The following is a 288,358-nucleotide window of genomic DNA, read 5'->3' as shown; positions in this document are numbered from 1 at the left end:
TTTCTTAGGTTTTCAATTGGAAAAAAAAGGGCAGACGACCAGAATTCAAATCTGTATATCGTTACAACCATTCAAGGTATGACCAAGGTATCATTTGAAAGCTTACAGTGTCCTCTTTCCATTAATATCAAAATCTCAATTTTTAAATTTGGGTCACTGTGACTAATTTTGCTGGATCAGGTCGGTCACAAATGTGTTTTTTATTGTAGTATTATTTTATACAGAAATACATTATAATTATATATAATATACAAAATATAACCGTGGGCGCGATTAAACAGTGTTACAATAAAACTCAACATTGTGTTTTTTAAAAATAAATTCAAATAATACAAATCCCGAAATTGCGCTAATTTTAAAATTAAACTAAAACTCATGGCTGCACAAGCATTCATAACTGTGCGCGCCAACAGCGAGGAACCAGCAGAACAGAGTGAACGTTCATTCTGTTTAGTTACTTAATAGGAATTTATTTAAAATGCTTGCTCTACTCCACAACATTAATGTCTTGTGCGGATATCTGTATTTTGACTTTCGGTTTTAAGTAAGCGATTTAAAAGTTCCCGAGTCCCAGCGGAGTCACACGTTGATTAACCGGTGGGAATATACACAATAGGCCTACCTGATATTGAACACAAGAGGGCAGTATAGCACTACGTATGACTCAGATTATTTTTTCTTCTTCTGAATTTTAAAACCATTCTGGCTGTTTTTGAACGTAAACATAATTCTTAAATGAAAAAAGGGAAAAACTGGTTTAATTATAATATTTGTATAATTTAATTTAGAAACAAATGATGTATAATTACATTTTTAGAAGATATGAGGCTTTTAGTGTTTACTGTTTACTTTTTTGACATTACTTTAATCTTTTGCCAAAGTTGCACGCCTACTGGCTAATAAATGTGATGTATCTGTCGAGCTATCTGTATCTATCTGTTTCAAGCAATTTCAAGCATGCTAAGAGTCCCAAAAGTATCAAAAAAGAATGTTAAAGTTTGATTTGTTGCCACAGCAACAGTATCAAAGATATCAAGAATCCATTCACAGGTCTACATCTGCTGTATTTTTACATTATACAGATGAAGTTTGAAGCAAATCGGTTAAAAATAAGAGGGTGATATCAAAGCATTTTGAAAGTGACACACTTCCTGCTGCCAGTTGGTGGCGCTATAACTTTGACTCACAATAGTCACATCCATGTAATCAGCCTCTTACAGTGAACACACTGCTGAAGTTTCATCAAGATCAGTTAATGTATGCTGAAGTTATAACACACTTCCTGTTTCACGTTTCTCGCCATAATTTTGTTTCCTCGCCACGGCCAAACCGTTCGAGATATCAAAAATCCCCTCGCAAACTTTCATCCTCAATGCCTTGACTTCATGCTGACCGAGTTTCGTGCCGTGTGTTTGAATTTTCTAGGAGGAGTATTGCACATTCCATTGCGAGCGTTTTACAAACAAACCTCAATAGCCGACTTCCTGTTTGGCTGGGGTAAAAAGTAAGAGCGTGAGGTATAGATGAAACGATGAGATCAACATGTGTACCGAGTTTCATATTATTACATGCAAGCGTGTTTGATTTATGGACCAAGTGTTCGGACCCCGTTCCAGGGGGGGTTACCTAAATGCACCCGGGTGGCGGTGCCGAAGGCTTTGGCCCTTTTATGATTAAATGTTAAAACGGCTTGCCATACTCTGTCATTTCGACTAGTCACAATTATGTTACAGATATCTTAAATGATAATACAAACTATCCAAAATGTAATTACGAATAGACAGAAAGACGTTGTTGATATCTACAATGTTAATTCCGGACAGGCAAACTTAGCTTTTAAATGTTAAAAGGGCTTGCCATACAGGGACGTAGGCTCAGAGAGAGGCTCACCATATTCAAACCAAAATATCTGACTTCCTCTTGGTCCGAGATAATGACTATGTATTAGAAAGTTGTCCGGCTTGAGGAGTACAATGTATATAGCGATTTTTGTAACTGTAGATAAAACTAACAACCCCACTTTTGTCAAAAGGTGGTGCTATTTAGTCCTTGCACTATGCCCGTTTCTGAAACTTTGCACATGTCTACTGGCTAATAAATGTGATGTATCTTTTGAGTTTCAAGCAATTTCAATTTAAATTTCAATTTGACTGTTGAAAAGAAGTGCGCCGATTAGATACTCAGGATCGGTATCGGCTCTGACACTGCCATCTTTGACGAGGCTGATTCAAATTCTATATTGTGCATATATATACTATTCTATGTTAGGCACAAAGGCACAAAAACTTTCTAAAGTACCATAAAGTTTTTGTGTACTGTATTATTAGTGTTCTGAAGCTATTATGTGATATAGAAATTAATATTTAAGTCATTAAATTCAAGAACACAAACTTTTCCCTCTCTGCGCCTGTCAGTCATTCTCCATTCAGCATTCAAACAGCACGTCACATTCGGTTACAGTCAATGATGAAACGATCTTCAAGATGATTGAATGTTAATCCTATTATACTGGATCTTTAAGATAAAGGTCTAAAGGTCTATATTTTCGAATGAAGAAACTTTTTCTTGCTGGACTTTATTGCTGTAACTTAACCGTGTTACTTTCTACCGGGTGTCGGACGCTGTCGGTTAGATCACAACACTAGAGTCAGAGCACTATAATTGTTCTTCACGCACACAGTAACTGAAATTTAAAACCTTTAAAAGAAAAGGCTCAATAAACTATTGCATAGATAGATAATGTATAATACACTGTTCATAAATATGTATTTCCTTTGTGCTTTGAACTTTTCAATACGGACTCACTGCGCTGTAACTTCATGTGGCTTCAAGCACATCATTCTCCGCTCGGGATGCACATAAGTGCTTTGTGCTGCACCGTATTGGAGCCGTAATATCATAATGCAGTGACGTAATGACAGATTATTAATTGCCTTTCAATTATATGTTGCTGCGTCATTAAACATCTGTCCTATGCATTTCAAACATTTATAGCAGCCATGGCTATATTCTTGTATGATTTTTGTTATCTTGTTTTTCATGAATGTATTTTTCAAAAATAAGAGCAATGTGTATTATCTATTATTAATATAGTTTATAATAGCATTTTTGTCATAGATTATGACAAAGTAATCATATGATCCACCAGCGAGGAACCAGCAGAACAGAGTGAACATTCTTTCTGTTTAGTTCAATCCTACTTAATAGGAATTTATTTAAAATGCTCGCTCTACTCCACACCATTAATGTCTTGTGCGGACATCCGTATTTTGACTTTCGGTTTTAAGTAAGCGATTTAAAAGCTCCCAAGTCCCAGCGGAGTCACACGTTGATTAACCGGTGGGAATACACAATAGGCCTACCTGATATTGAACACAAGAGGGCAGTATAGCACTACGTATGACTCAGATTATTATTTTTTTCTGAATTTTACAACAATTCTGGCTGTTTTTGAACGTAAACATAATTCTTAAATGAAAAAAAGGAAAAATTGGGGAAGTTATAATATTTGTATAATTTAATTTAGAAACAAATGATGTATAATTACATTTTTAGAAGATATGAGGCTTTTAGTGTTTACTTTTTTGACATTACTTTAATCTTTTGCCATAGTTGCACATGTCTACTGGCTAATAAATGTGATGTATCTGTTGAGTTTCAAGCAATTTCAAGCATGCTAAGAGTCCCAAAAGCATCAAAAAAGAATGTTAAAGTTTGTTTCTTTGCCACGGCAACAGTATCAAAGATATCAAAAATTCATTCACAGGTCTACATTTGCCATGTATTTACATTATACAGATGAAGTTTGAAGCAAATCGGTTAAAAATAAGAGAGTGATTTCAAAGCATTTTGAAAGTGACACACTTCCTGCTGCCAGTTGGTGGCGCTATAACTTTGACTCACAATAGTCACATCCATGTGATCGGTCTCTTACAGCGAAAACACTGCTGAAGTTTCATCAAGATCAGTTAATGTATGCTGAAGTTATAACACACATCCTGTTTCATGTTTCTCGCCATAATTTCGTTTCCTCGCCACGGCCAAGCCGTTCGAGATATCAAAAATCCCGTGGCACTTTTTCATCCTTAATGTCTTGACTTCACGCTGATCGAGTTTCGGCGAATTTGGTTCAGTGCTCTAGGAGCAATAATTTAAATTCCATTGCATGTGTTTTAAACACAACCCTAAATAGCCAACTTCCTGTTGGGCTGGGGTAAAAAGTAAGAGTGTGAAGTATGTATGAAACGATGAGATCTATATGTGTACCAAGTTTCATATTATTACATACAAGTGTGTTTGATTTATGGACCAAATTTTCAGACCAAGTTTATTGACCAAGTTAATCTGATTAATAAACTAATTATATAAAACTATTGTCAATTCACTACAATTAAACTGGTTATATGCCTTTACTTATAAAAAATAAAAATAAAAACTTAATTAAAAAATACCAGGCTTGAGAAATGTATTTTCTTTATGCAGGTCATACACACAGCAGTGAAATGGTTAAGCCCCCTCCCCCTGCACACACACACACACACACACACACACACAGACAGCCAGCCAGCCAGCCAGCCAAAGACACAGAGACACAGAGACATGTAGGCTCAGAGTGGCCATATTCAAACAAAAATATCTGACTTTCTGTGGGTCCTAGCTAATAAGTGTCAATTAGAAAGTTGTCCGGCTCGAGGAGTACAATATACATACCAATTTTTGTAACTCTAGTTAAAACTAACCACCCCACTTTTGTCAAAAGGTGGCGCTACTGAGCCCTCACCACGCCCGTTTCTGCAACTTTGCACATGTCTACTGGCTAATAAATGTTATGTGTCTGTCGAGTTTCATGCAATTTGAAGCATGCTAAGGGTCTCAAAAGCATCCTAAAAGCATCCTAAAAGAAGGGTAAAGTTTGATGCGTTGCCACGGCAACAGTATCAAAGATATCAAGAATCCATTCACAGGTCTACATCTGCCGTATGTTTACATTATACAGATGAAGTTTGAAGCAAATCGGGTAAAAATAAAAGGGTGATTTCAAAGCATTTTGAAAGTGACACACTTCCTGCTGCCAGTTGGTGGCGCTATAACTTTTACTCACAATAGTCACATCCATGTGATCGTCCTCTTACAGCGAGCACACTGCTGAAGTTTCATCAAGATCAGTTAATGTATGCTGAAGTTATAACACACTTCCTGTTTCACGTTTCTCGCCATGATTTCGTTTCCTCGCCACGGACAAACCGTTCGAGATATCAAAAATCCCCTCGCAAACTTTCATCCTCAATGTCTTGACTTCACGCTGACCGAGTTTCGTCGAATGTGGATCAAAGCTCTAGGAGGAGTATTTCAAATACCACTGCGAGCGTTTTACAAACAAACCTCAATAGCCGACTTCCTGTTGGGCTGGGGTAAAAAGTAAGAGCGCGAGGTATAGATGAAACGATGAGATCAACATGTGTACCGAGTTTCATATTATTACATGCAAGCGTGTTTGAGTTATGGACCGAGTGTTCGGACCCCGTTCCAGGGGGCGCTGACGAGCCCCCCTGCCACGCCCAGGTACCAGCTTCAGCCCAGCTCTGATGGCCGCGGGTTCTGACCCGTGTGCAAAGTTTCAAGAGTTTTCGAGCACGTTAAGGGCCCCAAAAGTGCCCAAAAGGTAGTAAAATAATAATTATTATAATAATAGAGAAGAAAAATAATCGCAAGGAAAACAATAGGGCCTTCGCCCTTTCAGGGCTTGGGCCCTAATAATAATAATAATCCTAAGGAAAACAATAGGGCCTTCGCCCTTTCAGGGCTTGGGCCCTAAATATAGCTGCGAGCAGCGATGAAGGGCCCAAGCCGGTGGCACCGCAACCCCGGTTCCTTAGTTACCTAAAAGCACCAGGGTGGCCATGCCACTGGCTTTGGCCCTTCATCGCGGATCACAGCTATATATATATATATATATATATATATATATATATATATATATACTGTATATATACATATATATATATGAAGCCGGTGGCACCGCCACCCTGGTGCCTTTAGGTTTATTGTGCACGACATGCAAAATGTAACCCTGCTTTGACTGATGCAAGCTCTACAGCACAGTTTATAGTAAGAAAGAATATAGTAAGAAAGAAAAGTAAGCTGTTACTCTGAGATGGTTTGGGAAACAAACATTCATCATGTCGCATTGGTTTTAGTTACTTGTCCTCGAACAGAGCCCTAATCTGTTTATATTTCAGTTACACATTCTACATTGATTAAAAAAGAAAAATCAAATGTGTTTTTAATTCATACAGAAATAAAATATTTATAATTCAGCTGAGAATAAAGTTAGTTCAAATTTTAAGAAAAACAAATATATGATCTGAAATATAGCACATTCATTTTTAAATTCATTCAGGTTCAATTACCAAAAATACAATCTTAATTTAATTTAAAGCAAATAATAAATCTAAAATATATGGGTTATATGCATATTTTGTAAAAAAAGAAAAAAAAGAAAGAAAGATATATATCCAAAAACACAAGGCCTTAAACTTTAACAAGGGTGCAACTCTTATCACTACAACAAACATAGTCACACACACAAGTCAAGTCACTTACATTTTAGATGCAATATTGACTTTTTAGATGCAATATTGACTTTTTTCTGTTTCAGCAGAGAAAATAGTTAAACAAAGATCACAGCGACCCATCGCGCATCTCAAAGCAATGTGTTTTCTCATTACTGAATGATTCAGCATTTTGAATCCATGACTCGTTCATTAAGACGGTCATCTGGCGACACCTTATGGTGATTTAGGGTTATGTTTAAAAGTATCGTTCTTTACAGCGATTTTTAATTGACTCCTGTTAAACCAATCTCGTAACATTATTGTGTAACCGATTTAATTTGATCAGCCTTACCTAGGGTAACAGCCCTATAGTGTCTTATTATTCTAAATTATTGAATTTATTGATCAAATTTACTAATGAAAAATGAAGCATACATTTATTAAGACTAGGCTGCCCTGCAGATATTAGGCTACAATATGCAGATTTAAATATACCATTTATCAAATAATCTGTTTATTTTTAGGTTACACATTACATTGTTTAAAAAATCAAAATCAAATGTGACCCGCTCTGGCGAAATGAGTCGGAAGTTGCAACCTTCCATTTTAAGATATGGGCCGATTATGTGGAAAAACCATGAAATAACAAAAAAAAAAAAAAAAAAAAAAAAAAAAAATTCAAAGAACAGACATTCAAAAATAATCTCACAGGGTTTCGTAGTCGAGATAATTGAGTAAAGGTATTTAAATAACGATTAAAGTTGTCAAAGCTTTAAATTCGCTGAAATAAACATTGCTCTTCTCAACTCCCCTCGTCACCTCTGAGCATTTCCCGGGTATCCCCTGAAACGTTGAACTCACTGGAGGCTTCTAACCTAAACTGCGTGAGTATATTCATCTGCAAGAAGAATATAGCCTATGTAAGGCTGTAACGATCGCGACACTCAGATCCACGAACCTGTGTCGCGGTGTGAGAAGACAGAATCACGACACCGACACGTCCCTTCAACTCCCGAAGTTATCCTTCACGTCCAGACCCAATGCTAGCTACAACATCTTTAAATTACTATTAGTATTATTTGAAGTTAACATTATAAAATACGTAGACTTACACCACAAAACTTAAATTATTACTAATTTTTTTTTAAAATTGGGCAATTTCAGCATTATGGAGGAGATCCAATTCCCAGATAATTAAATATTTTAATAAATTGGCCTATGTGAACCACACTGCACAAACCAAAAGTAATACTCACCCGATGAAGAAGGGTTGACTCTCTCCAGAACATAAAATCTTTATTTTATTTTCCGTGTTCGCATTTATGAGGAAAAACAATCCGAACGTGACCGTTCTCTGGAAGCAGCACTAAAACTTTCACATAGCTTAAACATGCAAGCACAAAGCCTTTCTTTAAAGTAAATTTCGTTTTAAAATAATTATCTTAATTTAAATCAATGTTTCATCAACCAATTACTAGGATTTAATAATAAGAAATAAATTGCAGACAATAGGCTAGGCCTAATCACGACGCGGAGACGCGCGGCACGTGAACTGAAGCTTGTCTCATGAACCGAAAGTCAGCGTATAAGGTAGGCTATCCTCACAGACATATATATTGAAATGTCTACTTTTAAACACAACCATTCAAAATGAAAGAAAACAGACTGCTCTCTGCTTATGTGGGCTAATCCGTATGAAAACTGAATTTCTCTCTGACTCCTCTTTAATCTTTCTGATTTTAGAACATTTTTGTAAAAGTGACTTTTTAATTATTTATTTCAAAAAAATTAAAAATAAGTTGAGTTTCAGCCTCGTTAAATTGCATTTATATATGTTAATCTATTTGGTCAAATTAAGCTATATAAAATAAATAGTTTATCCCTTAAAATGCTATGGATTTTGAAAGATATCAAAAAAAAAACAAAAACAAAAAAACGGGCAAAAAAACTTTAAAAGCGATTTTCTTAGGTTTTCAATTGGAAAAAAAAGGGCAGACGACCAGAATTCAAATCTGTATATCGTTACAACCATTCAAGGTATGACCAAGGTATCATTTGAAAGCTTACAGTGTCCTCTTTCCATTAATATCAAAATCTCAATTTTTAAATTTGGGTCACTGTGACTAATTTTGCTGGATCAGGTCGGTCACAAATGTGTTTTTTATTGTAGTATTATTTTATACAGAAATACATTATAATTATATATAATATACAAAATATAACCGTGGGCGCGATTAAACAGTGTTACAATAAAACTCAACATTGTGTTTTTTAAAAATAAATTCAAATAATACAAATCCCGAAATTGCGCTAATTTTAAAATTAAACTAAAACTCATGGCTGCACAAGCATTCATAACTGTGCGCGCCAACAGCGAGGAACCAGCAGAACAGAGTGAACGTTCATTCTGTTTAGTTACTTAATATGAATTTATTTAAAATGCTTGCTCTACTCCACAACATTAATGTCTTGTGCGGATATCTGTATTTTGACTTTCGGTTTTAAGTAAGCGATTTAAAAGTTCCCGAGTCCCAGCGGAGTCACACGTTGATTAACCGGTGGGAATATACACAATAGGCCTACCTGATATTGAACACAAGAGGGCAGTATAGCACTACGTATGACTCAGATTATTTTTTCTTCTTCTGAATTTTAAAACCATTCTGGCTGTTTTTGAACGTAAACATAATTCTTAAATGAAAAAAGGGAAAAACTGGTTTAATTATAATATTTGTATAATTTAATTTAGAAACAAATCATGTATAATTACATTTTTAGAAGATATGAGGCTTTTGGTGTTTACTGTTTACTTTTTTGACATTACTTTAATCTTTTGCCAAAGTTGCACATGCCTACTGGCTAATAAATGTGATGTATCTGTTGAGCTATCTGTATCTATCTGTTTCAAGCAATTTCAAGCATGCTAAGAGTCCCAAAAGTATCAAAAAAGAATGTTAAAGTTTGATTTGTTGCCACAGCAACAGTATCAAAGATATCAAGAATCCATTCACAGGTCTACATCTGCTGTATTTTTACATTATACAGATGAAGTTTGAAGCAAATCGGTTAAAAATAAGAGGGTGATATCAAAGCATTTTGAAAGTGACACACTTCCTGCTGCCAGTTGGTGGCGCTATAACTTTGACTCACAATAGTCACATCCATGTAATCAGCCTCTTACAGTGAACACACTGCTGAGGTTTCATCAAGATCAGTTAATGTATGCTGAAGTTATAACACACTTCCTGTTTCACGTTTCTCGCCATAATTTTGTTTCCTTGCCACGGCCAAACCGTTCGAGATATCAAAAATCCCCTCGCAAACTTTCATCCTCAATGCCTTGACTTCATGCTGACCGAGTTTCGTGCCGTGTGTTTGAATTCTCTAGGAGGAGTATTGCACATTCCATTGCGAGCGTTTTACAAACAAACCTCAATAGCCGACTTCCTGTTTGGCTGGGGTAAAAAGTAAGAGCGTGAGGTATAGATGAAACGATGAGATCAACATGTGTACCGAGTTTCATATTATTACATGCAAGCGTGTTTGATTTATGGACCAAGTGTTCGGACCCCGTTCCAGGGGGCGCTGTCTAGCCCCCCTGCCACACCCAGGTACCATCTTCAGCCCGGCTCTGATGGCTGTGGGATCTGACCTGTGTGCAAAGTTTCAAGAGTTTTCAAACCCGTTAAGGGCCCCAAAAGCCGCTAAGAGTCTCAAAATCATAAAAAAAAAGAATTTTAAAGTTTGATGCGTTGCCACGGCAACAGTATCAAAGATATCAAGAATCCATTCACAGGTCTTCATCTGCTATGTATTTACATTATACAGATTAAGTTTGAAGCACATCGGGTAAAAATAAAAGGGTGAGTTCAAAGCATTTTGAAAGTGACACACTTCCTGCTGCCAGTTGGTGGCGCTATAACTCTGACTCACAATAGTCACATCCATGTGATCGTCCTCTTACAGCAAACATACTGCTGAAGTTTCATCAAGATCAGTTAATGTATGCTGAAGTTATAACACACTTCCTGTTTCACGTTTCTCGCCATAATTTCGTTTCCTCGCCATGGCCAAACCGTTCGAGATATCAAAAATCCCCTCGCAAACTTTCATCGTCAATGCCTTGACTTCATGCTGACCGAGTTTCGTGCCGTGAGTTTGAATTCTCTAGGAGTAGTACTTCAAATTCCATTGCGAGTGTTTTATGAACAACCCTAAATAACCGACTTCCTGTTGGGCTGGGGTAAAAAGTAATAGTATGAGGTATATATGAACGATGAGATCTATATGTGCACCGAGTTTCATATTATTACATGCAAGCGTGTTTGATTTATGGACCAAGTTTTCGGACCCCGTTCCAGGGGGCGCTGTCTAGCCCCCCTGCCACGCCCGGGTACCATCTTCAGCCCGGCCCTGATGGCCGCGGGTTCTGACCCGTGTGCTAAGTTTCAAGAGTTTTTGAGCATGTTAAGGGCCCCAAAAGTGCCCGAATAGTCGTATAAATAATAATAATAATAATAAATATAGCTGCGAGCAGCGATGGTGGGCCCAAGCCGGTGGCACCGCAACCCCGGTTCCTTTAGTTACCTAAATGCACCCGGGTGGCGGTGCCGAAGGCTTTGGCCCTTTTATGATTAAATGTTAAAACGGCTGTCATTTCGACTAGTCACAATTATGTTACAGATATCTTAAATGATAATACAAACTATCCAAAATGTAATTACGAATAGACAGAAAGACGTTGTTGATATCTACAATGTTAATTCCGGACAGGCAAACTTAGCTTTTAAATGTTAAAAGGGCTTGCCATACAGGGACGTAGGCTCAGAGAGAGGCTCACCATATTCAAACCAAAATATCTGACTTCCTCTTGGTCCGAGATAATGACTATGTATTAGAAAGTTGTCCGGCTTGAGGAGTACAATGTATATAGCGATTTTTGTAACTGTAGATAAAACTAACAACCCCACTTTTGTCAAAAGGTGGTGCTATTTAGTCCTTGCACTATGCCCGTTTCTGAAACTTTGCACATGTCTACTGGCTAATAAATGTGATGTATCTTTTGAGTTTCAAGCAATTTCAATTTCAATTTCAATTTGACTGTTGAAAAGAAGTGCGCCGATTAGATACTCAGGATCGGTATCGGCTCTGACACTGCCATCTTTGACGAGGCTGATTCAAATTCTATATTGTGCATATATATACTATTCTATGTTAGGCACAAAGGCACAAAAACTTTCTAAAGTACCATAAAGTTTTTGTGTACTGTATTATTAGTGTTCTGAAGCTATTATGTGATATAGAAATTAATATTTAAGTCATTAAATTCAAGAACACAAACTTTTCCCTCTCTGCGCCTGTCAGTCATTCTCCATTCAGCATTCAAACAGCACGTCACATTCGGTTACAGTCAATGATGAAACGATCTTCAAGATGATTGAATGTTAATCCTATTATACTGGATCTTTAAGATAAAGGTCTAAAGGTCTATATTTTCGAATGAAGAAACTTTTTCTTGCTGGACTTTATTGCTGTAACTTAACCGTGTTACTTTCTACCGGGTGTCGGACGCTGTCGGTTAGATCACAACACTAGAGTCAGAGCACTATAATTGTTCTTCACGCACACAGTAACTGAAATTTAAAACCTTTAAAAGAAAAGGCTCAATAAACTATTGCATAGATAGATAATGTATAATACACTGTTCATAAATATGTATTTCCTTTGTGCTTTGAACTTTTCAATACGGACTCACTGCGCTGTAACTTCATGTGGCTTCAAGCACATCATTCTCCGCTCGGGATGCACATAAGTGCTTTGTGCTGCACCGTATTGGAGCCGTAATATCATAATGCAGTGACGTAATGACAGATTATTAATTGCCTTTCAATTATATGTTGCTGCGTCATTAAACATCTGTCCTATGCATTTCAAACATTTATAGCAGCCATGGCTATATTCTTGTATGATTTTTGTTATCTTGTTTTTCATGAATGTATTTTTCAAAAATAAGAGCAATGTGTATTATCTATTATTAATATAGTTTATAATAGCATTTTTGTCATAGATTATGACAAAGTAATCATATGATCCACCAGCGAGGAACCAGCAGAACAGAGTGAACATTCTTTCTGTGTAGTTCAATCCTACTTAATAGGAATTTATTTAAAATGCTCGCTCTACTCCACACCATTAATGTCTTGTGCGGACATCCGTATTTTGACTTTCGGTTTTAAGTAAGCGATTTAAAAGCTCCCAAGTCCCAGCGGAGTCACACGTTGATTAACCGGTGGGAATACACAATAGGCCTACCTGATATTGAACACAAGAGGGCAGTATAGCACTACGTATGACTCAGATTATTATTTTTTTCTGAATTTTACAACAATTCTGGCTGTTTTTGAACGTAAACATAATTCTTAAATGAAAAAAAGGAAAAATTGGGGAAGTTATAATATTTGTATAATTTAATTTAGAAACAAATGATGTATAATTACATTTTTAGAAGATATGAGGCTTTTAGTGTTTACTTTTTTGACATTACTTTAATCTTTTGCCATAGTTGCACATGTCTACTGGCTAATAAATGTGATGTATCTGTTGAGTTTCAAGCAATTTCAAGCATGCTAAGAGTCCCAAAAGCATCAAAAAAGAATGTTAAAGTTTGTTTCTTTGCCACGGCAACAGTATCAAAGATATCAAAAATTCATTCACAGGTCTACATTTGCCATGTATTTACATTATACAGATGAAGTTTGAAGCAAATCGGTTAAAAATAAGAGAGTGATTTCAAAGCATTTTGAAAGTGACACACTTCCTGCTGCCAGTTGGTGGCGCTATAACTTTGACTCACAATAGTCACATCCATGTGATCGGTCTCTTACAGCGAAAACACTGCTGAAGTTTCATCAAGATCAGTTAATGTATGCTGAAGTTATAACACACATCCTGTTTCATGTTTCTCGCCATAATTTCGTTTCCTCGCCACGGCCAAGCCGTTCGAGATATCAAAAATCCCGTGGCACTTTTTCATCCTTAATGTCTTGACTTCACGCTGATCGAGTTTCGGCGAATTTGGTTCAGTGCTCTAGGAGCAATAATTTAAATTCCATTGCATGTGTTTTAAACACAACCCTAAATAGCCAACTTCCTGTTGGGCTGGGGTAAAAAGTAAGAGTGTGAAGTATGTATGAAACGATGAGATCTATATGTGTACCAAGTTTCATATTATTACATACAAGTGTGTTTGATTTATGGACCAAATTTTCAGACCAAGTTTATTGACCAAGTTAATCTGATTAATAAACTAATTATATAAAACTATTGTCAATTCACTACAATTAAACTGGTTATATGCCTTTACTTATAAAAAATAAAAATAAAAACTTAATTAAAAAATACCAGGCTTGAGAAATGTATTTTCTTTATGCAGGTCATACACACAGCAGTGAAATGGTTAAGCCCCCTCCCCCTGCACACACACACACACACACACACACACACAGACAGCCAGCCAGCCAGCCAGCCAAAGACACAGAGACACAGAGACATGTAGGCTCAGAGTGGCCATATTCAAACAAAAATATCTGACTTTCTGTGGGTCCTAGCTAATAAGTGTCAATTAGAAAGTTGTCCGGCTCGAGGAGTACAATATACATACCAATTTTTGTAACTCTAGTTAAAACTAACCACCCCACTTTTGTCAAAAGGTGGCGCTACTGAGCCCTCACCACGCCCGTTTCTGCAACTTTGCACATGTCTACTGGCTAATAAATGTTATGTGTCTGTCGAGTTTCATGCAATTTGAAGCATGCTAAGGGTCTCAAAAGCATCCTAAAAGCATCCTAAAAGAAGGGTAAAGTTTGATGCGTTGCCACGGCAACAGTATCAAAGATATCAAGAATCCATTCACAGGTCTACATCTGCCGTATGTTTACATTATACAGATGAAGTTTGAAGCAAATCGGGTAAAAATAAAAGGGTGATTTCAAAGCATTTTGAAAGTGACACACTTCCTGCTGCCAGTTGGTGGCGCTATAACTTTTACTCACAATAGTCACATCCATGTGATCGTCCTCTTACAGCGAGCACACTGCTGAAGTTTCATCAAGATCAGTTAATGTATGCTGAAGTTATAACACACTTCCTGTTTCACGTTTCTCGCCATGATTTCGTTTCCTCGCCACGGACAAACCGTTCGAGATATCAAAAATCCCCTCGCAAACTTTCATCCTCAATGTCTTGACTTCACGCTGACCGAGTTTCGTCGAATGTGGATCAAAGCTCTAGGAGGAGTATTTCAAATACCATTGCGAGCGTTTTACAAACAAACCTCAATAGCCGACTTCCTGTTGGGCTGGGGTAAAAAGTAAGAGCGCGAGGTATAGATGAAACGATGAGATCAACATGTGTACCGAGTTTCATATTATTACATGCAAGCGTGTTTGAGTTATGGACCGAGTGTTCGGACCCCGTTCCAGGGGGCGCTGACGAGCCCCCCTGCCACGCCCAGGTACCAGCTTCAGCCCGGCTCTGATGGCCGCGGGTTCTGACCCGTGTGCAAAGTTTCAAGAGTTTTCGAGCACGTTAAGGGCCCCAAAAGTGCCCAAAAGGTAGTAAAATAATAATTAATATAGCTGCGAGCAGCGATGGCGGGCCCAAGCCGGTGGCACCGCAACCCCGGTTCCTTTAGTTACCTAAAGGCACCGGGGTGGCGGTGTCGCAGGCTTTAGCCCTTTCATGATTAAATGAAATGTTAAAACAGCTTGCCATACTCTATCTGTCGTTTCGACTAGTCACAATTACATTACAGATATCTTAAATGATAATACAAACTATTCAAAATGTAATTAAGACTAGTCACTTTTGTCAAAAGGTGGCGTGTTGATATCTACAATGTTAATTCCGGATAGGCAAACTTAGCTTTTAAATGTTAAAGGGGCTTGCCATATAGGGACGTACAGTAGGCTCAGAGAGAGGCTCACCATATTCAAACCAAAATATCTGACTTCCTCTTGATCCAAACTAATGACTATGAATTAGAAAGTTGTCCGGCTTGAGGAGTAAAATGTATATACCGATTTTTGTAACTGTAGATAAAACTAACAACGCCACTTTTGTCAAAAGGTGGCGCTATTTAGTCCCTGCACCATGCCCGTTTCTGAAACTTTGCACATGTCTACTGGCTAATAAATGTGATGTGTCTGTTGATTTTCATGCAATTTCAAGCATGCTAAGAGTCTCAAAAGCATCCTAAAATAATTTCAAAGTTTGATGCGTTGCCACGGCAACAGTATCAGATATATCAAGAATCCATTCTCAGGTCTTCATCTGCCATGTATTTACATTATACAGATGAAGTTTGAAGCAAATCGGGACAAAATAAAAGGATGATTTTAAAGTATTTGGAAAGTGACACACTTCCTGCTGCCAGTTGGTGGCACTATAACTTTGACTCACAATAGTCACATCCATGTGATCGGCCTCTTACAGCGAACACACTGCTGAAGTTTCATCAAGATCAGTTAATGTATGCTGAAGTTATAACACACTTCCTGTTTCACGTTTCTCGCCATAATTTTATTTCCTCGCCACGGCCAAACCGTTCGAGATATCAAAAATCCCCTCGCAAAATTTCATCCTCAGTTTCTTGACTTCATGCTGACCGAGTTTCGTGCCGTGTGTTTGAATTCTCTAGGAGGAGTATTGCAAATTCCATTGTGTGTGTTTTATGAACAACCCTAAATAACCGACTTCATGTCTAGCTGGGGTAAAAGTAAGAGTGTGAGGTATATATGAAACGATGACATCAACATGTGTACCGAGTTTCATATTATTACATGCAAGCGTGTTTGATTTATGGACCAAGTTTTTGGACCCCCTTCCAGGTGGCGCTGTCTAGCCCCCCTGCCACGCCCAGGTACCATCTTCAGCCCGGGCCTGATGGCTTTGGGATCTGACCTGTATGCAAAGTTTCAAGAGTTTTCAAACCCGTTAAGGGCCCCAAAAGCCGCTAAGAGTCTCAAAATCATCAAAAAAAAAGAATTTTAAAGTTTGATGCATTGCCACGGCAACAGTATCAAAGATATCAAGAATCCATTCACAGGTCTTCATCTGCTATGTATTTACATTATACAGATGAAGTAGGAGGCAAATCGGGTCAAAATAAAAGGGTGAGTTCAAAGCATTTTGAAAGTGACACACTTCCTGCTACCAGTTGGTGGCGCTATAACTTTGACTCACAATAGTCACATCCATGTGATCGTCCTCTTACAGCGAACAAACTGCTGAAGTTTCATCAAGATCAGTTAATGTATGCTGAAGTTATGACACACTTCCTGTTTCACGTTTCTCGCCATAATTTCGTTTCCTCGCCACGGCCAAACCGTTCGAGATATCAAAAATCCCCTCGCAAACTTTCATCCTCAATGCCTTGACTTCATGCTGACCGAGTTTCGTGCCGTGTGTTTGAATTCTCTAGGAGGAGTATTGCAAATTCCATTGCGAGTGTTTTATGAACAACCCTAAATAACCGACTTCCTGTTGGGCTGGGGTAAAAAGTAATAGTATGAGGTATATATGAACGATGAGATCTATATGTGCACCGAGTTTCATATTATTACATGCAAGCATGTTTGATTTATGGACCAAGTTTTCGGACCCCGTTCCAGGGGGCGCTGTCTAGCCCCCCTGCCACGCCCGGGTACCATCTTCAGCCCGGCCCTGATGGCCGCGGTTTCTGACCCGTGTGCAAAGTTTCAAGAGTTTTTGAGCATGTTAAGGGCCCCAAAAGTGCCCGAATAGTCGTATAAATAATAATAATAATAATAAATATAGCTGCGAGCAGCGATTGCGGGCCCAAGCCGGTGGCACCGCAACCCCGATGCCTTTAGTTACCCAAAGGCACCGGGATGGTGGTACCGCCGGCTTTGGCCCTTTATCGCTGCTCACAGCTATATTTATATTTAATATAAAGCCGGTGGCACCGCCACCTTGGTGCCTTTAGGGTTATTCTGTATGACGTGCAAAAACGTAACCCCCACTTTGACTGTCGAAAAGAAGTGTATTGTAGAGCTTGCATCAATGCGGACTCGATGCGCTGTAACTCCATGTGGCTTTAAGCGCATCATTCTCCACTCGGGATGCGCATAAGCGTTTTGTGCCACACTGTACTGAGCCTTTCATATCATAATGCAATGACAGATTATTAATTGCCTTTCTTGTTCTGTTCTATCTATTATGTGTTGATAAAAGATAGGACAGAGCACTAAAAACCTCAAACAAAGCACTAAAAACTTAAGCTGTTTGCTGTGTAGTCTGAGAATGAGCTGTTTGATTTGCACCCTCTTCCTCTTCACTGTCCTCCATAAAAACCAGCTATTCAGGTCCATGTTGTTCTAGAAAGTTTGTATGTTGCTGCCTCATTTAACATCTCTGCTATACATTTAAAATAATTATCTAAAATAATTTATCTTTTTGATTTTTGTTATCTTGTTTTTCATGAATGTATTTTACAACAATACAAAGAGCAATGTGTATTTACCACTAATATAGTTTGTAATGGCTTTTTTTGTCATAGATTATAATCATATATTTTTTTGGATTTGTTATTTATCTTTATAATGAAGTTGTCTGTATTAAGTAGATTGTGTTTAACACACAGTGATTTATCAGTTCAACACATAGTTATAGAAATTCTACTTTATCTAAAAAAAACCTAATCTTTATACACACACACACACACACACACACACACACACACACACACACACACACACACACACACACACACATACATAAATACATGTAAATAAAAATAGAAAAAGAAACATCAAATGTGTTTTTAGTCAGAGTATTATTTTATACAGAAACAAATATTTGTAATTCAGATAAGAATGAAGTTAGTGTTTTAAAATCTTAAGGAAAACAAATATATTGAAATATAGCACAAGAATTTTAAATTCATTCAGCTTCAATTACAAATACAATCTTACTTTTATTTAAAGCAAACTATACATTTAAAAGATGGGGGTTATATGCCTATTTTGTCATTTAAAAAAATACAAAATTGTTATGCAAAAAGACAAGGACTTAGAGACAAGGACTTATAGGAAAAATCGCAGCCAGCCACACTGTGTGGTTCAAACATACATAAACACAGACAACAGCCCTCCCCTCCCCCCCCACACACACACACATGCACACACACACACACACACACACAAACACAGACAACAGCCCTCCCCTCCCCACACAGACACACACACCCACACAGAGAGAGAGAGAGAGAGAGAGAGAGAGAGAGAGAGAGAGAGAGAGAGAGTGAATCGCAGGGGAAATAAATCGATTCAAACTACAATATCTGACTTTCTGTTGCTCAGAGCGAATGACTTTAAATTGGAAAGTTGATCGACTTGACGAGAACAATATACGTGGAAAGTTTTGTAACTGTAGGTAAAATGAGCAAAGTTATAACACACTTTATGTGTCCTTTTTTAGTCATAAAATTCATTTCCTCGTCACGGCCAGACCGTTCGAGATATCAAAAATCCGTCCGGAATTGAGCATCCTCAATGTCTTGACTTCATGCACACCGAGTTTGGTTGTGATTGGTAAACACATGCGTTGTAATTTGATGTATTTCTCCTAGGAGAATTATTCAAACAACCCATAATTCCCAACTTCCTTCTTAAAACTAAGAGCACGAAAGTTGTTTGGCCTGATGTGATCTTTAATTGTACCGAGTTTCATATTAATTCATGCAAGTGTGTTTGATTTATGGACAAATTTTCGAATCCCAGTCCAGGGGGCGCTGTCGAGCCGCCCTGCCACGCCCGGTTACCAGCTTCAGCCCGGCCCTGATGGCCATGGGTTCTGACCCGTGTGCAAAGTTTCAAGAGTTTTAGAGGATGTTAAGGCCCCCGAAAATGCCAGAGAAGTTGCACACAGCAAATAAAGGGTTAAAATTAACCTGACAGGCGCCCCTCCTCTCACTCACACAGAGAGACACTGAGAGACTGGCAAAATTCTGAGATTTTCTCTACATTCAAACAAAGATATCTGACTTTCTGTGGGTCCTAGCTAATGAGTGTCAATTAGAAAGTTGTCCGGCTCGAGGAGTACAATATACATACCGATTTTTGTAACTGTAGATAAAACTAACAACCCCACTTTTGTCAAAAGGTGGCGCTACTGAGCCCTCACCACACCCGTTTCTGAAACGTTGCACATGTCTAATGGCTAATAAATGTGATGTGTCTGTCGAGTTTCATGCAATTTGAAGCATGCTAAGAGTCTCAAAAGCATCCTAAAAGAATGGTAAAGTTTGATGCGTTGCCACGGCAACAGTTTCAAAGATATCAAGAATCAATTTACAGGTCTTCATCTGCCATGTATTTGCATTATACAGATGAAGTTTGAAGCAAATCGAGTTAAAATTAGAGGGTGATTTCAAAGCATTTTGAAAATGACACACTTCCTGCTGCCAGTTGGTGGCGCTATAACTTTGACTCACAATAGTCACATCCATGTGATCGTCCTCTTACAGCGAACACACTGCTGAAGTTTCATCAAGATCGGTTGATGTGTGCTGAAGTTATGATACACTTCCTGTATTACGTTTCTCGCCATAATTTTGTTTCCTCGCCACGGCCAAACCGTTCGAGATATCAAAAATCCCCTCGCAAACTTTCATCCTCAATGTCTTGACTTCACGCTGACCGAGTTTTCGTCGAATTTGGATCAAAGCTCTAGGAGGAGTATTAAAAATTCCATTGCGAGTGTTTTACGAACAACCCTAAATAGCCGACTTCCTGTTGGGCTGGGGTAAAAAGTAAAAGCGCGAGGTATAGATGAAACAATGAGATCAACATGTGCACCGAGTTTCATATTATTACATGCAAGCGTGTTTGATTTATGGACCAAGTGTTCGGACCCCGTTCCAGGGGGCGCTGTCGAGCCCCCCTGCCACGCCCGGGTACCAGCTTCAGCCCGGCCCTGATGGCCGCGGGTTCTGACCCGTGTGCAAAGTTTCAAGAGTTTTCGAGCATGTTAAGGGCCCCAAAAGTGCCCGAATAGTCGTTAGAAAAATAAAAGAAAAAAAAAAAATAATCGGAAGGAAAACAATAGGGCCTTCGCCCTTTCAGGGCTTGGGCCCTAAATATAGCTGCGAGCAGCGATTGCGGGCCCAAGCCGGTGGCACCGCAACCCCGATGCCTTTAGTTACCCAAAGGCACCGGGATGGTGGTACCGCCGGCTTTGGCGCTTTATCGCTGCTCACATCTATATTTATATTTAATATAAAGCCGGTGGCACCGCCACCTTGGTGCCTTTAGGGTTATTCTGTACGACGTGTAAAAACGTAACCCCCGCTTTGACTATCAAAAAGAAGTGTATTGTAGAGCTTGCATCAATGCGGACTCGATGCGCTGTAACTCCATGTGGCTTTAAGCGCATCATTCTCCACTCGGGATGCGCATAAGCGTTTTGTGCCACACTGTACTGAGCCTTTCATATCATAATGCAGTGACGCAATGACAGATTATTAATTGCCTTTCTTGTTCTGTTCTATCTATTATATGTTGATAATAGATAGGACAGAGCACTAAAAACCTCAAACAAAGCACTAAAAACTTAAGCTGTTTGCTGTGTAGTCTGAGAATGAGCTGTTTGATTTGCACCCTCTTCCTCTTCACTGTCCTCCATAAAAACCAGCTATTCAGGTCCATGTTGTTCTAGAAAGTTTGTATGTTGCTGCCTCAATTAACATCTCTGCTATACATTTAAAACATGGCTATATCTAAAATAATTTATTTTTTTGATTTTTGTTATCTTGTTTTTCATGAATATTTTACAACAATATAAAGAGCAATGTGTATTTTCCATTAATATAGTTTGTAATGGCTTTTTTGTCAGAGATTATAATCATATATTTTTTGGATTTGTTATTTATCTTTATAATGAAGTTGTCTGTATTAAGTAGATTGTGTTTAACACACACAAGAGTGATTTATTAGTTCAACACATAGTTATAGAAATTCTACTTTATCTAAAAAAAACCCTGCACTTTATACACACACACACACACACACACACACACACACACACACACACACACACCACACACACACACACACATAAATACATGTAAATAAAAATCCCCCAAAAAAAAAAACATCAAATGTGTTTTTAGTCAGAGTATTATTTTATACAGAAACAAATATTTGTAATTCAGATAAGAATGAAGTTAGTGTTTTAAAATCTTAAGGAAAACAAATATATTGAAATATAGCACATGAATTTTAAATTCATTCAACTTCAATTACAAATACAATCTTACTTTTATTTAAAGCAAACTATACATTTAAAAGATGGGGGTTATATGCCTATTTTGTCATTTAAAAATATTGTTATGCAAAATTGTTATGCAAAAAGACAAGGACTTAGAGACAAAGACTTGTAGGAAAAATCGCAGCCAGCCACACACACACACACATAAACACAGACAACAGCCCTCCCCTCCCCACACAGACACACACACCCACACACACACACACACACACAGAGAGAGAGAGAGAGAGAGAGAGAGAGAGAGAGAGAGAGAGAGAGAGAGAGAATCGCAGGGGAAATAAATCCATTCAAACTACAATATCTGACTTTCTGTTGCTCAGAGCGAATGACTTTAAATTGGAAAGTTGATCGGCTTGACGAGAACAATATACGTGGTAAGTTTTGTAACTGTAGGTAAATTGAGCAAAGTTATAACACACTTTATGTGTCCTTTTTTAGTCATAAAATTCATTTCCTCGCCACAGCCAGACCGTTCGAGATATCAAAAATCCGTCCGGAATTGAGCATCCTCAATGTCTTGACTTCATGCACACCGAGTTTGGTTGTGATTGGTAAACACATGCCTTGTGATTTGATGTATTTCTCCTAGGACAATTATTCAAACAACCCATAATTCATAATTCATAAATAACTTCCATTTGAACTGTCATAAAACTTAGAGCACGAAAGTTGTTTGGCCTGATGTGATCTTTAATTGTACCGAGTTTCATATTAATTCATGCAAGTGTGTTTGATTTATGGACAAATTTTTGAATCCCAGTCCAGGGGGCGCTGTCGAGCCGCCCTGCCACGCCCGGTTACCAGCTTCAGCCCGGCCCTGATGGCCATGGGTTCTGACCCGTGTGCAAAGTTTCAAGAGTTTTAGAGGATGTTAAGGCCCCCGAAAATGCCAGAGAAGTTGCACACAGCAAATAAAGGGTTAAAATTAACCTGACAGGCGCCCCTCCTCTCACTCACACAGAGAGACACTGAGAGACTGGCAAAATTCTGAGATTTTCTCTACATTCAAACAAACATATCTGACTTTCTGTGGGTCCTAGCTAATGAGTGTCAATTAGAAAGTTGTCCGGCTCGAGGAGTACAATATACATACTGATTTTTGTAACTGTAGATAAAACTAACAACCCCACTTTTGTCAAAAGGTGGCGCTACTGAGCCCTCACCACACCCGTTTCTGAAACGTTGCACATGTCTACTGGCTAATAAATGTGATGTGTCTGTCGAGTTTCATGCAATTTGAAGCATGCTAAGAGTCTCAAAAGCATCCTAAAAGAATGGTAAAGTTTGATGCGTTGCCACGGCAACAGTTTCAAAGATATCAAGAATCCATTTACAGGTCTTCATCTGCCATGTATTTGCATTATACAGATGAAGTTTGAAGCAAATCGAGTTAAAATTAGAGGGTGATTTCAAAGCATTTTGAAAATGACACACTTCCTGCTGCCAGTTGGTGGCGCTATAACTTTGACTCACAATAGTCACATCCATGTGATCGTCCTCTTACAGCGAACACACTGCTGAAGTTTCATCAAGATCGGTTGATGTGTGCTGAAGTTATGATACACTTCCTGTTTCACGTTTCTCGCCATAATTTTGTTTCCTCGCCACGGCCAAACCGTTCGAGATATCAAAAATCCCCTCGCAAACTTTCATCCTCAATGTCTTGACTTCACGCTGACCGAGTTTCGTCGAATTTGGATCAAAGCTCTAGGAGGAGTATTAAAAATTCCATTGCGAGTGTTTTACGAACAACCCTAAATAGCCGACTTCCTGTTGGGCTGGGGTAAAAAGTAAAAGCACGAGGTATAGATGAAACGATGAGATCAACATGTGTACCGAGTTTCATATTATTACATGCAAGCGTGTTTGATTTATGGACCAAGTGTTCGGACCCCGTTCCAGGGGGCGCTGTCTAGCCCCCCTGCCACGCCCGGGTACCATCTTCAGCCCGGCCCTGATGGCCGCGGGTTCTGACCCGTGTGCAAAGTTTCAAGAGTTTTTGAGCATGTTAAGGGCCCCAAAAGTGCCCGAATAGTCGTATAAATAATAATAATAATAATAAATATAGCTGCGAGCAGCGATGGCGGGCCCAAGCCGGAGGCACCGCAACCCCGGTTCCTTTAGTTACCTAAAGGCACCCGGGTGGCGGTGCCGAAGGCTTTGGCCCTTTGATGATTAAATGTTAAAACGGCTTGCCATACTCTGTCATTTCGACTAGTCACAATTATGTTACAGATATCTTAAATGATAATACAAACTATCCAAAGTGTAACGACTAGACAGAAAGACTTTGTTGATATCTACAATGTTAATTCCGGACAGGCAAACTTAGCTTTTAAATGTTAAAAGGGCTTGCCATACAGGGACGTAGGCTCAGAGAGAGGCTCACCATATTCAGACCAAAATATCTGACTTCCTCTTGGTCCGAGCTAATGACTATGTATTAGAAAGTTGTACGGCTTGAGGAGTACAATGTACATACCGATTTTTGTAACTGTAGATAAAACTAACAACCCCACTTTTAAGTATATATATGGTGCCTTTAGTGTTATTCTGCACGACGTGCAAAAACTTAACCCCCGCTTTTTTAAGTATATATATATATATATATATAAAGAGGGTTATTCTGCACGACGTGCAAAAACTTAACCTCCGCATTGACTGTCGAAGAGAAGTGTGCAGAAGAGCTTGCATCAGTGAGGGCTTTGCAAAATATATATACATACAAACACACACACACACACATATAAATGAGGTTAGTGTTTTACAATATTAAGGAAAGCAAATGTATTGAAATATAGCACATTAATTTTAAATTCATTCAGCTTCAATTACCAATTTGTAGTTTACCAATTTATCTTACTTTTATTTAAAGCAAACTATACATTTAAAAGATTAGGGTTATATGCATATTTTGTCATTTAAAAAAATACAAGATTGTTATGCAAAAAGATAAGGACTTGCAGAAAAAATCTACAGTCAGCCACACACACACACACATAAACGCAGACACCAGCAACCCCCCCCCCCCCTCCCTCTTCCCCATACAGACACTGATAGAGACAAGATACACATCCAAACTGCAATATCTGACTTTCTTTTGGTCTGAGCTTCTTACTGTTAATTAGAAAGTTGATCGGCTTGACAAGAACAATATACGTGGCATGTTTTGTAACTGTAGGTAAAACGAGCAAAGTTAACACATTTTATCTGTCCTTTTTTAGTCATAAAATTATTTTCCTCGCCACGGCCAAACCGTTCGAGATATCAAAAATCCGTCCGGAATTGAGCATCCTCAATGTCTTGACTTCATGCACACCGAGTATGGTGGTGATTGGTAAACACATGCGTTGTAATTTGATGTATTTCTCCTAGGAGATTTATTCAAACAACACATAATTCCCAACTTCCATTTGAACTGTCTTAAAACTTAGAGCAGAGATGGGCGCAGGTCACGCAAGTCTCAAGTAAGTCTCAAGTCTTAACCGTCAAGTCTCAAGTAAGTCCCAAGTATTTTTTTGGGGGGGGGGGGCAAGTCAAGTCAAGTCACAGGCTATGTCAAGTCAAGTCAAGTCTTGTAGTAGGTTAAGTCAAGTGCAAGTCAAGTCACCTTATTATTTTAATTTTACATGCAGAATCTGATCTTAATAAAATGAAAAGACAAGATAAGTATTTGCCAGTAAATTACAATAATTTGCATTGTAAATACTCATGTTCAGTAAAATACACCATGGAATCAAACAAAATTGTAACTTCATAAAATTATTTATTTTTCACTTCTGCCAACAGTGTGTTTGAAATGTTTTAAATTTTCAACATTGAGTCCATAAAACAAATAACAGCTTAACATCCTACAGACTCTCTGAACACCTTCCTCTCTCTCAAACACAGTTTACAAACAATATTAAACTTTGTTACATTTCTCATCTCTCTCTCTCTCTCTCTCTCTCTCTCTCTCACACACACACAGTGGTGGTTCTAGACCATTTCAACTGGGGGGGCCAAGCTGGGGCCAGTTGTACTGTTAGAGGGGCCAGTTACATTTAGACCTTATCATTTTCTGCACTGCACTGAATGCATAAATAAGCAAAATACCATGTTTATAATTATCCAACAATTTGCATTTCCATTATATTTTTACATTTGCATTACATATATCAGTCTGTATTTGAATTTCCATTTTATTTTTGTACATTGAATAACAGTATGTATATATATATATATATATATATAATTTTTTACAAATTAATCTACGATTTTTGTGGGTTTTTTTTTTTTTTTTTTTTTTTGCAAAAAGATCAGCAAATTATCCTCTAAACTGGCCTTTTTAGGGGGCTTTCCTCTCAGGGTGAATGAGCTTTTTTATAATTGTTTTTTTCCTGACATCTTTGAAAGACAGAAGCAATAATTAATGCATCCTTGGCCAGGATATAATTATAAAATATGACATGATTTTAAAAGTGACCTATAATATCGACTATGCAATACACTTTAATTTATCTAGTGCTAATAAAATTATTAAGCCTATTTGGAGAGAGAGATGTTTTAAAATCGACTATGCATTACACTTTAATTTATCTAGTGCTAATAAAATTATTAAGCCTATTTGGAGAGAGAGATGTTTATAATGTGACAATATGTCAGTCATGGTGATTCGTGTAATAAGATGACTAGGCCTAGACTACTTGTTCTGAGCAGGTGTTGTCAGTGAACAGGCTGTAAAACTGTTGTCTAAGTTACAGACTGATACTAATTAAATGGGAAACGAATCGATTACCTAACGTAACCTCGGTTCTCTCTAGATGAGGGAACGAGCATTGCGTAAGCTAGCTTACGCTACGGGAAAGATTCATCTTACATCAGTCAAGTTGTCATAGTTTTTGTCAAACAAGTTGTGAATTTGTTGTAACATTAAAACAGGAGATCATGACTTACTCCGTGCTCTAAGTGATGTTCGGAGCTCTAGTGATTAGTTTCATCTGTGGGACGGGTGAAGAAACTTTCGGAAGATGTAACAGAATCATATGAACAATTCCAGGATATGCTTTTTTTCATTGGTTGTTGCGTTAAATTTTACCCAGATACAATAGTGCCCTTTTCTGATTGGCTATTAAGTAGCACTTCTCTTTTTTTGATTGGCTGATGCGTAGCAGGGTCGACTGCTGAACTCCAGGCGAGACGCGCTTGATTCTCACGTGAGAGCGGCGCGGCCAGAGAAATTGCGTATATTAAATATATTATTAATAGTTTTTCCGCATGAGAAATACAATGTGTGACGGGAGTGTGAGACAAAAGACTGAAACGAGTGACTGTCATGCTCAATGCGTGACACACTATAAAAAAAATATTTCACACTGACTCCACATTTAGGGGGGCCACAAGGGGGTCCAAGCTTGTTGTCGCAGGGGCACTGGCCCCCCCAGGCCCCCGCCTAGAACCGCCACTGCTCACACACACACACACACACACACACTTTCTCTCTCTCTCAAGAAGCAAAAACATGACTGCTAAAGGTTGTATCAGCGATGGCGGGGTAACATCACTTAACATCACGAGTGATATTCCCTTAGGCCACGCCCCCTTGTCTCCCCAAAGTATTATAATCGATCATGCGCATCCCGTGTGCAGAATGATGCACTTGAAGCAACACCAAGTCACAGCACGCAACGCTTCACATTGAAAAGAACATAGCGAAGGGATGGTATCTATAATCTATGCTTAGTAGGGCTGCACGATTTGGGAAAATGTCATATTGCCATTATTGAGCCAATATTGCAATTGCGATTTGCGACTCCGATATAATAAAATGGTTTCATGAGTCCAACTTGCTTGGTTCTAAAGTAAAATGCACACACAGATTAATGTTTATTTCTCAACTCAAACTAAAAACAACAACAACAACAATAAATGATTGATAACACCTATAATGATCAATAAACCATCAACCAAACCAACATTACAGTGATTCCATCAATTGAAAGCCATCAACTTTTTAAAAAATTATTAGGCTTAAAAAAATATATAACAGCTTTTAAATTAAGTGAACTTCAAACAATCCCCACATAAACCCATAATAAAAAACATATTTACCTGTGCCCTTCCTGTCTTAACAGGTACAGAAATTGAATAAAGTTATCAAACAGTCTGCGCTGCCTGAATCATAAATTATATATATATAATAATCCTTATTAAAGCTACAAAAGTTCTTTACTCAAGATCAGTGAGTAATTTTCTAATTTCCCTTTGTTCTTTTAACTTTACTGAAAGAACGCTTTATTCGCTGCTGGCCCTTTAAGAGCACCCGTTGCCGTGACGCGGATCTCACACGCGCCTCATAGCACAACTCTTTTCATCCATAGACTGTTCTTATGTTATGAAGATACTAGACAAAACCACATTTTGGCATAATTGTGTGTGCTATTGTTCGTTCAAGCTCGAAAGAGAACTGTTTATTCTGGGCTGGCACACGGTCAGTGCATGCGCATTATGCGTATCATCTAATCTAGGGCACTCACAGGCAGCTTTTCACTTCTTGTCGTGCAAAATGCGAAAAGGCATTTGAACCAATAAGAGGGGGATCTTGTAACACTAGTCAAAGGATGACAAAAAAGAAGAGATGCTGCGCTAATAGCCCTACTTTGTTTATTTCATATAAAATCGCGGCATTTTGCGTTATATAATTGCATAGGTTTGAGATCGCTATTACGACTGCGATATAATTAATCGTGCAGCACTAATGCTTAGTGTATTCTAAATGGCAATAAACTCCACTCCAGCAAGATAGTCATTTTATGCAAATCATAGACCTTTATGCCTTATCTACAAATAAAGTATAATATTGGGAACATTGATCTTGAAGTGAGTGTCGTCGTGTCGCAACCGAACGCGACGCGCTAATGCTGATGCATGGAGAATGACTGAGGCGAGATGACTTTCCGTTAACTTTAACTTAGAGACTAAAATATTAATTTTACCACACATTAAGCTATTGAATGACTTTAGAAGTCTTGGAATATAGTGTGAAAACTTGATTGTGCTTTACAGTTTTTTATGCCTTTAGTGGGGCTTAACAAAATAACACAATATGCAGAATGTCGGACGTCACTTATAGGCTAAACTGTTTTTATAGATAAAACTATTTACATTCGGCAGTCATGAAAACAAATCTCAGATAACGGTTGACTCGGTAACAATGTGTAATTTTGCGCCGGAGTTCTCCTTTAACTTACATTAGCTAGCTAACTACGAACGAGCTAACCAGATAACATTAACAAATTGACAAGCACTTACTGAGAATGGCTCTTTAAATGACGGACGAAATTGGAGGTTGTCATCTGACTGTCCGCGATCTTAACGTTGCATGTCTTGCAAAGCGCTGTTCTTTTGCCATCTTGTTGTAAGAAATTCTTGAATCCGAAAGCGACCCTCGGTATCCCTCCGGCTGACATGTTGATGTGATCTGATGTAAGTGGGCGTGGTGTGCGCGTAAGGTATGAGAGGGCATGACTGATGATCTCTGATCCAGTCATGACAGCGCTATTCTCAGCCTGCGCTCCAGCTGGATCAACTTTATTTTTTTTACATAATTTATATATTTTATATTCAAACTGAAAACATGATGTGATTAACACTCAAGTCATATTATTACATGCAAGTGTGTTTGATTTATGGACCAAATTTTCAGATCAAGTTTATGGACCAAGTTAATTTAATTAATAAACTAATTATATAAAACTATTAATGCACTACAATTAAACTGGTTATATGCCTTTACTTATAAAAAATAAAAAACTTATTTAAAAAATACCAGGCTTAAGGCATTTATTTTTTATGCAGGCCATACACACAGGAGTGAAATGGTTAAGACCCCTCCCCCTACAAACACACACACATACACAGACAGGCAAAGAGAGATGTAGGCTCAGATTGAGCAAGACCACATTCAAACAAACATATCTGACTTTCTGTGGGTCCTAGCTAATGAGTGTCAATTAGAAAGTTGTCCGGCTCGAGGAGTACAATATACATACCGATTTTTGTAACTGTAGATAAAACTAACAACCCCACTTTTGTCAAAAGGTGGCGCTACTGAGCCCTCACCACGCCCGTTTCTGAAACTTTGCATGTGTCTACTGGCTAATAAATGTGATGTGTCTGTCGAGTTTCATGCAATTTCAAGCATGCTAAGGGTCTCAAAAGCATCCTAAAAGAATGGTAACGTTTGATGCGTCGCCACGGCAACAGTTTCAAAGATATCAAGAATCCATTCACAGGTCTACATCTGCCGTATGTTTACATTATACAGATGACGTTTGAAGCAAATCGGGTAAAAATAAAAGGGTGATATCAAAGCATTTTGAAAGTGACACACTTCCTGCTGCCAGTTGGTGGCGCTATAACTTTGACTCACAATAGTCACATCTATGTGATCGTCCTCTTACAGCGAACACACTGCTGAAGTTTCATCAAGATCAGTTAATGTATGCTGAAGTTATAACACACTTCCTGTTTCACGTTTCTCGCCATGATTTCGTTTCCTCGCCACGGCCAAACCGTTCGAGATATAAAAAATCCCCTCGCAAACTTTCATCCTCAATGTCTTGACTTCATGCTGACCGAGTTTTGTCGAATTTGGATCAAAGCTCTAGGAGGAGTATTTAACATTCCATTGCGAGCGTTTTACAAACAAACCTCAATAGCCGACTTCCTGTTGGGCTGGGGTAAAAAGTAAAAGCGCGAGGTATAGATGAAACTATGAGATCAACATGTGCACCGAGTTTCATATTATTATATACAAACGTGTTTGAGTTATGGACCAAGTGTTCGGACCCCGTTCCAGGGGGCGCTGACGAGCCGCCCTGCCACGCCCGGGTACCAGCTTCAGCCCGGCTCTGATGGCCGCGGGTTCTGACCCATGTGCAAAGTTTCAAGAGTTTTCGAGCACGTTAAGGGCCCCAAAAATGCCCAAAAGGTTACAAAATAATAATAATAAATAATCCTTAGGAAAACAATAGGGCCTTCGCCCTTTCAGGGCTTGGGCCCTAATAATAATAATCCTAAGGAAAACAATAGGGCCTTCGCCCTTTCAGGGCTTGGGCCCTAATAATAAATATAGCTGCGAGCAGCGATGGCGGGCCCAAGCCGGAGGCACCGCAACCCCGGTTCCTTTAGTTACCTAAAGGCACCCGGGTGGCGGTGCCGAAGGCTTTGGCCCTTTCATGATTAAATGTTAAAACGGCTTGCCATACTCTGTCATTTCGACTAGTCACAATTATGTTACAGATATCTTAAATGATAATACAAACTATCCAAAGTGTAACGACTAGACAGAAAGACTTTGTTGATATCTACAATGTTAATTCCGGACAGGCAAACTTAGCTTTTAAATGTTAAAAGGGCTTGCCATACAGGGACGTAGGCTCAGAGAGAGGCTCACCATATTCAGACCAAAATATCTGACTTCCTCTTGGTCCGAGCTAATGACTATGTATTAGAAAGTTGTACGGCTTGAGGAGTACAATGTATATACCGATTTTTGTAACTGTAGATAAAACTAACAACCCCACTTTTAAGTATATATATGGTGCCTTTAGTGTTATTCTGCACGACGTGCAAAAACTTAACCCCCGCTTTTTTAAGTATATATATATATATATCAGTGATGCGCGGGTCAATGTATAAACAACCCGCAACCGACCGACGTTTTCAACTACCCGCCCGCAACTCGGACCGCAAAAAAAAAAGTAAAAAAATATTGTACCCGACCCGCTTCCTGACCGCATTTTTAAAAATTAGTAAATGCTCATCGGAGCGTTATTGGGCCATAGACGTGTAACAACACAGCGTCGCAAAAAGACGTAGGCCTAGGCTACTACACATAACAAAGGCAAAGCCAGCACTTTCGCCATCATCTTTCATTATTTCAGCAAATGTCTCCCACACTTTTACTCTTTCTATTTGTGTATTTGCGGAGCTTCCACTCCCCCGTCATCACCTTTTCTCTTGCCGCCATCTCTCTGCAGACTGTAGTGATCATGGCCGGTTCTTTTTAGTGAACCGGTCGAACCAGTACACTAAATCGAACTGAATCGTTCGAAACAGTTCGCGTCTTGCGTCAGTGCTGATCCACAAGTTACTGAAGTTACTCACTTTCAGACATGCCTGACAGTCGCCTACGAATCGAAATAAATCAATATCCTGAATTATATTTTACTCCAGTAACTCCAACAGTTCACTGAACCGAGACATGTGCCACTGTTGAGAGAAGTGATGAGCACGAGCAGCTGATACTGCGGGACAGCGGACCGCGGTTCTCCAATCACTAGTATAGAACCGAGAACTGTTTAGACTGAGCTTGTGTGTTATCTTCGTGCCAGTTATTGCAGCCAATAATGTGTAGGGCTGTATATTTCATCAAACATTGTGTCTAGTACTATATTAATACAAATGTTTAATTGGCATCTTTTTTCAAACGACCCGACCGACCGCGACCCGAATATCATTAAAAACATTTTTGGATGACCCGTAACTGCGGGTAACCGCGGGTGACCGCAGGCACCCGCTCATTTCGGATCAACCCGCGCATCACTGATATATATATATATAATTTTTTACAAATTAATCTACGATTTTTGTGGGTTTTTTTTTTTTTTTTTTTTGCAAAAAGATCAGCAAATTATCCTCTAAACTGGCCTTTTTAGGGGGCTTTCCTCTCAGGGTGAATGAGCTTTTTTATAATTGTTTTTTTCCTGACATCTTTGAAAGACAGAAGCAATAATTAATGCATCCTTGGCCAGGATATAATTATAAAATATGACATGATTTTAAAAGTGACCTATAATATCGACTATGCAATACACTTTAATTTATCTAGTGCTAATAAAATTATTAAGCCTATTTGGAGAGAGAGATGTTTTAAAATCGACTATGCATTACACTTTAATTTATCTAGTGCTAATAAAATTATTAAGCCTATTTGGAGAGAGAGATGTTTATAATGTGACAATATGTCAGTCATCGTGATTCGTGTAATAAGATGACTAGGCCTAGACTACTTGTTCTGAGCAGGTGTTGTCAGTGAACAGGCTGTAAAACTGTTGTCTAAGTTACAGACTGATACTAATTAAATGGGAAACGAATCGATTACCTAACGTAACCTCGGTTCTCTCTAGATGAGGGAACGAGCATTGCGTAAGCTAGCTTACGCTACGGGAAAGATTCATCTTACATCAGTCAAGTTGTCATAGTTTTTGTCAAACAAGTTGTGAATTTGTTGTAACATTAAAACAGGAGATCATGACTTACTCCGTGCTCTAAGTGATGTTCGGAGCTCTAGTGATTAGTTTCATCTGTGGGACGGGTGAAGAAACTTTCGGAAGATGTAACAGAATCATATGAACAATTCCAGGATATGCTTTTTTTCATTGGTTGTTGCGTTAAATTTTACCCAGATACAATAGTGCCCTTTTCTGATTGGCTATTAAGTAGCACTTCTCTTTTTTTGATTGGCTGATGCGTAGCAGGGTCGACTGCTGAACTCCAGGCGAGACGCGCTTGATTCTCACGTGAGAGCGGCGCGGCCAGAGAAATTGCGTATATTAAATATATTATTAATAGTTTTTCCGCATGAGAAATACAATGTGTGACGGGAGTGTGAGACAAAAGACTGAAACGAGTGACTGTCATGCTCAATGCGTGACACACTATAAAAAAAATATTTCACACTGACTCCACATTTAGGGGGGCCACAAGGGGGTCCAAGCTTGTTGTCGCAGGGGCACTGGCCCCCCCAGGCCCCCGCCTAGAACCGCCACTGCTCACACACACACACACACACACACACTTTCTCTCTCTCTCAAGAAGCAAAAACATGACTGCTAAAGGTTGTATCAGCGATGGCGGGGTAACATCACTTAACATCACGAGTGATATTCCCTTAGGCCACGCCCCCTTGTCTCCCCAAAGTATTATAAGCAATCATGCGCATCCCGTGTGCAGAATGATGCACTTGAAGCAACACCAAGTCACAGCACGCAACGCTTCACATTGAAAAGAACATAGCGAAGGGATGGTATCTATAATCTATGCTTAGTAGGGCTGCACGATTTGGGAAAATGTCATATTGCCATTATTGAGCCAATATTGCAATTGCGATTTGCGACTCCGATATAATAAAATGGTTTCATGAGTCCAACTTGCTTGGTTCTAAAGTAAAATGCACACACAGATTAATGTTTATTTCTCAACTCAAACTAAAAACAACAACAACAACAAATGATTGATAACACCTATAATGATCAATAAACCATCAACCAAACCAACATTACAGTGATTCCATCAATTGAAAGCCATCAACTTTTTAAAAAATTATTAGGCTTAAAAAAAATATATAACAGCTTTTAAATTAAGTGAACTTCAAACAATCCCCACATAAACCCATAATAAAAAACATATTTACCTGTGCCCTTCCTGTCTTAACAGGTACAGAAATTGAATAAAGTTATCAAACAGTCTGCGCTGCCTGAATCATAAATTATATATATAATAATCCTTATTAAAGCTACAAAAGTTCTTTACTCAAGATCAGTGAGTAATTTTCTAATTTCCCTTTGTTCTTTTAACTTTACTGAAAGAACGCTTTATTCGCTGCTGGCCCTTTAAGAGCACCCGTTGCCGAGACGCGGATCTCACACGCGCCTCATAGCACAACCCTTTAATCCATAGACTTTTCTTATGTTATGAAGATACTAGACAAAACCACATTTTGGCATAATTGTGTGTGCTATTGTTCGTTCAAGCTCGAAAGAGAACTGTTTATTCTGGGCTGGCACACGGTCAGTGCATGCGCATTATGCGAGTCTCATCTATTCTAATCTAGGGCACTCACAGGCAGCTTTTCACTTCTTGTCGTGCAAAATGCGAAAAGGCATTTGAACCAATAAGAGGGGGATCTTGTAACACTAGTCAAAGGATGACAAAAAAGAAGAGATGCTGCGCTAATAGCCCTACTTTGTTTATTTCATATAAAATCGCGGCATTTTGCGAAATATAATTGCATAGGTTTGAGATCGCTATTACGACTGCGATATAATTAATCGTGCAGCACTAATGCTTAGTGTATTCTAAAGGGCAATAAACTCCACTCCAGCAAGATAGTCATTTTATGCAAATCATAGACCTTTATGCCTTATCTACAAATAAAGTATAATATTGGGAACATTGATCTTGAAGAGAGTGTCGTCGTGTTACTGTCGCAACCGAACGCGACGCGCTAATGCTGATGCATGGAGAATGACTGAGGCGAGATGACTTTCCGTTAACTTTAACTTAGAGACTAAAATATTAATTTTACCACACATTAAGCTATTGAATGACTTTAGAAGTCTTGGAATATAGTGTGAAAACTTGATTGTGCTTTACAGTTTTTTATGCCTTTAGTGGGGCTTAACAAAATAACACAATATGCAGAATGTCGGACGTCACTTATAGGCTAAACTGTTTTTATAGATAAAACTATTTACATTCGGCAGTCATGAAAACAAATCTCAGAATATAGCTGCGAGCAGCGATGGCGGGCCCAAGCCGGTGGCACCGCAACCCCTGGCTCCTTTAGTTACCTAAAGGCACCGGGGTGGCGGTGCCGAAGGCTTTGGCCCTTTCATGATTAAATGTTAAGACGGCTTGCCATAGTCTGTCATTTTGACTAGTCACAATTATGTTACAGATATCTTAAATGATAATACAAACTATCCAAAATGTAATTACGAATAGACAGAAAGACATTGTTGATATCTACAATGTTAATTTCCGGATAGGCAAACTTAGCTTTTAAATGTTAAAAGGGCTTGCCATACACGGACGTAGGCTCAGAGAGAGTCTCACCATATTCAAACCAAAATATCTGACTTCCTCTTGGTCTGAGCTAATGACTATGAATTAGAAAGTTGTCTGGCTTGAGGAGTACAATGTATATAACGATTTTTGTAACTGTAGATAAAAATAACAACCCCACTTTTGTCAAAAGGTGGCGCTATTTAGTCCCTGCACCATGCCCGTTTCTGAAACTTTGCACATGTCTACTGGCTAATAAATGTGATGTGTCTGTTGAGTTTCATGCAATTTCAAGCATGCTAAGAGTCTCAAAAGCATCCTAAAATAATTTCAAAGTTTGAAGCTTTGCCACGGCAACAGTTTAAAAGATATCAAGAATCCATTCCCAGGTCTACATCTACCGTATGTTTACATTATACAGATGAAGTTTTTCATCTGTTTTTCATCATTATACAGATGAAGTTTTTCATTCATATTATTACATGCAAGCGTGTTTGATTTATGGACCAAGTTTTCGGACCCCGTTCCATGGGGCGCTGTCTAGCCCCCCTGCCACGCCTAGGTACCATCTTCAGCCCGGGCCTGATGGCTGTGGGATATGACCTGTGTGCAAAGTTTCAAGAGTTTTCAAACCCGATAAGGGCCTCAAAAGCCATTAAGAGTCTCAAAATCATCAAAAAAAAAGAATTTTAAAGTTTGATGCGTTGCCACGGCAACAGTATCAAAGATATCAAGAATCCATTCACAGGTCTTCATCTGCCATGTATTTACATTATACAGATGAAGTTTGAAGCAAATCGGGTAAAAATAGGAGGTTGATTTCAAAGCATTTTGAAAGTGACACACTTCCTGCTGCCAGTTGGTGGCGCTATAACTTTGACTCGAAATAGTCACATCCATGTGATCGTCCTCTTACAGCGAACACACTGATGAAGTTTCATCAAGATATGTTAATGTATGCTGAAGTTATAACACACTTCCTGTTTCACGTTTCTCGCCATAATTTCGTTTCCTCGCCACGGCCAAACCGTTTGAGATATCAAAAATCCCCTCACAAACTTTCATCCTCAATGTCTTGACTTCCTGCACACCGAGTTTGGTTGTTATTGGTAAACACATGCGTTGTAATTTGATGTATTTCTCCTAGGACAACTATTCAAACAACCCATAATTCTCAACTTCCATTTTAATTGTCGTAAAACTTAGAGCACGAAAGTTGTTTGGCCTGATGTGATATATAATTGTACCGAGTTTCATATTAATTCACGCAAGTGTGTTTGATTTATGGACAAATGTTCGAATCCCAGTCCAGGGGGCGCTGTCGAGCCGCCCTGCCACACCCGATGACCAGCTTCAGCCCGGCCCTGATGGCCATGGGTTCTGACCCGTGTGCAAAGTTTCAAGAGTTTTAGAGGATGTTAAGGCCCCCGAAAATGCCAGAGAAGTCGCACACAGCAAATAAAGGGTTAAAATTAACCTGACAGGTGCCCCTCCTCTCACTCACACAGAGAGACACTGAGAGACTGGCAAAATTCTAAGATTTTCTCTACATTCAAACAAAGATATCTGACTTTCTGTGGGTCCTAGCTAATGAGTGTCAATTAGAAAGTTGTCCGGCTCGAGGAGTACAATATACATACCGATTTTTGTAACTCTAGTTAAAACTAACAACCCCACTTTTGTCAAAAGGTGGTGCTACTGAGCCCTCACCACACCCGTTTCTGAAACTTTGCACATGTCTACTGGCTAATAAATGTGATGTGTCTGTCGAGTTTCATGCGATTTGAAGCATGCTAAGGGTCTCAAAAGCATCCTAAAAGAATGGTAAAGTTTGATGCGTTGCCACGGCAACAGTTTAAAAGATATCAAGAATCCATTCACAGGTCTACATCTGCCGTATATTTACATTATACAGATTAAGTTTGAAGCAAATCGGGTAAAAATAAAAGGGTGATTTCAAAGCATTTTGAAAGTGACACACTTCCTGCTGCCAGTTGGTGGCGCTATAACTTTGACTCACAATAGTCACATCCATGTGATCGTCCTCTTACAGCGAACACACTGCTGAAGTTTCATCAAGATCAGTTAATGTATGCTGAAGTTATAACACACTTCCTGTTTCACGTTTCTCGCCATAATTTCGTTTCCTCGCCACGGCCAAACCGTTCGAGATATCAAAAATCCCCTCGCAAACTTTCATCCTCAATGCCTTGACTTCATGCTGACCGAGTTTCGTGCCGTGTGTTTGAATTCTCTAGGAGGAGTATTGCACATTCCATTGCGAGCGTTTTACAAACAAACCTCAATAGCCGACTTCCTGTTGGGCTGGGGTAAAAAGTAAGAGTGTGAGGTATATATGAACGACGAGATCAACATGTGTACCGAGTTTCATATTATTACATGCAAGCGTGTTTGAGTTATGGACCAAGTGTTCGGACCCCGTTCCAGGGGGCGCTGTCTAGCCCCCCTGCCACACCCAGGTACCATCTTCAGCCCGGCTCTGATGGCTGTGGGATCTGACCTGTGTGCAAAGTTTCAAGAGTTTTCAAACCCGTTAAGGGCCCCAAAAGCCGCTAAGAGTCTCAAAATCATCAAAAAAAAAGAATTTTAAAGTTTGATGCGTTGCCACGGCAACAGTATCAAAGATATCAAGAATCCATTTACAGGTCTTCATCTGCTATGTATTTACATTATACAGATTAAGTTTGAAGCAAATCGGGTAAAAATAAGAGGGTGATTTCAAAGCATTTTGAAAGTGACACACTTCCTGCTGCCAGTTGGTGGCGCTATAACTTTGACTCACAATATTCACATCCATGTGATCGTCCTCTTACAGCAAACAAACTGCTGAAGTTTCATCAAGATCAGTTAATGTATGCTGAAGTTCTGACACACTTCCTGTTTCACGTTTCTCGCCATAAGTTCGTTTCCTCGCCACGGCCAAACCGTTCGAGATATCAAAAATCCCCTCGCAAACTTTCATCCTCAATGCCTTGACTTCATGCTGACCGAGTTTCGTGCCGTGTGTTTGAATTCTCTAGGAGGAGTACTTCAAATTCCATTGCGAGTGTTTTATGAACAACCCTAAATAACCGACTTCCTGTTGGGCTGGGGTAAAAAGTAATAGTTTGAGGTATATATGAACGATGAGATCAACATGTGTACCGAGTTTCATATTATTACATGCAAGCGTGTTTGAGTTATGGACCAAGTTTTCGGACCCCGTTCCGGGGGGCGCTGTCTAGCCCCCCTGCCACGCCCGGGTACCATCTTCAGCCCTGCCCTGATGGCCGCGGATTCTGACCCGTGTGCAAAGTTTCAAGAGTTTTTGAGCATGTTAAGGGCCCCAAAAGTGCCCAAATAGTCGTATAAATAATAATAATAATAATAATAATCGTTAGGAAAACAATAGGGCCTTCGCCCTTTCAGGGCTTGGGCCCTAATAACGGTTGACTAGGTAACAATGTGTAATTTTGCGCCGGAGTTCTCCTTTAACTTACATTAGCTAGCTAACTACGAACGAGCTAACCAGATAACATTAACAAATTGACAAGCACTTACTGGGCAGAATATGGCTCTTCAAATGACGGACGAAATTGGAGGTTGTCATCTGACTGTCCGCGATCTTAACGTTGCATGTCTTGCAAAGCGCTGTTCTTTTGCCATCTTGTTGTAAGAAATTCTTAAATCCGAAAGCGACCCTCGGTATCCCTCCGGCTGACATGTTGATGTGATCTGATGTAAGTGGGCGTGGTGTGCGTAAGGTATGAGAGGGCATGACTGATGATCTCTGATCCAGTCATGACAGCGCTATTCTCAGCCTGCGCTCCAGCTGGATCAACTTTATTTTTTTTTACATAATTTATATATTTTATATTCAAACTGAAAACATGATGTGATTAACACTCAAGTCATATTATTACATGCAAGTGTGTTTGATTTATGGACCAAATTTTCAGATCAAGTTTATGGACCAAGTTAATTTAATTAATAAACTAATTATATAAAACTATTAATGCACTACAATTAAACTGGTTATATGCCTTTACTTATAAAAAAATAAAAAACTTATTTAAAAAAATACCAGGCTTAAGGCATTTATTTTTTATGCAGGCCATACACACAGGAGTGAAATGGTTAATACCCCTCCCCCTACAAACACACACACATACACAGACAGGCAAAGACAGCAGGCTCAGATTGAGCAAGACCACATTCAAACAAACATATCTGACTTTCTGTGGGTCCTAGCTAATGAGTGTCAATTAGAAAGTTGTCCGGCTCGAGGAGTACAATATACAGACCGATTTTTGTAACTGTAGATAAAACTAACAACCCCACTTTTGTCAAAAGGTGGCGCTACTGAGCCCTCACCACGCCCGTTTCTGAAACTTTGCACGTGTCTACTGGCTAATAAATGTGATGTGTCTGTCGAGTTTCATGCAATTTCAAGCATGCTAAGGGTCTCAAAAGCATCCTAAAAGAATGGTAACGTTTGATGCGTCGCCACGGCAACAGTTTCAAAGATATCAAGAATCCATTCACAGGTCTACATCTGCCGTATGTTTACATTATACAGATGACGTTTGAAGCAAATCGGGTAAAAATAAAAGGGTGATATCAAAGCATTTTGAAAGTGACACACTTCCTGCTGCCAGTTGGTGGCGCTATAACTTTGACTCACAATAGTCACATCCATGTGATCGTCCTCTTACAGTGAACACACTGCTGAAGTTTCATCAAGATCAGTTAATGTATGCTGAAGTTATAACACACTTCCTGGTTCACGTTTCTCGCCATGATTTCGTTTCCTCGCCACGGCCAAACCGTTCGAGATATCAAAAATCCCCTCGCAAACTTTCATCCTCAATGTCTTGACTTCATGCTGACCGAGTTTTGTCGAATTTGGATCAAAGCTCTAGGAGGAGTATTTAACATTCCATTGCGAGCGTTTTACAAACAAACCTCAATAGCCGACTTCCTGTTGGGCTGGGGTAAAAAGTAAAAGCGCGAGGTATAGATGAAACTATGAGATCAACATGTGCACAGAGTTTCATATTATTACATACAAACGTGTTTGAGTTATGGACCAAGTGTTCGTACCCCGTTCCAGGGGGCGCTGACGAGCCGCCCTGCCACGCCCGGGTACCAGCTTCAGCCCGGCTCTGATGGCCGCGGGTTCTGACCCATGTGCAAAGTTTCAAGAGTTTTCGAGCACGTTAAGGGCCCCAAAAATGCCCAAAAGGTTACAAAATAATAAATATAGCTGCGAGCAGCGATGGCGGGCCCAAGCCGGTGGCACCGCAACCCCGGTTCCTTTAGTTACCTAAAGGCACCGGGGTGGCGGTGTCGCAGGCTTTGGCCCTTTCATGATTAAATGATTAAATGTTAAAACAGCTTGCCATACTCTATCTGTCATTTCGACTACTCACAATTACATTACAGATATCTATTAAATGATAATACAAACTATCCAAAATGAAATTACGACTAGTCAGAAAGACGTTGATATCTACAATGTTAGTTCCGGATAGGCAAACTTAGCTTTTAAATGTTGAAAGGGCTTGCCATACAGGGATGTAGGTTCAGAGAGAGGCTCACCATATTCAATCCAAAATATCTGACTTCCCCTTGGTCCGAGCTAATGACTATGAATTAGAAAGTTGTCCGGCTTGAGGAGTAAAATCTATATACCGATTTTTGTAACTGTAGATAAAACTAACAACCCCACTTTTGTCAAAAGGTGGCGCTATTTAGTCCCTGCACCATGCCCGTTTCTGAAACTTTGCACATGTCTACTGGCTAATAAATGTGTCTGTTGAGTTTCATGCATTTTGAAGCATGCTAAGGGTCTCAAAAGCATCCTAAAAGCATCCTAAAAGAAGGGTAAAGTTTGATGCGTTGCCACGGCAACAGTTTAAAAGATATCAAGAATCCATTCACAGGTCTACATCTGCCGTATGTTTACATTATACAGATGAAGTTTGAAGCAAATCGGGTAAAAATAAAAGGGTGAGTTCAAAGCATTTTGAAAGTTACACATTTCCTGCTACCAGTTGGTGGCGCTATAACTTTGACTCACAATAGTCACATCCATGTGATCGTCCTCTTACAGCGAACATACTGCTGAAGTTTCATCAAGATCAGTTAATGTATGCTGAAGTTATAATACACTTCCTGTTTCACATTTCTCGCCATAATTTCGTTTCCTCGCCATGGCCAAACCGTTCGAGATATCAAAAATCCCATCGCAAACTTTCATCCTCAATGCCTTGACTTCATGCTGACCGAGTTTCGTGCCGTGTGTTTGAATTCTCTAGGAGGAGTATTGCACATTCCATTGCGAGCGTTTTACAAACAAACCTCAATAGCCGACTTCCTGTTGGGCTGGGGTAAAAATAAGAGTGTGAGGTAGAGATGAAACGATGAGATCAACATGTGTACCGAGTTTCATATTATTACATGCAAGCGTGTTTGATTTATGGACCAAGTTTTCGGACCCCGTTCCAGGGGGCGCTGTCTAGCCCCCCTGCCACACCCAGGTACCATCTTCAGCCCGGCTCTGAGGGCTGTGGGATATGACCTGTGTGCAAAGTTTCAAGAGTTTTCAAACCCGTTAAGGGCCCCAAAAGCCGCTAAGAGTCTCAAAATCATCAAAAAAAAAGAATTTTAAAGTTTGATGCGTTGCCACAGCAACAGTATCAAAGATATCAAGAATCCATTAACAGGTCTTCATCTGCTATGTGTTTACATTATACAGATTAAGTTTGAAGCAAATCGGGTAAAAATAAGAGGGTGATTTCAAAGCATTTTGAAAGTGACACAGTTCCTGCTGCCAGTTGGTGGCGCTATAACTTTGACTCACAATAGTCACACCCATGTGATCGTCCTCTTACAGCGAACAAACTGCTGAAGTTTCATCAAGATCAGTTAATGTATGCTGAAGTTCTGACACACTTCCTGTTTCACTATTCTCGCCATTATTTCGTTTCCTCACCACGGCCAAACCGTTCGAGATATCAAAAATCCCCACACAAACTTTCATCCTCAATGTCTTGACTTCACGCTGACCGAGTTTCGTGCCGTGTGTTTGAATTCTCTAGGAGGAGTATTGCACATTCCATTGCGAGTGTTTTATGAACAACCCTAAATAACCGACTTCCTGTTGGGCTGGGGTAAAAAGTAATAGTTTGAGGTATATATGAACGATGAGATCTATATGTGCACCGAGTTTCATATTATTACATGCAAGCGTGTTTGATTTATGGTACAAGTTTTCGGACCCCGTTCCAGGGGGCGCTGTCTAGCCCCCCTGCCACGCCCGGGTACCATCTTCAGCCCGGCCCTGATGGCCGCGGATTCTGACCCGTGTGCAAAGTTTCAAGAGTTTTTGAGCATGATAAGGGCCCCAAAAGTGCCCGAATAGTCGTATAAATAATAATAATAATAATAAATATAGCTGCGAGCAGCGATGGCGGGCCCAAGCCGGTGGCACCGCAACCCCGGTTCCTTTAGTTACCTAAATGCACCCGGGTGGCGGTGCCGAAGGCTTTGGCCCTTTTATGATTAAATGTTAAAACGGCTTGCCATACTCTGTCATTTCGACTAGTCACAATTATGTTACAGATATCTTAAATGATAATACAAACTATCCAAAATGTAATTACGAATAGACAGAAAGACGTTGTTGATATCTACAATGTTAATTCCGGACAGGCAAACTTAGCTTTTAAATGTTAAAAGGGCTTGCCATACAGGGACGTAGGCTCAGAGAGAGGCTCACCATATTCAAACCAAAATATCTGACTTCCTCTTGGTCCGAGATAATGACTATGTATTAGAAAGTTGTCCGGCTTGAGGAGTACAATGTATATACCGATTTTTGTAACTGTAGATAAAACTAACAACCCCACTTTTGTCAAAAGGTGGTGCTATTTAGTCCTTGCACTATGCCCGTTTCTGAAACTTTGCACATGTCTACTGGCTAATAAATGTGATGTATCTTTTGAGTTTCAAGCAATTTCAATTTCAATTTCAATTTGACTGTTGAAAAGAAGTGCGCCGATTAGATACTCAGGATCGGTATCGGCTCTGACACTGCCATCTTTGACGAGGCTGATTCAAATTCTATATTGTGCATATATATACTATTCTATGTTAGGCACAAAGGCACAAAAACTTTCTAAAGTACCATAAAGTTTTTGTGTACTGTATTATAAGTGTTCTGAAGCTATTATGTGATATAGAAATTAATATTTAAGTCATTAAATTCAAGAACACAAACTTTTCCCTCTCTGCGCCTGTCAGTCATTCTCCATTCAGCATTCAAACAGCACGTCACATTCGGTTACAGTCAATGATGAAACGATCTTCAAGATGATTGAATGTTAATCCTATTATACTGGATCTTTAAGATAAAGGTCTAAAGGTCTATATTTTCGAATGAAGAAACTTTTTCTTGCTGGACTTTATTGCTGTAACTTAACCGTGTTACTTTCTACCGGGTGTCGGACGCTGTCGGTTAGATCACAACACTAGAGTCAGAGCACTATAATTGTTCTTCACGCACACAGTAACTGAAATTTAAAACCTTTAAAGGAAAAGGCTCAATAAACTATTGCATAGATAATTAATGTATAATACACTGTTCATAAATATGTATTTCCTTTGTGCTTTGAACTTTTCAATACGGACTCACTGCGCTGTAACTTCATGTGGCTTCAAGCACATCATTCTCCGCTCGGGATGCACATAAGTGCTTTGTGCTGCACCGTATTGGAGCCGTAATATCATAATGCAGTGACGTAATGACAGATTATTAATTGCCTTTCAATTATATGTTGCTGCGTCATTAAACATCTGTCCTATGCATTTCAAACATTTATAGCAGCCATGGCTATATTCTTGTATGATTTTTGTTATCTTGTTTTTCATGAATGTATTTTTCAAAAATAAGAGCAATGTGTATTATCTATTATTAATATAGTTTATAATAGCATTTTTGTCATAGATTATGACAAAGTAATCATATGATCCACCAGCGAGGAACCAGCAGAACGGAGTGAACATTCTTTCTGTGTAGTTCAATCCTACTTAATAGGAATTTATTTAAAATGCTCGCTCTACTCCACACCATTAATGTCTTGTGCGGACATCCGTATTTTGACTTTCGGTTTTAAGTAAGCGATTTAAAAGCTCCCAAGTCCCAGCGGAGTCACACGTTGATTAACCGGTGGGAATACACAATAGGCCTACCTGATATTGAACACAAGAGGGCAGTATAGCACTACGTATGACTCAGATTATTATTTTTTTCTGAATTTTACAACAATTCTGGCTGTTTTTGAACGTAAACATAATTCTTAAATGAAAAAAAGGAAAAATTGGGGAAGTTATAATATTTGTATAATTTAATTTAGAAACAAATGATGTATAATTACATTTTTAGAAGATATGAGGCTTTTAGTGTTTACTTTTTTGACATTACTTTAATCTTTTGCCATAGTTGCACATGTCTACTGGCTAATAAATGTGATGTATCTGTTGAGTTTCAAGCAATTTCAAGCATGCTAAGAGTCCCAAAAGCATCAAAAAAGAATGTTAAAGTTTGTTTCTTTGCCACGGCAACAGTATCAAAGATATCAAAAATTCATTCACAGGTCTACATCTGCCATGTATTTACATTATACAGATGAAGTTTGAAGCAAATCGGTTAAAAATAAGAGAGTGATTTCAAAGCATTTTGAAAGTGACACACTTCCTGCTGCCAGTTGGTGGCGCTATAACTTTGACTCACAATAGTCACATCCATGTGATCGGTCTCTTACAGCGAAAACACTGCTGAAGTTTCATCAAGATCAGTTAATGTATGCTGAAGTTATAACACACATCCTGTTTCATGTTTCTCGCCATAATTTCGTTTCCTCGCCACGGCCAAGCCGTTCGAGATATCAAAAATCCCGTGGCACTTTTTCATCCTTAATGTCTTGACTTCACGCTGATCGAGTTTCGGCGAATTTGGTTCAGTGCTCTAGGAGCAATAATTTAAATTCCATTGCATGTGTTTTAAACACAACCCTAAATAGCCAACTTCCTGTTGGGCTGGGGTAAAAAGTAAGAGTGTGAAGTATATATGAAACGATGAGATCTATATGTGTACCAAGTTTCATATTATTACATACAAGTGTGTTTGATTTATGGACCAAATTTTCAGACCAAGTTTATTGACCAAGTTAATCTGATTAATAAACTAATTATATAAAACTATTGTCAATTCACTACAATTAAACTGGTTATATGCCTTTACTTATAAAAAATAAAAATAAAAACTTAATTAAAAAATACCAGGCTTGAGAAATGTATTTTCTTTATGCAGGTCATACACACAGCAGTGAAATGGTTAAGCCCCCTCCCCCTGCACACACACACACACACACACACAGACAGCCAGCCAGCCAGCCAGCCAAAGACACAGAGACACAGAGACATGTAGGCTCAGAGTGGCCATATTCAAACAAAAATATCTGACTTTCTGTGGGTCCTAGCTAATAAGTGTCAATTAGAAAGTTGTCCGGCTCGAGGAGTACAATATACATACCAATTTTTGTAACTCTAGTTAAAACTAACCACCCCACTTTTGTCAAAAGGTGGCGCTACTGAGCCCTCACCACGCCCGTTTCTGCAACTTTGCACATGTCTACTGGCTAATAAATGTTATGTGTCTGTCGAGTTTCATGCAATTTGAAGCATGCTAAGGGTCTCAAAAGCATCCTAAAAGCATCCTAAAAGAAGGGTAAAGTTTGATGCGTTGCCACGGCAACAGTATCAAAGATATCAAGAATCCATTCACAGGTCTACATCTGCCGTATGTTTACATTATACAGATGAAGTTTGAAGCAAATCGGGTAAAAATAAAAGGGTGATTTCAAAGCATTTTGAAAGTGACACACTTCCTGCTGCCAGTTGGTGGCGCTATAACTTTTACTCACAATAGTCACATCCATGTGATCGTCCTCTTACAGCGAGCACACTGCTGAAGTTTCATCAAGATCAGTTAATGTATGCTGAAGTTATAACACACTTCCTGTTTCACGTTTCTCGCCATGATTTCGTTTCCTCGCCACGGACAAACCGTTCGAGATATCAAAAATCCCCTCGCAAACTTTCATCCTCAATGTCTTGACTTCACGCTGACCGAGTTTCGTCGAATGTGGATCAAAGCTCTAGGAGGAGTATTTCAAATACCATTGCGAGCGTTTTACAAACAAACCTCAATAGCCGACTTCCTGTTGGGCTGGGGTAAAAAGTAAGAGCGCGAGGTATAGATGAAACGATGAGATCAACATGTGTACCGAGTTTCATATTATTACATGCAAGCGTGTTTGAGTAATGGACCGAGTGTTCGGACCCCGTTCCAGGGGGCGCTGACGAGCCCCCCTGCCACGCCCAGGTACCAGCTTCAGCCCGGCTCTGATGGCCGCGGGTTCTGACCCGTGTGCAAAGTTTCAAGAGTTTTCGAGCACGTTAAGGGCCCCAAAAGTGCCCAAAAGGTAGTAAAATAATAATTATTATAATAATAGAGAAGAAAAATAATCGCAAGGAAAACAATAGGGCCTTCGCCCTTTCAGGGCTTGGGCCCTAATTAATATAGCTGCGAGCAGCGATGGCGGGCCCAAGCCGGTGGCACCGCAACCCCGGTTCCTTTAGTTACCTAAATGCACCCGGGTGGCGGTGCCGAAGGCTTTGGCCCTTTTATGATTAAATGTTAAAACGGCTTGCCATACTCTGTCATTTCGACTAGTCACAATTATGTTACAGATATCTTAAATGATAATACAAACTATCCAAAATGTAATTACGAATAGACAGAAAGACGTTGTTGATATCTACAATGTTAATTCCGGACAGGCAAACTTAGCTTTTAAATGTTAAAAGGGCTTGCCATACAGGGACGTAGGCTCAGAGAGAGGCTCACCATATTCAAACCAAAATATCTGACTTCCTCTTGGTCCGAGATAATGACTATGTATTAGAAAGTTGTCCGGCTTGAGGAGTACAATGTATATAGCGATTTTTGTAACTGTAGATAAAACTAACAACCCCACTTTTGTCAAAAGGTGGTGCTATTTAGTCCTTGCACTATGCCCGTTTCTGAAACTTTGCACATGTCTACTGGCTAATAAATGTGATGTATCTTTTGAGTTTCAAGCAATTTCAATTTCAATTTCAATTTGACTGTTGAAAAGAAGTGCGCCGATTAGATACTCAGGATCGGTATCGGCTCTGACACTGCCATCTTTGACGAGGCTGATTCAAATTCTATATTGTGCATATATATACTATTCTATGTTAGGCACAAAGGCACAAAAACTTTCTAAAGTACCATAAAGTTTTTGTGTACTGTATTATTAGTGTTCTGAAGCTATTATGTGATATAGAAATTAATATTTAAGTCATTAAATTCAAGAACACAAACTTTTCCCTCTCTGCGCCTGTCAGTCATTCTCCATTCAGCATTCAAACAGCACGTCACATTCGGTTACAGTCAATGATGAAACGATCTTCAAGATGATTGAATGTTAATCCTATTATACTGGATCTTTAAGATAAAGGTCTAAAGGTCTATATTTTCGAATGAAGAAACTTTTTCTTGCTGGACTTTATTGCTGTAACTTAACCGTGTTACTTTCTACCGGGTGTCGGACGCTGTCGGTTAGATCACAACACTAGAGTCAGAGCACTATAATTGTTCTTCACGCACACAGTAACTGAAATTTAAAACCTTTAAAGGAAAAGGCTCAATAAACTATTGCATAGATAGATAATGTATAATACACTGTTCATAAATATGTATTTCCTTTGTGCTTTGAACTTTTCAATACGGACTCAATGCGCTGTAACTTCATGTGGCTTCAAGCACATCATTCTCCGCTCGGGATGCACATAAGTGCTTTGTGCTGCACCGTATTGGAGCCGTAATATCATAATGCAGTGACGTAATGACAGATTATTAATTGCCTTTCAATTATATGTTGCTGCGTCATTAAACATCTGTCCTATGCATTTCAAACATTTATAGCAGCCATGGCTATATTCTTGTATGATTTTTGTTATCTTGTTTTTCATGAATGTATTTTTCAAAAATAAGAGCAATGTGTATTATCTATTATTAATATAGTTTATAATAGCATTTTTGTCATAGATTATGACAAAGTAATCATATGATCCACCAGCGAGGAACCAGCAGAACAGAGTGAACATTCTTTCTGTGTAGTTCAATCCTACTTAATAGGAATTTATTTAAAATGCTCGCTCTACTCCACACCATTAATGTCTTGTGCGGACATCCGTATTTTGACTTTCGGTTTTAAGTAAGCGATTTAAAAGCTCCCAAGTCCCAGCGGAGTCACACGTTGATTAACCGGTGGGAATACACAATAGGCCTACCTGATATTGAACACAAGAGGGCAGTATAGCACTACGTATGACTCAGATTATTATTTTTTTCTGAATTTTACAACAATTCTGGCTGTTTTTGAACGTAAACATAATTCTTAAATGAAAAAAAGGAAAAATTGGGGAAGTTATAATATTTGTATAATTTAATTTAGAAACAAATGATGTATAATTACATTTTTAGAAGATATGAGGCTTTTAGTGTTTACTTTTTTGACATTACTTTAATCTTTTGCCATAGTTGCACATGTCTACTGGCTAATAAATGTGATGTATCTGTTGAGTTTCAAGCAATTTCAAGCATGCTAAGAGTCCCAAAAGCATCAAAAAAGAATGTTAAAGTTTGTTTCTTTGCCACGGCAACAGTATCAAAGATATCAAAAATTCATTCACAGGTCTACATCTGCCATGTATTTACATTATACAGATGAAGTTTGAAGCAAATCGGTTAAAAATAAGAGAGTGATTTCAAAGCATTTTGAAAGTGACACACTTCCTGCTGCCAGTTGGTGGCGCTATAACTTTGACTCACAATAGTCACATCCATGTGATCGGTCTCTTACAGCGAAAACACTGCTGAAGTTTCATCAAGATCAGTTAATGTATGCTGAAGTTATAACACACATCCTGTTTCATGTTTCTCGCCATAATTTCGTTTCCTCGCCACGGCCAAGCCGTTCGAGATATCAAAAATCCCGTGGCACTTTTTCATCCTTAATGTCTTGACTTCACGCTGATCGAGTTTCGGCGAATTTGGTTCAGTGCTCTAGGAGCAATAATTTAAATTCCATTGCATGTGTTTTAAACACAACCCTAAATAGCCAACTTCCTGTTGGGCTGGGGTAAAAAGTAAGAGTGTGAAGTATATATGAAACGATGAGATCTATATGTGTACCAAGTTTCATATTATTACATACAAGTGTGTTTGATTTATGGACCAAATTTTCAGACCAAGTTTATTGACCAAGTTAATCTGATTAATAAACTAATTATATAAAACTATTGTCAATTCACTACAATTAAACTGGTTATATGCCTTTACTTATAAAAAATAAAAATAAAAACTTAATTAAAAAATACCAGGCTTGAGAAATGTATTTTCTTTATGCAGGTCATACACACAGCAGTGAAATGGTTAAGCCCCCTCCCCCTGCACACACACACACACACACACACAGACAGCCAGCCAGCCAGCCAGCCAAAGACACAGAGACACAGAGACATGTAGGCTCAGAGTGGCCATATTCAAACAAAAATATCTGACTTTCTGTGGGTCCTAGCTAATAAGTGTCAATTAGAAAGTTGTCCGGCTCGAGGAGTACAATATACATACCAATTTTTGTAACTCTAGTTAAAACTAACCACCCCACTTTTGTCAAAAGGTGGCGCTACTGAGCCCTCACCACGCCCGTTTCTGCAACTTTGCACATGTCTACTGGCTAATAAATGTTATGTGTCTGTCGAGTTTCATGCAATTTGAAGCATGCTAAGGGTCTCAAAAGCATCCTAAAAGCATCCTAAAAGAAGGGTAAAGTTTGATGCGTTGCCACGGCAACAGTATCAAAGATATCAAGAATCCATTCACAGGTCTACATCTGCCGTATGTTTACATTATACAGATGAAGTTTGAAGCAAATCGGGTAAAAATAAAAGGGTGATTTCAAAGCATTTTGAAAGTGACACACTTCCTGCTGCCAGTTGGTGGCGCTATAACTTTTACTCACAATAGTCACATCCATGTGATCGTCCTCTTACAGCGAGCACACTGCTGAAGTTTCATCAAGATCAGTTAATGTATGCTGAAGTTATAACACACTTCCTGTTTCACGTTTCTCGCCATGATTTCGTTTCCTCGCCACGGACAAACCGTTCGAGATATCAAAAATCCCCTCGCAAACTTTCATCCTCAATGTCTTGACTTCACGCTGACCGAGTTTCGTCGAATGTGGATCAAAGCTCTAGGAGGAGTATTTCAAATACCATTGCGAGCGTTTTACAAACAAACCTCAATAGCCGACTTCCTGTTGGGCTGGGGTAAAAAGTAAGAGCGCGAGGTATAGATGAAACGATGAGATCAACATGTGTACCGAGTTTCATATTATTACATGCAAGCGTGTTTGAGTTATGGACCGAGTGTTCGGACCCCGTTCCAGGGGGCGCTGACGAGCTGCCCTGCCACGCCCAGGTACCAGCTTCAGCCCGGCTCTGATGGCCGCGGGTTCTGACCCGTGTGCAAAGTTTCAAGAGTTTTCGAGCACGTTAAGGGCCCCAAAAGTGCCCAAAAGGTAGTAAAATAATAATTATTATAATAATAGAGAAGAAAAATAATCGCAAGGAAAACAATAGGGCCTTCGCCCTTTCAGGGCTTGGGCCCTAATAATCCTTAGGAAAACAATAGGGCCTTCGCCCTTTCAGGGCTTGGGCCCTAATAATAAATAATCCTTAGGAAAACAATAGGGCCTTCGCCCTTTCAGGGCTTGGGCCCTAATAATCCTAAGGAAAACAATAGGGCCTTCGCCCTTTCAGGGCTTGGGCCCTAATTATAATAATAGAGAAGAAAAATAATCGCAAGGAAAACAATAGGGCCTTCGCCCTTTCAGGGCTTGGGCCCTAATAATAATAATCCTAAGGAAAACAATAGGGCCTTCGCCCTTTCAGGGCTTGGGCCCTAATAATAATCCTAAGGAAAACAATAGGGCCTTCGCCCTTTCAGGGCTTGGGCCCTAATAAATAATCCCAAGGAAAACAATAGGGCCTTCGCCCCTTCAGGGCTTGGGCCCTAATAATCCTAAGGAAAACAATAGGGCCTTCGCCCTTTCAGGGCTTGGGCCCTAACAATAGGGCCTTCGCCCTTTCAGGGCTTGGGCCCTAATAATCCCAAGGAAAACAATAGGGCCTTCGCCCTTTCAGGGCTTGGGCCCTAATAATAGTGAAGAAAAATAATCCCAAGGAAAACAATAGGGCCTTCGCCCTTTCAGGGCTTGGGCCCTAACAAGTAAATAACCTAGTAACTGGTATTTCTTGCCAGTCAAAGAAAATAAATGTTACCTGGCCAAACTGAAATGTGACACTACCAGACCCGTTGAACAAAAATTGGAGACAAGATGTTTTTCTACCGACGTGTCTGATTTACCGCAGTGTTCAAAAAAAAACTGGCGAGCGCGCAGTGGCGCCTCCAGAAATTTTTCATAGGGGTGGCCAGATGGGGCCAGTTAAAATCTTGGGGTGGCACACCAAAACTACAGTATAAACCATACTTTCAGAATTGTATTCTACTGTTGTGTAGAAAACTATCAGAAAGACTTAAGCAAACTCCTACTGATATACTTTGGTTTATTGTGTAATATTTCATGTTACTAATGATATTAGTAGGGCCCTACTAATATATATTATATTATATATAATGATATGTATTATATGATATATATACAGTGCCCTCCACAATTATTGGCACCCCTGTTTAAGATGTGGTTGAGGACTTTTAAAAATTCTCCCTTTTTTTTAAACAACATAGAACCCAAATGCAAAAAAAGAGAAAAATCCAACCTTTTATTCAAGTACATTACTTTGGTGGTAAAAAAAAATGTAAAAATTTAGAAAAATAAAAACTTCAAATCCTGTGTCCCACAATTATTGGCACCCCTAACAATTCCGCTGAAAAATGTAATTGATTTTTAAAAAAATATATATTTTCTGTAGTTGCTAATGTTGGTCAGGATATCTAGGACCTTTTAATTAGTAATTCATGACTTCCTATTTCCCTGGGGTATAAATATGACATGACACAGAGGCCTAATTCTCTTACCCATTTGTCAACATGGCAAAGACAAGAGAACACACCATTCAAGTAAGGCAGATGTGTGATGACCTTTATAAGTCAGGCAATGGCTACAAGAAAATAGCCACTCACCTTATATTGCCCATATCTAAAGTTAGAGGAATCATTAAGAAGTTTAAAACAACAGGAACAGTGACAAACAAGGCTGAAAGAGGTCCCAAGTTTATCTTGCCACAACGCACTGTGAGGAGGATGCTAAGAAAAGTAAAAAAAAGTCCTAAGCTCACTGTCAAAGAATTGCATCAAATAGTGGCATCTTGGGGTCACAAAATCTCCAAAACAACCATCAGACGCTCTCTGATGCCAACAAGATGCCAACAAGACGCTCTCATGCCAACAAGATGTTTGGGAGGCATGCTAGGAAAAAGCCCTTTCTCACTAACACTGACAAACGTAAACGTCTGGAGTTTGCCAAGCGGCACTGGGACTTCATCTGGGATCGTGTGCTTTGGTCGGATGAGACTAAGATTGAGCTTTTTGGCAACAAACACTCTAAGTGGATCTGGTGTAAAACAAAAGATGTGTATGCCGAAAAGTACCTCATGCCCACCGTGAAGTATGGTGGAGGATCTGTGATGCTGTGGGCCTGTTTCTCTTCCAAAGGCCCTGGGAACCTTGTTAGGGTGCATGGCATTATGAACGCTTTGAACTACCAGGACATTTTAAATAAAAACCTGATGGCCTCTGCCAGAAAGCTGAAGATGGGTCGTCATTGGGTCTTTCAGCAGGATAATGATCCAAAACGTGTGGCAAAATCTACACAAAAATGGTTCAGTCACAAACTCAAGGTCCTCCCATGGCCATCTCAGTCCCCAGACCTCAATCCAATCGAAAACCTGTGGGGTGAGCTAAAGAGGAGAGTGCACAAGAGAGGGCCCAGGATACTGGATGATCTAGAAAGATTTTGCAAAGAAGAATGGTCAAAGATCCCTCTCTCTGTGTTCTTCAATCTTGTGAAATGTTATAGGAGGAGATTAAGTGCTGTCTTGTTGGCAAAAGGGGGTTGTACAAAGTATTAACATCAGGGGTGCCAATAATTGTGGGACACATGATTTGAAGTTTTTATTTTTTTAAATTTTAAATTTTTTTTTTTACCACCAAAGTAATGTACTTAAATAAAAGGTTGGATTTTTCTCTTTTTTGCATTTGGATTCTATGTTGTTTAAAAAAAAGGGAGAATTTTTAAAAGTCCTCGACCACATCTTAAACAGGGGTGCCAATAATTGTGGAGGGCACTGTATATATATATATATATATATATATATATATATAGGGCCCTTGCCCCACAGCAAATTTCCAGATACTTACATAATTGTGATGAATTTAATCATTTTTAAGTTATTATTTTGCAGTGTAAGATTACAGTTAACACCTTTGAATATTACATAAATGTATTATGAATTATTAATAAACTTAATGAGTGTATACATCAGCAGCAAAAAGTAATTCTTGAAAAAATCTGCACAGTAATTTTATAAAATCTAAATATGTTAATAAAAACAAATTACTATTAGTTCTCCTTTAAAATTCAATCAGGCAATCATACATGTCACAATTTTATATATATATATTAATGTCAAGAATTCAGAAGTGCATCCTACACTACAAATAAATAATATACAATTAAATTATGCTTATTTAAAATGTATTGAGCAGGCTAGGTATAACAAAATATATTGCCTTTTAATAATATTTCAGTGCGCAAACCCATGATAACATGAAAAACAGAGAGCACACAGCGTGTATGCGCATCGCGGGTGCAGAATGATGTGCTCAAAGCAACATGGAGTCACAGTGTGCAGCAGCACTGCGCTGCATAAGTGCGCATTTAAAAGCTCATGTCACAAATCGAAGAAATGTTGAGCGCACAAATTCTAGTGCGATTTGTTCCTTTGTTTCACAGTTATTGTGTGTTTGATGCCGATTCATAGTCCTTGTGATATGTGTGATCTAACAGTAACAAGCACACGGTAGTGAGTCGTTTAAAAATAGCTACAAACTCCAAGAAAATAAAGTAATTTTATGCGAATATACAGCCTTTTATCTACAGATCATGCATTTATAACGTGAATATATCAAATTGGAGTGAGTTTTACCGTGCATCAAAGAGGCACGCGTGCTGTTTGAATATGAATGGAGAATGATTGACAGCCGCAGAGGAGGGAAAACGAGTTTCCGTATACTTTAATGATGTAAATATACTTCTGTCACTCACATTAAGCTATGGAATGACTTCAGATGACTTTGTCACCCAAACTGACGTGAAAAAAGCGGGAGGCGCCGAAAAGCGCGCTGTTTGCATCCCTGCCTGTCCAAACGTGGCAAAAACACATCAAAGAGCTGCTGTAACAGTATACCATTTGGCACTTAAAAATCACGTCACGACACATAATTGCCCGTCTTCTTTTATTTTTGAATTATTTATAAAATGCATAACGGATGCTACAAAAATTAATACTGGCCATTGGGGTGGCCAATGGGGTGGCCAGGAGTCGGCCAGGGGTGGCCAAACCCCACCGTCGCGCTCAAAAATAAAAGAAGACGGGGAGCGCGACGGCGGGGTTTGATAAGGTTAATAACATAGCTCTCCTTATTAGATAGGCTTCTTAAATGCTTGCTAACCTTTTTTTAAGGTGGGTCTCCACATTGACCACATGTTGGATGGATCTGTGCAGCGCTGTTTACGATACTAACCATTCAATACACAGACTGGTCCGCTGTCAATGTGTTTGCGAGAGAGAGAGAGAGAGAGCGTGCGAATATGCGCTGCACGCAACTGCAGTCAATTACAACTTTTTCCATCTTAAATTGTTAAAAACACGGAAATCAATATGTGGCGGTCAGCGCTGATAATGTGGTGGGCTGCCACTAATAAATGTATGGGAAACACTGTAGCAGCTACCGGTTATCACTCAGATAAGGCTATTTTAATACCGCCGTCTCCCTCATAGGAAACCTTGACATTTTTGTTTTTAAAAATTGCGTTTGCTCCCTACTAGGTCAGGTTGCACCCCACAGCTCAACAACCTGCTCATCACTTCTTCTTATTTTAATTTGTTTTTACCGGCGGTTGGCAACCAGCTTTTGGTGCATTACCGCCACCTTCTGCTTCGGAGTGTGAATCAGACATAATTTCCACAAAAAAAATAAAAATAAATAAATAAATAAAAACACCATATTACTCGTATTCACTAATTTCCCCTCACACGTTTCCTATATCCCTATTTATCCTCATATCCGATCATACAAACCTGTTTCCCTTAAAAAAGTTAACAATATCCTAACCTGTGCTCTATCACCTATATTCAACACTCCTTTTAATGTTAACTCTTGTTCCCCTAATTCTCTCAATTTATTCCTCATTATAACTCTCTGTGACTCATATCTCCTACATCTTATTATTATATGTTCCACTGACTCTACTTCCTGACACCACTCGCACAAGCCTGTTTCATGTTTTCCTATCAATTTCAGTGATTTGTTTAAAGCACTATGGCCCAATCTTAACCTTGTCATTACAGTTTCCTCTCTTCTGTGCCCACCACCTAATCTAGTTATTTTTACACTCTTTTGAATTTGATATAAATGCCTTCCTTTCTCCTCTCTGTCCCATCTTTCTTGCCACATTTGGTTAGATTTTTCCCAGACAATACTTTTAACCTCTGCTCTACTTATTTTAATATGCATTTCTATATTTTCCTTCTTTAATGCCCTTTTCGCCAATTCATCCACCAGCTCATTCCCTTTCACCCCTACATGTGCTGGAACCCACATAAATTGTACCTGTCCTCCTTGATTTTTTATCCTTGTCAGTGACTGCAGGACTTCATACAATATATCCTGACGGCTCCCAGAATGAAATGATCTTAAGCTCATTAGTACTGAGGATGAATCGGAGCATATCAGCACCTTTTCTTGCCTTGTTATTTCCACCCACCTTACCGCAAATAACACGGCCACCATTTCCACTGTATATACTCCCAAAAAAATCTGATGTTCTTCTATTAATTCCTATTCCTTTTGCAGGTATTGCCACCCCATATCCTGTCACTCCTGTCTCAGGTTTCTTAGAACCATCTGTATATATATGTATGAAGTCCTTATATTCTTTATTTAATTGGTAATTAAATGCTCCTCCAACCATATCTATTTGACCTTTTTCCTTCCTTTTTAGCTCTAACAAATACCAGTCAATATCTGGCCATACAAGTACCCATGGAGCCACCGTCGAAAATACAACCGCAGGCCTCAACTTCATTTCAAATATTCCAAATTCTTTTGCTACCTCATTACCTACTCGACTTAAATTATCTCCATTAAATCTTGTATTCTCCCATGTCTCCTGCAACACTACCTTAGTAGGGTGGAATTCATTATGTCCCTGCAAATTTGTCCAATAGTTTGTCATCAGCTGCCTCCTTCTTAATGCTAACGGCATTTCTCCCATTTCTACTTGAAGTGCAGGTATCGGTGAAGTTTTAAAAGCACCACTACACACTCTTAATGCCTGTGCCTGAATCATGTCTAGCTTCTGTAGTTGAGTTTTAGCTGCTGACCCATAAGCTACACTTCCATAATCCAACACAGATCTTATATCAATGCCACATATATTGCTTTTAATGCAGAGCAACTTGCTCCCCAGTCCCTGCCTGTCAAACATCTCATCACGTTAATAACTTTTTTACATTTTCCTTCTATTTTCTTTATGTGATCTGCCCATGTTAACCGAGAATCGAAGATAACTCCCAAAAATGTAAATGTTCCAACCCTTTCTAATTCTTTCCCATACATATTTAACTTCAACTCTTCCTTAATTTGTTTCCTGGTGAAAAAGACTGTTTGTGTTTTTTCTACTGAGAACTTAAACCCCCAATCATATCCCCACTCCACCACCTCATCAATTGCTCCTTGTACTTTACTAATTGCATACTCCATATTCCTTCTCCTTTTCCACAAAGCCCCATCATCCGCAAACAGTGACCTCCCTATATCCATTGGCACCTTTGTGAAGACATCATTGATCATAATGATAAAAAGTAGTGGGCTTATCACACTTCCTTGAGGCGTTCCATTGTCCACTTCGTACTGACTTGACATGTCTGACCCTATTCTTACTTCTATTTTTCTTCCAAACAAGAAATTTTTTATCCAGTTAAAGACTCTGCCACCAACCCCCACCAAATGCAACTTTATTAACAACCCTTCCTTCCACATCATGTCATACGCTTTTTTTCTATATCGAAAAACACTGTGACGACTGATTCTTTATTTGCCTGAGCCTTTCTTATTTCATTTTGTAGTCTAATCACCGAATCCATGGTACTCCTTCCTTTCCTAAAACCACTTTGATAATTTTCCAGTTTTCCATTTTTTTCTAACATATACGATAACCTTTCTGTTATCATCCTCTCCATAATTTTGCACACATTTGATGTTAATGCTATTGGTCTGTAACTACTGGGTTTAGAAGGATCTTTGCCAGGTTTCCTTATTGGAATGACTACTGCCTCTTTCCATGCTGCTGGTAATCTACCCTCCTCCCACACTCTGTTATAAAAGTGCAACAACTTTAAGAGCGCTCCTTCCCCTAGATGTTTTAGCATCACATAGCATATCTGATCTTTCCCTGGAGATGTCGGTTTTGCTCTGTTTATTGCTCTCATCAACTCAGCCATATTAAAAGGTTCATCAATTTTATCCTCAACTTTATCCCTGCATTTTAACACATCTGGATGCCGACTCATTGTTCTTTCCCTTCTCATTTTGCATATTTATGATAGGTTGCTTGAACTGTGAATTTTTACAAATGCTTTTACCATCATCTCTGCCTTATCCTTATTAGAGATTGCTGTTCCTTCCTCAGTAGTTAAAACTGGAATATCCCATTCCCTCCTTATTCCTCCCATCCTTTTTATCATTCCACAAACCTCTCCCACTGGTGTTGTTCTCCCTATTTCATTGCAGAACTCCTTCCAACTCGCCCTTTTAGCTTGACGTACTGTTCTTCTCACAATAGCCTGTGCATTTTTATACTGAATTAAATGCTGCAAGTTATGGGTGTTTTTAACTCGCTTAAACGCTTTATTCCTGTTTTTTACAGCCTGACGACACTCTTCTGTCCACCATGGTACCAGTTTTTTATTCCTCCTTTGTTTACTCTTGGGAATAGATCCACCTGCTGCCATTATAATTGCTGATGTTATTTGTTTGTTTATTTCATCTATATTCCCTAAAGTGTCTATCTTTGATATTGACTCCTCACTTAATTGCTGAAATTTTTCCCAATCTGCTCTTCTAAAACCCCATTTTGGCACTCCTCCACCTGGTCTTACTTCCATGTGCTCTCCCACTGAGCATGTTACTGGGTAGTGATCACTGCCCACTGTTGAATCATTCCAAACATGCCAGTTACTTATTCCAGCCAAAGCATTAGACACTAATGTAATATCTAATGCTGACTCATTTCCTGTTGTTATGTTTATTCTTGTTCCTCTTCCGTCATTCATACACACTAACTCCTTATCATCCATCAAATCTTCTATCACCCTTCCATTTGCATCTGTATGTGAACCCCCCCAGATTTTACTATGGGCATTAAAATCTGCACACCATATTACTTTTTGTCTATTATTTCCTTGTATCCTTGATAACTGATCTACTTCCAACCTCTTACAAGGATTATAGTAGTTTATTATAACCACTTCCTCTCCTTTTTCCCACAATGCTACCACAATGTATTCTAGAACCTTTCCCTTTTCTAGAACCCTATACGGAATATTTTGTTTAATAAATGTAGCATATCCTCCTCCTCCTTCTCCCCGTCCCCCATTATCTCTGTCATTTCTTATCCCTATGTACCCATGAATCACATACTCTAAATTTGGCTTTAACCAAGTCTCCTGGATACACACTACATCTGGATTCACTTTACTTTCTTTAATGAAATGTTTGAATTCCTGACCATTGGCCAGTATGCTTCTTGCATTCCATTGTAAAATAACAACCATTAATATTAACCAATACATGGTGAATCCTGGCTTGACTGATGAGATTCTCCCTCACTTCTTCCCATGTCAGTCCCACTAGTCCCAAATGATTTACTGCTGCTTTAACAACCAGCTGTATTTTAACATTTTTTGATTTAACTTCAGCAGTACTATTTATCACCCCTACAATAAATGTTACCAAGTCCTTTTTGTCCACATACATCTTGTCACTTTTCCTTTGCTGTTGTTCTCCAATTCCCAATTCTGCTTGCTCTGTGGTGATATTGTCATGTACTCTTGACAATCTTGCTGCTTCTGCATAAGTGATCCTTCTTTCCACTCTTATTTTCTGGATTTTATTTTCTTGCCTCATCACCTTACATCCTCCATATGCCACATTATGGTTCCCTCCACAGTTACAACATTTTGGTTGCACTCCTGTTCCACAATCTCCGTAGTCATGTTCGCCCCCTCATCTCGCACATCTCTTCTTCTCTCTACAGTTATTGGCTATATGTCCAAACCTCTGACAGTTAAAACACCTCAATGGTCTTGGTACATACATTCTTACTGGGTAGCTCATATAACCAAGGTATACCTTTTTTGGCATATTTTCCCCCTCAAATTCAATCAATACCGTTTCACTGTCCTTTTTCACTCCTTCTCTTGTTGTTTTAAGTCTTTGTGCTATCACTATTTCCCCCCCTTTAAGATGTCTTTTAAGTTCTTCCATTCCTACATTCATAGTGTAATGGGGCTCTACTGGTTGCGAAAATTAGTCACCAATATGGGGTGTCTAGTCAGGACACGGAAGGCAGGAATATTTGTTGAAAGCTTTAATGTATATTTTCCTAATACAGATGCACAGGCACTATTTCTATGTATAAACTTTACTGTGTAGGTGTGGTTCTAAAGAAAAGGAAATAAACATTGATGTCAACTAACATAACACAACTGAGGCTAATACTCTCTCTAGTCATTTAAATAAACAGGGCTAAACATATTCTGAAATGTGAACTTCAATAAGAATGCCATACAATCTACACATAATAGAGAAAAAGGCTGTTACTGACATTTAACCATCAAATGCTAAAGTCACTTATTAACTTATAATACTTTATAACTAATGATAACTTACTTGTGGTCACTGACGCACACGAACACAACCTGAAGCTTATCTTGCAAAGTGAAACTAAACTGAATGCTGTTCTCTGCAAACCAGGGCATGTCTCAACATGTCAGAAAAGGGGCGTGGTCTGATCGATCACTCGCTGTACATGCTCTGTCCAGTTCACATCACTTGATCCTTTTGCACAGCCGCCCCATAATTCACGATGTGAATTATCTTCTAGAAAGACTCAACTATCCACCGGAGCTGTTGTCGAGACATTATCCGGGATGGCCGGCAGCTCAATGAGCTTGGCCACCGGTCTGGTGTAGGTTCTCTCTTCCACCTGTACCTCAGCAGTCCTCACTTTACCATCGACACTCCTAATGGTCTTCGTTACTCGTCCCACTGGCCACAATGCCCGAGGTAACCTTTGGTCAATTACCATCACCACTGTACCAACAGTGAGATTCTCAGTGTCCTTTACCCATTTCTGCCTTGACTGCAAGAAAGGCAAGTAGTTACGAATGAAATGGGTCCAAAACTGGTCAGCTAACACCTGACTGTGCCGCCACCTTCTCCGACTTAGAATCTCAGACTCAGGGTACACCACCTGAGGAAGCGAAGAGTCAGGCCGCCCCATGAGGAGGTAGTTGGGAGTTACGGGATCCGCATCGGCTACATCTGTTGACACGTAGCCCAGTGGCTTGGAATTGAGGATTCCTTCCACCTCAATCAGAACTGTCTGCAAAACTTCTTCGGTCACTGTCTGTGCTCCCAGAGTGACGTAGAGTGCAGCCTTAATGGATCTGACTTCCCGCTCCCAGGCTCCACCAAAGTGAGGTGCATTTGGTGGATTGAACTGGAATTGGATCTGTTGCTTAGCCAACTTGATTTGCAGCTCTTCACCCATGGCCTCAAAACTTGCTTTAAGCTCGTGCTCCCCTCCGCGGAAGTTGGTCCCACAGTCAGACAGAAGCTCAAAGGGAGTTCCTCGTCTAGCCACGAACCTTCTAAGTGACATGAGGAACGAGTCGGTATCCATGTTAGACAGCACATCAAGGTGAACGCACCTGGTCGTCATACACTTAAAAACAATTCCCCATCTTTTTTCCGTACTCCGACCTCGCTTGACCTGGAACGGGCCAAAGCAATCTACTCCTGTCGAATAAAATGGAGGCTTCAGGAGGCGGAGACGACAAGGGGGTAGATCCGCCATCTTAGGAATAACAGGCTTTGCTCTCCATTTCTGGCACTCTGGGCAGGATCTCTGATGACGACGCACAGCTTCGCGGCCTTGGAGGATCCAAAACTTGCGTCGGAGCTCTGCGAAGACCCTCTCTGATCCAGGATGGAGTAACTGGTTATCATATTGCCGTATGATAAGTTTGGTAATATGGTGCTTCGGTTCTAGCACAATTGGGTGTACGACATCTTCTTCCAGACTAGTAGAACGGCGCAGTCTACCACCTACTCGGATAAGGCCCATAGAGACGTCGTACTCTGGAGCAAGTGACAAGAGCCGACTGCTAGATGGAAGTGCTTTCCCTGCTTTTAGGCACTTAACTTCATCCGGAAAGCTATCATATTGTGCTCTCTGAAGGATTCGGAGTTCAGCCTCTCCGTAGTCATCCGCACTGAGGGCGCTCGACTGGAAGGCCGCCCCGTGAAGGGACTTACTTGTTGCCTCAAGGAGATCTTCAAAGGTAGAGTGGTCTTCAGGGGCTGGGATCTCTGGAGCAGTAATGGCTGACATGAACCCACAGAAAGCAGACCTCTTCATCTCTGTTTCATCTGGGACCTCCACGAAAGAATTTGTAGCTGGCCAACTCTCACGTGGTAACCGGAGGAAGGCTGGACCTTGGCTGAACTGGTTTGGTTTGGCTAAGTTGGATAATGTCTTCCCTCTTGTGATAGGATCTGCAGGGTTATTCTGAGTGTCCACATACCTCCATGCCCGGTGATCTGTTAGCTCCTGAATCTCAGATATACGAGTTCCTACAAACACCTTGTATCTGCAGGACTCTGACTTTATCCAGGCAAGTACGGTGGTGGAGTCAGACCACAGCACTGTGTCCCTCAACTGAAGGGTGAGCTCCCTCTGGATCATCTGGGCAAGCTGAGCTCCGGTAAGGGCCGCACAGAGCTCAAGGCGTGGCATTGACTGTTGTTTCTTCGGTGCCACTCTTGAGCGTGCCAGCACAAAGGCTACATGGACTTGGCCTTGAGGATCCTCACCACGTAGGTAAGCAACCGACCCATAAGCGGACTCTGATGCATCACAAAAGACGTGAAGCTCGAGGGTGATGGCACTTACATCCACGTCCAGTGGGAAATAACTCCGGGAGAGACTGATCTTTGGGAGCTGAGGGAGCTCTTCTTCCCATGTAGTCCAGGCTTGCAGGAGGTCGACCGGTAAGTTTGAGTCATCCCAGTCACGGTCTTTGGCCCACAGTCTCTGGACCAAAACTTTGGCCCTTGTGGTGAATGGCAGGATATGACCTAGGGGATCATACTGGCTTGCTAATATCTTATAGATATGTCGCATGGTGGTCTGGCTTGGGGCAACCGGGCGATGCCTGTAATGGAGTGTGTCCTCCATGAAGTGCCAACTGAGGCCTAGCGTCATCTCTTGAGCTTCACCATGCATCTCAGAAACCCATCTTTCGCTGCTATCAGACTTGGCCTCCTTAGGCAGGTTGCAAATCACCTCTGGCTGATTACTGGCCCACTGACGAATTTCGAAGCCACCTGCAGCTAGAAGGTTTCTAAGCCTCGTCACAAGGTTACTTGCTTCTACTACAGTGGGTAAACTCTGCAGGCAGTTATCAACATAGAAGCACTGTTCGACACTGTGGCGGACATTCTCCCCTGGTTGACTTGACTCATTGACGTGTTTCTGTAGAGCAAAGATCGCGCAGCAGGGGCTGCACGTTGTCCCGAATGGCAGGACCTCCCACTGGTACACTGATGGCTGTTCGTCTGTCTTTAGATCCCTCCAAAGGAACCTCAACAAGGGCTTGTCTCTGTCCAGAAGGCGGATCTGGTGAAACATCCCTTTAATGTCACCACTTACTGCGACTCGATGCTCTCTGAAGCGCAGGAGGACTCCAAGGAGTGAGGGTCCTAAGGCTGGGCCAGGAAGGAGGTAGTTATTCAAACTTTGTCTGCCAAGCTGGAAGCTGCAGTTGAAAACAATCCGTTCCTTGCCATTGTGTCTGACCATGTGGTGGGGCAGAAACCATGACTCTTCTGATGAGTCTGCTTCACAGGAGTCAATCTTGTTGACATACCCAGCAATCTCCAGTTTCTTGATCTCCTCTCGGTAGGTAGATGCACGCAGTGGGTCTTGCACTAACCTTTTCTCTGTGTTTCGCAGGTTCTTCATCACAACTTCCTTTGAAACTTTCAGCTTGGGCATGTTTGGGACTCGTAGAAGGGGTGTAGCGTACCGATGCACTCCGTTCACTTCTACACGGATGGTCTCGGCCTCTAATAAGTCCACTGAGTACTTGTCCTGTCTGGATCTGGTCACTAACCTCTCACTTTTGAAAGGCAGTGTATCTAACTGCCACAACCGTTCAACTTGACTGAACAGCTCAACAGATGGGGAGGAAACTGTGGTGAACAAGCACTGTGTGGTGGGAAGCTGTTGCTGCAGGTATTTTGCTGGGCCTTGGAGTGTCCAACCGAGCTTAGTCTTGACCGCTGCAGGACCACCAGGGGGACCTAAATGCACTGGCTCAATTGGAACGATCAGATCAGCATTATCTGATCCAATCAGGAGGGTTGGCTGAGCTCCATCAATGGGTGGAATTGTCAGACCTCGTAGATGTCGATATCTTCTTTGGAGCTGGGTAACTGGGTAGCTGTACTGAGAAAGGCCTAAGTGTTCACCCGTGAATGCGCCTTGAATGGAGAACCTCTTCGTTGGTTGAGAAGCAGGAGTAATCGTAAATGACACACGAGAGCCTGACAGTATCTTGATGTCTTGACGGATAGTACGGAGTGTGAGGTCTTCTGCTTGACCCTGTACTCCCAAGCGGCGTGCTGCAGATGAAAGCAGGATGGTTCTCTCAGAGCCATCATCCAGCACTGCATATGTGTCGAGTACTTTATCCTGGTATTGCAAATTGACTCTGACAATCTTCAAAAGCACCTGGCTATATCTATTTGGCTGATCCAGGTAGTGAGTCTCTGCTGTCGACATGATGGTAGGCTCGTTCTCACTCCTCTGGTTAACCTCATGTAGAACAGAAAGGTGCTTTGACTTGCAGAGGCGACACGGTTTCTTGAGGTCACAGGCGGAGGCTAGATGGGAACGTCCACATCTCCAGCACCTTCTCTTGACTTTAATCCAATCCACCATCTCCGCTTTGGTAAGCTTAGCAAAACTCTCACATTGGCTGAGGTAGTGTTCTGCTTCACAGTAAGGGCAGTATATCTTACCCTTCACTTGGGTTCGGATAGAATGAGCTACCTTGGAGGGCGTGTTGGATGGATGGTTACTGGAACTGCCTGTCCCATGCATAACAGTAGTGATCTTAACATTGGACTTCTGCTGCTTGTATTCTCTCCTATCTTTCTCACTGTGAGCTTGAAGTGAGGGCTCAATGTCCAGGCATCTGACTTCTGCCTTTAGCCATTCTGAAAAGTCAGTGAGCGTTAGCTTCAACTTATCAGGATCCTTCCTATACTGTTGACGACGAAATCGCTCTTGCTGGTGCTTGGGGAGCCTGCTTAGAAGGCGCTTCACATTTGAGCCACAGTGGAGTTCCTCATGGCCTTCACCTCTGAGAGCTTTCAGCATGCCGACTAGCGACTGCACTCTAATGGAGAACTCATCAAGTGCCCTATCACTTCGGATCGGGGGTAGGCGTTCCATGTCCTCTATCTCTTTCAGCACAAACTGATATGGACGTCCATAGCGTTCATCCAGCGCTTTCAGAGCTTCAGAGTAGGGCATATTAGACTCTGCATGGGCTAGCACGAGGCGATGAGCTTGTGGCACCTTGACATGCTTCAGCAAGATGGCATACTTGTAATGCTCGGACTGAGATGGATGAAGAAGGGTGCTAAGAGAAAGGCGTAGCTCCACATATTGAGCTCTATCCTCCTGGGTGAAGTCCGGAAATGTTGGGCCTTCTATATTGAGGGGTGGATGCTGATACCCAGTGGAGGGATAATGAGCCAACATGGCTGGATTTCCTTGGTAGAAGGGTTGGGGTACATAAGGAGGCTGGAATGTTGACTGGTGCATGGGTAAAGGCATCATCTGATCAGTAGCTGGACTTACATGTAGCGATCTGGGAGGAGCCACATGTGGAAGATAGTTATGAGGCTCAGGTGGCACCAGATGTGGATTTCCTAACTGAGACTCTCCACTTCCCTTGTGCTGGCTGCTGGTTGTAGCTGCGTTGAGCTTACAATTACTTGAAATGGGATAGGATAAGAGTGAGCTATCTGAGGAGACATTTCTTAGAAAGCCTACTGAATGCTGTAGGCCCTGGGGTGACCCTTTAGGATGGCTGGGCTGAAGGTGAGCTGGTGGATCGTGTTCAGTATCCTGCTTAATAGACTGAATGTCATGGCATGGATTGAGCGTGTGCTTAGGGGGTTGAATGACTCGGCTAAGAGGCGGAGGAAGTGTCATTTGTTCTAGCTGATGGCTTATTTCTGCAGTTTCACTTGGGTGATCCTCAGTTCTGTGGTGGTGAGGAGCAAGGGATGGATGTACTCTTGTCTTTATATAGGACTTTGTTTGAGCCTCACTTGATTTATTGTAATATTATTTGGAATAATACTTGCCCTACTTATACTGTGAAACTCCTCATACTACAAAAGAAAGCCATTAGAGCTATTACATGGTCTACATACAACTCACATACGAACGCTCTCTTCCATAGATATGGCCTACTAAAGCTTCCTGAACGTAACTATTATCATAATGCATGCATAATGTACAATGTTGTCAACAGGTTAAATACTGGATTATGTGAGCTCATCCCATTATATACATCTTCACACAAACATAACACTAGACATAAGCTGCTCTTGAAAGGGAAATGCAGGAACCTAACAAGGGCTAGGTTTAGTGTATGTTACAGGGGCCCACAATTATGGAATGAGCTCGACCCTAATTTAAAACAATCTGCCTCTTTAGCAATATTCAAAAAGAAATTAAAGCAACAATTACTGGAGAGGTATAATTGAGGGTATTGAGGGAACCCCTCTCCTTTGGTATGAGGATAAATCTAATTTGAAGAACAAAGGTACAATGACTGTCTGTTTTTATCTCTTGAAAGTAACTGTATTCCAAATACTCATAATTTAAAGTTTATTTGCTAATGGCATCTAAGTCGGTCCGCTCTGGTCACCAATGTTAGGTGGGTGGGGAGGTGTTGGTGGTGGGATGGACCCCTATTTATAAGCTATTGCTTCTTGGGGATCCATTTTCACAATAGCATATATTTGTTTTCCTAATCAGTTGTTGGGAAAGTTACATTGAACTATGGCGTGCTATAGTAGTAGTTGCAATTGTAATGTGTGATGTACTGCATAATTTATACTGCTTCTGTCTATACTATTCATGCCCCAACAACTGCTTTTGTTGAAGTAAAATGTACTGAATTATTGTGAAATAAATAAGTTGAATAAGAAATAAGTTGAATAAGAAGGGCTGGGGAAGGCTGTGGTTCACCTCCTCGGTCTGGATAGAGTTTTCTTACTGGGGTCTGATGCCGTGATGACCTCCTTGACCACTGAGCTGAGGTCTGAAGGGAATGGTGCTGCAGGAAAAACTCCAAAAGCTCTGTTTGTTTCTTGGCCGTTTCACTCTGTTGGCGCGCTGTCTCCAAAGCCTGATGAACAATGGCGTCATTTGCATTCTGCATTGGTGTCATTGAGGATATGCTTCTAGCAGGACTGAGTAGATTCCTTTCCTCTTCGTGCCTGTGCATCTGCGCTAAGCTATGCTGGTCTGTATATTCGACTAAGAAATCATCCAGATATCTTGGGCGTTGCACTGCACGTTTGGGGCGCACAGGTGAAACAGGGAGGCTGATTCCTTCTTTACTGGTTGCCATATCGTTGACTCTGCCTCCGGCTCGAAGGACCATAAATTGTAATGGGGCTCTACTGGTTGCGAAAATTAGTCACCAATATGGGGTGTCTAGTCAGGACACGGAAGGCAGGAATATTTGTTGAAAGCTTTAATGTATATTTTCCTAATACAGATGCACAGGCACTATTTCTATGTATAAACTTTACTGTGTAGGTGTGGTTCTAAAGAAAAGGAAATAAACATTGATGTCAACTAACATAACACAACTGAGGCTAATACTCTCTCTAGTCATTTAAATAAACAGGGCTAAACATATTCTGAAATGTGAACTTCAATAAGAATGCCATACAATCTACACATAATAGAGAAAAAGGCTGTTACTGACATTTAACCATCAAATGCTAAAGTCACTTATTAACTTATAATACTTTATAACTAATGATAACTTACTTGTGGTCACTGACGCACACGAACACAACCTGAAGCTTATCTTGCAAAGTGAAACTAAACTGAATGCTGTTCTCTGCAAACCAGGGCATGTCTCAACATGTCAGAAAAGGGGCGTGGTCTGATCGATCACTCGCTGTACATGCTCTGTCCAGTTCACATCACTTGATCCTTTTGCACACATAGGTACCCCTGTGCTCACTCCTTTACATCCTCCTCCATTTCCTGCTCCCACCCTCCTAGTGTTTATCACTCTTAGTTTTCCAATCTCTTTTACTTTGATGGCTTTCTCAAATTGACCCTCATTTGCACATTTTACCAACAAATTTCCATCATTTAGGACCTTTGCATATACTATCTCCCCTATCTTACTAGCCTGATGTTTTGTTAAAACAAATGGGTTGATAATCTTCAAGCTCTCTTGATCTTTGTCATTGAATCTTATTATGACAATAAAATTCTCTTTTTCCTTCTTATTTTGTTCATGTCCTTCTTCCTCACTTTCAGACCCCTCATCATTTTCTTTTCTTATTCTTTTATTCCCTTTAACTTGACTGCCTTTTTCTTTTGGAATCTCTCCCTTCAATGTTCCCTCATTTTCTTCATCTTTCCCTTCACTACAATCCATTTCTGCCCACCTTCCTATGTCTGATTCATTCACGAAGCAGTCGTGCTCAACCGCTCCTAAAACAACATTTCCTACATTTTTCGAATCTCCCGCTTTCAGTCGATTACTCTTTCCTCGATCACGTCCTGCTGAAGTCGCCGCCATTTTCCGACTCCGCCAGCTCGCCAACCTGCTCATCACCTCAACTTTCACTGCATTTGTAGTGAATGCCATATTATCCAGTAAACACTAATAAACGAACAGAACGGAAGTTAACTTTGGGCCAGCTCATCACCATGGCAACGCGTCTGATGAAAGCGTCTATACGAAGCAAACTTTATACAAAGCTGAAAAAACAGTGAAATAAGATCGCATGATTTATCTGTCAATCAGATGCATGTAAAAGTGTAGTTCGTTCCTATTGCAACAATGGGCTCACAGCACATTTTCGGTTGGCTACAATGAAAAAAAGATCATTTAATTTAACATGTTAACCATACCCCACTTAATTTTTTTTTTTTTTTTACTGGGAATTTTTTTATTCATAATGTTTTATTGTTTTTCATACCTTTTTTATCGGACCTCTCAATTAACCTTCTTTGCTTTCAATTATGAATGATTCAAATCAAAACATTCAAATGATCATACCTAGACTTACCTTTCAAAATTAGTAATAAAAAATTGCTCTTGACAACAGAGGAAGCTAGTAGTCTATATGTGGAGCACTTTTATCATTGATGGATGCACTTTTTTGGGGCTTCAAATTTTCTTCAGTCATTCACTGCCATTATAAAGTTTGGAAGAGCCAGGCCATTTTTTAAATATAACTATGATTGTATTCGACTGAAAGCAGAAAGTCATATCTTCTAAGATGACTTGAGGGAGAGTAAATCGTGGGCTAATTTTAATTTTCGGGTGAACTATCCCTTTAAAGTCATACATCATTCTTTTGAAAATACCTGACAGTTTGATAAACTCAGATATATTATAGCTATTATGTGTTTGTCTTCATGTTTCATCAGTCAAAACAATTTGCAAGTTATTATTATATCCATATAAGGCATTTCCTGAAATGTGTAAGTTGAATACTTCTATGCATCAGTACTGGGCCTTCAGTATGAATGAAACAGATGACATGAGAGTGTTTAGCGCTCCATATCGCTATATCTCACCATTTTGGGTAAAAATAGAAAAATACTAAAGTACTTTGTAACGCAATTACTTGAGTAGTTTTTAAGCAAACTACTTATTTACTCTTACTTGAGTCATATTATATTTCAATACTTCTACTTGTACTCAAGTAAATTTTTTCTTAAGTAGCAATACTTTTACTTAAGTACAATTTGTCAGTACTCTTTCCACCACTGCAGCTTTCCAAATCTGCATTGTCACTCACTGATGCTCTGCAAGTTCCTGAAAATCACATGACTGAAAGAAGAAATGAAACTGAAAGGAAAAATGAAACAAAGTGGAAAGTCTTCAAAATACTGCTATTGTTAATTTACGTAAATAGCTAGTATCATTGCCAAGAAATTAATCCTTAAATCCTATAATAAGGTCTTTGTTATGTTCTTCTAATGTAATCTCTCTTTTTTTTAAACTAAGATCGCACCACCCTCCCCTCTGTCCTTTGGTACAGTCCTAAGAGATAAAAGAGAGAGGGGCTCCGGCTGGTCTTCCTCATACCCTTCAGACATCAGAGAAACATTTCATATTTGGGGTAAGTATCTGTTTCTTTTCAGATGTAGTACTGTATTAATTATATTAAATGTCTATTTGTGATATTCAGTGTTTGGATATTCTGTAAACAATCAGTGGAGAAATGCAGTGTGATTTGGGGAAAGAATGTCACTGATGAAATTTAAATTAGACCAGGTTAAATAATAAACATGAAGAATGGATTTTACCCTCTGACTATCTTCAGGGTCTTTTTAACCCACAAATTACTTTTACTCAAATTAAAAAAATCCACTCTGGAGGATTGCATGGTGGTTAGCATGAAAAAAATAGTGACACTAGTTGTCTTCGAGGTCCCTGGAGACCCCGCATAGTAAATATACAAAATTCATCATCATCAAAATTAATCATCAAAATCAGAAACAACGCGGAACACATCAACAGAAATGAAGTGGCACACTTCCAACAATGCAAAAGACATCCACAATGCTCGCACACACACAGACACACACACACTCTTACACAGGAATCAATTTGTAAGGCTATGCATACTGCCTGCAGTGCACTGACGCATAAACACCTGCAGTGCGCTGTAAACAAGACTGTGTAAGAGGAGACCACCAATTATTGTTCCTAGTTGTTCGATCCCCCCCCCCCCCCATTCACTGTTCTTTTAAACTAAATGTTATTGTTTTACTGTTCTATTTGGATCATTTGTTATTGCTGTTCAGTTCATTGCATTTTGATGTTCATGTCATGTATTTTTACTCAATAATTTCTGCTCTGTAACAGTTAGTAACTGACATGTTGATTACAATTGTAGAATTATATTAAAAACAAATGATTGAAATAAATGATAAAATCTAAAGACTCCAACAATTCTCTTTGTAACATATTGTTCAGGTTCGCTTAAGCTAGCTTACGCTACGGGAAAGATTGATCTTTTCTGAGATATTGAAGCCAAACAATTATCCTTAATATTTGTATCCATTGTCAACGCAGTGCAGCAGCTGCAGACCTTGAGCGGGCTAGCTAGCAAGCTCATTGGTTGCTCTGCGGCAAACTGCTGCAGCCTATCATATACCATCATATCCTGCCAGAATGGGCGTGGCTTGTATGTAAGTGCGGTACGTAGGCTGATTTTCATCTCTTCAGCGAAAGATGCTTCGCATCTCTGAACTGCAGAAGCCACGTCGCCGTTTAGGGGCATCTAGTGAGCCTGGACAGCGCCTGAAGAAGCCGGCCGTCCTCACCACCTTCAGCCATCCTGCGAGCTACGCCATCCGGTTGACGTATCCTTTTTAAAGCATAAGTTCCAAGTGAACTTCACAAATAAGCAATCGAGTGTCTTTTTGTCACAATGAGGAGTCGTAGATCCAAATGCAAGTAAAACTGTTTATTGTAGACACAGCACAGGAGATACTCAAAACACCATGTTTAGCAGGCGGGGACTAACAGTTCGAGCGGCTGGTTATGTCAATACTGCAGCTATGAGCCTGTTTTACACGCACACCTGCTACAAGCGCAGACACTACTGTGACGCCCTCTTATCTTCTCGCGCTATTAAGCTTGTGTTTTTACCCCTGTAGCTCAGTGGTGAAACACAAAGCTTTTCGCGCCAGAGACCCGTGTAGTCGATTCCGGCTCTCGGTTCTAAATCTCTGGTTTATATCTCTAGATCTGTAAGATGCCTATTTTCAGATTCAGCCATTTCCCTGTCACAGGCCATTCTTGAAATTCGCCCTCGACGGCCAGTTTTATCAATATACTGTCCTTCTGTTTGGCCTGTCCTTAGCACCCCATACTTTTCACGAAGTGCATGGATGCGGCGCTCGCCCCCCTGCAGAGTCAGGGCTTGCGAATTCTGAACTATTTGGACGATTGGCTGATTTTGGCACAATCACACACGGAGCTTCTGTCTCACAGGACAGCTCTCCTCTGTCATCTGAACAACTTGGGTCTTGCAGTCAATTGGACCAAGAGCTCACTACAGCCCTGTCAGGCGATTTCCTACTTTGGAATAGAACTAGACTCCGTGGCCATGACGGCTCGCTTATCAACACAGCGTGTGCCATGTTCAGTGACTAGCCACATCTTTTCAGATTAACAGCCTCACGCCTCTCAAAAATGTTCAGAGAATGTTACGTTACATGGCCTCAGCCGCAGCAGTACTCTAGCTGGGTTTACTGCGCAAGCGCCCGCTTCAACATTGGCTAAATACCCGTGCGTCTCGCCGGGCTTGGGCCACAGGCCGCCAGCCGATCAGAGTGATTCAGACCTGTATTTCAGCTCTGCAGCCATGGACAGTGGCCGAATGGTTTCAGCGGGGAGTGACGATGGGAGCTGTATCTTGCCGAAAAGTCATCTCGACAGATGCGTCCAACACGGGTTGGGGCGCGGTCTGCGAGGGCTCACCGGCTTTTGGCCTATGGTCAGTTCAGGAAAAGCTCCTTCACATAAATTGTCTGGAAATGATAGCGGTCGAATACGCACTCATGCGCTTCCTGCCGATTATTCAGGGTCACCACGTCCTGGTCCGCTCGGACAACAGATCTGTGGTATCCTATCTAAACCGTCAGGGTGGTGTCAGCTTACACACACAGCCCTGGGGCCCATTCCAGTGAGAGCAGATCTCCTCTCTGAAGCTCGCAGCACGATCTGGCATCCCCACACAGAGCACTGAGCGCTGCATGCGTGGGAGATCAACGACCACCTGTCGCTTTACCAGAAGCAGTAATAAACACTATTATACACACTAGAGCTCCTTCCACGAGAAGACTCTACATGTCCAAATGGTCTGTATTTTCAAAATGGTGCACCAACAGAGATCTGGACCCACGGACATTTGGGGTGTCGTCGCTGCTCGTGTTTTTACAGCTGGCCCCCATTCACGCTCAAAGTATCCGTGGCGGGTGTTGCGGCATTCGCTGAACCCCTGCATGGCCAGTCACTGGGAAAAAAACGAGCTGGTCATCCGCTTCCTCAGGGGAGCTAGAAGGATGAACCCCCCGCGCCCCCCATCGGTTCTTATCTGGGATCTTTCTATAGTTTTCGAAGCTATGAAAGCCCCCCCCCCCCCTTTTGAACCGCTTCAGTCCGTGGATTTGAAATACCTTTCACTCAAAACCGTTTTTCTGGCTGCCCTGTCATCAGTTAAACAGGTGGGAGACTTGAGTTTGAACCAAATGACTCCAAGGTCATTTTAAAGCCTAGACACAGTTATTTCCCTATCGGCTCTGCCAGCATCCGATAGCCAATGCGACGGCAATCTCCTCTGCTCAGTTAGAGCACTGAGATTGTATACTGCACGCTCTGCCTCTTTCAGACACTCTGAGCAGCTTTTCGTTTCATTCAGAGGGCGCACTGAAGGTCTCGCCGTCTCGAAACAGACACTGTCTAGATGGATAGTGGACGCTATTGCTGCTGCGTACGCGTCAAAAGACCTGCCATGCCCGTTAGGCATTAGGGCTCATTAGGGCTCACTTCACTAGAGGCATGGTCTCCTCGTGGGCATGGTCCAGCGGGATTTCCATTCACGACATATGTGTGGCAGCGGGCTGGGCTTCTCCCTCCACCTTTGTCAGATTTTACAATCTGGAAGTGCCCGTCCCGCAGGCAAAATTACTAGCGGTTTATTACGCTACAGCTCCCCTGGTGAGCTGCACTGATCGGACACATTCCACACACAAATATTTTCCCCCACTCATAGGGCTCCCCGGGGTCCCCCCACCCCCCACTGCGTTAACAATGGATACAAAAATTAAGGATATTTTTTTGGCTTCAATATCTCAGAAAAGATTAATCTTTCCCGTAGCGTGAGCTAGCTTACGCAATACTCATTCCCTCATCTAGAGAGAACCGAGGTTCCGTTTGGTAACCGATTCGTTTCATTCTAATCATAATGTAACATTATTGAAAAACTTTTGTCAGTACAAAAAATGCTAAACTTTGACAAAGTTTTTTTTTTTTGTTATAATTGCGATTTTATAATATTTAGATATGAATCCAACTGGAAAAACTTATGAAAAGATATATTTTGATTTGGAAAATATCAAATAGCATATAGTGGAGCTCTATATAGCCATCTTGTGGTTAAAGTGTTTTTTGTTGTTGTTTGTTTGTTTGTTTTTTAACTACATTTTCCAAGAAATGGCAAAAAATCTTACATTAACCATGTAAAATTATCCATGTTATCTCCATGAATGAATGAAAACTTTTATTCTGTTAGAAAATTAAATGTTATTGTCTGGGATCCCTGGAGACCCCAAAGATAGCTAGTGTTGACACAAATAAAGATAATCAGAAGGTTAAGATGCTTTTTATCAACTTTGTTGTTGTTGTTGTTTTGTTGTATTTTAGAAATATAATCTTACATTTACAAATAGGCTCCAGGAAGAAGGTTGAGAACCACTAAGATGAATCAATTTGTCAAGAGTGCATCAATACTTTTTCCCTAAGAAAGTCTTTAACAAAACAATACATATTTTTACAGAGACTTATACTGTGTTGAAGCAACTGATAATTATGACAACACACATTCTAGCTGACAATCGCTTGTAGTTCTCTTAGTGTGTAAAGGTGCAGCTTTCCCCCCCCGAAGCAGGCGACAACACAGTCGGCTTTTATCAGTGCTAGTTCTTTGGTGTCGGTTTGGTGTGTCCCTTCCTTTCATCTCAATCCACTCTGGATAATGCTCGCATGTAACCAATATTAAAAAGTTAAAAACTGAAATGACCATATTTGGATTCGACAGCCAGCGACGGACTGGGTCTAAAAAACAGCCCTGGACTTTGTAACTTTGTGTCCGGTTACTTTCGTAACCTTGGTTCCCTGAAAGGCAAGGAACGAGACATTACGGATGTCGTATATGGGAACTCCTAGCCTTCTTCACTTCTGCTGAGATCTTATAGGCTAACGCCAGCGAAGCTGCCCATTTGCCGCAAATATGCAAATACTGAAACACCGTTGCAGTATAAATGAAGATGCAACGTCAATTTCCTTCAGAATCGAACACACGCTAAAATAATAGTAAACACGGCAGCAAGCGTAATGTCTCGTTCCTTGCCTTTCAGTAAACCGAGATTATGAAAGTAACCGGAGACATTCCCTATCAAGGCTACAGAACTTCAACATTACGGATGTCGTATCTAGGAACTGTATAAAATCCCGCCGTGGCAGCATAACATACCACTGATGACAGAACCCAATACCAAGACCGCCTTCCCCAGTGAACAAGCATCAGATAGACTGAGGTTGGCCAATAGTGAGCCAGTAATCTCTGATAGGTCAAAAGAGACCAATCGCATGCTCGCAAAACACTGCCGAAATTTGCATATCCCAAGCAGTAAAACCGGGGAAGTTTGCACTGTCAAGCATACAGGGCAATAACAGTAAGAGAAGGCCCACGCATAGCAGTGACATCAGTAAAACATATACAATAGCATATAGAACAGCTCATGAGCCAAACGCAGAGTGGCCCACAAATGCCATGCAATGACACAAATTAACTCACCGAAAGCACTTGAGACGCCACTGAGGATATATCCAACTTGTAAAATCTGGCAAACTTGTTCTGAGAAGACCAGCCAGCCGCAAGACATAAATCCTGAATAGACATACCCTTAGTCCAGGCCCACGAAGAGGCGATCGCCCTCATTGGATGGGCCTTGATGTTAAGGGGGCATTCCTGCACCCCATGCAATCATAAACCAAATCAATAGCTTCCACAATCCAGTGAGCAAGCCTCTGCTTAGAGACCCCCTGTCCCCTGTTGCATCCACCAAAGCACAGAAACAGCTGGTTCGATTGACAAAAAGCGGCCGAGCGAGAAATATATTCCCGGAGCGCTCTGACCAGGGCAAACAGCACTCTGAGCATCCGAAACCTGAGAGGATGATGGCTCAGTGGACAGGGCAGGCAGAGAAACAATCTGCACTTTGAACGGGGTATTGAGCGACTTCATAACCCGGTGTTCTGTCGATTTTTGCTGCCTTGTCGAAAAATGCTACCGTAGCGCGAATTCATCACAGAATGCCGAATAAAGTCGTATGAAATACAATTATAATACAATTCTAAGTTATGAGTAGCTACTGTATACTGTAGACTACTGTTTTTATTTTTAAAACGGTGTGAAAAGTAAAAATTATCATAAAATGTTCATCTTTGACTTGTCAAAGTACACCTTTCCTCATAGTAACTGAAACTTTCAGTTATTATTTTTCAGCTGGCTGACCGTACAAATATTCATATGGTAGTAAGCATTTTTAAGGGAAATTATACATTATAACAGGAAAATGTACCTTTTGTAAAAAAAAAACAAAAAAACTGTGAGTCTGCACATGCGCATAACCGGTAAGTAGCAAATCTCGATGGGTAGCATGAATTTTCAGAACACCGGTCATGGCCTGAGAGTCACATTACAGTTTCCTGGTCCATATCGGATACAATCTTCACTTACAGAGAAACCCTGTAAATTAGGGGTCGACCGATATGTGATTTTCAGGGCTGATGCCGATACCGATTATTACAGATCAAATAGACCGATGTTTTGAACCGATATATATATATATATATATATATATATATATCAGTGGAGATTTCTTTAAGACTGCAAGGGAAGGTCAGCTTCCCCTATAATGTCAAAAAAATAATGGTCAAATGTGTACTATTGTGTTAACATTTTATTGAGTAAAAATGCGTTAGAACACGGTAATCTCGAAGACGAGTTCGTTCAGAATAAGCTACAAATAGCAGGTCGGCTGACTTGATCTCCTTCTTATGCATACCTGTAGCGCGTCACAGTGCATGCATTTTCCTATGGCATTTCCCCGTTGAAGCTCGGCGTCCATTGACTTCAATGGGGCTGCTTTGAACAGTTTTTTTCAGTGCTGTTAAACTAGACGGTCATTGGATAAATGCTGCGATTATGTCCCGCCCACGGACGCCGGGCGTCTCTGGGGTGAATAGGGAAGTGGGCTGGCCTGGCGTCCGGGCGTCCGCGTGATGATTGGAGGATTGCATCTCCTTTTGATTGACAGCGATTTCCCCCAATAAAAAAAAATCGCTGACGCGGAAGCTAGTTTAAAGACTTCGAGCTCAGTCTCGTCGCGGATTTTGGGTGTATTTTACTCGAAAGACGAACTGCTGTAACATATTTCTTAGTATTTGCAATTTTCATCAGATATTTCACAGTTCAACCTAATTCCCACATTTCGTCAATGTCAGGTGTCTTGTTACATGTGCGGGCGTGGTGTTTGAATCACGGCACATCTAGTTTGGTTTCACTTTTGTGTTGGGATTCGGACATGCATTCTCCGCGTGTTTGTTTTCGGTTGTGAGTGCACAGGATGACCTTATGGTCGTACTCATGCGTAACGTTAGCGTTCTGTCTTGTCGTGTTCGCTCTGTTCAGTGTGTTGTGTATTGTGTGGCACATGGTTTGTGTTTACATCCGGCCACGTGCTTTCATGTCATGTTTTGTCTTGTGCTGTGTAGCTTGTGTTTTACACTAGCTGTGTGCTTTCATGTTGTCATGTTCTGTGTGAACACGTGTCTTATGAGTGTTCTCATCGTTCTTCAGGTCTCATTTTTTGTGAGCACAATTGCTTTTTAATTTGTTTTATTGGTCATGTGTTTTTGTCATGTTTGGTATGAGCACATGGCTTGTGCTTATGTGTTTGTTGTGCCATATGTGCTTTCTTGTCATTGTGTCGACTCCCATCTCGTTTCCTGATTATTAGTTATTTTGCCCCACCTGTCCCCCTCGTTACCTGCCTTTTTTGCTCCCAATTTATTCAATTTATTCATAGTGTTTTCAATTTTTATCAATGAAATAAAGCCCATCAACTCTGCATCGAGTCCTCGCTCTTTTCACCATCCCCACACCTGACAGTCGAGTTTTAAAAAAAAGAAGAAAAAAGAGCTTCCCCTCTTTGAAAGACCAGCAGCCGCCACTGATATATATATATATATATATATATATATATATATAATATTTTAGCCTATGTCTGGTGTAAAACTGTAAATTAATGTCAAAATTAAGTTGACAAATACTTTCTTTAAATGATTTTAAACATATCTTTGAATATGAGAACTGTTAATAATAATAATAATAATAATAATTGTGGTAACCCGAGCAGATAAAGATGCACGCAGACGTTGCTGTTTAGCCTTTTTAATAAACTCAGCAGACGGTACAGAAAAGCGGCTTGCAAAAACGGCCACAACCAAAACATCCGGGGAGCCCCCCCCACTTAACCAGGACCCGCGTGAAACACAATCACAAAACAAAGGTTCCGGGTTCCACCCCGGCCTACATAGCCAATAGTCCCTCTGCAACACTTCTCCCTCTTTAAGTGCAAACATAAAACATTAAGACACACTAAAAACATAAGTGCCTCTAGGAAAAACATTGGTACCAATATGAACATCCGTTTTTTTTTTTTTTTTTTCCTTTTTTTTTTTTTAACAACCAACACTCTTATATAAGGTATCTTTAATATTTGCATTTATAACTCAACATAACAGTCTGTTTGGAGGTTTGTGTTGTCTCTTAGATCTCCTAAGCTCAGGAATAGTATCCTCCGAACTGGAGGAAAGCTCTGGTCCCCCAAGTAGGCTCTGAGCAGGGTCAGCCGAAGCTGCTTGCTCCGACAGTTCATCAGGTGCCTCCTGTGAGGGCTCAGACAGACCCTCATGTGACATTTCCGCGTGCCCTGGATCGACTGGTACGGCGTCCTCAGAGCCGCCCACACTGTCTTTGCATGAAACCCCGTGGGCACTCTTCCCTCCCCCATCATGGCGGACCCTCAAGTGATCTTGGTGCCTGCGCACCTGCCTACCATCACATAATTCCACAACAAAAGATACCGGCCCTGTCTGGCGGTGGATAACCCCTGGCAACCAGAGTGCACCTATGGCAAAGTTCTTGACATATACATTGTCCCCTGGGTAAAAATGTCTCTCTTTAGCATGTTGGTCCCGCCTTGCTTTTTGCTCCTCCTGATTCCTGGCAACCCTCGCTCTGATGTCTGGCTGGAGGAGGTCTAGATGAGACTTTGGTCTCCTCCCCAGCAACATCTCAGCTGGAGCCACTCCCGTAGTTGTGTGTGGAGTAATCCTGTATTGAAACAGGAAGCGTGTGAGCTTGGTTTCCAGAGATTGTCCTGACATCTTCCGCAGCCCCTCTTTGAAAGTCTCCACAGCCCGCTCTGCCAAGCCGTTGGACGCGGGATGATAGGGGGCAGTGCAGACATGGCGAATCCCATTTCTATTCATAAATTCCTTGAAAACCTCGCTGGTGAAAGTAGGCCCGTTGTCCGTCACAATTGTGTCTGGCAACCCATGTGTTGCGAAAATGCTTCTCAGGGTGTCTGTAGTAGTAGGTGCAGTAATGTTTGACATTATCTGTGCCTCGAGCCACTTTGAGTGCGCGTCCACTAGCACTAAAAACATCCGACCCATAAATGGGCCAGCAAAATCCAGGTGAAGTCTGGACCACGGACGGCCGGGCCACTGCCATGGGTGCAGTGGCGCTGCTGCAGGCATCTTCAGGTTGCTTTGACACTGAGAACATCCCTTCACCCTTTCTTCCAAGGCACTGTCCATCCCAGGCCACCACACAAATGATCTGGCAAGACTTTTCATACGGGAGACCCCCGGGTGGGCCTCATGTAGCTCCTCCATCACTTGAGCCCGCCCAGGAGGTGGGACAATCACTCTGGAACCCCAGAGGAGACAGCCATCAAGGACACTTAATTCCAGTTTGCGCTTGACGTAAGGTTTGAACCCCTCCTGCTCCACATTGGAAGGCCACCCCTGCATCACCCACCTCTTCACCTGCGACAACACTGGGTCTCTTTCAGTCCACAGCTTTATTTGCTTTGCTGTCACTGGAGCCTGGGACAGTCTGTCCATCAGAAAAACAGTCTCTGGGGGTAAGCCTGTGTGGTGCGGTGTGTCTGGGAGAGGCAGACGGCTAAAAGCATCAGCATTTGCATTGTCGCTACCCGCCTTGTACTCTATGCTATACTGGTATGCTGACAGGGTTAATGCCCAGCGCTGTATTCTTGCTGAGGCCATGGGTGGAATGCCTTTTTTTTCACTGAACAGACCCATTAGAGGCTTATGGTCTGTGAAGATAGTAAAAGGGCGACCAAACAGGTAGTGGTGGAAACGCTTGACTGCAAAAACAACCGCCAGCCCCTCCTTCTCTAATTGCGAGTACCCCTTTTCTGCCGCAGCAAGAGTACGTGACACATAGCTGATTGGCTTTTCGCTTCCATCCTCCATGCGGTGCGAAAGAACGGCACCTAGTCCATACGGGGAGGCATCACACGATAGAATTACCTCCTTGTCTGGGTCAAAGTGTACCAGCAGTCGTGTTGAGTGTAACAGTCCCTTTACATGCTGGAAGGCGTCGTCCTGATCCTGCTGCCATCTCCACACACAGCCTTTGTGTAGCAGCAGGTAGAGTGGGGCCAGAACGGTCGAGAGGTCTGGTAAAAACTTCCCATAATAGTTCACTAGACCCAGGAACGACCTGAGCTCCGCAACGTCCTTTGGTGTTGGAGCTTCCTTAATTGCTCTCACTTTGTCTTCGACTGGAGACAAACCCTGAGCTGAAATCCGATGGCCCAGATATGTGACACTAGGAGCCTGAAAAACACACTTACTGCACTTCAGACGTAGCCCCGCCTCAGACATTCTCTTTAACACCAGTTCATGGTTTCGCAGGTGTTCTTCTTCGGTTTTACCTGTGACGAGAATGTCGTCCAGGTAAACAGCTACCTGGGGAATGTTCTGAAACAGATTGTCCATGGTGCGTTGGAAAATAGCCGGGCTTGAGGCAACGCCAAACACTAGACGGTTATATTTGAATAGGCCCTTGTGAGTGTTTATGGTCACATATTGTTTAGAGTCTTCATCCAGTAAAAGTTGCTGATATGCGTGACTCATGTCTAGTTTAGTGAATGTTTTTCCACCTGCGAGTGTCGCAAATAGGTCCTCCACTCGCGGTAGGGGGTATGTGTCGAGTTGTGAGGCCTGATTAATGGTCATTTTGTAATCCCCACATATGCGCACTTCCCCATCCTCCTTCACCACTGGCACTATTGGGGCTGCCCAGTCAGAAAACTCCACGGGCTCGATCACCCCTGCCCTTTGTAGCCTTTCCAACTCCGCCTCCACCTTTGCTTTCATGGCATATGGTACCGTTCGCGGTTTGAAGAAACGAGGTTGTGCTTTGGGGTCAACACACAGTTTAACTGTGGTCCCTCGGAGGGTACCCAGTTCATCTTTAAAATCATCCGCATACTTCCCTATGATGTCTTGTACCACAGTGGTATGTTTGATTTCACCCCAGATCTGTCCCCAATTCAGGTGAATTTTCTGGAGGAGATCCCGCCCCAACAAGCTCGGTCCCTCCCCCTCAACCACCAGCAGTGTCGCCGCAGCCTGCTGTTCCTGATACACAATGTCCACCTTGATTGCCCCCGCGAGTGGAATGCACTCACCCGTATACGTTCTGAGCCTAACACTCGTCTCTTCCATTGCTGGTGCACCCCCTGAGCTCCACAACCTGTTGAACGTGGTTTGACTGATTACTGAAGCTGAGGCCCCCGTGTCCACTTCCATGTTCAGCTCTTTGCCATTTACTGTAATTGTTGCGTATATGGGCTGAGCCCGGGGCTGGTCACGGATATTAAACATGTTGAATGAGCACTGCTCCTCCAAATCCTCACTCTGCAGGTGATGTGTGTTGGGCTTAGATGCTTTCCCCCATCCTTTTGTCTGCTTAGTTTTAGCACCCCTGCACTTTTTTGCAATATGCCCTCTTTTCTGGCAATTATGGCAAACGGCGTCTTTAAAGCCACAGTCATTTGCAAAATGTGGACCCCCACAACGATAACACTCCGTGAGTTTTCCTGAAACACTTTTGCCTTCTTTTGCTACAAAATGTGCAGTATCTGATAGCGTCCCTCCGCCTGCATTTTTTATGTCAATCGCGTTGTTTGCCGCCGTTTCCATTGCTAGGGCAATATCTAAAGCCTTTTTGAAAGTCAGTGTGGCTTCACCCAATAAGCGGCGCTGTATGACATCATCGTTAATCCCACAGACTAACCTGTCCCGCAACATGTCCTCCAGCACCGCCCTGAACTCACAGTGCTCGGATAGCCGTCTCAGCTCCGCCACGAACTCCGCCACTGTCACTCCTGGCTTGCGTGAATGCGTGTGAAACTTGAAACGCTGCACAATCACAGAGGGCTTGGGATTGAGGTGATTTTGCACCATCTCCACAATTTCCTTAAACCCGATCTCTCCCGGTTTCTGCGGCGTTGCCAGATTTCGGATCAGTCTGTACGTTTTAGCCCCGCACACACTCAGAAGAATTGATCATTGCTTCTCCCCATCCACAATGTCATTAGCCAGGAAAAAGTGCTCCAGTCTCTCGACATATTCCACCCAGTCGCCGTCCTTCTCAGAGAACTCACTGAGCGAGCCGACCGTAGCCGTCATAGTTTTTGTTTAATTATGCGCCAACTTCTTTGCCGCCGAACCGGCTGACTTACTGGGACCTTGGTTTGGTTAATATCGGTTTTAATCCTCGTCGCCAGTGTGGTAACCCGAGCAGATAAAGATGCACGCAGACGTTGCGGTTTAGCCTTTTTAATAAACTCAGCAGACGGTACAGAAAAGCGGCTTGCAAAAACGGCCACAACCAAAACATCCGGGGAGCCCCCCCCACTTAACCAGGACCCGCGTGAAACACAATCACAAAACAAAGGTTCCGGGTTCCACCCCGGCCTACATAGCCAATAGTCCCTCTGCAACAATAATAATAAGTGCAGGGAGCACCCAGCAGCATTCTGTAAACATTTTGTAAAACTTAAAGACTCTACTTTAATGTTTAAGTAAAATTTTAGTAATCAAAAAGCATTTCTAATTAATTAAAATCATTAAACTTATTCAATTTATTTACAGTTTAACAAAAAATACATTTTTAGGGCTTTGTGAAAAACCGAACTTTTATTTTGACGGGTAGCCGTGGAGATCTTTGAGTTTCCGTTTGTCTATGATGTGATGATAACTTTTCTCAGTTGAAGCATTAAAAAGCTCATGAAGTGACTAAGCGAGCGACTCTGGAGATGTTGTTTATGCAATTATGTCCTCATATAATGATCCGGATGAGGCTGAAAACAGCGCAAGCGTCACGAGTGCTCCAGTGTGTGTTATGTGTGTGTGGTAAATGAAATCACGCGTCAGCGCCATTCATTTAGAGACACGCAGGATTAATATTTAAATAGTCTTTTTGCGGTTTGATTTGTACTGACCTGCTTTTTATTAATTCATCAAAAAGTTGACAAATTCCGTGATATTCCGCTTTATACAGGAAATTCCATTTTTATGACTGGAGTCCGCGATTCCGTCTGTTTACTGCATCGCGGAAATCACAGGGCTGTATTGAGGTATTTTGCAACTTCAGTGTATTGCAATGCTTCTTCAGCAAAATCTGCCACTGCCTTAACTTTGAGAGACAACTGATGCGTGATCCGTGAAGCTGCTCCAGTCAGCGAGTGCTCTCGGTCTCGGTGTAAGAGTGCAAAACTTTCAGTGCCTTCAGCTTGCCGCGCTGATTGGCCGGACTCGTGACTCCCAACAAATCAGATGTGCGGGGACATAAGTCTAGTCTACAGAGTGGTGAGTTCCGACAGAGGTGGCTGCGTTAGAGCCAAAAATAGCGCATTTCAAAATAAAATTATTTTATCGGCAAATCGGATTTGATAATGGCCGATACCGATAACCATAAAAATGCTTAAAATTGGCGCCGATAATCGGCCAGGCGCTAGAAGCATAGCCGTTTTTACAGAAAGCTCCTTAATGGCGATCAAAGCCAGGGGCTCGAAAGGCGAACGTGACAGCCTCCAAGATCAAAGCCAAATCCCACGGCGGCACCGATGGCAGCCGTGCTGGGCATAATCTCCAGGCTCCTTTGAGGAACCCGACCACCGACGCGTGTCTGCCGATAGACAGCCCTTCAACAGGGGATGAAACGCGGCGATAGCAGCCACATACTCCTTCAGAGTGGATGGAAGGCTTCCCTCGTCCATCCTGTACTGAAGGAAGCGCAGAATATCCAACACAGAACAACTGCCTGGGTCGATGCCGACCTCCTGATGCATACAGTCATACAGTCGCCTAATGCACAGGGCCTGCACTTCCTCGATGGTGCATAAGGCTCGCGAGTGCAGCGCGTCCAGCCTGCTCAGCGACCCAGCAACGGCCACACATGGAGGCTCCACAGCCCGGGGGGTGGGATGCCAGATTGATCCACTCGCCTGAGACAGCAGGTCCTTCCTGAGCGCAATATCCCATTGCCGCCTCGCCAGTAACTCCAAGTCCGCGAACCATGGTTGGTTTGGCCAGTTTGGGGCTACCAGCGTCACTGCCACCCTCTCCTCCCTGATTTTGCACAACACCATGGGCAGAATTTTCACCGGAGGAAAAGCATAGATGTGAACTTTCGGACATCGCGCGTTCAACGCATCCTTCTCCCGGGAGGAACGAGACAGCGAGAAGAACGTTTGACAATGCGTGTTCTCGCTCGTTGCAAAGAGGTCGACCTCCACTCTGCCGAAACGCTTCCATATCAGCTGAACCGTTCCTGGGTGAAGACTCCATTCTCCTTGAGGGATACCGCTCCTCGAGAGCATGTCCGCCCCGCGATTCAGAACACCGGAGATGTGATCCGCTCTCACCGAGAGGAAAAACCAGTCCACCCACAGCAGAAGAGATTCTGCCTGCTTGTATAGGGCTCTAGAATGTACGCCACCCAGGCGATTTATGTACGAGACCACGTGTTATCGGTCCGAATCAACACATGCCGCTGCTCCAGCTGAGACCGGCAGGGTTTGAGAGCTAGAGAGACCGCCTTCAGTTCCAAACGATTTATGTGCCACTCTGCCTGCTTCTCTTGCCACCGACCCGAAGTGGGCTTGCCCAAGCAGACCGCTCCCCATCTGGTGGTCGATGTGTCCGTCAGGACCTTCACACATCGTGTCACAATGCCCAGAGGGACACCCACCCTGAAAAGCTCCGGGTTCTTCCACGGAGCCATTACGTGTACGCAGCCTCGAGTGACCATAATGCACTTGTGGCTGGAATACCACGCATTTGAAAGGATGCGCACTTTCAGCCAGTGTTGAAGAGGTCTCATATGCAACAGCCAGGTGACACCGTCGAAGCCGCTGCCATCCGTCCCAATAGCCTCTGAAATTCCTTCAGTGAGACGAGCTTTCCCGGTCTAAAGAGACCGAGAGAAGAGCTCAGAGCCTCCGCTCGCTGGGGCGATAGGCGTGCTCTCATTCTCACCGAATCCAAGTGCACTACCAAGAATGTGGTAGTTTGGCTCGGCGAGAGCACACTTTTCTGAACGTTCACCCTCAAACCAAGCGTCTCCAAGTGACGAAGGAGGGCTTCCATATGGCCAATCAGCTTCTCTTTCGATTGGGCGAGAACCAGCCAGTCGTCCAGATAGTTCAAGACCCGCATCCCGCCTTCCTGCCTCAGAATATGAGCGTTTGGGGGCTAAGTTAAGAACTGGATTATGCCGCAGAAGCGTGGTGGTCTGCGTTTGAACTGAAGTGTGTACCCATGCCAAATTACATTTAACACCCACAGCGAAATGACCAGAATAGCTTTCCCCACTGTCTGAAAGTGACACTGTTTGTGAAAGGGTGTTTTGCTTTAATGAGCACACACATGAAACAACATTCACAAAATACTTGCATGTGCCGCTCATGGAACGGAAAGCTGAAGAGCGTGGTGCTTGGGAGCAGGACCAGCCTGGCGCTCTCTTCCCCTCTTGCCCGGCGGTCAGGACAACTTCTTGGGTCTCGCTGGAGACGCAACGACCTTCCTGCGTGGGCTTCTCTGGGCCGTCCGCTTCTTCCCTGCACCCTACAACTGGTTGCTCCACCCTCTGTGAGCATCCGGCTCCTGGCGAGGGGCTGACTGCCGTCTGGCCGCAGCTTGAGGTTGACGGCCCGAGGCGGATGACGAGCGAGAGAATGGCTGCGGTGGAGGCTGCGCAGCCTTTCGAGGGATGACGTGACTCATCGCCTTAGCCTTCTTCTGGGTCTCGGAGTAACACTCGGTGACCTTTTCGATGGTGTCTCTTAACAGACCTGCTGGGGAGATCGGTGCATTCAGCAGCGTCTTCCTGTCGGCTTCCTGTAAGTTGGAAAGGGTGAGCCACAGGTGTCTGTGGAGGACAACCATTGACCCCATCAAACAGCCTACCGCCTGGGAGGACAGTGTTGCCAGATGCCAGCAAAGTTTTCCAGCCCAAAACCTCGTAAAAAAACGCGAGAATGCACAAAAAACCACCCAAATATGTTTTGGCTTGTTTCTACTATGATTTCTCGTTTAAACGCATTATAATCATGTGTACTTTTGCGTCCATTTGTTTTTCCCTTTTTTAACCTGTAATTGAAAAATGAAAAATTAACAGTTGTTGTATTTTTAAAACGCAAAGTTGAACACCAAAATTTGAACTGCAAATGCTGCAGTAAAAAAAATATATAGGCTATATATTGTATAATAAATAAAATAAATAGGCATATATATGAAATATTTATTTTTATATAATAAATAAAAAATAAATAGTGACGTATTGTTTATTTTGGCCCTTTATTAAACATTTAAAATATTCACAAATTAATATGGAAATTTTTTTTGGCCCTTTATTAAACATTTAAAATATTCACAAATTAATATGGAAAAACAGTTTCTATATGGTTCACTCTGGAACCATATAGAAACTGTTTGTGAAATGTTTTTGTTTTAGGCTTTCTTTTTTTATGTGAAGTTAAATATCTAAGCCTTGTAAATAAAGAAAATAAAAAAGTTTGTGAATATAGTTTCACCAGTTTAAAAACGAATAAAGAAAGCACGTTTTTCGTTATTCAATAGAGCATCACAGTCCCGCCCACAGCCCGAGAGAGCGCTGGTGCCGGAAGTAAATTTCCCATTCATTTCTCCCATTGACATTTTGTAAAATCCATATCTAAAGAGTATTAGAGCATGTCTGAGGATAATCAGCTACGGCTGAACTCATATGCATACAAACATATCATTTCGAGTGAAAAATCTAAGAGAAAATCCAAAAAAAGTCAAGAATACAAGCCTGTGTACATATTTTCATTTCCAAAAAAAAGGAACTACTCCTCCCATAAACCACCGCGCCTCACTGAAGTCGGCTGAAAGCCACCGTGAAAGAGCCTTTTGAGTGACTTCCAAATCTGACGACGGCCGCGTGAACTTTTTCATCCAGTGAATTTTATATAGTGAATGTGCAGGGAAACTCCTTTTCCTCGATTTACTGAAGCTTATGCACATGCTAAAACATTGAGTATCTGGCTTGCTCATAGGCTAAGCTGTGGCTGCTGTACATCCAATGGCGCGGGGTCGTCTCTGAGGTGCGACCAATGAATTAAGTCATTACGCGATCTTCAGTCTTCAAGCGCCTTCGCGGGGTTTCAGACACGTGACCCGACTTCCACCAATCAGATGCATCACTGTGGTATTGTGGGATTGTTCAGGATTGTGGGTAACGAAGTACTTATCCAATACATTGCGAATAAAAGGGATTTATCGGAAAACAAGGTTAGTGCCCTATGATCTTTTGGCGTTTATATGAGCATATACAATCGCTTAGTACAGCCGTAGCTGGTTTTAAGTCTACCATGCATGGTTACGTTTTTATGGCTTATATCCCAAATGTCAATGGAGAAATTGTATGGAATTTTTACTTCCGGCACCGGCTGTGGGCGGGACTGTGATGCTCTATAGATACAGTCGGTTGGTCTGGGAACGCCCCCGGGAACGCCCCGTCACGTGGTGTGAATTTAGCCCCTGGGGGAAAACATTGCCTTGGCGCTCACTGAAATACTTGGGACAATCATGCCGAAGAGTTGCTGTGTCGTTTTATGTACCACCAATAAACTAACGAATTATAAATTATAAGTTCTACAGCCTTTCTTACATACATACAGAACCGGTTAGGAGGACAAAATGGCAATATTAATCATATCTTATTAGATTACTGTGTGAGTAGAGGTCCTTGTGTGATATAGTAGTAGATGCTTAACTCGTATTAGGCAGTGGGCCAGATTTCTCTGACGTTACATCACTTACGAAAAAGAACTAGGCCTATAGAAATCCTATGGCTATTAGTATTCTATAGTAGTGTATAATACTTCTATGATGTTCTTTAATACCTCTATACTTCTAGGCTATGTCCCAAAATACTATAGTATAAGTATTCCTATATAGGATTAACGTTATGGAACTGGTTATTTCAACATGACGACTTGACAGCTCAACAATAAACCACGAGAAAACATGACATCAAGTATGTGAGCTTGCAACAAAAAACATTTTATATTATTATTTTACATTTTATTATTTTATTATTTATTATATATATATATATATATATATATATATATATATACCAATCATGTTTTTGACAATTCTGCATGGATGGGATATTTTTATTGTTTTTATTTACTCAAATTGATTTTGAATTTATTATGTAATTGTTTGTCTATTTTTTTTTCTAAAAATTTGCACTTTTAAAACTTTCTTTTAATTGCCATAAAGTGTGTATTACAGATATGACCATAATTAAGTATGCATATATGATTAACATTTAATAATACCAATTATAATGTATTTATTAATCTGTTTAATAACATTAACAAATATAGTTACCTTTCTACCAAGCTCTGACAAATGTATGGAATACTATATTAATATTATATATTTATTTTTCAAAGAAAAAAACAACAACAAAACAATAGGCCTATACCGCATGTTCTCTAGACTCGTCACTATGGAAAAAAAGACACTAAAATGCCTTCTTGCGCAAATTGACTACTCTACTTCTTGTGAAATTGATTTTATTATAATTACTATTAGTATTATCTATAGGCTACTGTAAAATCCTCATTTATTTATTCAACTATGTGTGGGTCTATGTAAAATTATGTCCGTTGATATGACTATTTGTATTATTGGTAAGAAAATCTATTTATGTATTTATTTATGTATTCAGACATATTGTTAATTCTATAGTAGCCTATTAAAGAATAAAATTCTCTAGTTTTGTTAGCATAAGTTATAAGCGGTCCGGGTATCATTCGTTCATTTGTTTTTGCTTTCATTTATGAAAACGAAAAAACGAGAAAACAACTCCTTTTTCGTTTTTTCTGAAAAACAAAAAAACGAAATTATGACTTGATGTTTGGTTTTCCCGTTCTTGCACAGAAATCAGAAAAACACCTTGATATTCCAATTTTCCCCTGTGGGTGGAGCTACATCTGTACGTTTTGATAGTTTGTTTTCCAGTTTGAAACTAAATAAGCAGAAACGAGAAAATGGCTCGTTTATTCGTTTTTTAGTTCAAAGACAAAAAAACTAATAAATGACTTAAATTCGTTTTCTACACGGGGGCGGTCCTGAAACGCCCCCTTCCGCCGATTGGTCAAGCAAATCTGAGCATGCCATGTAACGTCATCAGCCGTCGCTCCGGTCTGTTCAACAAAATAATAGTCCTAAAAAATAAAATAAAAAATAGTCCTCTATATGGTTACCGATTCTTAAACTGTACAGGGCAGGTCATATTGGGCTTTCTTCTGTGCAACTTAACACGTTTCACAGAAATCTTTACTTCAGACATGAATGTCTGCCAACATATATGTACGAGCCAACTGTAAGTCTCCTATGGTTTTATGGTCTCATTCATTATTTTTACTGCACTCAGATTGTAGGTAACAAAAATACAAAAGAACAAAAGTAAAAGAGGACAGGTCAGCTGGTATGATGGCTTGCATATTTTGTGGAGGTGAGCACACATTGGATTTGTGCCGCCAGTTGGAAAAGAGGGTGCATAATGAGAAGATTACTTTCTTAAAGAAACATGGTGTGTGTTTTGGCTGTTTGTGCATTGGGCACATGAGTCGAGATTGTAGGAAGCGTCTCTCATGCAAAGTATGCAGTCTGAAGCACCCTACTGCACTCCACATTTATCCAAAAGAGAAAGAAAATTATTTAGTGCAAGTCAAAGGAGAGTCTGAGACAGCAGTGGGCAGTTCTCTGATCTCTGTTCAATCCAGTGGTCTTACTGGGGCCGGTGACCATGATTGTACACTCTCTATAGTTTCAGTTCAAGTTAAACATAGGAAAGGGCACAAGGTGTTGATTACCTATGCCTTCTTGGATCCTGGAAGCTCAGCGTCATTCTGTACAGAGCGGCTGATGAACAAGCTTAATGTCAGGGGACGAAGAACTGGTATTCTCCTTCGCACTATGGGTCAGGAGAAGGTCGTTGGGAGTCATATTGTTTCAGATTTGGAAGTGGCTGAATTAGACGGTGATTGTTTTTGTGAACTACGTGATATTTATACGCAAAAAACATGCCAGTTCATCGAGGCAATATTCCTCGACAGAAAGACCTCCAACGATGGCCACATCTGAAACATGTCCAGATAAGGGAGATTGATTCAGATATTGACCTGCTGATTGGATCCAATGTTCCTAGAGCACTGGAGCCATGGCAAGTTGCTCGAAGCACGGAGGGGGGCCCATATGCGGTCAAAACGATGCTGGGCTGGACTGTAAATGGACCTTTTAGACGCGATGAATGTAGAGAAATTACTAGTGGACAGATGTCACCGTCAATAGGATCTCTATTGCAAACCTCAAGGATCTGTGGAATGAGCAGCTAAAGGCTGATTTTCCTGAATGTAGCCAGGATGAGCAGATGCGGTTATCAAGAGAAGACTGTCAATTCATGGAGTTTGTGACAAAATCTGCTAAGTTGGTGGATGGCCATTATAGTATTGGCTTACCTTTAAGAAAAAAGATGTGAATATGCCAAACAATAGAAAAGTTGCTGAACAGCGTGCTATGAGCCTCACAAGGAGGTTTGAAAAGGACGCTACATTTCATGCTGATTACACAGTATTTATAAATGACATCATCTCCAAGGGCTATGCTGAGAAGGTCCCAATTGAGAATCTGGATCGGAGCGACAACAGGGTATGGTATATACCACATCATGGGGTATATCACCCGAAGAAGGGCAAAATCAGGGTCATTTTTGACTGCAAAGCTACATTCCAGGGAACATCTTTAAATGCTCAACTCTTACAGGGACCCGATCTTACCAGCATGTTAATTGGAGTCATGACCAGATTAAGAAAATAGCCTGTTGTACTCATGGCAGACATTTAGGCTATGTTCCACCAAGTCAGAGTACCAGTTGAGGATTCAGATCTGTTAAAGTTTCTCTGGTGGCCGGATGGAGACCATAAGCAAAGCCTAGTGGAGTACAGAATGGTAGCGCATCTGTTCTGGGCCACATCTTCGCCAAGTTGTGCAAGTTTTGCTCTTAGAAAGTGTGCAGAGGATAATCGAGAGCAATTTAGCTTCAAAGTAATCGAAACAGTCCTCCACAATTTCTATGTGGATGATTGCCTTACATCAGTGGCTTCTGAGGAGGAAGCAATAGCGCTTTACCAGGACCTTCGCGCCCTTTGTTCGAAAGGGGGCTTTCAGCCCATGAAGTGGATCAGCAATAGACGTACCGTGCTGGCAGCAATTCCTGCAACAGAGAGAGCAAAAGAGGTTAAGGATTTGGATTTGGACAATGACACCCTTCCTGTAGAAAGAGCATTGGGCGTACAGTGGTGTGTTCAGTCTGACACTTTTAAGTTCAAAGTCCTCATCAAAGATCGACCCTTAACCAGAAGAGGGATTCTCTCCACGGTCAGTTCAATCTATGACCCTTTAGGAATGTTGGCACCTGTGGTCTTATTTGCCAATAGGATCCTTCAAGACTTGTGTAGAAAAGACCTTGGTTGGGACGATCTTATACCCGACTTGTCTGCACAGGAGTGGAGAAGTTGGTTGAAGGAGCTCTGGCAGCTTGAAATGTTTGAGGTTGACAGATGCCTAAAACCAATGGTTCCCTTTCGTAGTCACTTCGAGTTACGTCAGAAGTGACGGAGATTGGGGGTTTCGCATAGAAAGCCAATCCTCTTCGAGTATTTAAACACGAGCCAATGGCATGCAATGCCTTGGGGCTGCGGAAATTTGCATAGCGTACTCCGCCCTACTCCGTGAGTATAAAAGGAGGAAGTGAACGCAACCGCAGTATGTTTTCGCTTCGGAGCCAAGAGAACCTCTTCACTCCTGAAAGCACTGTTCAAGACTCTTCGAGACGAGCGTCCTCTTCAGTGTTGGTGTGACGGCGGTACCCAGCGAGATTCTGCATCGCCTGCGATCTGAGCAGTGGTCTGCCAGACTTTGCGCTTCTCCCTGGTCGCTTCAGCGCTGAAAGAGTGAATTTCCTCCTCTCATTGAAAGAGCTGCACGCGCACGTCTTTTTAAAGACGGTTCGCCCGTGTTCTTCTGGGTGTGGTTGATTTCTGTCGTCATCTGATGGTCACGATCGCTGCTTTGTATTTCAGCATGCAGCAGCAGCGTTCGTGGATGACTCATGTTCCTTCTGTGGGAACATGACCATCTCTACACTGAGGTCGAGACTCAATGATCTCACTTGAGTGAGAGTCCCGGTCCCCCCCCGCTCGATCGGTTTCCTCCATAGGGGGCCCGTCGACCCGGGGACCTGGTGATTTTACGGTGATGGTGTGGGATAAAGCCCCGACGATTCCTCGGGCCACACCTCCCGCCTCAGTGCGAGAGCCAGCGAGCGTTAGTTCGTTTCAGTCGGTTGCTTCTTCGGTGGCACCGGCTGCTTCGGGCAGCGCTCCAGATGATGATGCGATGTCGATCACAGCATCACTAGGCGGGCTTGACTCCTCGGGAAGTGAGGATGCGGCCGCGTTGCCTCCCTCGGGAGCGTCAGCGCCGCCGTGTCTGATCCCGCGATGATGGCCGTGCTATCTCGGGCGTCCGTGAGCATCGGGTGGGGGTGGAACTCTGCCCCATCCCGATCTCTCGCGGCTGAATAATTGGTTTTTGGGTAACGCTGCCGCCTTACGGCCACGGCCAACCCCAATTTCCTTTTTTCCCCGAGTTGCATGCGGAACTGACACGCACTAAAAAATAAATAAATAAATAATAAAAAAGAAGAAAAAAAAAAGGCGTGCTTAGTTCCCCGCCCTTCCTCCCCTCGGCGATGCGGCTGTCTGTGGGTACGCTGGGGCTCCCCCGGTCAACCGGCGGTTGCACTCAGATGCCCCTCCAAAGCCTATGGGTTCTCGTCGTCTATGGCGGCGCGATTCTGTAGAGCGGCGGGACAGGCAGCCTCCGCCCTGCATATGATGAGCACCTACAAAGCTAGCTGCTCAGGAATGTGCACGAGGAGGTGACGGACCAAGCGAGCTGCGAGCCTGCCGCCTACCTTGTCCTTGAACGGGTCACGGAGGCGGTCGCTCGCTCCCTTGGTCAGGTGATGCCCACCGCTGTGGTCCAGGAGCATCATAATGTTCGGCGGTGCGGTCCAGGACTTTGCCCAGCACTTCTCGACCGCCTAGGAGCAGACGAAGGCGGTTTCTCTGCCCCGACGGCCAGCTGCTGCCTCCAACCAGCCGTCGGCTCGGACACCTCCGCCAGCTCGCCGCCGAGGACGCCCCCCTGCGGCTCCCTTCCCTCCCACGCGGCCCCAGCAGCAGCCTTCAGCCGGTTCGCGTCGCGGAGGAGGCCACAGGTAAGCGCCCCCCCCCCTCAGGCCGTGTGCCCCGCTAAACGCCAGGCGAAGCGATGTTCCTGAGGCGGGCCGCTCAGTGATAGTGTCATGGTTTTTCTCAGGAGGCGGTGGCAGGGCCCCTCCTTCCCCGGTGGAGGGCCGGTGGAGAATCCTTTGTTCTAGCTAGCTCCCTGAGCTGGTTGAGGAAAAGCTGACACTGTCATTGAGCACACAGACTGGAATGAGCGCGCACGACGTCCAGTGCGTCGCCCCGTTCATTCCTCTCTGTCTCGGAGGGCGCGGAAGGGTGCGTGTGTCGTCCCCGGGCTACGCCAATCCCTTCCCCCTCTGTCGCCAGACCCCCGGCAGAACGGACCCCCGTGGAACGCTCCGCTTTCCCTGGTCCCTTCTGTCGGGGAGCGGGCTTCGACGCATCCGAGCGGGGTAACCCCTGCACGCGTGCCAGTCGACCCGCCACGCTGCCCCTCCGGGGGGACGTCTGTGGTTCACATGACCCCGTTGGCTCACTTCCTGGAAGCCTGGCTAGTGCTTCCCGGGGTATCCCGCTGGGTCATCAGAACGATCAGATTCGGCTACGCGATTCAGTTCGCACGGTCTCCTCCCCGCTTCAGGGGAGTTCGCTCCACGATAGTCGGTGGCAATGCCCCAGTCCTGAGAGCGGAGATTGCGACCCTGCTGGCGAAGGGTGCAATCGAGACGGTCCCTCCAGCCGAGGTGAGGTCCGGGTTTTACAGCCCCTACTTCATTGTCCCCAAGAAGACCGGTGGGTTACGACCGATCCTGGACCTGCGCATTTTGAACCGTTCTCTCCATCGACTACCGTTCAAAATGCTCACGGCCAAACGCATTTTCGAATGTGTTCGGTATCAGGATTGGTTTGCAGCGATCGACCTGAAGGACGCGTACTTCCATGTCTCCATTCTCCCTCGACACAGACCGTTTCTTCGGTTTGCCTTCGAGGGCCAGGCATACCAGTACGCCGTTCTCCCATTCGGGTTAGTTCTGTCCCCTCGCGTCTTCACGAAGATCGTCGAGGCAGCCCTTGTTCCCCTTCGCGAACACGGGGTTCGCATCCTGAACTATCTCGACGACTGGCTGATACTAGCACACTTTTCGAGCTCAGGTTTGCGAACACAGAGACCTGGTGCTACGGCACCTAGCCCGTCTGGGCCTTCGGGTCAACCGGGAAAAGAGCAAACTTTGCCCCGTGCAGAGGATCTCTTTTCTCGGCATGGAGATAGACTCGGTCGCCATGTCCGCGCAGCTCACGAACGAGCGCGCGCACTCACTGCTGGCTTGTCTTCGACAGTTCGAGGGCAAGAGTGCGGTTCCACTGAAACTATTTCAGAGGCTCCTGGGGCATATGGCATCCGCGGTACGCCGCTCGGTTTGCTTCATATGAGACCGCTTCAGCTGTGGCTTCGCGATCGAGTCCCGAGGTGGGCATGGCATCGCGGCTCGCTCCGAGTTCCAGTGACTCCGACGTGCCGCCGAACCTTCTTCCCGTGGTCGAACCTCAGCTTTTTACGGACAGGGTCCCTATTCAGCGAGTTTCCAGGCATCTCGTTGTCTCCACGGATGCGTCTACCACGGGTTGGGGTGCCATGTGCAATGGGCATGCAGCCGCCGGTTCCTGGATAGGAGCCCAGCGCCTCATGCACATCAATTGCCTCGAGCTGTTGGCAGTACGGCTCGCCCGGCACCGCTTCCGAGCGTGCTCTAGGGCCAGCATGTGCTTGTCCGCTCAGACAACACTACGGCAGTAGCGTACATCAACCACCAGGGGGGGTCTACGCTCGCGCCGGTTGTCGCAGCTCGCCCGCCACCTCTTGATATGGAGTCAGAAGCACCTGAGGTCCCTTCGTGCAGTTACATTCCTGGAGACCGGAACCGGGCAGCCGACGAGCTGTCCCGGGCCCGTCCCATCACCGGCGAATGGCGACTCCATCCCCAGTCGGTCCAGCTGATTTGGGACCAGTTCGGGGAGGCACAGATAGACCTGTTCGCCTCTCGGGACTCGTCCCACTGCGCCCAGTTTATTCTCTGACCCGCGGCTCTCTCGGCTCGGATGCGCTGGCGCACAGCTGGCCACGGGGCCCACGCAAGTGTGCGTTCCCCCAGTGAGCCTCCTTGCACGGGTGTTGTGCAAGATCAAGGAGGACGAGGAGCAGGTCTTGCTGGTAGCCCCCTACTGGCCCACCAAGACGTGGTTCTCCGAACTCATGCTCCTCGCGACAGCACCTCCTTGGCCTATTCCTCTGAGACCGGACCTACTCTCTCAGAGACGGGGCACTCTGTGGCACCCTCGTCCCGATCTTGGAGGCTGCACGTGTGGCTCCAGGACGGGACGAGGCAGGTTTGAGTTCGCTGCCACCTGCGGTGGCGGCAACCATCACTTCCGCAAGAGCGTCGTCCACGAGACACCTTAATGCGTTGAAGTGGAACCTCTTCGTCAATTGGTGTTCTTCTCGCTGAGAAGACCCCCGGAGATGTTCGATCGGAGTCGTGCTTCCTTCCTGCAAGAGGGGTTGGAGCGTAGGCTGTCGCCCTCCACCCTTTGGATTTATGTCGCGGCCATTGCCGCGTCTCATGATGCAGTGAAAGGTAAGTCTATGGGAAGCATGACCTGGTCATCAGGTTCCTGAGGGGAGTGAGGGGGCTAAATCCGCCTCCCTCCCCTCCTGCCCTCTGGGGACCTCTCAGTAGACCTGGGTGCTCTGCAGAGGCCTCCCCTGGAGCCTTTGCAGTCGGTAGAGTTTTGCCCTGTCCTATGTGACAGCACTCCTGATTGCATTGGTCTCCATCAGGAGAGTAAGGGACCTGCACGCACTCTCTGTTGACGAAGTGTGCCTGGAGTTCGGGCCAGCTTACTCTCACGTATTCCTGAGACCCCGGCCTGGATATATGCCCAAGGTTCCTACCACTCCCCTCCGGGACCTGGTGGTGAACCTGCAAGCGCTGCCCCTGGAGGAGGCAGACCCAGCCTTGGCACTGCTCTGTCCGGTACGTGCGCTCTGCACCTATGTCGACAGAACGCAGTGTTTCAGGACCTCAGACCAGCTCTTTGTCTGTCATGGGGGGAGCCAGAAGGGAAGGGCTCTCTCAAAGCAACGGCTGTCCCACTGGATAGTGGATGCCATTGCTTTGTCTTACCAGCAGCAAGGCCTTCCGTGCCCCCTTGGTGTGACGGCCCATTCCACTCGGAGTGTAGCCTCCTCTTGGGCTTTAGCGCACGGCGCCTCGCTAACAGACATCTGCAGAGCTGCAGGCTGGGCGACACCCAACACCTTCGCCAGATTCTATAATCTGCGAATTGAGCCGGTATCCTCTCACGTACTCGTTTCGGCCAGTTCTGGATCCGCTCAGGTGTCTTCGCTTGCTCGCCACTCCACTCCCCGGACTGGATAAGTGCGATATTTCCTCAGTTCTTCCATTGAAGTCTTGAGTCCTCCAGCACCGACGATGCGGGCACCACTGCTGTTGCTCTGGATGCTGGCTAGGTGCCTCCATGCGCACGGTTCCCCTTGGTAACCGTCTCATGTGTATTATCCACTGTAAGCCTCTCTGAGCATGTGTCTTCCCTTGGCAAGCCATCTGCCACCCCTGGAGTTGAAATTAGTAGCCACCTGCGGTTGGTACTCCAGTGTTCCATATGTGTTCCTATGTGGCCATATGTGTATTCGTAAGTCCTCCCTTCGGTAGGCAGCTGGTAGCATGTCCCTTCCGGGATATGTTTCCCAGTGTACCTTGGTAATCCTGTGTCAAAGTCGGATTCCCAAAAAAAAAAAAAAAAAAAAGAGGTAAGGCTCGGGGGTCCAGACTTTCGCAGGGCACTGGAAGACAGCTTGAAGATGGCGTGATGGCACAGACCCCCAATCTCCGTCACTTCTGACGTAACTCGAAGTGACTACGAAAGGGAACGTCTCGGTTACGTATGTAACCCTCGTTCCCTGAGTAGGGAACGGAGACGTTACGTCTCCCTGCCACTTCTGCTGTATCGCTGGGTAGACGCCGAGTTCAGTCTTGGCTCCTCAGCGAAGACATACTGCGGTTGCGTTCACTTCCTCCTTTTATACTCACGGAGTAGGGCGGAGTACGCTATGCAAATTTCCGCAGCCCCAAGGCATTGCATGCCATTGGCTCGTGTTTAAATACTCGAAGAGGATTGGCTTTCTATGCGAAACCCCCAATCTCCGTCACTTCTGACGTAACGTCTCCGTTCCCTACTCAGGGAACGAGGGTTACATACGTAACCGAGACGATTTTGGGGAAGTGATTTCTGCTCAGTTACATCACTTTGCGGATGCATGTGAGAGCGGCTATGGAACAGTGACTTACTTATTATTAAACAACATAGAGAGAAAAGTTCACTGTACTTTCATAATGGGAAAGGCCAGAGTGGCTCCATTAAAAACAATTACCATCCCTCGTATGGAGTTGACGGCTGCCATGGTTGCAGGTCGAATGGATGAGCTCTGGAGGAAGGAGCTACAGATGGAACTTCAAGACTCAATTTTTGGACAGACAGTACTTCCGTACTGAAGTACATCAGCAATGAGACCTCAAGGTTTCGTAGCTTTGTAGCCAATCGGGTTTCAAAGATACTGAGTGTATCTAATCCATCTCAATGGAGATATGTTAACACCACAGATAATCCTGCTGATTTAGCCTCTAGGGGAGTAAAGGTGACATCACTTCTTAGAGATAACATATGGGTGTCTGGACCTCAGTTTCTGGTTGGGCCTGAAGAGAGCTCGCCTGAAAACCCGGATGGCCATGTGAGAATTCCACCAGATGACCCTGAGGTTAAGAGGGTCTTGATTGTGAATGCTGTGCAGGCTGAAGAGAAGATCGATGCAGTCACTCGCTTGATTAACTACTTCTCCTCTTGGATCCTTCTGAAGAAGATGGTTGGTTGGATCCTTAAGCTGAAGAGTCTACTACTGTACTTTAGTCAGAAAAGGAAGCAACTGAGTATGACTCTTGCTCATTCTGGCTTGGATAAGGACCAACAGGGAAAAGAAATAGAAAAGGAGATGCAGAGTATCAAGGCTCAGACCGTCAGTGGTCTTCTTTCAATTGAGGAACTTAGAAAGGCTGAGATGGAGATTATTAAGTTTTGCCAGAGAAGTAGGTTTCCTGGGGAATTCAACAGTCTGCGAAAGGGCGAAAGTGTGAAAAGGACTAGTCACATTTACAAACTCAACCCAATACTTGAAGACGGTGTTTTGAGAGTTGGAGGACGACTTAGCAGAGCAGCTATGCCGGAAGAAGCTAAGCATCCTGCCATATTGGCAAAGGATTTACACATTTCCAACATAATTCTTCAGCACATACATCAAGAGGTGGGACACAGTGGTCGTAACCATATGCTGGCTTGTCTGCGCCAAAGGTATTGGATCCCTGGGGCTAGTGTGGCTATAAGAAAAATCCTGTCTAAATGTATTGTCTGTCGACGACTGCATGCAGCTCCAGGCCAACAACAGATGGCAGATTTACCTCAGGACAGAGTTTCATCAGATGAACCTCCATTCACTCGGGTCGGAGTTGATTACTTCGGACCTTTTGAAGTTAAGCGAGGAAGGAGTATATTGAAGTGGTATGGGGTTCTCTTCACATGCCTTTCCATAAGAGCGATCCACATAGAAGTTGCATCATCCTTGGACACAGATTCTTTTATCAATGCTCTTCGACGCTTTACAGCAAGACGTGGACAAGTATTGGAACTGCGTTCAGACAATGGAACCAACTTTGTTGGTGCCGAGAGAGAATTGAGAGAGGCAATGGAAAGTTGGAATCATACTCTAATTAATAACACCCTCCTTCAAAAGGGAATTAATTGGGTTTTCAACCCCCCCACAGGGTCACATCATGGCGGGGTTTGGGAAAGGTTGATAAGATCTGTGAGGAAGGTCCTGAATTCCACCCTGAAGTTGCAGACCCTTGATGAGGAGAGTCTTCACACAGTTCTGTGTGAAGCAGAAGCTATTATCAACAGCCGTCCTATTACCAAGGCATCCACTGATCCCAATGATTTGGAACCATTAACCCCTAACCATCTGTTGCTGCTCAAGATCATGCCATCTTTACCACCGGGTCAGTTCAAAAAGGAGGACATCTACGCTCGTCGCAGATGGAAACAAGTTCAGTATATATCTGACTTGTTCTGGAAACGTTGGATTAAGGAATACTTGCCTCTTCTTCAGGAGCGTCAGAAGTGGTCTGGTGTCAAGCGCAACTTCCAAAATGGAGATATTGTACTCATAGTTGACGACTCAGCACCTCGCAACTCATGGCTTACAGGAAGGATTGTGCAAAATCTCCCTGACAGAAGAGGACTTGTTCGTCAAGTGCGAATTAGGACGAAGACCAGTTATTTGGATAGGCCTATCACCAAGATTTGCCTTCTACAGGAAGCAGAGGAGCCATGAGGATATCCAGCTGACCTTCGAACTTCTTAGACTTTGACTTTAATCTTGACATTATTATATAGACCTTTTTTCATTACACGATTAAGTGATTGTGAAGATCACTTTTTACAAAGACAAAGGACTCTGTTTCTTGTTTGATCTAAAGAAGAAAAGACACTTTCGAAGGGACTGTTTTATGTTAAAAAATATATATATATAAAAAAAAAAAATTCATATCGTTGATCTCTTACATAATGTGCAGTTGTATAATTATTGTGTTAAAATAATTAGGGGCCGGAATGTAAGAGCCAACTGTAAGTCTCCTATGGTTTTATGGTCTCATTCATTATTTTTACTGCACTCAGATTGTTGGTGGTGGGCGTGTCTACCGGGGCTTGGGCGGAAGTGATGTGGTTCTTGCACGTATTTGTTTGCTACACCTGGGCACCTGAGGCAGGGGGGCTTGGATAGAGAGGGAGTGAGCCTGGGAGCGAACGCTTTCTGTTGACCGCACTTAATGCACTCACCCTGCACTTATGAATTGGTAACTGGCTACCAGTTGTATTTTATGTGCAAGAAACAATAAATGAGTGGATCGCTGTATGAAACGGTTTCTGTGCGTCGCAGTGCATTCATTCTCCCAGTGTTTAGTCTCTCGCGGCTGCAAATATAATTTTGCCTGGCCTATAGCCGCTATAATATATATTCATTATTATTATTATTTATATATTTTTATTCATATGGTATTCAAATACAAATATATTGTATGACTTGCCACCACAACTACCGGGGTTTTTTTTTATGTTTTTTTTTCGTATTAGACTTTTTTTTTTTTTTTTTTTTTTCGTATTAGACTGTGTGTCCTGACCAGTCTATCGTCCTGACTGTACATCTAAACGCCACCTACCTATATTGCAAAGCTGGGTGTTTGTTCATACATTTCATCAGATGCCTAAACGCCTCATCTTGTTGGTTTAAATAAAATAAATAAAACAATTTGACATTTGCTCTCAATTTTTCTCAAAAAAACCTCTTCATTTTGCAGGACAATTGTCTATTACGGTACAACGAAGCGTGCAATGTGGTCATGTAGCTACAACACGCTTTAAGAAAAGTTTATTTTCATCACACAGTAAAGTGATCTAGAGGAAAAGCAGATGTGTTTCGCCGCATACATGTGTGTTTGTTTTTATTTATGTTGTATTATTACACTGGGTCACCAACTAAGGACAGATTGAAATCACTGCAAATTAACACATCCTTCTTGACTCGTCAACCGATGGTATTTAAGAAGCCTTTAACATTATTTGCTCAACATTAAATCTGTAACATAGCCAACATTCAGAATTGTGTCAGCAGGGAAATTTCCGCATTGATTAGTCTCACAACACGCAGTCTCATTAAGCTCTTCTGTAGATTTTGATCTTTATAAGTTATGATGATATATTGTTAATTACAAAACAACAATAAAATAGTACAATAATATAAAAAAAGTTGCATATTCTATAATCAAACTAATTAGCCTAGATCTGGTGACATATAACGTTACCCAATATTATAACAAATAAAATATATTTGGAAATCGCTCTAAACGAAGGCTCCGTTTGTGGTTCCCAATTATTTGATTAAAAACAATAAGACAAAGTAACTTATGTTAAACACTTTTTTTTAAATTGTGTTTTTGTTAACTGAAGTTATATTGCGCTTTTAATTGTCTCCTCTATCGTCCTGTCAATCATCGCGGGTCGCGACTATGATTACAGTAGTTTCAGTAGAAATGTATTTCACCATCGTCGGTGCCCACCCTCAGGCGATTGGCATTACAATATTTGCTATCACAATCCCGTGTCTAAACGGAGTTCACTGTCTAAAAAAAGTTCTGACTGCTTCGCCGCTGTCAAGCGCTTCACCAAACAGAACGGGCTGTTGGCAGACATTCATGTCTGAAGTAAAGATTTCTGTGAAACGTGTTAAGTTGCACAGAAGAAAGCCCAATATGACCTGCCCTGTACAGTTTAAGAATCGGTAACCATCTAGAGGACTATTTTTTATTTAATTTTTTAGGACTATTATTTTGTTGAACAGACCGGAGGGACGGCTGATGACGTCACATGCTCAGATTTGCTTGACCAATCGGCGGAAGGGGGCGTTTCAGGACCGCCCACGTGTGGAAAACGAATTTTGAAGTCATTTATTCGTTTTTTTGTCTTTGAACTAAAAAACCAAAAATCAAGCCGAAATCTCGTTTTTTTTTTTTTTGAAAAAACGAATAAACGAGCCGTTTTCTCGTTTCTGCTTATTTCGTTTCAAACTGGAAAACAAACTATTAAAACGTACAGATGTAGCCCCACCCACAGGGAAAAATTCGAATATCAAGTGGTTTTTCTGATTTCTGTGCAAGAACGGAAAACCAAATATCAAGTCATAATTTCGTTTTTCAGAAAAACAAAAAAAGAAGTTGTTTTCTCGTTTTTTCGTTTTCATATATGAAAGCAAAAACAAATGAACGAACGATACCCGGACCGCAAGACCCGCCCTCTTCTGACTCTGATTGGCCCTGAACCTGATGGTATATTAAACAAACCAATCAAACCAACAATCAAGTCAAGTCAAGTCAAGTCACATTTATTTATATAGCGCTTTTCACAATACAGATTGTATCAAAGCAGCTTCACAGTGATAACATGTAAGTAGCACAACACAGATCAACAACATTGCTAAACACTAAATAAATAACCCCAACTGAGCAAGCTCAAAGCAAGCCAAAAGCAAGGCGACAGTGGCAAGGAACCAAACTCCATCAGATTGGATGGAGAAAAAACCTTGGGAGAACCCAGGCTCAGTCGGGGGCCAGTTCTCCTCTGGCTTACATTCATATTGTTTAAATATAAATATTAAATATAAATATTGTTTATGAATCAAACGGCGCCATAACATATCGCAGGCGTTGAGTCGTCTCATCACAGGCGTTGAGTCGTCTCATCACAGGCGTTGGGGCATCCGAAATCCCCGTGAGAGGCTGGACACAAAACTGGACCTGAAGAACGCCATTTTTCTCGGGACAAGCGTCGGGACAAACAATGGCAGCGAGTATTACCCAATCAAGGGTAGAATAGGACGAGTCTTCACAGAATGCGGGTGGCATGATTTGCATGGGATCATGCGTTCGGAAATAGAGGGAATGCGCGTGACGTCACCGTCGGCCGGAGTGCCTGCAGTTACTCACAGTGAGTGGCAAAAAGACTGAGCGGCTGTATGTGTTCAGCGTGAATGCCGCGAAAAACAAACACAACACACACAAATAAAGTGGGAAAGAGCTTTGCGATTGACTGTAGGCCTACAACTAGATTTGACAAAACATCTGAGGTATATTTTTACAGACTGCTATGGAAAGAGAAGCAAATGGATCGCTGCAATTCACAGAAACAACTGGACTCCAGTCAGTGAAAGGTGGAGTTGCAGTTATCATTTTGTGTCAATATGCTGAATTTAGCTAGAAAACCATACCCATATATTTAGGGGCCAAGCACCGAAGGTGCGGAGGCACCTATTGTATCCGTGCTGGTTCTTATTATTAGGGGCCAAGCACCGAAGGTGCGGAGGCACCTATTGTATCTGTGCCGGTTCTTATTATTATTATTAGGGGCCAAGCACCGAAGGTGCGGAGGCACCTATTGTATCTGTTCCGGTTCTTATTATTATTATTATTATTATTATTCTTCTTCCGACTGGGCGTCTATGGCAGCCCATAGACCGGTTTGCGGGAAAGTTGTTTTGGTTTGACATTCTGATAGAGGACAGTCCCAACTTTAAATACACCAATTTTGGTGTCTCTAACTCATTCCCTTTAGCGCCACCAACTGTCCAAAGTTTCACTTTTATTATGCTAATAACTTTTGAACCGTAAGGCCTATCAACAAAATTCTTTTTTCCTCTTGTTCCTGAGCTCATGCCGATTCGATCGCACCCTATGACGTCATTTTCCGTCATAAAAACATGGCCGCCATTTTGAATTTTCTAAAAAACGTACTTTTGCGAACTCGTCCTAGACGGTTTGTCCGATTTTCACCAAAATCGCACCGGATCATCTCCAGGCAGTGCTGACAAAAAGTTATGGAATTCAAGATGATTCGCCTAACTGTTTTTGATAAACGCACAAACTAATTTTACGTAACGCTTGCGAAAACAGACGTAAGGCTGTATCTCCGCAACGCTTCATCCTATTCAGACCAAACTTGGTACATGTAATCACAAGCATGACCTGAGGCTACATGCAGCGTTTCGGCGCAGCGCCGCCTAGTGGTCCGGAGATATGAAAAATGGCTATTTTTGCTCGTAACTTCTGAACGGATTGTCCAAAAATCATAAACTTCATCTTGTTAGATTCAGGGCATCATGCCGAGTCGACTGATATCCAATTTTCCCAGATCGGCCATTTTGGCTGTCGGCCATTTTGAATTATGTGCTAAAATGCTGTAGTTTTTGAACGCATGAACGAATTGTTACGAAACTCGGTATGGGTCATCAGTACGATGCCCTGAAGGAGCCTGAGAAGTTTCGAAACAGCGCCACCTAGTGGTGAATTTTTTTCTTCAAACGCTTATAACTTTGGGTGTGGTACACTTATTTTCATGGGAGTCATCTTTCTGAGGTCCTGAATTGTTGCCGAGTCCAACGATACCAAATATGTCGGGTTTCGTCTCACGGATGGCGTAGCATAGCGATTTAGCGCGAAAAAAACACGTGGCGATATCTTTGAAACCGCTGCTCCGATCGAGACGAAACCACCGTCAGAAACACGGAATCATAGCTTGTTAACAGTACGCTAATGCCCAAATGCGAAAATATTGATAGTAAGGGGTAGTAAAATTCAAACAAAGTCATGTGTCAGTCATTTTTTACGTGTTTTTTCATATAAATGTTTATAACTCGGAAGCGAATTGAGATATTTTCACCAAAATCGACACGCATATGTATGGGTTCACTCTGAGGACACACACAAAAAATTGTGGGACTGAGCCTCTTGGTGGCGCTATAATAGAACAAAACGTGAAATTCCCATTGACTTCAATACAGTTTTGTGAAATACAATGCTATACTAAATAAATCCTTTGGTATAACATTACGAAACTCAGTGTGTGCCATAAGCAGCATGCCCTGAAGGTACTCAAAAGATTTTGAGACAGCGCCACCTGTTGGTCAAAAGTTATAAATAATTTCTGAGAACACTAATAACTTTTGAATAAATTTGCCTATTGCAATGAAACTGATCTTAATAGATTCCTTGGGTTATGCTGAAAACATAGATATCAGGTTTGCCATAATCAGCCAAACTTCCTGTCCGCCGTCTTTATTTCTTTGAAAAACCTTCTTTTTCGAACTCCTCCTAGACCGTTTGTCCGATTTTCACGAAAATTGAATCGTATCATCTCCAGACGGTGCCGACTAAAAGTTATGAATTGCACGATGATAGACAAAACCGTTTTCGTATACCACAGCATCAAAGTTCAGGCATGCTGCCAAAATTACTATTTAGGCTTTATCTCTGCAATGCCTTCACATTTTGACACCAAACTTTGCATGTGTCATTTTCACCTCACTCTGACCACATCACATCTATTTCGTAACTGCGCCACCTATTGTTCGAAAGTGATAACCCATTAAATCATCTTATAAGTTAATGTTTATGTGATTTTCTTAGCCATTTGCCCAAAGTTCTCTCAAAATGCCCTTAATTGCTCCTTGCTGCAGTTGGTCTGCCACTCCTTGCCATTTTGGCATATGTTGCCGCTTCTTGCGCTTGGCCCCGGTAATGGCTGCTTGCAGCTATATTTATTATTATTATTATTCTTCCGACTGGGCGTCTATGGCAGCCCATAGACCGGTTTGCGGGAAAGTTGTTTTGGTTTGACATTCTGATAGAGGACAGTCCCAACTTTAAATACACCAATTTTGGTGTCTCTAACTCATTCCCTCTAGCGCCACCAACTGTCCAAAGTTGCACTTTTATTATGCTAATAACTTTTGAACCGTAAGGCCTATCAACAAAATTCCTTTTTCCTCTTGTTCCTGAGCTCATGCCGATTCGATCACACCCTATGACGTCATTTTCCGTCATAAAAAAATGGCCGCCATTTTGAATTTTCCAAAAAACCTACTTTTGCGAACTCGTCCTAGACGGTTTGTCCGATTTTCACCAAAATCGCACCGGATCATCTCCAGGCAGTGCTGACAAAAAGTTATGGAATTCAAGATGATTCGAAGAACCGTTTTCGATAAACGCGCAAACTAATTTTACGTAGCGCTTGCAAAAACAGACGTGAGGCTGTATCTCCGCAACGCTTAATCCTATTCAGACCAAACTTGGTACGTGTTATCACAAGCATGACCTGAGGCTACATGCAGCGTTTCGGCGCAGCGCCACCTAGTGGTCCGGAGATATGAAAAATGGCTATTTTTGCTCGTAACTTCTGAACGGTTTGTCCAAAAATCATAAACTTCATCTCGTTAGATTCAGGGCATCATGCCGAGTCGACTGATATGCAATTTTCCCAGATCGGCCATTTTGGCTGTCGGCCATTTTGAATTATGTGCTAAAATGCTGTATTTTTTGAACGCATGAACGAATTGTTACGAAACTCGGTATGGGTCATCAGTACGATGCCCTGAAGGAGCCTGAGAAGTTTCGAAACAGCGCCACCTAGTGGTGAATTTTTTTTTCCAGATGCTTATAACTTTGGGTGTGGTACACTTATTTTCACAGGAGTCATCTTTTTGAGATCCTGAATTGTTGCCGATTCCAATGATACTAAACATGCTGGGTTTCGTATTACGGTTGGTGTAGCGTAGCGATTTAGCGTGAAAAAAACACTTGGCGATATCTTCAAAACCGCTGTTCCGATCGAGACGAAACCACCGTCAGAAACACGGAATCATAGCTTGTTAACTATACGCTAATGCCCAAATGTGAAAATATTGATAGTAAGGGGTAGTAAAATTCAAACAAAGTCATGTGTCAGTCATTTTTTACGTGTTTTTTCATATAAATGTTTATAACTCGGAAGTAAATTGAGATATTTGCACCAAAATTGACACACATATGTATGGGGTCACTCTGAGGACACATAAAACAAATTGTGGGACTGAGCCTCTTGGTGGCGCTATAATAGAACAAAACGTGAAATTCCCATTGACTTCAATACAGTTTTGTGAAATACAATGCTATACTAAACAAATGCTTTGGTCTAACATTACGAAACTCAGTGTGTGCCATAAGCAGCATGCCCTGAAGGTACTCAAAAGATTTTGAGACAGCGCCACCTGTTGGTCAAAAGTTATAATTAATTTCTGAGAACGCTAATAACTTTTGAATAAATTTGCCTATTGCAATGAAACTGATCTTAATAGATTCCTTGGGTTATGCCGAAAACATAGATATCAGGTTTTGCATAATCAGCCAAACTTCCTGTCCGCCATCTTTATTTTTTTAAAAACCTTCTTTTTCGAACTCCTCCTAGACCGTTTGTCCGATTTTCACGAAAATTGAGTCGTATCATCTCCAGATGGTGCCGAATAAAAGTTATGGATTGCGTGACGATAGACAAAACCGTTTTCGTATACCACAGCATCAAATTTGAGGCATGCTGCCAAAATGACTATTTAGGCTTTATCTCTGCAATGCCTTCACATTTTGACACCAAACTTTGCATGTGTCATTGTCACCTCACTCTGACCACACATCTATTTCGTAACTGCGCCACCTATTGTTCGAAAGTGATAACCCATTAAATCATCTTATAAGTTAATGTTTGTGATTTTTTTAGCCATTTGCCAAAAGTTCTCTCAAAATGCCCGTAATTGCTCCTTGCTGCAGTTGGTCTGCCACTCCTAGCCATTTTGGCATATGTTGCCACTTCTTGCGCTTGGCCCCGGTAATGGCTGCTTGCAGCTATATTTATTATTCTTCTTCCGACTGGGCGTCTATGGCAGCCCATAGACCGGTTTGCGGGAAAGTTGTTTTGGTTTGACATTCTGATAGAGGACAGTCCCAACTTTAAATACACCAATTTTGGTGTCTCTAACGCATTCCCTCTAGCGCCACCAACTGTCCAAAATTTCACTTTTATTATGCTAATAACTTTTGAACCGTAAGGCCTATCAACAAAATTCTTTTTTCCTCTTGTTCCTGAGCTCATGCCGATTCGATCGCACCATATGACGTCATTTTCCGTCATAAAAAAACGGCCGCCATTTTGAATTTTCCAAAAAACCTACTTTTGCGAACTCGTCCTAGACGGTTTGTCCGATTTTCACCAAAATCGCACCGGATCATCTCCAGGCAGTGCTGACAAAAAGTTATGGAATTCAAGATGATTCGAATAACCGTTTTCGATAAACGCGTAAACAAATTTTACGTAGCGCTTGCGAAAACAGACGTGAGGCTGTATCTCCGCAACGCTTACTCGTTTTCAGACCAAACTTGGTACGTGTCATCACAAGCATGACCTGAGGCTACATGCTGCGTTTCGGCGCAGCACCACCTAGTGGTCCGGAGATATGAAAAATGGCTATTTTTGCTCATAACTTCTGAACGGTTTCTCCAAAAATCAAAAACTTGGTCTCGTTAGATTCAGGGCGTCATGCCGAGTCGACCGATATCCAATTTTCCCAGATCGGCCATTTTGGCTGTCGGCCATTTTGAATTATGTGCTAAAATGCTGTATTTTTTGAACGCATGAACGAATTGTTACGAAACTCGGTATGGGTCATCAGTACGATGCCCTGAAGGAGCCTGAGAAGTTTCAAAACAGCGCCACCTAGTGGTGAATTTTTTTTTCAAACGCTTATAACTTTGGGTGTGGTACACTTATTTTCACGGGAGTCATATTTTTGAGGTCCTGAATCGTTGCCGAGTCCAACGATACCAAATATGTCGAGTTTCGTCTCACGGATGGCGTAGCGTAGCGATTTAGCGCGAAAAAAACACTTGGCGATATCTTCAAAACCGCTGTTCCGATCGAGACGAAACCACCGTCAGAAACACGGAATCATAGCTTGTTAACTATATGCAAATGCCCAAATGCGAAAATATTGATAGTAAGGGGTAGTAAAATTCAAACAAAGTCATGTGTCAGTCATTTTTTACGTGTTTTTTCATATAAATGTTTATAACTCGGAAGTAAATTGAGATATTTGCACCAAAATTGACACACATATGTATGGGGTCACTCTGAGGACACATAAAAAAAATTGTGGGACTGAGCCTTTTGGTGGCGCTATAATAGAACAAAACGTGAAATTCCCATTGACTTCAATACAGTTTTGTGAAATACAATGCTATACTAAACAAATGCTTTGGTCTAACATTACGAAACTCAGTGTGTGCCATAAGCAGCATGCCCTGAAGGTACTCAAAAGATTTTGAGACAGCGCCACCTGTTGGTCAAAAGTTATAATTAATTTCTGAGAACGCTAATAACTTTTGAATAAATTTGCCTATTGCAATGAAACTGATCTTAATAGATTCCTTTGGTTATGCCGAATAGATATCAGGTTTTGCATAATCAGCCAAACTTCCTGTCCGCCATCTTTATTTCTTTGAAAAGCCTTCTTTTTCGAACTCCTCCTAGACCGTTTGTCCGATTTTCACGAAAATTTAATCGCATCATCTCCAGACCGTGCCGACTAAAAGTTATGAATTGCACGATGATAGACAAAACCGTTTTCGTATAACACAGCATCAAAGTTTAGGCATGCTGCCAAAATTACTATTTAGGCTTTATCTCTGCAATGCCTTCACATTTTGACACCAAACTTTGCATGTGTCATTGTCACCTCACTCTGACCACATCACATCTATTTCGTAACTGCGCCACCTATTGTTCGAAAGTGATAACCCATTAAATCATCTTATAAGTTAATGTTTATGTGATTTTTTTAGCCATTTGCCCAAAGTTCTCTCAAAATGCCCTTAATTGCTCCTTGCTGCAGTTGGTCTGCCACTCCTTGCCATTTTGGCATATGTTGCCGCTTCTTGCGCTTGGCCCCGGTAATGGCTGCTTGCAGCTATATTTTGTATTGTTATCAGCTCATATATTAAATATTTATCATTGCATATTCTGCTTTATTGGATGTTTTTTAATAAAAAAACGTTTTAGGGCTGGACGATATGATGATATATATAGGCTATATAACACTGATATAAGTGATCACCCGGATTTAGACCTACCTATATTATATAAAGCGTTCACAGGCAAATTTGCTTTACGTTTAGGTCTTGGTTTATTTCCCCGGTGTCGAAATCAGGCAAACATAAATGTCAGGCAACACGATTCCCGGCTGCATGTCAATATCCATGGATCGCTGGATCTTTAGTAAGTTGTAAGGAACACTATATTGAGTCCAACATTTAGTTTAAATTGATAAAATTGTTTGATTAGTCGCATTTCCGCAGTTTTCCCCTATTAAATCCAGTCACGCAGCAGATCTTTTGCCACTCGGTCAGGCTGAGGGGGGTTGTCACGCGGGAAAGTCACGTGTACTTCACAAATAGAGCTCCGGACGTCACGTGACCTACTCTGTTTAAACCGCCATATTGGCAGGCAAGGCGGTCAGGGACCGGGACGTGAATGAATGACGGCAGCTTTAGTTTCAAGGCAACAGAGTTTACAGCACACTTTAATTCAAAAATACATATAATTTATGTAGAATCTATGTAGATCTATAATGCCCCCGGGGTGCTTTTCATGTGTATTGATAAAGGAACTGATAGTTTTCCTGAAAGTAGGTTAATAGGAGGAAGAAGAGTCAGCCTCCACAGAACATATATTTTTATTTATTTTATTTTTCGTGCTCGCATTTATGAGGGGAAAAAAATGTAACGGACATGTCAGTTCTCCATTATAGACCAAAGTGACTTTAAAACTTTCATAGACTTCAGAAAGCACAGCCTTTAAAGTAGCCTAATTGTATCTTATACAGTTCCTATCTTATTTTAATTGTTTCATCAACCAATTGCCTTGATTAAATAAATAAGACATAAATGTAGAATACGATAGAAAAAACAGATGCCGGCACGTGAACTGGACTCTCATAAATAAACCGTAAATGTTGCTAGGCTACTTGCCACACAAACCTTATAAATGTATAGAAAGCGTGATGTCTACTTTTAAAACAGAACATTTAAAAACGAAAAACATGATCTCTGCATCCTTATGTAATAATCCATATGAAATGTGCATTTCTCTCTGGTGCGTTACTGTGAAGATCGCGAGTCAGCATCATCAACTTCATATCTTGAAGACGACACACTGACACAGAAAAACTTTAATAATAAACAGTTCAAATGTCTCCTTGCTATAGACCATTTCACAAGATGTAAACAACACTGGTCCAGGAGCACTTCCTGTTTCAGTTTGTAACTGTTTTCTTTATTTCACATGTAAAGAAAACATATTAAAGATGTTTATTTAACTTTTTGATTCAGTTTTATATGTTCTGTTGGTTTTATTTTATCCCAGCTTTTATGTATTGTTAAAAAACTGAAACAGGAAGTGCTTCTGGACCAGTGTTGTTTACATCTTGTGAAATGGTCTGTATTTGACATATTCATAATCATCACCTTTGCCGGTTCTTTGCAGCTTTTAGATACTTTGGAGCGCCACCCTTGTTACATGAACGCACCATGGATCAGCACGAAAAACGTGATTTTTTTAGTATTTTTTTTTTTAAATCTAAAATAAAAAAATCACGATACGAACCGAATTTTGGTAGGCTATATTGTTACAGCCTTAGTAGGATGAGAAAGCAGGAGTTTAGTCGTTTGTTATTTGTAAAAAAAATAAATAAATACATAAAAAAGGCTATCTGAACATCTTTGCCAAGCGCAAACCAGTACAGAAGTAATCAATAAATTATCGGGGAGGGTCATGCTTTTTTTTACAATCGTTTTGGAGGGTCATAGAAAAATGAATTACTGGTGAAGGGAGTCTCTTCAAGTCTTTTTTGACTTTCCCAAATTTTCCCAGACATGAAAATATCCTAGTGATGTGTCATTAGTTGTCCATTGAAATAATCAATAAAAAAATAAAAAAATAAATAAAAAATGAAAAACCGTTTATGGAAAGTGTGTGAAACATTGTGTTTTATGGGATAATGATAATATCTTTATTGACACTATTGTACAATTATTTTTTTTTATATCTTTATGGTGGGATTAAATGGGTTAATCAACAGTTTAAACATTCCCCGAAGTCATTTTGAAATTTTTATGGTTTTAAATTTTAAATAGACTTTAAATCATCTGGCGCTCTCCTGATTTGCCTGCCAAAATGGCCGAGTTTAGATTGCGTGACGTCAGCTCCGGAGCTCCGGACGAATCCGGCGAAACTACCGGAAGAAAGCGGGCGCCATTACTGAGCTGTTGCTGGGTAGCGTTGCGCCATTGCCTCCTATTGTTTTAGTTGCAACTTGCGTCCACCGGAATAAACAGCCCGCGATTTACGACTGTCACTAACGTTACAACGTTACCCCTTGTATAATGTCGAGTGGGTAAACAGTTTCCATTATAAATTGTTTCAATGGTGGCAGTAAAATTTCAATTTTGAAGAGAAAACATTTTGAATGGGCTATATGCACGCATAAGTTACGCATTTGACGTGAGGATGCTCGTCCATTTCCGGTTGTGTAGATTAAAGCGGAGGAAAACCGGAGAAAACGGGATTATGGCAGAGTCTTCAATATTTACTGTCCTCCCGTCTTTGAAACGAAACGTACATACGTTTAGATGTAATTTTATATATAGTTATGTTTATTTAATATAATTTTAAAAAGAAGCATAAACACAACGAGGGGTGTCTGTTTTATCTGTTTTTGTGACTAACGTTTCATTAGTATAACCATGGAGTATAAAATTCAATATAAATTCTCGGTATTGCATTGGACTCTATGATCGGCGGAAGTTATCGAGCATCCTTAATCCTTCACCGGAAATAACGCTGTGCATAGAGCCCATACCCCGGGTCGACTGCCCTGGTGCCGTACGGTTTACAAAGATTTCCTGGGCGAGTACAAGACGCGGGCATTCGCGTATAATAACAATTATTTAATGACATAAGTAAAAAAATATAATAAATATGTGATATAGTGATCAGCAAAATCTCCTCTCTTGCTATTTCTTCTATTCAATTAACATGCTATGGTCATTAAATGGCTTTCCTGAGCTAAATGTAACGTTATGTGACATAATTGTTCTCCTGCTGTTATGTTGACCTCTTTCCATGGTTTAAAAACACTAATTGGTCGATATTATGTATACTTTCTTGCTTTAACGTTACCTTACCCTTGCCCGTTGCAATGTGAAAATGAGATAAATAATGGACACAAATGAAAAACATGAATTTGTTATTTGATTTCATTCATTTATTCACTTATTTATTGTTGCCAAATGGACCGATCTTTTTATAGTTTCCTCGTTAGCAAACGTTAGCCTAGCTAGCTTGCCAAGCTATTTTCATAAATAATCTGTAAGATCGTTTGTACCTTCATCTGTGATTGGAGGCCGCTGTCTAACATCATCAACCCAAGTCATTCTGCCTGGCTGTAGCTGTCATCGAGGGTGCGTTCGCGTTATCACCGAGGTTTGTTTACATACCGGTGCATATGTCTATGATGGTGTAACAGCTCAGTAATGGCGGCGCCACAAGATGGCAGCCTACACAGAACGCTCGTCGGATTCGTCTATACGGGACGATTCCGTATTTTAAGGGACGGGTGGCAACCATAGTTCATTTCGAGTCGGACAATAATGCCTACAGAGTCAGAGTGCTTTATAGAGATGGAACAGGTATAGTTTAGTAGTTTAATTACGGTTATTATAACGTATTTGTCATCTGCTTGTATGTATCCATTATTTATTAATAGCCTACAAGTCTGCTGTTTCGGACCAGATCCGAATGATGATCAAACATATACTGATGAGTTTAATAAAGTTTATTGTACATCACACAAGATGAAGCGTCAGTTTTACTTCAGAAAATCACCGTAAGAGTTGAGGAAATACAGCAACGTTAAGTTCTAAGAAGTGCGTGAACGTGAAACAAGGCAAAAACAACACATGATAGCAAACGTGATCTCTATAACCACTGTAAGCTGATAAAAAAGTAGACTACATGTCCGTTAATGTAATCTAACGTTAGTAGGTAGTAGGCATGCGTCTGTCAAGAATGACAATGCTTGGGTAGTTCACATTAGCTAGTCCATGATGGTTAACTTCATCCGTCTTTCCCTCAACTTTAGAAGGTTGTTGGTGTGGTTTAGTTGTCTTCCTTTGTGAAGTTGAGCCCTCCACTGATCCCGATTCCTTGATGCTATGGTCCATGATTCAGGTTGAATGCCAAAGTCCACAAGATCTCACTTGAGTACATCTTTAAAGCGAAGCTTTGGTCTACCAGTGTGACGAGTTCCCTCTTCCAGAATGCCATGGAGGATAGAATGAGGGATGCGGGAACGTTACATTAAATAAAAGGTAAACAAAAGGTATGTGGGAGAAAATAGCAACAAACGTTTTAGCTCGTTACTGATGTTAATGTATGTCTTAGTCAAAATTATTGTCTTTACCATTCAGAGACATGTTAATGTAGACGTCCTTCCATTGACTCTATATCTTTCGTTTCCAGCTCTGGCTCAAACATATATGGTTGAATTCCGTAGGTCGCGGCCAGGTGGGGTACATTCACAACTTGCGCCATTATGTCATTTTGGAATGATATGCTGAAGTTACCTGCGGTATCAAGCCCCCTCCTTCCTGCCACCAATCAACGCGCCCCTCATTTGCATTATTAAAATGACCGTCCACGACAGCCAAAATATCGCATCAGATCTCGTGAGACAATAATGCATTCAGAAATAAGGGTCAGAGAAGCTCTGTGTTTATTTTTTTTTCCACTTTTCTTTTTTAGAAGGGCCTGATAAGACTATAAGAGAGCGTGGGTATCCAAGGTAATACTAGGTTATGACTCCTTTAAAATAAGTTAAATGACACGTCTGCCAAAGCCTGACGTGGTCTGTATCGCTTTTACTGGCACTATGTAACTTCAGGTTTCAGGTAGGATACCGTGCACAAAAATTACCCCGCCAATTCTTCCAATTCGGACGTGAGTGACCAACCAGCGTTTGTTTTCCGTTTGCTTTAGTCATGGCCAAAGTCGTAAAAAAAACTAAGAAGACAAAGGTTTTGTTGGAGGAGACTTGAAAGAGGAAAAGGCAGAGTGATAAAGAAACAGGCAAGGATCAATATTGGGCTAGTGTTTGCTCGCTGGCGTGAGCTTAAGGAGAAGGAGGGGTGCCCAACTGATGCTGACTTGGCTGTCATGCTGTTGGACTAGTAAGTATATTGCTTGCATAGCCTACTATCTCTAGTTTTTCTTAGTTTGTAATGTCTTGACTTTCATAAAATCATGCATCATACTCTACCTTGTCTGTGCATTGTTGATTCCAAAGCCGGTGCTGGATCAACAGCGAGCGTGCACGTGCGTGTGTGTGTGACAGTAGGCTGCGGTAGGCAAAATTATTTACGACAGCGCTAATGGACAATTCCGCTTCCAACCAGTAGGCCAACCGCAGAGTCCCTTGGTGTTGCTTTAAAGGTGCAATGTGTAAAAAAGTTGAGTATCTATTAACAGAAATGCAATATGACATCCATAACTATGTTTTCAGTGGTGTATAAAGAACTTACTTGATTAACCGTAATGTTTTTATTACCTTAGAATGAGACATTTATAGCTTCATAACCGCGGGAATCCCCTTCTCTGAAGGTCGCCATGTTGTGACGTCATATTTCTACCGTAGCCGAACGCGAACAAACAGCGCTACAGAACGCGTTTCATCAATACCTTGAAAGAGAAGTAGCGGAAAGCTGGAAGCTAGCCTTACACTCTGTGAGTAGTGACTTTTCCCTTGTGAGTGGTGAAAAATATGTAGTTGGGATTGTTTTATGTAACTTAGTTCTCCCTCGCTGTGTTATGGGTTTGTTATTTGAGGATAGATGTGCTCCCAGATAGCAAACTGACATTGAATCAACGTGGAAATATGACATTGAAACAACGTTGATCTGACATTGTTTTGCTCATCAAATTAACGTTGATCCAACGTCAGATGCGTCATTCTTTCAAAACTAACGGAAAATCAACTTGAAATCAACGCGTTGTTTCAACGTTATGAAAGCAAACCAATTTTCGATTTCATTTAGCTTTGAAGAATGCCGCGTCTGACGTTGGTTCAACGTTAATTCGATGAGCAAATCAACGTTGTTTCAATGTCATGAGAGACGTCGTTTCCACGTTGATTCAATGTCAGTTTGCTGTCTGGGCTGTTACGTTCGTGAGACAGCTGATGATTAGTACTCATGTCATTGACTGTAAAACAGTATGTTACAGGAATCACTAACCCATCGATAGAGACTTTAAGATCACTAAAGTCGATCGCGAAGAGTTTTCAAAATCAGAGAAAAAAGCCTAGTAGTAAATAGTATCTATGGGATGCGGACGTGCGCGCGTCAAAAATGACATAATTGTTACAGCGCGCGCACCTCCGACCTTTGGACTCATGCGTAAGCGTCGCAGCTCAGCCACAGTAACAGCTCATATTAGCCAGCTAAACTGTAAAAAATATATAGCTGCTCCCTCGCTGTATTATGGGTTTGCTATGTGGGGAGAAATGTGCTGCTGGTTAGGTTTATGAGACAATCAGCTGATTACTATTATTATATTAAATTATATATTAAAACCCTTGATCCTCACCTGACTATGGCTTTGTAAACTTTATCCATGATGTGGTTTATAATGGACTGTGGTACAGAAACAGTGACAATGTTACACACTCTTGGCTTACTCTGGCTATTCTCTGCTGTCTCAGCCGACGAGATGTTTGTCCCGTTTTAGCAACCGTAGCTTCTTCGAAAGGGAGGGGTGAGCAGTGGGCTGAGCCCTTAGTGCAAACCTGGTGCAAACTCGCAACCGAACCGCTAGATGTCGCTAAAAATCCCACATTGCACCTTTAACAGTATAACCTTACATTTACAAATAGGCTCCAGGAAGAGGGTTGAGAACCACTGAGATAAATCAATTTATCTAGAGTGGATCAATACTTCTGTAAGGCCATCTAAGGCGAGTTCTCACGCTTGTTCCGTCTTTTCTCATGGCAAAGTATTTTGGATTAATGCAATACATTTTCTCTTATGTATTAACTCCTTCTTTCATCTGACTCCATAAATTAAAAGTTTTAATGATCTCTGTGCATCATTAAGTATAAGCGGATATTTGACTATTCCTTTTAACTCTAATGAAAATAATGTCAAAGTTCGTTTGAATAATCAAATATAATAATTTATTATGTCAGGTAAATGTATCATTACAATCTCATAATCAATTCAAAGATAATCAATGCAAAACATCAAATGCTCTAGAACAAAGAGGAAAATCTTTTACCTGACATTATGAAGTACATAAATGCTGAGTCTCGGCGACTCTTTCACGGGCTGATCTGAGATACAGAAAAGGCCTTGCGCTCTCGTTTTATTTCATGATAGGCTCACAATGGATTTTTACCTGCGGGTAACCATTTGCTAGTACTGGAAGATTTGCATTCAAACTAAGGTGTTAACTCAAAGACACACCCTTCTGTGTGCAGGATGTTTCTATTTTTTTTTTAAGAACTGTATTACATTTTGATTTACTTCTTTGGAAATCTTTTTTTGTATCAGTCACACTGGGGCATTTCAAATAATACCAAACATGTATCCAATTCGATGATATTCATTCATATTCAATCATTTCACATTTTATTACATTATAAACTCACCAAAAAACATATTTTCCATAATTTTAGTAATTTTAGTAAATTTTTGCCAGGACCACTATCCTCAAATACAGTTGTCTATTAGCATTCAGTTAGGATTAGCGGTATGGTTCTGTTCTGGGCAAAAACTCCCTGCGCACCCATCCAGCCTAGCATGGATAAGAGCAGGGAGAATAGCAATAACCCCCTAAAAACAAAACCATATGCCAATGCCAATATCCCATAACAAAAACTGACAGCGGAATTCTGGATGCATTTTTTTTTTACACACTACCCCCAACCCGACTGACGCTGATAGAATGGTCAAAACATCCTGATGTTAGTGGCATATGATGAGCACAACAGATCCAATATAATGTGAGAAGCATCACCACAAGCTGGAGCAAGCAAGGACACATTTCAGTGAATGTGATCTATTGGGGGAAGCTTATTCCCCTAGTGGCAGCAAAATATGATACAGCAAGCATGTTGTATAATCGTAGCCTGGCATGCAAGACCTACATCAAGATGTTAGGTCTGGAAACTCTTCATTGACAGGGCTCAATCCGAGGGGCGGGATAAACGGTTGTCTTTCAAATTCTCTCTGCACGCAAATTGGATAGCGCTAAAGCCAATCAGGGGTGCGTTTCCCGAAAGCATCGTTAACCAACTATGGTCGCAAGTTCCGTCGTTATCAGCATAGTTCAACGAGTCGGTGTTTCACGAAACCATCGTTCCAACGAACATTCGCAAACAGCATCGCAAAGTTGTGTGGTTTGAACGACAGCTCTCGACCTGTGGTTAGAAGCATGGTTTCTATATTGCATGACATTTGGACGTAATAAATCCTTATATTGAGCAAAATAAGCAAGCTGACATTCAGTACAACCGGTGTCTTTTATTTAGAATACATACAAATGGAATTTATGTCTTTTAGTTTGTCAAAAGATTTGAAGTGACGTGTTTGAAGAGATTTGAAGTAACGTGTTTGAATACGTGCGAACGTGCATACTATGTAAGAACGAGCCAAATATTGAGTCTGATAATAAAGCAAAACAACTGAGAACAATTAGAAATTATATATAAATTTATATAAAACAATTTATATAAAACAATTTATAACAATTTATACAATCTGTAATTTATATAAAACAAATCTAGCGTTAATTGGATCTCAAACAGTTTCATTAAAGCTATTACTCCACCACGTGCGAAACCAACGTGGTTGAACGATACTTTGCGACAGTGGGTTTCGGGAAACAGTCGTGACTAGCTAGTTGATTTTTCCAACGATGCATCGTACTATGGTAGTGAATCAGCGAACTACGTCGTACGGGAAACGCACCCCAGAGCAACAAAGACAGTGACGTACTCAGCGGAGCAAGTTGATAAACCTTTACCGTATCTAGTCCAGCTGTCAACATTGAACATTGAAAATAAGAGAGATTTCCCGGAATCCATCCCCAAAATCGATTAAAAAAACTAACTAACATGGCCCGGATGTGAGAGGACGCTGGCGCGTTTTGGCTGCCGCAACGTTTGTCTGCAACATAACGGTTCTACCTACTGACCTTGTTGGTACCGATGGTATTTGTTCCTGCCTCAAAATCTGGATTGTATCTCTGCCTGGTTGCTGTATCTGCTGCTTGTCACGTTGTGATTCTGCTGTGACCACCAACTAGCCAGCTCTCGCCTTCGGCATCCACATCCGCATACGTCATCCGCGCACTCATCACGTGACTTCATCTAACCTCCTGCCCGTCTCAACTTCCGCCACTTGGATTTCAAAACAAAAGCCTCTCAAGACAGCGCTATTCAATACAAGATCACTCAACAATAAAAGCCTGCTCCTCTGTGAATTTATCACTGACAATAAATTGGATTTTCTCTGTCTTACTGAAACCTGGCACAAACTCATGGACTATATTGCATTAAATCAGACCACTCCACCTGGATACTCTTTCATTGATAATCCCCGTCTGGACCGGCAAGGTGGTGGCATTGCAGTCATTTACCGCAGCATTATTTCGATCCGCCCCATCCCCATCCCGGTTGCATCCTCATTCGAACATTTGGCTTTCAGACTTCCTGGTTCCCAATCACTCATTGCCGCAGTCATCTACCGCCCTCCCAAAACTTGCTCATCATTTCTTTCCGATTTCACTGATTTTGTAACTCAGCTGTCCTCTATTTCACCGTCCGTCCTCCTCATTGGTGACTTTAACATTCATATCGACTCTCCGGAAGCAAAATTCACATCTGACTTTTTGGACATTTTAAACTGCCTCAACCTCACTCAGCATGTCACTTCGCCTACACATAATCATGGACATATCCTTGACCTAGTCTGTTCCACACCCTCTCTCACTATACATAACCTTTCACTGACCGACCTCACAATCTCTGATCATCTGGCTATCACTTTGGATATCATCACCCCCTGTCCTACTGCCAAACACACCAGAACAATTACATTTCGAAACCTGAAATCCATTAGACCCTTCGCCCTTACCTCCTCCATATCCCATGCCATCTCAACTTCTTCGCTTCCCTCTGCTCCAACTGCCTCCGATCTAGTCAACTTTTAAAACCACTCACTCTCCACCTGCCTCAACCAAATAGCCCCGCTCAAAACTGCCTCAGTCTCCTTCTCCAACTCTGCACCCTGGTACAGCCCGGATCTTCACATTCTCAAAAGACAAAAAAGACAACTTGAAAGGATCCATAAAAAATCCGGTCTCACTGTTCATGCCCAAGCCTATAAGCACGCCATAACCACATACAATTCTGCTCTCAAAAATGCCCGGGCTAACTACTATTCACAACTCATCCATTCAAATTCTTCCAACGCTCGCACCCTATTCTCCACATTTGCAAAACTGACCAAACCTAAGGATAGTATAACCTCCACACTCACTACAGACAAATGTAACAACTTCCTGTCATCCTACCATACCAAAATCCATACCATACATTGTTCATTAACATCAACTTCCTCCGTTTCTCCCCTCCCTGAACATCAACTTACTCCCCTCACACTTAACAGTTTTTCCTCTTTCTCTCCTCTGTCTCCCTCTGACACCTCCAAACTCCTTTCAACTATGAAATTCTCCAACTGCCAGCTTGACCCGATCCCCTCACAGCTCTTTAAAGCATGTCAACCAATCCTCATCCCTCTTATCACCAACATCATTAACACTTCCTTCATGTCAGGATCCGTTCCATCCCCACTAAAGCTTGCGTCCATCACACCCCTCTTGAAAAAACCGGGCCTGGACCCTGACAATCTGGACAACTTCAGACCCATCTCCAATCTCCCACTATTATCAAAAATTCTGGAACGTGCCGTCATCACACAACATCACACAATATCTCCACTCCTCTCAATTATTTGAAACGTTTCCAATCCGGATTCCGTCCACACCACAGTACAGAAACCGCCCTTCTTAAAGTCACAAACGATCTTCTCATTGCTGCTGACTCTGGTTCCATATCCATCCTCCTCCTCCTCGACCTCTCTGCTGCATTTGACACTATTGACCATTCAGTCCTCCTTCATCGGCTTAGATCTATTGGCGTCTCTGGCACAGCACTTCTTTGGCTAACCTCCTACCTCTCTGACCGTCACCATTTTGTCTCTATTAATAACTGCAACTCCCACACCTCCCCTGCCAACTATGGTGTTCCCCAAGGTTCCGTGCTTGGCCCCCTCCTCTTTACCATCTATATGCTTCCCCTCGGTAAGATCATCCGTCACCATGGACTCCATTTTCATTGCTACGCCGATGATACCCAACTCTACATATCCACCAAATCCATCACCCCGGCTATCCTCTCCACCATCACCGATTGCATTTCCGACTTAAAGACCTGGATGGACAATAACTTTCTCAAACTAAACAGCAATAAAACTGAACTCCTTATCACCGGCCCAAAATCACTCCTTTCTACACTACAGAACTTCAGTCTTCTTATCGACGGACATATTGTATCCCCCTCCCACTCTGTTCGAAACCTTGGTATCATAATGGACTCCACCCTCTCTTACCGAACACACATCAATCATGTCACTAAACTATCCTTTTTCCACCTCTGCAACATCGCCCGTCTTCGCCCCTCCCTAACCCTGTCAACAGCTGAAATCCTCATCCATGCCTTCATAACTTCAAGACTCGACTACTGCAAAAGCCTTCTCAATGGACTACCTACTAATCAATTACAAAAGCTACAATACATCCAGAACTCAGCCGCCCGCTTGCTCACCCACACCAGGTCCCGGGAACACATCACCCCCGTTCTTCAGCAGCTCCACTGGCTTCCTGTACGCTATTGTATTCAATATAAGCTCCTCCTCCTCACCTACAAGTCCCTCCATAACCTGGCCCCGTCCTACCTCACTGAACTCCTGGTACAGCACCAACCCACCCGTCACCTGCGCTCATATGGCACAAACCGCCTTACTCAGATCACCCGCACAAATCGCCGGACATTGGGGGATCGATCTTTTGTCATTGCTGCTCCCACCCTTTGGAACTCACTCCCTACATCCATTAGAAACTCTGTTTCACTATCAAATTTCAAAACAGCACTCAAAACCCACCTGTTCAAACTAGCATTTCCTTAGAACACCTTTATTTATTTATTTTTATTTTTATTTGCTTTATTTTGTCTTTGTCCCATGTGAAGCGTCTTTGAGTGTTCAAAATAGCGCTATACTAGTGTGATGTATTATTAATATTATTAATAAGGGATTTTTTTTACACGACCCACAAACTTTAAAAATAAAACACTAATCATTAAAAGTCTTAAGAGTTTATAACTAGCCAACATATGTATGAGAGAGAAAGAGGCAGTGTGTCATTAAAAAAATAATATCATAGAGAATGTTCAAATACTAATATCAGCTTACGAGGGAAACGGAGCCGGAGTAGTGGTGCTTCGGGGTGGTGGAGATGATTCGGGAGAGGTCCGTGCACCTATACCGATCAGGGGTGCTTCACTACCAAAGATGCATCGTTGGAGAAATGAACTAGCTAGTCACGACTGTTTCCCGAAACCCACTGTCGCAAATTATCGTTCAACCACTTTGGTTTCGCACGTGGTGGAATAACTAGCTACTTTTAATGAAACTGTTTGAGATCCAACTAACGCTAGATTTGTTTTATATAAATTACAGACATGTCATCTGAGGACTATTTCTAATTGTTCTCAGTTATTTTGCTTTATTACCAGACTTAATATTTGGCTAGTTCTTACATAGTGGAGCGCGTTCGCACATGCGCACTCTTCAAACACGTTACTTCAAATCTTTTGAAAAACTAAAAGACGTAAATTACATTTGTATGTATTCTGAATAAAAGGCACCAGTTGTACTGAATGTCAGCTTGCTTATTTTGCTCAAGATAAGGATTTATTGCGTCCAAATGTCATGCAATATAGAAACGATGCTAAAAACCACAGGTCCAGAGCTGTCGTTAGTGATGTTACGTCTGACACCGACGCTCCGAAGCTTGCTTCAAACTCGAAAGGTCCTTGTAATGAACCACTGCTTCGGAGCTTGTATCATTACGTCACTAGTCACGTGAAAATGACGTCTGAAGCAAACAAACTGGTTCACTCCGTAGTGAAACGCCTGACTGCTTTGACAGCCCGATCCAGTGTTGACAGTTGAAACCTGGCAGCTGTATTTCTCATAAAAGTGAAGCCAAACCATGGCAACACCGTGGGTTAGTAGTACTCGGTGTTTGGATTGGCGTTATTATTGAGAGTGGATTGAGTTTATTTTAGTGTTGTGATAAAGCCATCGAGAAAGTCGTTCGCAAGTTTGGGAAAACTTTAAACTTATTTTCCCGAATAAGATTAGTTCTTTGACATTTCTGCATACAAATATTTTTCATATCTAGTGAATGATATGGAGAATGACAGAAACTTTAAAAACCCTCTGCTACATTATTCAAGTTCAACCAGTTACACAAGCACATCCTTTCAACATACAAAAATATCAGTCCCACCAGTAAAGTTACAGAGTTCTGGTGGTTCCCATAGGAAAGAAGCAGTAGCTAATGTTTCAATACTCATGGAAAACATGGTTTAAATGGTAAAAGAAAATGGTTCCTTATTGGTATTTTAATTGAAACCATTAGAATTTCTGTGATGGTTTCCAACTTTTTTAAAACTGGTCTGATCTTCTGTCCTCATCATCATCCTTATTGTTTTATTATCAAGGTGAACACATGCAATTCATCCGTATCTTTAATATTCACCTACATGAGTTTCACAGCACTAACACTGTTTCAGCTTTGATCGCTTCGGTAAACTCGTCATAAACGGGGCGGTAACACACGCCTACTTGCATTTTATGGTTGTCAGCTTTGTTGCATTACATTTACTTCACCAGGAGATGGTGCTGCCATTTCTATCTGAATGAAGCTTCGAGTATTGAACCATTTTCGACACAATAGTATCAGAAAGCAATAATGCTTCGAAACGCTTATTTTGGCCATCACTAGCTGTCGTTCAGACTATACAACTTTGCGATGCTGTTTGCGAATGTTCGTTGGAACGATGGTTTTGGGAAACACAGAGTCGTTGAACTATGCTGATAGCGACGGAACTTGCGATCATAGTTGGCTAACGATGATTTTGGGAAACGCACCCCAGAGCGCGCTCTTCTTCTTCTTCTTCTTTTAGAATTTAGCTGGCGGATGGCAAACCAACTTAAGGTGCATTTACCGCCACCTACCGGACTGGAGTGTGATCATCGAGAATAGTCAGAGGGATGTACACTTATACCTATAGTATAAACATTCAAATATTAAATACGATAAAACAACCCTGTGTTTTTGAGAAACTTTATCACTTGGTTTTTAATACTTTTGGATGTATCTCCTAATATATTAACTGTTTTCCCTTCTTTATGGAGGATTGATGTTAAACAATTACGCTCTTCCTTGTAATTAATGCTGTAAAAAGGGCCACGAAATCGACCCAAATCGCGGAATTCGATTCGTGGTGAAGGTTTCAAGCGTGTTCCGTCTTTTCCATGGCAAAGTGATGTTAATTAAATGAAATACATTTAATCTTATGTATTAACTCATTTCATCTGACTCCATAAAATTAAAAGGGTTTATCAATGATATCTGTGCATCATTTAATAAGTTAATGCTTGACTATTCCTTTTAACTCTAATGAAAATAAAGTCAAAGTCTGTTAGAATAGCCAAATATAACAATTTATTATGTCAGGTAAATGTATCATTAGAATTCCACAAGATAATCAGAGCAAACCATCAAATGTTTTAGAACAAAGAACTTTACCCAACATAGGCTACATGAGCTGAGCCTTGAAGACACATCATGGGCTGATCTGAATACAGAAAGCAGCCCCGAACTCTTGTTGCATCTCCCTTTATAATCAGACCTCACCTGATATGTAAATCACCAGGATACAATGGACTGAATCCCCCCCACAAGTCTTACTGGGGGAAGGACAGTTTTGCATTCAGACAAAAGGTAGAAGGTGATTAACTCAAAGACACACCCTTTTGTGTGCAAGATATTTATATATTCTTAAAAACCTTATTACATTTTCTTTAACTTCTTTGGAAATGAGACATTATTACCAGTCACCCTGAGACCATCAAAATGATTCTAAACAATCCTTAAAGATTATCAGATTCACATTAAAACCATATTCTTGTGTGAGTTTTCAGTATCATTGACTAAGAGAGTGAAAGAGAGAAGATGCAGATAAGATGTGCAGAGAAAAGGGGGTAGGGTGTCAAATGTTAATTTGCAAGCAATGCCTTTTGTCTTTAGAGGCCACTGGTCAGATATTTTCTCTTTAACCAGTTTTCCAGTCTTACAATGCACTCTATTAGGACATGTTCAGCTGTTTCTGGCTGACCAGAGCGCGCTCTGACACGGAGTAAAGCCTTTATTGAGAATGAGGAGTCACGTGCCTATTTGGGCGGGGTCTGAGCCGGTCGGCCATGATGGTAGGAGACGCTATCGGTTACCAGGGGCAACGCCTTTAGAACCCATAGACGCGACTTAACATTCCGGAGCTCTTAAATTTTCGCGCATTTATTATTTTGGCAGGACAGAGACGGATCTAAGAATACGAGAAAAAACGGAAGAAAGTAAAGCAATGCTAAAAGATAAGGCGAAAGAAAAGGGACCTTACAGGAACAAACTCACACAAAGTGCAAAACAGCTGTATTTGGGGGAGCAGCATCAATATAATTGTTCTTTTGCACTAATAACAGTATTATTATTGTATTATTATTACTTATGTTGTCCATGAAACTTATGTTGTCCAAATTGCCTATATATTTCAGTTCTCAATAAATATTGTAAAGCCATATCAAGTTGTTTCAAACATTTATTTCAATGAAATAAAAAAAAATAATGAACAAGGCACTCAAACAACACTTTTGCATGTTCGTTAAGGCACAGCAAACAGTGAAAATCGTATACTAAATGCATCAGCAAACCCAGCAATCCGGCGTCTCCTCGTCAGATCAGACTCTCCCTGCTGTGTCAATTTCGGTAACTCCAAAAACTTAATTCCATTGTTCCTATGTTTTCCATATACTATCGTGTGAGTTACTGGAGGAGTTTTTAACACAGTTACTTCCAGGCATGGTAAAACAGTGCGGTATTGCGAGAAACTCCTCTACTATACCGAGCTAAAAACACACGTAATCAATACTGTTTTGCCGTGGTAATCCTACCAACATGGCGGAAAAGGGGAGGGGCACTGTAAAATGACGTCAACTCCTCATTCTCAATACTCAACTTGACAGCAGGAGTGCGGCAAATATGACAAGTTGGTCATTTCGCCACAGCTTTTTTGTAACAGCGCGCGCGGCGCCGGCTGCATCCGAGGATGAACGACTTCAAACCGAATATGTCCGAGCTTGCTCTGACCGTCGCAACTCTGTCATCATTATGTTAAGCCCGCCCTCCGACTCTATACACCACTGGTTCCCAACCTTTTATTGTCTGTGACCCCCTTTTTCCCAAGAAAATATTTTAGCCCCCCCCCCCCCCCCTTCACATTTAATTATATTATCGCTCTTGTAAGCTTGCATCAAGGATAACAAAATATTATTTTTTTTTCAAACAAACGGTATGTTTCTGCACAAATAATAGCCTATAATATTGAAAATACAATAACTAAAACATCAGTAGGCCCTTTGTAATTTAACAATGTAAGCCTAGGAGAAGCCTATTAATTGGCCCTATTTGAAATGCAAAAATAAAAATATTCACACTGGTGTTTAGGTTAAAAAAAAGAAGAATATATGCTATTAAATGACTGTTATCTGGGGCCTCAATACTTGCATGTTATCTGTGAGGCTTTATCAATGTGAGGCTTTATTTTTACGCTTTTGGCGCAATAGCGAGCGATAATAAACTTGCATTTATTAACAGAATGATGCGTCTGTCGGAAAGAACAGTGTAGCCGGAACTACTTCTCTCTGTGTACGTCTATGACGAGTCACGCAGTAGTACTCCGCAGCAGCAGCGATCCGAACCAGTGTAAAATAGTGTAAACACTTATTATAGGTACCATAGTGGTTCAGGATAAGAAAAAAACACGGATTGGAAAATGGATTCATGATGAACTCACTCATTATATACATTTTGTAAATTTTGAAGAGAAAAAAGTTGGACTTTTATTTAATGCTCATTGTTCAAACCTTCAAAATATGCCGCGACCCCCCACAGAGGTCGTTGAGGCCCCCTTGTGGGCTGCGACCCCCCTGTTGGGAACCGATCCTATACACGATGTGATTGGCCCTACCAGAGTTGGGGTTTTCCAGCTCAAACGTCTATGGAGAGTTGCTAGACCACACTTTGCTGCAAAATAATTTTTGCTGCCGCTAGGGTGCGTCTAGATTTCTAGGCTAAACGGACAGTTGACTACAAAGCAAAGCAAAAAGACTACACTACAGCTTTGATAATAATACTTTACCTTTGGTTTGGTTTGGTTACTTTATTAATACCCGTAGGTAAACTGGTTTTACAGTCATCCAGAACATTGTTGACCACAACATACAACACACAAAACATTAAAACATGTAAAAACACACAATAAAAATAAATAAAAAGAAGAACAGAGAACAGTACATGACCAAATTATGTGCTTGTGCGTTTTTCTGCAAATAGTAATTTGACAGGTTGTTTAACAGCTTGTTTAACAGAGTGATTGCTGCTGGTACAAAACTGTTTTTAAAATGAGTGGTTCTACAAATAGTGAATCAACCTCCGTCCCGAAGGGAGACTCTGGAATTCCCAATTTAAAGACTATCATTAGTGAGTCATTGGGTGCAGCTGGGATTCCCCAGTCAGCTAACTTGACCACTTTACAATTTGGTTTAGGCGATTTTTATGCTTGACTGAGACACAACCAAACCATGCCATCATTTGGTATGTTTGAATGTTGATTATTATCCCTAAGTTTATGCTGGAGTGCTTGAACCTCCTGACTAAAATCAGACTTCTCAAAACGTGTAAAAAAAAGAATTAAAGGCTTTGGCAAGCTCCACATCTGATCCAAACCCCTCTGGAAAAACATGACTACTATTATTGTGCATCTGCATACCTGCTATCGTTTTCATACATGACCAGACAGAGCCAAGGTTATTTTCAGTCATTTTAGATTTTTTTCCAGTTTAGACTTATATATTTGTTTTGCCTTATATATCTCACTTTTAAGCTCTTTGGTTCAAACTTTAAAAGTGAGATATATACTTTGTGAAAGTGCCGTGAGCAAACAAGGCATGTATTTGGAAATATTATCGAAGGTGATGGTTTTCCTCACCCAAGCCATCCGACGCCTCTTTATAATTTCAGACACCAAGTCTCTTTGTTTTTTTTTTTCCAAGTAGGAAAATGGTGAAAACTGACATGACTTATGAGATGTTTGCCCTGTCGATCGTGAGACCGATTACAGCAGTTCACAATACAGCAATACTGAACCATTTTCCTTAAAATAACCTAAATTAAACCTAATATTATCAAATGACCAACGATACAATTTGAATTATCTTCTGCCTACTATACATTACATTTACTTCTGTACCGTGATTCCCACAATGCATTGCGACGTGACGAAACGATCCCGAACTCTATAGCACACGTCGGCAAATTATATTTGAATAGATTGTTATTACTGCTTCCACAGACATCAGTGTGTATTTTTCAAACTCCAAATGTATTGTTTTACTATTGCTTAATGTGTATTTGAATGTCTGAAACCTAAAAAAAAAACATAATGAGGTTGAAAACACTGCATAGTTGTGATATATGACAACGCTGAGCGAGAGAACCAACGAGCGAAAGCAATTTGAATCTGGCAGTTATGTCATGCCACTGGAAATTCTAAATCCCATATGTGGGACTGTACTCTCAGGGGCAAAGAAATAAAAATCCCATATGGGACAGTACCGCTCAAAAGGTTAATCATTTCATTTGTAAGCATGAATACAAACATGAAACTAAGGTGCCACAAATCAGATCTGAGGGGGCAATGCCCTCTCTGCCCCCTTGCCGTATAATCAGTGGGATGGATATATGTTCTCTTTTGGTGTACGCACAGTCTTCACTCGGATGCGCTACAATCAATCACCGTTGCGAATACTACCTCTATTCCTTCCGGTGAAATCACAAAACAAAATGCACACGAACGTGTCCCTGCTTGATATACAACCACTGATAAACATATTTGGTTTTGATGAGAAAAAAAAAAACGATTTAGGATTAGAACCCAGAACCTTTAAAGTTCTACCACTAGCCCATAACAGCACTATATTGAGTGGATCTGTGAATTTATTCACCTGAACATTCTAAGCACTAACAATAAAAATTATAGTAGATCTCATTAAATGGCAAATTAAACCCAATGTACTATTCGTACATCGTAATGTTATTTTTTTCGAAACATTTTATTGCACACATATATTGTACATACACTTACCTAAAGGATTATTAGGAACACCTGTTCAATTTCTCATTAAAGGTTCTCTAAGCGATCCTGGGTGTTGACGTTCGGAATATTTTCAAACAAATCGGAGGCTAACTAGACCCTCCCTCCTCCGCATCTCATCTCCTCCCCCTCCCTTCCGTGCTTCCTGAAATAATTGTGAACGTGCATAGTTCTAGCTAATTAGATCCTTGTGTGGGTTTGGCGAACATAAGCGTCAATTTAGAAGAAAAAAAAACAATTTAACGTTACCCACCTGTCCAGCAAAAACAGAGCAACCTGAATGTCGGACTGGAAGCCCTTCTGCCGCCGGAGTTCTCGGCATCGTTCAAAAGCTTTGCTACCGATGTAAATTCGGAGCTTCGCACATTCTTTATCCGACTCCTTCTTCTTTTTAATTTGTTCTTCAGAACGACGTCTCTTTGGTCGGGTGTCGGGCATTTTTCAAACTTCCCTCTGATGCTTCTCTTCTTTCACACACACACCCCCTTCATGTGCACGCGCACTAACCCCCCAGACCTTCTTGCCAGTGATTGGCTGGAACACTGTTTGTTAGGTTTCGTGGTCCGGGTGAGACATGATTGTTTTGTTGCCATTTGTGGAGCCTGTGGTGTCTACAGAGACCGTTTTTTTTAAAGTGTGTTTAGGGGACAGGCAGCTAGCCGATAGTGAGGAGACGTTTGAAGTATGTGACAAAAAATGTTTTGGCCCCACATCGCTTAGAGAACCTTTAATGCAATTATCTAATCAACCAATCACATGACAGTTGCTTCAGTGCATTTAGGTGTGTGGTCCTGGTCAATACAATCTCCTAAACTCCAAACTGAATTTCAGAATGGGAAAGGAAGGTCATTTAAGCAGTTTTGAGCGTGGCATGGTTGTTGGTGCCAGACAGGCCCGTCTGAGTATTTCACAATCTGCTCAGTTACTGGGATTTTCACACCCAACCATTTCTAGGGTTTACAAAGAATGGTGTGAAAAGTGAAAAACATCCAGTATGTGGCAGTCCTGTGGGCGAAAATGCCTGGTTGATGCTAGGAGAATGGGCCGACTGATTCAAGCTGATAGGAGAGCATTTTTGACTGAAATAACCACTCGTTACAACCGAGGTGATGCCACAACACGCACAACCTTGAGGCGGGTGGGCTACAACAGCAGAAGACCCCACCGGGTACCGCTCATCTCCACTACAAATAGGAAAAAGAGGCTACAATTTGCAAGAGCTCACCAAAATTGGACAGTTGAAGACTGGAAAAATGTTGCCTGGTCTGATGAGTCTCGATGAGACATTCAGATGGTAGAGTCAGAATTTGGCATAAACAGAATGAGAACATGGATCCTTCATGTCTTGTTACCACTGTGCAGGCTGGTGGTAGTGTAATGTGTGGGGGATGTTTTCTTGGCACCCATTAGGCCCCTTAGTGCCAATTGTGCATCGTTTAAAGAGCACCTATGTAGCAAATGCAACATTTAATAATATACATAAAATGTATTTAAGGGGGCCGAAGGCCAATTTAGCTCAAAGGGAAATGATTCATTGATTTGCAATGAATCTATGGAACCGAATCACTGAACCGAGCAAATGACTCGCTTAGAATTAATTTGAACGGGCCGTAATTATAACCAAATCTATAGTGAAACACTATGACTTAGCAAGGTAACTTTAGATCGAACAGTACAAGACATTAAATGTGCAAACACGACACAAGAAGATTTATCTTTTCAAATATATGGAAGACTTTATTAGCTATTCTAAACACAACTAAGGTCTAAACATAATCACGCACACACACACATTCATACAGTCGCGAAAGGGAAAGAGTGAGTTGGAGAGAGTGAGAGAAAGTTTCAACTTTCTATATGCACGTAAGACATGACCTGAAGGGACCACCAAGCATTAATTTGAACCTTCATTTCTTAGAGAGGTTATTCAATTAACATTAAAGCACCAGTTCAGTTAGAGCCTGGAGTACTTGCGCTTTGTAGTGGCTGAGGGAATTCCCTTTGTCTGCGTCACGTCGAAGGGGGGTTTCCCGGCCGGGTCCGTTGCGTGGTTTGTTGTCTTTGAAGTGCAGGGATGGAAGTTTCGCCGCTGGTCACGTGTGATTAGCAAGCGAATGAGAGTCTTTTCCAATTCGAAGCGCGTTGCAAACTTAACTTTGAAACGAGACTTTTACCAAAAAGGAAATAAAGGAAAGAAATGAAAGTAAGGCGAGTCGGATGGCTTGACTGAGCTGAATTGTAACCCTGATCTTGATGGCTTATTCGTCTGCTGGTCGAATTTGGTCTAGTCGATGTAGAAGCATGCGGACATGTCCTTTGTTTCAGAGATAAGCACGAACAGAACACTCTCTTGCTGGTTTTAGAGAGAGGCACGAACTTAACAGTTACAAACACGAACAAAAATCTAACAGGCACGGAACATTGAACGGAACAAAAATCACAAAAAATCTGCCCATGAGGTCCTTTGTTCGGATCTTTAACTTAAACTCTAGTCCGACCTCCTAGAAACTTTTGGCCTATGAGGTAATGGCATGACTTTAGGAGGTGGATCTACTTCTTGCTTATCATAATTTATGCATGGTCTGTGAGCTGGTCTTCAGCACTTAGCAGAGAGACAAAAGACCATCGTTTAAACCTTATGATAATTAATCATAAAACAAAACCTTTTTTTTGCAGATTTCAATCAAGCCATCTTTTGAATTACGAGAATACGGTTCGTTTAAGAGTAAACGAGGCATTCACACTTCTAATGGTTGTATAACAATTACAAGAGTTAATAGTTAACAACAATTACATGATTATTATGTGATCTAAGCATAATAACACATGAAGTGTAGGAACAACAAGAATTATGATTGGTTATAGGTCCAAGAATTGTTCTGTGGTGAGTTTATATGATTTTATGTGTAGTGAGGTCGTGGCATGTTCAAGGAGTAGGGGTCTGTGTTATGTCTTTGTCCCGCTCAACAGAGATGATGTTGAGGGAGGTCAAAGGTGGTCAGGCTTTTGGTGGTCAGGCCTCTTGTTCCACCATTTCTGAGCCGATTTGTCTTGGTAAAACATTAACATATTGACACGTTCGTCCTGTTTAGTGCCCATCTCTTGGGCCTGCAGGGCAATAAAAAGTCTCCTGAGGGGGTTTTATTATCCCCTAAAGCAAACCCTTGGCGCCGTTCCGTGACTCTGGAATGTGGGCTCCAGAACTTTGAGTTTTGAAGCCATGTGAATTAATCCCATGAGAGATTAATTTGATTAAGTTGTGTTTGATTCGCCTCGATTCTCTACACCTATCATGGATTTTTGAAAATGACTGTTCATGTAGTGTGGAATATATCTCTAAGGGAATGAAAACATCCTGCAAAGATTTATATCTGAAAGTGCACCGTATATAAAGTTATTGTCTTTCAAAAGAGAGAGTCGACTCTGAGCCTATGAAATGAATTGTTTTTGAAACGAGTCATTAGCTGTTTCGTAGTGACATAGATACAAAACATTAGCTCATTGGCCGCTCTCAACAACTTTGCGCACTGACGGAAGTGTAAACTTGAAGTCTAGAACACATTAAAATACTTCAGCTGAATAGCGTCATGTCGAAAAGACGCTGTGTTCTACATTGCAAAGACAGTTCAGCCACTTGTTTTCATTGCCCAGGGACGAGCATTTGAAGAATCAGTGGTTAGAGTTCATGTTTGTAATGATACCACAACAGTATAGCCTGAAATTGTGAAGTTGTGTAATAATTAATTCTTGATCCATCTCTTTAACCGCTTCCATGAACTCACGTCTTGCGCCAACAAAGTTCGTGCCCTGATCAGAATGAAGTTGTCGAACGTTACCACGCCAAGCAATGAGAGCACCGTGAGCATTGATAAAAGCATTGGTCGTCATATCATCAAGCACATCTATGTGCACTGCACGGAAACACAGACAAGTGAATAGCAGGCCATAACTCTTCACTTCCCTCCTTCCACCTTTAACGTAGAATGGGCCGAAACAATCCATCCCACAATATGTAAAGGGGCGTTGTCTCCATACGTTGACGAAACTTTGGACCGTTAAACCAGTTAGAAGCAACCAGGTCTTTTGCCTTAAGGCCCCTTGACGCATGGTCAGCTGGATTTTCTTCCTAGCACACTGATCTCCATTGACTCCATTGACTAGTTTGGTACTGTCCTTTATGCGCTGAATGTGGTTTGCCACAAAAACGTGGAATCTTGTCATTGTTGACATATCCAAGGACGAACTTGGAGTCAGTCCAGAAGAATTCCTGAACCTCTGCTATATCCAACTCTTTCTGAGCAGATCACTTTTACGCACAGCAACAACAGCTGCTGACAGCTCAAGTCTTGGAATGGTTGTGACTTTCATTCACCCATCACCAAAGCACAGTGAGTTTGCCCTGATGTCCTGATCACTCTCAGGTTGCTGCACTCTCCATATCCTGTGATGCTAGCATCAGAGAACTGATGGAGCTAATATTTCAGGGAATATGGAAATTATGGATATGGAATATGGAAGTGGGAATATGGCATATTTCTTCTGGAAAACTTGCTGGAAGGTAACATCTGTCTATCTTGAGATCATCTAAATTCTGTTGGTCTAAGAGCCAGAATTCCCATTGTGGTTGAAGATCATCTGACATAGATTCATCCCATCCAACCTTGTCCCGGCACATTTGCTGAAGCATTTGCTTTCCGACTAGAACAAATGGTCCTCAGGGCCGTATTAAGAGCTCACTGGGCCCCGGGGCTATGAGTTGCTGCAGGGCCCCCCCACCACTTTAGGTCACCAACTACATGAGCTAAATGTTATATTATTATACGAGTCATTTTATCCATCTATGATATACTTCACAGTTAAGAGTCACAAATTAAAATAGAACAAAGGCACAATAAATCGACCTATGAAAAATATATAAGCACTGAATAATATTATATAAGCCTATATAAAGTAATCAAATATACAATACATGTTTTCACTATCAATTCAACATTCATTCTTGTTAATTTTGCAAAAGTAATTCAGTCAAATGCAGTAAATTATTTTCTTTCTGATGTTTGATTAACATTATTTATTTATTAGCAGCATCTGTCACTTTGAGACCTCAGAGTTGGATTCAAGTGCACTGTGCAAAACCGTCTCAAGTTCACCATGGTCTCAAAACCAGCATTTACAAAATGAATTCTCTCCCGCTGCTCACTGTGCCTGAGCAGTTTGAAATAATTTGTATCCAAACCACAATGTTTAAAAACGTGTTTAAATGATAAATTTACATCATGATGGCGCAGCAAAATTTAAATATTTCTACCGGATATATTATCGCCGCCAGCCCTTTAGGCAAATATAGAGTTTAATCAAACACAAAAAGCAAAATTATACATCCATCAAGTTAATATTCAAACTTACCGAAAGTTTGTGGGGTCGATGATGACGCTGTGTTTTAAGAATAGACTAGATTAGAATGAAGTGAAGAGTAAAGGCGATTTATTGGTTGATGTATATTCTAATAAGGCGCAGGCAGCCATCATCTATAGGCCTACGTGCAGCAGCAGGTCGATCGTTCACAACTTAAATATATAATAAATGTATTTGTCATATCAAATTAAAACTTGACATTTCAATTTACCATGCCCTGTTGCCCCTGGGGGTTTGATTGACAGGTGGCCTGGCCAATCATAACGCAGAATACGCAACTTTGTCCGACAACAAAGCTGTCAGTAGATTAACGTCGGTGGACTTGAACTTGAAAACGGTATTGTTTAAATTACTTAAATGACAATATTTGAAAGTTGAGACTTTGTTTCATATCAACAGTAAGCTGCTCTGAACTCTCTCTCTCGTAATCACTCGGTGTAACGTTAGTCTTTGCCCCGCGATGTATTTTTCACTGCGTGAGTGCATGAGAACATGATGTGCGTGACTCGTGAGAGCCGCCTGGCTCGTGGCTCGTCACATAGTACCTAAAAAAGGCGGGTCTTTGTGAACGTCTCTATTAATGATAATGATTCCATGATAATGCATGGAATAAGGCAAAGTGCCACTAAATAACAGGGCTAATTTGTGGGGGACGTTGCGTGGTAAGGCTTTGGTAATCAGATGGCTTGCAGTATCTGCTCCACAGCCAATCACGGGCCCCCTCCTTGCTTGGGCCCCGGGGCTTTAGCCCTGCCTAGGCCTATGGTTAATGCGGCCGTGACGGTGCTACAAAACCAAGAGGGTCATAGACAGACACAACGGTCGATAACACTCCTCTTAGAACGGTTGTTCATTCACCACTATTCTGAATCTGAACTGATCTGAGGCAATGCACCAGTTAACTCCTAGGGCTCTCTCCATTTGGCACTCTCCCAAGGCTAGGTCTTGATGTATTGCTGTTTAAACACACTCTTCTTTGGGAATTGATTCAAGCAACTCCTGGCTGTTAGAAACAAATTTGTGGATGCGTAGCTTGCAATCGCTACAAAGCTGTCTTGATTCACTGACTAGTTGTTTCGCTTCTTCTTCTGTTGACACACTAGTCAGCCCATAATCCACATAAAAGTTTCATTCAATGAAGCGGATGGATGCTTCACAGAAGCGACCTTGTCCTTGTGGAGCAATATGTTTGAGGCCGTAGTTTGCAGATCCAGGTGACGAGGCTGCACCAAACAAGTGCACTTTCATCCGAAAGACGGGTGGTTTAAAGTGGTGGTCCCCATTCTCCCAACAGAGAAACCTTAGATAGTTTTGGTCCTCTGCTCTTACGTGAAATTGATGGAACATGCGTTCTATGTTGCACAATTTTGCTACTGGACCCTTGCGGAAATGACAGAGAACACCTACCAACGTATTGTTCAGCTCTGGCCCAGTAAGCAGATGATCGTTCAATGACACGCCTTGAAACTTTGCTGAGCAGAAGAACACAACGCATATCTTGCCTGGTTTTATGGGTGATACACCCCGTGATGAGAGATATACCAAGCAGGGCTATTGTTGATTTCTTCTTCAGGAACTTTCTCAGCATCTCCACATGTCATTGTTTCATTCATGAAGATTAAGGAGTCCTTGTGGTACTGTTTGTCTTTCTCAAACCTCTTCCTCAAACACTTGAGGTGATGAACAGCACATTTCCTGTTGTCTGGCAAACTCGATCTGTATTCTTTACATGGCAAAGGCATTTCACAATAACCGTCAGGCTTGATCTTAATTCCTTCCTCCGTTATTGAAATGAAGCGAAGATCTTCTTGTGAGAAGTGAGAATCCTCCACGCTTCTTTCATTAAAGTCTGACTCCAATATCTTCATAACATTTGGCACTGTGACTAACTCCTTGACTTATGTTCGACATATCGGACTTTACTTGTCAGATTGGCAGACGACTGAAGGCATGGCATTACTTGTCTGACAATAGTTCTGTGGCTGCTTTTATTTGCATCTCCATAGTCGACACATGAACTACCAGAGCCAACAATACTCCAGCCGAGGTCTGTTCCCTTTCGTAGTCACTTCGAGTTACGTCAGAAGTGACGGAGAATGGGGGTTTCGCATAGAAAGCCAATCCTCTTCGAGTATTTAATAACGAGCCAATGGCATGAAATGCATTGGGGCTGCGGAATTTGCATAGCGTCACTCCGCCCCACCCCGTGGGTATAAAAGGAGGAAGTGAACGCAACCGCAGTATGTTTTCGCTTCGGAGCCAAGAGATTTCTTCACTCCTCAAGCCATTTTCACTGATTCAAGACTCTTCGAGACGAGCGTCCTCTTCAGTGTTGGTGTGACGGCGGTACCCAGCGAGACTCTGCATTGCCTGCGAGCTGAGCAGTGGTCTGCCAGACTTTGCGCTTCTCCCTGGTCGCCTCAGCGCTGAAAGAGTGAATTTCCTCCTCTCTAGTGAAAGAGCTGCACGCGGCACATCTTTTTAAAGACGGTTCGCCCGTGTTCTTCTGGGTGTGATCGATTCATGTCATTTTCTGATGGTCACGATCGCTGCTCTGTGTGCCTGGGCTTTCAGCATGCAGTAGCAGCGTTCGTGGATGACTCATGTTCCTTCTGTGGGAACATGAGCATCTCTACACTGTGATCTAGACTCAATGATCTGATAAAGTAAGAGTCCCCGTGTCCGTTACTCGTTCTGCTTCTTCTTCTAGAAGCTCTTCGACTCGCGGACAGGGTGATATGACTGTGATTGTGTGGCACAACCCCGACGCTAGTTCCTCGGGCCACACCCACCGCTCCAGTGTTAGAGCCAGCGAGCGCTGTGTCGCTTCAGGCGTCTGCCTCTTCGCAGGTACCGTCTGTTTCGTTCAGCGCTCCAGAGGATGATGCGATGTCGATCGCAGCATCACAAGGCGGGCTTGACTCCTCGGGAAGTGAGGATGCGGCTGCGTTGCCTCCCTCGGGAGCATCAACGTCGCCGTGTCTGATCCCGCGATGACGGCCGTGCTATTTCGGGCCACCGTGAGCATCGGGTGGGAGTGGAACTCCGCCCTGTCCCGATCTCTCGCGGCTGGATAATTGGTTTTTGGGTAACGCTGCCGCCTCATGGCCACAGCCAACCCCAATTTCCTTTTTCCCCGAGTTACATGCGAAACTGACACTCACTTGGGTGTCCCCCCGAGAGCGTGCTTGAGTTTCCCCGCCTTTCCTCCCCTCGGCGACGCGGTTGCCTGTGGGTACGCTGGGACTCCCCCGGTGGAGCGCTCTGTTGCGATGCAACTGCGTCCGCAGAGCGCGTCCTCCCGCGGTGCTCCCAGATGCCCATCCAAAGCCTGTAGGTTCTCGTCGTCTATGGCGGCGCGATCCTGTAGAGCAGCGGGACAGGCAGCCTCCGCCCTGCATATGATGAGCACCTGCTAGCTGCTCAGGAATGTGCACGAGGGGGGGACGGACCAAGCGAGCTGCAAGCCAGCCGCCGACCTCGCTCTCAAACGGGCAACGGGAGCGGCCGCTCGCTCCCTTGGTCAGGTGATGCTCACCACTGTGGTCCAGGAGCATCATCTATGTTTCGGCGGTGCGGTCCAGGGCTTCGCCCAGCAGTTCTCGACCGCCTAGGAGCAGACGGAGGCGGGTTTACACTTCTGCCCCGATGGCCAGCTCCAGCCGTCGGCTCAGACACCTCCGCCTGCTCGCCGCCGAGGACGCCCCCCTGCGGCTCCCTTTCCTCCCACGCGGCCCCAGCAGCAGTCTTCAGCCGGTTCGCGTCACGGAGGAGGCCACAGGTGAGCGTCACAGCCCCCTCAGGCCACGTGCCCCGCTAACGCCAGGCGAAGCGATGTTCCTGAGACGGGCTGCTCAGTGATAGTGTCACAGTTTTTCATAGGAGGCGGTAGCAGGGCCCCTCCTTCCCCCGGTGGAGGGCCGGTGGAGAATCTTTTGTTCTAGCTCTCCGCTGCTCACCCACGAGTGAGCAGCACCCTGAGCTGATTAAAGAAGAACTTGACACTATCATTGAGCACACAGACTGGAATGAGCGCGCTCGACGTCCCAGTGCGTCGCCCCGCTCATTCCTCTCTGTCTCTGAGGGTGCGGATGGGAGCATGTGTCGTCCCTCGACTACATCACTCCCCTCCCCCTCTATCGCCGGACCCCCGGCAGAACAGACCCCCGTGGAACGTGCATCCTTCCCTGGTCTCTTCTGTCGGGGAATGGGGGTCGACTGTGCATCCGCACGGGGTAACTCCTGTGCGCATGCCGGTCTCCCCGTACTGCTGCCCCTCCGGGGGGACGTCTGTGGTTCGCATGACTCCGCTGGTTCAGTTGCTGGGAGCTTGGCTAGAGCTCTCCGACCTGTCCCGCTGGGTCATCAGAACGATCAGATTCGGCTACGCGACTCAGTTCGCACGGTCTCCTCCCCGTTCAGGGGAGTTCGCTCCTCTATGGTCGGTGGCAATGCCCCGGACATGAGAGCGGAGATTGCGGCCCTGCTGGCGAAGGGTGCAATCGAGACAGTCCCTCCAGCCGAGGTGAGGTCCGGGTTACAGCCCCTACTTCACTGTCCCCAAGAAGACCGGTGGGTTACGACCGATCCTGGATCTGCGCATTTTGAGCCGTACTCAGTGTTTCCGCTACATTCATTCTCCCGTGGCGGGCCGCCACACTTAAAATCCTCCCGCCACGGCTGTAGCTTTTCAGTGACGTCCGACATTCTGCATATTGTGTTATTTTGTTAAGCCCCACTAAAGGCATAAAAAACTTTGTAAAGCACAATCAAGTTTTCACACTATATTCCAAGACTTCTAAAGTCATTCAATAGCTTAATGTGTGGTAAAATTAATATTTTAGTCTCTAAGTTAAAGTTAACGGAAAGTCATCTCTCCTCAGTCATTCTCCATTCTGCATTCACACAGCGCGTCGCGTTCGGTTGCGACAGTAACACGACGACACTCTCTTCAAGATCAATGTTCCCAATATTATACTTTATTTTGTAGATAAAGCATAAAGGTCTATGATTTGCATAAAATGACTATCTTGCTGGAGTGGAGTTCATTGCCCTTTAGAATACGCTAAGCACTAGTGCTGCACGATTAATCATATCGCAGTCGTAATAGCGATCTCAAACCTATGCAATTATATAACGCAAAATGCCGCGATTTTATATGAAATAAACAAATTAGGGCTATTAACGCAGCATCTATTCTTTTTTGTCATCCTTTGACTAGTGTTACAAGATCCCCCTCTTATTGGTGCAAATGCCTTTTCGCATTTTGCACGACAAGAAGTGAAAAGCTGCCTGTGAGTGCCAGTAGATTAGAATAGATGAGACTCGCATAATGCGCATGCACTGACCGCGTGCCAGAATAAACATTTCTCTTTCGAGCTTGAACGAACAATAGCACACACAATTATGCCAAAATGTTGTTTTGTCTAGTATCTTCATAACATAAGAAAAGTCTATGGATGAAAAGAGTTGTGCTATGAGGCGCGTGTGAGATCCGCGTCTCGGCAACGGGTTCTCTTAAAGGGCCAGCAGCGAATAAAGCGTTCTGTCAGTAAAGTTAAAAGAACAAAGAGAAATTAGAAAATTACTCACTGATCTTGACTAAAGAACTTTTGTAGCTTTAATAAGGATTATTATATATAATTTATGATTCATGCAGCGCAGACTGTTTGATAACTTTATTCAATTTCTGTACCTGTTAAGACAGGAAGGGCACAGGTAAATATGTTTTTTATTATGGGTTTATGTGGGGATTGTTTGAAGTTCACTTAATTTAAAAGCTGTTATATATTTTTTTTAAGCCAAATAATTTTTTAAAAAGTTGATAGCTTTCAATTGTAATGATGGAATCACTGTAATGTTGGTTTGGTTGATGGTTTATTGATCATTATAGGTGTTATCAATCATTTATTGTTGTTATTGTTTTTAGTTTGAGTTGAGAAATAAACAGTAATCTGTGTGTGCATTTTACTTTAGAACCAAGCAAGTTGGACTCATGAAACCATTTTATTATATCGGAGTCGCAAATCGCAATTGCAATATTGGCTCAATAATGGCAATATGACATTTTCCCCAAATCGTGCAGCCCTACTAAGCATAGATTATAGATATCATCCCTTCGCTATGTTCTTTTAAATGTGAAGCGTTGCGTGCTGTGACTTGGTGTTGCTTCAAGTGCATCATTCTGCACACGGGATGCGCATGATCGCTTTTTGGGGGAGACAAAGGGGCGTGGCCTAAGGGAATGTTCCCCCCCCCCCCCCCCCAAATGGGCCTGCCCCCACAGCTTGAAAAAATCCTAGAGGAAACACTGCGTACTCTCCATTGACTACCGTTCAAAATGCTCACAGCCAAACGCATTTTCGAATGCGTCCGGCCTCAGGATTGGTTTGCAGCGATCGACCTGAAAGACACGTACTTTCATGTCTCCATTTTGCCTCGACACAGACCGTTCTTCGGTTTGCCTCGAAGCCAGGCATATCAGTACACGGTTCTCCCTTTCGGGTTAGCTCTGTCACCTCGCGTCTTCACGAAGATCGCCGAGGCAGCCCTTGTTCCCCTTTGTGAACACGGGGTTCGCATCCTGAACTATCTAGACGATTGGCTGTTTCTGGCACACTCTCGAGAACAGGTTGCGAACACAGAGACCTGGTGCTCCGGCACCTAGCCCGTCTGGGCCTTCAGGTCAACCGGGAGAACCGGCACTTTGCCCCGTGCAGAGGATCTCTTTTCTCGGCATGGAGATAGACTCGGTCGCCATGTCCGCGCAGCTCACGAACGAGCGCACGCACTCACTGCTGACTTGTCTTCGACAGTTCGAGGGCAAGAGTGCGGTTCCACTGAAACTTTTTCAGAGGCTCCTGGGGCATATGGCATCCGCGGCTACGCCGCTCGGTTTGCTCATATGAGACCGTTTCAGCTGTGGTTTTGCCATCGAGTCCCAAGGTGGGCATGGCATCGCGGCTCGCTCAGAGTTCCAGTGACTCCAGCGTGCCGCCAAACCTTCTTCCCGTGGTCGAACCTCAGCTTTTACGGGCCGGTGTTCCTCTCAGAGAGTTTCCAGGCATCTCGTTGTCTCCACGAATGCATCTACCACGGGTTGGGGTGCCATGTGCAATGGGCATGCAGCCGCGGGTTCCTGGACAGGACCCCAGCGCCTCATGCACATCTATTGCCTCGAGCTGCTGGCAGTACGCCTGGCCCTGCACCGCTTTCGAGCACTGCTCAGGGGTCAACACGTACTTGTCCGTTCAGACAATACCGCTACAGTAGCGTACATCAACCACCAGGTTGGTCTACGCTCATGTCGGTTTTCGCAGCTCGCCCGCCACCTCCTGCTATGGAGTCAGAAGCACCTGAGGTCCCTTCGTGCAGTGTACATTCCAGGAGACCGGAACCTGGCAGCCGACGAGCTGTCACGGGTCTGCCCTATCTCCGGCGAATGGTGACTCCATCCCCAGCTGATTTGGGATCAGTTCAGGGAGGCACAGTTAGTTCTGTTCGCCTCCCGGGACTCATCCCACTGCGCCCAGTTTTATTCCCTGACCGAGGGCACGCTCGGCACAGATGCACTGGCGTACAGCTGGCCGCGGGGCCCACGCAAGTATGTAACCCCAAGTGATCCTTCTTGCACGGGTGTTGTGTGAGATCAAGGAGGACGAGGAGCAGGTCTTGCTGGTAGCCCCCTATTGGCCCACCAAGACGTGGTTCTCCGAACTCATGCTCCTCGCGACAGCACCTCCTTGGCCTATTCCTCTGAGACAAGATCTACTCACTCAAAGACGGGGCACTCTTGGCACCCTCTTCCTGATCTCTGAAGGCTACACGTGTGGCTCCTGGATGGGACGAGGCAGGTTTGAGTTCGCTGCCACCTGCGGTGGCGGCAACCATCACTTCCGCTAGAGCGTAGTCCACGAGACACCTTTACGCGTTGAAGTGGAACCTCTTCGTCAACTGGTGCTCTTCTCGCGGAGAAGACCCCCGGAGATGTTCGATCGGTGTCGTGCTTTCCTTCCTGCAAGAAGGGTTGGAGCGTAGGCTGTCGCCCTCCACCCTTTTCCTCCACTAACGTCACCCAAGGTTTACGTCGCGGCCATTGCCGCGTCTCATGATTCATGACCTGGTCATCAGGTTCCTGAGGGGAGCGTGGCGAATCCGCCTCGCCCTCCCCTCGTGCCCTCTTGGGACCTCTCAGTAGATATAAGTGCTCTGCAGAGGCCTCCCCTTGAGCCTTTGCAATCGGTAGAATTTAAGTTCTGTCCTATGAGGACAGCACTCCTGGTTGCATTGGCCTCCTTCAAGAGGGTAGGGGACCTGCACGCATTCTCCGTTGACGAAGCGTGCCTGGAGTTTCGGGCCGGCTTACTCTCACGTGGTCTTGAGACCCCGGCCTGGATATGTGCCCAAGGTTCCTACCACTCCCTTCCGGGACCAGGTGGTGAACCTGCAAGCGCTGCCCCTGGAGGAGGCAGACCCAGCCTTGGCACTGCTCTGTCCGGTACATGCGCTCCGCGCCTACGTGGACAGAACGCGGTGTTTCAGGACCTCAGACCAGCTCTTTGTCTGTGATGGGGGGAGCCAGAAGGGAAGGGCTCTCTCAAAGCAACGGCTGTCTCACTGATAGCGGATGCCATTGCTTTGGCTTACCAACAGCAAGGTCGACCGTGCCCCCTTGGTGTGACGGCCCACTCCACTCGGAGTGTGGCTTCCTCTTGGGCTTAGCGCATGGCGCCTCGCTAACAGACATCTGCAGAGCTGCAGGCTGGGCGACACCAAACACCTTCGCAAGATTCTTAATCTGCGAATTGAGCCGGTGTCCTCTCGTGTACTCGCTCCCGCCAGTACTGGACCCGCTTGGGTGTCTTCGCTTGCTCGCCATTCCACTCCTAGGACTGGATAAGTGCGATATTCCTCAGTTGAGTCTTCCGTTGAAGCCCTGAGTCCTCCAGCACTCATGATGCGGGCACCACTGCGCTTGCTCTGGTGCCGGCTAGGTGCCTCCGTGTGCACAGTTCCCTATGGTAACTGTCACATGTGTATTATCCACTTTAAGCCTCTTTGAGCATGTGTCTTCCCTTGGCAAGCCATCTGCCACACCTGGAGCTAAGTTCTAGCCACCCGTAGGTTGGTGCTCCAGTGATCTCCATATGTAGTCCCTAACACAGCCATATGTGTATTCTTAAGTCCTCCCTTCGGTAGGCATTTTGTTGCATGTCCCTCCCGGGATATGCTTCCCAGTGGACCTTGGTATTCCTGTGTTAAAGTAGGATCTCCTGGTTATAAGGTAAGTTCAGGAGTCCAGACTTTCGCTGGGCACTGGAAGACAGCTGGAAGATGGCGTGATGGCACAGACCCCCATTCTCCGTCACTTCTGACGTAACTCGAAGTGACTACGAAAGGGAACGTCTCGGTTACGGATGTAATCCTGGTTCCCTGAGTAGGGAACGGAGACGTTACGTCTCCTTGCCACTTCTGCTGTACCGCTGGGTAGACGCCGGAGTTCAGTCTTGGCTCCTCAGCGAAGACATACTGCGGTTGCGTTCACTTCCTCCTTTTATACCCACGGGGTGGGGCGGAGTGACGCTATGCAAATTCCGCAGCCCCAAGGCATTTCATGCCATTGGCTCATTATTAAATACTCGAAGAGGATTGGCTTTCTATGCGAAACCCCCATTCTCCGTCACTTCTTACGTAATGTCTCCGTTCCCTACTCAGGGAACGAGGGTTACATCCGTAACCGAGACGTTTTTTGAGCAAAAAGCTCCTCATGTCTGCCTGACACAATTTCTCTGGGTAACAGAGCTTGAGAACAATTGTAACCTAAGCAGACCAACGTCACAGTCTATTAAATGAGCTATCTCTTCTGCAAGATTCTCTAGATGAGGCCATGCTCTTGCTGTCTTAGGTGTGGGAATGTGACTTATATTGACAGGAATAAAGTCTCTTGAATAGGTTACCTCTGATCTGCAACCCAGTTACCTTCTGACTTGGAATGATTGTACTTCTAGATGACAATGTTGAGAGTTTTAGTTGCACTGGCTCCTTGTTAAAGGAGCTAAACGCAAGTCTCTGAGTTTTTGCAGAACTACGCCCCCTCTGGCGACAAGCGAAACTGCAACCAGAGCTGTGCGCGTTCATGGAGGAACACACACACACATACGCACGTTTGCACGAGCTGTTCATAAACGGAGCATCAGCCGCACACTGTGCGGCACACATCTTTTGTTACAGTCATAATGAGGTAATACAGTAATAAATCTGCAAGTCATTTAAAATATATGAAAGGAAAGGCATTCGAGTAAATTACACACTTGTGTGAGAGGGGGAAACGGGGGTAGTAGAAAACTTCGGTTTTTGTTTCCATCTATCTCCCTGTGCTTACTGAATCCACTTATGATTGAATTATTATGGAAACACGTTCAGTTATCACTTTGTATAGGCTATGACCCGTTTGAGCCCTAGAGACGACCGGAGATCTCTCCGTTTGTTGAAAGCTTCCCGATGTTGACTCTCGTCTTATTCCGACGCATGGCACTGGACAGACAGAAGTTTTATTTTCTGTCTCACGTGGAGTTTGCGTTGGGGTTTGTAATGAGCTACAAGCCGGTCTCTTTCCGCGCCATATACAGATTTAATGAAGTGCACGTCACCGAAAGCAACAGATATGAGCTGGATTTTATTAATCATCGGCTAATTTCAAAATCAGCAAAGACAGCAATAAGAGAGATCGGCAACAGAACTGGTAAGATCATTTCATTTCTTTACTTTTAATGAAGATGGTAGTGTTAAGCGTCTGCGACTTACTTTCACTAATTCACTTTGATTTGCGATAGATTGCGGCGCTTGATGAAGGGGCTCAGCTCAGCTGCTCAGGTGATGCGCGTCGTCATATATGACTAAAATATCATGACATATAGCTTGGTTTCAACAACCAGATGCATTTACACTTGTCCAGTTTCGTCTGGAATACGGCACAGACCACGTCCTCAAGTGGTTTGAGCGATCGAATTCAAATCCGTCTCGAATGCGTTTCGGAGGGCATTTACACCCTGGTCTTTTCACGATCGAATAGCTATCCGATCACAGAAGACACATGAAGTGACCAGGTGTAAACAGCCCCTTTGAATCCATCGTCTACTTTTGTGGAAAGCTGACTAGAGTTGTGTCGCTCGAGTTGTCTTCTCTGATACGGAGAACGGCGGCGAATAGCTACACGAACCTGCCAGACATAGCCAGGCGAGCGTGAACGCGCATGACGTCACGCCCAGTCTCAGATTTGAGCCCGAATCCCTCTTATATATTTCACTGTACAGGGTTATAGAGGCGATCGCAGTGATCAAAGAAGGGCTCATTCAGCCCATCAGGCGATTGTTTAAGCATGTATGGGTTAGAAAACGGCTATTTTTAACATGAAAAGTTGCGCAATGCACCTTTAACGGCTGTGGTGTAGATCAGGGGTGTCAAACTCAAATACACAGTGGGCCGAGATTAAAAAATTGCTATAAGTCAAGGGCCAGACAGGTTAAACGTTTATTGAAAACTTATTGAAACAATGTATTATTATTATGAACCTGAAAACAACAAGGCCTATATATTATTGCCTATAAAACAACATTAATTAGGAAATAAAATTAATAAATAAAATCAGTTTCACTAATTTATTATGGTTATTTACAAAAGTTATTTACTTCAAAGGAAAATCAAATGTACTATTACAAGAGAAAGAAAAAAATGCAAAAATGAAAGTCCACCTTTTGTTTAGCCATTTTTTGGGGGGGGGAGAGAGTTAGTTGATTATAGGGTTTTCACGATGCGTCATCAATCCGGAAGTCGGCCATTTCGGAGGCACATAACATAAACAATGCCATTGAACTGAACGGACTCTCAAATTTGGCTGATTATTTCTGCTGAAAAATGGTCAAGTTTTGGTCTATACTAATCTGCCGCATCGGGGAAAATACCTTTTGAGTTCTATAGACTGCCAAAAGTTAAAGAGAAGAGTGCAAAAAACTGATGAAAGAAGGCGTTTGTGGTTGAGAGGCAGAGCATCAGCCACGTGTAAATGAAGCTTTGACTATGGCTAAAATGTTGACGTATTAACTAGGGCTACATTCATACTGTCAGTCCAAATCCGATTATCTTTACATCCGACTGGAGTCCATGCAGCTCTTGGGCAATACGGCACCGACATTGACACTGATGGAGGGGTTTGAATTTGCAATAGAGATGTTTTCTTATTTAATTTTTGCAACATGGATATGTGTAGCCACCACCGCGCTGGACTATATTGGTATGCAACGTTACAGCTTTTTTCACGCTCTTGTCTGTGCCAGTTTCAGAAATAATATTTTTCTGCTCGTCCAGCACTTTGCAACAACATAGCATTGTTTCGGCAGCGACTTGCAGCAAGTCTCCTCTAACAACCACTGATGTTTACATTTTATGTGGCGTGAGAGTCGCATATCCTTCCGAAATCCGATCGTTCAGACTGAGGCATATGTCCTGGTATTTGAAAAGGATTTCAAACCACATATGGATGTAGCTTGAAACGGATTTCATGTGCTTTTTGGACTGACAATCTGAGCATAGCCTATGTCGGAATAAGAAAGAAGGAAGAATTGCAGTACGGGCAAGAGAAGCAAGCTCATTACCACATATTAACTTTAGTTTGTCAAAATATTACTCTCTCTCCTGCTTGGTAAGTCCTACTCTTTAAGATTTCACACCTACCAAGGTTTTTTCTGTGTTTTTTTAGTGCAACAATGTGTTCCGTAGTACATAAACAGTGTGATCCATGCTGTTGTTCACATGAGTGCCTCCATGGTGACGCATCATCGCTTGTCACGTGACAAAGTGCAACCACACAGCGCTCTCTCTATGTGCTCAGCTCCCACTCGCTCCCACGTAATTTCAACCGATATACCGGCGGGCCAGCTCTAAAAATAAATACATTTTGTCATGCAAGCCAAAGATAATTCATTTGCGGGCCGGTTGTGGCCCGCGGGCCTTGAGTTTGACACATATGGTGTAAAGATAAAGAGAGGTTGAGGCAAAAAGCTCCAATACAAAGATTTACTCAAAATCAAAACAGGTACAGGCAGGCAAAAGGTACACTCTCAAAACTCATTGTAACATTAACAACGACCGACAAGGACAGGCTGAACAGAAGCAAACTAAACACAAGCATGAATCAAACATAACAAGGTGAAGACAGGTGAAACAGATGATGATAACGATGAACAGGTGGATGATTGAGGGAGTGAGTACAGGTGTGGAGACAAGAGGATCCTAGGAAGTGTAGTGAAGACAAAGACAGACAGGTGCAGACGAGGACTGTGACATTACCCCCCCCCCCCCTCCCAGTAGGCGTGACCTCACGCTGTAGAACAGGGGTAGAAGGGTGGGCACCCTGAAGGCTGGCCAGGGCGTGGCCAAACAGGGACAGGAAGCCTCCAGGGTGGATCAGGAAGTGCAGGCGGCCAGGGCGGATCAGACGAACCCTCGGCGTCCAGGGCGGAGCAGGACGTGGGCGTGGCCAGTGCAGAGCAGATGAACCCTCAGGCAGCCAGCGCGGAGCAGGACATGGGCATGGCCAGGGTGGAGCAGACGAACCCTCGGGCGTCCAGGGTGGAGCAGGATGTGGGCGTGGCCAGGGAGGATCAGACGAACCCTTGGGTGTCCAGGACAGAGCAGGACGTGGGCATGGCCAGGGCGGATCAGACGAACCCTTGGGTGTCCAGGACGGAGCAGGACGTGGCGGAGCAGGCTGAGGGCGTGGCCAGGGCGGAGCAGGCTGAGGGCGTGACAGAGCAGGCTGAAGGCGTGGCCAGGGCGGAGCAGGAGGTGGCGGAGCAGGCTGAGGGCGTGGCCAGGATGGTGAAGACCCTTCAGACGGCCACGGCAGTGAAGACCCTTCAGGCGGCCACGGCGGTGAAGACCCTTCAGGCGGCCACGGCGGTGAAGACCCTTCAGGCAGCCACGGCGGTGAAGACCCTTCAGACAGCCACGGCGGTGAAGACCCTTCAGGCGGCCTTGCTGGGCCATAGGGCCACCCAAAAAAAAAATATTTGGGATAAATCCCTGGATTAGTGGCAGCCGGGTAACCAACAGTCTCTGGCGGGGCTGTCTCGGCGGGACGAGACTCTGGCGGGGCTGTCTCGGTGGGATTAGACTCTGGTGGGGCTGTCTCGGCGGGATGAGACTCTGGCTGGGTGGTCTCGGCGGGACGAGACTCTGGCTGGGCGGTCTCGGCGGGACGAGACTCTGGCTGGGCGGTCTCGGCGGGACGAGACTCTAGCTGGGCAGTCTCGGTGGGATGAGACTCTGGCGGGGCTGTCTCGGCGGGACGAGACTCTGGCTGGACGGTCTTGGGCTGGACGGGTGTTACCGTGAGGGATGAACCACAGACCCAAAGCGCCCTGTCCAGAAACTCAGAGAATGGCAGGTTTAGGTCCTCGAGCAGCAGTATCTGGGCTAACGGATCATCCAGACCACTCCAGAACCGCTGCTTAAGGAAATCTTCCTCACAGAAGATGTCTTGGTGAAGGTGGAGATAAACCTCAACGAATTCCTCCAGTGAGGCCCCATTCTGGTCAAAGAGAAACGAGTATATTGCGTCCTCCACCATTATCCTGTTTGGTCGGTCGTTCTGTTACGGCTGTGGTGTAGAGAGGTTGAGGCAAAAAGCTCCAATACAAAGATTTACTTAAAATCAAAACGGGTACAGGTAGGCAGAAGCTACACTCTCAAAACTCATTGTAACATTAACAACGACCGACAAGGACAGGCTGAACCGAATCAAACTAAATACAAGCATGAATCAAACATAACAAGGTGAAGACAGGTGAAACAGATGATGATAACGATGAACAGGTGGATGATTGAGGGAGTGAGTACAGGTGTGGAGACAAGAGGATCCTAGAAGTGTAGTGAAGACAAACACAGACAGGTGCAGACGAGGACTGTGACACTCCTGTCACAGGATTCTGTGTCCAGACCATCTGCCTTTTCTACTTTGGTTATCCAATAAAGCATATACGAGAACCTCATTCTCTGGGCTACTTGTTGTTGACAACCACAGTGGAATAACGCTAGACCATTCCATTCATGTTTTGCACCACACGGTTAGAGGTGGCTTCTTTAGAAGCTCCATTTGACTGCTTTGAATCCGTCCTTTCCTTTGACCTCTCTTTCTCTTTGGCTTGGTTCCAACTCTCCTTTCTCTCATCATCTCTGTGATCTTTCTTTCCATCATCCTTGTCCCGGTCTTCATGCAAACAGGTTGGGTGCTTGCTTTTACATGTGTCGCAGACTGTCCTGTCTTCAAGCATCCAGGTTAATGGAACGTTCCCGGAACATTCTCCTTACGTTATAAAAATGGAACCTACAAATAACCTACATGGAACGTTCCTATAATGTTCTTGTTTGGTTCCCCAAAAAATAACCTCATGGGACCGTTCGGGAACGTTCTGTGTTTGCTGGGTGTGCACATTGAGATGCCGAGCCTGTTTTCTGGTGACATCTCCCTCATGTGGTGGGTGAAGGGAATGACCAGGTGGCAGATATTACAACTATTATATATTCATAACCCAATGGTTCAGCTACTATGTTTTGGATGTCATATATTGTAATGTCTCTTTAAATTAGGCTAAATGGATCCTGAGATGTGAACCTGACAAGATTGATTATTAGAAGAACTTGGTCATCATATCCTGATGTAAAATCAACCAACATGGGTAATTATGACCAGGAAATTGTTTCTAAATAACATCAATATTTTACATACTAGCAAGCATATTTTAAGATTTGTAATGACATTTAGTGATACTGGTTCTTATTCCTTTTTTTATTTTTTTCAATAGAAAAAGAAAAGGCAAATCTACAATCACCGCTGCAATCAAAAACATGGAAAAAGACAACAGTGAAAACAGCACTGACATTAGCTGCAGTTGCTTCAGTAATGCATATGGCAGGAACAACAGCAATAGTAGATACAATAGCAGGAGCAGTTGCAGCAGCAATTGCAGGAGCGGCGGCAGGAGCAGGAGTAGGAGTTTTGCGATCCCAATGGGAAGCAAAAACAAGACCAGTAACAGCAATAGCAAGTGTAGTAGTAGAAGCAATAGCGGGTGCAGTAGCAGGAGGCCTAGCAGGAACGGCAGCTTCAATAGTGGGATCATTAGCAGGAGCACAATCACAAACCGGATCAGCAGTAGCTGGAGTAATTGCTGGAGCCACTACAGTAGTAGTAGCAAGAACACAATTACACTGGGCAACAAATAGCATGCAGTGGGCAATAGATCAACTATTATGGCTACGGAAATTTATAAAAGGGGCAAAAAAAAAAATACTCATAGCAGCAGTAATTGTAGCAGCAGTATTAGCAGGAATAGCAGCAGCAGCAGGAGCAGCAGCAGGGGCAGTAGTAGCAGGAATAGTAGGAATAGCAGCAGCAGCAGCAGGAATAGCTTCAGTAGCAGGAGCAACAGTTGGAGGAATAATAGGAACAGTGGGAGCAACAGTAGCAGGAATAGCAGCAGGAGGAAGATTACTCAGCGGATTTCTAGGATTATTTGGATGGTTATTTGGTGGAGGTGGAGGAGGTGGCGGAGGAGGAGGTGAAGGAGGAGAAGGAGGAGCAAGATCACAACAGGGAAAACAGACACAAGCAGCAGTGTTGGTAAGAGGGTATATTTTTTTTATTATGAATTGATTATGATATTTAATTAATCTTTAAAATGATTTCTTACAAAAATAAATACTATCTTAATACTTGATTGTTTTAGACATTTCAACTAGAAAATATGATCACACACTCCTAATTAAGATGATTTACCCCCCCCCCCCCCCCCCTCCCCCCTCAATGCCAATGATGATATCTAGAAGTGATTGTGATTTCTCACAATCACACACAAACAAAAAGTCCCTGCAAAAATTTAAAATACATGATTTTGGTGTATTTTAGTTTTATCCCAATATGATTATTTAAAATATGTATTGCACAGATGTGTGTGTTGGACAGATGTGTAACATTAATAAAAATGCAACATCTATTGAACAGAAAGATTGGGAGTGTGAAACAGAAAAACATGTATTTTAAACACCATAGGCTTGTGCGCACCCAATGAGCAATGGCTTTAAAGGGATAGTTCAGCCAAAAATGAAAATTAGCCCATGATTTACGCACCCTCAAGCCATCCTAGTTGTAAATTACATTCTTCTCTCAGAGAAATACAATCGGAGTTTTATATATATATATATATATATATATATATATATATATAAATGTCCTGGCTCTTTCAGGCTTTAAGTCAAGTCAAGTCACATTTATTTATATAGCGCTTTTCACAATACAGATTGTATCAAAGCAGCTTCACAGTGATAACATGTAAGTAGCACAACACAGATCACTAACATTGCTAAACACTAAATAACCCCAACTGAGCAAGCTCAAAGCAAGCCAAAAGCAAGGCGACAGTGGCAAGGAACCAAACTCCATCAGATTGGATGGAGAAAAAACCTTGGGAGAACCCAGGCTTTATTATGGCAGTAAATGGCCGTTTCTGTTTTGAAGTCCATAAAAGTGCATCTGTCCATCATAAAAGTGCTCCACACAGCTATAGGGCGTTAATAGTTAATAAATGCTTTCTGAAGAGAAGCCATCAGTTTTTGTAAGAAAAATACCCATATTTTTAAACATATAACTTTATAATCCAAAATAACTAGCTTTCGCCAGACGACAGTACGGTTACTACGCAAGTAGTCTTGCGCCACAAGAGTAACCCGTGACGTGTATGACGTAGGATGTAGGAGTATCGTAAGCTTAGATGCCTCTTTGTAATTATATTATCAATTAGGGCTGTGGAACAAACTGAAGCCCCGCTTCTATTATAGGCTATAGAAATCCTCCGACATTCCTCTTTAAAATTTCTAATTCACGACCAGTCTTTTGTTTTGCTCTTTCCTCTGAGCTTCTGCAATCCTCATTACGTTATGCGTGGGGTCAATGGTTAGTCTTCAACCATAAAACTGAGGCAGTGTTGAGCACTTTTATGATGACTAGATGCAATTTTATGGACTTCAAAACAGAAGCGGCCATTCATTGCCATTTTAAAGCTTGGAAGAGCCAGTAAGTTTTTTAATATAACTACAACTGTAATCGTCTGAAAGAAGAGTGTTATATGTTCATATGATGACTTCAGAGTGAGTAAATCACGGTCTAAATTTCATTTTCTTTGACCAAACCCTTCAACAAGTGCTAAACTGTTTGCATGGGACTTTGTTATACATCGGAAGCAATTCTATTTGATATCACCACTAAATGGAAAATTTGGACTCTGACTTTATATGCCATTCAGACAGGCTCTTCATGTGTAGTAGGCTTTTGGTGTACTGGAAGCAACATTTCGAGACAGTGAAGCTGCGCATCCATTGTTTTAAATGTATTTTTTTGACCCTACAAAAGAGATACAATCCTTTATTACACTTTACCTCACAAAGTGTTTTTTGTCAAATTATTTACCTGTTTTTTTCCTTCAGTAACAGCCTCTGCATCAAGTGGCAGATTTAAAAAACAATCTGTGCTGAAATGTGCTGCTCAAAATGTTCCGATTAGACTGCAATGATCAGTGATCTTGTTCAATATAATTTTGAGCTGCTTGTTTCTAATGTCGTTAACTCACAACCATCCTCTATGAATCTCTACAGACAGATATATCTCCACAGATAAATGGATCTCCCCAGATGGAAAACTGTTCACAGACAGTTAGATTTCCCCAGGAAGTTGAAGGTAAAAGCTAAATTTAGTTCATTCATACTTTGTACAATATTTGGTCTTTATATTTCATATTTACCTTTTTATAGCAATAATGTATATGCCGTATTTGTGAAAAAAAACCTCCGCCAAACACTATGCAGCAATCATCAGGGTCCAGGCCTTGAGCCCTGCCACAACATGGTCAAAATGAAAAAATGAGTGAATCTTCCTCAGTTGCCAAGTAGTCAGATCCTCCTCTGCAGAGGATTGTTTACTGTTCCATTTTATCAAACCATACAGAATTGAAGATTAAAGCAGTATCATTGCTTTATTTATCACATGTGCATAACAGCATTACAAGTGCCATAGCCTAGGTCTCTGTCTGTGCGTCACTCAAATCTGTCCCCTTGGGAACATGACAGGAAAACTAACAATCCACTTGTTAGAAGGATTACAGACAACTCCCGGCCCAGAGTGCCCACATGAGGGTGGTCAGGGAACGCAATGCTTCTGCCAGAGTTGCACACTCATGTAACCTGTGTGAGCACAGTCAGGTGCAGTTAAAGAATGCAGTTTGTGAGATGTTTGCCTGTATTTCAAGGCAGTCAAGGAGTGTTAGGGGACTCAGCCCAGATTTTCAGAGTTGTTCATCTGGTGTAGTATCCTAGAAAAATGTTGATCTTGGTGATCTGGACAGTTATGTGAGGAAATATACCTTAAAGATGTTGACACATCAAAAGTTGCTACTTTTGCATTTTGACTTGGATGACAACGATAGACATGAAAGATGTGTATTTGCCTCTGTCAATTCATGAGACAAATTCCTTCCATTTCAAGGTTGTTGTTGTTTTCATTAATGGTACTTTTGTTCGGACTAGGTAAAGCTCCAATAGTACTCACAAAAGTAGTTGAGGCAGCAATAGCTCTGCTGAGGGAAAAGGGGAATTATGGCAAATAAAGATGATTTTCTTATCTGTACAAAGATGCTGCCTGCAACAAGCAAGCCATGTTCATTTCTCATATGCAGACAATAGATTATATGGGGCTCACACTGAACTCAGTTACTTTCAAGGCCATTGTTTTCGGAGGGCAGGGCATTTCAAGAATGTCTCTCGCATTTTTGTGTCAGTGCGGGTGCACTTTCACCTATGCCTATGGCTCAATCCCAATTCACCCCTTGGCCCTGCCCCTTGTTTTCGAGTATATCCCTTGGCCCTTAAAACAGAGCTACAAGGGCCAAGAGGTTGAAATATTCCCCTATGAAATGGAACAACCCTTCATGAACCCAATACGTTATCAGTCGTTGGCAATGGCTCTGCTGTTAAGGAGTTTTTACAGGATTTCTCCATGACAGCAACTGACAATCAGCGCAGCTGCTCTTACATTTGAGGAAACATGATGATTATAACATTCCTTCCTCGAAATGTGTCTTTCCTGATTCAGAAAGGTAATTTATTATACAATTTCTCAATTTAAATGACTATAGTATTATTATAAGAGTAAATAAAGTGCATGGTGGTGTCATCTGGCTTCTAAATTTAAATGTTTAAACGTTTGCGAAGCCATCTCGCTGGTGATTTGCGATGCATTCTGTGAACTTTCTCGTAGCCCTCCGTTTGGAGTGTGCCTCTGAAAAACGTCCCGGTTACATATGGTAACCCTCGTTCTCTGAGGGAGGGAACGGAGACGTAGGTAATGACTGACCAATAGGAATCTCGCTAGAGAGCCAATTTACGAGTGAAACTAAAACAAGCCAATGCACATTGGCGTGCAATCATTTGCATGGTGCACTCATTTGCTCGTCAGCGCAGCATTAAACGAGCAGCGGGACCTACGTCTCCGTTCCCTCCCTCAGGGAACGAGGGCTACCATATGTAACCGAGACGTTCCATATCGGTCAGTCACTACAATGTAGGTCATGACTGACCAATAGGAATCCCTACCAAAGCGCCACAGCTGCTGCACCCCATCCAGCGCCCCGTGCAAGCCTCTATACCTTCTTGCCTGGAAGGACAACAAGAGGAGGCTTACACAGAGTGTATCTGTCACTGTTGTTCCGTAATAACCCATACAGTGAGGTTATTGGATAACACTGGGAAAGTGTGCCCTTTTCTGTGGGAGGTGAACGCTGCGGAACCACTTAACAAAGAGTTAAGTGGAATCACATATGGACTAACCCAAAGGTTGTACTGCATGTGAATAATGGATGACTTAACCCAAGGGAAAGACACGGGCTTCCATCTTAGGAGCAGCCGTGGAATATATACACATAGGATCCCCGTAGGGTCACACATATGGAACCAAGCCCAGATCCGGTTCTCAAGGATTCAGCGGACAAGGGCCTCCGCCATGTCCGGGCCGAGGGGTTTTGGAGGACAGGTTTTTACTCTGGAGTAATAAGGTTGCACAGTAGGGGGCAGCAAGCCTACAGAGCCGGGCCTCTCAGTGCTTCTACAGGGGTTGGACAATGAAACTGAAACACCTGGTTCTCTTACGAGAGGTTCTCTCGTATTGCGTAAGCTAGCTTACGCTACGGGAAAGATTCATCTTTGCTGAGAAGTTGAAGCCAAAAAATTATTCCATAATTTTGTAATCATTGTCAACGCAGTCTCTTCTGAGGCAGACCATGAGCGGGCTAGCTAGCGGCTCATTGGTTCGCTCAGAGAGAATGCACGAACCTATGGGAGAGCGGCGCTGAGTCCGCGGCCAATGAGCGGACAGCGCTCGCTCACTGCGTCACAGCCCGCCAAAAGGGGCGTGGCTACAGTGTATAAAGGTCACTCTCCCAGCTCGTTCGTTGATTCTTGTTCATTCAGCGAGCTACACGCATCCGCTGTCCTGGGAAGAAGCCGCCGTCGTTGAGAAGGCACCGTCTAGCGAGCTCCGGAGTCTGAGGAAGCCGGCCGTCTGCCACCTTCAGCCGCCCAGCAAGCTAGCGCCATCCGACGCGTATCCTTTTATATTCCATTCTAAAAGAGCACGAGCGTCTTTTTAAAGATGCCTCGTAATTCCTGCGGCTCATGCCGCTCTCCGCTCGAGGATGGAGACCGCCACCCCATCTGCGCTCTCTGTCTCGGAGTGGAGCACGCAGAACTCGCCCTCGCCAACGGAGGATGCGACCACTGCGAGGACCTGCCGCTGTCAACCCTGCGGGCTCGACTACAGGCGGTCAAAACCGCTCCAGCGCCGCCTCTCACTTCGCCGCGGAAGAAAAAACGCCGCTCCCAGAGGCCGCCGGAGCCCCCTGCGGATCCATCCCCGTGCGCGTGTCCCCCCTCTGCCCGCTCTGTCTCACGGCCCATAAACTCCTCTCTGAGTGTAAGTCCCGTTGCCTTCCACATTATAAGCGTGCCCACACCCAGTGTCCAGCCCGCTATGTGCAGCAATCAGGGCGAAATCGCCATTAAACCAATAGCCGCATGCTACGAAGCGTGGGAAGCCATCCCCGGCATCTCCCCGTGGGTTTTAAGCATAATAAAGAATGGGTATCGATTACAGTTTCGTCGCCGCCCGCCACGCTCGCGCGTGCGGCTCGAATCCACTGTCAGCCCGGCTGCTATGAACACGCTTCGCTTAGAAATAGCCAAGCTACTGCAGAAGGGCGCTATAGAGAGAGTCCCGCCATCTATGACCGAGTCGGGGTTTTACGGCCGTTATTTTCTGGTTCCCAAGAAAGACGGCGGCCTCAGGCCGATCTTAGATCTCAGGGCTTTGAACAAAGCGCTCATGAAGAGACCGTTCAAAATGCTCACAGTCAGGAAACTCCTCGCGCACGTCCGCCAGGGGGACTGGTTCATCTCTCTAGACCTGAAAGACGCCTATTTTCAGATCCAGATAAACCCTCATCACAGGCCATTCCTACGTTTCGCCTTCGAGGGCCAAGTTTACCAGTATGCCGTTCTCCCGTTCGGCCTATCCTTAGCACCCCGTACGTTCACGAAGTGCATGGATACAGCGCTCGCCCCCCTGCGAAGTCAGGGGCTGCGCATACTGAATTATCTGGACGACTGGCTGATTCTAGCAGATTCCCAGACGGAGCTGCTGTCGCACCGCACAGTTCTCCTCAACCATCTGGAAGCGCTGGGACTCTCTGTCAACTGGACAAAGAGCTCTCTCCAGCCCAGTCAAACTATTTCGTTCCTTGGAATAGATTTGAACTCTATCACTATGACGGCTCGCTTATCCACACAGCGCGCGCGCCGTGTTCAGCGCCTAGCCGCCTCGTTTCAGATGGGTACCCATACATCCCTGAAATCGCTTCAGAGGATGCTGGGTCATATGGCTTCAGCCTCCGCTGTGCTACAGCTGGGTCTTCTGCACATGCGCCCCCTTCAACTCTGGTTAAAGAGCCGCGTATCCCACCACGAGTGGACGACGGGCCGCCAGACGATCAGGATTACTCAGACATGTATCACTGCACTGCAGCCATGGGCAGTAAGCGAGTGGTTTCAGAGGGGCGTTACCATGGGAACCTTTTCTCGCCGGAAAGTTATCTCGACAGACGCATCCAACTCGGGTTGGGGAGCAGTTTGCGAGGGCTCACCGGCCGCCGGCCAGTGGTCGAGCCACGAGAGTTCCCTACACATAAACTTTCTGGAAATGATCGCGGTCGAGAACGCGCTGCTGTGTTTCCTCCCGCGCATAAACGGTCACCACGTCCTGATTCGCTCCGACAATATGGCCGTGGTATCATACATCAACCGTCAGGGCGGCGTCAGATCCAAGAATCTCTTTCATCTGACACGCCGCATCCTATTGTGGTCCCAGAGTCACCTGCTCTCGCTCAGAGCGACGCACGTGCCGGGCCATCTGAACGACGGTCCAGACAGGCTGTCCAGGAACCTGGTCTCCCCCGGAGAATGGTCCCTGCACTCTCAAACAGTCCATACGCTGTGGCGCCTATTCGGCAGAGCGGAGATAGATCTTTTCGCGTCAGAAGAGAACGCTCACTGCCCAATATTCTTTTCAAAGAGCGAGGACGCGCTAGCCCAGGATTGGCCCCGCCGCCCGCTCTATGCTTTTCCCCCGATTTCTCTGCTACCGCAGGTCATTCAGAGAATCAGGGACTCACGCCACTCGGTGCTCCTCATAGCCCCGCGCTGGGAGAATCAGATTTGGTTCCCGGAGCTAACGCGGCTGTCACAGACAGCCCCGTGGCCCATTCCAATCAAAGCAGATCTCCTCACTCAAGCCCGCGGCTCGATCTGGCATCCCCATCCACAGCGCTGGGCGCTTCATGCATGGGTGACCAACGACTACGCGTCGAATTGCCAGAAGGGGTTTTGAACACGATCAAACACGCCAGAGCGGATTCTACCAGAAAGCTCTATGCTGCAAAATGGTCTGTGTTCTCCAAATGGTGCACCGACAAGAATTTGGACCCACGGACGTGCGAGGTTTCGTCTTTGCTAGTGTTCCTTCAGGAGATGCTGGATAAGGGCAGGTCCCCATCCACTCTTAAGGTTTACGTGGCAGCCGTCGCGGCGTTCGTTGAACCCTGGCGCGCCCAGTCTCTGGGCAAAGACGAGCTAATCATCCGCTTCCTCAGGGGAGCCAGAAGGATGAACCCCCCTCGCCCCCCTACGGTGCCGGTCTGGGATCTTTCTATAGTTCTTGAAGCTCTGAAAGCCCCACCGTTTGAACCACTTGAGTCCGTGGAGCTAAAATACCTCTCGTTAAAAACCGTTCTTCTGACGGCTCTCGCCTCAGTAAAACGTGTGGGGGACATTCACGCGCTGTCTTCGAGCGCCGCGTGCCTAGAGTTTGGACCGAGTGACTCCATAGTCATTCTAAAGCCTAGACACGGTTATGTTCCAAAAGCGATTGGTACCCCTTTCAGGACGCAAGTGATCTCTCTATCGGCGCTGCCTGCATCCGATAGCGAACGTGACGCTGACCGCCTCTGCCCGGTTCGGGCTATCAGAGTGTACACTACACGCGTTGCCGCGTTCAGACGCTCGGAGCAGCTGTTTGTGTCGTTCGGTGGCCGCACCAAGGGACTAGCCGCCTCGAAACAGACCCTATCCAGGTGGATAGTAGACGCGATTGCCTCTGCTTATGCCGCTAAAGACCTGCCTTGCCCTCTGGGCATCAGGGCTCATTCCACCAGAGGCATGGCCTCATCGTGGGCATGGTCCTGCGGGATTTCCATCCACGACATTTGTGTGGCTGCGGGATGGGCCTCCCCCTCCACTTTTGTCAGATTTTATAACTTGGAAGTTCCAGCCTTACAGGCTAAAATTCTGGCGGTCTAGTACTCACAGCCCTCCTATAGAAGCCGCACTATCGGGAGTTCCATCACAACCGGCTCACCCCTTGTGTTCCCCTATGTGCTTATGCATTAGCCTACACATCACGGCCCGCCTTCGCCGGCCGCCTTTGGGCGTTTTTGCACTAGATGATAACGGCCGCTATGCTGGCCGCCATATTATCTTCATCCACTTATAGATTCCCCCGGTGTTTTCCCCTGGGATGCTTAGTGGTTACTTAGCGCGCACGGCGTTGACCAGGTGTTCCCGTAGCGTAAGCTAGCTTACGCAATACGAGAGAACCTCTCGTAAGAGAACGAATCGGTTACCTAACGTAACCTCGGTTCTCTCTAGATGAGGGAACGAGTATTGCGTTCCCGGCCGTGCTTGCGCCACCAGCGTTTCGCTTCATGCTACAGAATCAACGAACGAGCTGGGAGAGCGACCTTTATACACTGTAGCCACGCCCCTTTTGGCGGGCTGTGACGCAGTGAGCGAGCGCCGTCCGCTCATTGGCCGCGGACTCAGCGCCGCTCTCCCATAGGTTCGTGCATTCTCTCTGAGCGAACCAATGAGCCGCTAGCTAGCCCGCTCATGGTCTGCCTCAGAAGAGACTGCGTTGACAATGATTACAAAATTATGGAATAATTTTTTGGCTTCAACTTCTCAGCAAAGATGAATCTTTCCCGTAGCGTAAGCTAGCTTACGCAATACTCGTTCCCTCATCTAGAGAGAACCGAGGTTACGTTAGGTAACCGATTCGTTTTACAACACAATAATTTGTTAGTATGGTGAGGGCCTCATTTTGCATCCAAATACAGCACCAATTCATCTTGGGAATGACAGATAGAAGTCCCTCACAGTGACCAGAGGGATTAGATTGATTATTATTCCTCTTCCAAAACAGTGTCCAGGTCACTATATGATGCTGGTGGACTTGCTCCTCCAAAACACCTCAATAATATTTAGATCTGGTGACTGTGCATGTTCAACGTCACTTTCATCTTCATCAAACCCTTCTGTCACAAGTCTTGCTGTGTGTGTTGGTGCATGATCATGCTGATACACAGTTTGAGCATCAGGTGCTCATGATCCTCCAGAAGGGTTTAGTAGTCCTCGGCAGTGTCGTGTCCATCAAATACAATCAGGATTGTCATGATATTGGAGCTCAAACCATCACTGATCCACCCGTGCTTCACTCTGAAGATTGGCCGCCAGGCATATAGATGTGAAACCTCCAACATTGGCCAGTGTTTCAGTTTCATTGTCCAACCCCTGTACCTGTTTAAGGAGAGAACACGGGAGGAGACATAGGCTATAATATCTAGAGAACGTGTTAGATGTCGCCCAGCCCGCAGCTCTACAGATATCTGTTAGCGAGGCGCCACAAGCCAGTGCCCAGGCAGGAGGATGTAACGCCTCTCATGGAGTGTGCATGCAAACTGAGCGGGCAGGCCACACCTTGAGCTTGGTAAGCCAAGGCGATGGCGTCCACTATCCAGTGGGCCATCCTCTGCTTGGAGACAGTCTTTCCCTTCTGCTGGCCTCCAAAACAGACAAAGAGCTGGTCTGAAGTTCTGATGCTTTGAGTTCTGTCCACGTACATACGCAGAGCGCGAACGGGACAGACCAAAGCCAGGGCTGGGTCTGCCTCCTCCAAGGGCAGCGCTTGCAGGTTCACTACCTGATCTCTGAGGGGAGTGGTAGGAATCTTGGGCACATAGCCGGGCCAGGGTCTTAAAGGACAAGTTCGGTATTTTACAATTAAAGCCCTGTTTTACTGTTTTAAGATGGTTTCTGATTAAATAGAATGGTTAGGGTTATTTTTTAGACAGATGCTGCTGTCACGAGAATTTTCGGTTTCTGTGTTAGCACCCCCCCCCCCAACCCCCCCCCCCCCCCCCCAACCCCACGCAAACCCGCTTTGAGGTGTTCGGAAAAATAGGTCTACAGTTTTATAACGAATGGTAAAACACCTGTTGGACGGCATCTTTTATTTTTTAGATTTGTTTTTATTAACATATTTACTTACAAGATGTTAGAGTGTACAAAGGATTTACAGTTTGATACATTACTTGCATCTTAAGTACAATGAGTGAACATTTTCAAATTTTGAACATCAGACAGAAAATAAATAAAAAGTAAATAAAATCAAATACTAAAAGAAAAGCTAATATTACATAAACATTTCCCATCCCACCCCCCACCCTCTTCCCATGTATGGTTTTCAATTTCTTTTCATTTATATAAGCAGTCTATACAGTTTATACATATATCCATCTGTATACTCACATACCTAAATATAACTCAGAATAACTGCATCAATAAGGAAGTTATACAGGATAGACCCACAGAGAGCTAATTCGAATCAGGTCCAGGAGGGCTCATACTAACATGGTGAGTCAAGTCTAGGGAAGGCAAAATGTCTATGAAAGGACCCCAAATTTTCCTAAAGGCTACATCCTTCCCTCTCACATTATATAATATCTTTTCGGGTGTGCAGTAAGACACAAGCTCACTTATCCAATGTTTTACTAATGGTGAATTTTTAGATTTCCAGTTGATCAAAATACATTTTTTAACTGCAGTGCTTGCGAGTAAGATGAAATATTTTTTGTAGTAGTTCACATCAATTGAGCTAGGGTGTCCCCCAGGATCCATAGTTTTGGATCCTGTTCAATTTGACTTCCTATTACCCTTGATGTTAACTCAGTGACACGTTTCCATAATTCTTCTATCACTGGGCAACTCCATAGCATGTGTATAAGATCACCATCGATCATTTTACATCTCTGACAATTGGAAGAAATGTTGCTGTCAATTTTATGCAACCTATAAGGGGTGTAGTATGTCCTATGGAATATATTAAATTAAATTTGCCTGTGCTTTGTGGAGGTTAGCACAGTCTGTGCTTGTTCCAATAGACGACACCAATCTGCCTCCTCATATGTACAGTTTAGGTCTTTTTCCCATTTCGCTTTTGTAGATGTTTTATCATAAATAGGTAACTTTCCATTGATGATACCATATATAGAAGATATTATTCCTTTTGTTGATTCATGTAATTTATTACATAGGTGGAATTCAAGAGGAGTTTCTTTCGGGATATATGGGAATGTTTCTTTGGATTTCTCCTTAATCCAGTCTCTAATTTGTAGAAATTTGAAGAAACTTTCTTTGGGAAGTTTTAATTTTTCGTTTAGTTGTTGGAAGTTAGCAAAAGTATCATTAATGTATAAGTCAGCAACTGTATGGATTTATCTTTCCCTCCACGCCCGCAACACTGAGTCAGCTATGTGACGTGAGAGATTGGGATTGCCCCACAAAGGTGCCCTTCGAAGAAAAGAAATATTTGTGTTGAGAAGTGAATGAGATTCTTGCCAAACAGCAAATGTGTTCAGTATTATTGAGTTGTTTGTGAGTGGAGTTAAACATTTTTTTGTGCCTATGAATGGAATATCCTTTAAAGCCACGGATTTCATCTCATATTGTTCTATTGGGACCCATCTAACCTCACTATTCTCCGCATGCAGCAAAATCCAAATCGATCTGTACTGAGAAGCAAGATAATAATTCCTAAAATTTGGTAAGTTGAGTCCTCCCCTTGAATATGGAGCCTGAAGAGAGATAAGTTTGACCCTAGGGTTTTTTCTCTGCCATATAAAAGGAGTTAAAATTTTGTTAAGTTCTTTGAAGAAACTTTTGGGAACATTAATCGGAAGACATTGAAATAGGTAGATAAACTTGGGTAAAATGCTCATTTTAATAGTATTAATTCAGGGGTCTCAAACTCAAATTAACTGGGGGCCGCTGGAGATAGAGTCTGGGTCAGGCCGGGCCGCATCAAGTATTACAAAAAAATTTTTTTTTTTAAAAATTGTATTTAAGTATTACAAAAATGGAGCACAACTGATCCAATCTTCTCAATCTTTATTATTAACGTTTCTTTTGAACTGTTCCTGAACTGTTTGAACATCCTTTCTGTACATGATTGGTTCTTCATGAGCTGTCCTTCTGACAGTTGAAGTTCATTTTACAAACTTTCTGTCTTTTTCTTATACACAACATCTTCGTGATGATAGTCAAATTTGCTTTTTATTTTCTTTATACAACACTATTATATTGAATGTTTTTTTTCTTTTTTTTTCCTAAAGGCATATTTCCTTTTATTATACTTAGAAAAACAATTACTGCTTTTGAAATACAAATAATTATTTCTACACATGTATATTGTCTCTTTTTTACTAAAATTACTGACTTTGCACATATCAAAGCAAACCTTCTTATCAACCTGTTGGACCAAGTTCATTACATGAACTAGTTCAAAGTTCAGTTCACAAATTTTAAAATGGACTAGTTAGTTCTTTTTTTCCATATGTTGCTGCGAGCTTCTTTTTTATTATTATGGTATTATTATTGCCACAGCCCATATACAACCACAGATAACAATAATTTTGTCGACGGGCAAAGTTTGCACAGTAAGATTTTCCCATCCTCACCGACCTCATAAAAGCCTTTTAAATGATCTTACGACGCCTCCTCGCTCCTCGGTTCACAGACACTACTAGAATGAACGAGTTCACTGTAACTTTCATCAGGCAGTAATACAGTAGGCTACGTTCAGTTCACGTTCGGCCAAAATATGAACGAGATCATGAACTATATCTTTCATTGAACGCGTTCAGACACAACGCATATTACAAGCTCAAAATGATTATTCTCACATTGTTTTAGAGCAGGGGTATCCAACACGTCGCTCGCGAGCTGTGGCCTGATTTGGTGGTGGTAGCTCGCCTTGTTCACATATCGCGCTCACATATTTTGCACGCTCAAGTACGTACGTTTCAGATGTAGGCGCGCATCAAGCGCCCTCATAATTGAAGCGACGCGCTCATTTTTTCCAGGCGCAGTATATTTGTACTTCGTGGTTGTCTATGACAACTGACAACAAACCCACCGTAAGCTGTCACGAGACTATATATGGTAGCCCATAAGGGATAAAAATATTAAAAATAAAAAAACGCGGCAAACGCAATGGCGGGCCGCACTAACATTAAACTTTAATATCAAGTAGGGGGCCACAAAATATCATCCCGCGGGCCGCAAATGGCCCGCGGGCCGCGAGTTTGAGACCTCTGGTTTAATGCGACTGCTCACTTAATTAGCCCACTTTAGAGTCCACGAAGACCTTCAAAACAGTAAACAAGGAGGATTATAACTAATGAAGTGATCGACCAGTTACCCACCCGATAATGCCACAAAATACTAACCCAGTTTACCTAGCAGAGAGTACGATCCAGTTACACGTCAACATACACCAGAGAATCATTTAACAGGCTCGTTGACTGAAACAGCTGGTGCTTCGATCAATTAAATTGCGATGCCACAACGATGGAAGCGCTGAAGGCACATCATACTGGAACAAATTGCCACAATCCAAGTCAGGGAGAGAAAAAAAACTTCCCCCTACGCCCCGGGATGGTACCAAGCCTACCTGGGAAGCATGCAGCAACCCACACGCACAAACCCTCAGCAACGCAGAGGACACTCAGTCGGTGTTTACAACGGAAGGGGCGGGCTTTCAACCATGACGCACCCCAAGATGCCTGAATGAAAGGTTTATATACCCCAAATGGGCAATTACTAATTGGCCACCTACCAAATTGTACTGACGTCACACGACTTCACTACACAAAGAAATATATATATATACATATATATTAGTATTAGTGGTGGTAGTATCAATGATAGTATTTATAATGATAATATTCATGACAACAATAGTAATATAGGCTATAGCAATCTATAACAGTAATGACAATAGTACTGTGACAATAAGAATACATTTAATTTCATTACACATCTGCTCTAAACTCTGGGTCAGGGGGCTGATCCAGAACTTCCAGTGAGCGCAACCAACAGGCCCCCTAGACACAGATGTTTCCCCTCGATTCAATTACACGATTCCCCTCCACCACCATCAGTGACACCCAACCCCCATCGTTAAACTTCTGGGCTACATTGAGTTTTTCCACCGGGGGACCACAACAGGCACCTCCAAACCAAGCTCCCCCAGTCTGTTTGTGACCTGACATAGCAAAGTGTTATTGGTGGGTTTTTTTTTTTTTTTTTTTTTTGTCCCATGGTTTGGACCGAGGTGTACACTGGTTAGCTCCCTAGCCAGAGACATCACATCCAACCCAGGTATCAATTAAAAAGAATTATTTTACCTGATGGGAGGGGTTTGGCAAGAGGTAGTGAAGGGGAAGGGCCATTCAGTCCAATCACTAACAGGGCGTGCTAGCTGCGCCCACCAACAGCACCCAGACCAGACGCCCGACCCAGAGGGAAAAAAAAAATTACATAAAAATAAATAATAATAGTAAATAGAAAATAATGTTACTAATATTTATACAGAGTATTTTCTGACTGGTTACTTATAGAGAGAAAATAAATGGGGGGCTCAATTCTATAATAATAATAATAATAATGATAATATATTTCATCTTCCATACTACCACCACCCTATAAAGATTTACAGCAATAGTGATAAAATGCAGATTATAAAAGTATACAGCTTATCAAATATTATACATATACACATATACATACATTTATATACACACACACATACATACAAATACATCCATATATACACACACATAAATACCTATATCAGGGACATCTATTATAGTGCTGTACAGTAATGCACAGATAATATTTTATTATTAATTTGTAAACATGTGATTGGGGAAGTGCGTTGGTCTGGTCCCAGGCTACTGATGTATATGAAGATGAGTTAGGAATGGGTTCCAGATATCAAGAAATAATATTCTTGTTAGTATATGTTATTTTTTCAAATGTGATGTATTCTATTAGAAGGTTAGTCCAGTGATTGATGTGTATATGGCTTGACTGTTATTGATGTGCTTATGGTTAACACATCTGTTATTGACCCATGAAGGGAGATTTGTCATCATCAATGTATCCATTAATCATATAACATATACACTAGCTAATATTTATGGACCAAACAATGATGACCCATCCTTTTTTCATATTTTTTTTTCACTATTGCCTGATACAAATAATATCATTATTGCTGGAGACTTCAACACTGTCCTAAACCCGCAAATAGACCGATCACATTCATCCAATTCCACAAGAATTTGGCAGTCTACTGAAACAATGAAACAACAATATGACTACTTATGGACTTGGCGATAGTTGGAGAATGAATAACCCTTCACTCAGGAAATATAGCTATTTCTCTCCTTTTCACCAGTCCTTTTCCCGAATTGATTTCTCTCTCATTAGTAATTCACTAACCCAACATGTAATAGAAACTTCAATTCATCCAATCATAATCAGCGATCATGCTCCTATCTCTATCTCATTCAATATTCAATCCTTTATTAAACGGCCCAACAGATGGCGCTTCAATACCTCACAACTTCGCGATTCCGACTTCGACAGTTTTATTAAGAAAGAGTGGGCTTTCTTCCTGGAAACGAATGACTCTCCTGAAATTTCACCATCATTATTATGGGAAACAGGCAAAGCTGTAATTACAGGGAAAATAATATCATATTCATCTTACAGGAAAAAACAACAACAAAAACTGGAAAATAATTTAGAACAGAGAACTCCTTACATATACAGTACATACTCTACCAACCCTAGTGAACAAATACAATGCGAACTAAACCGGCTTAAAGCTGAACTCGATAGCATCATAAACCAAAAAACACAGTTTATTATCCAGCAAGTCAAATACAAACAATACCAACATTGTAACAAAATGGGCAAATATCTAGCAAATCAAATAAAGCGTAAACAAGAAAAAGCAATTATCCCATCCATATACAATAAATCGGATAGAATAACCCAAAACCCACAATTAATTTCCTAGGAAATTATTAAATGTATTCAGAACTTTTTACCAAAAATTATACTCATCCAATCACAATCCAGATGAAACAGAAATAAAAAAAATTCGAAAAGAATTACCGCTACCATCAATGTCAAAAGAACAGGCAAGTACATTAGATACACCTCTCACTCAAGCTGAATTCCATAAAGCATTAGACCAAATGCCAAATAATAAATCACCTGGACCTGATTGTCACAGTCCTCCGTCTGCACCAGTCTGTCTCGTCATCTGCACTACACTTCCCCGGATCCTTTTGTTTCTACTCCCGGACTCACTCCCCAATCAGCCACCTGTTCCTCGTCCTGTCATCATCATTTTCACCTGTTTGCACCTCGTTTAGTTTGATTCCTCTGTGTATTTAGTTCCATCTCCTTCAGTCTTTCCTTGTCGGTCGATGTTGTTCTTATGTTGAATGTTACTTGGTGTTACCCTGTCTTTCTGCCTGTATTTTGGATTAAATGAGTATCTTTGTGTTAATCTGGACTCCTCCTGTTCCTTCTGCCTGCACTCCTGCAGTCCACCACCACACCCCGTGACAGATTGACCGACCACTAAGCAACATGGACGCCGTGAGATTTCAGGGGATTCTCCACCCGATTCGGCGCCCCCGTTTGATTCTCGTCCCCAGAAAGCCTGCGCTCACCGTCAGCCCTGCCGAGCCTGCGCTCCACGTCAGCCCTGCCGAGCCCGAGCTTCCCCCGCTGGTTCCGTCCAGCCCTCCCGATTATGAACTCTCCGCTCCGCTGGTTCCGTCCAGCCCTCCCGAGCACGAACTCTCCGCCCCGCTGGTTCCGTCCAGCTCTCCCGAGCATGAACTCTCCGCCCGCTGGTTCCGTACAGCCCTCCCGAGTATGAACTCTCCGCTGGTTCCGTCCAGCTCTCCCGAGCATGAACTCTCCGCCCCGCTGGTTCCGTCCAGCCCTCCCGAGTACGAACTCTCCGCCCCGCTGGTTCCATCCAGCCCTCCCGAGCACGAACTCATTGCCCCGCTGGTTCCGTCCAGCCCTTCCGAGCACGAACTCTCCACCCCGCTGGTTCCGTCCAGCCCTTCCGAGCCTGAACTCTCTCCCCCGCTGGTTCCGTCCAGCCCTCCCGAGTCAGATCTCCCCTCATCGCTGGTCCCGTCCAGCCGTCCCGAACCGGAGCTCCCCTCACCGCTGGTTCCTACCAGCCCCGTCCAGCCATCGCCCGTCCAGACCGTCCAGCCAGAGACCGTCCACTCTCCATCTGCTCCTACTCTGGGGACTCATCCCAAATATTTTTTTTGGGGGGGCCCAGTGTCCCGGCCACGGCCGCCCGAAGGGTCCTCACCGCCGTGGCCGCCCGAAGGGCCCTCACCTCCATGGCCGCCCTGGCCACGCCCTCATCCTGCTCTGCCCTGGCCACGCCCTCATCCTGCTCCGCCCTGGCCACGCCCTCAGCCTGCTCCGCCCTGGCCACGCCCTCAGCCTGCTCCGCCCTGGGGGGCTTCCTCCTCCAAACCACGCCCTTCACAGCCTCCAGGGCGCCACCCCCCATGACATGAGTGATGTCACAGTCCTCCGTCTGCACCAGACTGTCTCGTCATCTGCACTACACTTCCCCGGATCCTTTTGTTTCTACTCCCGGACTCACTCCCCAATCAGCCACCTGTTCCTCGTCCTGTCATCATCATTTTCATCATTCATCATTCCTCTGTGTATTTAGTTCCATCTCCTTCAGTCTGTCCTTGTCGGTCGATGTTGTTCTTATGTTAAATGTTACCTGGTGTCACCCTGTCTTCCTGCCTGTATTTTGGATTAAATGAGTATCTTTGTGTTAATCTGGACTCCTCCTGTTCCTTCTGCCTGCACTCCACCACCACACCCCGTGACACTGATGGACTTCCTGCTGAATTCTATAGACACTTCTGGCCAATTCTATCTCTTTTATTCCTCAAAGTTGTTCAAGAGATTAAAACTACCTCGACAATACCAACACGCATGAATACGGCAGTTATGACACTATTGCTAAAACCAAACAAAGACCCAATGCACCCTTCTAGTTACCGCCCTCTCTCATTAATAAACACAGATTTAAAAATCATTACCAAAGCATTAGCTACTACAATAGAAACAGTTATCCCGATGTTAATTCACCATGACCAAACAGGCTTTATTAAACACAGTAATGCTTCAGATAATATGCGCAGATTATTCAACCTAATTAACCTTGCCCAACAACAACAAAAGCATACCAAAACTATAATTGTATCACTTGACGCCGAAAAAGCATTTGACAAAGTTAACTGGACATTTCTTTTTAACACTCTACACAGATTTGGTTTCGGAGAGTCATTCATCCACTGGATTAAAATATTATATACTTCACCTAAAGCCACAATAACAACAAATGGGATCACATCACAAAATTTCACGCTTCACAGAAGAACCAGACAAGGATGCCCTCTCTCTCCTTCTTTATTTGCTATATTTATAGAGCCACTTGCAGCAGCAATACGACAAAATGATAATATCAAAGGAATACAAAACGTAAACACTCAACATAAGATCTGTCTTTATGCAGATGATTTATTGTTATGTTTACAAAACCCTTATCATTAAAAGAAACCTTTAAAATTATTAATACCTTCTCAAAATTTTCTGATTATACAATAAACTGGAATAAATCAACAATATTACCACTTTTTGAGGGTGCCTGGGATCCCACAACTCATGATTCATCTCTTCCACTCCACACTGGCAACATTACATACTTGGGTATCAACATTTCCTCCAGACTGTCAGAGTTGAATAATCTTAACTATAATCCACTTTTTTAAAAAAAAATTGGAGATGAGGTAAAACGCTGGACTAACCTACCACTATCACTTATCGGTCGCATTGCTACAATTAAAATGAAACTCTTACCACAAGTCAATTATCTATTCTCAATGCTTCCAACAACACCCTCCGAAAAATGGTTTAAATCTCTTGATTTGCTAACCTCTCATTTCTACTGGAAAAATAAAACACCTAAAATTTTACTAGGAAAATTACAAAAAACTAAATCACAATGCGGCTGTCACAGTCCTTCGTCTGCACCAGTCTGTCCTCGTCATCTGCACTACACTTCCCAGGATCCTCTTGTCTCTACTCCCGAACTCACTCCCTCTTCAGCCACCTGTTCCTCGTCTGTTCATCATTTTCACCTGTTTGCACCTCATTATGTTTGATTCCCCTGTGTATTTAGTTCCCTCAGTTTCATTCAGTCTTGGTCGGTCGTTGTGTGTATGTTACTATGTGTTGCGAGTGATTTCCTGCCTGTTCCTGTTAATTGTTTAAAGTTTAAGTAAAGTAATTGAATTGGAGCTTTGCCTCTTCGGTCTCCTTCGTCTGCCTGCACTCCACCACACCCTGTGACAGCGGCCTAGAAGCTCCTAATTTTCTGTATTACTTTTTAGCAAATGAGCTACAATATTTATATAAATGGATTCATAAAACTAAATATAATAATTCATGGATAGAATCAGAACAAAACCATTGTAAAGGTACTTCAATTTCAGACTTGTCTCTCTACCAAAATCAATTCCGAAAATGCCGTATTTTAATAACATTACCATTGCATCAACTCTGACAGCCTGGTGGCAAGTAAACAAAATTAACAAATCCCCACTAACATCATGTAGACACACCCCCATCTGGTTCAACCCTGATTTTCAATTATGCAATAAACCAATACATTTTCCATCTTGGCGACAAAAGGGAATCACTCATATCCATCACTTATTTGAAAACAACCAATTCATATCGTTTAAAACATTAGTCCAGAGGTATGGTCTTGGGGGAGAACAGTTTTTACAATATCAACAAATTCAATCCATAATAAAATCCAAGATTAACATAATTAATAACTCACTCCATCCCCCTCAGTTAATGGAAGATATAATGAAAATCACTAACACCAGCAAACTAATATCAAAACTACATACATTTTTACTGAACAATGATACAACAATTATAATACCCAAGAACAAATGGGAAAAAGATTTAACCTTCTCCCCCAACACCGACCTCTGGAAAGAAATCTGTAACAACACATTTTCAATGTCTAATAATGCTAACCTCCAGCTTATACAGTTCAAGATTATTCACAGGATTCATATCACCGAAAAGAAGATGTTTTTAACGGGCCTGAGGGACACAGACGTTTGTTCACAGTGCACACTGGGGAGCACAGATGATTATTTTCATGCCTTATGGACCTGTCAGTCAGTTCACTCATTCTGGATATCAGTGACCACAAAACTATCCGTTATCATGGGTTGTGAAATCCCTCTTTCTCCATCACTCTGCTTACTGAACAACTGCATTGAAGTTGATAATCTCCCAATCAATTACAAAAACCCACTCCTAATTTCTCTAACTTATCGCCAAGAAAGTATTTTTGCAAAATTGGAAGTCCAAAAACCATATACTACAAATTGTAATAATTACAAAAATTAGTTAATATCACCCTGTAGATAAAAACAACAACAACAAACACATTATCAAACAATATCAAGTTGTACTTCTAAACAATTGCAACAGTCAGGCTCCTTAGCCACCTAAACTCCTTGCAAATACATAATAAAGAAGAGAAAAAAAACACGTAATAATCAAGCTGGGGTGCATTTCCTGAAAGCATCGTTAGGCAACTATGGTCGCAAGTTCCATCGTTATCTGCATAGTTCAACGAGTTGGTGTTTCCCGAAACCATCGTTCCAACGTACATTCGCAAACAGCATTGCAAAGTTGTGTGGTTTAAACGACAGCTCTCGACCTGTGGTTAGAAGCATCGTTTCTATTACATTTGGAGGTAATAAATCCTTATCTTGAGCAAAATAAGCAAGCTGACATTCAGTACAACTGGTGCCTTTTATTTCAGAATACATACAAATGTAATTTACGTATTTTAGTTTGTCAAAAGATTTGAAGTAACGTGTTTGAAGAGTGCGCATGTGCGAACGTGCTCTACCATGTAAGAACGAGCAAAAAATTGAGTATGGTAATAAAGCGAAAGAACTGAGAACAATTAGAAATAGTCCTCAGATGGCATGTCTGTAATTTATATAAAACAAATAGCATTAATTTTATCTCAAACAGTTTCATTAAAAGTAGTTATTACTCCACAACGTGCGAAACCAACGTGGTTGAACGATACTTTGTTACAGTGGGTTTCGGGAAACAGTCGTGACTAGCTAGTTGATTTTTCCGACGATGCATCGTACTATGGTAGTGAATCAGCGAACTACGTCGTTGTACAGGAAACGCACCCCTGTACTTCTAAACAGTTGCAACAGTCAGGTTCCTTAGCCACTTAAACTCATAGCAAATACATAATAGAAAAAAAATTAATTACAAAATCACTATAACATTACATTAAATAATGCTTTGTCATTCATACCCTTAGGTGATAAAGTTTAAAGAGTGTAAATCCAGAACAACTCACGTCTCTAGGAGTAATTCTATGTCGCCCCTTCTAGGTGGCAAAGTCACTTTCTCAATCCCACAAAACCGTAAAGAAGTAACATCGTGATTCAAAGTTACAAAATGTGCCGCAACTGGATAATTCATATATTTTCTTCTGATCGAACTCTTATGCTCACTAATTCTTTGTTTCAATTGTTGTGACGTTTTCACCACATAGCCAATACCACACGGACAACGAATCAAATAAACCACATGAGTGGAAACACAAGTAATCACAGATTTAATGCTATATTTTTTGCCAGTTCTAGGGTGACAGAAAAATTATGTTTTGAAAGTATTATTACACTGGGCGCAATTCCCACAACGATAGTTGCCCTTCTGTATAGGACTAAGTAGGCTCTGAGTTGTACGAGGACCACTCTGAAAACGAGCATGTACCAAGCTGTCTTTTAAATTCCTAGCGCGTTTGTATACAATCAAAGGAGGATGTTTAAAAATATCACTCAACTCCGGATCAGAAGACAGCAAATGCCATTTTTTTTTTAAATTGATTTTATCATATAGGACTGAATGTGTTGTAATACAGGAAAAAGAATACTTTTTTTATTATTTTTTTTGTCTTCTTTTTTAACAGTTCAGAGCGTGTCTTTTTAAAGGCTGTATTGAATGCTTCCTCAAGCCAATCTAAAGGGTAACCTCTGTTCAAAAAATAATTTTTCATGATTTTAGATTTCTCAAAAAATTTGGAGTCAGAATGACAAATCCTCCTCAATCTGTAGAACTGACTCTTAGGCAGTCCTTTTTTTTTAGAAAAATAGGATGAAAACTGGTAGCGAGTAACAGTGTGTTACGGTCAGTCTCTTTAGTAAACAGAGTAGTAGTCAAACAACCTTCGTTCTTCTGTACCCACATATCAAGGAAGTGTACTTTAACAGAATTGATTTCAGAGGTAAATTCCAAATCAACCAAGTTGTTAAAAAATGTAACAAATTCTCGAGCATCCTCGTGATCACCCAAAAAAATACAAAATATTTCGTCAATGTATCTGTACCATTTGATGATCTGTGAATAGAAAGGGTTATTCTCTGTATTAAATACGTAACTTTCTTAAAAAAAAAACATAAATAGATTGGCATAGTTAGGGGCAAAGTTCGAGCCCATTGCTGTCCCACTTATCTGAAGAAAAAAATTATTATCAAAACTAAAATAATTATATTTCAAAAGGTAGGAAGCCATCTGGATAGTAAAGTCCTAAGGTGGGCTAGAGTCCTCGCGTAACGAAAGATAATGTCTGAGGGCAATAAGTAATTTTTCATGCGAAATGTTAGTATATAAACTTGTTATATCCAAAATTAACAATACAGAAACGTCCGGTAAATCATGTAACTCAGAGATCTTATTGATGAACTCGGTAGAATCTCGAATGTAAGATGGTAAGATGGTAACAAAAGGTTTTATAAAAAAATCAACGTACTGCGATAAAGGGGATAAGAGGGAATTAGTCTGTGCCACAATCGGACGACCTGGAGGGTCAATAAGTCTCTTATGAATTTTAGGAAGAGTGTAAAAAACTGGTCTAATCGGATGTTGACAATACAAGAATTTAAACTCCATCCATCCATCCATCTTCTTCCGCTTCATCCGGGGCCGGGTCGCGGGGGCAGCAGTCTAAGCAGAGATGCCCAGACTTCCCTCTCCCTAGACACTTCCTCCAGCTCTGACACCGAGGCGTTCCCAGGCCAGCCGGGAGACATAGTCTTTCCAGCGTGTCCTAGGTCTTCCCCGGGGCCTCCGCCCAGTGGGACGTGCCCGGAACACCTCCCCAGGGAGGCGCCCAGGAGGCATCCGGAACAGATGCCCGAGCCACCTCAGCTGACCCCTCTCGATGTGGAGGAGCAGCGGCTCTACTCTGAGCTCCTCCCGAGTGACTGAGCTTCTCACCCTATCTCTAAGGGATCGCCCAGCCACCCTGCGGAGAAAGCTCATTTCGGCCGCCTGTATCCGGGATCTTGTCCTTTCGGTCATGACCCAAAGCTCATGACCATAGGTGAGAGTAGGAACGTAGATTGACCGGTAAATCGAGAGCTTTGCCTTACGGCTCAGCTCCTTCTTCACCACAACAGACCGGTACATCGACCGCATTACTGCTGAAGCTGCACCGATCCGTCTGTCAATCACCCGTTCCATCCTTCCCTCACTCGTGAACAAAACCCCAAGATACTTAAACTCCTCCACTTGAGGAAGGATTTCTCCACCAACCTGAAGTGAGCAAGCCACCCTTTTCCGACTGAGGACCATGGCGTCGGATTTGGAGGTGCTGATTCTCATCCCAGCCGCTTCACACTCGGCTGCAAACCTCCCCAGTGCATGCTGAAGGTCAAGGTGTGAAGGGGCCAACACGACAACATCATCCGCAAAAAGCAGAGACGAAATCGTGCGGTCCCCAAACCTGACACCCTCCGGCCCCTGGCTGCGCCTAGAAATTCTGTCCATAAAAATTATGAACAGAACCGGCGACAAAGGGCAGCCCTGCCGGAGTCCAACATGCACTGGGAAGAAGTCTGACTTATTACCGGCAATGCGAACCAAGCTCCTGCTTCGGTCATACAGGGACCGGACAGCCCTTAGCAAAGGACCCCGGACCCCATATTCCCGGAGCACCCTCCACAGGCCGCCTCGGGGGACACAGTCGAATGCCCTCTCCAAATCCACAAAACACATGTGGACTGGTTGGGCAAACTCCCATGAACCCTCCAGCACCCTGTAGAGAGTATAGAGCTGGTCCAGTGTTCCACGGCCCGGACGAAAACCACACTGTTCCTCCTGAATCCGAGGTTCCACCATCGGCCGTATTCTCCTCTCCAGTACCCTGGCATAGACTTTCCCAGGGAGGCTGAGAAGTGTGATCCCCCTGTAGTTGGAACACACCCTCCGGTCCCCCTTCTTAAAAAGAGGAACCACCACCCCGGTCTGCCATCCCAGAGGCACTGTCCCCGACCGCCACGCGATGCTGCAGAGGCGTGTCAACCAAGACAGCCCCACAACATCCAGAGACTTGAGGTATTCAGGGCGGATCTCATCCACCCCCGGTGCCTTGCCACCGAGGAGTTTCTTGACTACCTCTGTGACCTCAGCTAGGGTGATGGACGAGTCCACCTCTGAGCCCTCAGCCTCTGCTTCCTCAATGGAAGGCGTGGCGGCGGGATTGAGGAGATCCTCGAAGTATTCCTTCCACCGCCCGACGACATCCCCAGTTGAGGTCAACAACCACCCACCCCTACTGTAAACAGCATTGGTGGGGGACTGTTTCCCCCTCCTGAGGCGCCGGACAGTTTGCCAGAATCTCTTCGAGGCCAACCGATAGTCCTTCTCCATGGCCTCACCGAACTCCTCCCAGGCCCGAGTTTTTGCCTCCACAACCACCCGGGCCGCAGTCTGCTTGGCCTGCCGGTACCTGTCAGCTGCCTCCGGAGTCCCACGAGCCAACCAGGCCCGATAGGACTCCTTCTTCAGCTTGACGGCATCCTTTACTTCCGGTGTCCACCACCGGGTTCGAGGATTGCCGCCTCGACAGGCACCGGAGACCTTAGGGCCACAGCTCCGAGCAGCCGCTTCGACAATGGAAGTGGAGAACATGGTCCACTCAGACTCAATATCTCCAGCCTCCCTCGGGATCTGGTCGTAGCTCTGCCGGAGGTGAGAGTTGAAGATCTCTCTGACAGGAGATTCGGCCAAACGTTCCCATCAAACCCTTACAGTACGCTTGGGTCTGCCAAGTCTCACCAGCCTCCTCCCCCACCATCGGATCCAACTCACCACCAGGTGGTGATCAGTTGACAGCTCCGCCCCTCTCTTCACCCGAGTGTCCAAGACATACGGCCGCAGGTCAGATGAAACGATCACAAAGTCGATCATCGACCTACGACCTAGGGTGTCCTGGTGCCACGTGCACTGGTGGACACCCTTATGCTTGAACATGGTGTTCGTTATGGACAAACTGTAACTAGCACAGAAGTCCAATAACTGAACACCACTCGGGTTCAGGTCGGGGGGGCTGTTCCTCCCAATCACGCCCCTCCAGGTGTCACTGTCGTTGCCCACGTGAGCGTTGAAGTCCCCCAGTAGAAGGACGGAGTCCCCAGTTGGAGCACTTTCCAGCACTCCTCCCAGAGACCCCAAGAAGGCTGGGTACTTTGCACTGCCGTTCGGCCCATAGGCACAAACGACAGTGAGAGACCTATCCCCGACCCGTAGGCGCAGGGAAACGACCCTCTCGTTCACCGGGGTAAACTCCAACACATGGCGGCTGAGCTGGGGGGCTATTAGCAAACCCACACCAGCTCGTCGCCTCTCACCATGGGCAACTCCAGAGTGGTGAAGAGTCCATCCTCTCTCAAGGAGTGTGGTTCCAGAGCCCAAGCCATGCGTAGAGGTGATCCCGACTATCTCTAGTCGGAACCTCTCAACCTCACGCACAATCTCAGGCTCCTTCCCCGCCAGCGAGGTGACGTTCCATGTCCCTACGGCTAGTTTCTGTGTCCAGGGATCGGGTCGCCGAGGCCCCTGCCTTTGACTGCCGCCCGATCCTCTCTACACCGGCCCCTTACGGCTCCTCCTGCAGGTGGTGAGCCCACGGGAAGGCGGCCCCACCTTGCTCCTTCGGGCTGAGCCCGGCCGGACCCCGTGGGGAGAGGCCCGGCCACCAGGCGCTCGCATATGAGCCCCAACCCCGGGCCTGGCTCCAGGGTGGGGCCCCGGCTGCGCCATACCGGGCGACGTCACGGCCCTTAAATGTACTGTTCTCATAAGGGGGTTGTTGAAACACTCTTAGTCTGACCCGTCACCTAGGACCTGTTTGCCTTGGGAGACCCTACCAGGGGCATATAGCCCCAGACAACATAGCTCCTAGGGTCATTCGGGTACTCAAACCCCTCCACCACGTTAAGGTGGCAGTTCAAGGAGGGGCAGTTCAATTTAAACTCCGATTGAGATATCCAACCCTCCGTTTTAGCATTTGTTAAAAATGACAATATCTCTGATCGATAGGTATTAGGATCCCCAGGGAGTTTTTTATAAAACTTAATATTCTGTAATTGTGCAAGAATTTAGTGTTGGTATTTTTCCTAATCTTGGACTACAATTGCGACTCCTTTATCAGCTGGTTTTATAAGGATACTTGGGTCACTTATCAATTCGGTCAAAGCTTTTTTCTCATTCAATGAAAGATTATGGGAAATTTTATTACTAGAAGAACAAGTTTCCATCACCTCTTCTTCGACCAAACCACAAAAAGTATTAATGGTGTGATTAGACACATTAGGGCAGAAATTACTTTTAGGTCTAAAGGGTGTCCTAGATGCACCAGACTCTGATTTGGAGAAAAGTACCGTAGTTTCATTTGTCTAAAACATTTGAACAGATCCACTTTTAGCCCAAAACAATTAACACCACTAGTAGGTACAAATTTTTTTTAGATAAAATCCCAATTTGGTCATCAGATAGTTCTTTATGAGAAATATTGATTACCATCTCTTTGAGTAGCTCCGGGAGATGAGATGATTTTGAACATTTTGTATACTCCTGACGAAGGTTGTGTGACCGAAACGTTGTGTGTGAATAAACTTAATTTTAAAAGTGCAAGTAACGATAGTGTGCGGGAGTTCCTTATCGACCAGACACATTCAAAATGCAAAAAGATTTGTTTTTCCAAACTGATTGGAGCAAACTTTTCCAAACTGATTGTTATATTTTTCAGACTGATCTCATGAAGTAGCGTGTGTATGACACGCCAATTCGTATTTCCATTTTTGGCATGCTATCACGCCTTTCAGCGTGTTTATGAACGCCGTTGACTTAAAGGATTAGTTCACTTTTGAAAAAACTTTTGCTGATAATTTACTCACCCCCATGTCATCCAAGATGTCCATGTCTTTCTTTCCTCAGTCGAAAAGAAATTTAGGTTTTTGATGAAAACATTCCAGGATTTTTCAATGGGAACCGGATGGTTCAAGGTCCAAAAGACAGTTAATAAAGTTGTTGTCTTGTCTCTTTAATCGTCTTATTTTACGTTATCATTATGACCAAAGAACCGTCAATATTTCCAAGCAATGGGTGTTTTTGTTAAGCATGTCGACATTTACCAGTAGTTGTGACTGGGTCTCGCACATAGATGCTAGATCACGCCAATCATTTTCCCCTTGGCTTTTAGATTTTCTGGAAGGAAAATAATTCCTCTCCCCCGTCCAAACTTTTAGTATACCGGTATCAGATTTGCACAATCCATACGCACAATGCTTCAGCATGTTCCCTCGTTCGAAAGCTTACCAGACCTCCCGCGCATAGTTACGGTTGCTAAGACATGATTGGCCAGTGGCGGTTTTCGGGCGTGGCTTAGCGAAGGGTCAATTGCTCTGTCATTTATGAGATTTACCAATTGTTATCATTTCAATTTGTGTTGGTTAATTATGAATAATGAGTAAAATTAGGGGGTGGAGATGGGGCGGGGCTTCATTTGGGCTCCTCCCCTAACCGCATGTGATCTCACTCCAAGCTTTTGATAAAACTTGAGAACCCTTGTTTAACACAATAGCATGACTGGCAACACTGACTGGCTACTAATGTTATAATCAAACAGCGTTTGCATTAGTTTACGTTCTTGATCAAATCGAAAACAACGTCATAAAGCATATATACATGAAAAATACGTTTAAAACATTAGTACTTATACAAAATTCAGGTCCATAATGTTTGTACGCGTTTGTCGTAGACACAAAATAGCATAACTAGTAGCCTAGTGGCTATAAAGCCAGCGCTGGCATTTGAAAAATAAAATATAAAACACAAGGCTATGTCTGGAATTATACATGCAAATACATTTAAAATGTTTAAGTCTTAGCCTACTTACAGGTTGTGGCCCAACAACTGCTGCCTCTGGTTTTAAAGTTGGAACTGCTTCATGTTTTAGTAACAGTTTCTTGTTGAATCCGGTGTTGAATTTGTGGAGATTCTGGAAGCCCAGATAGCATGGTAACATTAATTCAATGTTGAGTTTTGATCCAAACCATCATTTTGGTTGAGATTGACATTTGTTGGATTTGTTGGAGTTTAAAGTATGTTGGATCAGCATTGAAATGTTGATGAAAGCCAACAGCACACATGGGCGAAGACAGTGACATTTAACTAACGGTGATTTGTAGTTGATGAGCACAAGATCATTCAGGCATGTATCTCTGCAGAACACTAGTGGGCGTTTCTCAGTCAGTGGGGCGTTTAAACCACAATGGGCATTTTCAACCCGATTTGCTCTAATCTACTGGGGGCTTGGTTTAGGGGTGGGCCTTCATGATTTTAGCATGTCTGTTGAAAAAATGGTTGAAAAACATTTATTGTAGTTTGAAATTGGCCACTGATTGGTAATCGACCATTTTTGTTTTGCATGTGCACTTCTCAGGCCCCGTTTACACGAGAACGATTCCGGGTGAAAGCGTAAAAATATTTTATCGGATGTGCCTTTCGTTTACTCGGCGACGGCGTTTTTGAGGCTTAAAAACGCAAAAAAGTGAAACCACCCTCCAGAGTGGAAATCTTAAAAACGCTCCACCGCCGGGTTCCCGTGTAAACAGTAAAAACGCAAAAGTCTGCTTGACAGTGAAGGTTGTACGCAGGCCATGGACTTGGTGTTGTTGTAGTATGCACTCCTAGCCGCCTGAAGTGCATACTACTATTGAATTTCACACACTTTTGCGTCACCATTTTTCAACAATTCAACAATTAAATTATTGATATCAACAATTAAATTCTTGATATCAAAAATTTAATTCTTGATATCAAAAATGTCGATATCAAGAATTTAATTGTTGATATCAATAATTAAATTCTTGATATCAAAAAATGTAATTGTTGATATCAAGAATGTAATTGTTGATATCAAGAATCTATATCCTGGAGATGAATAAAAGCTAAAACGGCTTGCCAGCCGATGGTGATATTTCACTTGTGAAAATACAATTACAGATATCAGTAATTCAATTCTTGATATCAACAATTAAATTCTTGATATCAACAATGCCATTTTTTTTGATATCAAGAATTTAATTGTTGATATCAAAAAATGGCATTGTTTATATCAAGAATTCATATCCTGCGAATGATTAAAAGTTAAAACGGCTTGCCATAGTGCAGCTGCGCGAGGATATGCGCGCCAAATATGACATCCAGATTTTTGTCAAAACAATCATCACACGTGACTGGTCGCATGCACACACACATCAACACAGCACTCAGTCAGTTTGTGAGTGTGCGTGGCCGATATAAAGGAAAAATAATCTTCATGATTAAGGGGCACGGTGTCTACTAGCAGGGCTGCACTTATGTCACGTCAAATCACAACTATCTTTCAAGAGTTTCTGTTTTAATAAAATAAATCATGCCATGAAAGAAACTCATAGCTACCAAAGCTTCATGATGATAATTATTAAGTCCGAGCTCTGAGGAAATGCTGATGCAAAACTAACAATCCAAAGTCCCCAAAACTGTCATATTGGCCAATATAAAGTTGTAATCCTGTTGCCTTAATTGTTGATTTTTTCTTAGAAAAATAATTTATACTTTGCTCATTGTTTCTAATGCAGATAATTGTTCTATTGTTGTATTACAGTATTTACTGCTGTAATAAATAAATAAATAAATAAAACATCATTTTATTATATTATTTGGGGGGAGAATGGAATTGCTCCTAAATCAAGCAGATGGGACAACTGGAAGCAACTTATTGTGTTCTCATTTACAGGAAACAACATTACAAAATTCCTGGAAAATTTGGGTTTGGCAGAGTGGTACGGCAAGAAACTCACGCTACACACAGTGCTGCAGATCAACAAGAACAGTGTGACAGATGTGCCTGTCCAATGCCTTTCAGATCTGCCATGGCTGTTCTTGAAGAGATTGATGTTGCTACAAAGGACAGCGAGGAGTGTTAAGTGTTCCTCATCAGATGAGGCAGAAGATTCAGAGTGGGATGATGATCAGGCTGGTGCTGATTCAGACTGTTCTCAGTCAGTAAACCCTTTAGACGTTTTGATTTCTCTTTTCCTTTGTTCTGACACTTTTCTTCAACAGGAAATGATCATGAAAATGTCCATGTGTCAGTTTGCGATTCCTCTGCTGCTTCCAAACAGTGATAACAATCAGATCATGCTTATGCTTTGGGCAATGAGAGATATTGTGAAAAAATACAGACCACACAAACTGTCAGATTTAAGTGCTTTTGTTGAAGAAAGGGTGGTTCTCTCAGACCTACCGTTAGTGTCTTTTGTGAGACTTGGCAGGGGCAACATTTCCAAATCAGAAATTCTGAATAAACTGTTCAGCAATTCACAGCAGTACACCGATACCTTTTTGCACTTCAACATGGCTTGTGGAAACATCAAGAAAGAAATATCAAATGGATTGGTTGAGATGGCCTGGTATCTTCCTTGTGGAAATGAAAACATTGATGTCTTTCCTGAGCCAATAGCGATTGCAAACTTAAGAGGTGACATCCAGAAGTTTGAAACACAGTACTCTTTTCTTTGTGAGGCTTCAACTGCTGTGTTTGTGTTCTTTGAATCACAGTTTTTAGATACACAGTTCATTTCAGTGTCCAGTCAAAAACCTACGCCTCAGCTATTTTTTGTGGGAGACTCCAACAACAACAGCATAAAAGCTACTGTCAACAAGCTCAAGCTGAAGAAAAGCAATTTCATCTTTAAAGCCAAGCATAATGACGCAGACTTTGTTGACAAAATTCAGAGCAAGTTGCAAGAAACAATTAATAACAACAATAAAAAAACCTCAGTTGTTCGTTTAGCTGAGATTGCACGAAAGCTGGGAATCCTGGTGGATGAGGATGGTAAAGAATGTCAGCGTGCAAAAAAAAGTGCAGACAAAATCACATCAAAAATAGAGGATATAGTGCAGTTCAAGAAGGAGGAACTGCCCTTGCAAGGAGAGATCTTGATGAAACTGGCCAAGTTAGAGAAGGAGGAATGCCGACTGAAGAACATTGATGATAAGAAGATTGATGACTACAAAAATGAACTTCACATGCAGAAAAAGAAACTCAGAGAAGAGCAATGCAGGAAAGACATATCTGTTACTATGAGCTGCTTCATCAGTGCAATATCAACACCAGAAAGGGCCTACTTCTTAAAATGGTTGAGAATCGCTCTAGAGAATCGATCCCATGAAATACTGCCTCAACTCAGAGAACAGTACAAACAGAAATGTAAAGATGTTTGTGGAAACAAGGCAGAAATTGCTGAGCTTGATAAAAAGATTTCACACAGTTCTTTAGGAGTGGAGCACTTTATTCGAGAGATGAGCCAGCTTTACGAGGCTGCAGTCTCGCTTCCAGAAGATTCACCTTCCCGAAAACAGCTGGAGCACTTACCTAGACTCTGTGCTGAACTACTATTGGATGGATTTTCACTTGAACTAGTGGATGGAGATTCTTCAAATATTCCTGAAAAATGGCTTTCTGGTGTGTTTTCTGAATTAAACACACTGGTGGAGTCCAAAAACAGGATTAAGGTTGTCACAGTTTTGGGCGTCCAGAGTTCAGGAAAGTCAACGCTGCTGAACACCATGTTTGGAGTTCAGTTTGCAGTAAGCAGTGGAAGGTGCACCAGGGGAGCCTTTATGCAGCTCATTAAAGTAGCAGATGATCGCCAAGCAGAACTCAATTGCGATTATATAGTGATAATTGACACCGAAGGACTGAAATCCCCTGAGCTCGCACAACTGGACAACAGCTATGAACATGACAATGAGTTGGCAACTCTTGTTGTTGGACTGAGTGATGTAACAATTGTCAACATTGCCATGGAGAATTCAACAGAGATGAAAGACATTTTACAGATCATTGTTCATGCCTTTCTCAGGATGAAGGAGATAGGTAAGAAACACAAATGTTTGTTTGTACACCAGAATGTTGCTGATGTCTCAGCTCATGATTCAAACATGAGAGACCGTAAATTTCTGTTGGAACAGCTGGATGAAATGACACAAGCTGCTGCCAAAATGGAGAACAAACCAGAATTCAGCAAATTTACAGATGTAATGAACTATGACACTGAGACGGGTGACCACTACATCCCTGGTTTGTGGCATGGAAACCCCCCAATGGCACCAGTGAGTATTGGCTATAGTGAGTCTGTGTATGCTCTCAAAAAACATATAATGGAAATCTTCAGACATGACAAGTCCTACAACATCAATGAATTTCTTAAATGGACCAAAGACTTGTGGACTGCTGTGAAATTTGAGAAATTCATCTTCAGTTTCAGGAATAGTCTGGTGGCAGATGCATACATGAAACTGTGCACAGAGTACAACGGATGGGACTGGACACTGAGAAAGCAAATGCACACATGGGCGTTAGAAGCTGAAACCAAGATCTTAAACCATGGAAAATTTGAAAACTCTGAGAAGTGCACCATTGAAGTTGTTCATTGTCATTTACTGCAAGAAGCAGAATTTGAGCTTTCAAAAGGACAGGATGAAATTAATGACAAGATCAAATCATACTATCAACAAAGAGAAGGTCATGTTGAACTGGTGGAAAAATATCGACAAGACTTTATAAACTCTGCCACGTCTTTGAAGAAGGAACTATCAAATTCTGTCTTAATCAAACTAGATGCAGCAGTTTCACGTCGAAATGGAATGATCAAAGTGGAAGTAATCAAAAAGACATACATGGACACAATGGAGAAGAAAGTGCTAAACTTGCTGAAAGACTGTCGTAAGAATGATTCAGACATGTCAGATGATAAGCTGGATGAAGCATTTGAAAAAATGTGGAACGAGACTGTTAGGACACTGGCAGGCACAGGGCTCAAACAACAAGATATCAAGACAAAAGTTCTTCTTCATTTGAGGATGAGTCTTAAATCTAGAGGAAGTTCAATGGCTCAAAGCTTAGACAAAGTGAAAGATTTAAACAGTCATGGCCATGGAGACTTTGTTGTCAAAAATGACGGGTTATTGAGCACCATATTGAAATTTTTCTCTGCTCAGAAGATCAAGAGGGTTCAAGAGATGTCAGACAACCTTATCAGGGATTGTCATGAATTTGTTAAAGCAAAGAGGGAATGTAATGATGATTATGATGACACATACATCAGGAGAATTCTTAACATGATTGATGAGAATCTTAAGGATAATGAAGATCTTAAGCTAAAGGAAGATTTTGAGCTGTCCCTTAAACTGCACATATGTGGCTTTGCAAGTAGAGAATTTCAAGAGATTCACAATCAGTTCATCGATGAAAACAACCCACAAACAACCTTGGAGAACTTTAAACAAACATACCGCTCTGACTTCATTGACCTTTACCGTGAACAAGACCAGTGTCAGAGGAAAGCTGATGACTTCATGAGTAACTGCCTAAAACCTGCCTTGGAAAGATATATTTCAGAGAACTTGGGCATGAAAATGGCAGACAAGATGGTGACTGGTGAAAACTCAGCAATTTTCGGATCAAGGACAACATTTCAGATTTCAATCTTGAAAAATCTTCTTGATGAATCTAAATTTGAAAAATATTTGAATTTCATCTCATCATATAAAAAGTTTGTTAAAGCCTTTATTTTGGACAAAATCAAAAAGCACTTTTCAGAAGAGAACAGAATGTTCACATTGGAGGAGAATATCTTCAATGAAGTCATCAGTGAAATTAAACAGGCCATTGAAGAGGCAGGTCAAGACCCAAAGATAAATGACATCAAGGGATTTATTGAGAACTTTTGTAATAAACTTGAAAAAAGGCTTGTTATTCCCAAGGATGCAGTGGACAAAGTCAGCACACTGAACAATGCAAATCTAAAAAGATTTGCTGAATGCCTTCAATGTTCTGCAGTGGACATGGATACATCACTGAAAGCGCGTTTCCAAGCAAGAGATTTTCAAAGCAAAATAGATAATCTTCCAACCAAACCACAGGATGTGCTTTTCAAACGAGTACATGGCTGTGGGAAACAGTGTCCATTCTGTAAAGCACCATGTGAGGCTGGAGGAGACAAACACACTAAACACTTTGCCTCAATCCACAGACCAGAAGGTCTCGGCCGCTACAGATTTGATGATTCTGAAAAACTAGTGACCGACATCTGCTCTTGTTCAGTACACAGCAACTCAAGCTTTAAGTGCGAAGACACCAAGGATCAGTGGCATCCATATAAAGAATACGGCAAAATCTATCCAGACTGGCAAATCGATCCAGACCCCAGCATAGAGGCCTCAGCATACTGGAAATATGTGATGTTAAAATTCAATGAGCAGTTTGCAGAGAAGTACAATGCAAAGCCTGCAGAAATACCCTGGGTAAAAATCACAAAGGCAGATGCAGAGAAAAGCCTAAACATCAATTAACTACCTCTCTGTTTAAATCAGTTTGGTATAATGCTAAGAAAACAGCATATTCTGACTACTGCATGAGTGCCATTATACAAAAAAGCTCAATACATTTGGTCTTGCCTTGTAATCAGAAAACATGAAAAATAATTTAACTAAGCTAAGTGTTTTAGTCCAATAAAATAACAATGTGTTTCATTATGTAAACCTATAGTACTAATTCGAATGTTGTGGTATACTTTTACTGACAAATAATTATTTTGGCTATACATGCATGAATTCTTTTGTTTTGTTAACATTAATGACATCTTATTTTAGTACAAATTTTCTTTCAAATGTTTGACATGTTTTAATGTACTGTACTGAGGTGTTTTTCTGAGCTTCATTTGTGATTGTGAATTTGATTTTGGTTTGTGTTGTGAATGTATCTCTGTTGTGAGTGGTTGTGTAGTAGTAGTGTTTATAAGGTACAGAGTGTCAAAAATGATTTATGGTTTTGTGACATGATATAACCATGGGAGGGGTTTAGGTGGTTTGTAACCTTTTGGCCCAGCGTGGTTCCGGTGTGTTTATGATGACAATTTGCTTGGTGTAACTGATGGGAATGTTTTTTTAGGGGTTGTTTCATTATAGCATGATAATGTTCACAGAACGATGAAATTATGAACAGAGGATCTTTGTTGGATATGATTTTCAGATGGATCTATCGTCCATAATGTCTGTGGGGGGATAATGAAACAAATGAGTTTCAAGAAACAGCATTGATGACAAATAAAAGCATATAAAAAAATTAAATAAGATGTTAAATTTATTAACTATTTTAAAGTGAGTTTAAACATGTGTTGAATTAATGAGGAGGTCTTTATGCATCTCGCTAGAGTCTTAAATCTTTCTGAGCAGATGAAATGTCGCAAAATGGTTTTAAGAAATGAAAAGCATCGTGCTTGAATAAAACACAAAATAGTGATTAAATGAAATAAGATGTTATATTTATTATGTATTTTAAAGTAAATTTAAACATGTGTTGAACTTAACAAATTAGATGTAAAATTATCATGTATAAGTATTTTAATTTAATACACCAGAATATACTGTATTACACGATAAATAAAATAGTGAATAATAGTTTGTATTATTTGAAATAAGCTGTTAAATTATCAAGTATAATTATTTATATCTAATGAACCCGGGATCAGTCATGCCGGTAACGCGTTACTCTAATTGGAACACTTTTTTTCAGTAACAAGTAATCTAACACGTTACTATTTCCAAACCAGTAATCAGACAAAAGTTACTCATCCAAGTTACTGTGCATTACTATTTTTTGTCATTTTCTTTAGTAGAAATGATGGCTGATGCAACATGAAACCGAAATGTGTGTGAGAAGGCAGAATCGCGACACACCCCTTCCAACTCCCAGAGTAGTGGTGGAAAGAGTACTGACAAATTGTACTTACTTTTGCTTAAAAAGTACTCAAGTAACTACGTTACAAAGTACTTTAGTATTTTTCTATTTTTACCCAAAATGGGGAGATGATAGCGAAATGGAGCGCTAAACACTCTCATCTCATCTGTTTCATTCATACTAAAGGCCCAGTACTGATGCATAGAAGTATTCAACTTACACATTTCAATGCCTTATATGGATGTAATAACATGCAAATAGTGATGTTTTGACAGATGAAACATGGATTCACACACACATTATAGCTATAATATATCTGTGTTTATCCAACTATCAGGTATTTTCAAAAGAATGATGTATGACTTTAAAGGGATTTCACCCTAAAATGAAAATTAGCCCACGATTTACTGTCCCTCAAGTCACCTTAGAAGATATGACTTTCTGCTTTCAGTCGAATACAATCTGAGTTAAAAAAATGGCCTGTCTCTTCCAAACTTTATAATGGCAGTGAATGACTGGAGAAAATTTGAAGCCCAAAAAAGTGCATCCATCAATGATAAAAGTGCTCCACATATAGACTACTAGCTTTCTCTGATGTCAAGAGCAATTTTTGTATTACTACAGTAGTTTTGAAAAGTCCAGGTAAGATCATTTGAATGTTTTGATTTGAATCATTCATAATTGAAAGCAAAGAAGGTTAATTAAGAGGTCCGATAAAAAGGGTATGAAAAACAATAAAACAGTATGAATAAAAAATTCCCAGTAAAAAAACATAAAATAAAAAATGGGGTATGGTTAACATGTTAAATTAAATGGTCTTTTTTTCGTTGTAGCCTACCGAAAATGTGCTGGGAGCCCACTGTTGCTATAAGAACGAACTACACTTTTACATGCATCTGATTGACAGATAAATCATGTAAATCAAATGAGGGGCGCATTGATTGGTGGCAGGAAGGAGGGGGCTTGACACCGCAGGTAACTTCAGCATATCATTCCAAAATGACCCGACCTGGCCGCGACCTACGGAATTCAACCATATTATGTTTGAGCCAGAGCTGGAAACGGAAGATATAGAGTCAATGGAAGGACATCTAACTCACTATTTGTATAAAGCATTTTAACATTAACTATGAATTAAATTGAAACGAATATTCCTAATTAAATACAGTACTTTATTACTGTATACTAGGAGGGCTTGAAATTTGTCTGGCTATTAAACAACCTCATTCATTGTCCAGCCCATGTGCCAAAATACACAGTCATCAGAGAAGAGATGCCATTGAGTGGAAGGGGACATTGTTTTTTATTGAAGATTACAAGGACATATTTTATTATTAATAATAATAATAATATAATGTGCACAAATAAGTCATTTATAATGAGCACTACAACATTCCATAAGAAAATAAAAATGGTCCAGCTTGATTTCATTGTGACACTGACTTGTAATAAATGCACGGAAATTCATTTCTAGATCCATGAAACCCCAATAAAAATCTGAGCTTCATACAATTAGTTAGTAAGTGATTATGAGAATCAAACACACACTGGATGAGGATAAAAATACACATTGGGACTTTATTGTTGACATGTGAGAATAACACACCTGAGAAACGCATGTAAAGCGGTCAATCAATACAGGGAAGATCAGATTGCAGTAAGTAAACCAACAAGGCAAGCAAACCATGATGGGAGAAATTAGTCCATACCCAAAGGGAGAAATTAATGTCTTATTTTGAAGGCTACGCCCTGCAAGTTCCAACTGTGGGATGAATTTATCATTGAGTTTGTGTCATTTTGGAAAAGTAACATTACAAATTAAGAAAGAAATTACCATAATTTACCTTAAGAATTCTCAGCACAGGACACACACCATGCGAAGCAACAATGAACGTGTTACACAACGGCCTGTCCAGCAGAGGGAGACTGGGAGCATAAGACCTTCCACTTAATTCACTGCTCATTATTGGTTCATTACTTGTGCAGAGACAACTGTCACACACAAAGTTCATTAATTATTCATAAATTGTTTGCATAGTGACAGTATGACACTGTGTTGAGAGCAGTGCTTATGGGGGAGGGAGTTTAACATGGTAAACCAACGCATTCTCATCCCAAGGTGTTCGATAGGAGGATATAATATATTAAATCAATATCTTTAGATTGTTTAATGGTGGTGACTTTGTTCAATTGTAGATGCAAGATAGACAGTATATTATTAACAATAAAAGTTACAAAACAACTCTGATGCCAGCAATATTTATTCAGGTTACATTGATTTCATGTGATTAGCAAATGCTTCAAATGTTAATTAAACTGATCCAGATGTCAGCAGTGTTGTGACCTCACTGATACAGACATGCCTTTATGTCATAGAGCAACCACTCTTATCAAAATCAGATTCACAGTCACAAACCAAAATCAAATTCACAATCACAAACCAAAATCAAATTCACAATCACAACCCAATATAATATACACAATCACAAACATAGCTCAGAAATAAGCTCAGTTATACGTATAGTACATGAATAAAAATCCAAGAGTAAGATTTGAAGCTCAAAATTTTTCTTTCAAACATTTAAAAGAAAATCTAAGATGTCATGAATGTCAACAAAACAAAATAATTAATGCATGTAAAATAATAATTTGTCACTAAGAGTATACTATAACATTTGAATTAGTACTAAAGGTTTACATCTTTATTTTATTGAAAAAAAAAAAAGTTTAATTATTTTTCATGTTGTCTTATTACAAGGCAAGAGCAAGTGCAAGCAACTTTTTGTATAATGGCACTCATGCATTATTCAGGATATGCGATGATTAATATTGAAACCAGCAGGGTTTTTTTTCTTCATTTGTTGTCATAGTTAATAGTCATGGATACTTGGATTTTAAGGTGTGAGTTTTGAGTTTTCTTAACATCATACCAAACTGATTTAAACAGAGGTCAGAGAGGTAGTTAATTGATGTTTAGGCATTTCTCTGCATCTGCCTTTGTGATTTTTCCCCAGGGTATTTCTGCAGGCTTTGCATTGTACTTCTCTGCAAACTGCTCATTGAATTCTGCCATCACGTATTTCCAGTATGCTGAGGCCTCTATGCTGGGGTCTGGATCGATTCGCCAGTCTGGATAGATTTTGCTGTATTCTTTATATGGATGCCACTGATCCTTGGTGTCTCCGCACTTAAAGCTTGAGTTGCCGTGTACTGAAGAAGAGCAGATGTCGGTCACTAGTTTTTTAGAATCATCAAATCTGTAGCGGCCGAGACCTTCTGGTCTGTGGATTGAGACAAAGTGTTTAGTGTGTTTGTCTCCTCCAGCCTCACATGGTGCTTTACAGAATGGACACTGTTTCCCACAGCCATGTACTCGTTGGAAAAGCACATCCTGTGGTTTGGTTTCAAGACGATATATTTTGCTTTGAAAATCTATTGCTTGGAAACTCACTTTCAGTGATTTATCCATGTCCATTACAGAACATTGAAGGCATTCAGCAAATCTTTTTAGATTTGCATTGTTCAGTGTGCTGATTTTGTCCACTGCGTCCTTGGGAAAAACAAACTTTTTTTCAAGTTTTTTACAAAAGTTCTCAATAAATCCCTTGATGTCATTTATCTTTGGGTCTTGACCTGCCTCTTCAATAGCCTTTTTAATTTCACTGATGACTTCATTGACGATATTCTCCTCCAATGTGAACATTCTGTTCTCTTCTGAAAAGTGCTTTTTGATTTTGTCCAAAATAAAGGTTTTAACAAACGTTTCATATGATGAGATGAAATGCAAATATGTTTCAAATTTAAATTTATCAAGAAGATTTTTCAAGACTGAAATCTGAAATGTTGTCCTTGTTCCGAAAATTGCTGAGTTTTCACCAGTCACCATCTTGTCTGCCATTTTCATGCCCAAGTTCTCTGAAATATATCTTTCCAAGGCAGGTTTTAGGCAGTTTTTCATGAATTCATCAGCTTTCCTCTGACACTGGTCTTGTTCACGGTAAAGGTCAATGAAGTCAGAGCGGTATGTTTGTTTGAAGTTCTCCAAGGCTGTTCGTGGGTTGTTTTGCTTGATGAATTTATTGTGAATCTCTTGAAATTCTCTACTTGCGAAGCCACATATGTGCAGTTTAAGGGACAGCTCAAAATCTTCCTTTAGCTTGAGATCTTCATTATCCTTAAGTTTCTCATCAATCATGTTAAGAATTCTTCTGATGTATGTGTCATCATAATCATCCTTACTTTCCCTCTTTGCTTTAACAAATTCCCAACAATCTCTGATAAGGTTGTCTGACATCTCTTGGACATTCTTGATCTTCTGAGCAGAGAAAAATTTCAATATGGTGCTCAATAACCCGTCATTTTTGACAACAAAGTCTCCATGGCCATGACTGTTTAAATCTTTCACTTTGTCTAAGCTTTGAGCCATTGAACTTCCTCTAGATTTAAGACTCATCATCAAATGAAGAAGAACTTTTGTCTTGATATCTTGTTGTTTGAGCCCTGTGCCTGCCAGTGTATTGACAGTCTCACGCCACATTTTTTCAAATGCTTCATCCAGCTTATCATCTGACATGTCTGTGTCGTTCTTACGACAGTTTTTCAGCAAGTTTAGCACTTTCTTCTCCATTGTGTCCATGTATGTCTTTTTGATTCCTTCCACTTTGATCATTCCATTTCGACGTGAAACAGCGGCATCCAGTTTGCTTGTGACAGAATTTGAAAGTTCCATCTTCAAAGACGTGGCAGAGTTTATAAAGTCTTGTCGATAATTTTCCACCAGTTCAACATGACCTTCTCTTTGTTGATAGTATGATTTGATCTTGTCAATAATTTCTTTTTGTCCTTTTGAAAGCTTAGCTTCTGTTTCCCGTAGTAAACGACTACGAACATCTTCAACGGACTCAGAGTTTTCAAATTTTCCATGGTTTAAGATCTTGGTTTCAGCTTCTAACGCCCATGAATGCATTTGCTTTCTCAGTGTCCAGTCCCATTTGTTGAACTCTGTGCACAGTTTCATGTATGCATCAGCCACCAGACTATTCCTGAAACTGAAGATGAAGTTTTCAAATTTCACAGCAGTCCACAAGTCTTTGGTCCATTTAAGAAATTCATTGATGTTGTAGGACTCGTAACTTTTGAAGATTTCCATTATATGTTTTTTGAGATTATACACAGACTCACTATAGCCAATACTCACTGGGGCCATTGGGGGGTTTCCATGCCACAATCCAGGGATGTAGTGGTCACCCGTCGCAGTGTCATATTTCAACACATCTGTAAATTTGCTGAATTCCAGTTTTTTCTCCATTTTGGCTGCAGCTTTTGTCATTTCATCCAGCTGTTCCAACAGAAATTTACGGTCTCTCATGTTTGAAACATGAGCCGAGACATCAGCAACATTCTGGTGTACAAACAAACACGTGTGTTTCTTTCCTATCTCCTTCATCCTGAGGAAGGCATGAACAATGATCTGTAAAATGTCTTTCATCTCTGTTGAATTCTCCATTGCAATGTTGACAATTGTTACATCACTCAGTCCAACAACAATAGTTGCCAACTCATTGTCATGTTCATGGCTGTTGTCCAGTTGTGCGAGCTCAGGGGATTTCAGTCCTTCAGTGTCAATTATCACTATATAATCACATTTGAGTTCTGCTTGGCGATCATCTGCTACTTTAATGAGCTGCATAAAGGCTCCCCTGGTGCACCTTCCACTGCTTACTGCAAACTGAACTCCAAACATGGTGTTCAGCAGCGTTGACTTTCCTGAACTCTGGACGCCCAAAACTGTGACAATCTTAATCTTGTTTTTGGGTTCAACCATTCTGTTTAATTCATAAAACACACCAGAAAGCCATTTTTCAGGGATATTTGAAGAATCTCCATCCACCAGTTCAAGTGAAAATCCACCCAATAGTAGTTCAGCACAGAGTCTAGGTAAGTGCTCCAGCTGTTTTCGGTTAGGTGCATATTCTGGAAGCGAGACTGCAGCCTCGTAAAGCTGGCTCATCTCTCGAATGAAATGCTCCACTCCTAAAGAACTGTTTGAAATCTTTTTATCAAGCTCAGCAATTTCTGTCTTGTTTCCACAAATATCTTGACATTTCTGTTTGTACAGTTCTCTGAGTTTAGGCAGTACTTCATGGGATCGATTCTCTAGAGCGATTCTCAACCATTTTAAGAAGTAGTCCCTTTCTGGTGTTGATATTGCACTGATGAAGCAGCTCATAGTGAAAGATATGTCTTTCCTGTATTGCTCTTCTCTGAGTTTCTTTTTCTGATTCTTAAGTTCCTTTTTGTAGTCATCATTCTTCTTATCACCAATGTTCTTCAGTCGGTATTCCTCCTTCTCTAACTTAGCCAGTTTCATCAAGATCTCTCCTTGCAAGGGCAGCTCCTGCTTCTTGAACTGCACTATATCCTCTATTTTTGATGTGATTTCATCTGCAATTTTTTTTGCACGCTGACATTCTTTACTATCCTCGTCCACCAAGATTCTCAGATTTCGTGCAATCTCAGCTAAACGAATAACTGAGGTTTTGTGATGATTGTTATTAATTGTGTCTCGCAACTTGCTCTGAATTTTGTGAACAAAGTCTGCATCATTTTGGCTGGCTTTAAAGATGAAATTGCTTTTCTTTAGATTGAGCTTCTTGACAGTAGCCTTTATGCTGTTGTTGTTGGAGTCTCCCACAAAAAATAGCTGAGGCGTAGGTTTTTGACTGGACACTGAAATGAACTGTGTTTCTAAAAGCTGGGATTCAAAGAACACAAACACAGCAGTTGAAGCCTCACAAAGAAAAGAGAACTGTGTTTCAAAGTTCAGGATGTCACCTCTCAAGTTTGCAATTGCTATTGGCTCAGGAAAGACATCAATGTTTTCATTTCCACAAGGAAGATACCAGGCCATCTCAACCAAGCCATTTGATATTTTCTTCTTAATGTTTCCACAACCCATGTTTAAGTGCACAAAGGTATCAGTGTATTGCTGTGGATTGCTGAGCACTTTATTCAGAATTTCTGATTTGGAAATGTTGCACCTGCCAAGTCTCACAAAAGACACTAACGGTAGGTTTGAGAGAACAATCCTTTCTTCCACAAATCCACTTGCATCTGACAGGGAGTGTGGTCTGTATTTTTTCACAATATCTCTCATTGCCCAAAGCATAAGCATGATCTGATTGCTATCACTGTTTGGAAGCAGCAGAGGAATCGCAAACTGACACATGGACATTTTCATGATCATTTCCTGCTGAAGAAAACTGTCAGAACAAAGGAACACAGCAGTCAAAACATCTAAAGGGTTTACTAACTGAGGACAATCTGATTCAGTACTATCCTGATCATCATCCCAATCTGAATCTTCTGCCCCATCTATTGAGGAACACTTAACACTCCTCGCTGTCCTTTGTAGCAACATAAGTCTCTTCAAGAACAGCCATGGCAGATCTGAAAGGGACTGGACAGGCACATCTGTCACACTCTTCTTGTTGATCTGTAGCAGTCTGTGGAGAGTGAGTTTCTTGCCATAACACTCTGCCAAACCTAAATTTTCCAGGAGGATCTTCATGATGTTCCCTGTAAATTAGAAGAAAATTAGTTACATTTTAAAATATCTTCTTTTGTGTTCAACAGAAGAAAGAAACTATAACGGTTTGGAACATCTTGAGGGTGAGCCAGTGTGTCAAAATTTTCAGCCCTTCTACAGACAACAGACTACAGACAAATCACCAAATCATACTAACTGAGAGCAGGCAGCACATAATATGAGATATACACACAGGAACAATATGGGAATATGCAATAGCATGCAAGGTCAAAATAGATAATTGAATTATTGAAGTAAACAGCCAGTATTAAAATATATAGAAAATAAATAGAAAACATTGGCAAATCTAAAGAAATAGGTTAAATAAATACAATAGAATAAAGATCCAAATGAAATAAACAGTGCTTTAGAAATATTACTGAAGCTGAATGGAGTAATCAAATGTAAAATGCCTGTCCTGGTTTGAAACTGTCCAGGCACAGCTCATGGCAAGAGCACTTAAGACCCTGGTGCAGCCAGAAGGTCCAGTCTACAAAAGCTTACATCAAAGGTTTTGATCAAACTTAATGCCATACCTCTAGTGGAATGGGCTTACTGGCAGAGGCGAGGGCAGAAAGCACGCCTCGAGATAAAATATTGCCTCTGAAATTCATCTGCTGATTGTTGATTTGGTAGCCGTACAGCCCTATTGTAGATGTAGCTTCTATTGGTCTGCCCACACATGAATTGTGTTATATAGCTCTAATGCACCTGTCGTGCCAGGAACTATATCTATTACATAAACTATTTTGTTAAAAGAATTCCCAAGAATTGTTAATTTATATATATATATATATATTATTATTATTATTTTATAGAAATACTTCAGATAATAGGTGAATTTATGTAGGGATAAAAGTGGTGTAGATGGGCAAGCCATAATACAAGAAGGATACAAACAAAAGAATAACGATGAAAGAATAATGAAGATTAAGGTCCATATCTTGGGCAAATGACTTTGTACACTGACGCATTTATCATTCCTATTTTTCACCTGCGCAAAGCGGGCTTTTCCCTCCATAGACGCACGTCAGTAAACTAGGAAATTAACTTGTGCTCCCTGGGCGGGTCTGCACAAAAAGGAGGCGTGTTTCGACGCAAACATTCCCTAGTGCTGCTATTTTGCAGTTCCAGAAAACAATACGCTTTATGCACGAACTACGTATATATCTGAAAGAAACTTAGCCAGCTTCTTTACTTCCGCAAGCGCGTTCTGCAGGCAAAATAGCAGCAAAACTTTCATAAAATTCATTTTCTCAGAAACGGAGACAACGATTTTAGAAACTGATTCGCTAGTCGGATTGCGCACGATATGAGAGAATGCTCACAGTCAAAGTTGTTGATGTAGCTTGAAATATATAATTTAAAGACCTTCTCTTTTTTACTCTTATGTGTGACAGCTAACTGCCTCACAGTGTTGTTAACATCATTCACGTTAACCGCAGGAAGTTTTTGCAAACAGCAAGTGTAGGCTACTTTGCCACTATCTCCACCTAATGCAAAACCGGCTTCTGACGCAGCATCGGATGTAATTGGGCGTGCTGAGACAAACCGAAGCGATCGTACATAGAGCCTATTGTGCCACTGACCAGAAAAAAAAACCTAGCCTAAAGTCAGTGGAGCGTAGCACGTTGTTCATAAATGCTATTTTAAGTGTGCATGCTTTGCCATAATGTAGCGGGTGCTCAACGCACATACACTTTGATTCTCTCATCAACAATGATGCAGCAGTTTTTTTGCAAATCATACATTATAACAAGGAAAAATATTAACACATGAAGGAAATCATTGTGGTGTGTCCCATGCCTGTTTAACCGACACTTATTTGGGTCGGTTTCTCACATCCCATACAACGTCAGTTTTCTGTCTTTCACTGCTCTGACATAAACGTCGGTCTCCTCGGCTGTGAACCACTCCTGGCGTGGTAAATAATAATAAAAATCCGCCGTGCAACATGCGCACCTGCCCTTAAAGGGTATGTTGGATGACGCTCTGATTGATTTTTTTCACGTTACACCCAAACCACTCCTAAGAATAATGAAGCTATTTCAGACCAACCCCTTTTAAACTTGGTTGGGGTGCTAGAGTCATTATCCCACCGATAAAATAGCAACAGTGCCCAAGACCCGCCCACAAAGTTACTTGCCGACAGAGGTGTAAAAGGTTTGTCAAATGAGGACAAGAATTGAGCTGCTCGCCAGATATTAGACAATAGAGTGGGTGTTTAAAGGGCCATTAAGTATTTTATTAGCATCTGGCTAGAGCAAGAACACAACCAGAAGGTGAAGGACGGAGGTAGCGAGTCATCAATGCTAATGAAATCCACCTCCTCAGAGCTAGACCAACCCAGTGTCGGGCTCTCATTTGGGGTGGAAGAAGTCACAGAGTGGGCTTCCAGATGGGCTTGGCAGATGTGGGTGGAGAAAGGGCCGAAGCCGTCTCAAACTTCTCTATCAGCTCCAATTACTACTCCCACGATTTGCAGTAGCACCTCAATGCAGAACATGAGATCCACGGGGAGGAGTTGGATCACGATCCAAGGGGTGGAGATGGGTAGGATTAGGGTTGGGTTTAGGGATTAGGGGTGGGTTTAGGGATCAGGGGGCGGAGTTGGTTAGGTTTAGGTGTATGTAAGGTGGGAGGAGTTGGATCTGGATCCGACTCCTCCCCATGGATTTCATGTTCCGCAGTGAGGACCATCTCACGATTTGAGGCAACGCGTCGCCTCGGCAAATACTGGACCCAAACCGCGAGAAGCACGAGCCTGGCCGCTCTCGCCGAATATGGGCAGGTGGGGGCAGGTGTCTGTGCATGCTCTGCTCCCAGGGGTTTCACTTGTGTTCATGCCTAATGTGCTTTTGTTTTCATTTCTGTTACGCTCTCATTGGTTTTATTGTTTCATTGAATTAAGGTGTTTCTCATTTGATCATCAGTAATCTGTGTATTTAGCTTTAAAGTAGTAGAGTAGCCTGCGCACATCCAGAAAACTTAAGGCAGGTGCGCAATCAGATCAAGCACTTAAGAGTAAACAAAAGTCGGCGCACTGCCACTGCTGCTTCCAAAATAAAGTATATTGATGAAATCAATAAATTGATTCTTTGGAAGTAGCAGTGGCAGTTTGCTGACTTTTGTTTACTATCATGATCTAGCTTTGTTATCTTTTGATGCTGTCCTGTGAGTTTCAAGTCCATGCCATGCTAGTTAAGTTTATGTTTAAGTTATGTTTATTTTCAAGTGCTTTGTTTGTACACTTATTGAATTAAAGGGTTAATTCACCCAAAAATGAAAATTAAGTCATTAATTACTCACCCCCATGCTGTTCCAACCCCGTAAGACCTTCGTTCATCTTCGGAACACAAATAAAGATATTTTTGATTGAATCTGAGAGCTGGATCACTCTTCCATAGGCTTCCTAAGGGACTGGCTCTTGACGGCCCATAAAGTCATTGAAGAAAAGGTTTAAATATTCCATGTGCCTACAGCGGCTCAATTATAAGTTTATCAAGCGACGAGACTACTTTTTTTGCAAAAAAAACACAACTGACGACTTTATTCCACTATTCCATTACTTCCTTATGGGCGCATATGCGCGAGAACTGAGACGAGGACGTTCTCATTCGTCTACTTCTTGTTACCGGCTGCTCACCGCTTAGGAGTTTTACCGCCACCTACCGTATAAAATGATGATCCATATATAAGCCGCTCCGGATTATAAGGAACACTGTCGTTTTTTGAGAAGATTAAAGGCTTTTAAGTGCACCTTATAGTGAAAATACGCAAATTGAAAAGCGTATGTACAGCGCGCATCTTCCTCTGCTTGTAAACAGAAAGTTTTGCGCTTCCAGTTCCAGCTATATCAGCACATCATCTTATACGGTAGGGGGCGGTAAAACTCCTAAGCGGTGAGCAGCCGGTAACAAGAAGTAGACGAATGAGAACGTCCTCGTCTCAGTTCTCGCGCATGCGCCCATAAGGAAGTAATGGAATAGTGGAATAAAGTCGTTATTTATGTTATTTATGAACGAAGTTATTTATGATATTTATGAACGAAGGTCTTACGGGGTTGGTACAGCATGGGGGTGAGTAATTAATGAATTAATTTTCATTTTTGGGTGAACTAACCCTTTAAGAAATAAAATGCTTTTGGGCTCAGAAAAACGAATCAACTTCAGTGGAGGCGTTACAGCTTTACAACAGGAAAATGATTCATTTTGGCTGTTGTTTAGTTTTCCGTTGTTCTAGATACTGAAAGATGCTGGTTATTTTTAATAATAATCATTATTAATCATATTATTTTTGAATAATAATATTTAATAATGATATGAACGCTTTACGTTCATATTCTGGACTTATCTGATTTTTTGTAGTAGGCTATACTTTATTATGATTTTAGTAGGCTGTCATATTGATTAAGAAATGCACACACAATTATCCTTGAACTTGATGTTGCAGATATTTTAGGCTATCCACAAACAAATTGCTTTCAAATGCATGTGCAAAATTCAGAATCAACGAATGTGCAGAAATTTGTACAAAATAGAGACATTTTTGTGTATTAAAGACTTTTTGTTTTATTTTGTATTGGTGATTATAATTTGCGCCTCCATTAGTAAATTTGTAAAGGTTTCTATTCATTTCGATATGCCACTAGAGGGCAGAATAAGACCGGGAATTAAAGAACGCATTGTAAGAATGATATGTTGACCTACTGTTTTCATAACACTGAATATTCTACTAATTTATACTTTTCTAAAACATTGCATATTAATGGCAATTATCTTATTTGGCAATTACACCTAGTTTTTGTCACAGTGTCTGGTTGTGTTTCCCTTGTTTATCACTAGAGGTCCTCGTTCTCGTTCTTCTTCTTCTTCTTCGTCTTCTTCTTCTTCTGGGATTTTTATTGGCAGTTTGCAAGCTATGTGCATTACCACCATCTACTGGAATGGGTGTGATCACATTGGGAGAGAAAAAAAAAAAAATATATATATATATATATATATATATATATATATATATATATAAATAACAGAGAGTTAGAGCCCAAGCTTCAGCTGGCGCTACGTGTTTAGCTCCTCCAGCTTCAAACTCAACTCAACCTCCATAGAAAATAAAATAAAACTAAAATAAATAATACGACTAAATTCTTCTTGCTAACTGTGTTTTTTTTGTTTGTTTGTATTTTTTTTAAGAAATTCTCTCACTGCTTTTATTGTAGACTGTGTTCCTGGTAGTTTCAACAGGTTGCTTAAATTAACAGACTTTGTTGCCCTCTTAATCTTTTCTCTCTCTTCATGGTACTGCCTACATATCAAAAGTACATGCTTATATGTAGGTTGCTGTTCAGTCCTGTATGTCCTATCAGCCTAGTGAACCATGTTTCCTCCTGTCGTGTTAATGAACTCATTTTAATAACTGTAACACTTTGTTGTATACTATATAAATGCCTACCCTTTCCCCCCTTATCCCATTAATTTTGCCAGAGTTTATGAATACCATCTTTAATCATTGTTTTAATTTCTGATTTGCTAAGTGGAACCTGTATTTCTACTTGTTCTGCTTTAAGTGCTTCTTTTGCCAACTTGTCAGCCTTCTCATTACCCTCAATACCGGTGTGCGCTGGAACCCAAGTGAAATGTATTATTAGCTTCTGTTGCGTTATTCTGAATATCATCTGATGAACTTCATGTAAAAGATGCTGCCTGCATTCAGATTTCCCAGTCTGGATACTAGTTAGTTAAGGAGGACATAGAGTCCGAACAAACAACCGATTTGTATGGCTTCACTTCTTCTACCCACTGTAATGCCATTATGATGGCCATCATTTCTGCAGAGAAAATTGAGAGGTGGTTTGAGGTTCTTTTTTGTATTGTGACTTTATATTTAGGAATGTACACAGAAACCCCCGTTTTACCAGTTAGATCTTTGGATGCATCTGTAAATATTTGTACTGTATCATTATATCTTGCTTCTATATACTGTTGCACACTTTTATACAATCCTGTCTTATATGTTTTTTAGATCCTGTATTAACTAAAGGATAACAGAAAAACCAAGGTGGAGTTATACTCAAGTTAACAGTTTTGCTGCAGGGTATAATACTGATTCCAGGTCCTCATTCTCACGGTGTCCTTCACATTTGACTTCATTTCCCAGCATTCTGTCTGTCACTGTCACTCATCAGTTCATTGCACTCAGCTGTTCCCCGTAATCATTGTTCGCAGCTGTTTATTGTTAGATCTGTGTATATTCCCTGTCTGTGAGTATGTGTACGAAGTCATTGTTAGATGTCATCACCACTTCTTCGGTCTGTTTTCAAGTTGGTTTGTGTTTTGTGTCATGTTTGGTGTGATTATTTGAATTTTGACCCCTGCCTGGAAGACTACGATTTGGATTACCCTTATTAATTAAACTACTGCTTTTGGATCTTCTGTTCACTCTTCAGTTTTGTTGTCAGTAGTCTATTGCTCCTTCGGCCAGCTTTATAGTTCATCTATTAGATTTGGTTTATTTGTTAACTTTACACAACTCATTTAATCGCAGATAGCCTATTTTGCTTCATATGCTTGGTCATTATTGGCCAGATCAGAAATTCTGTTTTACTTGACTTGGCTTGCACTGCCTTAGCCTACCACTATACTGTCTGTGAATTATTAGGTGTTCAAGCACGAAGTGCTGAAAACCTATTGTATTTAGAAAGAAAAAAAAATCCCCTAAAACACATCGTGCAGCCCAAACCGTAAGGGCTGGAGCTCTGAAACTTTGTCAGATGGTAGGGCCTCAAATTGTGGAGATATTAGAGTACGAGCCCGATTGGCCCATAGGTGGCGCTACAGCAACCAAAAGTACTAAATTGCTCATAACTCCTAGACCGTTTGATTTTTTTACACCACTGTAATCCCTGGCTCAAGACGGACAAGATGTATATCTCGGATTTCCATTTGGAGCAAAAAAAATTTGTTATTTCGGTTTTTGTCCAAAACCCACTTTTGCTAACTAGTCCCTGGTTTTTTGCCCAATCGGGACCAAACCAGTCTAGGCCTATTCTCTGGACTCTCTAGATCAATAATTATCGAAAAAAAGTTGAAATTTTGCATTTGGTTGGCTGTAACAGGGTCATTTAGATAGTGGTCTGTGGCAAAATTCAGTCAAAAGCCCCTAAATCCCCCCCAAAAAGTCACAACTTCACAAAAATCGATGAGCATGTGTCCTAACATGGTTAGGAAGCATGAAAAGTTTCGTGAGGATCGGATCATAGGTGGCGCTACAATCGTCAAAAAGGTCTCTCATTATTAGGTGTTCAAGCGCGAAGTGCTGAAAACCTATTGTATTTGCTAGAAAGAAAAAAAAAATCCCCTAAAACGCATCGTGCAGCCCAAACTGTAAGGGCTGGAGCTCTGAAACTTTGTCAGATGGTAGGGCCTCAAATTATGGAGAAGCTATCAGAGTATGAGCCCTGTTGGCCCATAGGTGGCGCTACAGCAACCAAAGTTCCTCCGCAAAGTTCCGTGAGGATCGGATTATAGGTGGCCAATGAGTGGTGTTTTACTGCCCGCTGCTGTTTAAATTATTTTTTTTTCACAATACTCAACTATAATTCATAGTATAGCTTTATCAATTCAATCTTTTAACATTTACAACCACATTTAGTAAAAAATTACTATTATCCTGAAGTTGAAAATGAGTGTGTGAACTAAACTAGTAAATCATATTTTAACATGGTAAATTATGATAAATCATATTGGAACATGGTTAATTATGTAATATCACGCTGAAATACAGTATATCATGATAAATCATGCCTGCTACATACAACCTAATGTATTTTGATGCTTTAAGTGAGTCATTAATGACATAATTTTCATTTTTGGGTGATCTAACCCTTTAAATTACCAGAGAGAAAAATAAAGTGTTGTTCAATAAAAAATGCATTAAACATGAAACTTGTATTCTTTGTGCTGATTTATTTTCAGTTTATCTTGCATAAATAACGGCTACTCAGGTATTTTAGTATTAAACCGACATGAATGAAAAATCAATAAAGTTTAAATAAGCCCAAACAAGGAACAGGATTGGAGGGGAGCGTCCGTTCAATCGGGGTTCCGCAATCGGGCCGCGTTAATACCGAGCGATCGCAGAACAATCGGACCTAGATTCATGCCGAGGATCGGCCGAGTGTTTTATCCTTAATCGGGCCTCTTTTGGTCCGCACAATTTTTGCTAGCTGGGTTTGTGCTTAAATGCCTTAAAGATCTGAACTGCTTGAACACCGATAAATGCTGCTTGCAGCTTTAATTATTATTATTATTATTATTATTAATATTAATTTAACAAATTGTTGTTGTTGCACTGCATTCATTGAATTCTGAATTTTGCACACATAAAGCAATTTGTTTGTGGGTGGTGGAGCATGTGAGCAGAGCGGTGTGATGCTCAGCTCAATATTCCGCTCTATGCGCGTGCGCTCCACTCAGTCGCTCGGGTCCCAAGCCAACGCTCCACTGATGAATCGCTTTATAAAGGCTATTCACATGCACAGAGATTGAATCCCAGGAGCTCTAATGCATCGACTTCAAATGATGAATGCAACCAAGGAAAACGTGAAGAATGGAAAAGTGGAATTTGTATACTCTCGTTTTATTAAAACAAGGAAACAATTATTACAACGTGGTCACGATTTACTAAACCATGGAACGAAATATTATATTGTTAATTTTGTACGATTTAAAAATATTAAATATAGCAATATATATCTATAAATAAAGTAGTGTAAAGATTGAGACGTTTTTAAATAGACAGCAATTAAAAAAGATAATTCTAAAAGTCCAAAACGTTGCAGTTTGTCATACAACAGAAGAGTAACATTTAGTTTTATGTGAAAATCGCTCTATGAACTACATCTCCCGGGAAGAGAAACGAGATCCGCTGCTTGTGTGTGTGCAGTCTGGTACAAAACACTCAGGTATGACGGCGTAACGTTATGATTATAACGTAAGACTGTAGAAACTGACAGACAGCCTCAGTAAGGTTAGCTTCATTCATTGAAAGAAAATGTGCGCCTCTGGGGTTTGTAGTCTTTGTAATTACGTATTTTCACAGTCTACCTCAATGGTTTACATCAAACTGCGACTTTCTTTACTTTAAAATGTATCTTTTAAATTGACAAACATCATATGTGTAATTCAGGGCACAATTCAAACGAGATCAAAATATTTGTTGTCTCTCGCCATTGACTACCATTCAATATTTTTCCGAAATAAGATCCCATGGTGGTCGACCGGAAGGTGAGGGACTTAGGCTCTCTATTACCCGCAGTTTTGGTCTATTTAAACTTTAAAACACGCGTTTCTTTTACTAATGCCAGTAAATCATCCAGGTGTGCTTTGATAAGATGTTGTTAAGTGCATTTCACCTGTGTGTGCTTTTATGAGCATGGTGTTTTGTGAAGTTCTACATGCATTTCATCTTGTTTGTGTGTGCGCGCGCTTTGCAATTGCAGTTATGTTCACGGAAATAAAATAACAAAAATCAAATATATACGGTGGCCGAGAGAGCGCGTTTCTGGTTGTGTTGTGAGTACTTGGAGCACAGGTGTGTTGTGGAACTGATGAAGATGTTTTTCTTAATTTGCGGATGTATTTTTGTATTTGAATGCGTTTTTATAGTTGCACACGTTTTTTTGAATTTGCATTCGTCTTCATCAGGTTGCAGCGCGGTGAGCTCTCTCGGCCACCATAGATATACCCTGTCAGTTATTACATTTAATAGACAAGTTTTCCAAAGGGCTAGACATGCTTATTAATGCATTAAATGAATAAAAAGAACAGACTTTGATTCAGAATCAGAATCACCCAGAAATAACTTCTATTTACAATTGCAAATGTAATTTATACATTTATTCCAGATAGGCCTATTCATTACAAAGTACAAGCGAGTAGCCTACAAAGACATTTTATATCTGAGCGGGATTTGTTTTACCGGTGAGCGTAAGTGGAGCGATTCATAAGTGGAGCGTTAGCTTGGGACGCGAGCGACTGGGTGGAGCGCACGCGCATAGAGCGGAATATTGAGCTGAGCATCACACCACTCCGTTTCGCTCACATGCTCTGCTATCCACAAACAATTTGCTTTCAATGATGTGTGCAAAATTCAGAATTCAACGAATGCAGTGCAACAACAACAATATAGTTAAAGGTGCAGTGTGTGATTTTTAGCGACATCTAGCGGTTCGGTTACGAGTTTGCACTAAGGGCTCAGCCCACTGCTCACCCCTCCCTTTCGAAGAAGTTACGGTTGCTAAAACGGGACAACAAACATCTCGTTGGCTAAAGGCCTGTTCACACCAGGACGAATTTCGCGCGCGATATTCGTCGACGTTTAACGCCTTGTGACTAAACAATGGGCGCCAATGTGAGTGTTCACACCGACGCGAAAAACGCCACGCGTAAAAGCGTCATTTTTAAAAAAACGCCTCGGTTCGTTTTTTTGGTTTGACACGACGCTTCAAAACCTATCCAACCAACGAGATTGGCGGGTTTGCTCACGTGTCTGGTACTTCTGAAGTTACAGTAAAACACAACTTGGGGGTGTTCAAGCACAAAACGGTCTTGCCGAGCACACATACGGCGAAGAAGAGATATCCTACAAGGCAAGATACCTATGGGCAAGATGAATATTGAGCTGCTGGTCTCGGAGCATAAAGAGCTATATGATAATATTTATATTAGTATTTCTGTAATAATAGTATAGTATAGGGTGACCAACAGTCCTGTTTTCCCGCAAACATGTGTAAAACGATCACTTTGTGCTTTATAGAAATCTGAGTTGAGATGAGAACTGCGCATAATGTCAGTTAGATTTTGACAAGTGAGGAGAGGAGAACCGCTCTGCCGACTCTTTGTATTCTTTCTTTTATTTTATTTTCTATTGTGACCAGATGTTTGTTTGTTTGTTTGTTTGTTTGTTTGTTTGTTTGTTTTTTCTCGCTCGATCCCCATGTATGAGGACGAGTGTAACGTTTGAGTGGTTTTATTAAACGCGGGGAAATACGACAACTCTCGTCTCTCGTGCATCTGTTCATCCGACAACTAGTGCTATGTTTTTATCTCTGGGCAACATCTCAACTTGTCCTGTTTCCACGTCCTGTCCTGGCTGTTTTTAAGTGCTGAAAATGTCCTGGTTTTCAAAAAAACTGCTGGGAAAGATCAGTTCTACAGTAAAATATAGATGGACAAACAAGGTGGATGAGGAAGAAAAACATGATAAAGAGGATGAAAACTAAAGATATAAATAGATTTTGTTAGTTCGTTTTTGTAAGTTTGTGAGAGCTATTATTTGTTACATTTGGAGGCATTTCTTTTAGTTATTTATTATTTATATATTTATTTTTCTTATACAGAAGACATTATTTCTATCATTATTTCATTCAGGTTTTTTTAATCTGTCATAATAAAACATTGAGACATGAATATGATCACCCTAGTATATTCTACTATTATGTCTGTTTTACATTAAGCGCCATCTAATGTCAGGGAATGAATTTGCATGTTCACTCGGCTCATCGTCAGCGAAAAACGCTTGGGTGTGAACACAAAAAACGCGTTGAAAAACGCTGACGAATAACGCGCGCTGATATTCGTCCAGGTGTGTACGGGCCTTAAGACAGCAGAGAATATCCAGAGTTAAGGCCTGTTCACACCGGGACGAATTTCGCGCGCGATATTCGTCGACGTTTAACGCCTCGTGACTAAACAATGGGCGCCAATGTGAGTGTTTACACCGACGCGAAAAACGCCACGCGTAAAAGCGTCATTTTTAAAAAAAACCGCCTCGGGTTCGTTTTTTTGGTTTGACGCGCCGCGTCAAAACCTATCCGACCAACGAGATTGGCTGGTTTGCTCACGTGTCTGGTACTTCTGAAGTTACAATAAAACACAACTTGGGGGCGTTCAAGCACAAAACGGTTTTGCCGAGCACACATACGGCGAAGAAGAGATATCCTAAAAGGCAAGATACCTATGGGCCAGATGAATATTGAGCTGCTGGTCTCGGAGCATAAAGAGCTATATGATCATATTTATATTATATTTCTGTAATAATAGTATAGTATAGGGTGACCAACAGTCCTGTTTTCCCGCGACATGTGTAAAACGATCACTGTGCTTTATAGAAATCTGAGTTGAGATGAGAACTGCGCATAGTGTTCATAGTGTCAGTTAGATTTTGACAAGTGAGGAGAGGAGATAACCGCTCTGCCGACTCTTTGTATTCTTTCTTTTATTTTATTTTTCTATTGTGACCAGATGTTTGTTTGTTTGTTTGTTTGTTTGTTTTTCTCGCTCGATCCCCATGTATGAGGACGAGTGTAACGTTTGAGTGGTTTTATTAAACGCGGGGAAACACGACAACTCTCGTCTCTCGTGCATCTGTTCATCCGACAACTAGTGCTATGTTTTTATCTCTGGGCAACATCTCAACTTTGCGTTACACATGTCCTGTCCTGGCTGTTTTTAAGTGATGAAAATGTCCTGGTTTTCAAAAAAACTGCTGGGAAAGATCAGTTCTACAGCAAAATATAGATGGGCAAACAAGGTGGACGAGGAAGAACAAGATAAAGAGGATGAAAACTAAAGATATAAATAGATTTTGTTTGTTCGTTATTGTAAGTTTGTGAGAGATATTTTTTGTTACATTTGGAGGCATTTCTTTTAGTTAGGCTATTTATTATTTATATATTTATTTTTCTAATACAGAAGACATTATTTCTATCATCATTTCATTCGTTTTTTATCTGTCATAATAAAACATTGAGACATGAATATGATCACCCTAGTATAGTATTATTTCTGTTTTACATTAAGCGCCATCTAATGTCAGGGAATGAATTTGCATGTTCACTCGGCTCATCGTCCGCGAAAAACGCTTGGGTGTAAACACAAAAAACGCTTTGAAAAACGCTGACGAATAACGCGCGCTGATATTCGTCCCGGTGTGTACGGGCCTTAAGACAAGAGTGTAAAGGCCTGTTCACACCGGGACGAATTTCGCGCGCGATATTCGTCGACGTTTAACGCCTCGTGACTAAACAATGGGCGCCAATGTGAGTGTTCACACTGACGCGAAAAACGCCACGCGTAAAAGCGTCATTTTTAAAAAAAACTCCTCGGGTTCGTTTTTTTGGTTTGACGCGCCGCGTCAAAACCAATCCGACCAACGAGATTGGCGGGTTTGCTCACGTGTCTGGTGCTTCTGAAGTTACAGTAAAACACAACTTGGAGGCGCTCAAACACAAAACGGTCTTGCCGAGCACACATACGGCGAAGAAGAGATAAGATAGTTTTGGGCAAGATGATGAGCTGCTGGTCTCGGAGCATAAAGAGCTATATGATAATATTTATATTAGTATTTCTGTAATAATAGTATAGGGTGACTAATAGTCCTGTTTTCCCGCGACATGTGTAAAACGATCACTTTGTGCTTTATAGAAATCTGAGTTGAGATGAGAACTGCGCATAGATACAGTCGGTTGTCTGGGAACGCCCCCGGGAACGCCCCGTCACGTGGTGTGAATTTAGCCGTGGGGGATAACATTGCCTTGGCGCTCATTGAAATACATGGGACAATCATGCCGAAGAGTTGCTGTGTCGTTTTCTGTACCACAAATAAACAAACAAATTATAAATTGAAGTTCTACGGCCTTTCTTACATACATACAGAACCGGATAGGAGAACAAAATGGCAAAATTAATCATATCTTATTAGATTACTGTGTGAGTAGAGGTCCCTGTGTGATAGTATGTTTAACTCGTATTAGGCAGTGGGCCAGATTTGTCTGACGTTACATCCCTTACGAAAAAGAACTATAGTAATCCTATGGCTATTATTAGTATTCTATAGTAGTGTATAATATTTCTGTGATGTTCTGTATACCTCTATACTTCTAGGCTATGTCCCAAAATACTCTAGTATTCCTATAGGATTAACGTTACTATAGCCTAATATTTTGTCCTAAAAATACTACAAGATTCCTTTAGTTGTTTTTCATATGTCTCAGTCACATTAGCGTTATTATCAGCTGAAGGTTATCAGACTGCAGTCTGTGAGAATTCGGATAACTGTCAGCAAAGTCCCTCTGCAATTTCGTAGCTACTAACTGATCACCGTTTTACAAAAGGATTAATAGTTTGGAGTGAAGCATACGTACAATTGGTAAGTGACATGGTTTTATGGACTTATAGTAACTTATACGCAAGTTGATTGAGTAAGGCTTGTGTTGCCGGTAGCTTCCGCGATGTCTTACCTGAAGATTCAACCAGATATAATAGTCTGGAAACGACACCTCCGGCCATTTGGTTGGGTCATTGACCCAGTTTTTAATTAAATAAGGGCAATCATAACCTATTACAGTTAATTTTGCAATGTACCGTTGCCGGTCGGCAGGCATAAATGACTCGCAATATGACATTTTTGTCATTCAAATACATAGGATGGTCGCGCTGCTTTCCCCCACGCCGACCACGCGTTGACGCGTTGCCGACTGTATGTATAGTGTACGCGTAGTGTCAGTTAGATTATGACAAGTGAGGAGAGGAGATAACTGCTCTGCCGACTCTTTGTATTCTTTCTTTTATTTTATTTTTCTATTGTGACCAGATGTTTGTTTTTGTTTTGTTTTTTTCTCGCTCGATCCCCATGTATGAGGACAAGTGTAACGTTTGAGTGGTTTTATTAAACGCGGGGAAATACGACAACTCTCGTCGTATCTGTTAGAGGACGCGGTTAGGTTTAAGTGTGGGGTGGGGGTAGGGTACACGCGATCCTAGGGCGTCATCTAACTGACGCTAAAGGGCGCCTAAAGCGTCAGATATTGAAGCATGTCCAAATGCTTCCCAAGGCGTCAGTTAGGTGACGCCTTGGGGGTGAGAATGGGCTGTTACTGTTTACACCCATCAGACACTCCGATTGATGCACATGTGAAAACAGACAGTGCAATCCTGCTCTTAAGTATCTTTTTGTCATCTTATTTTATATTTTATTTGCTCTTTTTGTCCATAATGGAGCGTGCGCGTCACCTAGCGTCGCGCCTGCCACAAGATCTCTCACTGTTTACATGAGACACTCAGATGAGAGCAAATAAAGTCCAATCCATCTCTTATCTACCTTTTTGTAATTTTTTCTTATATTTTATTTGCTCTTTTTGCCCGTATTGGAGCCATCTTCGCAGTAGTGAACGCGCCGAGAGAAATGCTCATTTCATATGGATTAAATATAATCTGAGAGTAGAATAATCTATTTATTTTCGTTTTGAATTGTTTTGTTTAAAATTAGGCTAGACATTTCTACCTTTCTAGATGTAGCCTATTTATCATGTCTTTGAGAAACGTGCAAAGCAAAAAGTTCATGATTTTATTGCTATGCCTATATGTTTGCTTTGCTTCTTATTTATTAAATCCTGGGAATTGGTTGATCAAACATTGATTAAAATCAAGATGCAATTTATTAAAAACGAAATTCACTTTAAAGAAAGGCTTTATTTAAAAAAAAAAGATGTATAGATGTATGCATGTCCCCACCACTTTTTGCCAGGGTCGATTTTGTACCCACCACTTTTGAAACATCTCGCGGCGCCTACTCGAAAGAGAAAAAAAATAATGAATGCGTCATTGTACCCAGCACTTTTGAAAATGCTCTTCCGAATACGTCTCTCCGTCCCCCAGCACATTTAAAACCAAACCAAACTGACGCCCGTACACAAGAGCAGGATAACACTGTCTGTGTGCTCTCGTGTATTAATCGGAGTTTCTGATAATAAACAGTGAGAGATCGTGTGGCTGGTGTGGCTGGCGCGATGCTTAGAGCCACAAGATCAAATGATAAATAGATAATATCCTGTAGGGGTAAAAACTTGCTGGCGAGTGGCGAACATGACTTCTTTGTCAGAAAGATGTCGTTGGTGTAGACACTTGTCAATCAAACATGTCTGACCAACAGAGAAGCACCCGCCCACTGCGGAACGTTTGTGTCAAAATGATTCAATCAAAAAAAATTTAACTTCAAAACTTTTTGCACTTCAAAAAAAATTAATTATTCAATCAAAACAATTTGAACTTCTATTTTTTTTTTCACTTCAAATAAAAAACGAAAACAACGAAAAAAACACATTCTCTTCAATACTTTTTTTATTCACGACGTAAATAATTTTTTTTTTTTTTGCTTTTGAACAGTTTTTTCTTTGATTGAAAACAACTCTTTTGGAATTGAATGATTAAGACACAAATGTCCTACCCATGTATGGCCCAAACACAAAAAAGATTACTTCAATCAAAGAGAACATTTTCAATTAAAACAAAAGGTGTTCAAATGCAATTTTTGGAGTCTCAAATATTTTATTTGCATTCAAAAATGATTTTCTATATTTGAAAATGTTTATCTTTTCATTGAAGTGACTTTTGTATTGATTCTGTTGTTTGTTTGTTTGAAGCAACTTCTTTTTTGATTGAATGATAAAGACACAAATGTCCTACCCATTATATGGTCCAATCAAAAAACAATGTTACTTTAATTAAAAAGGTTGCTTTAAACAAAAAAAAAAACGGACTTCTATCAAAGAAAACATTTTCAATCAAAGAAAAGCAGTGTTCAAATGTATTTTTTTGAGTTTCAAATATATTCTTGGATTCAAATACTTTTTTCTTTGATTGAAAAGTTTTTTTTTCATTGAAGTGAAGGTTTTTTTAATTGAAAATATTTTTTTTGATTGATGCAACATTTTTTTTTTGATTGAATAATAAAGACACAAATCTACCTTCATACAACACCGGGACGAATTTCGCGCGCGATATTCGTCGACGTTTAACGCCTCGTGACTAAACAATGGGCGCCAATGTGAGTGTTCACACCGACGCGAAAAACGCCACGCGTAAAAGCGTCATTTTTAAAAAAACGCCTTGGGTTCGTTTTTTTGGTTTGACGCGCCGCGTCAAAACCTATCCGACCAACGAGATTGGCGGGTTTGCTCACGTGTCTGGTACTTCTGAAGGCCTGTTCACACCGGGACGAATTTCGCGCGCGTTATTCGTCGACGTTTAACGCCTCGTGACTAAACAATGGGCGCCAATGTGAGTGTTCACACCGACGCGAAAAACGCCACGCGTAAAAGCGTCATTTTTAAAAAAACGCCTCGGGTTCGTTTTTTTGGTTTGACGCGCCGCGTCAAAACCTATCCGACCAACGAGATCGGCGGGTTTGCTCACGTGTCTGGTACTTCTGAAGTTACAGTAAAACACAACTTGAGGGCGCTCAAACACAAAACGGTCTTGCCGAGCACACATACGGCGAAGAAGAGACAAGATACCTACTGTATGGGCAAGATGAATGTTGAGCTGCTGGTCTCGGAGCACAAAGAGCTATAAGATAATATTTATATTAGTATTTCTGTAATAATAGTATAGTATAGGGTGACCAACAGTCCTGTTTTCCCGGGACATATGTAAAACGGTCACTTTGTGCTTTATAGAAATCTGAGTTGAGATGAGAACTGCGCATAGTGTGCATAATGTCAGTTAGATTTTGACAAGTGAGGAGAGGAGATAACCGCTGTGCCGACTCTTTGTATTCTTTCTTTTATTTTATTTTTCTATTGTGACCAGATGCTTGTTTGTTTGTTTTCTCTCGCTCGATCCCCGTGTATGAGGAGGACGAGTGTGACGTTTGAGTGGTTTTATTAAACGCGGGGAAATACGACAAATCGTCTCTCGTGCATCTGTTCATCTGACAACTGCTATGTTTTTATCTCTGGGCAACATCTCAACTTTTGCGTTACACATGTCCTGTTTCCACGTCCTGTCCTGACTGTTTTTAAGTGATGAAAATGTCCTGGTTTTCAAAAAAACTCCTGGGAAAGATCAGTTACAGCAAAATATAGATGGACAAACAAGGATGAGGAAGAAAAACAGGATAAAGAGGATGAAAACTAAAGATATAAATAGATTTTGTTTTTTGTAAGTTTGTGAGAGCTATTTTTTGTTACATTTGGAGGCATTTTTTTAGTTATTTAATATTTATATATTTATTTTTCTAATACAGAAGACATTATTTCTATCATTATTTCATTCGGGGTTTTTTTAATCTGTCATAATAAAACATTGAGACATGAATATGATCACCCTATATTCTATTATTATTTCTGTTTTACGTTAAGCGCCATCTAATGTCAGGGAATGAATTTGCATGTTTACTCAGCTCATCGTCAGCGAAAAACGCTTGGGTGTGAACACAAAAAACGCGTTGAAAAACGCTGACGAATACGCGCGCTGATATTCGTCCCGGTGTGTACGGGCCTTTATTGATTTCAATACAATTAAAATAGGCTATGCCCCCTCTGTGGATAGAAAATTGTTATATTAAGACACAAATTCAGATAGCCTAGGCTTCTCAGAGGATACTCAATATGTTTTATGACAGGTTTAAAAAATAATGAATGAAATAATGAATAAAAAATAATGTCTCTTCTGTATTAGAAAAATAAATATATAAATATTAATTAACTAAAAGAAATACCTTCAAATTGAACAAAAATACCTCTCACAAACATACAAAAACAAGCTAGTTTTCTTCCTCTTTATTCTGTTTTTCTTCCTCATCCTCCTTGTTTGCTCATCTCCTATATTTTGCTATAAAGCTGATCTTTCCCAGCGTTTATTTATTCTTTTTTTTTTTTTTGAAAACCAGGACATCACTTTATAAAAAACGGCAGGACAGGACGTCGTGAACACAGGACTGATAACAGGACTGTTGGTCACTGGTCACCCTATTGCTGCATAACTTCTGATTTTGAAATAAAAATCGCGAGTGTTTGTGGTACGGTTCACGCACTGCAAACGCAGCATATGTGAAAGCACTTTAGCGCGTGCGGCTCCTGTACCGGATAGCCTACGCACCGCAACACTCTCCGCATACGCACTGCAAACGGAGTATGTACGCCCGTTTCACACATACTTTCCGTACCGAGTCTATTTCTGCTGTGCTGCAAACGCAGAAATAAAGTGACAGCGCACGGTTCGTGGTCAAAATGAACTCAGATTGACCTCGAAATGTAGTAGTTTCACCATAAATGCATTTAATTCAATAAAATGTAATAATCTCTCCATAAAGGTATATTTAATTGTTTCATATTTTTACTTTAAGACATCTTAATATATAAGTAATGCATGGAATTGTATGCATCGTGTTTAAACGAGCATGCGTCCAAGTTTGTTAAAGAGAATCGCAAAGCCATGGCAAAACTTTTATTTTAATAAAAGTTGCTGCATATGGTGAACATATTTTGATTACCAAAAACCAGGACACATGGCCCAGAAAACAAATGATACTCGAAGTTTACTCAAAGATGCCTTATTAATTTCAATACAATTAAAATAGACTATGCCCCCTCTGTGGATAGAAAATTGTTGTATTAAGACACACATTCAGATAGGCTTCTCAGGGGATACTCAACATGTTTTATTATGACAGGTTGGTTTAAAAAATACGCACTGCAAACGGAGTATGTGTGAAACGGGCGTGGCTACACTTGATGCGTCCGCATGAGCCCAAAGGTAGGCTACGGCAAAAATGACATGACGCGTGCCTCCGCATCCCCTAGACATCATTTACTACACACAAGGCTTTTTTCTCTGATTTTGAAAACGCTTCGCGATCAACTTAACAAAGTTAGATCTCTTCCAAGATCGACGGGTTAGTGATTCCTGTAACTGTTTAACGGTCAATGACATAAGTAGGTACTAATCAGCTGTCTCACGAACGTAACCAGCACATTTATCTCCACATAGCAAAGCCATAACACATCGAGGGAGAACTAAGTTACATAAAACAATCCAACTACATATTTTACACCACTCACAAGGGAAAAGTCACTACTCACGGTGTTCAGGGCTAGCTTTCTGCTGCTTCTCTTTCAAGATAGTGATGAAATGCGTTCTGTAGCGCTGTTTGTTCGCGTTCGGCTACGGTAGAAACATGACGTCACAATATGTCGATCTTCATAGAAGGGGATGCCTGCGGTTATGGAGATATAAATGTCTCATTCTAAGGTAAAGTTAATAAAAACATTGCATTTCATGTCATGTTGCATTTCTGTTAATATATAGCCTACTCAACATTTTTACACATTGGACCTTTAAATTATTATTATTATTAATATTTCACAGACCGTAGTAGTAGGCTAAGCAGTGCAAGCCAAGTCAAGTAAAACAGAGTTTCTGATCTGGCCAATAATGACCAAGCACATGAAGCAAAATAGGCTATCTGCGATTAAATGAATTGTGTAAAGTTAACAAATAAACCAAATCTAATAGATAAACTATAAAGCTGGCCGAAAGAGCAATACTGACAACAAAACTAGATGTAATTGCCAAATAAGTTAATTGCCATTAATATGCAATGTTTCTCTGGACATTCTCGGGGAAAAGTTTTGAAGAATTGAAGTATTAATGCACTCTTGATTAATTGATTTTTCCTGGAGCCCATTTGTAAATCTATGGTTATTCTTCTGAAATACAACATACCAAAAAAAAAAAGAAAGAAAAAGAAAAAAAATAGAACATTAAAAAGTAAATTCAAAAGTAAATTCATTAAAAAGCAATTCATCTTAAAACCCATACTTCATGTTTATAACCTGGTCTAATTTAAAGTTTATCAGTGAAACTTGAAAGATTATGTCTCATTCTAAATGTGTCCTTAATTCTTTCCCCAAATCACACACTGCAATTTCTCCACTGATCGTTTACAGAAAATATGAACACTGAATATCACAAGCAGACATTTATATAATTAATACAGTACTACATCTGTACATCTGTATTGTACAAATGTATCGTAAATTACAATGTAAAGCAACCTTGAGCTACGGAAAGGAGCTAGATAAATAAAACTTTGTCTTCTTCTTACATCTGAAAAGAAACAGAGACTTACCCTGAATTTGAAATGATTCTCTGATGTCTGAAGGGTGAGGACGACCTCACTCTTTTATCCCTTTGGACTGTACCAAACAACAGAGGTGAGGGTGGTATGATCTTAGTTAAAATAAAGAGATTACATTAAAAGAACATTCAAATTCCTTTATTATGAAGGATTGAAGTGCAATAATGGTTATTTCTGTAAATTTAACAACAAAATGTTTTATTATACTTTCCACTTTATTAAACTAAAATTAGAAAGTCTAATACAAAGAAACTGTTGTTGTTAATTTTTCATATTTTTCCTATCAGTTTCAGTTTTTCCTTTTAGTCATGTGATTTTCAGAAACTTGTAGGACCTTTGGAATGCTGTGTGAACCAGAACAAACAATGCAGATCTGGAAAGCTGCCCAATTTCAACACTGTCACGAATGAATCCACTGGAGGCATTATGAGTTGCTACAGCATAGTATCTTTGTACAAATATATATTGTTTTTGTAAAAAAAAAAAAAAAAAAGACATTCTCAGGGAAAAGAGTTTTGATCTATTGAAGTATTAATGCACTCTTGATTAATTGATTTTTCCTGGAGCCCATTTGTAAATCTATGGTTATTCTTCTGAAATACAACATACCAAAAAAAAAAAAAAAGAAAAAGAAAAAAAAGAGAACATTAAAAAGATAAAAAGCAATTCATCTTAAAACCCATACTTCATGTTTATAACCTGGTCTAATTTAAAGTTTATCAGTGCAACTTGAAAGATTATGTCTCATTCAAATGTGTCCTTAATTCTTTCCCCAAATCACACACTGCAATTTCTCCACTGATCGTTTACAGAAAATATGAACACTGAATATCACAAGCAGACATTTATATAATTAATACAGTACTACATCTGTACATCTGTATTGTACAAATGTATTGTAAATTACAATGTAAAGCAACCTTGAGCTACGGAAAGGCGCTATTTAAATAAAACTTTGTCTTCTTCTTCTACATCTCAAAAGAAACAGAGACTACCCTGACTTTGAAATGATTCTCTGATGTCTGAAGGGAATGAGGACGACCTCACTCTTTTATCCCTTTGGACTGTACCAAACAACAGAGGCGAGGATGGTTTGATCTTAGTTAAAATAAAGAGATTACATTAAAAGAACATTCAAAGTCCCTTATTATAGTGAAGGGTTAAAGTGCAATAATGGTTATTTCCGTAAATTTAACAATAACAGTTTTTTGTATTAGACTTTCCACTTTCTTAAACTAAAATGGGAAAGTCTAATACAAAGAAACTGTTATTGTTAATTTTTCAAAATGTTCCTATCAGTTTCAGTTTTTCCTTTTAGTCATGTGATTTTCAGGAACTTGTACACTGTAAAAAATATTTTCAAGATTTGTTATCACAACATATTTTCTTTTGTCAAATCAACTTTATAATAATTTATTTAGTTGAGATAACTTATTATTTTGAGTTTCTGATGGTTAAATTAATCTACTTCATTGTATTAACTCACTTTTTCCAGTTCAATCAACTTAAAATTTTAAGGCAACCAGGTTACTTACTTTTTTAAGTTAAATCAATAGTTAAATCCAATCAATGTTTTTTTTTACAGTGCATTTGAATGAGACATAATCTTTCAAGTTGCACTGATAAACTTTAAATTAGACCAGGTTATAAACATGGGTTTTAAGATGAATTGCTTTCTATCTTTTTAATGTTCTCTTTTTTTTCTTTTTCTTTTTTTTTTTTTTTTTTTTGGTATGTTGTATTTCAGAAGAATAACCATAGATTTACAAATGGGCTCCAGGAAAAATCAATTAATCAAGAGTGCATTAATACTTCAATAGATCAAAACTGTTTTCCCTGCGAATGTCTTTTTTTTTTTTTTTTTTTTTACAAAAACAATATATATTTGTACAAAGATGATATGCTGTAGCAACTCATAATGCCTTCAGTGGATTCATTCGTGACAGTGTTAAAATTGGGCAGCTTTCCAGATCTGCATTGTTTGTTCTGGTTCACACAGCATTCCAAAGGTCCTACAAGTTTCTGAAAATCACATGACTAAAAGGAAAAACTGAAACTGATAGGAAAAATATGAAAAATTAACAACAACAGTTTCTTTGTATTAGACTTTCCAATTTTAGTTTAAGAAAGTGGAAAGTATAATAAAAATATTGTTGTTGTTAAATTTACGGAAATAACCATTATTGCACTTCAATGCTTCATAATAAAGGAATTTGAATGTTCTTTTAATGTAATCTCTTTATTTTAACTAAGATCATACCACCCTCACCTCTGTTGTTTGGTACAGTCCAAAGGGATAAAAGAGTGAGGTCCTCCTCATATCCTTTTTTTTTTCCGTGGGGACATGTCACCACATATTTTTTACAGTCTATGGTCTATAGCCAACAATTTATTATTAATTCAATTTCAGAAAGTTGGCAACCCGTTATAACTGACGTTTGAAACACTGTAAATGCATCTGCCAAATGATTAAATGTAACAACAATAGACTGATACGTCCCACACTGGAGTGTTAATATATTTTGAGCATTTTTAATATACCATTTTGAGCATTAACACTTTTCTTGCCTGTGTCAAGTTTCCCTGGTGATCCAGACAGGTTGAACCAATGGGTGCTGAACATGAGGAGAGGGAACTGGGCCCCACATACATTTCTCAAATATACCCTGAATTCGAATCCATACCAGACACACAGAAAATCCCATATTTACTGTGAGAAAAGCCCAAATGTTAAATAATTGCTGCAAAATACATCTCCTTATGCCATGAAATGAGGACAACCAGTGGAACCTCAGACGGATAAATATTTGTACAAATTTTTAAATAGTAATTATTTTGATTGTTTGCTTTTTTTTTAATTATTTTATTATTATTATTATTATTACTGTTCACTTGTTCACATCTATATGTTTGTATGTGTCTATTGCTTTGGCAATATTGTGCTATTTTACACATTCATGCTAATAAAGCTCATTTGAATTTGAAAAAAAAATTAATTTGAATTTGATTGCTGTGTCCATCTGATGAGCGAGACAAATTCCCCAGGTTCTGTAGTGGTAGATATGTATGTATGTGTGTGTGTGTGTGTGTGTGTGCATGTATATGTGGAGTTTGATTTAGCCGATTTTAGGATTTATTTATTTTTTTTTTTTTTGGGGGGGGGGGGGGGGTGTTCCCAGATAGGTCCGGGTGGCGTAGTCGGATTCAACCTAAAATACCATTCTGCCACACAAATGAAACTTAAACCACATGTAAGCTGCGAGACTGACAGATTATGATACTCCCTCCCCCAAGACCACCACCCTCCTATTGTGTTTTTTTGTTTTGATGTGCACACAAAAAAAAACCACACAAAATGACTTATTTTCAATATAAAATATGATTGTGGATTTTTTTTTTACCTTTTATCACAGTCTTGGACATGTCAAAGATTAGAAACAACATTGGTTTTGATGCATTGTTAGTTTTTGTGTAGCATCAGATTTGAACTTTTTCTCCCTCATTTACTGTTCGTGGCTGTTTTTGCCCCATTGACTTCCATTATAACCACATTCAGAGGATCCTGGATCTGGGTGGACTGGGAGAATCTTGAGAGGGACATGGTGGTTCTGAAAATCGCACGACCACTGCGATCATCCCACAGGCAACGTGTGGACTCCCCTCTGGATCTGTAGACGCTGGCCAAAATCAGTAGCCCCATATAGGCACAGAGATCTGTGGAGTCCACCCCAGTCCAGTTTCTCATTGTGCGGTGCCCATGGAGGTTGGTCATGCTGACAATGAGGTCAGTCATCTCCTCCGTAAAAACAGATTGAACACAGAATCCATGTTCTGGACCCTTGCGATAGCATAGCATGTCGGCCCTCGACTCACGCCTCTTGCAGACTGAAGAAAGGGAATTGTCTCCGCATTGGTGGAAAACCATACTTCACCATTTCTCCCAATCCACCCAGATCCAGGATCCACAGAATCATCCTGCTTTCAGTGGAAGCTAGAGCTCCACTGAAGGCGAGGAGGATTCAGAGGATCCTGGATCTGTGGACTCCACAGATCTCTGTGCCTATATGGGGCTACTGATTTTGGCCAGCGTCTACAGATCCAGAGGGGAGTCCACACGTTGCCTGTGGGATGATCGCAGTGGTCGTGCGATTTTCAGAGCCACCATGTCCCTCTCAAGATTCTCCCAGTCCATCCAAATCCAGGATCCTCTGAATCCTCCTCGCCTTCAGTGGAAGCTTGAGATGATGATGAGGGTGTCACATCCAAACCAGCATCTGACTGTCCTGAGTCTGCGGTCAGAGTGAGAAGACAATACCTCCTGCAGCTCGCTGGAGGGGTCAGACTGCATAATCTAAAACTTCACTACAAGTCAAGCCCTTTCTCATGTTGCTTGCTGCTCTTCTCACCATCAAATGACAAGCGTTTATATCCACTTGCTTTGTTTTTGTTTAGTCTGCATTTATCACCATCAAAAGGCAGCAGATGCATAAATACACTTACTTTGTTTTTGTTTACTCCATGTAGTTTTGAGAGCTGAAGTGTATATTTTTATTTTCTCAGACGCATCAAGGTGAGTTCTCACACTCTCTCACACACTCACGCACACACACACACACACACACACACACACACACACACACACACACACACACTCACGCACACACACACACATATACACACTGTAATATGCTATTATACTCCATATAACTCCATGTAAAAGCCAGAAACTAAGCTTTTTTTTGCACAGGCCTGTCTAAAGGGTTAAATGGTTCCACCTGGTTATCAACAGTAAAAATTACAAATTTTACCTCTTCCAAACAGGGATAACCATCAACAATCAAAAATGCATGATTTTATGGTGTCATGGCTTTGCAATCAAAAAATGTGGTTATAATGGAAGTCAATGGGGCAAAAACAGCCACGAACAGTAAATGAGGGAGAAAAAGTTAAAATCTGATGCTGCACAAAAACTAACAATGCATCAAAACCAATGTTGTTTCTAATCTTTCACATGTCCAAGACTGTGATAAAAGGTTAAAAAAATCCAGTCCACAATCATATTTTATATTGAAAATAAGTAATTTTGTGTTTTTTTCCCCCCAAATCAGTGACATCATTTATGAATTTGGCAATTAAAGAGTTAAAATCCTGAATTTTTAAAAAAAATTTAGTAGTTTTGATCAGGACTGAGGTCGGTTAATAGATTTATGCAAAAAAAATTGAAAAAAATATTTATCTGATACATTTTTACAGCAGTTTAAAGTAGTGGCTTTTTTCACCAGCCACGAACATAACAGAACCTGGGGAATTTGTCTCGCTCATCAGATGGACACAGCAATCAAATTCAAATTAATTTTTTTTTTCAAATTCAAATGAGCTTTATTAGCATGAATGTGTAAAATAGCACAATATTGCCAAAGCAATAGACACATACAAACATATAGATGTGAACAAGTGAACAGTAATAATAATAATAATAATAAAATAATTTAAAAAAAGCAAACAATCAAAATAATTACTATTTAAAAATGTGTACAAATATTTATCCGTCTGAGGTTCCACTGGTTGTCCTCATTTCATGGCATGAGGAGATGTATTTTGCAGCAATTATTTAACATTTGGGCTTTTCTCACAGTAAATATGGGATTTTCTGTGTGTCTGGTATGGATTCGAATTCAGGGTATATTTGAGAAATGTATGTGGGGCCCAGTTCCCTCTCCTCATGTTCAGCACCCATTGGTTCAACCTGTCTGGATCACCAGGGAAACTTGACACAGGCAAGAAAAGTGTTAATGCTCAAAATGGTATATCAAAAATGCTCAAAATATATTAACACTCCAGTGTGGGACGTATCAGTCTATTGTTGTTACATTTAATCATTTGGCAGATGCATTTACAGTGTTTCAAACGTCAGTTATAACGGGTTGCCAACTTTCTGAAATTGAATTAATAATAAATTGTTGGCTATAGACCATAGACTGTAAAAAATATGTGGTGACATGTCCCCACGAAAAAAAAAAAAGGATATGAGGAGGACCTCACTCTTTTATCCCTTTGGACTGTACCAAACAACAGAGGTGAGGGTGGTATGATCTTAGTTAAAATAAAGAGATTACATTAAAAGAACATTCAAATTCCTTTATTATGAAGGATTGAAGTGCAATAATGGTTATTTCCGTAAATTTAACAACAACAATATTTGTATTATACTTTCCACTTTCTTAAACTAAACTTGGAAAGTCTAATACAAAGAAACTGTTGTTGTTAATTTTTCATATTTTTCCTATCAGTTTCAGTTTTTCCTTTTAGTCATGTGATTTTCAGAAACTTGTAGGACCTTTGGAATGCTGTGTGAACCAGAACAAACAATGCAGATCTGGAAAGCTGCCCAATTTCAACACTGTCAGAAAATGAATCCACTGGAGGCATTATGAGTTGCTACAGCATAGTATCTTTGTACAAATATATATGGTTTTTGTAAATAAAAAAAAATAAAAAAAAAATAAAAAAAGACATTCTCAGGGAAAACAGTTTTGATCTATTGAAGTATTAATGCACTCTTGATTAATTGATTTTTCCTGGAGCCCATTTGTAAATCTATGGTTATTCTTCTGAAATACAACATACCAAAAAAAAAAAAAAAAAGAAAAAGAAAAAAAAGAGAACATTAAAAAGATAAAAAGCAATTCATCTTAAAACCCATACTTCATGTTTATAACCTGGTCTAATTTAAAGTTTATCAGTGCAACTTGAAAGATTATGTCTCATTCAAATGTGTCCTTAATTCTTTCCCCAAATCACACACTGCAATTTCTCCACTGATCGTTTACAGAAAATATGAACACTGAATATCACAAGCAGACATTTATATAATTAATACAGTACTACATCTGTACATCTGTATTGTACAAATGTATTGTAAATTACAATGTAAAGCAACCTTGAGCTACGGAAAGGCGCTATTTAAATAAAACTTTGTCTTCTTCTTCTACATCTCAAAAGAAACAGAGACTACCCTGACTTTGAAATGATTCTCTGATGTCTGAAGGGTATGAGGACGACCTCACTCTTTTATCCCTTTGGACTGTACCAAACAACAGAGGCGAGGATGGTTTGATCTTAGTTAAAATAAAGAGATTACATTAAAAGAACATTCAAAGTCGCTTATTAGTGAAGGGTTAAAGTGCAATAATGGTTATTTCCGTAAATTTAACAATAACAGTTTTTTGTATTAGACTTTCCACTTTCTTAAACTAAAATGGGAAAGTCTAATACAAAGAAACTGTTATTGTTAATTTTTCAAAATGTTCCTATCAGTTTCAGTTTTTCCTTTTAGTCATGTGATTTTCAGGAACTTGTACACTGTAAAAAATATTTTCAAGATTTGTTATCACAACATATTTTCTTTTGTCAAATCAACTTTATAATAATTTATTTAGTTGAGATAACTTATTATTTTGAGTTTCTGATGGTTAAATTAATCTACTTCATTGTATTAACTCACTTTTTCCAGTTCAATCAACTTAAAATTTTAAGGCAACCAGGTTACTTACTTTTTTAAGTTAAATCAATAGTTAAATCCAATCAATATTTTTTTTTACAGTGCATTTGAATGAGACATAATCTTTCAAGTTGCACTGATAAACTTTAAATTAGACCAGGTTATAAACATGGGTTTTAAGATGAATTGCTTTCTATCTTTTTAATGTTCTCTTTTTTTTCTTTTTCTTTTTTTTTTTTTTTTTTTTGGTATGTTGTATTTCAGAAGAATAACCATAGATTTACAAATGGGCTCCAGGAAAAATCAATTAATCAAGAGTGCATTAATACTTCAATAGATCAAAACTGTTTTCCCTGCGAATGTCTTTTTTTTTTTTTTTTTTTTTTACAAAAACAATATATATTTGTACAAAGATGATATGCTGTAGCAACTCATAATGCCTTCAGTGGATTCATTCGTGACAGTGTTAAAATTGGGCAGCTTTCCAGACCTGCATTGTTTGTTCTGGTTCACACAGCATTCCAAAGGTCCTACAAGTTTCTGAAAATCACATGACTAAAAGGAAAAACTGAAACTGATAGGAAAAATATGAAAAATTAACAACAACAGTTTCTTTGTATTAGACTTTCCAATTTTAGTTTAAGAAAGTGGAAAGTATAATACAAATATTGTTGTTGTTAAATTTACGGAAATAACCATTATTGCACTTCAATGCTTCATAATAAAGGAATTTGAATGTTCTTTTAATGTAATCTCTTTATTTTAACTAAGATCATACCACCCTCACCTCTGTTGTTTGGTACAGTCCAAAGGGATAAAAGAGTGAGGTCCTCCTCATATCCTTTTTTTTTCTTTTTTCGTGGGGACATGTCACCACATATTTTTTACAGTCTATGGTCTATAGCCAACAATTTATTATTAATTCAATTTCAGAAAGTTGGCAACCCGTTATAACTGACGTTTGAAACACTGTAAATGCATCTGCCAAATGATTAAATGTAACAACAATAGACTGATACGTCCCACACTGGAGTGTTAATATATTTTGAGCATTTTTAATATACCATTTTGAGCATTAACACTTTTCTTGCCTGTGTCAAGTTTCCCTGGTGATCCAGACAGGTTGAACCAATGGGTGCTGAACATGAGGAGAGGGAACTGGGCCCCACATACATTTCTCAAATATACCCTGAATTCGAATCCATACCAGACACACAGAAAATCCCATATTTACTGTGAGAAAAGCCCAAATGTTAAATAATTGCTGCAAAATACATCTCCTTATGCCATGAAATGAGGACAACCAGTGGAACCTCAGACGGATAAATATTTGTACAAATTTTTAAATAGTAATTATTTTGATTGTTTGCTTTTTTTTTAATTATTTTATTATTATTATTATTATTACTGTTCACTTGTTCACATCTATATGTTTGTATGTGTCTATTGCTTTGGCAATATTGTGCTATTTTACACATTCATGCTAATAAAGCTCATTTGAATTTGAAAAAAAAATTAATTTGAATTTGATTGCTGTGTCCATCTGATGAGCGAGACAAATTCCCCAGGTTCTGTAGTGGTAGATATGTATGTATGTGTGTGTGTGTGTGTGTGTGTGCATGTATATGTGGAGTTTGATTTAGCCGATTTTAGGATTTATTTATTTTTATTTTTTTTGGGGGGGGGGGGGGGGGTGTTCCCAGATAGGTCCGGGTGGCGTAGTCGGATTCAACCTAAAATACCATTCTGCCACACAAATGAAACTTAAACCACATGTAAGCTGCGAGACTGACAGATTATGATACTCCCTCCCCCAAGACCACCACCCTCCTATTGTGTTTTTTTGTTTTGATGTGCACACAAAAAAAAACCACACAAAATGACTTATTTTCAATATAAAATATGATTGTGGATTTTTTTTTTACCTTTTATCACAGTCTTGGACATGTCAAAGATTAGAAACAACATTGGTTTTGATGCATTGTTAGTTTTTGTGTAGCATCAGATTTGAACTTTTTCTCCCTCATTTACTGTTCGTGGCTGTTTTTGCCCCATTGACTTCCATTATAACCACATTCAGAGGATCCTGGATCTGGGTGGACTGGGAGAATCTTGAGAGGGACATGGTGGTTCTGAAAATCGCACGACCACTGCGATCATCCCACAGGCAACGTGTGGACTCCCCTCTGGATCTGTAGACGCTGGCCAAAATCAGTAGCCCCATATAGGCACAGAGATCTGTGGAGTCCACCCCAGTCCAGTTTCTCATTGTGCGGTGCCCATGGAGGTTGGTCATGCTGACAATGAGGTCAGTCATCTCCTCCGTAAAAACAGATTGAACACAGAATCCATGTTCTGGACCCTTGCGATAGCATAGCATGTCGGCCCTCGACTCACGCCTCTTGCAGACTGAAGAAAGGGAATTGTCTCCGCATTGGTGGAAAACCATACTTCACCATTTCTCCCAATCCACCCAGATCCAGGATCCACAGAATCATCCTGCTTTCAGTGGAAGCTAGAGCTCCACTGAAGGCGAGGAGGATTCAGAGGATCCTGGATCTGTGGACTCCACAGATCTCTGTGCCTATATGGGGCTACTGATTTTGGCCAGCGTCTACAGATCCAGAGGGGAGTCCACACGTTGCCTGTGGGATGATCGCAGTGGTCGTGCGATTTTCAGAGCCACCATGTCCCTCTCAAGATTCTCCCAGTCCATCCAAATCCAGGATCCTCTGAATCCTCCTCGCCTTCAGTGGAAGCTTGAGATGATGATGAGGGTGTCACATCCAAACCAGCATCTGACTGTCCTGAGTCTGCGGTCAGAGTGAGAAGACAATACCTCCTGCAGCTCGCTGGAGGGGTCAGACTGCATAATCTAAAACTTCACTACAAGTCAAGCCCTTTCTCATGTTGCTTGCTGCTCTTCTCACCATCAAATGACAAGCGTTTATATCCACTTGCTTTGTTTTTGTTTAGTCTGCATTTCTCACCATCAAAAGGCAGCAGATGCATAAATACACTTACTTTGTTTTTGTTTACTCCATGTAGTTTTGAGAGCTGAAGTGTATATTTTTATTTTCTCAGACGCATCAAGGTGAGTTCTCACACTCTCTCACACACTCACGCACACACACACACACACACACACACACACACACACACACACACACACACTCACGCACACACACACACACACACATATACACACTGTAATATGCTATTATACTCCATATAACTCCATGTAAAAGCCAGAAACTAAGCTTTTTTTTGCACAGGCCTGTCTAAAGGGTTAAATGGTTCCACCTGGTTATCAACAGTAAAAATTACAAATTTTACCTCTTCCAAACAGGGATAACCATCAACAATCAAAAATGCATGATTTTATGGTGTCATGGCTTTGCAATCAAAAATGTGGTTATAATGGAAGTCAATGGGGCAAAAACAGCCACGAACAGTAAATGAGGGAGAAAAAGTTAAAATCTGATGCTGCACAAAAACTAACAATGCATCAAAACCAATGTTGTTTCTAATCTTTCACATGTCCAAGACTGTGATAAAAGGTTAAAAAAATCCAGTCCACAATCATATTTTATATTGAAAATAAGTAATTTTGTGTTTTTTTCCCCCCAAATCAGTGACATCATTTATGAATTTGGCAATTAAAGAGTTAAAATCCTGAATTTTTAAAAAAAATTTAGTAGTTTTGATCAGGACTGAGGTCGGTTAATAGATTTATGCAAAAAAAATTGAAAAAAATATTTATCTGATACATTTTTACAGCAGTTTAAAGTAGTGGCTTTTTTCACCAGCCACGAACATAACAGAACCTGGGGAATTTGTCTCGCTCATCAGATGGACACAGCAATCAAATTCAAATTAATTTTTTTTTTCAAATTCAAATGAGCTTTATTAGCATGAATGTGTAAAATAGCACAATATTGCCAAAGCAATAGACACATACAAACATATAGATGTGAACAAGTGAACAGTAATAATAATAATAATAATAAAATAATTTAAAAAAAGCAAACAATCAAAATAATTACTATTTAAAAATTTGTACAAATATTTATCCGTCTGAGGTTCCACTGGTTGTCCTCATTTCATGGCATGAGGAGATGTATTTTGCAGCAATTATTTAACATTTGGGCTTTTCTCACAGTAAATATGGGATTTTCTGTGTGTCTGGTATGGATTCGAATTCAGGGTATATTTGAGAAATGTATGTGGGGCCCAGTTCCCTCTCCTCATGTTCAGCACCCATTGGTTCAACCTGTCTGGATCACCAGGGAAACTTGACACAGGCAAGAAAAGTGTTAATGCTCAAAATGGTATATCAAAAATGCTCAAAATATATTAACACTCCAGTGTGGGACGTATCAGTCTATTGTTGTTACATTTAATCATTTGGCAGATGCATTTACAGTGTTTCAAACGTCAGTTATAACGGGTTGCCAACTTTCTGAAATTGAATTAATAATAAATTGTTGGCTATAGACCATAGACTGTAAAAAATATGTGGTGACATGTCCCCACGAAAAAAAAAAAAGGATATGAGGAGGACCTCACTCTTTTATCCCTTTGGACTGTACCAAACAACAGAGGTGAGGGTGGTATGATCTTAGTTAAAATAAAGAGATTACATTAAAAGAACATTCAAATTCCTTTATTATGAAGGATTGAAGTGCAATAATGGTTATTTCCGTAAATTTAACAACAACAATATTTGTATTATACTTTCCACTTTCTTAAACTAAACTTGGAAAGTCTAATACAAAGAAACTGTTGTTGTTAATTTTTCATATTTTTCCTATCAGTTTCAGTTTTTCCTTTTAGTCATGTGATTTTCAGAAACTTGTAGGACCTTTGGAATGCTGTGTGAACCAGAACAAACAATGCAGATCTGGAAAGCTGCCCAATTTCAACACTGTCAGAAAATGAATCCACTGGAGGCATTATGAGTTGCTACAGCATAGTATCTTTGTACAAATATATATGGTTTTTGTAAATAAAAAAAAATAAAAAAAAAATAAAAAAAGACATTCTCAGGGAAAACAGTTTTGATCTATTGAAGTATTAATGCACTCTTGATTAATTGATTTTTCCTGGAGCCCATTTGTAAATCTATGGTTATTCTTCTGAAATACAACATACCAAAAAAAAAAAAAAAAAGAAAAAGAAAAAAAAGAGAACATTAAAAAGATAAAAAGCAATTCATCTTAAAACCCATACTTCATGTTTATAACCTGGTCTAATTTAAAGTTTATCAGTGCAACTTGAAAGATTATGTCTCATTCAAATGTGTCCTTAATTCTTTCCCCAAATCACACACTGCAATTTCTCCACTGATCGTTTACAGAAAATATGAACACTGAATATCACAAGCAGACATTTATATAATTAATACAGTACTACATCTGTACATCTGTATTGTACAAATGTATTGTAAATTACAATGTAAAGCAACCTTGAGCTACGGAAAGGCGCTATTTAAATAAAACTTTGTCTTCTTCTTCTACATCTCAAAAGAAACAGAGACTACCCTGACTTTGAAATGATTCTCTGATGTCTGAAGGGTATGAGGACGACCTCACTCTTTTATCCCTTTGGACTGTACCAAACAACAGAGGCGAGGATGGTTTGATCTTAGTTAAAATAAAGAGATTACATTAAAAGAACATTCAAAGTCGCTTATTAGTGAAGGGTTAAAGTGCAATAATGGTTATTTCCGTAAATTTAACAATAACAGTTTTTTGTATTAGACTTTCCACTTTCTTAAACTAAAATGGGAAAGTCTAATACAAAGAAACTGTTATTGTTAATTTTTCAAAATGTTCCTATCAGTTTCAGTTTTTCCTTTTAGTCATGTGATTTTCAGGAACTTGTACACTGTAAAAAATATTTTCAAGATTTGTTATCACAACATATTTTCTTTTGTCAAATCAACTTTATAATAATTTATTTAGTTGAGATAACTTATTATTTTGAGTTTCTGATGGTTAAATTAATCTACTTCATTGTATTAACTCACTTTTTCCAGTTCAATCAACTTAAAATTTTAAGGCAACCAGGTTACTTACTTTTTTAAGTTAAATCAATAGTTAAATCCAATCAATATTTTTTTTTACAGTGCATTTGAATGAGACATAATCTTTCAAGTTGCACTGATAAACTTTAAATTAGACCAGGTTATAAACATGGGTTTTAAGATGAATTGCTTTCTATCTTTTTAATGTTCTCTTTTTTTTCTTTTTCTTTTTTTTTTTTTTTTTTTTGGTATGTTGTATTTCAGAAGAATAACCATAGATTTACAAATGGGCTCCAGGAAAAATCAATTAATCAAGAGTGCATTAATACTTCAATAGATCAAAACTGTTTTCCCTGCGAATGTCTTTTTTTTTTTTTTTTTTTTTACAAAAACAATATATATTTGTACAAAGATGATATGCTGTAGCAACTCATAATGCCTTCAGTGGATTCATTCGTGACAGTGTTAAAATTGGGCAGCTTTCCAGACCTGCATTGTTTGTTCTGGTTCACACAGCATTCCAAAGGTCCTACAAGTTTCTGAAAATCACATGACTAAAAGGAAAAACTGAAACTGATAGGAAAAATATGAAAAATTAACAACAACAGTTTCTTTGTATTAGACTTTCCAATTTTAGTTTAAGAAAGTGGAAAGTATAATACAAATATTGTTGTTGTTAAATTTACGGAAATAACCATTATTGCACTTCAATGCTTCATAATAAAGGAATTTGAATGTTCTTTTAATGTAATCTCTTTATTTTAACTAAGATCATACCACCCTCACCTCTGTTGTTTGGTACAGTCCAAAGGGATAAAAGAGTGAGGTCCTCCTCATATCCTTTTTTTTTCTTTTTTCGTGGGGACATGTCACCACATATTTTTTACAGTCTATGGTCTATAGCCAACAATTTATTATTAATTCAATTTCAGAAAGTTGGCAACCCGTTATAACTGACGTTTGAAACACTGTAAATGCATCTGCCAAATGATTAAATGTAACAACAATAGACTGATACGTCCCACACTGGAGTGTTAATATATTTTGAGCATTTTTAATATACCATTTTGAGCATTAACACTTTTCTTGCCTGTGTCAAGTTTCCCTGGTGATCCAGACAGGTTGAACCAATGGGTGCTGAACATGAGGAGAGGGAACTGGGCCCCACATACATTTCTCAAATATACCCTGAATTCGAATCCATACCAGACACACAGAAAATCCCATATTTACTGTGAGAAAAGCCCAAATGTTAAATAATTGCTGCAAAATACATCTCCTTATGCCATGAAATGAGGACAACCAGTGGAACCTCAGACGGATAAATATTTGTACAAATTTTTAAATAGTAATTATTTTGATTGTTTGCTTTTTTTAAAATTATTTTATTATTATTATTATTATTATTACTGTTCACTTGTTCACATCTATATGTTTGTATGTGTCTATTGCTTTGGCAATATTGTGCTATTTTACACATTCATGCTAATAAAGCTCATTTGAATTTGAAAAAAAAATTAATTTGAATTTGATTGCTGTGTCCATCTGATGAGCGAGACAAATTCCCCAGGTTCTGTAGTGGTAGATATGTATGTATGTGTGTGTGTGTGTGTGTGTGTGCATGTATATGTGGAGTTTGATTTAGCCGATTTTAGGATTTATTTATTTATTTTTTTTTTTTTGGGGGGGGGGGGGGGGGGGTGTTCCCAGATAGGTCCGGGTGGCGTAGTCGGATTCAACCTAAAATACCATTCTGCCACACAAATGAAACTTAAACCACATGTAAGCTGCGAGACTGACAGATTATGATACTCCCTCCCCCAAGACCACCACCCTCCTATTGTGTTTTTTGTTTTGATGTGCACACAAAAAAAAAACACACAAAATGACTTATTTTCAATATAAAATATGATTGTGGATTTTTTTTTTACCTTTTATCACAGTCTTGGACATGTCAAAGATTAGAAACAACATTGGTTTTGATGCATTGTTAGTTTTTGTGTAGCATCAGATTTGAACTTTTTCTCCCTCATTTACTGTTCGTGGCTGTTTTTGCCCCATTGACTTCCATTATAACCACATTCAGAGGATCCTGGATCTGGGTGGACTGGGAGAATCTTGAGAGGGACATGGTGGTTCTGAAAATCGCACGACCACTGCGATCATCCCACAGGCAACGTGTGGACTCCCCTCTGGATCTGTAGACGCTGGCCAAAATCAGTAGCCCCATATAGGCACAGAGATCTGTGGAGTCCACCCCAGTCCAGTTTCTCATTGTGCGGTGCCCATGGAGGTTGGTCATGCTGACAATGAGGTCAGTCATCTCCTCCGTAAAAACAGATTGAACACAGAATCCATGTTCTGGACCCTTGCGATAGCATAGCATGTCGGCCCTCGACTCACGCCTCTTGCAGACTGAAGAAAGGGAATTGTCTCCGCATTGGTGGAAAACCATACTTCACCATTTCTCCCAATCCACCCAGATCCAGGATCCACAGAATCATCCTGCTTTCAGTGGAAGCTAGAGCTCCACTGAAGGCGAGGAGGATTCAGAGGATCCTGGATCTGTGGACTCCACAGATCTCTGTGCCTATATGGGGCTACTGATTTTGGCCAGCGTCTACAGATCCAGAGGGGAGTCCACACGTTGCCTGTGGGATGATCGCAGTGGTCGTGCGATTTTCAGAGCCACCATGTCCCTCTCAAGATTCTCCCAGTCCATCCAAATCCAGGATCCTCTGAATCCTCCTCGCCTTCAGTGGAAGCTTGAGATGATGATGAGGGTGTCACATCCAAACCAGCATCTGACTGTCCTGAGTCTGCGGTCAGAGTGAGAAGACAATACCTCCTGCAGCTCGCTGGAGGGGTCAGACTGCATAATCATCTCTAAAACTTCACTACAAGTCAAGCCCTTTCTCATGTTGCTTGCTGCTCTTCTCACCATCAAATGACAAGCGTTTATATCCACTTGCTTTGTTTTTGTTTAGTCTGCATTTCTCACCATCAAAAGGCAGCAGATGCATAAATACACTTACTTTGTTTTTGTTTACTCCATGTAGTTTTGAGAGCTGAAGTGTATATTTTTATTTTCTCAGACGCATCAAGGTGAGTTCTCACACTCTCTCACACACTCACGCACACACACACACACACACACACATATACACACTGTAATATGCTATTATACTCCATATAACTCCATGTAAAAGCCAGAAACTAAGCTTTTTTTTGCACAGGCCTGTCTAAAGGGTTAAATGGTTCCACCTGGTTATCAACAGTAAAAATTACACATTTTACCTCTTCCAAACAGGGATAACCATCAACAATCAAAAATGCATGATTTTATGGTGTCATGGCTTTGCAATCAAAAAATGTGGTTATAATGGAAGTCAATGGGGCAAAAACAGCCACGAACAGTAAATGAGGGAGAAAAAGTTAAAATCTGATGCTGCACAAAAACTAACAATGCATCAAAACCAATGTTGTTTCTAATCTTTCACATGTCCAAGACTGTGATAAAAGGTTAAAAAAATCCAGTCCACAATCATATTTTATATTGAAAATAAGTAATTTTGTGTTTTTTTCCCCCCAAATCAGTGACATCATTTATGAATTTGGCAATTAAAGAGTTAAAATCCTGAATTTTTAAAAAAAAATTTAGTAGTTTTGATCAGGACTGAGGTCGGTTAATAGATTTATGCAAAAAAAATTGAAAAAAATATTTATCTGATACATTTTTACAGCAGTTTAAAGTAGTGGCTTTTTTCACCAGCCACGAACATAACAGAACCTGGGGAATTTGTCTCGCTCATCAGATGGACACAGCAATCAAATTCAAATTAATTTTTTTTTTCAAATTCAAATGAGCTTTATTAGCATGAATGTGTAAAATAGCACAATATTGCCAAAGCAATAGACACATACAAACATATAGATGTGAACAAGTGAACAGTAATAATAATAATAATAATAAAATAATTAAAAAAAAGCAAACAATCAAAATAATTACTATTTAAAAATTTGTACAAATATTTATCCGTCTGAGGTTCCACTGGTTGTCCTCATTTCATGGCATGAGGAGATGTATTTTGCAGCAATTATTTAACATTTGGGCTTTTCTCACAGTAAATATGGGATTTTCTGTGTGTCTGGTATGGATTCGAATTCAGGGTATATTTGAGAAATGTATGTGGGGCCCAGTTCCCTCTCCTCATGTTCAGCACCCATTGGTTCAACCTGTCTGGATCACCAGGGAAACTTGACACAGGCAAGAAAAGTGTTAATGCTCAAAATGGTATATCAAAAATGCTCAAAATATATTAACACTCCAGTGTGGGACGTATCAGTCTATTGTTGTTACATTTAATCATTTGGCAGATGCATTTACAGTGTTTCAAACGTCAGTTATAACGGGTTGCCAACTTTCTGAAATTGAATTAATAATAAATTGTTGGCTATAGACCATAGACTGTAAAAAATATGTGGTGACATGTCCCCACGAAAAAAGAAAAAGGATATGAGGAGGACCTCACTCTTTTATCCCTTTGGACTGTACCAAACAACAGAGGTGAGGGTGGTATGATCTTAGTTAAAATAAAGAGATTACATTAAAAGAACATTCAAATTCCTTTATTATGAAGGATTGAAGTGCAATAATGGTTATTTCCGTAAATTTAACAACAACAATATTTGTATTATACTTTCCACTTTCTTAAACTAAACTTGGAAAGTCTAATACAAAGAAACTGTTGTTGTTAATTTTTCATATTTTTCCTATCAGTTTCAGTTTTTCCTTTTAGTCATGTGATTTTCAGAAACTTGTAGGACCTTTGGAATGCTGTGTGAACCAGAACAAACAATGCAGGTCTGGAAAGCTGCCCAATTTCAACACTGTCAGAAAATGAATCCACTGGAGGCATTATGAGTTGCTACAGCATAGTATCTTTGTACAAATATATATGGTTTTTGTAAATAAAAAAAAAAAAAAAAAAAAAAAGACATTCTCAGGGAAAACAGTTTTGATCTATTGAAGTATTAATGCACTCTTGATTAATTGATTTTTCCTGGAGCCCATTTGTAAATCTATGGTTATTCTTGAAATACAACATACCAAAAAAAAAAAAGAAAAAAAGAAAAAGAAAAAAAAGAGAACATTAAAAAGATAAAAAGCAATTCATCTTAAAACCCATACTTCATGTTTATAACCTGGTCTAATTTAAAGTTTATCAGTGCAACTTGAAAGATTATGTCTCATTCAAATGTGTCCTTAATTCTTTCCCCAAATCACACACTGCAATTTCTCCACTGATCGTTTACAGAAAATATGAACACTGAATATCACAAGCAGACATTTATATAATTAATACAGTACTACATCTGTACATCTGTATTGTACAAATGTATTGTAAATTACAATGTAAAGCAACCTTGAGCTACGGAAAGGCGCTATTTAAATAAAACTTTGTCTTCTTCTTCTACATCTCAAAAGAAACAGAGACTACCCTGACTTTGAAATGATTCTCTGATGTCTGAAGGGTATGAGGACGACCTCACTCTTTTATCCCTTTGGACTGTACCAAACAACAGAGGCGAGGATGGTTTGATCTTAGTTAAAATAAAGAGATTACATTAAAAGAACATTCAAAGTCGCTTATTAGTGAAGGGTTAAAGTGCAATAATGGTTATTTCCGTAAATTTAACAATAACAGTTTTTTGTATTAGACTTTCCACTTTCTTAAACTAAAATGGGAAAGTCTAATACAAAGAAACTGTTATTGTTAATTTTTCAAAATGTTCCTATCAGTTTCAGTTTTTCCTTTTAGTCATGTGATTTTCAGGAACTTGTACACTGTAAAAAATATTTTCAAGATTTGTTATCACAACATATTTTCTTTTGTCAAATCAACTTTATAATAATTTATTTAGTTGAGATAACTTATTATTTTGAGTTTCTGATGGTTAAATTAATCTACTTCATTGTATTAACTCACTTTTTCCAGTTCAATCAACTTAAAATTTTAAGGCAACCAGGTTACTTACTTTTTTAAGTTAAATCAATAGTTAAATCCAATCAATATTTTTTTTACAGTGCATTTGAATGAGACATAATCTTTCAAGTTGCACTGATAAACTTTAAATTAGACCAGGTTATAAACATGGGTTTTAAGATGAATTGCTTTCTATCTTTTTAATGTTCTCTTTTTTTTCTTTTTCTTTTTCTTTTTTTTTTTTTTTGGTATGTTGTATTTCAGAAGAATAACCATAGATTTACAAATGGGCTCCAGGAAAAATCAATTAATCAAGAGTGCATTAATACTTCAATAGATCAAAACTGTTTTCCCTGAGAATGTCTTTTTTTTTTTTTTTTTTTTTTTTTACAAAAACAATATATATTTGTACAAAGATGATATGCTGTAGCAACTCATAATGCCTTCAGTGGATTCATTCGTGACAGTGTTAAAATTGGGCAGCTTTCCAGATCTGCATTGTGTCACAGTCTTCGTCTGCACCGTCCTGTCTGCGTCTCCAGCACTACACTTCCCAGGATCCTCTCGTCTCCACACCTGAACTCACTCCTTCATCAGCCTCCCGTTCAGCGTCCTGTTAATCTGTTACACCTGTTTTCCACCTTGTTATGTTTGATTCCCCTGTGTATTTAGTTCCCTCAGTTTCCTTCAGTCTTTGTCGATCGTTGTTAATGTTACGCTGTGTTCTGCCTGCCTGTCTTCAGTTTATTTGTGATTAAACCCGTATATTGGAGCTTTTTGGACTCTGCTTGTCTGTCTGCCTGCACCTACCCCGTGACAGAACGATCGACCCCCAAATTGGGATTAAAACATGGATTCCTTCGTGGCGGTTCAACTTCTCTGCCTGGAGCAGGAGGACCGGTCCCTGGAGGACCATTTGATGGATTTCCTCTCCCTCATTCCATCCACAACCTTCCCGGACGACAGCCTCTGCAGCTTTCTTTATGCTGGCCTCAACACCGCCACCAGAGCGCAGTTGTCCGGGAACGGTCCCCCGGGGAGTTTCGCAGCATATGTGGAGTGGGTGCTGGTGTCCTGCGGATCTCCCTACACCATCGATGACGGCACCAGCCCCACTCCAACGCTCGAGCCTTCCTCTCCACTGGTTCCGTCCAGCCCCGCCGAGCCGGGGCTCTCCTCTTCGCTGGCTTCGACCAGCCCCGTCCAGACCGTCCAGCCAGCGCCCGATACCGTCCAGCCAGAGCCAGAGCCCGAGACCGTCCAGCCAGAGCCAGAGCCCGAGACCATCCAGCCAGAGCCAGAGCCCGAGACCGTCCAGCCAGAGCCAGAGCCCGAGACCGTCCAGCCAGAGCCAGAGCCCGAGACCGTCCAGCCAGAGCCAGAGCCCGAGACCGTCCAGCCAGAGCCAGAGCCCGAGACCGTCCAGCCAGAGCCAGAGCCCGAGACCGTCCAGCCAGAGCCAGAGCCCGAGACCGTCCAGCCAGAGCCAGAGCCCGAGACCGTCCAGCCAGAGCCTGCGCCAGAGACCGTCCAGCCTGCGCCAGAGACCGTCCAGCCTGCGCCAGAGACCGTCCAGCCTGCGCCAGAGATCGTCCAGCCTGCGCCAGAGACCAGGATCCCACCCAGCCTCCCTCTCCCGCCTCCTCCCATCAGTCATCCGTCAGCTCTTCCGTTTACCTGCTCCCCTGACCCTGCCTGGTCGCTGGATCCTCAGTTTTCGCCTCCCACCTCCTCCACCTGGACACTTCCTCGGCCCCCGGTCCCATCGGCTCCCCCGTGGCTGCTACCTCCCTCAGCTCCTCCATGGTCCCACAGTCCACCAGTTCGGCCAGGCTCCCTCGTCCCTCCGAACTCCCTGCACTCCCTCGTCATCCTCCCTTCACCTTTGGACTTCCTTCCCTTGGCTCCGCCCCGTCATGTCACCCCCCCGGTTCAGTTGGACTCCTCACTCCCTCCAGTCACCCGTCAGCCCTCACGCACTCTGACCTCACCGTGTCCCTCTGTGCCCCTGTCGTCACTTCCGTCACCTGAGCCTGCGGTGTCACCATGGTCCCTCGGTCCCTCCTCAGCACCATATGTCATCGGTCCCTCTGCTTCACCCTGGTCTCCTCTCCCATCTGCTCCGCCCCTGTCAGTCGGCCCCCTGGTGTTGTCAGCCCCGATTCCATCGGCTCCACCAGGGGTCCTCCCTCCAGCTGCTCCGCCCTGGTCTCGCCCTCATCATGCTCCGCCCTGGTCTCGCCCTCATCACGCTCCGCCCTGGTCTCGCCCTCAGCCTGCTCCGCCCTGGTCTCGCCCTCAGCCTGCTCCGCCCTGGCCACGCCCTCAGCCTGCTCCGCCCTGGCCACCGCCCTCAGCCTGCTCCGCCCTGGCCACGCCCTCAGCCTGCTCCACCCTGGCCACGCCCTCAGCCTGCTCCACCCTGGCCACGCCCTCAGCCTGCTCCGCCCTGGCCACGCCCTCAGCCTGCTCCGCCCTGGCCACGCCCCGCCCAGCCCCCAGTTCGTCCCCCCTCCTTCCTCTGTTATGCGGCGTGAGGTCACGCCTCCCAGGAGGGGGGAGTTCTGTCACAGTCTTCGTCTGCACCGTCCTGTCTGCGTCTCCAGCACTACACTTCCCAGGATCCTCTCGTCTCCACACCTGAACTCACTCCCTCATCAGCCTCCCGTTCAGCGTCCTGTTAATCTGTTACACCTGTTTTCCACCTTGTTATGTTTGATTCCCCTGTGTATTTAGTTCCCTCAGTTTCCTTCAGTCTTTGTCGATCGTTGTTAATGTTACGCTGTGTTCTGCCTGCCTGTCTTCAGTTTATTTGTGATTAAACCCGTATATTGGAGCTTTTTGGACTCTGCTTGTCTGTCTGCCTGCACCTACCCCGTGACACATTGTTTGTTCTGGTTCACACAGCATTCCAAAGGTCCTACAAGTTTCTGAAAATCACATGACTAAAAGGAAAAACTGAAACTGATAGGAAAAATATGAAAAATTAACAACAACAGTTTCTTTGTATTAGACTTTCCAATTTTAGTTTAAGAAAGTGGAAAGTATAATAAAAATATTGTTGTTGTTAAATTTACGGAAATAACCATTATTGCACTTCAATGCTTCATAATAAAGGAATTTGAATGTTCTTTTAATGTAATCTCTTTATTTTAACTAAGATCATACCACCCTCACCTCTGTTGTTTGGTACAGTCCAAAGGGATAAAAGAGTGAGGTCCTCCTCATATCCTTTTTTTTTTTTTTTCGTGGGGACATGTCACCACATATTTTTTACAGTCTATGGTCTATAGCCAACAATTTATTATTAATTCAATTTCAGAAAGTTGGCAACCCGTTATAACTGACGTTTGAAACACTGTAAATGCATCTGCCAAATGATTAAATGTAACAACAATAGACTGATACGTCCCACACTGGAGTGTTAATATATTTTGAGCATTTTTAATATACCATTTTGAGCATTAACACTTTTCTTGCCTGTGTCAAGTTTCCCTGGTGATCCAGACAGGTTGAACCAATGGGTGCTGAACATGAGGAGAGGGAACTGGGCCCCACATACATTTCTCAAATATACCCTGAATTCGAATCCATACCAGACACACAGAAAATCCCATATTTACTGTGAGAAAAGCCCAAATGTTAAATAATTGCTGCAAAATACATCTCCTTATGCCATGAAATGAGGACAACCAGTGGAACCTCAGACGGATAAATATTTGTACAAATTTTTAAATAGTAATTATTTTGATTGTTTGCTTTTTTTTAAATTATTTTATTATTATTATTATTATTACTGTTCACTTGTTCACATCTATATGTTTGTATGTGTCTATTGCTTTGGCAATATTGTGCTATTTTACACATTCATGCTAATAAAGCTCATTTGAATTTGAAAAAAAAATTAATTTGAATTTGATTGCTGTGTCCATCTGATGAGCGAGACAAATTCCCCAGGTTCTGTAGTGGTAGATATGTATGTATGTGTGTGTGTGTGTGTGTGTGTGTGTGTGTGTGTGTGTGCATGTATATGTGGAGTTCGATTTAGCCGATTTTAGGATTTATTTATTTTTTTTTTTGGGGGGGGGGGTGTTCCCAGATAGGTCCGGGTGGCGTAGTCGGATTCAACCTAAAATACCATTCTGCCACACAAATGAAACTTAAACCACATGTAAGCTGCGAGACTGACAGATTATGATACTCCCTCCCCCAAGACCACCACCCTCCTATTGTGTTTTTTGTTTTGATGTGCACACAAAAAAAAACACACAAAATGACTTATTTTCAATATAAAATATGATTGTGGATTTTTTTTTTTACCTTTTATCACAGTCTTGGACATGTCAAAGATTAGAAACAACATTGGTTTTGATGCATTGTTAGTTTTTGTGTAGCATCAGATTTGAACTTTTTCTCCCTCATTTACTGTTCGTGGCTGTTTTTGCCCCATTGACTTCCATTATAACCACATTCAGAGGATCCTGGATCTGGGTGGACTGGGAGAATCTTGAGAGGGACATGGTGGTTCTGAAAATCGCACGACCACTGCGATCATCCCACAGGCAACGTGTGGACTCCCCTCTGGATCTGTAGACGCTGGCCAAAATCAGTAGCCCCATATAGGCACAGAGATCTGTGGAGTCCACCCCAGTCCAGTTTCTCATTGTGCGGTGCCCATGGAGGTTGGTCATGCTGACAATGAGGTCAGTCATCTCCTCCGTAAAAACAGATTGAACACAGAATCCATGTTCTGGACCCTTGCGATAGCATAGCATGTCGGCCCTCGACTCACGCCTCTTGCAGACTGAAGAAAGGGAATTGTCTCCGCATTGGTGGAAAACCATACTTCACCATTTCTCCCAATCCACCCAGATCCAGGATCCACAGAATCATCCTGCTTTCAGTGGAAGCTAGAGCTCCACTGAAGGCGAGGAGGATTCAGAGGATCCTGGATCTGTGGACTCCACAGATCTCTGTGCCTATATGGGGCTACTGATTTTGGCCAGCGTCTACAGATCCAGAGGGGAGTCCACACGTTGCCTGTGGGATGATCGCAGTGGTCGTGCGATTTTCAGAGCCACCATGTCCCTCTCAAGATTCTCCCAGTCCATCCAAATCCAGGATCCTCTGAATCCTCCTCGCCTTCAGTGGAAGCTTGAGATGATGATGAGGGTGTCACATCCAAACCAGCATCTGACTGTCCTGAGTCTGCGGTCAGAGTGAGAAGACAATACCTCCTGCAGCTCGCTGGAGGGGTCAGACTGCATAATCATCTCTAAAACTTCACTACAAGTCAAGCCCTTTCTCATGTTGCTTGCTGCTCTTCTCACCATCAAATGACAAGCGTTTATATCCACTTGCTTTGTTTTTGTTTAGTCTGCATTTCTCACCATCAAAAGGCAGCAGATGCATAAATACACTTACTTTGTTTTTGTTTACTCCATGTAGTTTTGAGAGCTGAAGTGTATATTTTTATTTTCTCAGACGCATCAAGGTGAGTTCTCACACTCTCTCACACACTCACGCACACACACACACACACACACACACACACACACACACACACACACACACACACACACACACACACACACACACACACATATACACACTGTAATATGCTATTATACTCCATATAACTCCATGTAAAAGCCAGAAACTAAGCTTTTTTTTGCACAGGCCTGTCTAAAGGGTTAAATGGTTCCACCTGGTTATCAACAGTAAAAATTACAAATTTTACCTCTTCCAAACAGGGATAACCATCAACAATCAAAAATGCATGATTTTATGGTGTCATGGCTTTGCAATCAAAAAATGTGGTTATAATGGAAGTCAATGGGGCAAAAACAGCCACGAACAGTAAATGAGGGAGAAAAAGTTAAAATCTGATGCTGCACAAAAACTAACAATGCATCAAAACCAATGTTGTTTCTAATCTTTCACATGTCCAAGACTGTGATAAAAGGTTAAAAAAATCCAGTCCACAATCATATTTTATATTGAAAATAAGTAATTTTGTGTTTTTTTCCCCCCCAAATCAGTGACATCATTTATGAATTTGGCAATTAAAGAGTTAAAATCCTGAATTTTTAAAAAAAAAAATTAGTAGTTTTGATCAGGACTGAGGTCGGTTAATAGATTTATGCAAAAAAAAATTGAAAAAAATATTTATCTGATACATTTTTACAGCAGTTTAAAGTAGTGGCTTTTTTCACCAGCCACGAACATAACAGAACCTGGGGAATTTGTCTCGCTCATCAGATGGACACAGCAATCAAATTCAAATTAATTTTTTTTTCAAATTCAAATGAGCTTTATTAGCATGAATGTGTAAAATAGCACAATATTGCCAAAGCAATAGACACATACAAACATATAGATGTGAACAAGTGAACAGTAATAATAATAATAATAATAAAATAATTTAAAAAAAGCAAACAATCAAAATAATTACTATTTAAAAATTTGTACAAATATTTATCCGTCTGAGGTTCCACTGGTTGTCCTCATTTCATGGCATGAGGAGATGTATTTTGCAGCAATTATTTAACATTTGGGCTTTTCTCACAGTAAATATGGGATTTTCTGTGTGTCTGGTATGGATTCGAATTCAGGGTATATTTGAGAAATGTATGTGGGGCCCAGTTCCCTCTCCTCATGTTCAGCACCCATTGGTTCAACCTGTCTGGATCACCAGGGAAACTTGACACAGGCAAGAAAAGTGTTAATGCTCAAAATGGTATATTAAAAATGCTCAAAATATATTAACACTCCAGTGTGGGACGTATCAGTCTATTGTTGTTACATTTAATCATTTGGCAGATGCATTTACAGTGTTTCAAACGTCAGTTATAACGGGTTGCCAACTTTCTGAAATTGAATTAATAATAAATTGTTGGCTATAGACCATAGACTGTAAAAAATATGTGGTGACGTCCCCACGAAAAAAAAAAGGATATGAGGAGGACCTCACTCTTTTATCCCTTTGGACTGTACCAAACAACAGAGGTGAGGGTGGTATGATCTTAGTTAAAATAAAGAGATTACATTAAAAGAACATTCAAATTCCTTTATTATGAAGGATTGAAGTGCAATAATGGTTATTTCCGTAAATTTAACAACAACAATATTTTTATTATACTTTCCACTTTCTTAAACTAAACTTGGAAAGTCTAATACAAAGAAACTGTTGTTGTTAATTTTTCATATTTTTCCTATCAGTTTCAGTTTTTCCTTTTAGTCATGTGATTTTCAGAAACTTGTAGGACCTTTGGAATGCTGTGTGAACCAGAACAAACAATGCAGATCTGGAAAGCTGCCCAATTTCAACACTGTCAGAAAATGAATCCACTGGAGGCATTATGAGTTGCTACAGCATAGTATCTTTGTACAAATATATATGGTTTTTGTAAAAAAAAAAAAAAAAAAAAGACATTCTCAGGGAAAACAGTTTTGATCTATTGAAGTATTAATGCACTCTTGATTAATTGATTTTTCCTGGAGCCCATTTGCAAATCTATGGTTATTCTTCTGAAATACAACATCCTACCAAAAAAAAAAAAAAGAACATTAAAAGATATAGGCAATTGATCCGTCGCAATGGGGTAGGCAAGGTAGGCAGCTGCCTAGGGCCCCCATCTGAAGGGGGCCCCCGATGGCCGCAAGGTCGTTTGGGTTGTATCTGCCCTCGTCAAACAGTATCAACCACTGTAAAACCACCACAGCGAGACAGCGCTATCACTCTCCAGTACTGCTCCGTGCGTGAGAGGGGCCCCCCAAACTAATGGCTCGTTTCCACTGAGTGGTACGGTACGGTACAGTTTGGTTAGGTACGCAATTATTTGCGTTTCCACTGTCAAAACTTGTGAATGGTACCAAAAAGCCGAACCGTACCGTACCATTTTTGGGTACCCTTCCGTTGGGGTACCTAGCACAGTGAAAGGGTACTAAAAGGTGGAGCTAGACTCACTGCAGAACGGTGATTGGTGGACAGAGTATCGTCACTCACGCGTGCTACAAGTGCATTAGAAGTATATGCAGTTGAAATATAATTCTACTGTTATTGTGTCACGAAATGTAGTTTTAAGAGTTTTTCAGGCGAGAAAGTAGTTTTTTAAAGCTCAAATCTGTGGTTTATTTATAGATTTATGATAATTTGACTGAGATCCATTCTAAGCGATCACCGGACGCTCGCGCTCGTGTCCCCCGCCTGGAACAGCCTTTCCTCGGCTAGTCGTTCTGATGTTTGCCGCTGAATCGTATTTCTTTGTAGTGGTTAAACATGAGAAATAGTTCGTCTTGTATAAACCTAACAGGTGATCTTTGGTCTCGTGAATCTATAATTCGTTCCCTGGCCAATAGTTTTGGCAGAAGGCTACGTGAAGTTTCATATCTTTTGAGCTCTGAGTATTTGACTGACTGAATTGTTTCTTGATGTTATATTTAAGCTTTACTGTTTTTGTACTTTTTACTTATACTTTTATAATGGCTATTATTGATAAAACTGAAATTCAACAAAAAAGAGATAGTTTTGTCATTTTTTTATTTTACTACAAGATCATCTATGTTTATTGCAACATTTGTACCAATGCGATATGCAATACATTACATTACATATTGCCTGGAATATGTTTTTAATATAAATATAAATAAATATAAATATTTTTTAAATTTAAACGAAAAGAGGCAGGGTTGTTTTATATTTAATTTTGTTATAAATATAGCTATAATGTTAGGCTACATGCAGAACATGATCAATAGGCTATTCGTTGCCTGAACCACATTTGTTTGCTTTAGAATGTTTAAAATGTATTAAAATGAAATCGAAAAGAAGCAGAGTGGTGTTTTATAACATATTTCGTTTTATTGTAGCCTAAAATGAACATACAGAGATAACCGTCGCAGAGCCAGAGCGAGCAGAGTGCCGCGTTCAAGAACGCGCTCTTCCATTAGCAGAATTACTGGACTCGCGTCCTCGGGATCATTCTCCTGAGTCGGACTTTGCGTTGGCTTCTTGGAAACGCCTAATGCCAGCGCTTGTTTCTAGTGACAAACATGCCGAGAAGCAAGAACAAGATCTGCTGTCTGTCATCCATTGTTGTTTACTATGTCGCTTTCTTCGCGCGAAAATGACGTCGATCGCTTCTTTCCAGCATACCACGCCTATCAAGTAAGGGTACTGTTGGCGGTGGAAACGCAAGCCTGATCATGGTGTACCCGACCCGACCCGTACTGTACTGTACCGAACCGTACCGTACCCCTCAGTGGAAACAAGCCATAAAGGGATTCCCTCTATGCAACGACAAACACTATGAGAGCCCTAATCACTGTAATGTTGAAGTGACATCGACCGTCGCGCACCCCCCATCAGGTCCCCCACGAGCTGTCAGCGGAAGAGAAACTGTTGTTCCCACACTCAGCGCGCTGCGAAGCGCTCATATCCTTCAGGATTTTTCAAAAGACAGGGAAAGAAAAAAAAGAGGAAAAACGCCAAAAACACAGCGATAAGTAAACCATTATTATATCCAAATACAACTGTCTGACTTTTTTTCACATCTCTGCGAACATAAACCTTGACATCAGTGACCAAACACAATGGTAACGTAACGTTAGATGTGATGTGAGCGTTGTTCAGGGGCGTGCCAGAAAATTTTTAACGCAGGTGCTGAGGGGGTGCTAGATTATTTACAGGGGGAGCTGCGCAATTGGAAATTAAAACCTAACGATACCTAAATTTATTAGAATTGATACTTTTATGAATAACCGCATTCCAGATTTGTAAGAGACGTATCAGTGTGTGCAACGCACGCTTCCAGTCTCTCCGTGGTCTATGGTGGTCTGTGTTTCTCCTCACGCACGCAGCAAAGAAGCGGCAGCTTCATGAGACATGCGCGAGTGTAACGGAGGCCAGCTAGTAGTTGCTGTTCGAGTAAACCTCACTCCCCGATCTCAATAGGCGCTCTAGCAACAGACGCTAGAGGCTGCAGTCTTTAGCCTCCTTGCTAGAGCGCCCGACTCTCACGCCGGAGACCCGGGTTCGAGGCCCGCTTGGAGCGGGGCGAGTAGGACCCGGGTGTGAGGGGTTACATTGGTGCCGTGACCTGGATGAGAGTGAGGTTTAGGGGGGTGAGTGTAACGGAGGCCAGCTAGTAGTTGCTGTGCGAGTAATCCTCACTCCCCGATCTCAATAGGCGCTCTAGCGACAGACGCTAGAGGCTGCAGTCTTTAGCCTCCTTGCTAGAGCGCCCGACTCTCACGCCGGAGACCCGGGTTCGAGGCCCGCTTGGAGCGGGGCGAGTAGGACCCGGGTGTGAGGGGTTACACGAGCACAAGTGATACTGTGACCGCCGGTTAGTAGCGGAGTGGCAATCCACAGGGACTTTTCCCGGTGAGCCGAGAGTGTTTCGAGGCCGCGAGGGCCGGTCTGATATTTATACATTGCTCTTAGCAACACTATCCGGCGTCCTGTACACATGCAATCGCTACGGCGATAGATTGAAGCGCGAGCCGCAAAAGCCTACAACTTTCCCAACATAGATAGCATAAATTATTTCCAAACTCCTAAAATAAAGCATACAAAACATCATCTAAAATGATCTATAGGCTATATGATTATAATCAGAGCATGTGCATGTTTGTCAGTGATTTATACAGCATTTAAAGAGCACAGACCTACGCAAAGGAGATGCATGTGAAACGCTGTGTAACTTTTGCCGTTTCTGCATATGAGGCTAACGCATTAACGGACTCCTTGTCAGACTCCGTACAGTTAAAATCCGATTCTGAAACGTTGTCAACCTCATCGGGATGAGGTAAATTTATGTAGGCTACTCATTTTCGCAAACTGTGAAATTACGAGAACTGTGAGTGCATTAAAAGTACAAGTTTAGCTTGATTGACGACGGTTTAAGATATTTTTCACACTTTTGTTAAGTTTTTGGACTTCATTTTGATTGAGAAACACTCCTGAAATGGACGTTCCAACCGTATTGGTCGCGCACGCGCATGTAAGTGTTCTGCACGTGCCACCGCACGTGAGATGGGAATTGCGGTTCGCAGTTGGCGCTGAACATAGTTATTTTCGGAGATTTGAGTTTTTTGTGTGTTACCCTGCCATCCAACGACATTTCAGGTGGACACATCTCTGTGAGGTATCTGTGATGCATTTCATCTTTGATTCACCTCAGTTTGATTCATTTGCTTTTTGACTCATTTTTGATTCAATCATTTTTTTTTTGTGGGACATTTCATTGAGCTTGAGTGATATTGCAACGAAACTTCAAGATAATTTCAACGCACGCTACGTCGAGACAACTCCCCTCAATTTTTCAATCTATAATTTTTTTTATATATTTGTTTTTGATCCACGGAACTGTGAGAGTTCTGTTGAATCACAGAACCTAAGGTGAACTGAGTGAGCACAGTTCAGGGACATTTCACGTAAGTGCTTTTCCGGATGTGAAATTGCATTGTGTATATTGGTGTTTTTTTTTCAATGTGATTGGTTTATAATTTGAATCTGACCATTTGAAAAAGGAGAACTCATCCTAAGTGGTGTTTATATAAGGTTTTTGTTTTGTATTTTATTTTTGAGTGAGGTTTATCATTGGTACATGTGAAACGTTTAGAGCTTGTACATTGAAAGTGATTGAGAGTGAGGGTAAAGGAAAACGTCTCGGTTACGTATGTAACCCTCGTTCCCTGAGTAGGGAACGGAGACGTTACGTCAGAAGTGACGGAGATTGGGGGATTTCGCATAGAAAGCCAATCCTCTTCGAGTATTAAAACACGAGCCAATGGCATGCAATGCCTTGGGGCTGCGGAAATTTGCATAGCGTACTCCGCCCTACTCCGTGAGTATAAAAGGAGGAAGTGAACGCAACCGCAGTATGTCTTCGCTGAGGAGCCAAGACTGAACTCGGCCTCTACCCAGCGATACAGCAGAAGTGGCAGGGAGACGTAACGTCTCCGTTCCCTACTCAGGGAACGAGGGTTACATACGTAACCGAGACGTTCCCTTTCGTAGTCACTTCGAGTTACGTCAGAAGTGACGGAGATTGGGGGTCTGTGCCATCACGCCATCTTCAAGCTGTCTTCCAGTGCCCTGCGAAAGACTGAACCCCCGAGCCTTACCTCTTTTTTTTTTTTTTTTTAGGGATCCGACTTTGACACAGGATTACCAAGATACACTGGGAAACATATCCCGAAGGGGACATGCTACCAGCTGCCTACCGAAGGGAGGACTTATGAATACACATATGGCCACATAGGAACGCATATGGAACACTGGAGTACCAACCGCAGGTGGCTACTGATTTAAACTCCAGGGGTGGCAGATGGCTTGCCAAGGGAAGACACATGCTCAGAGAGGCTTACAGTGGATAATACACATGAGACGGTTACCATGGGGAACCGTGCGCATGGAGGCACCTAGCTAGCATCCAGAGCAACGCAGTGGTGCCCGCATCGTCGGTGCTGGAGGACTCAAGACTTCAATGGAAGAACTGAGGAAATATCGCACTTATCCAGTCCGGGGAGTGGAGTGGCGAGCAAGCGAAGACACCTGAGCGGATCCAGAACTGGCCGAAACGAGTACGTGAGAGGATACCGGCTCAATTCGCAGATTATAGAATCTGGCGAAGGTGTTGGGTGTCGCCCAGCCTGCAGCTCTGCAGATGTCTGTTAGCGAGGCGCCGTGCGCTAAAGCCCAAGAGGAGGCTACACTCCGAGTGGAATGGGCCGTCACACCAAGGGGGCACGGAAGGCCTTGCTGCTGGTAAGACAAAGCAATGGCATCCACTATCCAGTGGGACAGCCGTTGCTTTGAGAGAGCCCTTCCCTTCTGGCTCCCTCCATGACAGACAAAGAGCTGGTCTGAGGTCCTGAAACACTGCGTTCTGTCGACATAGGTGCGGAGAGCACGTACCGGACAGAGCAGTGCCAAGGCTGGGTCTGCCTCCTCCGGGGGCAGCGCTTGCAGGTTCACCACCTGGTCCCGGAAGGGAGTGGTGGGAACCTTGGGCACATATCCAGGCCGGGGTCTCAGGATCACGTGAGAGTAAGCCGGCCCGAACTCCAGGCACGCTTCGTCAACGGAGAATGCGTGCAGGTCCCCCACCCTCTTGATGGAGGCCAATGCAACCAGGAGTGCTGTCTTCATGGACAGAAACTTTAACTCTACCGATTGCAAAGGCTCAAAGGGATGCCTCTGCAGAGCACTTAAAACTACCGAGAGGTCCCAAGAGGGTACGAGGGGAGGACGAGGCGGATGCAGCCTCCTCGCTCCCCTCAGGAACCTGATGACCAGGTCGTGCTTCCCTAAGGACTTACCTTCCACTGCTTCATGAGAAGCGGCAATGGCCGCGACGTAAACCTTAAGGGTGGAGGGCGACAGCCTGCGCTCCAACCCTTCTTGCAGGAAGGAAAGCACGACACTGATCGAACATCTCCGGGGGTCTTCTCCGCGAGAAGAGCACCAATTGACGAAGAGGTTCCACTTCAACGCATAAAGGTGTCTCGTGGACGACGCTCTTGCGGAAGTGATGGTTGCCGCCACCGCAGGTGGCAGCGAACTCAAACCTGCCTCGTCCCGTCCAGGAGCCACACGTGCAGCCTCCAAAGATCGGGACGAGGGTGCCACAGAGTGCCCCGTCTCTGAGAGAGTAGGTCTTGTCTCAGAGGAATAGGCCAAGGAGGTGCTGTCGCGAGGAGCATGAGATCGGAGAACCACGTCTTGGTGGGCCAGTAGGGGGCTACCAGCAAGACCTGCTCCTCGTCCTCCTTGATCTTGCACAACACCCGTGCAAGGAGGCTCACTGGGGGAAACGCATACTTGCGCGGGCCCCGTGGCCAGCTGTGCGCCAGCGCATCCGAGCCGAGAGTGCCGCGGGTCAGAGAATAAAACTGGGCGCAGTGGGACGAGTCCCGAGAGGCGAACAGGTCTATCTGTGCCTCCCCGAACTCGTCCCAAATCAGCTGGACCGACTGGGGATGGAGTCGCCACTCGCCGGAGAGGGGACGGACCCGGGACAGCTCGTCGGCCGCCCAGTTCCGGTCTCCAGGAATGTACACTGCACGAAGGGACCTCAGGTGCTTCTGACTCCATATCAAGAGGTGGCGGGCGAGCTGCGACAACTGGCGTGAGCGTAGACCCCCCTGGTGGTTGATGTACGCTACTGCCGTAGTGTTGTCTGAGCGGACAAGCACATGCTGGCCCTTGAGTAACGCTCGGAAGCGGTGTAGGGCGAGCCGTACTGCCAACAGCTCGAGGCAATTGATGTGCATGAGGCGCTGGGCTCCTGTCCAGGCCCATTGCACATGGCACCCCAACCCGTGGTAGATGCATCCGTGGAGACAACGAGATGCCTGGAAACTCGCTGAATAGGGACGCCGGTCCGTAAGAAGCTGAGGTTCGACCACGAGAAGAAGGTTCGCCGGCATGCCGGAGTCACTGGGACTCGGAGCGAGCCGCGATGCCATGCCCACCTCGGGACTCGATCGCGAAGCCACAGCTGAAGCGGTCTCATATGAAGCAAACCGAGCGGCGTTGCCGCGGCCGCGGATGCCATATGCCCCAGGAGCCTCTGAAATAGTTTCAGTGGAACCGCACTCTTGCCCTCGAACTGTCGAAGACAAGTCAGCAGTGAGTGCGCGCGCTCGTTCGTGAGCTGCGCGGACATGGCGACCGAGTCTATCTCCACGCCGAGAAAAGAGATCCTCTGCACGGGGCAAAGTTTGCTCTTTTCCCGGTTGACCCGAAGGCCCAGACGGGCTAGGTGCCGGAGCACCAGGTCTCTGTGTTCGCAAAGCTGAGCTCGAGAGTGTGCTAGTATCAGCCAGTCGTCGAGATAATTCAGGATGCGAACCCCGTGTTCGCGAAGGGGAACAAGGGCTGCCTCGACGATCTTCGTGAAGACGCGAGGGGACAGAGCTAACCCGAATGGGAGAACGGCGTACTGATATGCCTGGCCCTCGAAGGCAAACCGAAGAAACGGTCTGTGTCGAGGTAAAATGGACACATGGAAGTACGCGTCCTTCAGGTCGATCGCTGCAAACCAATCCTGATACCGAACACATTCGAAAATGCGTTTGGCCGTGAGCATTTTGAACGGTAGTCGATGGAGAGAACGGTTCAAAATGCGCAGGTCCAGGATCGGTCGTAACCCACCGGTCTTTTTGGGGACAATGAAGTAGGGGCTGTAAAACCCGGACCTCACCTCGGCTGGAGGGACCGTCTCGATTGCACCCTTCGCCAGCAGGGTCGCAATCTCCGCTCTCAAGACTGGGGCATTGCCACCGACCATCGTGGAGCGAACTCCCGTGAAGCGGGGAGGAGACCGTGCGAACTGAATCGCGTAGCCGAGTCTGATCGTTCTGATGACCCAGCGGGATATCCCAGGAAGCGCTAGCCAGGCTTCCAGGAAATGAGCCAACGGGGTCATGCGAACCACAGACGTCCCCCCGGAGGGGCAGCGGTGCGGGTCGACTGGCACGCGTGCAGGAGTTACCCCGCTCGGATGCGTCGAAGCCCGCTCCCCGACAGAAGGGACCAGGGAAAGCGGAGCGTTCCACGGGGGTCTGTTCTGCCGGGGGTCTGGCGACAGAGGGGGAAGGGATTGGTGTAGCCCTGGGACGACACACGCACCCTTCCGCGCCCTCAGAGACAGAGAGGAGTGTGTGGGCTGACGCACGGGGGCATCGAGCGCACCCACTCCAGTCTGTGAGCTCAGTGAGGATGTCAAGTCTTTCTTTAACCAGTTCAGGGTGCTGCCCACCCGTGGGTGAGCAGCGGGGAGCTGAGAACAAAAGATTCTCCCCCGGCCCTCCACCGGGGGAAGGAGGGGGCCTGCTACCGCCTCCTGGGAAAGACTCGAGATCGTCACTGAGCGGCCCGTGTCAGGATCTTCGCTTGGCCTGGCGTTTAGCGGGGCGAGCGGCCTGAGGGGGCTGTGACGCCGGCCTGCGGCCTCCTCGACGCCGGGGCCCGGGTGAAGGCTGCTGCTGGGGCCGGGCGGGAGGGAGGGGAGCCGCAGGGGGGCGTCCTCGGCGGCGAGCAGAGGGAGGCACCTGCGCCGATGACTGGGTGGAGGCAGCAGCTGGTCGCCGGGGCAGGATGTGTTTGATGGCCTCCGTCTGCTTCTGAGCGGTGGAGAACTGCTGGGCGAAGTCCTCGACCGCACCGCCGAAAAGGCCAACCTGGGAGAGCGGAGCGTCGAGCAGACGAGTCCGCTCAGCGCTCCGCGTATCTGCCAGGTTGAGCCAGAGATGGCGCTCCTGAACCACCGAAGTGGCCATCACCTGACCGACGGCGCGAGCGGCCACTTTCGTTGCCCGGAGAGCAAGGTCAGTGGCGGACCGCAATTCTTTAAATGCCGTCGAGTCAGTCCCGCCCTCGTGCATGTCTCTGAGCACCTTCGCTTGGAAGACCTGCAAAGTGCTCATGGCATGCAAAGCGGAGGCCGCCTGTCCCGCCGCTCTATAGGCTCGCGCCGCCATAGCAGACGAGAACCCACAGGCTTTGGATGGGTGCTTAGGAGGACCACGGGTGGAGGCGCTCTGTGGACACAGCTGCATCGCAACAGAGCGCTCCACCGGGGGCATCCCAGTGTACCCACGGGCGGCCCCACCGTCGAGGGGGGGAAAGGCGGGGGAGAGATCGCGCTCTCGAGTGGACAAAGGAGCCCCCCAAGAGCGCGATAACTCCGCATGCAGCTCGGGGAAAAAAGGTATCGGAGTTGGCCGTGGCCTTGCGGCGGCAGCTTTGTCCAGATACCAGTTATCCATCCGCGAGAGATCGGGGCAGGATGGAGGTTTCCATTCCAGCCCGATACTCCCAGCGGCTCGAGACAGCATGGCCGTCAGCTCGGGATCTGACACGGGCAACGCTGGCACTCCCGAAGGGGGCAACGCAGCCGCATCTTCCTCTCCCGAGGACTCAAGCCCGCCTAGTGATGCAGTGATAGACATCACATCATCATCTGGAGCGCTGCTAGAAGCAGCCGGCGCCGCCGAAGAGACAGCCGACTGAATCGAGCTGGCGCTCGCTGGCTCACGCACTGAGGCGGGAGGTGTGGCCCGAGGAATCGTCGGGGCTCTATCCCACACCGTCACCGTTAGATCGCCGGGTCCCCGGGTCGACGGGCCCCCTTTCGTGAAGGAAGCCGATCGAGTAGGGGGGACCGGGGCTCTCACTCTAGTGAGATCATTGAGCCTCGACCTCAGTGTGGAGATGGTCATGCTCCCACAGAAGGAACATGAGTCATCCACGAACGCTGCTGCTGCATGCTGAATGCCCAGGCATACAAAGCAGCGTTCGTGACCATCAGATGATGACAGAAATCTACCACATCCAGAAGGGCACGGGCGAACCATCTTTAAAAAGACGTGCCGCGTGCAGCTCTTTCACTTTCACTTTTAGAGAAAGGAGAAATTCACTCTTTCAGCGCTGAAGCTACCAGGGAGAAGTGCAAAGTCTGGCAGACCACTGCTCAGATCGCAGGCAATGCAAAATCTCGCTGGGTACCGCCGTCACACCAACACTGAAGAGGACGCTCGTTCTCGAAGAGTCTTGAATCAGCTTTTAGGAGTGAAGAGGTTCTCTTGGCTCCGAAGCGAAAACATACTGCGGTTGCGTTCACTTCCTCCTTTTATACTCACGGAGTAGGGCGGAGTACGCTATGCAAATTTCCGCAGCCCCAAGGCATTGCATGCCATTGGCTCGTGTTTTAATACTCGAAGAGGATTGGCTTTCTATGCGAAATCCCCCAATCTCCGTCACTTCTGACGTAACTCGAAGTGACTACGAAAGGGAACACAAAGACCATACAGTTTTTTTTTTTTTCATTTTGTGATCATTAACCCTGAATTTAACATTTGATTACAAGAGAGAAGAAAAGAGACTCAGAATAAATACTGTTTTATTTCATACTTACTTTATTGAATTTTTTTTTTTTTAGAGCTGTCAAGGAGTAGGGGCGTCTCAGCTACTTTATTAGACCAGAGGAGGTAGGGGTATATTAGACTGTCTAACTCATTTTACTTTTACTTCAGTGACATTACTTAAGCTGAAGCCTACTCTCGTCAGTCTGTACATCCCAATAAAGTAGCACATAACATACACGCATTTAGTGTGTAGTGAGATTAAAAGTACTGAAAGCGGGGACTAAGATCTTTTCGTTATTCAGTCTTCCGTGGCAGCACTAATACATTTTCCCCTACAAGACGGGTTAAATTCCCGTTACATTAAGTGGCGTCACGAACAGGATCATACTTAGCCTAATTTGTGTTATTGTAGTATTCTGTCCCAGGTCTGTGAGCAAGAAGAAAAATGGCAGAACTGGAAGAACTGAAGAAGGAGTTTGCGGAAATGCAGAAGAAGTTAACGGAGCAAGCTGGGGCATTGGATCATGCCAGAACAGAACAGCGAGAAGCCCTGTCACTGGCCAGAGCAGTAATGGAGCAGCAAGCATCCACTCGTGCAACCCCAGCAACGATCTATATCCCAAGAGATCATAAACTTACTGATTTCGCTGGCACCACAAAACCTGGAGAAGGAAGTGTGGAGGAGTGGATTGTCTCCATGAAATCAGCCTTTCGAGTTATGAAGGTGCCAGAAGAAGATCAGGTGGAGCTGATAAAGCAGCACTTATAGGGGGAAGCTAAAGATACTGTGAAGTTCATGATGGAAGAAGCGGATAACAGTGTGGAGTCCATCTTTCAGCTGCTCCAGGAAACCTATGGAGACAAGGTACCTATTGGCACAAGGTTGAAAGACTTTTATGATCGAAAACAAGCACCTGGTGAGTCCATACGCGCTTATGCTTACGATTTACGAGAAAAGCTCCACAAGGTGAAATGCAGAGAGCCTAGGCGAGTTCCAGATGAAGAGAGTGTTTTGAAAGAGCAGTTAGTCCTTGGACTGAGGGATGATTTCCTAAGAAGAGAGATGAAACGGAGGGTCAAGGAAGAGAAACGCTTGACTTTTGCACAGCTGATACAGGACGCCATCACATGGTCTGAGGAAGAGGAAGCACAACCTGAAGGTAACCTGAAGACCCCTGTGCGTGCAAGAGTAGCAGTTCATACTACAGTTGCGACTGGTGACAATCCATCCTCACTGACATTAGAAAAGTTGCACGAGGCAATAGAGAAGATAGCTGCACGGCAGGAAGAATTGTACAGAATTGTTCATAGCCAAGGGAGAGTTGATCCCTAGCCTGATGTTATGAGAAGACAGCCTCTGAGAAACAGTGAAGGGCAATATATCTGTTACACATGTGGTCAACCAGGTCACACCAGTCGACGTTGTAGACAGTTTAAGGAGCTGGGTAACTGAGGCACGGCGTCATCACCAATGGCCGAAGTATCTGAGGTGTTAAGAGGAGCTTCGTCAGGTGACAATGCAGGCAACAGTGGGCCTTCTGTAATCCGGAGCTATACAGCTGACTGGAATGCAGATATAGCACCAGAAACATTAAGGGATAGTGCTTTTGGAGACTGTTTGACAGTGGATGTGAAAATAGCAGGGGTGCCTACCAAATGCTTGTTGGACACAGGTTCAGAGGTTACCACCATCTCAGAGTCTCACTTTAAACATCATTTCGGAGGAAAAGAAATACATCTGTCATCTGCTAACTGGGTGCGCCTCACTGCTGCAAACGGACTAGACATTCCTGTCCTTGGATGTCTACAGGCAGACATAGAGTGCATGGGAAAGCTGCTCCCAGGGAAGTGTGTTTTCGTGCTCACAGACTCAAACCCTGATGTGAAGGAGATGAAGGGATTGGCTGGAATCGTGGGGATGAATGTGCTTAGTGAATTGAAAAACCTTGTACTGTCTGGAAAGGATTTGGATAAGGAGAGCAAAGTGAGCCAACGTGCAGATGCTAATGTCAGGCGAGTGATAGCAAAAGTGAAACAAGATGAAGGACTCTTGGGCCCGGAGGGGAGGATAGGATTTGTTAAGGTGTCTGGGAAGCAAGTCGTGATAATTCCACCCTTAAGTGAGAAGATTGTGGAAGGCCACTGCAGTATACCTCATCAAGTAAAACATCAAGTGTTGGTGGAGTGCACAGGTTCTGTTACCCTTCCAAAAGGATTGTTAGTAGCCAATGTGCTTGCAAGCCCAGAAAAAGGGAAAGTTCCGGTGCGAGTGTTAAATCTCTGTCAAGAAACCATCAGGTTGATGCCGAGATCCAGGATTGCAGTTGTGTCCAAGCCTCAAAAAGTAGTCCCAAAACAAATGGTGGAATTCGAAGAGGATGATGATGAGTTGCGTGTTAAACGACATGTACAGTGCAGCATTAAGAGTGAGAGCCAGCCTGAACAACTGTCAGTTCCAGTTCAGATGAATCAGGATGGACTGTCTGAGATGCAGCGGGAGGAGCTAAATGCTCTGCTGACACGTTATAGTGATGTCTTCTCCAAGAGTGACACAGACTATGGATACACAACAACAGTGACACATAGCATACCTACCGGAGATGCACAGCCAATAAAACAACGCCATCGACGAGTCCCACCTCACGTATTTCAAGAGTTTAAGAGACATGTGCAAGATCTTGTCACTCAAGGTGTATTGAACGAGAGTCGCAGTCCATGGGCCTCACCTGCAGTCATTGTGATAAAAAAAGACGAAGGTGTTCGTTTCTGCTGTGACTACAGGAGACTCAACCAAGTCACATTCAAGGATGCCTACCCCCTTCCGCGTGTGGAGGAATCCTTGGATGCTTTGGGAAATGCACAGTTGTTCTCCACTCTGGATCTCACGGCAGGTTATTTTCAAGTGGCAGTGAAGGAATCAGATCGAGAGAAGACTGCTGTCACAACACCGTTCGGGCTGTTTGAGTGGACACGGATGCCGTTTGGTTTATGCAACGCTCTGGCCACCTTTCAGCGATTGATGAGTACAGCATTAGGTGATCTGGCCTTTGATATTCTTTTGATCTATCTTGACGATATTATTGTGTTCTCTGTGGATTTCAAGAGCCATTGTGAGAAGTTAGAGCTTGTGCTCTCAAGGTTGCGTCAGCACGGACTGAAGCTGAAACCAAGTAAATGTTTCCTCCTGAGACCAGAGGTCCGGTTCTTGGGACACATAATTTCGTCAAAGGGAGTTCAGGTGGATATGGACAAGGTTCAGTGCTTGGATGCGTGGCCTTCACCGAAGAACGTTAGGGAGGTTAGACAGCTGCTGGGATTTATGAGTTACTATCGTCGATTTGTTCCAAGATTCGCACAGCTGGCAAAGCCCCTACATGCCCTGGTGGGAAAAGGTAACAAAGGCAAGTCCGCAGAAGCGTTTGTCTGGAGTGATGAGTGTCAATCCGCATTCAGCAAGTTAAAGAGTTGTCTCATGTCACCTCCGATTCTGGCTTACCCCGATTTCCAGTGTCCATTCATACTCACGACGGATGGGAGCCTCAACGGACTTGGAGCAATACTCAGTCAAAAGCAGGGGGGTGTTGAACGTGTTATTGCTTACGCGAGCAGAGGTCTAAAGGGATCCGAAAGAAATGACAAGTATTACAGTGCCTTCAAGTTGGAGTTACTTGCCCTTAAGTGGGCAGTAACTGAGAAATTTAAGGAATACCTGATATTTGCAAAATTCCAGGTTATTACTGACCACAACCCTCTTCGCTACCTGGAGACAGCCAACCTCGGAGCAGTGGAACAGCGTTGGTCTGCACAGTTAGCGGAGTTCAACTTTGAGGTGTGTTACAAGCCCGGCAGACAGAACATCAATGCTGCCGTTCTTTCTAGGATTCCCTGGTGTATGGAACCTGAGGAGGATGACGATGGAAAAGACTTAATTCGGTTGACATCGAACGAGGTACGGGCATGCCTGTGGCCAGGTAAAGAAGAAGGGGTTGACAAGTCTGTTGTCAGAGTTGCCAAACAAGCAGCCATAAGGAAGGGTGTTGATGGTTATAGCTGGTCATCTATCAAAGAACAACAGAGGAAGGATCCTTGTATAGCACCTGTGTACAACGCTGTACTCGAGAACAGGAAGTTAGTGACACGTAGTTTCCGGGAGATGGGAACACAGCAAAAGAAGCTAGCTAGACAGTTGGAGCGTTTGAAATTGAGACATGAAGTGCTGTTCCGAGTGATTACGGACCCAAGAGACGGAGAGGAGATATGGCAGTTGGTAGTGCCTGAGTCTTTACAAGAGAAAGTGTATAAGGGAGTCCATGAACATGGAGGACATTTTGGTAGCAGGAGTACATTAGAACAGATGCGACAGAGTTACTATTGGCCCACAATGGCCAATGATGTACAAACATGGGTGTTGTGGACATGAAAGAGTTAATGTTTTTTTGTTTTGTTTTTTATTGTCACCTGATCCTGGTGGCGGGTCACGTGATTACATGTGAATGTGAATATTAGTCACCTATTCACTGATTATGTTAGGTGAGAGGGGGTGAGCAGGGGCGATGTATTCTATGTTGACCAGCAAACTTTGAGCAGCAAACCTTGTACCATCAATATACATCAGCCAGCAATAAAGAATTGCTAGTAAAAAATAATTTGCCTCATCGATATGTGTTTCTGCGTCACTCAGTTGCAAACAGTCCCTGTCTTAGTCTCTCAGCGGTAACATCATTGGATTCAAGCCGCTACAATTTGTCAACATAGATCATTCTCAGCGGATACGCAAGAACGGATTAAGTGCACATCGCAGACGGAGGATATGATTCTGTTCATTTAAAAGGAAAGGAATTTTCACCCATCGCAGAAGTTGAAACACCAGCGAATCTGGACCAGCAAAGCTCCGAAGAGAAGCATGCAAACAATCACCGCATAGGTAAGCCTGTTGGGCTTTGTTCTAATCCGCTGTGCAGTATTGGATTGCGGCATTGCGCGCAGATTGAATTTCGTGTTCGTCGCTGTCTATCCATTGGGGATGGTCACGCGGCTGTGTGATTGTTTGTTGTTTGGCTAGTTTATTTTTGCACAGAGCTCTGGTGTTTAAAGCTTGTTGTTGGCGATCAGTTTGTGTTGAAAAATAGTGTCGCGATGTTGACAGCGTTTGTTTACGTGTTGCTGACGCTGTGATGTTGGAGGATTTGAGTTCTACGAACATTGGTTTTTTTTGAGAACTCAAGCATGAGTGAAGTGAGTGTTGATGGCGTCACTGGCTTTGAAAATGATTGCGGTAAAAGAGAAACTAAACTTACTGCAAAGGCCTTGGCGAACAAAATTGAAAGTTTGCAAATGAAACGGAAATCAAATGTAAAGAAAATTAAGAGCCAGATACCAGAGATGAAAAATCTGATGAAGAGAAAGGAAAATGCCTCCCAAATGCAAATTCAGTTTAAAACTCTTGTTCAGCTTTGTGAAAATGCCAGCAAGATGCATGACATGGTGATTCCTTTACTTCCTAAAGATGAACAGGAAAAACAAAATGAATGGTTTCAGAGTATTATGAAATACAGCAACACATTCAAAGAAGCTGTTCAACATTGGTTGAGTGAACCAGATGGATCATTGGAGAATGCTATGTCTGTTCAGTCGTGTGCTAGGGCAATACAGGAAGAGTTTCCCAATCCGTCAGTGCTAGATCTTCCGTCTTCCATCCTTACATCAGACAATGTGGAGAAAGATATGGCTGTTCAGTCTTGTGCTGGTGCAATACCGAAAGAGTTTCCCAATCCTCAAGTGCTAGATCATGCATCATTTTTACAAGATGACATCAAACCAACTGACAGTGTATCAAACGTGGGGAGTATATTATCAAAAGTTCAAAGCTCAACAATAGAAAAAAGATCTGTGGCATCATCTACTTCTTCTGCACGTCTTAAAGCAGAGGCTGAGTTGGCAGCATTAAGGGCACAACAACAATTCTTGAAGGATAAGCATGAGCTGGAGGATCAAGAAGAACAGTTACGGAAAAAGAAAGAACAACTTAATTTGCATGGAGAAATTGCTATTCAAATGGCGAAACTGAATGTTTTGAAATCTCAGAGTGTGTCAAGCAGTAAATCTGATCGTTCAGGAAGGAAACATTCCAAGTTAGAGAATGAACAAAAGAAAACACAAAGTCTTAATGCCAGTGCTAAATCATTCGTTCCTCCAAAGTTTCTAAGAGAAAAAAGATCAATGCATGATTGTTTGGAATCAGGTGCAAGGCCTAAAGAGACAATGGTACAACAACCAGTATTTTCACAGCCTCATCCTGTGAGCCAACACCTGTCTAGATACCAAACAGTGGATCAGATATTACAAGGAAATGTTTTAAATTCCCATGATGAATCCAACGATGGAGAACAAAACCACATATTCGGAATAATGAGAAAGCAAAATGAAATAACAACACTATTGTTAAAACAGCAATGTTTATCATCCTTGCCCAAGAAAGATCTTAACGTGTTCGATGGTGATCCCTTACAGTACCATGCATTCATGAGAGCTTTCAAAAATAACGTTGAAAGTAAGATAGATAACGACAGTGATTGCCTGTACTATCTTGAACAGTATACTGTTGGTTTTCCAAGGGAGTTGATACAGAGTTGTCAGCATATTGATCCACAAAGAGGATACATTAGGGCCAAAACTTTGTTGCATGAACATTTTGGCAATGAACAGAAGGTTGCATTTGCTTATATTAATAAAGTGCTCTCATGGCCTCAAATTAAAGCTGAAAATGTGAATGCTTTACAAGAATTCAGTCTTTTTCTTAGAGGCTGTAGTAACGTCATGGAGGAAGTGCAGTACATGCACGATTTGGACATGCCTGCTAACATGATGATAATCATAAAGAAATTGCCCTACAGACTCCGGGATAAATGGAGAACGGTGGTTTGTGAACTACAAGAAAGACACCGACACAGAGTTTCCTTTATTGATATCGTTCATTTTTTAGAACATCAAGTCAAAATTCTAACGGACCCAGTATTTGGAAACATACAGGATGTTACTGTGTCAACTAATAAGGATGTGAAAAGACCAAAATCGCAATTTCGGCCTGGAATAAAAGGTACCAGCTTTGCCACCACAGTGGTCGCTGCAAGCAAAGAAAATGAATCTGAAAATACAGCAAAGGAAAAGGCAGGATTTGATATGAAAGAATGTTACCACTGTAGAGGTGCACACACATTGGGTATGTGTCCTCAGTTGGGAAAACAATCCCAAAAAGAGAAGATTGGCTTCTTAAAAGAAAGTGGAATTTGTTTTGGGTGCTTGTGTATGGGGCACATAAGCAAAGAGTGTAAAAAACGTCTTTATTGTGATGTTTGTGGTCTTAAACATCCTACTTTGCTGCATATCTTTCCCAAAGTAAAGGGAACCAATATAACTGAGAAGAAAGCAAAAATGGCAGTGGATGATGTCTTAGTATCTAGTGGTCTTACTGGGGCTGGTGATCGTGATTGTAAACTCCCGATTGTCCCTGTACAAATCAAGGCCAAAAAAGGCAGCAAAATAGTCACCACTTATGCTTTTTTAGATCAAGGGAGCACTGCTGTGTTTTGTACGGAGAGTTTAATGAGAAGACTCAACCTCACAGGAAACAAAGTGCGGATACTTCTACGAACTATGGGGCAAGAAAAGGTTGTAAATAGTCATGTTTTATCTGGACTGGAGGTAGCTGGCTTGAATGGGCGCAACTTTTGTGAATTACATCAAGTTTATACACAGGAAAGTATGCCTGTGCATAAAGGGAATATACCTAGAGGGAAAGATCTTCGCAGATGGCCCCATTTAAAGAGTGTTCATTTACCTGAGATTGAGGCAGGGATTGAGCTGCTGATAGGGACAAATGTTCCGAAAGCTTTGGAACCATTGGAGGTAATCCGCAGCGTAAATGATGGACCCTATGCAATCAGGACAATGTTGGGATGGACTGTGAATGGACCACTCTCTGGAAACAGTGATAACCAAATGGATTGTGCTCAGCCAGAAGTCACTGTCAACAGAATTTCAGTAATGAATTTGGAAGACCTATGGCAACAGCAGTTTAAAATGGACTTCCCAGAATGTAGCCAAGATGAACAAACAGGCAATTCAAAAGAAGATCAAAAATTCATGGAAATGGTGACTCATTCGATCAAACTTGTTGATGGGCATTATGAAATAGGTTTACCTCTGAGAAAGAGAGTACAAATGCCAAACAATCGAAAAGTTGTGGAACAACGTGCCTTTCATCTAAAGAAGAGACTTCAAAGGGATTCAGGTTTCTGTGCTGACTATAAAGCTTTTGTCAAGGATATGGTATCCAAAGGTTATGCAGAGCGAGTACCAGCGAAGGATATGACACGTAATGATGGAAAGATCTGGTACATCCCACATCATGGTGTCTACCATCCTACTAAGAAAAAAAATCTGTGTGGTATTTGATTGTGGAGCAAGTTTTCAGCGAACATCACTTAATGCTCAACTCTTGCAAGGACCAGACCTTACCAGCTCACTCATTGGAGTGATAACAAGATTTCGAAAGGAACCAGTGGTGATCATGGCAGATGTTGAATCAATGTTTCATCAAGTAAGAGTGCCAGCTGATGATGTTGATTTGTTAAGGTTTCTTTGGTGGCCAGATGGGGACTTAAGTCAAGATCCAGTTGACTTTAGGATGCGAGTACACCTCTTCGGAGCAACATCATCTCCTAGCTGCGCAAACTTTGCACTTAGGAAATGTGCACAAGATAATAAAAGGCAGTTTAACAGTGAAACAGTGGATACAATCTTACATTCCTTTTATGTTGATGATTGTTTGGTCTCCGTTAGTTCAGTTGAACAAGCGATAACTTTACACCAGGAGCTTGTATCCATATGTCCCAAGGGTGGATTTAAGCTCGTAAAATGGATGAGCAACAGGCGTCAAGTGCTAGACGAAATACCGGAGGATCAAAGAGCAAAGACAGTGAAAGACTTGAGTATGGATCGGGACACTCCATCAGTTGAGATGCCTGAACAAATGCCTGAACAATCCAAACATCCAGTCATTTTAGCCAAGAATTCTCACATCTCTGATATCCTCCTGCGACACATCCATCAGGAGGTAGGACATGCTGGTCGTAATCATATGTTGTCTAAATTACGACAAAAGTATTGGATTACTGGTGTAAGTACAGCAATAAGAAGAGTATTGTCCAAATGTGTCATCTGTCGAAGACTGAATTCACTTCCAGGATGCCAAAAGATGGCAGATTTGCCATCAGAAAGAGTTACTCCGAATGAACCTCCATTTACCCGTGTTGGGGTAGATTATTTTGGACCTTTTGAGGTAAAGAGTAGAAGAAGCGTTGTGAAAAGGTATGGAGTAATCTTCACCTGTTTGGCCATACGAGCCATACATATTGAAGTGGCACCTTCGTTGGACACTGATTCTTTCATCAACGCACTGCGATGTTTCATTGCTAGACGTGGACAAGTCCAGGAACTTCGATCGGATAATGGAAAGAACTTTGTTGGAGCAGAACGTGAGTTAAGAGTCTCCATAAAGGAATGGAATCAGTGTAAGATCAATGACGTCCTTCTTCAGAAAGGAATTAAATGGACATTTAACCCCCCAACTGGATCACATTATGGAGGGGCATGGGAGAGGCTAATTAGATCTGTACGTAAAGTTCTGAATTCTACGTTAAAAGTGCAGAATCTGGATGAAGAAGGCCTACACACCGTTCTTTGTGAAGTGGAAGCAATTATTAATGGTCGTCCAATAACCTTAGCATCCACAGACTCCAGTGACTTGGAAGCATTAACACCAAATCACCTGTTGCTTTTGAGGACTTCACCATCTTTACCACCAGGAGAATTCAAAAAGGATGATGTTTATGCTCGTAAACGATGGAAACAAGTTCAGTACATGTCAGATTTGTTCTGGAAGAGATGGGTTCAGAAGTATTTACCGCAGCTTCAGGAACGCCAGAAATGGTCAAGAGTCAAACGCAATTTTAAATCAGGAGACATCGTGCTTATAGTGGATAACACAGCATCTCGAAACTCTTGGCTTCTGGGACGCATAATTCAAACTTTTCCAGACAGAAAAGGATTTGTGCGTCATGTGCAAATTAAGACTAAAAGCAGCTGTCTGGACAGGCCGATAACCAAGGTCTGTCTTTTACAAGAAGCAGAAGATGGATAACTTCACTTGTTGCCTGACTTTATGAACATTATGACTACGAACACTTTTTTGATTTTTTATTTATTTATTTTTTTCAGGATTTTTTCCTTTTTTGTGAGAAGAAATGGACACCAGCCTTTATGATGTTGCTAATGCATTGGTGATTTGAAAAATTCATGTTTCTAGTGAAATTGTAATAATAATTATTTGATAATAATTAGGGGCTGGAATGTTGTGGACATGAAAGAGTTAATGGTTTTTTGTTTTGTTTTTTATTGTCACCTGATCCTGGTGGCGGGTCACGTGATTACATGTGAATGTGAATATTAGTCACCTGTTCACTGATTATGTTAGGTGAGAGGGGGTGAGCAGGGGCGATGTATTCTATGTTGACCAGCAAACTTTGAGCAGCAAACCTTGTACCATCAATATACATCAGCCAGCAATAAAGAATTGCTAGTAAAAAATAATTTGACTCATCGATATGTGTTTCTGCGTCACTCAGTTGCAAACAGTCCCTGTCTTAGTCTCTCAGCGGTAACTTCATTGGATTCAAGCCGCTACAATGGGTGATCCAATGTCGAAGATGTACCCTAGCTAAGGATGTATTCCCCAAGATTCGTGCTCCTATGACTTGCACCAACGTAACTGCACCTCTAGAACAGGGGTTCTCAACTCCAGTCCTCGCGACCCACTGCTCTGCATATTGTGTATACGTCTTCCTTATTTAACACACCTGATTCAGATCCTCAGCTCGTTAGGATAGACTCTATGATCTGAATCAGGTGTGTTAAATAAGGGAGACATACACAATATGTAGAGCAGTGGGTCGCGAGGACTGGAGTTGAGAACCCCTGCTCTAGAAGTTCTTGCCATGGACTATACCATTCTTGAGAGATCAGCAGGGGGTTATGAAAATGTTCTAGTGCTGACAGACATGTTTACAAGATTTACTGTGGCAATCCCGACGAAAAATCAAACAGCACTTACCACCGCCAAAGCCCTCGTACGACACTGGTTTGTCTGCTATGGATGTCCCGCCCGATTGCACTCGAATCAAGGCAGATGTTTTGAGGCAAGTGTAATCAAGGAGCTCTGTAAATTGTACGGAATCAGCAAGAGCCGCACCAGTCCTTATCACCCGCAAGGGAACGCGCAGTGCGAAAGGTTCAATCGCACAATGCACGATATGCTGCAAACATTACCTGCGGAGAAGAAGAAGGATTGGAAAGCGTACTTACCTGAACTTGTGATGGCCTACAATAGTCACGTTCATTCATCGACCGGTTATTCTCCCTTTTATTTAATGTTTGGACGGGATGCAAGACTGCCCATGGATGTCCTTGGAGGAAAAGACCTATCTGATGATGAGGCGGATGATCTTGATGAGTGGGTAAAGAATCATCATGAACGCCTGAGAACTGCAGTGGAGGCGGCGAAGGTAACTGCTCAAGAAGCTTCCAGGAGAAGGAAGAGGGTCTATGACCGCAAGGCTTCAGGAGCGCTCATTAGACCTGGTGACAGAGTATTGTTGCGTAACCACAAGTTTAGAGGACGTAACAAAATCCAAGATAAGTGGGAGTCTGTACCGTATTTGGTAGTGCAGCAAAATCACGCAGGTTAACCAGTCTTTACTGTACGTCCTGAGCAGGGGGGTCCCACAAAGGTGGTTCACAGGGATCAGTTGAAACACTGTACTTTTCCCTCACCCACAAGGCATGTTACTCATGCGGGAAAAGAAAAAGAATTATCAGACTCAGATTCGCAAGACATTGTCTACATTCCATTTACTACACACTTACCGAACACGTGCTTACCTGGGGAAGTTGAGGGTGGAGTGGTATGTGAGGAGGGTAATGTAGCTGGGAGTGAGAGAGTAGACACAGGTCAAGTTGGGGAATCTGAAGACTCTGACAGTTCGGAAGCTGACACTAGTGGGGTACCTAATCTTAGACGTTCGAAGAGGGAAACCCAGGGCAGAATGCCTGTGAAATACAGGAATGATTACATTCTAAAATAAGTAAGGTCTTAGGAGCAAGAGTTATACATGTACAATGTGATGTCTTCCTAATATGTTTTTTTGTGTTTCAGAGATGAGTCTGCTGAAGATGTCGATGGAGTGGCAGGGTTTAGCAGGGGGGAATGTAACGGGTATATATTATCTAAAAATAATTATTTTTTGGCGGACTTTTATTTTGACGGGTGGACAGGTTTTCGGAGTTCAGTGTGTGCTGCGTGTAGAGAGGAGCGCGGAGTATGAGAGTGTGAGTCAGACTAAAGGAATGTTGTGTCGTGTTCGAGAAGCTCGTTCGATAAAGTGACTTGAAGAGAAGTTGATCGGGGCTTTGGTCGAATAAAGGACAACATCAGGTGATTTTTGTGAACCGTGACACTTGTTCGTAGTTTTTTTGTGTGAATTTTGATCCGTGAATCGCATTAGACTGCTGGAGTGACGCAGTAATGTTTTGCGAAGGCTACGAGAACTGTGAGTGCATTAAAAGTACAAGTTTAGCTTGATTGACGACGGTTTAAGATATTTTTCACACTTTTGTTAAGTTTTTGGACTTCATTTTGATTGAGAAACACTCCTGAAACGGACGTTCCAACCGTATTGGTCACGCGCACGCGCATGTAAGTGTTCTGCACGTGCCACCGCACGTGAGATGGGAATTGCGGTTCGCAGTTGGCGCTGAACATTTATTTTCGGAGATTTGAGTTTTTTTGTGTTACCCTGCCATCCAACGACATTTCAGGTGGACACATCTCTGTGAGGTATCTCAGTTGTTACCTTCCTGTGATACATTTCATCTTTAATTCACCTCAGTTTGATTCATTTGCTTTTTGACTCATTTTTGATTCAATCATTTTTTTTTTGTGGGACATTTCATTGAGCTTGAGTGATATTGCAACGAAACTTCAAGATAATTTCAACGCACGCTACGTCGAGACAACTCCCCTCAATTTTTCAATCTATAATTTTTTTAATATATTTGTTTTTGATCCAAGGAACTGTGAGAGTTCTGTTGAATCATAGAACCTAAGGTGAACTGAGTGAGCACAGTTCAGGGACATTTCACGTAAGTGCTTTTCCGGATGTGAAATTGCATTGTGTATATTGGTGTTTTTTTTTCAATGTGATTGGTTGATCATTTGAATCTGACCATTTGAAAAAGGAGAACTCATCCTAAGTGGTGTTTATATAAGGTTTTTGTTTTGTATTTTATTTTTGAGTGAGGTTTATCATTGGTACATGTGAAACGTTTAGAGCTTGTACATTGAAAGTGATTGAGAGTGAGGGTAAAGGAAAACACAAAGACCATACAGTTTGTTTATTTTTTATTTTATTTTCCATTTTGTGATCATTAACCCTGAATTTAACATTTGATTACAAGAGAGAAGAAAAGAGACTGAGAATAAATACTGTTCTCTTACGAGAGGTTCTCTCGTATTGCGTAAGCTAGCTTACGCTACGGGAAAGATTCATCTTTGCTGAGAAGTTGAAGCCAAAAAATTATTCCATAATTTTGTAATCATTGTCAACGCAGTCTCTTCTGAGGCAGACCATGAGCGGGCTAGCTAGCGGCTCATTGGTTCGCTCAGAGAGAATGCACGAACCTATGGGAGAGCGGCGCTGAGTCCGCGGCCAATGAGCGGACGGCGCTCGCTCACTGCGTCACAGCCCGCCAAAAGGGGCGTGGCTACAGTGTATAAAGGTAGCTCTCCCAGGCTCGTTCGTCGATTCTTCATCATTCAGCGATCTACACGCATCCGCTGTCCTGGGAAGAAGCCGCCGTCGTCGAGAAGGCATCTTCTAGCGAGCTCCGGAGTCTGAGGAAGCCGGCCGTCTGCCACCTTCAGCCGCCCAGCAAGCTAGCGCCATCCGACGCGTATACTTTATTCCACCTTTTCACAAAAGAGCCGAGCGTCTTTTTCAAGATGCCTCGAATTTCCTGCGGCTCATGCCGCTCTTCACTCGAGGAAGGAGACCGCCACCCCATCTGCGTTCTCTGTCTCGGAGTGGATCACGCAGAGCTCGCCAACGGAGGATGCGACCACTGCGAGGACCTGCCTCTGTCCTCCCTGCGGGCACGACTGCAGGCGGTCAAAACCGCTCCCGCGCCGCCTCTCACTTCGCCGCGGAAGAAGAAACGCCGCTCCCAGAGGCCGCTGGAGCCCCCTGCGGATACATGCGGGCCGCTGCCGCCGCCCACCGACCGCTCTCCCTCTCCGCCCCAGCCGGACATACAGTTGCCGCCGAGTGGCCGCTCTGTCGCCTCCGACGACACCGCGGATGAGAAGGACTCCTGTTCCCTGCACGCTTCTGATAGCGAGGATTGGTCATCGATCGGCTCATCGACGAGAGAGTCTGCGGGGACCCGCGCCGGCATCGAGGAGGAACTAACGCGCCTCCTTTCACAGGCCGTCAACCGCCTGGGTCTCGAGTGGTCTCCTCCCCCCGAGCAACCACCGAACCGCATGGATGGGAAGTTCCTGCACCGGCGCCCGGCCCCCGCCTGCAGCCGGGCTGCACCATTCCTGCCTGAGCTACACAACGAGCTCACGAAATCCTGGAATGCCCCTCTTTCGGCTCGTAACCGCTCCGATGTGTCCGCTTCGCTGCGCTCAGTGGACGGAGCCGCCGAGAAGGGTTATACTGCCATGCCGCCCGTCGAGGACCTGGTCGCCGCTCATCTTTGCCCGCCCTCTGCTAGATGGCGTTCTTCCCCTACGCTTTCTTCTAAAGCGTGCAGAGCGACCTCTAACTTTCATGCCCGCGCCTATGCTGCCGCCGGACAGGCCGCTTCAGCGCTGCATTCCATGTCAGTCCTCCAAGTGCTCCAGAGCGGCATCTTGTGCGAGATGGCGAACAGCGGTAGGAACCCGCCCATCCTCTCGGATCTGAGAAGCGCTACGGATCTTTCCCTTCGCGCCACTAAAGCCGCCGCACAAGCCCTGGGGAAATGCATGGCCGCCCTCTGTGTCGCTGAGAGACACTTGTGGCTCACGCTTACCGACATGGGAGATTCAGAACGCGCCGTGTTCCTCAACGCGCCTATCTCTCCGACCGGTCTCTTCGGATCTGCCGTCACGGGCATCGTTGACCGCTTCTCCGAGGTACAGAAAGCGACTCAGGCCATGAACTTGTTCCTGCCCCGCCGCGCTAGCTCTTCGGCAGGCCGCTCTCACGAGCCACCTGCCAGAACCCCACATCAGCGCCCGCCTCAGCAAGCTCAGCAGCCCCAGCGTAGACAGGGCGGACGCCCTCGCTCTCGCTCTGACAGCCGCCGCAGACAGCCTCCTCCTTGGGGGCCTCGACCCAAGATCGCGCTGAAGCCCGATCAACAGAAGTCTGCCTAGCATAGCTGAGAAAAAGGCGGCTCTCTCCCGCTGCGGCCGGACCGCCGTCAAAGCTTCGCCCACTGTTAGTCCCCGTCTCATCGCCGACTACAGTAGAGTTCACCGCCACAATCAAGCCGGTTTCCCTGCCCGCTTGCGAGCGACTAAAAGCCGTTTTCACGGCTACCCAGAGAGTTTACAAAAAGAGCATAAAAGCCTCAAGTGTAAAAAATGTGCCCACAAGCATGTGCTCACGTATACACACAAGCACCCTATGCCCCGGGTCTCACACAGAGCCCATTCTCACGGAGCGAGCACTATCCGCTCCAGTAGCAGAGAACATAAACACGCCCACGAGCCCGTGCGCGTGTCCCCCCTCTGCCCGCTCTGTCACACGGCCCATAAACTCCTCTCTGAGTGTAAGTCCCGTTGCCAACCACATTATAAGCGCGCCCACACCCAGTGTCCAGCCCGCTATGTGCAGCAATCAGGGCGAAATCGCCATTCAACCGCTAGCCGCAAGCTGCGAAGCGTGGGAAGCCATCCCCGGCATCTCCCCGTGGGTTTTAAGCATAATAAAGAATGGCTATCGATTACAGTTTCGTCGCCGCCCGCCACGCTCGCGGCTCGAATCCACTGTCAGTCCGGCTGCTATGAACACGCTTCGCTCAGAAATAGCCAAGCTACTGCAGAAGGGTGCTATAGAGAGAGTCCCGCCATCTATGACCGAGTCGGGGTTTTACGGCCGTTATTTTCTGGTTCCCAAGAAAGACGGTGGCCTCAGGCCGATCTTAGATCTCAGGGCTTTGAACAAAGCGCTCATGAAGAGACCGTTCAAAATGCTCACAGTCAAGAAACTCCTCGCGCACGTCCGCCAGGGGGACTGGTTCATCTCTCTAGACCTGAAAGACGCCTATTTTCAGATCCAGATAAACCCTCATCACAGGCCATTCCTACGTTTCGTCTTCGAGGGTCAAGTTTACCAATATGCCGTTCTCCCGTTCGGCCTATCCTTAGCACCCCGTACGTTCACGAAGTGCATGGATACAGCGCTCGCTCCTCTGCATAGTCAGGGGCTGCGCATTCTAAATTATCTGGACAACTGGCTGATTCCAGCAGATTCCCAGACGGAGCTGCTGTCGCACCGCACAGTTCTCCTCAACCATCTGGAAGCGCTGGGACTCTCTGTCAACTGGACAAAGAGCTCTCTCCAGCCCAGTCAAACTATTTCATTCCTTGGAATAGATTTGAACTCTATCACAATGATGGCTCGCTTATCCACACAGCGCGCGCGCCGTGTTCAGCGCCTAGCCGCCTCCTTTCAGATGGGTACCCTCACATCCCTGAAATCTTTTCAGAGGATGCTGAGTTATATGGCCTCAGCCTCCGCTGTGCTACAGCTGGGTCTTCTGCACATGCGCCCCCTTCAACTCTGGTTAAAGAGCCGCGTATCCCACCGCGAGTGGACTACGGGCTGCCAGATGATCAAGATTACTCAGACATGTATCACTGCACTGCAGCCATGGTTAGTAATCGAGTGGTTTCAGAGGGGCGTTACCATGGGTACTTTTTCTCGCCGGAAAGTCATCTCAACAGACGCATCCAACTCGGGTTGGGGTGCGGTTTGCGAGGGCTCACCGGCCGCCGGCCAGTGGTCGAGCCACGAGAGTTCCCTACACATAAACTGTCTGGAAATGATCGCGGTCGAGAACGCGCTGCTGTTTTTCCTCCCGCGCATACATGGTCACCACGTCCTGATTCGCTCAGACAATATGGCCGTGGTATCATACATCAACCGTCAGGGCGGCGTCAGATCCAAGAATCTCTTTCATCTGACACGCCGCATCCTGTTGTGGTCCCAGAGTCACCTGCTCTCGCTCAGAGCGACGCACTTACCGGGCCATCTGAACGACGGTCCAGACATGCTGTCCAGGAACCTTGTCTCCCCCAGAGAATGGTCCCTGCACACTCAAACAGTCCAAACGCTGTGGCGCCTATTCGGCAGAGCGGAGATAGATCTTTTCACGTCAGAAGAGAACGCTCACTGCCCAATATTCGTCTCAAAGAGCGAGGACGCGTTAGCCCAGGATTGGCCCCGCCGCCCGCTCTATGCTTTTCCCCCGATTTCTCTGCTACCGCAGGTCATTCAGAGAATCAGGGACTCACGCCACTCGGTGCTCCTCATAGCCCCGCGCTGGGAGAATCAGATTTGGTTCCCGGAGCTTACGCGGCTGCCACAGACAGCCCCGTGGCCCATTCCAATCAGAGCAGATCTTCTCACTCAAGCCCGCGGTTCGATCTGGCATCCCCATCCACAGCGCTGGGCGCTTCATGCATGGGTGACCAACGACTACGCGTCGAATTGCCAGAAGGGGTTCTGAACACGATCAAACACGCCAGAGCGGAATCTACCAGAAAGCTCTATGCTGCAAAATGGTCTGTGTTCTCCAAATGGTGCACCGACAAAAACTTGGACCCACGGACGTGCGAGGTTTCGTCTTTGCTCGTGTTCCTTCAGGAGATGCTGGATAAGGGCAGGTCCCCATCCACTCTTAAGGTTTACGTGGCAGCCGTCGCGGCGTTCGTTGAACCCCGGCGCGCCCAGTCTCTGGGCAAAGATGAGCTAATCATCCGCTTCCTCAGGGGAGCCAGAAGGATGAACCCCCCTCGCCCCCCTACGGTGCCGGTCTGGGATCTTTCTATAGTTCTAGAAGCTCTGAAAGCCCCACCGTTTGAACCACTCGAGTCCGTGGAGCTAAAATACCTCTCGCTAAAAACCGTTCTTCTGACGGCACTCGCCTCAGTAAAACGTGTGGGGGACATTCACGCGCTGTCTTCGAGCGCCGCGTGCCTTGAGTTTGGACCGAATGACTCCATAGTCATTCTGAAACCTAGACACGATTATGTTCCGAAAGCGATTGGTACCCCTTTCAGGGCGCAAGTGATCTCTCTATCGGCGCTGCCTGCATCCGATAGAAGAACGTGACGCTGATCGCCTTTGCCCGGTTCGGGCTCTCAGAGTGTACACTACACGCGTTGCCGCGTTCAGACGCTCAGAGCAGCTGTTTGTGTCGTTCGGTGGCCGCACCAAGGGATTAGCCGCCTCGAAACAGACTCTATCCAGGTGGATAGTAGACGCGATTGCCTCTGCTTATGCCGCTAAAGACCTGCCTTGCCCTCTGGGCATCAGGGCTCATTCCACCAGAGGCATGGCCTCATCGTGGGCATGGTCCTGCGGAATTTCCATTCACGACATTTGTGTGGCTGCGGGATGGGCCTCCCCCTCCACTTTTGTCAGATTTTATAACTTGGAAGTTCCAGCCTTACAGGCTAAAATTCTGGCGGTCTAGTACTATACAGCTCTCCTATAGAAAGCCGCACTATCGGGAGTTCCATCACAACCGGCTCACCCCTTGTGTTCCCCTATGTGCTTATGCATTATACGTTCACGGCCCGCTACGCCGGCCGCCTTAGGGCGTTTTGCACTAGATGATAACGGCCGCTATGCTGGCCGCCTTATTATCTTCATCCACTTATAGATTCCCCCGGTGTTTTCCCCCCTGGGATGCTTAGTGGTTACTTAGCGCACACGGCGTTGACCAGGTGTTCCCGTAGCGTAAGCTAGCTTACGCAATACGAGAGAACCTCTCGTAAGAGAACGAATCGGTTACCTAACGTAACCTCGGTTCTCTCTAGATGAGGGAACGAGTATTGCGTTCCCGGCCGTGCTTGCGCCACCAGCGTTTCGCTTCATGCTGACAGAATCGACGAACGAGCCTGAGAGAGCTACCTTTATACACTGTAGCCACGCCCCTTTTGGCGGGCTGTGACGCAGTGAGCGAGCGCCGTCCGCTCATTGGCCGCGGACTCAGCGCCGCTCTCCCATAGGTTCGTGCATTCTCTCTGAGCGAACCAATGAGCCGCTAGCTAGCCCGCTCATGGTCTGCCTCAGAAGAGACTGCGTTGACAATGATTACAAAATTATGGAATAATTTTTTGGCTTCAACTTCTCAGCAAAGATGAATCTTTCCCGTAGCGTAAGCTAGCTTACGCAATACTCGTTCCCTCATCTAGAGAGAACCGAGGTTACGTTAGGTAACCGATTCGTTTTATTTCATACTTACTTTATTGTATTTTTGTTTTTTTTGGCGCTGTCAAGGAGTAGGGGCGTCTCAGCTACTTTATTAGACCAGATGAGGTAGGGGTATATTAGACTGTCTAACTCATTTTACTTTTACTTCAGTGACATTACTTAAGCTGAAGCCTACTCTCGTCGGTCTGTACATCCCAATAAAGTAGCACATAACATACACGCATTTAGTGTGTAGTGAGATTAAAAGTACTGAAAGCGGGGACTAAGATCTTTTCGTTATTCAGTCTTCCGTGGCAGCACTAATACATTTTCCCCTACAAGACGGGTTAAATTCCCGTTACATTATGATTTATTAAGCATGATCTAACGTTACTTCTGCATATTGCTGTTGTCAACCTTGGGACGTCGCCGCTGAACTTTTTTGACGGCGATCAGCTGTAAAATGGCTTGGTCCTGCTCGGTTTTCGTTGACTAGGAATAAAACAACTGAAAGTTTTTCAAAAGATCCCCTGGGGTCAGTGTGTCAGCGTGACAGAAGTTTGATGCTGTCGTGTGAGAACAAGCAACAGCCGTCATTTCCTCCTCCCGAGTGCCTCGTCTTCTTAATCTCCTCACGTAAATGATTCGATTTCGATGTCACGTTCACCCTTGCAGGATGCCTTACCCTCCGCAGGTTCACCAACGCTGTCAAAATTATAAATTTTTTTTGTTTGTTTGTTGATCGAAAGGACAAAATAGGGAAAACCTAGGAAGCCGGGTGTAGTTAAAGTGCTGCCGTTACTGTTTACATTGCGTGGAATGGTGCGTTGTGATTAGTTTAGCGGATATGTCGCATTTTGCAGAAAAGGGAGACTGGCGTTTGTCGCGGTTTGGAAAGAAAGGGAGAAAACATTTCATAATAACAGCACGGCGGATATCGCATTTTACGTAAAATTAAACATTGTTTTGTATCTGGTCGGTATTGAAAAGTCAGATTTTTGCATTAACTCATTTTTTTTTTTTAAATGGCGTTTATCGCGTTTTGGAACCAAACTCTTCAAATGTACTAACCTCATTCAAGCACACTTTTAACAAACCTGATTAAAATAAATAAAACATAATCTCCTTATTTGTTGCATTATTATTATTTTTTGGTAACTCTAACTACATGTGCTGAAAAAATTGAAATAATATTTCATAAAAACATTTAATATTGCTAAAGTAGTAAGGTAACACCAGTGACAAAAAAAAATGGTGCATGCGATCTTTAAATAAATGCACAAAAATTATAAAAAATCATGCTGTTATTTATGCATATTCAACAAGTCAAAGGGTAATCTAATAATGTGGTGTAAGTTTAAATGTTAGTAAAAGAAATACATTTTAAGACATCTTGCCATACCAAAAGTGGACGTTTCTGTAGAATGACCCAGCTACAGCGTTCGAAAACTTCCTTTGAGCTAAATCCTCTTGATGCATGAGCCCAGATTACATCGCATGAGATTTTTTGCCATGATAATAGAATAATAAAAATAATAATAATAATATAAATAATTATATTTTTTTTACCTTGTTTTTGCCTTGTTGACAAAAAATAAACATTAATCAAAATGTGTCATTCCCATCAACAATGCCTCATTGAAGACACTGTGACCTTTATAGTGGCCACTTTGTGTAGCGTACAGAGTAAGTCATGACTCTTAAAATGCACCAGAATACAAGAAATCCCATCTGAATTTTAAAAATTTTCCTGAGGGAGGACTTGGGACCTCACTTCACTCTTTTGCCTAGGGCCCCCAAATATCTTGAAACGGCCCCATACTTCATGTAGTAGGGCTGGGCGATATGACGATATCGTTACCGCGGTAGAAAACGTCAGTCGTAACAGATTTTTTTATTCCGTGTAACGTTATACCGCGAAATGTAAATAAGTGGTTGTGGTTAACTCCCGTGCAGCGTGCGTGAGACTGATGCTGAGATTTGTCAAAGAAACATGGAGAAAGCAGATCAAGAGGATCCACAAAGGAATTACGTTTTCTAAAGGGTTGTTGTTAACGTGATATGTTCGGGGGGAAAGGCTGCCGTCAACTAGAGCAGAGCAGCAGCACTTAGGCTACAGTTTAGAGGAGTGCACGTTCGCAACGGGGAAAGCATGAAGTTGATAACAACATTTCATCATGCATAAGGGGGATTCAAATTTATGATTGACAAACGTTAGCAGTTATACATTTATACATACATATTATATATATTATGGCAAGCTGTTTTAACATTTAATCATTTTAACCTACTAGTCTCTATTTTCATGCTACTAGTACTTATTTTTTAGATAATAGTATCTATTCCATTAAGTACAAGTACTTATTCATTAGCTACTAGTGCTTATTCTTTAGATACTAGTGCCTTTTCTTTAGATACTAGTGCTTATTCTTTAGGTACTAGTACCTTTTTAAAGATACTAGTACTTATTCATTAGATACTAGTCCTTATTTATTAGATACTAGTACTTATTCATTAGATACTAGTACTTATTTATAAGATACTAGTACTTATTTATTAGTTACTAGTGCTTATTCATTAGGTACTAATACTTATTCATTAGATACTAGTACTTATTTTTTGATACTAGTACTTATTCATTAGATACTAGTACCTATTAAATAGATACTAGTACTTATTTATTAGATACTAGTACTTATTTCGAAAGTGACTAGTAACTATTATTTTGTGACTAGTAACAAATTAAATTTTTTGCCATTGACTTCTATGGGGATCTGTCATTCAGATATCAACTATTCAGTTCTGACTAGTATGTATTCCAATTGTGACTAGTACATATACATTAGATACTAGTAGTTATTCAGTAGGTACTAGTACTTATTTTTTAGATACTAGTACCTATTAAATAGATACTAGTACTTATTCATTAGCTACTAGTACTTATTCAATAGATACTAGTACTTATTCATTAGATACTAGTACTTATTCATTAGCTACTAGTACTTATTCAATAGATACTAGTACTTATTCATTAGATACTAGTACATATTCATTAGCTACTAGTACTTATTCAATAGATACTAGTACTTATTCATTACTTCAATACTTCTTCATTCAGTACTTCTTCATTAGATACTAGTACTTATTCATTAGATACTAGTACCTATTTATTAGATACTAGTACTTATTCATTAGATACTAGTACTTATTCTAGTAAGTAAGTACTAGTACTAGTACTTACTTACTAGAGCCTCTAATTTCTGTCAGCAATCTACTACTGAGTTTTTGGAGTCTTTACATAATATGAAACAGATTAATAATGAAGAGTACAATATATGTGAAGCACCACTTAAGATACAAGAAATTACCGATGCAATTAACTCTTTGAAAAATAATAAGTCACCGGGAACAGACGGATTAACGGCTGAATTTTATAAGGCTTTTAATAAACTTTTATCCCCGTTTTTGCTTGAAGTTTATAAAGAGAGTGTAGAAAGTGCCCTGCTTCCTCCGACTCTGTGTCAAGGACTTATAACTTTAATCTCAAAACCTAATAAAGATCCGTTGTTAATTGATAATTGGCGGCCAATTACATTGTTAAATAACGATTATAAAATTATTGCTTTGGTTTTATCTAAAAGATTAAAATGTGTTTTAAATAACTTAATTGATGAATGCCAATCTGGCTTTTTACAAAAAAGGCACATCTTTAATAATATACGTCTGGTTTTAGACATTCTAGATTATTCTGAGTTGCTCTGTAATGATAGTCTTATTCTCTTCTTAGACTATTATAAAGCCTTCGATTCCCTGGAGCATGAATTTTTGTTTCAGACTCTTCGCAAGGTGGGATTTGGTGACTTCTTTTGTAGATCTATCAAAATGCTTTATACTAACTGCAATTGCTCTATTAAACTCAGTAGTGGTACCTCTCCTAGATTTTCTCTGAATCGGGGAGTCAGGCAGGGATGCCCAATATCCCCTTATCTGTTTCTGATGGCTACTGAACTTCTAAATTTACATATCAAAGAAAGCCCTTTAAAAGGAATAACTATTGATGACACTGAAGTTGTAATGAGTCAGTTAGCTGATGACACTGTTTTGTTTTTAAAGGATGCCTCTCAGGTTGCGGTAGCATTAGAGACTCTTGAGCCCTTCTCTAAAGCGTCAGGCCTTCGCCTTAACATAAACAAATGTGAGTTACTCCCAGTTGGTAATTGTCTGGAGTCCGTAATTTGTAATATTCCTGTAAGTGAAAGTGTTACTTATTTGGGAGTTAAAATAATCAAAGATGATAAAACAAGATGCCCTTCCAATTTTCTTCCAATTATTGAAAAGACACGTAAGGTATTGAATCATTGGTTGCTAAGAGATTTATCACTCAAGGGCAGAGTTCTGCTTACTAAAGCAGAGGGCATTTCTCGATTATCATATGCCGCGCAATCGATCGCCTACTATATAGTAGGAAAGTAGGCATATTGGAACGCACTTAAGTCCGAATCTCGCGACAATTGCTACGTCACCCAGGTAATTCTCGCCTACTCTTTTGGATTCATTCATACTTTTTTGCTCGCCTACTCTTTTTCCCATACTAAATAGTAGGGAAGTTTGCGGTTTGGAACGCAGCCGATGTCTATGCGCGTGCCTATGTCCTGAACTTCGTCGACGGAAACAGCTGACGGACTGATCCATTGTCATAAAAGGGGTGCCTTTGTGACAAGAATGTTTTTTTTTTTAATTCAAACATACAACAAACCTGCTACTTTTTTGTATAATAGGAATAAGAGAAAAAATAGTTGTTCCTATAAATGTTTTATATAATAACTTCAACTTGTCCAGAAGCAGTATGTCTTGTTCTCATCGAAGTGTCATCAGATGGTTCAGTCCGAGGATGGCCGCTGCTGTCGGTATAAATAAACAGGCGTCGATGGAGCCGTGTGCGCGACACGGCCGTGGAAACACTTCAAATGCGGTGAAGGTACGACATGCATGAAATAAATAACTGCTACACTAGATGTTTAGCGTATAGAAATCACGAGAGCGATTTATTTTTGGTCCCGATGGAGTTCAATGAGATTCTGCAGGGCGTTAGCACGCTAATGATAGCGCCATCATTCAGTCACTGCGTTTTTTTTTTATTAAACACACTGTTGAACACTCATTTAAAAGCTCGATTAAAAACAGTTCGTTATGAAATAGGGTGTTTATATTAATAAATATACAGTTATAACTAGCATTAGTGCTGAATAGGTTAACGTATGCTGGCTAGAATGGGGACTGTGCCTCAAAATACTCAGTAGGGCAATTTGAGAAATTATGCATATCTAGATATGAATTTTCGAATGTTTATATAGATTGTACTCAAAGTTTAGTCTTATAAATAAATACATACAATGTCTATGAATGGTAATATTTGACTTTATGCATATAATGTAGTAATTACTGCTTCTAAATATTAAATTAAGCTTTAAATTATACACAGAATATGCAATGTGTGTATATATAATGTGTATATACATATGTATGTATAAATGCTAATATTTGGCAATCATAAATTTTAATCCCCATATGCATGTGATTGTGAAGGTGTTGGAGTGTGGTGTGTGCGAGGATGTGTTTTCTCTACAGGGGGACAAGGTCCCGCGGCTGCTGCTGTGCGGACACACGGTGTGTCACGACTGCTTGACCCGTCTGCCTCTCCATGGCAGGGCAGTCCGCTGCCCCTTTGACAGACAGGTCACCGAGCTGGGTGAGCTTTACATTGCTGTTGTGTTCTTCATAATAACAGGATATTTATCTAGTATTTCTCTAGTAGAAAGAAAAACGTTTTCATTGTGCTCTGCAGGAGACTCGGGTGTGTGGGGCCTAAAGAAGAACTTTGCCCTGCTAGAATTGCTTGAACGGCTACAGAATGGGGCATCCCATCAGTCAGGCATGTCAGAGGATTCACTTCGGGAGATGGGCGAGGTTCGAAATATGTGATTTCTTTTTAAAATAAATTATAATAATTATTATGATTATTATTTATTTGGATGTTTATTACTGTTAAATATATAATATTTTTGTCTTAAGAATATTTGTGTTATTTATTGAACACAGGCTATATTGCTGCTGAGTCATTTTTATCAAAGCAATAAATTAGGCTGTGGGATAACAGATGATTTTATTTTGAATTTTTGCCATGTCTCCTTTAGTGCGTAATCCGCTGTGATGAGGATGAGACTCACACTGCTTCCATGTACTGCACGGTGTGTGCCACGCACCTGTGTGCTGAGTGCTGCCAGCTCACACACTCCACTCGGACGCTGGCCAAGCACCGGCGCGTGCCCCTGGCAGACAAGCCCCATGAGAAGATGCTCTGCCCGCAGCACCAGGTGCACGCCATCGAGTTTGTGTGCCTGGAAGACGGCTGCCTGCCCGGGCCGCTCATGTGCTGCGTGTGCAAGGAGTACGGAAAGCACCAAGGGCATAAGGTGCGGAGATACAATACAACTCAGTTCAAAACCACTGGTTAATCTTTAGGCATAGAATTTGGAATGTAAAAACAATGCTTGTTTTTTTAGATGCATTGTTTAAAAGTCAGATGCAAATGAATTGAAATATTAAAAAAATATCTTAATATTGCACTTTAAAATATTTAATCATTTGTTTTGCTGTTGCTTCTAGTGCAATAAAAAGTCTAAAGCAGGGTTATAATCAATAACTAAAACCATTAAAAACATCTCTTACTTAAAAATAAACATTAACTAAAATGAAAATAAAATGTACAGAAAATTATTTCATGTACTTGCCAAGGCGACATTTGAAGTACTAAAATAAGCTGAAAATTTAAATAAAATAAAAAAATTCATATAAAAATGTTATCTTTTTTTTAAATTCCCCAATAAAATCACAAAATTTTACCTAAAATGTAAGCTGAACATTTTTATATTTAAAATTGCATGTAGTTTTTTTTTTAAACTTGCCTAAGATTCATTACGAGTTATGCAATCGATTAGCTGTTCACTGTGTTGAATCAAATGGGAGATCTGTAACAAATAATGTATAGCGTCATTTTTAATGCATCCATCAAAGAAAGCATGGATTAAAAAAGGTTATTGTGTATTTTAAGAATTATTATTGGCTTATGCAATTATTTCTGGAGAATTTAAATTTGACGTTTTGTTCTTGTTTTCAGTCACTCGTTCCCTGATCTCTTTTCATGAAAATGTTTTACCAGCATGCTGTACTAGAGGGTGAAGCCAACCAGATTCGTGGGTCCATCCTGGACATGGCACACTGCATCCGTACGTTCACAGAGGAAGTGTCGGAGTACTCCAGGAAACTAGTGGGCATCGTGCAGCAGATTGAAGGAGGAGAGCAGATCGTGGAGGACAGCATGGGCATGGCTCACACTGAACATGTATGAGAGTGTTCTTGGGTGATTGTGATAACCTAAAGCGTTTGCATCTGTGTAAGATTCTTGGTTTCTGCTCAGGTTCCAGGAACAGCGGAGAGCGCCCGGTCTTGCGTACGTGCCTACTTTGCCGATCTACACGAGACCCTGTGTCGTCAAGAGGAGATGGCTCTGAGTGTGGTGGACGCGCACGTGCGAGAGAGGCTGATCTGGCTTCGACAGCAGCAGGAGGACATGACCATACTGCTGTCACAGGTGTCCACTGCCTGTCTGCACTGCGAGAAAACACTACAGCAGGTACACACTCTGTCACGTCACACACTCAGCTGGATCAGAAGCAGTTCAGGAATTTCAGTTGGTTTGTTGTGTGTTTTTTTTTTTTTTTGTGTTTTTTTTTTTGCCAGGATGATTGCAGGGTGGTTTTGTCGAAACAGGAGATCAACCGACTGCTAGAGACACTGCAGAAGCAGCAGCAGCAGTTTACAGAGCTGGCCGACCACATTCAGCTGGATGCAGGCATCCCTGTTACTTTCACTAAGGTACTTTACATCGCCTTGTTTACACAGCGACGGATGTGATATGACTTTCATAAAAACATAAGTAAGACCCGTAAGACCTTCATTCATCTTCGGAACACAAATTAAGATCTTTTTGATGAAATCCGAGAGCTTTCTGACCCCTCAATAGACCGAAATGCAACAACCACTTTAAAGGCCCAGAAAGTTAAAAAAGACATCTTTAACATAGTCCATGTGACTACAGTCGTTCAACTTTAATGTTATGAATTATCCAACTTTAGTCAATGATCTCTTCTCTTCCACATCATTCTTCTACACTGTTGAAGTAGTGTAAACATTGCAGTGCTTCTGGATCTACGTCAGAACTCCGCTTCACTATTGGCCAACGCTGTTCACATGAGCACCACGACACATGCATGTGATGCTGACTAAGGAGGGTCGACAATAGTGAGGTGGTGTTCTGACCTAGAACCAAGAAGCCTGACATGTTTTACACTACGTCAACAGCGTAGGAGAATGACCTTGAAGGTGAATGATGATATGATGAATGTCGGTGATTAATGACAGAATTGTTTTGGGTGAACTGTCCATTTAACATGTACGAATAAAGTTTGTGATCTTTAAGTTTATTTAAGCGGTCACGCCGTGATGTTTCGATCCTCTATTGGTCACACATCTCCACTCCATATGGGAGTAAACATTCATTCTCGAATCAGAGTTCACCAAACTTGAACTTTGGTGCACGGCAAACTTTCCATGAGTTTGCATATCCAGTCTCCTGCATTTGCATGCATATGAATGGAAGTCAGTGTAGTGTAGTGTAGTGTAGTGCGACCGTCCCTTTAGTCAAACAAACAGATGCCTCTAGCAGTGTACTGCACATAGATCAAACATTGTAATGCAATGTTGTATGTTTATTTGTGTCTTATGGGGGCTTAAATGGACGCTGATGGTCATTGTCTGCGTGCAAAATGAAATGGCTAGAGTTTAAACTGAAACTCCATACGAATGTCAAGGGATATGTTGGAAGAATTCGGTGCCATGGCCAGACCTCTTGTTGGGCCTAATGCGTAATACCATGTTGTTTTACATGCACAAAAGCTCACAACGTGTCATCAGTATGCAAATAAACTGTTTCCTTCATCTTAAAGGAATAGTTCACCTTAAAATGAAGATTCTGTCATCATTTACTCAGCCTCAAGTTGGTTCAAACCTGTATGAATATCTTTCTTCTGCTGAACACAAAATATATTTTTATATATATATGCATTACATTTCTGTAGTAATTGATTTTTAGAGTTTATTTACATTAAGTTTATTTTCAAAATGTGCATCAAGTAAAGTTGGATGGAAAACCCTGACTAAGATATATATATGTATGTGTGCTCAGTTACCTTTCCCTACCTCACTAACTTGCCAGATATGTTACCCCTTTTTATTCTGGGACCTTGGATTTTACTAATGAAGCACTGGTATGACATTTCACAACATGAACTAACTTTGCCTCGTCTGGTTGTTAGCGTGCTAAGAAAGTAACTGCTGTTCTTGAACTGAGTTGTGTAGTGATGATGCGTTTGATATCCGTATTAAACAGATGTGTCCGTCTTCTTTTCCAGGACAACCGTGTGCACATTGGTCCAAAGATGGAGATCCGGGTTGTGACTTTGGGCTTAGATGGAGCTGGCAAAACTACTATTCTTTTCAAACTGAAGCAAGATGAGTTTATGCAGCCCATACCGACCATAGGTATCCTTGTGCAACGGAAATACATGTACAGAAATGCAAACATGCAACGGTGTTTAGATAATAAAGAATTCTCTTTCTGTTTTAGGTTTTAATGTTGAAACTGTTGAATACAAAAACCTGAAATTCACCATTTGGGATGTGGGTGGCAAGCATAAACTCCGCCCACTCTGGAAACACTATTATCTGAACACACAAGGTATCGCGCAGAGATGCTGCTTCTAGAGTTAAAAATTCACTTCACTGTGGCTTCTTCGTTCATAATGAAGTTCACACAATCACATTTTTTGCACTTTAATGAGTGGGGTCGTTTGTTCTGTCTCCCAGCGGTGGTGTTTGTGATTGACAGCTGTCACCGAGACCGGCTGATGGAGTCTCACAGTGAACTGGCCAAACTGCTGACAGAGAAAGAGCTCAGAGATGCTCTGCTGCTCATCTTTGCCAACAAACAGGTGAGAGATGTGAACAATTGACTATGTTTTGAACTTGGCATTAAAATCAATATTATTGTCCCCCAGAATATTTTGTTGTATGAATAACTAGCTTCATGAATTCTTTACTTTATTAACACCTATATGTTAAAATCAAGAGTTGTTCAATGACTACAACGTGCAATAGGCTATGCTTGTTTTATTGGAGATTCTCTACTTTCAGAAGATGTATGTAACAGGTTTTGCCAGTATGTGTGTCCGCTGTAAACTCTTGACCAAGACTTTGTGACGTGTGTCTCTGTAGGACGTCCCCGGCGCGGTGTCCGTGGAGGAGATGACTGAGCTCCTGAGCTTACACAAATTGTGCTGCGGGCGCAGCTGGCACATCCAGGGCTGTGACGCCCGCAGTGGCATGGGGCTTCACGAGGGCCTGGACTGGCTCTCACGCCAGCTGGTGGCCGCAGGAGTTTTGGATGTGGCCTGAGGGACGCTTACCCACTCTCAATAGACTTGTGACTCACAACTCAAGCCTGTCTGTGTCACTTGCACAGTCACCCTGCTCATGGTTACCCATGTCATACCATCATACATCAGTAGACTTGCTGCTGTGCGCGCTTGTGGTTCAATGGTGTTCATAAATGGAGCTCATATAAGACTCCAGGTTAAATACAAGGCAACATCCTGCAGGTTATCACCAAACATATTTTCAGCTCATCACTCATCTTTCTAAATAAAAACAAAATTTTGAAACGTATTATGGAAGCCTATGGGCAAGTGTGCTTCATAGACTTCCATTGGAAATGCTTTACTGTATAAAAAAAAGAAAAGATTTGTTTATTATAACAAAGTGAGTTGAAATTGTGTTGTTAACAAAAATATATTTGCAGATGTGGTCCAAAAAGTTGATTAACATGAACTATTCCTTTGAAAAGAAGTTAACGAACATGACTAACTAAACTTACTGTCCCTTCTGTTAAAACAGAGAAACGTAACATCTGGTTAATGATCCTTGTCTTTTCAAGGTCAGTTTGCTCATTTGCCTAATAGTAACTAATGCCTGGAGATATTTCTAGATGTGCTTAAGCTAAATATTCTGGTCATTTTTGTACAGACACCCATTTAAAGTCCCTGTAGTATAGTGTGCAAACAGCACAAGGTTTATATATAGATCTATTCAATGTTTTAATCATAGGTAAAGCCCCTTGGGTAAGGATGAAATGAGGCTCCATCACTAGATTCATGGTTACTGCAATGTGAAGTGCCTGTTGTGTCAGATTAACCAGTTACTGAAATCATCAGAAAGGTCATGTGATCAAATCCATTGCCATTGATCAAGTAATTTGAGGGTGAATTTCACAAAACACACCAACATGTATAGGTCATGCTTCCCTTTAATTTATACAATTAATTTTTTCATTAAACTTGTTCTAGGGACATTAAATTCTTGCATTATTCATTACAATCAAGCACATCCTACCCTTATATTCTCATTACTGTAATATAATGTGAAATTGTTTTAGACAATTACGTATTCAGACATGGTAGTATTGCCTTTATGGATATTTATTCAAATAAATATTAAAATCGTCACTGGGATTTAAAAAACATCTGTAAGGAATATAATGCACTTAACTGTTATGAAAAAATTTTCAGACCCTTAAAATGTGACCCACACATGTTATTTTGCTGTTGTTGCGAGATTCACCTAGACATACCATTATTCTTAACATCTCCAGCTGTTTTTATGGCTGTTTTTTTTTTTTTTTTCAGTTTTTTTGTGGCTTTGTGAATGAGCCTGTAAATATTTATTGAAATGTCCCTTGTGGTCTTATGACTGATGCATGGGTGTAGGTGTATTTTCACCATGTATGAAGAGATGGAAGTGTTTGTGGCAAAAAACAATGTTACTGATTATTTATATTTGAAAGAATTGTAGTTGTCATGAAAAAAAAAGTATAAACCTGTTTCCAGTTCATCAGTCCATTGCTTATTAATATCTGGCTTTGTTTATCTTGATTTGTTGGAACAAGCATTTCTTGGCATCTTAAAAGGCAGAAACATTACATTCATTGATATACTTAATGTATCACGCAACTGTGGCCGCGCATGTAAACGCTCCATTACTCGACATTATCCGCATTAGTCCGGTTTAGGAACCATTCTTTGTTTTGAAACATTGATCCTCATTGCCATGTAATGTTGAATAACTGTACTTAGATAAAGCATGTGTGAAGACTATCTCTGTCCCCTATTGCAGGATGATCTGGAGTTATCGTGAATGTGAGTTTTGGACGCCTCTCGAGAAGCACACTGCTCACCCACATTTGTTGTTGATACGACCACGGCTTTTTGTATAACCATTAATAATGTTACGCTATTAAAAACCAAGCTGAATGATGCATCACTATTGAAAATTAGTATTATTTAAAAAAGGGTAGTTTATTTTACAAAATCAGAAGAATAGAGCTGAGACTGCACATCTATTTGACAGTGATGTTTATGATGCTGATATCTTCATACGGCTTGTCGGTTTTGGGGTTCACCTTTAAGTTGGAGATCCGCTGGACCACCTCCATTCCTTTAGTGGTCCTCCCAAAGACTGTGTGCTTGTTATCCAGCCAGGGCTAATTAAAGAGAGAATGAGAAAACAATGATTTAAAGGAGTAGTTCACTTTTAAAACAACTTTTGCTGATAATTTACTCACCCCCATGTCATCCAAGATGTCCACGTCTTTCTTTCTTCAGTCGGAAAGAAATTAAGGTTTTTGATGAAAACATTTCAGGATTTTCTCCATATAATGGACTTCAATGGTCCAAATGAGAGTTTCAGTGCAGCTTCAAGGGGCTTTAAATGACACCAGACGATGAATAAGGGTCTTATCTAGCAAAACGATCGCTCATTTAAAAAACAAATAAAAAAATTAAAGTTTTATAAGCACAAATGCTCGCATTGCTCTGTTCTGTGATGAACGTTCATGACTCTTGTTCGAACTTGTTCAAAATGAACAAATCTTTTTTCGAGTCATGACTCGAAGGGTCCTAGATAAGACCCTTATTCATCGCCTGGTGTCGTTTAAAGCCCTTTGAAGCTGCACTGAAACTCTCATTTAAACCGTTTGATTCCCATTGAAGTCCATTATATGGAGAAAATCCTTAATTTCTTTTTGACTGAAAAAAGAACGATGTGGGCATCTTGGATGACATGGGGTGAGTAAATTATCAGCAAAATATTTTTTTAAAAGTGAACTACTCCTTT

General features: G+C 42.0%; 4 protein-coding genes across 7 annotated transcripts in view; 2 read left to right on the top strand and 2 right to left on the bottom strand.

The window, feature by feature from the left end:
• The first annotated feature begins 70,807 nt into the window (after positions 1-70,807).
• On the top strand, positions 70,808-188,181 carry LOC120484926 (interferon-induced very large GTPase 1-like). 3 transcript variants are annotated; one of them, XM_089126232.1, is made up of 6 exons: positions 70,808-70,956; positions 115,445-115,584; positions 151,947-152,035; positions 152,162-152,979; positions 155,007-155,088; positions 183,454-188,181. In XM_089126232.1, the coding sequence occupies exons 3-6, from the start codon at positions 152,032-152,034 to the stop codon at positions 188,073-188,075; spliced, it is 5,526 nt and encodes a 1,841-aa protein (XP_088982358.1). In that variant the 5' UTR covers positions 70,808-70,956; positions 115,445-115,584; positions 151,947-152,031; the 3' UTR covers positions 188,076-188,181. The 3 variants fall into 3 exon arrangements, with proteins under 3 accessions (XP_088982358.1, XP_088982359.1, XP_088982357.1); XM_089126233.1 differs by lacking the exon at positions 115,445-115,584 and having other exon boundaries at positions 70,861-70,956; positions 155,025-155,088; XM_089126231.1 differs by lacking the exon at positions 115,445-115,584 and having other exon boundaries at positions 70,861-70,956.
• Positions 188,182-191,014: 2,833 nt separating this feature from the next.
• Positions 191,015-218,043, bottom strand: LOC120484920 (up-regulator of cell proliferation). Its single transcript, XM_089126569.1, is given in 3 exon segments — positions 191,015-192,427; positions 192,430-197,040; positions 218,021-218,043. Coding segments are annotated over 2 exon segments (4,629 nt in total). The 5' UTR covers positions 197,033-197,040; positions 218,021-218,043; the 3' UTR covers positions 191,015-192,401.
• A 61,800-nt stretch (positions 218,044-279,843) lies between these two features.
• trim23 (tripartite motif containing 23) lies at positions 279,844-285,929 on the top strand. 2 transcript variants are annotated; one of them, XM_039680368.2, is made up of 11 exons: positions 279,844-279,992; positions 280,601-280,763; positions 280,860-280,981; positions 281,209-281,487; positions 282,234-282,416; positions 282,492-282,707; positions 282,815-282,949; positions 284,545-284,674; positions 284,760-284,870; positions 284,999-285,123; positions 285,407-285,929. In XM_039680368.2, exons 1-11 carry the CDS (start codon positions 279,861-279,863, stop codon positions 285,584-285,586), a joined length of 1,776 nt encoding a protein of 591 aa, XP_039536302.2. In that variant the 5' UTR covers positions 279,844-279,860; the 3' UTR covers positions 285,587-285,929. The 2 variants fall into 2 exon arrangements, with proteins under 2 accessions (XP_039536302.2, XP_039536303.1); XM_039680369.2 differs by lacking the exons at positions 279,844-279,992; positions 280,601-280,763; positions 280,860-280,981 and having other exon boundaries at positions 281,213-281,335; positions 281,404-281,487; positions 285,407-285,856.
• A 1,596-nt stretch (positions 285,930-287,525) lies between these two features.
• Positions 287,526-288,358, bottom strand: part of ppwd1 (peptidylprolyl isomerase domain and WD repeat containing 1) — a 6,852-nt gene continuing 6,019 nt past the window's right edge. The window contains exon 11 of the mRNA XM_039680367.2: positions 287,526-287,726. Coding sequence (XP_039536301.2) covers positions 287,583-287,726 — 144 coding nt within the window. The 3' untranslated portion in view covers positions 287,526-287,582. The remainder of the gene's footprint in view (positions 287,727-288,358) is intronic.

The sequence above is a fragment of the Pimephales promelas genome, chromosome 23 (assembly GCF_988280905.1).
Source record: "Pimephales promelas chromosome 23, fPimPro1.hap1.1, whole genome shotgun sequence".
Classification (NCBI taxonomy): Eukaryota; Metazoa; Chordata; class Actinopteri; order Cypriniformes; family Leuciscidae; genus Pimephales; species Pimephales promelas.
This window is presented reverse-complemented; position numbering and strand designations above follow the sequence as displayed.

What these genes read in the sequence shown, in the direction of transcription:
- LOC120484926 (XM_089126232.1), top strand. An exon ending in AGACACAAGCAGCAGTGTTG is followed by an intron (nt 152,980 to 155,006) that starts GTAAGAGGGTAT and finishes GAATCTCTACAG; the next exon opens with ACAGATATATCTCCACAGAT. An exon ending in ATTTCCCCAGGAAGTTGAAG is followed by an intron (nt 155,089 to 183,453) that starts GTAAAAGCTAAA and finishes TCTCATTTACAG; the next exon opens with GAAACAACATTACAAAATTC.
- trim23 (XM_039680368.2), top strand. Translation starts at nt 279,861, where the DNA reads ATGTCTTGTTCTCATCGAAGTGTCATCAGATGGTTCAGTCCGAGGATG. An exon ending in GCATGGCTCACACTGAACAT is followed by an intron (nt 282,417 to 282,491) that starts GTATGAGAGTGT and finishes GTTTCTGCTCAG; the next exon opens with GTTCCAGGAACAGCGGAGAG. An exon ending in GCAGCCCATACCGACCATAG is followed by an intron (nt 284,675 to 284,759) that starts GTATCCTTGTGC and finishes TTTCTGTTTTAG; the next exon opens with GTTTTAATGTTGAAACTGTT.